Source organism: Stenella coeruleoalba (assembly GCF_951394435.1).
Source record: "Stenella coeruleoalba genome assembly, chromosome: 16".
Taxonomy (NCBI): Eukaryota; Metazoa; Chordata; class Mammalia; order Artiodactyla; family Delphinidae; genus Stenella; species Stenella coeruleoalba.
This window is the reverse complement of record NC_137162.1, coordinates 19,736,960-19,949,521: the sequence shown is the minus strand read 5'-3', so window position 1 is coordinate 19,949,521 and position 212,562 is coordinate 19,736,960. Positions and strand designations below refer to the sequence as shown.

General features: G+C 39.6%; 1 protein-coding gene across 7 annotated transcripts; it reads left to right on the top strand.

Annotated features, from left to right (window-relative positions):
- The first annotated feature begins 32,715 nt into the window (after window positions 1-32,715).
- Window positions 32,716-158,076, top strand: ADD3 (adducin 3). Of its 7 annotated transcripts, XM_079899483.1 has the most exons (16): window positions 34,759-35,037; window positions 126,297-126,358; window positions 130,461-130,684; window positions 141,259-141,397; window positions 143,407-143,558; window positions 144,553-144,633; window positions 145,472-145,621; window positions 146,106-146,249; window positions 146,362-146,460; window positions 147,575-147,757; window positions 148,315-148,572; window positions 149,871-149,990; window positions 150,428-150,514; window positions 153,350-153,473; window positions 155,111-155,206; window positions 155,811-158,076. In XM_079899483.1, exons 3-16 carry the CDS (start codon window positions 130,490-130,492, stop codon window positions 156,101-156,103), a joined length of 2,121 nt encoding a protein of 706 aa, XP_079755609.1. In that variant the 5' UTR covers window positions 34,759-35,037; window positions 126,297-126,358; window positions 130,461-130,489; the 3' UTR covers window positions 156,104-158,076. The 7 variants fall into 7 exon arrangements, with proteins under 7 accessions (XP_079755610.1, XP_079755613.1, XP_079755609.1 ...); XM_079899484.1 differs by lacking the exons at window positions 34,759-35,037; window positions 126,297-126,358 and adding an exon at window positions 32,716-32,907; XM_079899487.1 differs by lacking the exons at window positions 34,759-35,037; window positions 126,297-126,358 and adding an exon at window positions 34,733-34,748.
- The last annotated feature ends 54,486 nt before the right edge of the window (window positions 158,077-212,562 follow it).

The window sequence follows — 212,562 nt, the reverse complement described above, 5'->3', positions numbered from 1 at the left end:
TCCCATGTCATGGGCAGAGAACACAGAGGGAAAAGGTAGAAAGTGTCTCTGGTGAGGCCAAAATAATATCCATCACACCATGAAACACAGGTTCTGTTCTCAGTTGAGTTTGGTCTCTAGAAGGCTATGGGTTGGAGGTGATGGTAGCCCCTACCGTTACAACTTAAACTTATTTTCAAAATGGCCTTGAATTTGGTATTCTAGGATTCTCCTAGATCAATCTTTACCAAGCTAACCATATTTCTGAATAACTATTATGTGAAAGGCACTCAACTAGAAACTAAGAAAGACATAGAAGTGTTAGATTTGGTCTCTGCTTTCAAGGAGTTTGTGATTTTATATAATCGATGTTTCTTACATAAAACTTTGCAAAGAAGCTCAAACAGTCAACCAGAATCCAATGAAGCAGTACACAAAGTTGAGACTCTGGAACCACACTGCTGGGTTTGAACCTCAGTCCTGATACTTACTAGCCATGGGGCTGTGGACATGCTGCCTAACTTCTCTGTATCTCCATTTCTTACTCTGTGAGGTTAAAATGATAAAAACGGTTGTCTGCCTGTAGAGACTTTCTAAGGGGACAGCTTCCTACAAATCTTTCCAGTTTAGAGGAAAATAAAATGTAAGTATAAAAATAAGAGTGCTTTTAAGGAATTGAAGTTGGTTTGTACTCAAAATTAATCAAAGGCAAGAGGGAGGGGACATGGGGATATATGTATACATGTAGCTGATTCACTTTGTTATACAGCAGAAACTAACACAATATTGTAAAGCAATTATACTCCAATAAAGATGTTTAAAAAAACTAATCAAAGGAGTTCTAAATACATATGGGGGTGCAGTTACCCTGGGTATTGAATGTGTTATGCAGCAGTGCCGATGGAGTCCCGTACATACTAAGGACAGAAGTCAGTTCTTAAGATTTTGTATAGTTACTCTGTGTCAGAATTTCCAAAATTGCAGGCTCCTTTTGTTAGATCCGGCACTGGTTATTCTTTGCTTTTTTGATGAACTTTTTGTCCTAAATTGTATTTCCAATCTCCAATCATTTAGTGGGAGACCATTCGTGACTGGTTAAACGCACACGTGCCTGCACACACACACATTCATATATTACATTTCAGGCCAATTGAATTACAAAAGGAACCAATTTGAAAAGTTATTGAATTAAAACCCTAGCAGAGAGAGATGGATTTTATTGTTTGGGGTTGGCATGACAACTTGATATGCTGGAGAGTAATATGTGCTGAGTTCACATCGTTGGAGACTATGACAAGTTCAAGGCCGGGACTGTGCCTCTAAATCTTGTTGCCACGGTAATGCTGCATAATGCCAGAGTCCACTGAAATGAATACCTCTGACAGCTCATGCCAGCAGGAGCTATCTGATTAAAAGGGATCTTTTTTTAAAAAAAAAACCAACAACAGTATTTTAACAAGAGCAGGAGCAGAATGCAAAGGCGGGATATTGAAATATGGGCAACAGAAAATGTAAAAGGAAAGCAGCCAATGGATGCCAAGAAGTAACTAATAAAGGATCTGTTTTATTCTCAAGGGGTTGGTGATGTGTGAAGGTCTGCAGGCAGGGAGTCCAGCCTGCTGGGCCATTTTGCAAGTGAAATGATACTGCCCCAGTTTGGTGCCCTGGCTCAAGTTCAGCAGAACGATTTCACTTGACTGGTGGCCACCTCCCTTCCCACCCAGACTGACAGATTTTCTTCTCTGATAATGCATGAAAGAAAATGATTTCTGAGGGACTTTATAGCTCACACATATGTCCCAAGATGAAAAAGAGGCCCACAAAAACCTCAGCCCAGAGTAGAGGCCACCAAAATGCCACGACCTTTAACCACTAGAATGGCCTTTGGGATATTCTCCTGATTCATGTCCCAGTAACTTGTCAGTTGATGATTTACAGGATAATGGTCTTAGGATCATGATCTTAGGGGACCCTCGTTTCCTAACTTTGTGTGCCAGTTTATCTTGGATTTGTCCATGACGAAACCGTAGTCTTCGAGTTTCTTGTGCTCTAAGAGTGGAGAAGAAGAAAGAATCCTCAAGTTCATGAGTATATCTCCCATTGGGATTTGACCCAGGCTCCACAGGAGCCGACTCTCTTTTACACTTCCAGGGATTTAATGGGGGTAATCGGTAAATGGGGACATGCAGGTAAGAGGGTGAAAGGTGGAATTTAAAAGGAATTCAGAATCCCAGATCAGCAGCTCTAATTTAAAATTCAGATCAGAGTATTATGTCATAAGCAAATAAAAATTTACTATGCTTATCCCTCCCTATACAACTGGCTTCTACAGTATAAACTGTAGTGGAGAGAATATTGACCTTAGAAATACCAACCAAAATCCAACTCCCACCTCCACAAATATTTCACTGAGTGACCTTGGCAAAGTATTTGACATGTTTGGTCTTTTTCTTAAGATATAAAATAAGGTAGATTATCCTAGCCTTCACCTGTTGTAACAGTAGTTTGGAATGTACAGCCAAACTACGGAGAGAACTTTTTAGAAATTCAGATTCCCTAGGCTGCACCCCAATTTCTACTGAGTCAAATTTTGTAATTTTCAAGAGCTCTACACATGGTTCTGATTTGCATCTCTGTTTAAGAATCGCCAAAGATTACGTACAACTTATACTTACATATATTACGTAAGCTAATATATGAGTTGTCTTAAGCTATCAATCAAAGAAGGGTACTGCTAAAGTCAGCTTTTTTTTTCAGCTTATATGTTTAATATTTAAAACAGGGCAAAGAAATTAAGAATGCAGGAAAGTTGGCATACATAAAGTGGTTATAGTTACTTCTATCATTTGAAGTATTTGGAGATGTCCAAGCTTTAAATGAAAAGCTCCTTGAAGTAACTCTCTTTGTTCACAGTTTGCAGTATTCCCCTCGGTCTTTATTGATCCAGACAGAATGATAATTGATGTTTATCTAATGCTTTCTGGCACTGTTCTGAGTGCTTTGCAAGTGTCAGCTTATTTGATCTTACCCCCTATTACACACATGCTGTAGAGAGAGTAAGTAAGCTGTCTGAGGCCTCACAGGTAAAAATAGGTGGAGGTGGGCTTTGAAGTCAGGAACTCCACTCCAGAGCCCCACTCTTAATCACGGTGCTGTTCAACCACTTTGTAGGTCATATATTTCCAAGGGAAATTGTTCAACTTTCTGAAGTAAAAACAAAAGCCTAAAAATAAAAGTTTTCTTGGTCTATATCATCTCTTAAAGTGTGGTTCTTAGACTTCCTACATCTGAATCATCTGAGGTGCTTATTAAAAATGCAGTTTCTGAGGATGTGGAGTAAAGGGAACACTAGTATGCTGTTGGTGGAGATGTAAGTTGGGGCAGCCACTATGGAAAACTGTATGTAGGTTCCTCAGAAAACTAAAAATGGAACTACCATACGATCCAGCAATTCTGCTCCTGAGTATATATCTGAAGAAAACAAAAACACTAATTTGGAAAGATACATGCACCCATGTTCATAGCAGCACTGTTTACAATAGCCAAGATATGGAAGCAACCTAAGTGTCCACAGACAGATGAATGAATGATGAAAATGTGATTGATACACGTGTGCGCACACACACACACACACACACACACACACACACACACACACACAATGGAATATTACTCAGCCATAAACAAGAATGAAATTCTGCCATTTGCAAGAATATGGATAGATCTAAAGGGTAGTACGCTTAGTGAAATAAATCAGACAGAAAAAGACAAATGCTCTGTGCTATCACTTACATGTGGAACCTGAAAAATAAAACAAATGACTATAACGAAACAGAAACAGACTCACAGATATGGAGAACAAATTAGTTTTTACCAGTGGGCAAGATAGGGGTAGGGGATTAGGAGATAAAAATTACTTTGTAACACATGAAAGGATGCTCAACATCACTAATCATTAGAGAAATGCAAATCAAAACTACAATGAGGTATCACCTCACACCGGTCAGAATGGCCATCATCAAAAAATCTACAAACAAGGGCTTCCCTGGTGGCGCAGTGGTTGAGAGTCCATCTGCCGATGCAGGGGACATGGGTTCGTGCCCCGGTCCGGGAAGATCCCACATGCTGCGGAGCGGCTGGGCCCGTGAGCCACGGCCACTGAGCCTGAACGTCCAGAGCCTGTGCTCCGCAACGGGAGAGGCCACAACAGTGAGAGTCCCACACACCAAAAAAAAAAAAATTCTACAAACAATAAATGCTGGAGAGGGTGTGGAGAAGAGGGAACCCTCCTGCACTGTTGGTGGGAATGTAAATTGATACAATTACTATGGAGAACAGTATGGAGGTTCCTTAAAAAACTACAAATAGAACTACCATACGACCCAGCAATCCCACTACTGGGCATATACCCTGAGAAAACCATAACTCAAAAAGAGTCATGTACCACAATGTTCATTGCAGCTCTATTTACAATAGCCAGGACATGGAAGCAACCTAACTGTCCATCATCGGATGAATGGTTAAAGAAGATGTGGCACATATATACAATGGAATATTACTCAGCCATAAAAAGAAACAAAATTGAGTCATTTGTAGTGAGGTAGATGGACCTAGAGTCTGTCACACAGAGTGAAGTATGTCAGAAAGAGAAAAACAAATACCATATGCTAACACATATATATGGAATCTTAAAAAAAAGAAGAAGAACCTGGGGGCAGGACAGGAATAAAGACACAGATGTAGAGGGTGGACTTAAGGACACGGGAGGGGGAAGGGTAAGCTGGGACAAAGTGAGAGAGTGGCATGGACATATATACACTACCAAATGTAAAATAGATAGCTAGTGGGAAGCAGCCGCATAGCACAGGGAGATCAGCTCGGTGCTTTGTGACCACCTAGAGGGGTGGGATAGGGAGGGTGGGAGGGAGATGCAAGATTGAGGAGATATGGGGATATATGTATACGTATAGCTGATTCACTTTTTTATACAGCAGAAATGAACACAAAAATGTAAAGCAATTATACTTCAATAGTTTAAAAAAATTACTTTGTATAAAATAAATAAGCAACAAGGATATATTATTGTACAGTACAGGGAAATACAGCCATTATTTCATAATAACTTTAAATGGAGTATAAGCTATAAAAATATTGAATTACTATGTTGTACACCTGAACCTTATATAATATTCAATTTTAAAAATACATTTTTCAGGGACAACTCCCAGACCTATTGCACTAGAATCTCAGGTATGAGTGGAAACTGTTATTTAGAAAATACACTCCTTAGGTGATTCTTCTTTTTTTGAGCTTAATTGAGGTATGATGGACACATAAAAATTGGTTATATTTAGGCTGTGATTTTTAAATGGTATGCAACATGATTTAATGTAACTGTATACACTGTGAAATGATTACTAATCAAATTACTAATTGATCAAATTACTAATTGATTACTAATCAGTTTAATTAACGCATCCATCACCTCACATAGTTGCTTTTGTGTGTGTGTGTGTGTGTGGTGAGAGCATATACGATTTAGTGTCTTAGCAAGGTAGGTGATTCTCGAGCCCAGTGACGTTTAAGAACCACTGGCCTGGATCAACGTTTGTGGGTCATCACTGTTGGGGGTGAGGGTGGGTAGAACACTTGGGAGCCACTGAACCAAAGCTGTTTGCTTTATAATCAGATGTTGGGTGCTGCCTGGGGTGGAATGTTCAGTCTTGTGACTAATGGGTGGTCTGAACAAGGCACAGCTTCTGCCCAGGAACAACTGGCTGTTGTCTGTCAGGGAGGGAAGCCAGCAAACTGACAGTACAAGTTTGCCCTCAGGGCCCAGATCTCAGTTCCTCTCGGTGGGTTCCCGCTTGTTGCTAGCAGGGCTAGCACTGGCCTGGAACTTTGAAGTTTTCCTTTTCAATATCCAAATACCAGGAAGGCTTCGTGTCACTGCACACACCGTCTCCGGCACGATGGCAGAGTCAGGGAGCAGACTGCTTGGAATGCATTCTGGCCCCACTGGGGATTTGAATTGGGCTAGAACTTGCAGACTCATAAGAGTTCATCCTGGTGTCTTTTACAGATGGGCAAAGAAAAGGAGGCCAAGAGGCTAACCCAGAAGCGTTGGGGATTTGTAGATTGGAAGAAGTCCATGGTGATTCTTTAAGGAATTGAAAAAATTTTAGTGAGGCTTATTGAAGTATAATTTATATGCAGTAAATTTCACTTTTCTTGAGTGTACGGTTCGATGAGTTTTAGAAGCTATTCTCAATATCATACCACCAATGCCAGTTCTGAGTTTTGACTAATGTATACAATCAGGTAACCAACATCAAATAAGATATAGAACATTTCCATCTCTCCCAAAAGTGCCCTTGTAACCCTTTGCAGCCAATCCCACCCCCTTTCCCCCAGCCCCTGACTACCGCTGATTTGATATGTCTGTATTCCAGAGTATCACATAAATTGAATCTTACAATATGCACTCTTTGGTTGTTGTATATGTCAGTAGTTCTTTCCTATTTATTACTAAGTAGCATCCCATGGTATGGGTTACCACAATTTATTTATCCATTCACCAGATGATGGGCATTGGGATTATTTTCACTTTGGGGCAGAAACTGAGATTTAAATGAGCACTAATTCAGCAAGTATTTATTGAACATGCATATAAGTAGACTCTGAAAACTGAAATTGTTTATGTTTGCAGCCTCTGGTAAAAAAAAATAATAATCATTACACTGGAAATTCTAACACCTAAAGAAGAAGGAGCTTCATTTGTGGCCATGGAAACAAATGGGAAGGAAGAGAATGCCATTCAATGGTGTTGGCATGACTAGAAGAGCGTTTTATGCCCTTTGAAAACCCTGAAATGATATTACCACTCTGAGACACATGAGGGCGCTCTAACCAACAAGCATTACAAACACTTTTTTTTTCATTCTAACAAAGGTGGTTTGTTTTTTAATTTATTGGAACGCTTTGTTGAAAACCCTGGTGAATTCCCACTCCCACCCTTGGTCTCGTTGGCCACTCTTGGGTGATAGAAAAGAATTTGGCATCAAGTGAATCCGTCTTTGACTAGTCCTCAGGGGTTTATTGTACCCAACCACCGTTTAATGGTGAGGCTCCAGTCGGCTTCCCTACTTAAACTCACAAGAAGAGGCTTCCAAAGAAACCCTAGTGTAGAATACCTCGTGAATCACAAAGGGAACCGAGCTCGGCCCTAAAGTTCTTTTTTAAACTATTGTTGTTTGCGGACCTTCCCGGAACAGAGCACACAAGTGTTAAAGATAATTCCTGGGCAATATTTTACAGAGACTTGTGAGGTGCTTCTTTCACCTGGTCAACAGTTTGGCTGGTTGAGAGTTGCTCATTCCTGTCAGAGGAACCATGGTGATCCGCACAGAGGAAAGTTATCTTTACAGCAAAGCAGTGGGGAGACAGGACAGGGTTACCGGTTTTGGCTTCTGAGCGGCTGTTCAAAACAAAGACCAAAATGGTTCTGCATACGTTTAAAATTTTTTGAAAAACACTGACTCATTTGTTACAGGGGAACTAAGTACAAAATAAAAGACACTTTATAAAAATTGCATTAGAACGCTCTGATGGGACTCTAAATGAATTTAGGGCTGGGGATGCATGATTTTCTTGCAAGGTCTGGGAATTCTTAGGGATCACTCTCTTAGGGGAAGAGCTGGATTCCATCATTTGCAAAAATGTCTCCACAAGGACTTTCTACAATGAACAGCATAAAATGCTCACTTGAAGAAAGAAGACTTTTACCCAGTCAAACCTACCCAACATAAAATATGATTGTCTCAAGCAGAAAATTACCTCTGGCTGGTATATCCAAATTATATAACAGCATGGCCTTAAAACCGGGAAGAAGATAGTAAAGAGATGATTCTAGGGACAGGGTGTGGCCCTGGCCTGAATTCATGGATGCTTGGCGCCGGTCAGGAGGGCTGCCCCAGGGTCCTCTGTCTCCACATATGGGTAAAATCCTGAACCACTCAAGGTGCCCAGACCTGGGCACCTTTATATGGTCCCACAGTAGATCTTCTCAATCACCCCCTTCAAAAGGCATTCTCCCATTCTATCTTTACCTTAAACCTTGGATCCAAAGCTCATCATCATCATTATCATTAATATTTGTCATTGGGCTCCTCTCAACTATGATCTGACCTCCCCACCCTAGTAATCCATCTTCAGACTACTGTGGGAAGAATCTTCCTAATCAACAAAGCCCTTAGCCTCTTCTGCCCCTGCATCTCCCTCAGGAACGTCCTCCCCTCCCACGAGGGCTCACAAAGAAAATGCAGCCTACCCCAACAATCTGGTACCTTCTCATATCAGAGTTGTGTTAAGAATGCCAGGAATGTCAAGTGGCCATCGCATTAGCTAACCATCAATTTGGGGTGGATTTACCTAAAAGGTGACGTGCACTCCATTCTATTATAAATCCCTACACTCTTCATCCAGGGGAGAAAGGTGACTTCAAGAGCATATTCTGTACATCAGCAATCATCTTCTTACAAGTGACATGCAGAAAGAGAACAATGTGAGAGGAAAGGTGTTCTGTTTATGGAGAGAAAATGCTATCTTTTAGCATTTCAGTTATGTCCCCAGCAAGCAATAGAGTCAAGGGCCAAGCTGACCATCATAACTCCAAGTTTCTCAAGAGAAATGGAAAGGAGGAAAAGGAAATCCAAAGAGCTGGTGACCTGAGTTGGTGATCAAGTTCTGCAAAAGATGAATGAGGAAAAGCAAAGTGCCTCAAAATAGATCTGTTAACATTTTCTTTGAAGAATGGAAGGGGGAGTTTCCTACATGCAGTTCAGAATAACTTAGAGACAAATTGTATTTTAAACAAGTTTTCTGATTAGATGGTGTAGTGTTTAGAAGTGTAGATTCTGGATCTGTCTATCTGGATGAAATTCTTCCCCAGCCCCTTAATCTCCATAAGCCTTAGTTTCCCCATATGTAAGATGGGGGTAACACCATTGCCTACCTTATAGCATTGCCATTAGAATTAAATACAATAGTCCATTTATACCATCAAGCACAGTGCTGGAAATGAGAAGGGGGATAGGAGATGAAGGAGAAGAAAATAATAGAGTAAGATAAACAGAGAAGGGCCTTGTCCAGACTAAGGAAGAAAGACTGCGTGAACCCATGAGTGTGATCAACACAACCCTGTGCACCTGAGGTCCCAGGAAAGCAATAACGTGACGGAGCTTTAGCACATGGACTTTGATGTTGTGCTTGTCCATTCGGCATCTTTTGGCTTATTTCTTCATTTTCCACTGTGTCTGATTGAGTTTGCCTAACAGCCAAGTTCCAGAGAAAGTAAGTAGCGAACAAAAAGCAATTATAGGGCTTCCCTGGTGGCGCCATGGTTGAGAATCTGCCTCCCAATGCAGGGGACACGGGTTCGAGCCCTGGTCTGGGAAGATCCCACATGCCGCGGAGCAACTAGGCCCGTGAGCCACAACTACTGAGCCTGCGCGTCTGGAGCCTGTGCTCCGCAACAAGAGAGGCCGCTATAGTGAGAGGCCGCGATGAAGAGTGGCCCCCACTTGCCACAACTAGAGAAGGCCCTCGCACAGAAACGAAAGACGCAACACAGCAAAAGTAAATAAATTAATTAATAAACTCCTACCCCCAACATTTAAAAAAAATCAATTATAAATATGCATAGAAGTAAATCCACAAACTAAAGGGATGTTAGCGGTACTTTAGGTCAACCCTCTGAGGTTGGAGAGTTTAAGTGGTCTGCTCAACTCACTGGCAGCCACGGAGTAGCCAAGCCAGGACTAGACGCTGAAGGATCTCCCTAGTACATTAGACTGCAAGAGAGATGGAGATAATAATAATAATGTTACCTTACTTCATATCGTTTGTCCAACGAAAAATGAAACAGAAACTTTTGTACAGACATCTTTTGAAGTTCAATTCACAATAGGCCTTACACTTTAAATGGGTCACTCTCCATCACCATGGTGATTCTTCCAAGTTTTCCTGGAATCATCGCTGTTTTCTAATGAGAGCACTCCCCAGAACTTGCAGCTCTACCAAATGGATAAATATTTCCTAGTAGAAAATACTTAGATCCTTAAGCAACTTAGTCAGCAGCTGCTTTTCCTTCTCCACTTCTCAGGGAAACAGTCTAGAGAATACTCCTACATTTGCTGTAGGTGTCATAGAGTTCTTTAAAAAAAAAAATGTCTTGATTCTACTGATGGCAAGGCTACTTCCCTGGATGTTGTGTGGTTTATATATTGAAAAACAGCCACCTTCTTGCCTTCTATCTTTCTAACCAAGCAGTAAGTATATAACAATTTAAAAGCCTTGTGACAGTATGGCAGCTCCTCAAAAAGAGAATTACATGTGATTCAGCAGTTCCATTTCTGGGTATATATCCAAAAGAATTGAAAGCAGGATCTTGAAGAGATATTTGTACACACATGATCACAGTAGTATGTTTTACAATAGCCAAAAACTGGAAGCACCCCAAGTGTCTATCAATGGATGAATGGATAAATAAGATGTGATATATATAATGGAATATTATTCATCCTTAAAAAGGAAGGAAATTCTGACACAGGCTACAACATGGAGAAATCTTAAAGACGCTATGCCAGGCACAAAACGACAAATACTGTATGAGTCCACTTATATGAGATATATAAGGAAGCCAAATTAATAAAGATGGAAGGTAGAATGGTGGTTGCCAGGGGTTGGGGGCACTAGGAAATGGGGAGTTGCTGTTTAATGGGTAGTATAGAGTTTCAGTTTTGCAAGGTGAAAAAGTTCTGGAGATTGGCTGCAGACAATGTGAAGATACTGAACAATACTGAACTGTACACTTAAAAATGGTTAAGATGGTTATTGCTATGTGTATTTACCACAGTTAAGTTTCTTTTAATTAAAAAAAAATAAGAAAGAAGAGAGAGGAGAGAGAGAGAGAGGGAGGGAGGGAGAGAGAAAGAGATGGGAAGTGTCTAAGTTCTGTACAGTTTGTTACAAGCATACATACAGCTATTATAGTCTCATTATACTTCAGTAAAATTGTGAAGGTTCACTGGTAAAATCTCAGAGCATTAAGGCAGCGAAAAGCATTAGCCTGCTTTAAAGCAGGGTAAGTAGACAGCAAATGAAAGAAAACCAGAACCAAGTATTTATGTATTGTTCTTCTCAGTATCTCAAGTTTCCACTCAGCTCATATTGATCTCCAGTCAACTTGAGATATCTGTTCTTCCAGTTTTTTCAATATTCCCAGAGTTCCTTTGCATAAAATATGATTTTGACCAAAACTTTAAAACTAGTGTGTTGATTATTTCACAGGAAAAAAATTGGTTTATCTCTAAAGTGGAGAAATCCAAAATCCTAAAGTTCAAATCTTTGCACATGACACAGATAACATTTTTTTTTTTTTTTTTTTTTTTTTTAGCGGTACGCAGACCTCTCACTGTTGTGGCCTCTCCCGTTGCGGAGCGCAGGCTCCGGACGCCCAGGCTCAGCAGCCATGGCTCACGGGCCCAGCCGCTCTGCGGCATGTGGGATCCTCCCGGACCGGGCCACGAACCCGTGTCCCCTGCATCGGCAGGTGGACTCTCAACCACTGTGTCACCAGGGAAGCCCCTGATCACAAAAATTTTTATATCTGCTTTTATGGGTTGAATTTTATGTCCTCCTTCCTGGCTGAAATATGTACATGTTGAAGTCCTAACTAACCTCCAGTACTTCAGAAAGTAACCTTATTCAGGAATAGGGTCCTTGCAGATGTAATTAGTTAAGGTGAGGTCATACTAGAGTAAGGTGGGTGCCAATATGACTAGTGTTTTTATAAAAAGAGGAAATCTGGAAACAGGCACACACCCAGGGAGAATACCATGTGAACATGAAGGCAGAGATCTACAAGCCAAGGAATACCAGAGATTGCCAGAAGCTAGCGGAAAGGCAGAGAACAGCTTCTTCCTCAAAGCCGCAAGAAGGAACTAACCCTGCCGATACCTTGATCTTGGACTTGCAGTTCCCAGAACCATGAGACATTAGATTTCCATTGTTTAAATAGAAACCAATAAGAAGTAAAAAATAAAAATAAAAGCCTTGGCATGAGCTTCCCTAATGCTAACATTACTCCTTTCCTTGATTCTTTTGCCTCTTAGCTCCTTCTGCTTTTTTTCAACTCTCTTCTCTCCTGTTTCCCTGTCCTTGGGAATTTTACTTACTCCATGCATCATGGAGTGTTAAAAAAAGGCTTTATCTTTATGCAATTTATTAACTTGTTTCCTGTTATTATGAAAGTAATACATAGTCACGTTTTAAAATTTACTTTCACATAATTTATAAAGAAAATAAAGTGGAAAAAAAGAGACCTCTCTTTCTTTGAGCAGAGTTTCACATCACTTCCCCAGAGGAATCTTTGTTAAAGTTGGGTAGTCCTCCAGAATTTTTGGTGCCTGTACATGCATGCATATATGATTTATGCATTTGTTTTCTAAAAGAGAAAATATAATCAAATAATGTATGCTGTTCTACACTTGTTTTTCTTCAACTAACAATGTATCCTGAATAGCCTTCCGTATCAGTATATATAACTATGCCTCTTTCTGTACAGATATTCCCTAAGTTATTCAACCAATTCACCAATAAAGAATATTTAGATTATTTTCAGTTTAGTGTTATTGTAGTCAGCACTGAAATGAACATTCTTGTGTTTGTATCTTTGAGCACCTATTTCAGTATATCCACAGAATTATCGATTCTGCACCCAATTTACAATGTGGAGGCGGGGTGTGGTATTCCCCACACCACCAAGCAATTCTTTGACACCAACTGAGTATCCTACAATTCAACTCAATTCTGACACCATCTACCCTAGAGATAGCATCAAATTCTACAGGTTAAGGGCTCAGACTTCCACTTCAGACACAATTCCAGATGCTTCTGACCTGTGCTTCTGACTGACCACTATAGATTCAGAGTTCCAAAGACTCCCTCCTTGGGTTCAATTCATTTGCTAAAGCAGCTCACAGAACTCAAAGAAACATTTTACTTACTAGATCACTGGTTTATTATAAAAGGTACAACTCAGGGACAGCCAGACAGAAGAGATGCACAGGGCAAGGTATGGGGAAAGGGCACAGAGCTTCCGTGCTCTCTGAGAGTGCCACTCTCCGCGAAACTGCACATATTCACCAAACAGGAAGTCCTCTGAACCCCATCCTTTTTGAGTTTTTAGGGAGGCTTCATTACAGAGGAATGAAGATTATTGTCCATTGGTGATTAAGCTCAAGGTGGGGAAAGGGAAGGGGCTGTGACTCAAAGTTCCAACCCTCTAATCACATGGTTTGCTCCTCTGGCAACCAGACTCCATCCTTAGATGTGATACACTAGTCACCTCATTAACAGAACAAAAGACATCTTTATCTCTTTCATCACTTAGGAAATTCCAAGAGTTTTAGGAGCTGTGTGCCAGAAATGGGACGTAGACCAAATATATGTTTCTTATTATAAATCACAAGATCCGAGGATAAATTCCTACAAGTAGAATTACTGGGTCAAAGGGGATATGCATTTTACACTTCCATAAATGTTCTCCATGGACTTTAGCATCAGACAAAGCTGGGATTGAATCTGTGCTCTGTCACTAACTGTGTTACTTCAAACAAGTTACTTTATTCATTCTCAACCTCAACTTCCATGGCTATAAAATGGATATAATTTAAAGTCTATCTCAGAGTTGTTCATGGATGAAACAATATGTTTGGTTCATATGGTTAGCAGTTAGTTCACATATACGCATCCCATTCTCTCTCCTTTATTGTCTCTCTCCTAACTCCTCCACGGGTTTTTGCAAAGATCTCATTTCATTTCATGTCAACAAATAGCACATCTGATATATGCAAGATTTGACAAATGCTAAGCGGACTCTAAGTTTTGTTTGTTTGTTTGTTTGTTTTAAGTCACAGTCCTTTTTGGAGCTTACAATGTTATACGAGAAAAACAACTCTCAGCTGCTAGTATGTGGTAAGCTCTTACTTAATATTGTTGGAATGAATGAGTAAAGGAAGAGAGGAATGTTACTGAATGAGTAACAACACCCAATCTGGAACTGAGTTCAGTGGAGGTCCTAGTATCCTGGAGTGCAGCATGGAGTTGGAAATGATGGAGATGAGGCTTCTTAAAACTTTTCCTCTGAATTCCATGTATTGAATGCAAAGGGGAGCATTGGGCCTGAAGGTCAAAGCATTTTTTTTTTTAAAGCAGAGGCAATGCTTTATTTACTTTTTTTTTTTTTTTTTGGCTGTGTCGGGTCTTAGTTGCAGCGCACCGGCTTCTCTCTAGCTGTGGCACGCAGGATCCAGAGTGTGTGGGCTCTCTAGTTGTGGCACGTGAGCTTGGCTGCCCAGAGGCATGTGGGATCTTAGTTCCCCGACCAGTGATCGAACCGGTGTCCCTTACATTGCAAGACAGGTTCTCAACCACTGGACCACCAGGGAAGTCCCCAGTCAAAGCAATTTGGCTAGAAAATTATTCGAAGTCTTGTGTTTTATCTTGACACTTCACATAAAATTTGTATTCTACTCCATAACCTATTGTTTGCTTTCATATACATGGCATCCTTCTCCTCAACCCTGGAGACACTCCAGCAAGATGTACCATATTTATCAGATGACTCAGGTTCCTCCTGACACGTTGTCAGGGGTGTGCATACCTGAGTTTGAGAAGCATAACAATAAGATAGATGCTCTCACTTCATGCTTCATCAACTATCTCCCCATCTCTCTACCCTACATAACCATCTCATACCCTCATCAGCCTCATTTCTCCCAAATTTCTGCTGAAATTCTCCCCTATCCCTGCTGTCTCTTCAATCCTGATTTTGTTTCTCTAACTAATCTAAATTCTATGTTGAAACTCCACTACTCAAAAAATATTTAAGAAAAATAGCTCAACTACAAAAGTCCTCCAATATCAGTTGAGGTCATTAAAGTCTCGCGGGACAGGCTTCATTTATCCACATTGCTTTGGCTTTTGGTCTGTCTCATCCTTGTCATCTATGACAATAACTCTTAGAGGAATGTAGCTTGTTTCATTTAAATCTTGACAAACACCCAAACTAATGTTGTGGTCAATTAATGTTGATCTCGTTCTGAGCTCTCTCCTCTGTGTTTGAAGGACACTGTAAATGGCACATATGTTTTGAATTGCTTCTCCAGAGCTCAGGGTGACTCTGATCTGTCCGCCTCTTCTCCATTCCCACTGCCTGAGCCCTGGGTCAAGCCCTCATCATCTCTCACCTCGATTATTGCTCTAGCTCCCGCATGGAACTTCTTTCTTATCTTTCCACCCCACCCTCCTCCAAGCTGCTAGAGTGATTTTTCTAACACAGAGGTCAGCCCAAGCCACTCTCCTGCTTAAAACTTAGGTGGCAATGATCCATAACTACATACAATGACATCATGTTTCACTTATCAACATGAGTGAAAGAGCCAGACACAAAAGAGTACATATGTTAAATAAAGCACAAAACCCAGCAAAAGCAATCTATGGTGTCAGAGGTCACAATAGTGGCCAACAGGTATGTGAAAAGGTGTTCAACATCACTAATCTTGAGGGAAATGCAAATCAAAAGCACAATGAGATATCACCTCACACATGTTAGGATGGCTATTTCTTTAAAAAGCCCCAAAAGATAAGTACTGGTGAGGATGTGGAGATAAGAGAACCTTCATACACTATTGGTGGGAATGTAAATTGGTGCAGCCACTATGGAGAACAGTACGGCGCTTCCTCAGAATGTTAAAAATAGAATTATTGTATATGACAATGCAATCCCAATTTGGGGTATTTATCCAAAGGAATTGAAATCAGGATCCCAAAGAGTTCCTGCACTCCCATGTTCATTTTGTAGCATTATTCTCTATAACTAAGACAGGGAAACAACCTAAGTGTCTGTCGACAGATGAATGGATAAAGAAAGCGTGATACATACACCCAATGGAATATTACCAACCTTTAAAAAAAAAGGAAATCTTGCCTCTTGTGACAACATGGATAGACCTGGAGAACATTAGCTAAACTAAATAAGCCAGACACAGAAAGACAAATACTGCATGACCTCACTTATATGTGGAAGCTAAAATCGTGAAGCTCATAGAAGCATAGAGTAGAATGGTGATTGCTAGAGAAAGGTGAAATGGGGAGGTGATAGTCAAAGGGTACAAAGTTTCAGTTCTGCAAGATTAAATAAGTTCTAGAACTCTACTATATAATATAGTTCTTATAGCTAACAATACTGTATTGTACACTTGAAATTTGCTAAGAGAGTATGTCTTATGTTAAACTTTCTTACAACACACAGAATGATAATTATAATAAAGGGGGTGGGAGGAAGATTTGGGAGGTGATGGATATGCTTATGGCTTTGATGGTGGTGATGGATTCATAGTGTATATTTATCTCCAAACTCATTGAGTTGTATACATTAAATATGTATAGCTTTTTACATGTCATCATACCTCAATAAAGTGAGGAGCAATTGTTGGGATTGGTAGGGATCATGAAAGGGGCTTTTGGGATGTTGTTAATGTCCTATATCATGATTGGGGTGCTAGTAAAATAGATGTGTTCACTTTGTGAAAATCTATCAAGCTGTATACTTAAGTTTTAGGCACACTTCTCTATGTCTTTTCCTTCAACAAAAAGTAAAAACAAACAGCCAGCATTGGTTGCTTCCCCTTAGCACGACACACAGTCTTTCATGTATCTCCCACTTGTCCCCCTCCTCCCCCATCCCCAACTATCTTCCCCAGGATCCAGCCACACCAGATGACTCAATGTTCTCCAAACAGCATGCTTCCTATATTTTTCCTGATGCTGCTCCCTCTGACAGGAAGCCCTTTAGTTGAAAGTCGACTTATCCTTTGAGGTTCCACTCAAATATCACCTCCTCCATGAGATTCCTTTCTGACCACCCTTGGCAAAACTAATGGTTCCCTTCTCTGTGTTTTCACAGTACTTTGTAGTTCTTTTCCTACAGCTGCAGTGACCATACTTTCAATGTACAAATACAGGATTCTTGGTTTCAAAAGTATGAATTATACTTAAGAGATCAATAGAATACTGGGATCAGGAAAGGCTTAGAACGTCTAGGGTGTGTATGAAACCTCGTATTATAGTAATTTCTCTGGATTTGTGTCTCCACCTAGACCAGAGGTTCTTAATCTCTTCTGTGCCATGAATCCCTTTGGCAGACTGGTGAAGCCTATGGACCCCTCTTTTTAAAAGTAAATGTTTACCAAAGTACAGCAACTATAAATAAGTGCTATAGATGGATAGCTCAATTCATTTGTGTAAAGTGAACACATTGACATTGCTAACATCTGGATCAATAAATAATACAAAAGTCCCATACCCATTCCAGCCGCCACCCCACAAAAGGGTAAACACTATATTGATGTCTAACTCCAGAGATTAGTTAGCCTGTTTTTAAACTTCTTATGAATTGAATCATACAGTATGCTCCGTTTTACATCTGGCTTCTTTTTCTCAATCTATGTTTGTGAGATTCACCCATGTTGCTGAATGTAGCAATTGTTCATTCAGTCTCATTGCTGGGTGGTATTTCATTGTATGAATATACCACCACTGATTTATCCATTCTTCTATTGATGAAGATGTAGTTTTGTTCTGCTTTTCATTGTGATTAATAGTGCTTTTATGGACAGCCTCATACATTTACCATGTCCTCATATATGGTAAATGTATGTTATGTATGCATTTCAAAACAATGTTTTTAAATGCATAAAATACAATACATAGGACCACAAAATAAATAAACTAATATATAGTTTTCAAATTATAAAATTTTAGGTATAGCTATGTTATGCTTCTTTATTAACACAATTCCCAGAGGCAGCAGTGGGTCTAATAACTATTCCAATTTTGAAGTAATGATGCACTAAATAAAATTTCTGCAAAACTACAATGTGCTATGACAATGTCTGTGATTTCTGTGGGTGACAGAGTCACACATATTGTGAATTCCTCTGTGATTTGTTGTATAAATTCATAATTAAAAGAATGTTAAATTTCAGTTAAGAGGTTAGTGAAAAATAGATATGTGATTTTTTTTTCCCATCCAAGTTCAGGAAGTCCCTGAATTCACCTCTGATCTAAACTTAACCCTCTTAAAAGCAAGGATCATATCCTAATCATATTAAAAATTCAGAATCTGACACAAAACTTGGCACACCCTAGGTGCTTAATAAATATTTTTTTAAATGACAGTAGTAAATTTTGATTGTGTGTATAATATGTGCCAGGTACTGTGCTAGGCCCTTTAAATGCTCTTCTAAACATCCTCATAACAACATTTTGATAACTACCCCTATTTTATAGATGAGGAATGGAGGCTTGGATAATTATGTAATTTGACAAGATTCTATAACCAGTGTCAGGCCAGGAATTCAAACCCAAGTATTTCTGACTCCAAAGCCGCCAGCTGACTGCTAACTACAATATTTTACTGCTGACAATTGAATGAAGAGATATATGAATAACTGAATGAACAAATTGATGACTAACCAATCACACACACCCTCTAGTTCCCTAACCTTTACAACTAGTGGAATAGTTTCAAGATGCAACCAGCTGGAGTTAGTGATGAAGTCTGATTTAGTGAAGAGTATTTTTTGTGTGTGAGGCAATTTGGTCCCTTGGGAAAAAATTCAAACCTAAGTGTTCATTAACATCGTTCTTTAATCAACTGAACTCTCATCTAGCAAGTGGTAGGTGACGGATGTTTCCAGTGCTGAACTTGAAAAGGCGAGCTCCTGGGCCACAGAGCTTTATTCATAGTAATCAGCACTTAACCCCAAGTGTACACAGGTTGTGGAAAGTGTACACAGGTTGTGGAAAGTTATCTGATGACCAAATCTCACTTCCTTTCAAGGAAAACACTTGCACTCTAGTTAAAATTTTGGCCATCTCTGAGGTCCAAAGAAAGCAGTGGAAAAGTGTGAAGAAACCCTGGGATGTCAGGGGTTCCAGATACCCACCTTGACTTGAGGATTCGGATAGGTGGGTATATTTCTAGGGAGTTAAACAATATGATTTTTCAATTCTGAGACTCTTTTCATCCAAAAGAAACAGATTAACTTTATCCATTTCCCTTGAAAAGGTATTCTCCAAGTGAGGACTCCTGAAACTTAGGAAAAAGTAACTAAGAGCTTAAATATATGTTTCTGAATTCAGCTATTCTCATGTCATTGTTTTTCAAAATGATACAAATAATATTTACACATGTAAAAACATTCAAATATATAACATTTAAAATAAAAAATCAAAGTGTCTCTCACCCTCCTAATCCCACTTCTCAGAAGTAAATACCTACTGTTAACATTAACCGTTTCATGTACACATTCTAAACCTTTTTCTAAAACATATAACATATATTTATACCTATTTGCACAGGCAAATATATGTACATTCACATATGTATGTATGTATATATACAAATATGACATTACTCTCAGCATGTTATTCTACAACCTACTGTTTTCCTTTAACAATATATCATGGGCACCATGCCAGGTTAGTATATCAAGGTCAACATCGTGCTTCATCAGTGCTGCATAGTATTGTTTTATGGATCCATTAAAATTGTTTTTACTGTTCTCCTATTTAAAGATTTAGATTGTTGTTTCTTTTGTTTGCTATTGGAAACCACATGGCAGTGAATATCCTTGTAATTATCTCATTCAAATGCTCATACAAGGATTTCTGTAGGGTAGTGTCTCTTAAGTGGATTTACTTAATCAAAGAGTCATATGTTTTAATTTTTGACAGTTATGACCAAATTTAAGAGGACACACTTTAAAGCTTCTGCTCCTAAGGAAACTCTCTATGAGGTTTTGACTGACTGTGGGATCCACAGCTCTGGGTTAACTCACAGAATTCCTTTCACCTCAGTAAAGTGAACATGCTCTCTATATTGCCACAATCTCTCCTCCCGGTGCACATTTAAGCAACTATGCTTTGTTTCAGAAGCAAATAATTTCTTTACAGCAAAACTCAGAAGCCGCTCTGTTTCAGAGTGAAGATTAAACTCCACCTCTACTGTGGATTTTTTCCCTAAATGGTTAGCATACACTCACCTACAATTTCATTAAGTCTGAATTCAAGCTCCTTTCTCCTTTTCTAATTGTACAAGGAAGAGAAGATTTATTGGGAAGGGAAATGCAACGAAATATATAGGAAGTAGTTATTTATTTAGGACTGGAACAAGAGGAAAAGCTAAAAATCTCAGAACAAACCATTGTAACAAGGACATGCCATAAACTCCTCAGGCCTCAATAAATATTGGTTTTATTATATTCTAAGAAGAGGAATCCTCTTAATGGTCTTTTTATTAAGCACTCTCTATGTGAAGGCCTTTTACATAAATTATTTCTACTTGTCCCACAAATTTGCAGGGTGGGTTGCAATTTCTCCATTAGACACATAAGGAAACTGAGCCTCATAGAACTGATGCAATGGTCAAGATTTCACAGCTAGGTAAGTGCTTGAGTTGGGATCCAGACTCAGGCTCATCCGATTCTCTTTCCACTGTATTGTATTATCTCTGTTGCCATCCAAGTTGCCAACTCAGAACTTCATAGGAAAGAACCGTGGCCAAGGAATGGAGGTCCTGACGTACCTCCTGAGGTACACAGAACTTAGCTCAGTTTAAGGAGAATAAAGAGATTATAAATGCCCTTTCATGGGAGGTTGGGTGATTGGTTTTCTGTCAAAAATACTGTAGACAAAATTCTTGCAGTGGATCAGAGCCTGGATCAAATGACCTCTGAGTCCGTTTCCAAGTCTACAAATGTATAATTTGATTCCCACACCCATTTCACAGATCAGAAAACAGAAGCTAAGAATCCTTAAGTAACCTGCTCAAGTTCACAACTAACTAGTGTGGAACCCAAGCGTCATGGTGACTCTTCCACTGACCTTTCCATTGAACACACATACTTCCATGACTGTAGCCTTTCTAGCACTCAGCTACATAATTTTGAATCCCTTTTACAGACATATTTTGTTGTATTGCACTTTGCTGATACTGCAATTTTTTTTTTTTTTTTTTTTTTACAAATAGAAGGTTTGTGACAACCCTGCGTCGAGCAAGCCTATTGATGACATCTTTCCAACAATATTTGTTCATTTATGTCTCTGTGTCACATTTTGGTAATTCTCACAATATTTCAAGCTTTTTCATTATTATTATATATGTTATAGTGACATGTGATCAGTGATCTTTGATGTTACTATTGCAAAAAGATTACTACTGACAAGGCTCAGATGATGGTTGGCATCTTTTTAGCAGTAAAGTATTTTTAAATTAAGGTATGTACCTTTTTTTAGACATAATGCTATTGCACACTTAATGGACTGGGGTATAATGTAAACACACTTTTATATGCACTGGGAAACCAAAAAATTCACGTGACTTTCTTTATTGTGATATTAGCTTTATCTTGGTGGTCTGGAACAGAAGTCATGATATCTCCGAGATATGTCTGCACTCCTTTGTTTGTGCCTTTAGCTCACCTAGGTTCCACCTTGATACCCCACAACAAATACATGATTAGAGGCAGGGAGTCATGCCTTTGTTTCGCCCTCCCATCTCTTCCTTTCTTTCCCTCCTCCTGTCTCTTCTAAGAGCAAAGTCACCAAGGGCAGGACCATTTGGTATCACCCTACATTCTCTCTCTTTTTTTTTTTAACGCCTTGGATTCCTAATCCAGTAATAAGAGTATTAATGTTGTATGTAAAGAAAGTAATGGCATGAGAGAAGAGGAGCTGGCATACTCCCAGAAAAAACAAAAGCCAGGCCCAACTAGAGGTACATCCTGTAAAAATTCTGTCAGTCTTTTAGACAGCAGTCAGAATTGGATCAATTCTACAACTCATTTCAAGGAAAAGAAAAAAGAGTAAGAAGAGTCTTCAAGAAACTACCCACCTTCTGGGCTGAAGCACGCTGTGCCATGGCCAGACTGCAGGGAGACCGGCTCAGAAAATCTACGCTGTATCTGCAGAGCCTCTGAATGTTCGAGAATAAGTTGTTTAATGTATGTGTCACCCTCACTCTGTACCCAGGTGAGTACAGATGCAAGTCCCAGGCTGGTCTCTCAATTATCTCTCTGGCAAAGAAGTAAAACCCACCTATCAGAAAAAGAACCCACTTTTCTGTGAGAGATCACCACCCATTCCTCCATCCCAAATCCACTGTAACAGCTTATAAACCCTTCAACAGAATCTGAAAATCAAAGGCCTTGCTCATGCATTTGGAGACTTGACTTGGTTTAGATCTCTAAATTCTTACTATTTTACTTACTGTAAAATCTGGGTAAGTAAATTTCTGTCAAGGCTGCTGGAAAGGCTCACCATTTAGTTAACAATTAATATCCAAGTAATTTGGCATCTGGAAAGCCTAATTATTTTGATTACCTAGTTCACATAGTTTTCAAAATGTAGTTTTAAACATTCAAAGTGAGGGTTAGAAGGGCCTCAAGTACAGGTGGAAGGAAACACCAGGTGTTATTTCACTAATTGGCTAAGCAGTGTTGGGAGGCGGTAAGAGAAGGGGCTGAGAACCCAGATTTTGTAGTCATTTTACTGCCTGGATTTAAAACCCAACCTCTGCCATTTACCAGCTCTTTGATCTTGGGCAAATTACTTAATTTCTCAGTGCTTCAGTTCCCTTGTTTGTAACAGGAATAATAGGATAATACCTTATGGGGCTGTTGTAAAGATTACATGAGATACCTATATTATAAAGCACTTTGAATAGTACCTGGAATATAGTAAGTGTTCAGCAAATGCTTGTAATACTATTTTATGCTTTAATAATGAGAGTGGTGACCCACCCCTCTCATCTGAGAGGAAAATGACCATGCAGACTCCGTACAGATTTATAGCCAAATATTGTTATGGCTAGTTTTCACAAATAGCAACCACTGTTAAAAATTAAAATGTTTAGGGCTTCCCTGGTGGCGCAGCGGTTGAGAGTCCGCCTGCCGATGCAGGGGACACGGGTTCGTGCCCCGGTCCGGGAAGATCCCACATGCCGCGGAGCGGCTGGGCCCGTGAGCCATGGCCGCTGAGCCTGCGTGGCCGGAGCCTGTGCTCCGCAGCGGGAGAGGCCACAACAGTGAGAGGCCCGCATACCGCAAAAAAAAAAAAAAAAAAAAAATTAAAATGTTTAAATTAATGAGACTGCTTTTTACATTTGACCTCCACTAACACTGCGTATATTCTGCAAGTGATTAGATGTCATTTTTATCACTCCTGTTAAACTATAACGTGTTCCTTATCCTCCGTGGATGTGGTTCACACTCAGCACGCTCTTGGCTTTGTTCAGCATCCTGTCTGTTGTCGCTTAATCCCAGCAATCACTAAGAATGAGGGTGTGAGAAACTTGTTCAAGAAAATATTGCTTACAACACATGAATTATTAATTTCTTAAGAGTCTTAAAGAGTTACAGGTCTTTTTTTAAATGGGAGGAGGGGAGAGGTCAACGAATGACTAGGATTTAACAGAAATGATTAAAAGGACAGGATGTCTTTTTTCCCCCTAGGGGCCACAGAAGGAAATGAGAACTAAATTTAATATTATGAGTTCTCATGTTCATAAATTGATGTGTTAGGTTTATGTGTCCCAGTAATTATGCCCTGCTTTGGAAAGGCTTACTCTGAAAGTTTAGTCTGAAGATAGAAATTCAGAAGCTGGGAGAGCTGAGCAGGAACTATAAAATAAAAGTGTTGAGAGTTTCCAGCAAGCTATTTATCTCATGTGTAAATTCAGGGCAAATTTGTAAAGTGGGATTTATGTGTCATGTCCCAGCCATCCTTTTCTTTCGTACCTCAGTGGTGGAACCAATGTCAAGCCATGGAGCCCTTTCACTCTCATCTGTCTGTTCAGTCTCTGCTATAAGACGTTTACACTTTAATGAAAACTTAGGTCAATGTATTACTGCTTTCAGGAAGGGTTTGTTTTGAAAGTTTTACCTCGAATGACAGATTGCAAGGTTTGTAATTGCTGTGTCATAGATTATATTGCAAGCAACTGAGACCAGTCTAATTCACTTAGGCAAAAGGAATTTATTGGAAGAATAAGGCTCACGGCTCATAAAATTGAAGGTAAAGCTGAAGAATCAGGTCTTGGAAAGGACAGGAGCCAGGTCAAGCAAGATCTTTGCAGCAGCATCTAATCACATTCTCCTCAGGGACCTCATTCAAAATGAACTCATCTCCTTAAGTTTTTGTGTCATTCTATTCAATATTTAAATGCTAGGGAGAGAACATTTGGTTGGTCCAGCTTGAGGCCAACCCCTCACTCAGGGAAAGGGAAGGGTCCCACTGCAAGAACGGGAGGAAAAAAGGTTCCACAAAGGAATACTGAGGCACTCTTAGCGGAAAAGGGAACAGATGCTGTGCAGACAAAAACATACATTTACTATAATCACCAAGTAAAGGCATTTCACATACCTGTCAATGGGTGCGGGACACACTTTGGAGATGTGGAAGAAGAGGAGGATTGTCTCCACACTCAGGTAGCCACTTTTCTTCACATGAAGGAGTGTCCTACGAGACCCTTTCCAATTAGAGCACATAAGTCAAATGAGATGGGAGGGACCCCAGCATTCTTTCAATGGTTTTCTCTCAAAAGCTTTAAAATGAACACCTTATGATTTAACTGCACTTGAGAATACCATTGAATTCTTAAAGCCACACTTTTCAGTCTTTTGGGATGGTGCTGAAATGTGGTTTCTAAAGTAAATATTTGAATGAATACTAATATACCTCAACCACGGGTTTAGATTGTAGCTCACTGCCCATCTCCTGTCCTAACTAAATATGCAGTTTCCTGAGTACAATCCCAGACCCACGAAAGCCGAGTTCTGGTGGGGAGGGCTTCAGGCAGGGGCTGATACTGAACGTTTAATAAGCTTCCCAGGTGGTTCTGATGTATGTTTGAGAACCACTGAATGGGACTCAACAAATCCCAATAGCTGTTGAGCACATACTCTGCACCGGTCAGTGTTCTGGCCTCTAGGGATCCAACAATGAACAAGATAACCAAAGTTCCTGCTCTTTCAAAGATTCTTACAGGGAGGAAATTAATGATGAACAAATAGAAAAAATAAACAAGATAATGTTAGAGTGGAACAAGCATTCTGAAGAAAGAGGGTGATCTTAAGCCGAACATGACCAAACAGAAGGGTTCACTTTTACCTGTCATGCTCTTTCTTCTCAAGTCTTCTCTGTCTTAGATAATGGTGCCCTCTCCACCCAGATGCTCAGGCCAAAGGCCTAGAGGTCATTCTGGGTTGATTTCTCTCTTTCCTTCCCTTTCCTTACCCACCACATGAATCTATTCTCAAGTCATGTCAGCTCTACTCCCAAAACGTGCCCCAAGTCCATTCACTTCTCCTCATCTCCACAGCCACCCCTGCAAAGAGACCCCATTTCCTATTGCATGGATGGCTTTGATAACTTCCTAACTGGCCTCCCAGCCCCTAACCACTTCCCTCTTGAGCCCATTCTCCACACAGCAACCAGAGCAAAATTCCAAAAATGTAAATGAGACCCTATCCCTCCTTAGCTTAAAACTTCCCAAAAGTCAAACTCTCACCCTGATCTCCCAGGACTGCATGATCCAGCCCAGCACCCCACCCCCACCCCCAGAACTCTGGCCACCTCTGGGGCACTTTGTCCCTTGCACACAGTGTTCAACCACCATTCCCTTCTCTCAGTCTCCCAGACATACCAAGATTATTCTGCCTCATGACCTTTGAACTTGCTTTTCTCTCCAGCTGACAACTTCAGGTCATTTGGGTCTCAGCTCAAATGTCACCTCCTCAAAGAGGCCTTCTTCATCCTTCCTAACTAGTCATTGTCAATGGTATGTTTTCTTTTCTTTATAGTCCTTAGCATCTGAAATAACCTGACTTGTCAACTTGTTTACATGTTAACATCTGTGTTTTCTCAGTACAATAAAACTTCATGAGTACAAGGATTTTTGTCTGCTTTATTCATTGTTCTATCCCTAGCACCTGGTGGCTGGCACATAATAGGAGTTCAAAAAATGCTATTGCCTCAATGAATGAAAAGAGGTGAGTATATTAATGGAAAGTAACTCGAGATGGGGCTACTTAAACAGGCTATCCACAAATGAAGGTTGAGTTTTCAGGGTCATGTTTGGGGACTACATGTATTCTAACTTTGCCCCACACAAACGTTTCATTCCAGGCAGACAGGTTTACTTGCTGTTCTGCCAACATTCTTTACACTTTCCTGTCTGCTCAGTGAAGAGACCCAAGTCGTGCTTCACCATGAGCATGGCCTGAGCAAAGTGCTGGGGGACCTGTCTCAGGAAACTCACACACATACCTTTGCTCCTGCCACCTCTGTCATCAAAGGCCCTTCTCCTCCATCTTTTCCCTGTCACAGTTCTGCCCTTCCTACTTCCTGTTTTCTCCAGCAGGAATTGATCTCTCTCTTCCCTGACTCCTTTTGGATTCTTTGAGTACACTATTTACCTTGACTCTGGAATACGTATCAAATATGTGCCTTGGGCAAGTTATTTAACATCTCTGAGCCTCAGTTTCCTCATTTAAAAAATATGGTTAATGGTACTAATTTAGCAGGATTGATAAGACGATTAAATGTATATATACATATAAAACACCAAGCACAATACTTGGCACATGATCACTCATTAAATGGTAGCTATAACAATTATTATTTCTTCTTATTTTTAATAAAACTATAATAATTATGACAATGATTATTAAAATAGAAAATAATATTATGGATAATAATTGATAATATAATATTGGTAATAATATTTTTGATAACATGTATTGCTTGTTTACTGTTTGCTAGGAGCTTCACATTTATTAGCTCATATGTAGTGATCTTGCAGTCTGATTGCTTCATGCATTTGTGTTTTATTTTCCAGCTGGGTGTTTAGGGTATAGGCTAGCTATGTCTCAAGGTTTCGTTGCTGTGTTTTTTTTTTAATAATCCGCTAAGTGCCAAACTGTGCATAGTTCATTGCAAGTGCTCAAGAACTATTTGCTGCAAATGATAAGATTATCCATAGCTCTGAAATGTAGTGACTTGCATTATGTCAGAATATAAGCTGATCTAGAAAATCTGGAAAATTTAAAACTTGGGCTTAGATATGTCACCTGCTTAAATAGTATGCTGGTGAAAGGTCTGCCGTACATCTATTCAATACTTTTGAACACCTACTATGTGCCATCCTCTGTTATAGGCAACTGGCAAAGGTTTCTAAGATAGGCAAATGATGGCATTCATTTGTCTGTATTTCTGGCAGGTTTATAAACTCCATTTTTGCAGTTGCTTTTTCCTTCTAAGAGACTGGCTCCTATGTTGGAATCTAAGCCACTTAGAGACTATTCAAAACATACGGCATTATAAACAGGCTCTGGAGCCAGAATGCCTGGGTTTGAATCCCTGCTCTGCTAATTCTTTGCTCTGAGATTCTGGGCATGTTACTTATCCTCTACAATCCTCAGTTTCTTTAACCAAAAATAATAATAGCCCCTATGTTTAAGGATTTATTCTTGGTATGAAATGAAATAATGAATATAAAGTATTTAGCACTGGCATACCATAAGTACTCAGAATATTCGCTCTCATTAAACTACTAGTTTGTATTCCTCTACCAAGCATACTAAAACACTGGACAAGAAGAAACCACCTGGAAACCCATTTTTGAACAAGGAGAGAAGGAATGAACATATACTTCAGTTCCATTATGGGCCAGGCTCTAGAGCAGAAGCTCTCCATATGTTATGATTGACATGTTGTGTGACATAATCCTCACAACAACATGGTTGAACAGGAATTATTTTATGGATGAGGATACTAGGACCGAGAGATTAAAAATTTTGCCCAAGTTTACACTATAGAAAGGGTGGAGCCAGTGTTAGTCCTTCTCTAAACCCTTCTCACATAATAAACAAGGAGCCACCTATGTTTCTCTCATCCTGTCTCTGAGATTCTACACACAGTCCATTGTTTCTGTAGGATAGCAGTACTCAAATTTGATGCACATAAGAATCACCTGGAATGCTTGGCAAAAACCCTCAATCTACGGCCACATCCTAAAAGATTCTAATTCAAGGATAGGGTCCAGGAACCACAATTTCAGGAAACACGCCAAGTGATTTTGTTGCAGGTAGCTCCTGATCACATTCTAGAAATAGTGTCATAAGGATTAAAACACCCAGTTTTAGACCATGTCATATATATTAAAGATTAGCAGCTGAAATTTTAAGGCATGAGATGTTAAGATTTATAGGTAAATGATGTATTTTAGGTTTAACATAGCAATTGCATAGTTTGTATTCATTTTACATTTCTCTCCACAGAAACTGGTAAGTTGATTTTTTGTGAGTTTTTATCTTACCTGTGTGTGGGCCTCTAATTTGGAGTATCTTATTTATAGCAATTGTTTATTAGTTGTTTGTGTATTAGCAGTTATTTATTTAGCCATGATGATTTTAAAAGACTCACCAAATGGAAAATGAATAAATGACAAGAAATACTTTTAGGAAAAAGAAGGAGGACTCTGAGGGTGATAGTTTATAAACGTTACAGAAATTTATCAGGCCTGATTACTTAAACAGTTGTATAAGGACCTATCAGGCATTTAACTGAGGTAATTCCTTTAAAATAAACCATATAGGTCACATAGTGCTAATAAAATATGTTGATGAATCCTTGAGTATGGAGCCCCAATTATATCTCCTTGGGGAGCGGAGAACTCATTAGCGTGAGTTCCATGTCAGTCCTTCCTGCTCTGTTCCCCAACTACTTTCCAGACTCGCTCGACACAAAAGGGTGATCAAAACGTATGTAGCATGGCCAAGTTTCAAAATGAATGGTTCATCTAACCCCACTTATTGAATACATGACATTAGGAAGTATTAAAAGGCTGTTGTGCTTCACTGAGTTTACTTTTCGGTCGAGAGCTTTAAAAAGGTACATTTGGGGGGAAAGGATGGAAGAGGGATCTCTATATAAATTCTTAGCTCTTCATATTGCAGATGTTATTCCCGACCCAAGGGGAAAGTCTCAAAGCTGATAAGTTGTTAAATTGGGAGCAGCAGGGTGCGTGTGTGTGTGTGTGTGTGTGTGTGTGTGTGTGTGTGTATGCATGCACGCACGCACACAGGGAGAGAGGCTAACCTGTTTGCTTTCCGAACCAGTAAGTAGTAAAACAGGTTGTTTAGGGTAAAGTCCCTTGAACTAGATAGTTGATTTTAAATACATCTGCCTATAATAATACCTTCTATTTACAAAGTACTTTGAAAAGTTCAAAGCATTTTTTTCCTTTATTATCATTTGAACTTCATAACCACCCTATGAAGTAGGGACAGCAGGTATTATAAGACACCACGGCCACTTAAAAGATGGCTAAACTGAGGCACAAGCATGTCGAGAAACTTGTTCGAGGTCACATAACCAGTTGGTTTCCAAACTGGAACTAGAGCACTGGAATTTTGAAATTTAATCCAGTGCTTTCTTGGCAGAGAGACTGTCCCACTACTGCTTGATCTACCCAGAGTTCACGTGGAGATTTGTGGCTACAATTTAATTGGAGGATACAAATCAGGCATGCCTAAAGAGCTCTCCAGAAAGGAATTTGTTTCTCTTAGGTCATGACTGTGTTAGAAAAAGGAAGTAGAGGATGGAGTCAGTTGTTTTAGACAATCCAAATTACAAGCAAACAAAAACACTTTGTAATCAGTTTCTGGATATTTTGGGAGCTATTCATTTCATTAATTTGTGTATTCATTTTTTAAAGTATCTATTAAGTGCCTTTATATAAGAGACTGTGCTCAGTACTTTGGGGAAGATACAAAGAAATGCATTTAATTTTGAGGGGTTGCTTTGAATTATAGAAATAACAGCCATTTTATTCATTGTCCATTACCACCTGGTAGATGAAATGAAATGCCTTCCTTGCAGAAGAGCAAGATAAAAACAGATGAAGAAACTGGGCAACTAATATCCTTCAATTCTCTCCCTATAGGAGGCCTTTTTATTTATTTATTTACTTAATAATTTTATTTATTTTTTGGCTGCATTGGCTCTTTGCTGTTGCTCGCGGGCTTTCTCTAGCTGCAGCCAGCAGGCGCTACTCTTCGCTGCGGTGCGTGGGTTTCCCATTGCAGCGGCTTCTCTTGTTGCGGAGCACGGGCTCTAGGCGCACGGGCTTCAGTAGTTGTGGCACATGGGCTCAGTAGTTGTGGCTCTCTGGCTCTAGAGCGCAGGTTCAGTAGTCGTGGCTCACGGGCTTAGTTGCTCCGTGGCACATGGGATCTTCCCAGACCAGGGGTCGAACCCGTGTCCCCTGCATTGGCAGGTGGATTCTTAACCACTGCACCACCAGGGAAGTCCCTAGGAGGCTTTTTTAAAGAAAAAATGTTGATGACAAATTGTCTTGCCAGGTATACAAAACACTAATTTTGCTATGTCATCTAATCTAAGGTAATGCCCCTTTGAAACTAGGGAGGATGGGTTTAGGTTAGTGCCAGGTTCCTTATCAGGAATACCAAACCAGGATTTAAGGAAAAATGTTAGAATCTAGCCCCAAAAGCAACTTCCAAAAAGCATCTCTGAAGGCCAGAATTAAACCTCTACAGTACTTTCCCCTGCCTGGCTCCAAAATGAACTTTTCCTCTTGACAGGTATGCTTGAGGATGTAGACTAATGGGAACAGAGGCACCAATGGGTGCAAGGAAACAAGCGCAAGGCCCTGTCATTTGTGTGGAAGGTAAGTACGAGTTTGCAAATAATTGTTGTGAGTTTCCTTAGAGGTCACTTAAAAAAAAATTCCCCTGGACAAATTTCTTTACTTTCTAGCATAAACATCTCCAAGCCTGAAGGCAAAACTTGTGTTAATATTTATACACATTATAAGCACTTGTTTGATATATCTCTTTAGTTTATACTACATGTACACAAATAGTATCACTGAGTGAAACTACCTTTTTGTTGCTGTGACAGGTCTTGCTCAGCCGCCAGTGTGGGTGTGTGAAACAGTGTATATGGTCATACGTGCTGTTTATTTGACTTATGTGTATGGGAAGAGTGGAGACTGAGTTAACTTCCCTGTGTCCCCATTTTGCTTCTCTGGGTTTCCATTTTTTCCACTTGTGAAATTACAGGGCTGGAGTCGGTGAGCTCTAAATTCTGTTCCAACTCTACCATCCAATGATACACCAGTTTTTTTAACTATGTCCTCATCGCTATTAAACATACATTTTGTGCTCCAGCCAAGTTAGTATCCTTAGCAATACTGTAGGGTCCTGCTTCAGGAAAACTTGTCATAGTTGGGTACAAAATCATAAGTCAGATGAAACTGTTTTTTCACTTTACAAAAACGATACTTGATTTGCAAAATAATTTTGGAATGGTGGTAAATAACAAACTCTGGCGGCACATTTTAAATAAAAATTTATTTTTAATCCAAGTTTTCAGGAAAAGTAGTGTAGACCGAAAGATACATGCATTAAATCACACACAAAAAAGTTTAAATCTCATAAAATCATAGTCTATTGGATGCTAAAGGAAAATTTCAATCCAACATCCTCAATTCACAAAATAGGGAACTATGGAACAAAAGAGTTTACTTACTTGCTCAAGATCACACAGGTAGTTAACAAAGGCTGTGCAAAAACATCAATTGCAGAATATTTTCCATATTTTTCTCTATTCATATTTTGGGACCACACCTCCTCATTTACCTATGAAGAAAAAAATCACAAATGTTGAGTGCTTAAATTGAGGAATAGTGTCTAAAATAAAATTTAAAGTTATAATGCAGACTCTCAATTTCCTCATATGTGGACACATCACATTCTAATAGTGTAAACAGTAAATTTGCATGCATTTAAAGTTATCGACTTATGAGCTCCTTAATTTTGCTGAACTTTGAATTGCCACTGAAATACTACCCTGCTATTATTTTCTTAAATTATTTTAGATTTTTTTGATTTTTCTATAAATAATATTGTGATTTTTTATAAGTACAAAGTGGTATCTGTCAATAATATATTTTCTTTTTTAAAAAAATTGAAGTATAGTTGATTTACAATAATATATTTTCTAATACTGACATTCATTGAAATTCCAGATATGCTTATAAGTATTAGTAAGACTGGACTCTGTTGTTCCCAATCATGTAAATCAGTTTTATTTTATGTATCATTCTTTTCACATTCTTGTATTAAATACTAAATAACCTCCCTTTATACAGTTATCATTGTAGTGCAATGATTGGAAATTAAATATTAACACAAAATACTATTCAGTTTCAAGACACATGGCTTTATTTTTGCCATGGACCCCAGCGTTTGAAGTTAGCAGGGCTCTTTAAAACTAATGCTTCTAGCATTTCATTGACTCACACTAAATTGGTCCCTCGATCACCCAGTTAATTTTAACCTTGACCTCCTACAGCTGTACTGCCTTACTCAGTCCAAAAAACTCCCTGCTTCCACCCTTTCTGCCTTTTATGAAGCAATAGTGGAGAGGAAAAACAAAACCCATTCCTTTAAGAAAGATTCCACCTCCTCTCTCATAAGCAAGTGCCTAATGGTAATTGTGGAGTCTCTACCAAAGTCACTCACTTTACTACTCAGCGTTGGGAGAAGCTGCTGCCGCCCCTGCTGCTGCTGCTGCTGCCGCCGCCGCTGCTGCTGTTGCCGCTGCCACCGCCGGTCTGAGGCTGCAGTGGGTTTCCGTGCAGCACTGCAGAACCCACACCTAGAAGATACACACGTCTACTACCCTGGACACAAGAAAGCCTTGGATCCTCAGTGGGTAAGCAAATCTTTTATCCATTTTGTCCAGAAACTGTGGGAAAGGGAGTGATCATGGAAAGGATTGCTCATCAGACATGCTTAAAATGGACTATGTTAATTTGTCTTCCTTTGAGGGGGGTCTAGATTTGTGACTGGCAAATGTCCTGTACAGTGGAGACTATTGTCTGATATGTACCCCTAACACATTTTTGGGGGGCTATTCATAAAAAGGCTAACCTTGATGTGTGCCAAGCTTTTTTCATTTTTTGCTTTTTAAATGCAAGAAAACATCTAGCCACTCCCAGTATCTCTCTGAAATACTGCAGATATTTTAAAACGCCACATAAAATGACAGGCCGAGCGTTTTCTAAATATTTTCTTCCCAAAGCCAGGAAGCCTTACCCACGATCCTTTAGGGGTATTTAAAAACCATAAGGCATGGTTAGATTTTGAGCATATGGGAGATGGTGGTAGACTAAAATTTCTGTAGCTTTAGTCCAGTGGGGAGAGAAAACGAGGATAAATGAATCACAGTTTGTGTCAAGCCAAGATTCATTTCCCACACTTCGTATGTGGGAAGAGGAAACTACATTTTAATTAGCACATTTTTAGGGAAGAGGGAGGGAATGAAGATGAGGGGGATGGCATGAAGTATTTGAGGGGGAAGAAGAGAGTCTGCAGAAGAGGAAGGAAATGAAGGGGACTGTCGCCAGTACCTTGGAAACGCAGGGAGATAAGCGTGGGGAATGAAGTTTGTTGTTGTGTGTTAGGGTGGGGTTGACCCAAGGGACCATGAATAACCGGAATGCCGCTCGGAGGGTGTGCTTGGTAGTGGATTCGTGACTGTGGAGGACATGTATGCGGGAGGGATGTGCAAGTCGTGGGTAGTAGAGAAAGGTGTGCGTTGCTGGGAGGTCTATTTTTAGAGTAGGTCGTGTCTGGGCGGCCGGGATGGGCGGCCCAGCGTCACCTGTGGATGGATCCACATCCCTGCTACTGGGTGCAAAGTTTACCCGGCCCCGAATTCATTTTGAAGGCTGTCGGTGCCTTGACTTTTCACCTCCAAGAGATCAGCTCTCATAAGGTGTCAAGGCCAGGGGCCAACGTCGGGGTGAAAACCCTCGACGGATGCAAGTGGAGCTCATGGAGAGGGCCCTTGCCCGGCCTCTCAGTGGAGGTGAGCAGGGGAAAGAGGCGCCCCCAAAGGCAACTGTGCTGAGAATACCCAGGCCCCTCCTACGGGGGTCGTGCGGAGGTGCAACCTTAGCAGTGGCCTCCCGCTGAAGACCCAGCAGGCGGTGTGGGCGGCTGAAGCTGACTCTGAAAGCTGTGTCTCAGCCTCGGGAGCTGGGGTTGCGGGGGGGTGGGGGGGTGGCTCGCTCAGGTTAGGGAGGGCGGCATCGCCGAGGCCCCCCTCCTCCCGCTTGTAGTCTGGTTTCCGTCGGGGTCGTTTACTCCTCCGACCCTCAGGGGACGCCGCTAATCGAAGCTGCCTAGCGGGGAGGACGTTGAAGAGATAGATGCTAGGCAGCTGCCCCACACCAGGCCCTCCCAGAGGCCAGGCCAGTAGGGGCCCGGGGCCGCGGCTTCAGAGACAGGGTGAGGGAGGTAAGGAGGGGGCCGCACCAAAGCTTTGGAGGGGCGCGAGGGGCCGCGCGGGGCGGGGCCTTGAGGAGGCGGGGCCAGGAACGTACTGTGATTCCGAGGGGCGGGGCCATGAGCATTTGGGGGCTGCGAGGGGCGGGCCTGTGGGGGTGGAGCCAGGGGAGCCGGGGGCCTAAGGGCGGGGCCTTAGGGGCGGGGCCAAGGGACACTCGGTGGGCTCTCGGCCAGTCCCGCCAGAGCGCCAGCCGCCTGCCGGTAACGGTCGCGGGGCCGCTGGGCGGGAGGGGGAAGAAGGGGGTTTAAATTATATTTTTTAAAAACAGAGAGCGAGAGCTAGAGGCATAGCGACCCAGGTGTCGCCGCTTCCTGCTACACAGGGCTCGGCCCCCAGGTCCCTCCCTTCTCACGCCCCCTCCCCTTCTGCCCTTCCCTCTGGAGCCGTGCGGCGCTTAAGAGGCGGCGGTGGAGGATCGCGCGGCCGCTGCAGCCCCGGCGGCCGCGGAGAAGGAGGGAGGGAAGCACAAAGCCGGCTTCGCGCTGCGAGGTAATCCTGAGGGGAGAGAAGGCGCGGCCTTCCCGCCGCTCCTCCCGGCGGGGACGGCGGGCGCCCGCGCGGGCTGGGCTGCGGGGACCCTTCCAGGGGGTCGCGCGGGGGTGGGGAACGCGAAGGCTCGCGGGGTGGAGGGGACTGCCTATTGGCTGCCCCTGCGGCCTCAGGTGGACCCCTCTTCCTCCGGGACTGGAATGGGAGCCTCGGGTTGGTTCGAAGAGGGTGGACCTGCAGGGGAGGATCTCGGGACGCCGCGGGGTGGGCCCGAGTCTTTCGGGCGTCCTCTGGTTTCTCCCGGAGGACTGGGAGTTCTAAAAATCAAGAGCTGGCTGAAGCGTCAGTGACCCGGGGTACTTTAAGCACTGAAGGTGCGCTCCAGGAAGGTGGTAGGTTCCCGCGGTTGGAAAGGGTGGAGGTAAGGGAGGGAGTGTTGGTTAGTTTTGTTTTTCTCATTTAAACAACTTCTGTTACAAGTTGAAAGTATTCAACCAAACCTTTCTCCTGTAATTTGCGTTCCCATCCCCCCCGACCCACACCCACCCCACCCCTACAAACGTATACATGTTAGGTTGCGCTTCCTGCCCGGGGTGACAGGCAGAGTTGGCAGCAGGTCCGCTTTGCTGGTGTCCAGCCTCTTTGGGGGTATGCTATTATAGCTGAGGCAAGACCACAGAGACAGGTAGAATAAGCTAGGCCTCTATTAGAATGGCAAGAATGGCCTCAGGTAAACTTTTTTGTTGCAGAGATTTAATTGCAAGTAGGTGCCCGTTTAAAATGGGAGCGTGAGTAAAACCACTCATTTCTTTGGCACATGTGCTGTTGCAATTGACCTGCTAGAGGGGTATAGAGAGAAATGGAATTTAACTCAACCAAGAGACATTTTTTAAAAATTTATTTATTTTATTCATTTTATTTTTGGCTGCATTCCGTCTTCATTGCTGCGTGCAGGCTTTCCGTAGTTGCAATGAGCAGGGTCTACTCTTGGTTGCAGTGCGCGGGCTTCTCATTGCAGTGGCTTCTCTTGCTGCAGAGCACGGGCTCTAGGTGCATAGGCTTCAGTAGTTGTGGCGCGCGGGCTCAGTAGTTGTGGGTCGCAGGTTCTAGAGCGCAGGCTCAGTAGTTGTGGTGCACGGGCTTAGCTGCTCCGCGGCATGTGGGATCTTCCCGGACCAGGAAGGTCAAACTCATGTCCCCTGCATTAGCAGGCGGATTCTTAACCACTGTGCCACCAGGGAAGCCCAACCAAGAGGCTTTGAGTGAGGATTATATGCAAGTTTGGTGAAGGAGTTGATAAGGTTTGGGGGAGGGGGTAGGAATCAGCTACATAAACGTGCAGGCACGTTTATGTTAAATTGTACGACATGTTAGATTTAGCAGTATGAAATGGTTGCTTTTCTTGGAATGGAGTGCAACTGCATCATACTGGGTACATCCTAATTTTGACTTTAGAAGACTTCTAATGAGACTGTTAAAGAGAGTAAACGAAGAATACAGCATAATTTGTCGTTTTTAAATAAGATGCTGGACTGTTTTTAAAAATGTGTAATTAAGATATGGGACTTATTCATTTATAGGGTTAAGTTACTTTTTAGCTATGTATAAAGTTTTTATATCTGAGTCTCCATTGCATTGTAATTACACTGTAACTCACTCATTTTCTTCTGCTTAAATTGAGCAGATTAACTTTGCAGAGGGAAGACCAGAAAAAAAAATGGCCACTTTTGCTATATTTAAGTGTTCATTTTTCCAAAGAGTTCAGTCTGTGCTCTTAAAACTCTTTAAATTGACCGCAAATGTTGGCATGTTGGTAATAGTTGCTTTTAAGGAAAAAAAATGGTGTATCTGTTTCGAATGTTAAACATAATTTAAGAGTTCTTGAGGTAGTTGGGTATGAGGCATTCAACATGTTGCAGCTTTTTACAGGTATGATAGAAGGAAATGTTTGTTGGTAAACATTTGACATATTACATATGTGATTATATGCCATCTAGGAACTATTTTGCATAATAGAAGGATTGTATTTTCAGAATATAAGTTTTACATTCCGAAAATGAATGAGAAAATTATACTGTACTCTTTGCTATTTCTAACCCCCTTTTTCAATAATGTTACACTGGGATGAATGTGGCTTCTGCTCAATGATGTTTGAAGTGTGGATCTGGTCTTTGTAAAACCAGAACGTCTTTTGAGACTAAGAGGACACAGCATCAGCCGACCTCCTACACACAATCCTAAATCCTAAATACAGGGTGGGGCCCAACCTCTGGGGTTGTGAGGCCTCCTGAAGTAGGTCTGTCGTGTCTGAGTGTTTTTGTCACACTCAAGCCTATACAGGTTGTTAGCTGTTTAATCTCTCCTATCTCAAAGTAGTTGGCTAGCAGTACAGGGCAGCACTTATGTATGTCGTCAGAGTATAAGAAGCATTTCTGTTGAAGGAAGAAGTCACATAAAAGCATAAAAACCCAACTCTGAACAAATTGGGTTTGTAAAATGTTGGGGAATGATAATATCGAAATCTTAACTGAGTTGTTATATGGGAAGTGCTTAGAATATAGTCTGGTACTCAGTGTTTTATGTGTTTATCATCGTCAGTATAAGATGACATTTTTTCTGAAGGTGTCTATATCATGCAACCCAGCAAGTGAAGACTCAGCAGATATTTGTAACAGCCAATATTTATTTGCTCTACCTCTGTGCCAGGCACAGTTTTATATGATTTAATTTACTTAATCCTCATGACAACCCAGTGCCTAAACAGACATAAAGAGGTTAAGTATTTTGTACAGCTACTGGGCACAGACGGGCTGGTTCTGAACCCAGAGCCTGGCTTGAGAGTGAGCCCACATAACTAGTAGTCCCTGCTGCTATTACACTTGTGGTAATTCTAGCAAATCAATGAAGTACCTTCACAGTATCTCCAAGACTACAGGTGTGCATATGCCTTGTTTAGTAACACCCTCCTGTGTTAGTACCACCAAGTTGTGTTTAAATGTGAATGGTGGTAATCTGCGTTAAGTAGAATCACCTTTTGACTTTGGAAGAGGATTCTCTTTTCACACAACATATGTTTAGCTAGGATGCTAGAATTTGGGCTGTAGTATGTTATCTTTTTAATTACTAAAGATTAAAGTCTTTTTTGTTTTTCAAGCTTGCCAGATGTGTAGGGCTCCAGATGGTCCAGCAGGGTCCTTGGAGGGATTCTGGTTCTGCACTAAATCGGTAGGCCTCATCTTCTGATTACCAACACCACCATATTAACCTGAGGTGAATTTTAACTTAAGTTTGTTCGAAATTCCACCCGAGTTGCCTCTTAAAATTAGCCTGACATGGAAAGATGTCACTTGTGGCTTTTACTTTGTCACTCACATTCCTCAAGGAACTGTGTGTTGCTGCTTCACCAGTGTAGTGGATACGTCAAGCAAATTAATTATAACCTAAATTAGTAGCTGTTTTACGTAATGTTTAGAATAACTATTGTAGAGAGTTAATGTGTCCTTTGTTGGCAATTTAGTGAAAGGTAATATTAGGAAAAAATGCTTAAAAACAAGCATACGTTGAATTAAGAAAACTCACATGGTACTGAAGACACAGGTTACTAATCTGTTTCTCATACTAAAAATTGCTAATATGCTTTTGCTATAATTAAAATTCAGTGCTGTTTCAGATTCCGTTGGAAATATTAAACTTGTAGATTTGAATAGAAAACATTTTAAATGTTTAATCAAGACTACTATTCTTTCTTTTAAACATGGACACCCTATTTGAAATTAATTGAGCAGTCATAGACTGTGTCTTGTCATTGAGATTCAAAATGGGTGCCCTGATACTTTATTTCATGTCTTCTATGTTAATGCTTTGTCATTTGATCTTGGGGTCCATGCCCCAGTATTTCTAGATGCGATTGTTATGAGGTCTTTCAGGTCCTGCTAGTGACTAAATTGTCTTGGCCAAAAGCCAAGACAATCTCAAATTTTTACTGCAATGGGTTGTGTATATTAAGAATCTTCTCTAAATTATATAAGTTATCAGCCTTTCATTGACTATGGCTTGAAAGAAAAAAAGTCTGTTACCCCTTGTATATCCCTTATGTATAATAGTTAGATGAATTTATTTTTTTCTTCTGGCAGTAGCTAGTTATGGACACACATGAGTGTAAGCATACTACTTGGGGTATGCTCTTGCCTTCAGGTTAGTTAGAAATGACTCACTTGGCATTCATGCAGTGAATATTTGAATACCAACAGCATGCATAGAGCAGCTTTAACTGAAAATTAACAAAGTGTTGGAGAAAAAAAGGTGTGTGGGTTTTTTGTTTATTTCATGTGTATTTTAATGTTGGTCTGTTATATGTGGACTAATCGCAAAATCAAGTTCAAAAGTAAGTTAATTGCACAGTTGAAAACATACTTGAATGTCAAGAAAGTACTGTTTAACTTACCCTAAAGACTTAGACGATAGCATAGATAATGAGAATCAGTCTCTTGTTTCTTTAAACTATTTTTTGTTGGGTATCTTTGAAAAGCTGTGTTAATAATCTCTTTTAGGTTTCTAGGACATGACTTACTACACTGAAGGAACAATTTAATAAAGAGTATCCTAGAAACCTTAAAGAATGAATGTGGCTTTCAGAGTTGTCTAGCATAACTCAAAAAGTAGTTGCATGGTCACCAAAAGGTATAAAATGGATGAAACCCATCCCTGATATTAAAAGCCTTTTTGTTTTTGTAAATTTTCCTCTTAGGAAGATTGTATAGACTAGTTTTTAACTATGCCATAGCTGAAATGTTATTATGAAAGATGTTTAGGCTTTGACATATAGTTATATCTTTATAATGAGGTTAGATCTAAGTTGAGCTTTTTACCTGATGTCAAGCTGATCTGTTTCACCACCATATACTTTACAATTACTTGTTTAAAAGTTGGCTTTAGTTAAAGCTTGATTGGAAATGGTAAGGCTCCCTGATATAAGATGAACTTTGAAACCTCTTGTTTTAAATTGCCTGAAACTGGGCCTAAGGATATTGGTGTATAGCAGTACATTAACTAGCAGTTAAGATTGCTACCTCCTCAAACAAGACTACAGTTTGAACCTTGGGTTATGCAGCTCACTTTTTCTGCCATAGGCATACTGATGTTCTTAAGATAAAAAAGTTTCCCACAACCAGCCAGCCAGGGGGTAAAAATACTTTTTATAAACTTAAGGGCAATAACAACAACATATGTTCTTAAAACCAATGTCTCAAGAAGCACACCGTATATATTAATAAAACAATTTGAAAAAATTTGATGCTCACAATGTGCATTAAGGCAAGTAATATGAAAACTTAATTCTAAGTAACGTACATGAAATTGTTACTGTATTCTTTTTGCTATCTCTTATACCCTTTTGAATTTGTTCTTGTAATTTTTCACTCCCCCACCAAGGAAGTGCTTACTTTGGATGGAAGAGGAAAGGACAGTGCATGTGTGAGTTCAGGAGCCTGTTTAATTCAGCTCTCATGGCTATTGTTGGTTGCCTGCTAGGGGAGCTGGAATTCCAACAATGTAGAAAGCAGTCAGGTTGGAGAAGTGCTGAGTTTTATCAGTGTCTTGGGGACTTAGTATATGCCTTTAATTTGTCACCATCAGCAATGTTTCTGTGAAGTTCTTCCACAATGGTTCAGCTCATCCTGTGCAAAGACAGCATTTCCTTTTCCCTTTTCCATACAGTATTCTTGTCCTGTCATCTTTTGATCTGCTGGAATGACTAAATGCCATAGCAAAAAGATAGGTTTACTCAGTATCCTCATGGAGAAGGTAGTTAGGTTTATTTGGTATGTCTAAAGGAGTATATTTTGGGATCAAGGCCTCCCCAGGGACTCTTCTTTAAGAACACTCTACTTATAATCCTACATAAATTAGAGCCAGCAACTGTAAGCTGCGTTGTTACTTCTAATCTCATTTGTCTTATTAGTACATAAGAAAAAGATTCTGTAAGTTCAGCCTTTTAATATCTAAGGAAGTGGTTGGGGAAGGGTGATAGAGCTCAAGTGGAGTTGTGAATGGGCTTAAGTGCATAGGGTGAGAGTGTACAGAGGAAAGAGATTGGCAATGAAATCGATATATTTTTCTTATTTCTTGTCCCTACTCCCAATGCTTTTTTTTTTCTTTTTTAAATTTTAAAACAGTGTTCCTTTTACCTTGCCTTTCTCCTTTGACTTTTATTGCTAGGACTGAGTTTTATCTTTCCTAGAGAAAGGTGGAATTTTTAAGGTGGTTCCTCTGTGACTGCTGAAAAGTTTGGCTTTCACCTGGAGGTTGCACTAAAAAGAATTTCCTTCCATCTCTCTCCACAACTGTCTGCTTTTTAAATTAAAAAAAAAAAAAAAGATCTCTGAAACAGAAGTGTAAGAAACCTTGTCATGTAATAGTTGGGAGCCATTATGTATTAAAGTAAAAGACATATCATTAATGAATCAGAAATCCATATTATTTAAACCCGTTTTTTTTGCAAAACTAGATGTACAGTAATTTTGTATTAGGATGTTTGGTTCTTTTTAAGTGGGTATCAAAGATTACATGAATTTTTTCAACCAAAAATGTTGAAAGTAATACAAAAGTAATATATCTTTCATTGATCTCAGTGAATGTTAATAATGACAAAATCATAGTTCTCTAAACACTTTGCTATTGTTAAATACCTTAATGAGATATTTGATAGACAAGATTTGGTCACTAGCCACTGAAAGACTGTCGCCTCTGTAGCAGAATGTAATAGGAAAGGAAAATTTTATGCCTGAATAAAAAAAAGGCTCTGAGAAGCTGATTACTTGGTAATCACTTGAGTTAGGTGATTTTATATTGTAGTTGATGTTTTATAATCTGAACTTCCTTGGGCTCTTTAAAAGTGTCTGGTTGGACCATCAGCTTTTGATGAATGGGTTTCTGGAGGGATTGTGACGACCAGTTAAGTGCTTTGAAGAGGGAATCCCTGTTTTGTATCACACCTGAATGTCACAGAACATGCTTCTTGGTGCTTTTGTAATTTGGGCCCAAAGGAAAGAGTGCCATCTACTGAATGGCCAGCATCGAGTTGAGCAGCCCCAAGTTTTTGTTGCAGAACTTTCAGCTGGCTCCTGGAGAAACCAGACTCAACTTCATCGAAGGATTTGACAGGATCTTAGCACCAAGTGGAATTGTTGCTTGCTTAATTTTAATTATGCTTCCCAGCAGGAGGCCTAAACACATGATGAAGAACTAATTCACTGCTTGTTGGAATGCATGGGAAAGGAGAAACTTGAAGAAATTGTTGAGACTTAATATTAAAAAATAGTCTAGCAATGGTTAAATCATTGTTAAATTAAAAGTGTTAAAGAAAGGTATTTTAATGAGGCATGTTTCATTAGTAGTGCTGGTTATTGATGGTCCTGCAGACAATAATAATGTTGTTTAAAATTTGTTTGGGCTTCAAATCGTCAGTCATTTGTTTAACTGGAAGTAAGGGTTTTAAAAGTATTTGAATAATTTGGTTTGTTTTTTTCTTTTGCCTTTTTCTTTGTCTCAGGTTCTAAGGCAGTGATTCCTACTTGAGTGAATTCACTGTTTCAAAGTGGATTTTGTTCTTGTTTTGGCTTGCTCAAGTGGCCTCCCGTTTTGGTTTTTGTTATGTTTTCCCTAACTTCCAGAAACTGCTTATGGTAGTAGCCATGGGTAGAATTGGAGGTTGTAGAACCAGTTATAGGTCAAGAGTGGAGGTTTATGATACCTGGAATAGACCCGTCAGAGCCAGACAAGAAGGAATTGAAAGGAAACTTTGAAATTGTTATGATAAGAAGAATATCTTTGTTATATATCTATTATATATAATTACTTAATTAATCAGTAACCACTTTTCTCAGCCCCTTAAACCTGCCAAGGGTCATGTTAAGCACTTTACATAAATTACCTGAAGTTTAGTTAAGTAACTTGCCCAAGATCATACAGTTAATAAGTGACAGAGCCAAGACTTGAGCCCAGGGCTAATTCCTTTAAACGCTGTGCTCTACTGCTGTTTATTTAAGCTCATTCTTGTTGGTGACTGCACAAAGGACTTGAACTGAGGTTAGAATGATATTTCTACCTCTGCTGGAAAATATTGGTGGTTTTTGTTTGTTTGTTTTAAGAGGGTGATGAAATGGGTAAATGGGATTGAGATTTTACTAGAATCAGAAAATATATGAGAGATGGACTTTCAATATTTGCTATTTGGTTTGTCTATAATGTTCTTTTGTTGTTGTTGTTCCTTTTGCTATATTATTTATTAACTTGAAACCACAAGAAAAGTTTATTATTGAAACATTGAATTGTTTCACATTGCTTAAAATCTGCTACTTCTTGGGAGGAAGGGTTAAGTTGCTGAAGGAATTTATTCTGGATTTGGGGGTAGGAGCAGGGTTGGGGTAGGGAGGGATTTGTTAGTATTTCTATATTTTGCTTGCTCCTAAATACTTTTAGGTAGTAGTACTTTTTGATGTGGCAGTAATATTCCATGTCCACAGCACAGTAACATTCAACCATGTGCCAGTCTGGTCCTGGAGGAACCTCAGCTTCTTGTGCACATCAGGTATGCTCTGTAGACCAAATGAGTACCATACCTGACATTGTGTACTTATACTTTTGAAAGCATGTATTCTCAGTTAAAAGAAATTTAACACCTGAATAATATTGAATATGTTTTTGGTTTTTTAAAACATATTTTGTTTTTAAAAGCCATCCTTATTACTTTAAAAGGTTGGAAATCATTATTTTGGTATAACCCAAAGCTTTTAAAATTATAGTTCAGTGATGGTTGTGCTGTGTATTCTAAAACCCAGTTACTCTTTTGGGACTTCTGACTCTTTCCCTTCATATGTAAGAGCATAAAGCATTATTGTCCAGAAAACACCCGTAGGAATATCAATTATGTAACTCTTTGGGATTCTGACTCTATCCAGTCAAACGTAAAAATAGCCAGCAACAACTAAGACGACTGTACAAAAGATGTTACTTGCCAGTGTGTGATGAATGCTAAATGACAGGTACAGATGACAAATGCCATAGGTCATCTGGTCAAGAAAAGAGCACCATGGATGGAATGGTCAGAAAAAGGTCCCCAGGAAAGAGGAATAAGGATGGGCCTTTAAAGGCACAGTAGGATTTCACTAGATGCAGACCATGGAAAGGGTTTTGGCAAGAAATTACTGTCCATGAAAATAGTAATCCTTTTTGTGTAGCATGACAGGAGATAGTTTATAATCGTGGTTCACAATCTCGTCTCACTGTAAGGCACTTGAAGGCTGCAACATACTCGTATCAGAAACAGTGCTGAGGACACACTTCCCTAGGAGGTGTGTTAGAATATTGTCGGAGAAGGGGGAGAGAGTGGTAGGTGTGGTGAAAATCATGTACCTTTTAACAGATTTTCTCTCTGAACCCCATGTGAAAATGATTGGTTCATAGAAACATCCTTCTACTGCTATTTTGAAGCCAGTAATGCTTAGGAAAGTTGTTACTTGAAAAAGAATTTAGAAATCCTCATCATTTCCAACACTGGACAAGGAAAGCCTCCTTTGGGGAAGAGGTGTACATTTTTTTAAAATCTGAATTTATCCATCATTTACTGTTTGCTGAATGCCAAAGTTTCATTGATGGTTCTGTTATAACTTTTAACTTTAATGTGTGGATAGATAGAGTTGTTGATACTATGAGGTATAACTTCAACTTAGCTTTTATAAATAACATTGTCTGGTTTTGGATTTTAGAGAATTTGTTCCAAGTGTCTGAATTCTCTTAGATTTAATAGTATTTATCACTTACTATTTGAAAAATACTTAGTGTAACTATTCAAGTTATCTTGAGCAAGTCACTATTTCTTTTTCACTGTAGTTTTTTAAATATATAAAATATGTAAGGGGTTGAGATCATTTTAAGATCCATTTTAGTTTGAAGATGCTGTGATTGTAGTTCTAAGGAAGGTGAGTTTACCAATTAGTAGCTTTAGCTGGAAGGTGGCCAAGAAACCTATGATTGTACTATATGATGGTCCTGGGAATAGATCTAATAGAAAGCCAAGACCATGAAAGTCCTTGGCTCCGTGTATATGTGGCAGTTTAGAAAAGGACATCATCATTCTAGGAACTTGTCACCTCCCAGAGTTTTTTTCAGTTCTTCAGAAGCTAAGGGCCCTTGGCAATGGACAATGGATGGACCCTTTTTGAAAACAATGAAATAGTCAAGGATAGCAATTTTTCTTAAAGCCAACTATAGAAACATTGTAGCATATTTTTATAGAAATGGTGCTTTCCATTCCCATCACAACTTTATTATGTTTAGTATACTAGTTCCTCATAAATATTTCTCTGGCCTCTTTTTAGCTCTTCTGAGCAGCTTTATGCTTCCTTTCACTTGTTCATTTATTCAATCAACAAATATTTATTGAGCACTTACTATGTGCCAGGCCCTGTTCTGAGTGCTGGGAATACAGCAGTAAGCAAAACAGACAAACCCTCCTGCCTTAATGGAGTTTATATTCTTGGAGGTAAAGAGAAATAAATAAGTGAAGTATATATTTTGTTAATATAAATATTATGGAGAAATATAGAGCAGGGGAGGAAGATAAAGGGAGTGTTAGGGGGCAATGGCAAATTTAAATAGAGTGGCTAAGTGAAGTCCTCACTAAGAAGGTGACATGTATGCAAAGACTTGAAGAAGGTAAGAGAACGCGTACAATAGGTATTCCGTATCTGTGGCTTCTGCATCTGCAGATTAAATCAACCACAGATCAAAAATACTTGGGAAAAACAATTCCAGAAAGTTCTGAAAAGCAAAACTTGAATTTGTTGTGTGCCAGAGCCTACTTACATAGTATTTATAACTATTTACATAGCATCTACATTGGCTTAGGTATTATAAGTGATCTAGAGATGATTTAAAGTATATGGGAGGATGTGTGAAGGTTATATGCAAATATTAGGCCATTTTATATTGTATAAAGGACTTGAGTAGCCACAGATTTTGGTATCGCCAGGGTCCTGGAACAAATCCCCCTCGAGTACTGAGATGACTGTGTAATATCAAGGGGACTATCATGGCAGGCAGAGGGAATACCAAGCATGTGGTACTTGGTGTTGGGAAGCCACTGGATGACCCTTAGAAGTGGGACACGATCTGACTTATGTTTTAAAAGGATTATTTTGGCTGTGTTTTGACACTAGACCAAAGTGGTACAATAATCTTGGTGCAAGATTGTGTATCTGTTAGAGGTGGTGAGATTTGAGTGGATTCTGAATGTATTTGGATGATAGAATCAATAGAATTTACTGACTGGGATGTGGGGTATAGGTGAGTGGAAGAAGTCAAACTTGACATCAAGGTTTGGGATGTAGGCAAAAGTTTTCAGGGGGAACAGTTTTGGGGAGTAGTAGAGAACAGAAGTTCAGTTTGAGACATAAGTTTTTTTGTTATCTTTTTTTTAAAATTATTTATTTATCTTTTGGCTGTGTCGGGTCTTAGTTGTGGCATGCAGGATCTATCGTTGTAGCACACGAGCTCTTTGTTGTGGCATGCAGGCTCAGTAGTTGTGGTGCATGGGCTTAGTTGCCCTGTGGCATGTGGGATCTTAGTTCACTGACCAGGGATCGAACTGGTATACCCTGCATAGCAAGACGGATTCTTAACCACTGGACCACCGGGGAAGTCCCATGAGACATATTAAGTTTGAAATGTCTATGAGTGATGTTGGAGTAGATGTTTCTGTGAGTGGAGGGTCAGTGCATAGTTATTGGCTGACTGTATAAAACTGGGAGTTGTCATTATTTTCCTCTTTCATTTAAAAATATTTGCATATTTAATGCCTTTGATGGCTAGAATAAACTTTGCTGTAGTAAGGGTTTGATGTATTGCTGTATACATCTTTATTCTTTGGAGGGATTTAATCTGTCTTGTAAAATCTAGAATTTACTTTGACTTCTAAGGACACTTAGTCCCAAAGGAAATCTTTTCCTCTAGGGACAGAACAATTTACTTTTAAGCAAAATGTGAAAATAAAAAGTGTTGTTACTGCCCTTAAAAATGTGTATGTGAGGGCTTCCCTGGTGGCGCAGTGGTTGAGAGTCCGCCTGCCGATGCAGGGTCCACGGGTTCGTGCCCCGGTCGGGGAAGATCCCACATGCCGCGGAGCGGCTGGGCCCGTGAGCCATGGCCGCTGAGCCTGCGCGTCCGGAGCTTGTGCTCCGCAACGGGAGAGGCCACAACAGTGAGAGGCCCGCGTACCGCAAAAAAAAAAAAAAAAATGTGTATGTGAATGTAAAATGGAACAGTTTGGCTGATCCTCCAAAAGTTAATATGGTTTAATGGTTAAAAATAGTTACATATTGATAGTTTCCATTATGACCCAGCAATTCTATTCCTACATTATACACTCAAGAGAAATGAAAACATGTTCACACAAAAACTTGTACACCACTGTTCATGGCAGCATTACTCATAATAGCCAAAAAGTGGAAACGGCCTAAATGTCTATCAGCTGATTAATGGATAAATAAATGTGGTATATCCATGCAATGGAATATTACTCAATCATAAAAAGGAATGAAATGCTGATACATTTTACTACGTGGTTGAACCTTGAAAACACTATGCTAAGTGAAAGAAGCAAGACACGAAACACCACATATTGTATGGTTCCAGTTGTTTGAAATGCACAGAATAGGCATGTCCATAGTGACTGAAAGCAGATTGATTAGTGGTTGCCAGGGGCAGGGGATAAGGGAAATAGGAAGTGTCTGCTTAATGTGTACTGGGTTTCCCTTTGGGGTGATGAAAAAGTTCTAGAACTAGATAATGTTGACGGTTGCACAACATTGTGAATATACTAAAAACCACTGAATTGTACAGTTTAAAAGAGTGAATTTTATGGTGTGTGAATTATATCTCAATTTTTAAAGGAAGATACCAGGAAAAAAAGTGTATGTGCGCACCCATATGTACACAAGAACAACTGAAACAACTTACATGGATCTTATTCCTAAAATCAAACTGTTTTCCCAGTAGAAAGTTGATGAAGCAAGAATTACCACACTAAACTTGGTTTAGCTTGGTTTGCTTAAAGAGGCAGCGTTAAGATACTTAGATCATTCAGGTGGAAATCAGGAAGCAGTTTGTGATCCTATTTGGTGGCAAGTCATGGGTGAATCTAAGTGTTTTTAAATACCCAATTTTATGGAGATGACCTAGATAAGCAAAAGAAGCCTCTATTATTATCATTTATGTGGGTTTCAGAGAGCAGGAACCAGTTTATAAATGTTTATTAGGTCTTAAGTCATTAAAGATGGCTTAATTTTTTTCTCCATGCCTGTAATTTAAAAATATGGAGAACTCAATTCCCAACAATTTTTTTAGACAACCCACGATGATATTTACCTTCTTAAAAACATTATTACCATCAAAGAGTTGCCTGTTGAGAAAGTACAGGAAAGGATTGTCTTTAACTTTCATGTACCACTTACCCTAATGTTATTTTTTTATTAAGACATAATTTGCATACCATAAAATTTACCCCCTAATTTTATTATGAATATATATATATATATTCCTTTATTAGAATAAAAATGTCTGGAGAACAGAGATCCATATTATTTGAGTGGCTTGATAAGTTTTCAGCATTTTAAGGGAAGCATATGAGGACCAGACCAGAACCATAGTGGGAAAAAGAGACACTTATGTAACTGACTCCAGCACCAACCTGAGAGCAATGCTATAGCAACAATTTAAAGGAAGTGCAGGTGGGCACAGAAAAGGGAAATGTTTATTCCAATGGGAAGAAATGATTCATGGAGGAGGATGGAATTTGAGTTGAGCTTTAGAGGATCTCTTAAATGTTGACGAGGAGAGTACATTACTGACCGAAATAATAGGCTATGCAAAGGCATGTGGATCTGTGGATGGATGTGGTGGGAGAGAAAACAGGAAGGTAAGGTTGAGAGCACCAGATCATGAAGGCCTTGGGTGCTATTTTAAGAAATTTAGGTTTTATTCTGTGGCACTTATTTTAGCTAAAGAGAGGCATAATCAGATGTGTCTGAGATTTGTTGTTGTGAAGAATGTGGTGATAGAGAGTGTTGGCAGAGAGGCAAGTTAGGAAGCATTTAGAGATAAGCAAATGAACTGAGGCAATGGCTTTGAGGTTAGAAAGGGAGGAATGGGACGTTTTGGAGACAGAAATCCATACAACTTGCTGAACAGTTCAGATGTTGAGAGAACATTTGATCACCAGGGATAGAAATTTAAATATTGTGTTTTACTCCATTTCGAATACTCTGATTTATGACAGAGGCAAGATACACCTGTAAAACTAGAAATTAGGTAGATTCAGCAAGTCTTGAATGTATCTTTTCCTTACTATACATAAAAGACTTTAGAAATGTGACTATTTCGTAATCTTCTTTAATTTTTACTGCTTGTCAGCTATTACTCAATTTTCCAATCTTTAGATATGTTTTCATTTGTGCATTTGGAAATGGTTGAATAGTCATCATTTTGGCAAAAGAATAGTATTTTTGTTTCCAAATGAAACTGTCTCCCTATGCTGTGCGCTTTTGTGTTTCATTTTAAACTTTTGTGTAGTGGAATAATAAAAAAGAGCTGAAGGTAGTATTGGGCATTGCAATATTAAGTATTGTACGCTGTCATTACAGGAAGTCATTGGGCCATCTTGAAATTTCCCCTTTATTACATTTAGTGGTTTATCTTGTAAATTCTAAAGTAACACATGGTAAGCACCTGTAAGAAACAATTAGAAATGTCAAAAGAAGTATGTGCAAAGTCATTTGTTTTTTTCTGTGTAAATTTAGTGGAGAATCCAATCCAATAAGACTTTTTTGCACATTTGTTTAATGAAACAACTAATATAAGATTTGGCTCCTCTGATGTTTCTCATCGCTTATTTACAGGCATGATTGGCCATTTTTGTTTGTAATTCCCTTTAATAAAACATGTACAAAGAGGGTGTCATATTAGGACACAGTGATTTTATAAATGGCTGAAAGAAAATACCAGATTTGACAGAACTGACTTCTAAAATATCGCAGTATAAAACTTGCTTTCATGCTTAAAAATCCTAAGTATTAAGTAATGTTTAAAATAACCTATTCAAAAGCAACTCAATAAAATTAAAAAATATTTTATAGACATTACAATATAATGAAAGTTTAAAAATCAGAAACAAGAGCACTCGCTGATTTTTTTTTTAAAGCAAGAATGATTTTATTAACTTGATTTCTAAGGTAAACTTACTATTTGAGTCACATTTTTACAAAATTAATTTCATTTTAAAATATCTGAAATTAACTTTTGAGTATGAAATATGAGGACATGAAACAAAATCCAAAAGGCACAAAAGAGTATAAAGTGAAAGTTGTCACTCCATCCCTGAACTACTACACTTTCTTTCTTCCTTGTATATTATTCTAGAGATATTTTTCATTCTTTATTTTTAAAATCCTGAATCAAGGCTTTGCCTGCCTACACCTGGTGGATGAATTGCTGCAAAAGAAATAAATAATAGCTGTAGGCTCAAAACAACCTGACGAAATAGGCAGCCCTGTTCTTCTCATAAGTGTGGTTTCTAGATTCATTGTCTCTTTTTATTAAAGAGTGTGCTTTCCTAGCTTCCCCTCCACTTAAGGCAAAGGTATGGAAAGTGGGAGGTGGTTAATTGTAATCATCTTTCACTCATATTTTACCCTAGGCAATGACAAGTAACTTTTATGAAATGATATGTGCTAACAAAGCAAATTCCTGCTGAGAAGTGCTCCCATGCAAAAACATTCTCTAGTACCTAAGGAAAAGAATGGTCAGCCTTTCCCATCTTTGTGCATCTACCCTGTTATGCCAGCTGGACTGGACTGCTTCTAAAACTTTACTTTTAGTTTTTTAGTACTTGGCATTATTTTGTTGACTCTGCCTTTGGCTGTCCACCAAGTCATAAGATTTTCTCCCAAGCCTTGGGATTACCTGACTCTAAACTTTCTGATACTGGACTTTGGTTTCTTTTAGTCTTTAGATGGTATTTAATAGAATGTCATTCTTATGCAGATACTGTAAATAATAGTTTCATATTTGTGCTGTGTGTGGAAGGGTCCTTTTAAAAAGTTTTCCAATGTATTTTTAAATTTTTGTACTGGTTATCTTTTATTGGTCATTGTTCTCAATTAGGGTATGAAAAGATTCAGCAGTGATCAGGTTCCTCAAGGAGGAGTGTCGGGCAAAGGTCATGGTCAGTGTGTCCTCAGCAGTGGGCCTTCTTCAGTGGTATTTGCAGAGCTGCTCATGTTTGAGTTCCTTCTAAGAAAGGCAGTAGTTGAAAAGCACCTAAGCTGCCAGTACTGTAGAAACCCCAGCAGTGTTAACATTCTTCACGTTGACATACCTGTTGTCATACCACTGGTAACCTCTTTGGAACACTCCAGCAATGCCCTTAGGGGCAGAATCCTGCCTCAGCATCCAACTTGGCAGCTCCCCTATTTTAACATCCATGAGTTTCTTTTTCACTGGTGCAACTGATGCCATCTTTTTTTTTTTTTTTTTTGCGGTACACGGGCCTCTCACTGTTGTGGCCTCTCCCGTTGCGGAGCACAGGCTCTGGACGTGCAGGCTCAGCGGCCATGGCTCACAGGCCTAGCCGCTCTGCGGCATGTGGGATCTTCCCGGACCAGGGCACGAACCCGTGTCCCCTGCATCGGCAGGTGGCCTCTCAACCACTGCGCCACCAGGGAAGCCCCTGATGCCATCTTGGAATCCTGGGTGTGTGCCAATACTTTTTACTGTGCTAAAATACACATAATATAAAATTTACCATTTTAACCATTTTTAAGTGTACAGTTCAGTGGTATTAAATACTTTCATAATGTTGGGTAAACATCACCAACATCAATTTCCAGAACTCTTTTCATCTTGTAACACTGAAATTTTATACCCATTCAACAATAACTTCCCATTCCCCCTCCTGTATTCCTGGATCAGAAAAATTAAGATCAAGATTTGGGGTGATACAAAATCTGTTATTCCTGTTCCTAATCAAGATGTAATTTGAAACCCTCTATACAGGTCTGTATTATGCAACAAAGATTATGATTGACATTCAAGACCCAGGAATTGAGACAAGGGACACAGAACCTATGGCCTTTGATACATATTTCAAAGTGAAGAATTTAGCTGCATTATAATTGGAAGAGACCTCACCCTTCAGCTGTGCAAATTATATGTTGGTGGATGGGAGAGGGGGTGATAATTATGGGAGAGGCAGGGATCAGCAAACTGGTGCTAGCTGATCTGCTAGCTCTGCCCCCAGGACCCAATAAAAAGGAATTTTCCCCAGTAATAGAAATTGGGGTTCCACAGGTTTGTAGGTTTCATTGGATGCTAAAATTCTGCCTTTGTTGAATCATTCAGACTTTCTATTATGAGCAGAAGTGGGAATTCTCTGTAAACTTTATCATTTGGAGAGGCAAAATTTGGGAGAGTAAAGAGGAGGATGAAATCTAGACTCATAGAATTTTGGAAATCCTCACCTCATTTTTATGGGCGAAGGACTTCGTTTGATTGAGTGAAATGACATGTTCAGAGTGGCTGATGTAGACTCACAACTGTGATTCCTGACTCTCAGTCTAGTGCTTTTTCTACTTTATCACATTACCAGCCATCTTAACCCATTCATGCAATTCTGGGGTGAGGGAGTTCACCAGAATTCCACTTGATCTTCCTTAGAGCAGGGTTTAGGCAGGATGGGAGACCTTTATCTCTTAGGGATTTGAAGCTGCTTTTCAAGAAATAGTTGGTACCTTTCTTTGTTTTAATCTTTCATTGAATTAGGGATTGTATTGTAAAGAAGTTTTTCTTCTAAAAATCTGGACCATGTCGTGAACTTTCTTATTATCTTGACAAAAAGCTATGCTGATCTTCTATATATTGTTCCAGTTTAAGCATACTCACCACTGAAGCAAGTCATGTACATGGTAAGTGTTACTGACATGTTTAGGAACATTATATTGAAAATTCAAACTAGATATATTTGGCTGCCTTGATTTTTTTTTTTTTTTTCTTTCTTTCTGGAAAAGAACATATTTAAATGAGAAACAGTTCCACCCTCTGATGAAAAGAAAAAGTTTTAGGTCATTTGTTTCAGTAAAATAGATGATAGAATTTATGGCCCCAATTTTCCATTATTTTCAACTAAGTGTCCCATTACATAAGGCACAGCAAAGGAAGAAATTGGTCATAGAAATGTTAATGTTTTAGTATAATTTTGTGATTAAACTCAGTTATCAAATAAGATTTTTAGCTATCATATGTTGCATCATACCAAGGACTTTGAATGGAATCAGATTTTTTTTTCAGTGTTTTGCTATAGCATTTGGTTTCATGACAACAGTTTCAGTAGGCAGTGTTCAAGATAACCTGGTCTTTTCAAAATATTTATTACATATGGCCTTATGTAATACATCCTTCTCAGGAACTGAAAAGACTCATTATTATGGTGGGTGTGTAAATAAAATATAATTGCTTTTGATTTTACTATGGGTATAAAAGATGTGTTTTGCTCTGATTTTAAACCAATGTTAATAGGAGTAGGTACAAGGTCAGAGTACTTACTGGAGAACTTTGAGTTCAGTGTTTAAGTTGATTTAAACTACTTGGAGGCTAGCTGTGTTTCATGATGACAGTATTTGTATTTAAAACCTTATAGGTCAATTTTATGAAAACCATGTCATATTTCTTTTAATTATTGATTTTTTAAAAGCTTCTATTGGTGTTTCTCCCTGAGATTTTGGTCTATAGAGAATAAAATGTCTTTTAAATAGATGCTTCAATTACCTGAAATTCCTTGGGTCCTTTAATGGAAGAGAACCAAATGATTAAGCACACAAGGGAGTTTCAGGGATGTATTGGAAGCAATGACTTCTACGTGGGTGCTAAAGTCAGCGCACTTTGACTCCAGTATCTTCTTTTGTCTAGTGTACTTACAATCAACATTCAGAGGGAAAACTGTAATATTTTGCACAAGTCTTAAGCAATAAAGATAAATGTATTCACGAATGTATATGAAACCAGAAGTTGGAATGATGGCTTTTAGATATTGGAGGAACATAAGTGAGAAGGCCACATGTTTGGCTGGTTACTATAAGAATTGACATTTATTTACCATTTATGATCAGAGTAATTAATTATGGGTTTCTCCAAAGTGTTTTGATAACCCACTACATTTTCTTTTAAGAGGTTTAGTCATAAGGGTTTGGGCCTTCTGTTCAGGGATGGCTTTTGTACACAGTTTTATTTGAAGTCTCATATGAAGGCCCTAGACTACTGCTGTCCCCTTCCCCAAAATACAAGTGTAATTTAAAATTTTCTAGTAGCCATGTTGAAAAAAAAAGAAACGTGAATTTTATTGAACACAATTTAAAAATATCCAACATGTAATCAATATTAATGAAGTGTTGATTCATTGAAATATTGATTCAGTGAAAGATTAATGAAATATTTTGCTCTTTTTTTAATATACCAAGTCTTTGAAATCCTGTATATATTTTACATTTTAGTACATCTCAGTTCATACTGGCTGCATTTCAAGTACTCAGTGGTCACATGTGGCTGGTGGCTACCAAATTGGACAGCACAGCTCTAGAACATCTTTCTCTTTTGTCCCACATCAGTGTTGAGGATTCTTCCACTAGAAATTTATTTTGGAGGGACTACAGTCTTGCCATCTATCTCTATCTATGCTCTTCTATAATTGAGTGGAAAATGAAAAACTCCATAGAGGAAAAAACAATTCTCAATCATATTTGTTTTAACAATTTTTCGCCTTTACAGAAACTAGTACTGCTGAAGAAATGCCAGTGTTACTGAATGGGAACTTTAGAGGGCAGCTGCAGTTGGTGTGCGTAGGTGAAGAGAGCTGGGGTAGAAAAGGAAGAGTCAGCACTGGGTTGTGGAAATAGGACAGATCTCACTTTGAATCCTGCTGGCCTTGAGCAAGTTACTTCACTTCTCTGAGCCTTTTTACTTTATTCATGTGTAAAATTGGGATAAAATTACCTATCTCTTGAGTTGCTATGAAGATTAAATAAGATGATGTATGTGAAGTATGTCCTATGTATCTGGTACCTATGAGGTGCTCAATAAGTTTGTGTTGAGTAAATGATTGTTGCTTGCTTATGTCCCCCACTCCCAAATCCCTGCTTGTGAGAGGAATAAGGAAGGAGGTAGGTATGCCTAAAATAAATGTCGAAATAGAGTAAAGAAGCCTATCCTGTTTTCTAAACTGATTGGGATTCAATGTTTGTCCAGAACAAACTAGTCCCTAAGCATTGTGTTTAATTGAGATTTTAATTCAGGACCATTATCTGAAAGGTTCACAAAGGAATGATGTGAAATAGTTCGTACTCTACATTGCTGAAATAGAAATGAATTTTGTCAATTTTATTTCAGTATACTTATTTCAATAATCAGTAAAAATAGAACCTGCAAATGTTTCTAAAATTTGTTTCAATTATTTAAGAGAAAAATCTCAATTATTAAAGATACCTCTTTATCTTTTTACCACAAGGGATTTTGCAATTTGGAATTTATGTTTTGCATCTACTTCAGAAGGCTTGTCTTCAGAGTGATAGTATACTGATGATTGTAAACTTGTGTAGTAATTGGAACTGAGGAAAACTTTTCTAAATGGAAGGAAAGCTGCCACTTGGTGACTGAGCTTTATGTTATAATGCAAGTGACCTTTTCTTCTTGCTCAGGCATTAACATCAATTTGTATTTTTAGATAGAACGGGGACTTTCTGTGTCATTAGCTGTATAGCATATTCTGAATCTATTTAGGAGGGAGTTTTCAATCATACATATATTTCTGATTTGCTATGCATTTTGAGAAATTTATAATTCACTGAAATGTGGGAAAGCGTGGAGTGTTCTGAACAGATGATTAGAGTAGATATGAACTTTTCAAAGCTTTGTGTGCACCCAACGTGTAGCCCACATCTGTGGTAATGTTCTTGGAAATCGGTCACATTTGAAGATTCAGTTCTTTGCCAATAGCATCTGGTTGCACTTTGCATTACAGACTTTGAAAGTAGTTTTTGAATTGCAAAAGAGCAAACCACATGACACATTTTCTTACCTGACTGAAAGTTGTTTACAGTTATAGGTGAACTTTAACAAACAAGGTAACTAAAGGCATAATTGTCCAAATGCATGGATTGTTATCACTGACACCTGAGATAGAGGATTCTTATAGTTACCAGCTTTTCAAGTTGTCCAGACTTTTTCATTATTCTAATGACCCCTGACAGAGGTCTTATTTACTAAAAGTTCTTTAAGGTTTGTGGAATTTTGAAGGCACTGACCTGGTTGGAATACACTGTGCTCATTGGCAATCATGAAATGGTGTTAATTGGCGTGATTGGCATTCCTTTACCAATTTCTTACAGCTCCCTACAGGTGTTAGTAGTTACATTCTTGTGTAGATCTTTGTCATAACTGATTGTGTGAGCTTTTGATATAATAATAGAAATATAGGGCTAGGCAACCTAGAGAAGATTTGTGCCATGTGTTAAGTGGCATGAATCTAGGTTAACCTGTGAACTAGGCAAAATATGTCCTTGGTTTCCTTAAGATTCCCTTCTCAGCACCCCCTGTTTTTGCTTTCTTTTGCTTTCTTCCTCTTGACTTTCCAGGTGGCTAACCTGTATCAGATAATCTCTGTTGAAATGTTAGTTAATTAGTTCACTGCTTTTCCAGAGATGTTTACATTTTAAAAGTGAGATCTTTTAATAACAAGGCTTTCAAGGTCCCTAGTGGGATAGTGAGTAACAAGTATTGGGGTAGATTCTGTGGACTGGGCCCAGGCTTGGTGTCAGGATTGTAGGGCCCCACTGTCCAATACAGCAAGCACTAGCTGCATGTAGCTACTGACCACCTGAAATGTAGCTAGAATTAATTGAGATGTACTGTTAAGTGTAGAATACACACTAGATTTCTAAGACTTAGTACAAGAAAAAGACTGTAAAATAACTCAATTTTTAATATTTATTACATGTTGAAATGATATTTTGATATATTGGGTTACATAAAATATATTACTAAAATTAATTTACCCTGTTTCTTTTTACGTTTTTAATGTGACTACTAGAAAATTTAAAAGCAGTTATGGGGACTTCCCTGGTGGTGCAGTGGTTAAGAATCTGCCTGCCCATGCAGGGGACAAGGGTTTGAACCCCGGTCCGGGAAGATCCCACATGCCACGGAGCAACTAAGCCCGTGTGCCACAACTACTGAGCCCGCATGCCACAACTACTGAACCCACGTGCCACAACTACTGAAGCCCGCACACCTAGAGCCCATGCTCCACAACAAGAGAAGCCACCGCAGTGAGAAGCCTGCACACTGCAACGAAGAGTAGCCCCCACTCGCTGCAACTAGAGAAAGCCCACGTGCAGCAACAAAGACCCAACACAGCCAAAATAAATAAGTATATAAATTTATTTAAAAAAATAAATAAATAAAATAAAAGCAGTTATGGCTCACATTTTATTTCTATTGGACAATGCTATTATAAGGACAAGAGAGTTTATGTTGTGTTCTTACTGTTGGGAGCTTGCAGAGGTTCAGGGAAATGCTCCCTCAGGATGCCTTAGCTACCGCTATTCCAGCTGACTTGGCTGGGCCACTTTGTATTACAGTGCTGTTTTGAGAGCTGTTGCCTACAAGCAGCCACTGTCTCTCCTTGTTCTCTAACTCTCCCAATTCATGAAGTATGTATGTATGTATTTATTTATTTTCATGAGGAATTTAAAAAAAAATTACTCTGCCCACAACCTCTAATGGTTGTTATCTCCTGACTAGCTTCTTCTTGAAGGTAGGTGATTAAAAAGATTAATTTATAGCTACTATTTATTGGGCACTGTCCATGTACCAGATACTGTGCTAGATACTTTACATAAAATCTTGAATCCTAACATCACTTCTTCAAGACTGATAATTATAAATGACAAAAGAGATTCAGATACATTGTGACTTTGCCCTGGGTCAGCTAGTGGCAGCTATGTGGCAAAATCAGGATCCCATCCCAAATCTCTCTGATTCCAGAGCCATTGTTCTTTCTGCTTTATTATGCTCTACTCATGTTTTCCATTAACTATGTGTGTACTTTAGTCTGAAACAGAGTGCTCTCTATAAAGGGCTCTCTTGCCAAATGGTGTTGACTGATCTTTAAGTTGATTTCCTTTGTCTTGGTGAATGACTTCAGTGCTCCTCACTCCAGGTCACTTTCCTCCCCTGTCTAGTACCTAGTGAGTGGCCCAGACATTAATGGAGAGACTTAAGCTTATTGACAGCCTGTTGAGCAGGACAGATAATCTAAAAGCCTCCTGTGAAAGAGCATCCCTTCTAAAGTCAATCAACAAAGAATGTTTCAGATGTCTTCAGGAAGAGATACAAGAAGAGAACTCTGAATGCCAGGAATATCAAATCTTAGACTTCAGAGACTGGCCATATAAGGAAGGGGCTTTTTATAGACAAAGGGGGTGAAGTAAAATAATGGGATAGAATAAGCGTATTGAGCTGGATAAGTCTTGTATAATCCTAGGCCATCGTTTAATGGCTGTGTCCTTGACATTGTTGCATTAAGAATGAGAGCAAGGGAAATAGTCCATGTGTTGGCATGCTTGTCTATAAATTAGAGTAGATATAGTCATAACTCATGAGTGCTCTGGAAGGCTGGATGCTGCATTTACTCTGCTGCCTTCACTTAGGCTCAAGCAAGTGGTATTGACTTTGAAAATAAAAATAAGGGGAGAAAAGGAAGATCAAAGAGGTTCAAGAAGTGAAACTAGCCTGGACGTGGGCCACAGGGAGGTTTGGGCAAATTCAAAAATGCAAAGCCCTTTTATACATGTACACACATTGTATTGATAATACTAAAAGCTGTGTAAACTGTAAAATACTGTTATTTCAGGAAAGGAACTGTGATATACTAGAAAGAAAATAAAATTTCTAACTAGGTGGTGTAGATTCAATTTTCCCAGCTCTACCACCCCTAACTGTGTAACCCTAGGAAATTATAGAATCTGAGATACTCATTGTCTTTCTACCTCTCTGACTTTCCTTCATGGTTTAATAAGATTGTGATGAGTTTGAAAACGCTTTGGGTATGCTCATGTGCTGTATGCATGTTTTTAGTGTTTTTATACTGTTATTTACTCTTCATCTGAAGTGTTGCTTACCTGTGAAACTTCATTGAGAGGAAAAAATGGGTACCCAAGAACACACATGATTAAAGGAAGTTAGAGTTAAATGGCCAACAAGTAGGACTAATTTGGCTCACATCCCTAGGCTTTATAAAAGGGACAGTGGCAGCCTTGTGGGTGAAGGGAATGTGGACCTAATTGCTTATTTAATTCATTCATCCTTTTAACCCCTTTTAAAACTTGACTTTTGTAGGTCGATTATATAATGCATGAGTGTGAAAGCACACATGATGTTTCTCTTTAAGTGAAAAGCGCTATTCCGTGACTATTTTTAAAAAGATTTTGATATATTCATAGTAATAAACCTGGTTTGCATTTCTTTGAGGCTCATGGTCTTCAACTTCCGACCAAGTTAGTAAAGGGTTGCTATAACTACCAGATTGCAGTCTTTCTTAATCCAGTGTTAGACACCAACAGACTTACACAGAATGAATGTAAGCAGAATTGAAGCACAGAATTTGAAGTATTATTTAAACTGCTTATCTTGTAAATTTAGCATAAAGAGGATAAATTGTATATATTCATCTTACCATGCAATTTTTTGGTTCTCAGGGCAATCCCGGAATGCATCTTTAGTTTGTATTCTATGTAAAATGCTGGCTACAGGGATATTTTGCCAAATGCCAGTTTGAAATTTACTTGGGATCCATCCAGATGGCAGATCAGTTGTGCTAATCAACTGAGCCCATTTCTGGGGAATGGAATTTCATAGCAGGAGCAGTATTCTTGAAGTATAGTTATTTTTAAAATAAATTAAATTTTAATTTTAAAATTCTCATGTGCTATATTGAAATGTATGTAGTATAAACATTGTAATATATGTAGTGCAGATACTTCATGCATTTTTATAAGTAATAAACAGCAGGAACAGTAGGTTCATTGTATTGTATTCATTTGTTTTTCATTTCTATTTTGAGTTCCTGGGATCATAACTTGCTTCCCCTTAATCTCTATGAACAAGAAAGATACTGAAGTGCAGATGGGTTAAACCTAGTAAAGGTAGGCAACTCACTTTCTGTGTAGAATTAGCTTTAAACTAATACTCTGTTTAAGGTGAGGTGGTAGATAGGCTTAGTGAAAGACAACTTGGCACAAATGAAAAAGAATTCAAACAACATACATGGGGATTAGACCTGAAGAACTAATATGACTCCTTTTTATCCTCAAAGTTAACCTGTATAAGTGTTAATATACACTTTCATGTTCACATTAGAAACCTCATGCCCCAGAGTAGCATTTCCCACAGTATGTTCTGTAGATCATTAGTTCTAAAAGATTTCCCATGAAAAATAGTTCCAAATATGTTTGGGAAACTATTTTCTGCACTCTTTCTCTTAAAGGCTCATAATGAATATTAGCATAGCAAAGACTGAGAAGTATTGCTAAGTACTGGGTTGACCTTAAAAAAAAAAAAAAAAACCTCAGTGTATCGCAAATTAAATATGTCACATAGACCAGGGAAATCAATCAGTCTCTCTAATAAAATGTATTAATATCCCATGGAACTCTTGTTTCTTAGAATATACTGGGGGAAATAATGCCCTTAAGTAATGTGTTAGCAGATCTCAGAGCTTATTTTTGTGATTACTCTTTTTTTAAAAAAATCACAATTAAAATTATATTTGGCAGTTATAGATATCTTAGCCTGGGGGATAGAATGCTTGTGTTTAAACTTTTGTTTTAAAATTATAAGACAACTTTACATAGAAATTTTATAATTTTACATAAAAATGTTCATTTCTATGAGGTATGTCTTTACATTGATATTCATATCTTTTGGGGGCATTTTGATGTTTTTTGTAAATGTAATTTTTCTTATACCTTAAAATTTACATTTACTTTTGATAGACCAGATAATTTCTTTAGCAAGCTATTTTCTAATTATATATTGTTTCACGAATAAAATAAAATGTAATTGTTTTAAATTCAACTCTCAGGTAAAGAGACATTTTAGTAGCAATTAAACTAGTCTGTAATTGTTTTTACCTGAACTGGAAGGAAAATCAAAGATTTCAGTAACCCAAGATACTGCTATGAAATTTGTTCTATGAAATGAGGTTTTGAGACTGTCAACTTAAACAATGACACTCTACAGATGAACAAATTACTTCTCTATATCAAAGCCTACTATTTATATTCTCTAACCTGAATATACATCATGGATTTTAAGCATTTGCTTTTCATGAATTCCTTAAAAATGACATCTGAGAATTTTAAAAAATGTTACAGCTAAATGTGGATCTTGAATCATCCCCAGGTTGGAAAACTGGAAAGTTGTGTCGTATTGTGAGTAATAAAAAATACTAAATATATTCAAGCTTAGTGTGAGCCAGCGCATACATTAAGTTAAACCAAAAAAGCTTAACCAGCCACGTTTCAGGTTTTGGGATATGTAATGTATAAATATAACCTCCTACAAGAAAAGAAACAGCTGGGCTTTCCTGGTGGCGCAGTGGTTGAGAGTCCGCCTGCCGATGCAGGGGACACAGGTTCGTGCCCCGGTCCGGGAAGATCCCGCATGCCGCGGAGTGGCTGGGCCCGTGAGCCATGGCCGCTGAGCCTGCGCTTCCGGAGCCTGTGTTCCGCAGCGGGAGAGGCCACAACAGTGAGAGGCCCGCGTACCACAAAAAAAAAAAATGAAATAGCTGTCTTACCCATTAACCACCAAACTAAACCATATTTTATTTTCAGTTGTATTTGGAAGACCATGTTTCTGTTAGCTTTGGCTTGCCATTTGCTGAATAACTAAAAATGGCATGTTTAAAACTAAGTAGTATTTAATGACTAGACCATCAAACCCCAAATGGAATTGAGGGAGAGATTCTTTTACTGAAATATAAAAATTTTTTTCCCTTTAGTATTATGTTAGACAGTACAAGATCCTTAAACTTGCTCTCTTATGGAACATAAAGTAAATATCTTATCCACACAGTTTCCTTTCATCCATAGGATTGGTTAGTGAGGAAGCCTAAAGATTATAGTGATAACTAACTCCACCAGAAAGGAGCTGCTCAGCAACAGAAACAGGATCAAAAATTTTACAGCCAAGTTAGATGAGCTGACGAAAGAGAAACTGCACATGTGGAACTAACTTTCCCAGTTACCTGTAGAAGGACCGGCTCTCTTACTGCCAGTGATAGTGTGAAGCCTTTTAGACTGGTGGTTCTCAGACATCAGCCTGCATCAGAAGCAGCCGGTGGGCTTGTTAAGCCATGGATTGCTGGGCTGCACCCCACACTTCCTGGTTCAGCAGTTTGGAGTAAGGCCCAATAATTTGAATTTCTAATAAATTTTCAGGTGATGTTGCTGTTCGGAGACCAAATTTGAGAACCACTGTTTTTTTCCTAGACTAGGATATCTTTCTGAATCTTCTCTTTTCCTTTCGTTCCTTTTCCTCCCTCATGCCACCCGCTGTCCCCAACAAAGCCAGCTGTCTTCTGTTATGGAACTGTTCCAGAAGCCCTCTTTTCTTATTAGCTTTTTTTACATTGGTTTCCTTTATGTTTTTTAACCATCTACAGTGAGACAGCATTATACAGTGGAGTCAATTTATAACTGTACAATATTTTTACCAGTCTTGGAATTCTTTATACTTTCTCCAAGCCTTGATATTTCTCATGTAAACATCCTCTTTCATAGTTTAGAAAATACATCTTCCTTTTAAAGTTTAAAGTCTTGTTGCATTTTTGGGGGGAGGTGGTGGATGTGTTTATTACCTGGACAGTGGTGTTGGTAAAATGAGTATATACATACATCCAAATTCATCTAATTGTACTCATTAATTATGTTCAATTTTTTTTTCACATCTTTATTGGAGTACCTATCATTCTTTGAGGGGGAAAAATATCACCATTGGAAGCCACATTTTTTTTCACATCTTTATTGGAATATAATTGCTTTACAATGCTGTGTTAGTTTCTGCTTTACAACAGAGTGAGTCAGCTATACATATACATATATCCCCATATCTCCTCCCTCTTGCATCTCCCTCCCACCCTCCCCTCTAGGTGGTCACAAAGCACCAAGCTGATCTCCCTGAGCTATGCGGCTGCTTCCCACTAGCTATCTATTTTACATTTGGCAGTGTATTTATGTCCATGCCACTCTCACTTCGTCCCAGCTTACCCTTCCCCCTCCCTGTGTCCTCAAGTCCATTCTCTACGTCTGCATCTTTATTCCTGTCCTGCCCCTAGGTTCTTCACAACCAATTTGTTTTTTGTTGTTTTTTTTAGATTCCATATATATGTGTTAGCATACGGTATTTGCTTTTCTCTTTCTGACTTACTTCACTCTGTATGACAGACTCTAGGTCCATCCACCTCACTACAAATAATTCAGTTTCGTTCCTTTTTGTGGCTGAGTAATATTCCATTGTATATATGTGCCACATCTTCTTTAACCATTCATCCGATGATGGACAGGTAGGTTGCTTCCATGTCCTGGTAATTGTAAATAGTGCTGCAGTGAATATTGTAGTACATGTCTCTTTCTGAATTATGGTTTTCTCAGGATATATGCCCAGTAGTGGGATTGTTGGGTCATATGGTAGTTCTACTTTTAGTTTTTTAAGGAACCTCCATACTCTTCTCCCTAGTGGCTGTATCAGTTTACATTCCCACTAACAGTGCAGGAGGATTCCCTTTTCTCCACACCCTCTCCAGCATTTATTGTTTCTAGATTTTTTGATGATGGCCATTCTGACTGGTGTGAGGTATTACCTCATTGTGGTTTTGATTAGCATTTCTCTAACGATTAGTGATGTTGAGCATCTTTTCATGTATTTGTTGGCCATCTCTGTGTCTTCTTTAGAGAAATGTCTATTTAGGTCTTCTCCCCATTTTTTGATTGGGTTGTTTGTTTTTGTGATGTTGTACTGCATGAGCTGCTTTTATATTTTGGAGATTGATCCTTTGTCAGTTGCTTCGTTTGCAAATATTTTCTCCCATTCTGAGGTTTGTCTTTTCATCTTGTTTATGGTTTCCTTTGCTGTGCAAAAGCTTTCAAGTTTCATTAGGTCCCATTTGTTTATTTTTGTTTTTATTTCCCTTACTCTAGGAGGTGGGTCAAAAAAGATCTTGCTGTGATTTATGTCATAGAGTGTTCTGCCTAAGTTTTCCTCCAAGAGTTTTATAGTATCTGACCTTACATTTAGGTCTTAATCCATTTTGAGTTTATTTTTGTGTATTGTGTTAGGAAGTGTTCTAATTTCATTCTTTTGATGTATCTATCCATTTTTCCCAGCACCACTTATAGAAGAGGCTGCCTTTTCTCCATTTTATATTCCTGCCTCCTTTGTCACAGATGAAGTGACCATATGTGTGTGGGTTTATCTCTGGGCTTTCTATCCTGCTCCATTGATCTATATTTCTGTTTTTGTGCCGGTAACATATTGTCTTGATTACTGTAGCTTTGTAGTATAGTATGAAGTCAGGGAGCCTGATTCCTCCAGCTCCAGTTTTCTTTCTTAAGATTGCTTTGGCTATTCGGGGTCTTTTGTGTTAACATACAAATTGTAAAATTTCTTGTTCTAGTTCTGTGAAAAATGCCATTGGTAATTTGATAGGGATTGCATTGAACCTGTAGATTGCTTTGGGTAGTATAGTCATTTTCACAATATTGATTCTTCCAATCCAGGAGCATGGTATATCTCTTCATCTGTTTATGTTATGTTTGATTTCTTTCATCAGTGTTTTATAGTTTTCAGAGTACAGGTCTTTTGCCTCCTTAGGTAAGTTTGTTCCTAGGTATTTTATTCTTTTTGTTGCGATGGTAAATGGTATTGTTTCCTTAATTTCTCTTTCTGATCTCTCGTTGTTAGTGTATAGGAATGCAAGAGATTTCTGTGTATTAATTTTGTATCCTGCAACCTTATCAAATTCATTGATTAGTTCTAGTAGTTTTCTGGTGGCATCTTTAGGATTTTCTATGTATAGTATCATGTTATTGGCAAACAGTGACAGTTCTACTTCTTCTTTTCCAATTTGTATTCTTTTTATTTCTTTTTCTTCTCTGATGGCCGTGGCTAGGACTTGCAGTACTGTGTTGAATAATAGTGGTGAGAGTGGACATCCTTGTTTTGTTCCTGATCTTAGAGGAAATGCTTTCAGTTTTTCACTATTGAGAATGATGTTTGCTGTGGGTTTGTCATAATATGGCTTTTATTATGTTGAGGTAGGTTCCCTCTATGCCTACTTTCTGGAGAATTTTTATCATAAATGGGTGTTGAATTTTGTCAAAAGCTTTTTCTGCATCTATTGAGATGATCATGTGGTTTTTATTCTTCAGTTGGTTAATATGGTGTATCACATTGATTGATTTGCGAATATTGAAGAATCCTTGTATCCCTGGGATAAATCCCACTTGATCATGGTGTATGATCCTTTTAATGTGTTGTTGGATTCTGGTTGCTAGTATTTTGTTGAGGATTTTTGCATCTATGTTCATCAGTGATATTGGTCTATGATTTTCTTTTTTTGTGATATCTTTGGTTTTAGTATCAGGGTGATGGTGGCCTCGTAGAACGAGTTTGGGAGTGTTCCTCCCTCTGCAATTTTTGGAAGAGTTTGAGAAGGATAAGTGTTAACTCTTCTGTAAATGTTTGATAGAATTCACCTGTGAAGCCATCTGGTCCTGGACTTCTGTTTGTTGGAAGATTTTTGATTACAGTTTCAATTTCATTACCTGTGAGTGATCTGTTTATATTTTCTAATTCTTCCTGGTTCAGTCTTGCAAAGTTGTACTTTTCCAAGAATTTGCCCATTTCTTCCAGGTTGTCCATTTTATTGGTGTCTAGTTGCTTATAGTAGTCTCTTAGGATCTTTTGTATTTCTGCGGTGTCAGTTGTAATCTCTCCTTTTTTGCTTCTAATTTTATTGATTTGAGTCCTCTCCCTTTTTTTCTTGATGAATCTGGCTAAAGGTTTATCAGTTTTGTTTATCTTCTCAAAGAACCAACTTTCCGTTTTATTGATCTTTGCTATTGTTTTGTTCATTTCTATTTCATTTATCTCTGCTCTGATCTTTATGATTTCTTTCCTTCTACTAACTTTGGGGTTTCTTTGTTCTTCTTTTTATAGTTGCTTTAGGTGTAAGGTTAGATTGTTTGAGATTTTTCTTGTTTCTTGAGGTGAGCTTGAATTGCTATGAACTTCCCTCTTAGAACTGCTTTTGCTGCGTCTCATAGATTTTGTATCGTCATATTTTCGTTGTCATTTGTTTCTAAGTATTTTTTGATTTCTTCTTTGATTTCTTCAGTGATCTCTTAGTTATTTAGCAGCGCACTGTTTAGCCTCCATGTATTTGTGTTTTTTACTGTTTTTTTTCCTGTAATTGATTTCTAATCTCATAGTGTTGGGGTCAGAAAAGATGCTTGATATGATTTAAGTTTTCTTAAATTTTCCAAGCCTTGATTTGTGACCCAAGATGTGATCTATTCTGGAGAACGTTTCATGAAGGAAAGTGTATTCTTCCACTTTCAGGTGGAATGTCCTAAAAATATCAATTAAGTCTATCTGGTCTGTTGTGCCATTTAAATCTTGTGTTTCCTTATTCCTTTTCTGTCTGGTTGATCTGTCTGTTGGTGTCAGTGGGGTGTTAAAGTCTCCCACTATTATTGTCTTACTGTCGATTTCTCCTTTTTTGGCTGTTAGCATTTGCCTTATGTATTGAGGTGCTCCTATTTTCGGGGCATAAATATTTATAATTGTTATGTTTTCTCCTTGGATTGATTGATCCCTTGATCATTATGTAGTGTCCTTCCTTATCTCTTGTAACTGTCTTTATTTTAAAGTCTATTTTATCTGATATGAGTATTGCTACTCCAGCTTTCTTTTGACTTCCATTTGCATGGAATATCTTTTTCCATCCCCTCACTTTCAGTCTGTATGTGTCCCTGGGTCTGAAGTGGGTTTCTTGTAGAAAGTGGGTTTCTCTGTGTTTCCTGCTCAGAGAAGTTCCTTTAGCATTTGTTGTAAAGCTGGTGCTGAATTCTCATACCTTTTGCTTGTCTGTAAAGCTTTTGATTTCTCCGTCGAATCTGAATGAGATCCTTGCCAGGTAGACTAATCTTGGTTGTAGGTTTTTCCCTTTCATCACTTTGAATATGTCCTGCCACTTCCTTCTGGCTTGCAGAGTTTCTGCTGAAAGATCAGCTGTTAACCTTATGGGAATTCCCTTGTATGTTATTTGTTGCTTTCCCTTGCTGCTTTTAATAATTTTTCTTTGTATGTAATTTTTGGTAGTTTGATTAATATGTGTCTCGGCATGTTTCTCTTTGGGTTTATCCTGTATGGGACTCTCTGCGCTTCCTGGACTTGATTGACTATTTCCTTTCCCACGTTAGGGAAGTTTTCAACTATGATCTCTTCAAATATTTTCTCAGACCCTTTCTTTTTCTCTTCTTGTGGGACCCCTTATAATTAAAATGTTGGTGCATCTCATGTTGTCCCAGAGGTCTCTGAGATTTTCCTCAATCCTTTTTATTCTTTTTTCTTTATTCTGCTCTCCAGCACTTATTTCTACCATTTTATCTTCCAGCTCACTTATCCGTTCTTCTGCCTCGGTTATTCTGCTATTGATTCCTTCTAGAGTATTTTTAATTTCAGTTATTGTTTTGTTCATCACTGTTTCTTTGCTTGTTAGTTCTTCTAGATCCTTGTTAAACGTTTCTTGTATTTTCTCCATTCTGTTTCCAAGATTTTGGATCATCTTTACTATCATTATTCTGAAGTCTTTTTCAGGTAGGTTGCCTATTTCGTCTTCATGTATTTGGTCTTGTAGGTTTTTACCTTGCTCCTTCGTCTGTAACATACTTTTTGTCATTTCATTTTTTTTTTTTTTTTTTTTTTGGTAGGTGGGCCTGTATTCCTGTCTTACTGGTTGTTTGGCCTGAGGCATCCAGCACTGGAGTTTGCAAGACCCACCAAGCTGGGTCTTGGTGCTGAGATGAGAACCTCCAGGAGGTCTCACTCTGATTAATATTCCCTGGGGTCTGAGGTTCTCTGTTAATCCAGCAGTTTGGACTCGATGCTCCCACCACAGGAGCTCGGGCCCAGCCTCCAGCCTGGGAACCAAGATCCTGCAAGCTGTGTGGCACAGCAAAAAAAAAAAAAAAAGAAAGAAAGAAAAGGAAAAAAAGGAGCGGTACAATAACAAAGAATAAAAAATAAAATAAAATTAGAGAGATAAAAAAATATATTAGGGGGCTTCCCTGGTGGCGCAGTGGTTGAGAGTCCACCTGCCGATGCAGGGGACACGGGTTCGTGCCCCGCTCTGGGAGGATCCCACATGCCGCGGAGCGGCTGGGCCCGTGAGCCATGGCCGCTGAGCCTGTGCGTCCGGAGCCTGTGCTCCACAACGAGAGAGGCCACAACAGTGAGAGGTCCGCATACCGCAAAAAAAAAAAAAAAAAAAAAAAAAAAAAAAAAAAAATATATATATATATATATATATATATATATTAGGAAAAATAAAAATATAATTGAAACAACTGCAACAAGGTAAACAAAACCACAACAGAAAAAAGAAAAAAAAAGGGGGGGGGGCGGGAACAAGTCAAAAGGAGCAGACCAATAACAAAGTATAAAGAATAAAATAAAATTAGAAAAAGATTTATTAGAAAAAAATAAAAATATAGGGGGTGGTGGTAGTGGGATGAATTGGGAGATTGGGATTGACATATACACTAATATGTATAAAATGGATAATAAGAGGGCTTCCCTAGTGGCGCAGTGGTGGAGAGTCTGCCTGCCGATGCAGGAGACATGGGTTCGTGCCCCAGTCTGGGAAGATCCAACATGCCGTGGAGCGACTAGGCCCGTGAGCCATGGCCGCTGAGCCTGTGCATCCGGAGCCTGTGCTCCGCAACAGGAGAGGCCACAACAGTGAGAGGCCCGCATACCAAAAAAAAAAAATAATAATAAAAAGAAGAAGAACCTGCTGTATAAAAAAAATAGAATTCAAAAATATAAATGAATCAACAACAGCAAGGTAAAACAGAACCCCAACTTAAAAGAAGGAAAAGAGAAAGAACAAGGCCTTGGCTATGGGGAAAATGAGTATATACATACATCCACATTCATCTAATTGTATTCATTAGTTATATGCAGGTTTTTTAAATAAGAATTATAACTCAATAAAACTGGGAGGAAAAATTAGTCAAACATCAAAAACGGGGTCAGACTCTTTATTTCAGGGGAACGTTAAAACCCCCTGGCCAGAGAAGGCTTACCCCAGAGAAGCCTCCACCCTTAGAAGGCTTGCACTGCTCCTCAGCGTAGGCTCTACCAGAAAGTCTTTAGGCAAAGTCATGTAAGTAGCCTTCCTGAGTCATGTATATGCAGCATCAACAGGGTCCTTTATGGTTTAGAGAGATTAATAAGAAAGGTGCTTTGCCCCTGCTTGAGAAAAGGCAAAAAAGTTCGTCGTTGAGAGGTGGGATTGAGCTTCTGGGTCTATGAGCTGGTTGCCAGGAGTGGATCCTGCCCAGCCTCCAGGGTTGGGCCATGCTGGGAAGCGTGACTGTGTGTGCAACAAAAGGTAATTCCATAGCGGTGTAGTAATAGCTGTAGGAATGACTTGTTAGGCAATTGCCACTGGGTGTGTCCAAGGAGATTGGTGTTACTTTCACTGCTAGGGAAGGACTCTGTAGCACTGGCACAGGGGCCTCAGTTTGCACTGCCATGTCCAGGCTTCAAGCTTCAGGGACAGCCTTGTCATTCTTAACTTCTACCATAGACTTCACGAAATTCGTGAGCAGGTTCAGATCACCTGTGCTGCTTCAACTCCATACTCCTTGTCCTTTCCAGAAAGACCTATATTTCTTTTTTTGTATGTTTCAGGTGTACAGCATTATAATTTGACATCTGAATATACTACAAGGTGATCACCATAAGTGTAGTTACCATTCATTTCAGCTTTTAAATAGATGATTCCCACTCTCTGTGGTACTGTCATATATGTGATCTTCTAAATTCATTTTGGCATTTTAAGGCAGGAGGATAGTGTTTCATAGAGGGGTGTGCAGGTCATTGCCCAGCAATCAAAAGTAGTGTCACGACTAGCCTGCTGGAGTGAGAAATTAGGTAGGGAGAATCAGACTATCCCTCTTCAAGCAACTGTTGCTTTAGCTGCGAACAAGACAGATTCTTTTGTTATCTCAGTCCCTTCCTGGCCCATGGTTAACTGGACTAGTGCTTTTTGCTTTCCAGAAATGGCCAGGTACTGAGTTCTGAGAATGAGCAGGTGGGTTTCTGGGGACGGAGAGTTATAGGAGCACTAGGTGCATCATAAGAAAGTAAGAAAATGCTACGTGCAAGGAACTGTTCGTAGATGTTAAAGGTCATCTAGTTCAGCTTTCTCACTTGACATGGTAGGAAGTGGAATGTTTCCCAGACTTGCCCAAGGTCATAGTCATATAGCCAGCCATTTACAAATCACTTGACCACTGTTTCCGTCTTGCTGCAGGGCTTCTGCTGCTCTTTGACACTGGCATGAAGGGAAATTTTGTGGCATACTGAGATAGTAACTAGCCACATAGTTCAGCTTCTTAAGAAATTAATGGCATATAATATTTATTTTTAAAATCATAATGTTTTGGTGATTTAAAAATTATGTAAATCCAAAGAAATTGCTGCCATATCATAGCATATATTGTATGCATGTGTGTATTTTATTTTTTTAAATAATGTTTGTTTCTGACTGTAAAAATAATACAAGCCCATTGTAAAATGTTTAGGAACTACAGATACAAGTTAGTAAATAAAAACCAGGAATAAATCATCCCACAGAAAGAGCCTAATATATTACAGTAGGCTATCGGTGCTTATAAACATCTCCAAAATTCAGTGACTTAATGCAGTGGTTTACTTTTCACTATGTGTAGTTCAATGTAAATGGGGAGAGGAGTGGTTCTGAGATCCAGGCCCATCCAAACAGTGGCTCCATCCCTCAGGGCCTTTGGATCCCACACTGGATCTTGGATCTTTTGCAACTGACCAGTAAGTGAGGGAAGAGAGAGACAATGAAGGAACCTGTAGTAGCTTTTAAGAACTAGTGTTCAAACCTGGGACAGCAGTGTAAAAACAATTTTGTATCTTGTTTATTACAACATTTGCTTATCATTTGCCCCTAGTCATTAAGTACTACTGGAATATTATGCAGCCCTTACAAACTGTCCCATTATTAAGTGTTGTTTTAAAACAGATGTGAAAGATAGCTGCTGAACTCTAGATGCTCTTTAAAAGCACATGGTCTTGATGCACCCTTTCTGAAGGTTTGTGTGTGTGTTAAAATGTTTTATGCTCTTTGACTAAATCCTACTCCAAAGAATTCAGGAGCAGAGGAAACACGTAAAAAGTTGTATGCATAAGGATGAAAATTATATCTGTAAAATAGTGAAAAACTAGGAAAAAAACCTGAATTTATTTGAAAAGAACTGATCAAATAACTTTTTTTTTTTTTTTGCGGTACGCGGGCCTCTCACTGTTGGGGCCTCTCCCCTTGCAGAGCACAGGCTCCGGACGTGCAGGCTTAGCGGCCATGGCTCACGGGCCTAGCCACTCTGCGGCATGAGGGATCTTCCCAGACCGGGGCATGAACCCGTGTCCCCTGCATCGGCAGGCGGACTCTCAACCACTGCGCCACCAGGGAAGCCCTCAAATAACTTTTGATAAGTACATATGACATTGGAATACAGTGCTGCTGTTAACAATGATGATCTTTATTTGCTTAGAAAGATGTCACAACAAATGAGACTGCTAGGTTTCTGGGTAGCATATATAGTATGTAAAACTGAATATATGAATGTGTATGTGTATAAGAAGAGATAGATGTCCTTATGTGTGCTTGAAGGATGTTTACCAAAATGTTAACAGTAATTTATCTCTGAGTTGTTAGATTTGTGATTTTTATCAACTTTTCAGAAATGTTTTAGTAGTTTTTAATTTTAACATTGTGTATGAATCATTTTTATAAAATCAATAAAATTAGTAAAGTTATTATTAGAAGATAAAATATGGCCAGAGTTATTTATATATTGATTTACTCAACGTTCCCTATTGTATGTTTTGAGGCTGAAAGTTATACATTCTTCTAATCATTATGGGACAAAATCATAAGGTCACATGTTTGGTTCTGTTTTTTTAGTGTTTGGGTTTTTTCCTTTAAAAGTTGGTGTATTATTCAAGTTTGACAAATGCTGCTTTAAGGAATTTCTGGTAAAATATTAGAGATGGGTAAAGAATTTGTGTGCCTCATTGCTTCCAAGAGGAAAGCATACATGAGCACTCTCTGATGTTAAAATAAGCAAAACCCAAAATACTATATATTAGTTACCTACTGCCATGTAACAAATCGCCTCAAAACTTAGCAGTTCAAGACAACATTTATTATTGCATGGTTTCTGTGGGTCAGGAATTCAAGAACAGCTTAGCTGGGTGGTTCTGTCTCAGGCTCTTTCTTAAGGTTGCGGTCAGGCTGCTGGCTGGGACTTCAGCCATCTCAAGGCTTGTCTGGGGCTGGAGAATCTCCTTCCGGCCTCATGCACTTGGTTGTTGGCACACCTGAGTTCCTCAAGACTGGAGCCTCAGTTCCTTGCCACGTGAGCCTTGCCACAGGACTGTCTGAGTGTCCTTAAGACATGGCAGCTGGCTTCCCCCAGAATGAATGGGTGGGGTGTAAGTGGAGGCAGGGAGGATCTAAGATGGAAGCCACAGTCTTTTTATAACCTAATCTTGCAGGCATACCATCACTTGTCATATGCTATTATTGCTTTCTCAGGCCAATCATAATACAGTGTGAGAGTGGACTACACAAGAGTGTGCACACCAGGAGGGTGAACTCATTGGGGGCCATTTTAGAGGCTGCCCACCACAAATACTAATGGCGGTTTTAGGGTAAATCACTAGGGAAGTTAATATTTTCACAGATTTCCAACCTTTATCTTATAAAGAGATGTTAGACATTGCCAGCGATGCTTGTTTGAGTGAGCTTTGGATGAGAATACACTCAGTGGGAAAATGTGATATAGCTTTTTTCTCTACCTACTGAAGATAGATCATGTAACACTTTTGCCAAGATTGAGAGGTGATTAATGGGCCAGCTTACCTGAAACATGATTGAACAAATTCACACTGGCAGCATTATATAGCACACATCTACAACCAATTAATATATGTATACTTCTACAGTAATTTTTTAAATGGTTATCCATAATTAGCAGTTAATTGCAAATTTAAGTACTCATTATTTCATTGCAGTATAAAGCAGATAGTAATTTATAGCAAAGATTATATCATGGAGAAATTTACTTACCATGTTAAGGAATTTGGACTTTATTCTTTGGAAAATGGGGAGCCATTGAAGAATTTATGGGAAAAGGAGTGATGTGGTCAGATTGGTTAAAAAATCTCATTTTGGCAGCAATATTGAAAGTAGATTGAGGAATGAAAGTTTGAAGGCAAAGAAATTATTACAGTATTCCAGGAGAGAGAGAATGAGTGCCTGAAATAAATCAGCAGTCTCAGGGATAGAGAGGGAGAGAGAGGAAAAGCTTTGAGAGGAAAAATGGTAAAATCAAAAGGAGTTGGTTATTACCCAGAGGTAGGAGGTAAAAGTCCAGTTAAAGAAACTCTGGGGTTTCTGGCATAGAGAAAGAAAACTGTGGCAAAGATCTCTTCTGTCTCTGTAGAAGGATGTGTGGGAAATAGGAGTTTGATTTTTCAACATGTGAAGGTTGAGAGCTGGACAGCAGTAGGAGATATAAAGTGAGCAGTTGGACATATAGATCTGGAGCACAAGCAAGGAGTTTGACAGGACTGGGAATAGAGATTTGTGAATGAGAGAGGCGAGTGATAGTTGAAGTCATGGGAGGCAGATGAGGTTGTCCAAGGTGAAGGTGAGAGTGAAAGAAGTATGCCCAGGATGGAACTTTGTCAGATACCAAGGTCTAAAGTCATTCTTTTTATAGCTACAATCCAGACTAAAAAGTACCATTGTAGGGATCCGTTCTAATCCCAGCCCTACTTGAGGTTACAAAGGTAGAAGTACCAGGGCTCCTCTGTGACTTTGAACAAATCACTTAAAACTCTGAGCCTAAGTTTCTTCATCTATAAAATGAGGACATTGCTTCAAATCAGATATTCTCAAGCTTTTTTCTGCAGGATTATGTGTAACGTAGGATGTTCACATGCACAGCACATTTCTACAAGTGTGCTCAGAATTATGGGCAAATTCATTGCTCTCAGTCTCTCTGTCATATAAGAAATGCAAGTAAATGAGAGTTATGTTAATATAAAGATAATTTTAGGTCTGCTCCATTATATATTTCAAAAAGCAAATATTTCACAAACTTGAGTACTTAAATCAGCAAGAAGTTACTCGTGATAGATAACCTCACAGCTGATAGGCATGTACCAAAGAAACCATACTTAAAACTCCCAATCTAGTTAGATCACTTCCTAAACTCTTCTGAGGTCACAGGCTACTTTGAGAATCTGATGAAAGCTATGGACTCTCCCCAGAAAAGTACACATATAATATTGTATTTAATTTAAGAGAATCCAAATTAATTTTTCTGAAGTTTATCCATGGAAGCTCTTGGGATCCATGAGCCCTGTATTAAATTCCTTATCTTAGAAAAATCTTCTCCTCGAAGATTTTATGACTTTATATGTTGCAAAAGGAGGCCTCATTCTTTTTGAAAATATACTTTGTGATTAGATAATTGTAGGTAAGGAATTCTGTCGTAGTTTTCGAACAACGTTCTTTCTTAAAGGCATTATTATTGTTTGTATCAGAGCTTGTCATAATTAGAAAACAGTTGCCTATTCTGTGGGCAAACTAGAAACCACATTAACATTAAGAAGAATAAGGTGATTTAAAATACAACTATATTAAAATAACTATTAGTTAGTTTATACTAACATTCTATATTATCATCTCGGGAGGCAGGCAGAGCCAGAAGGTTACAAAGAGCCCAGGCATTCAGGAGGTTTGACTAGTACAAAAGTGTTTTGCTTGTTCATGGCAACATGTTTGTCAAATTCCGTCTTGCCCAAGTGACTTGGAGGTGTTTAGGAATATATGTTAGGTGAACTAGAAAAAAATCCTATAAATAAAATAATCCTATAAGAGAAATCCTATGTGAGAAATAATCCTACAAATATTTTTACAGAAAAACCTCATGTTTTAAAAGGAGAAAAAATAATTCATTTCAATTAAAATAATGCTATTATTAGTCAGGGAATATTCTGGAATTACATGTAATGTGGATTTTAATTTAGATTTAACACAGTAATACAATATTAATAATAATCTTACTCATAACTTATTTTGTCTGGTAATTTTTTCCATCAATTTTTTCACGTCTTAAACTCAGGCAAATCTAATTATCCTGGTAATTACAAATAAGTACTTCTTCAACAATTTCCATCACCCGGTTATTTCATAAGAAGGTTTCCACTAATGGTAAAACAACATGATTTTGTTCTTTGTCTAAAATTATATACGTACCAAAGAAAATTTAAATTAATTTTGATCTAAACTAGTTATTAAAACTTTGAGGAAAAAAAGTAGAATGCATTTTTTTTTACTTCAGAGTTTTAATGGGTCACTTTTTATTTTGTTTTTCATGAATTATTATGTATTTAAGCTTTTCGGCAAATTACATGCACTGGGCCAGTAATGATTAATCCTGGTTCAGTGGTCAAGAATGTTGATTTAAAAAACTTATTTCCAGGCTGTGGAATAGCCTAGGGAGGACATAGTAATTTTGTTTGCACTTCAGTTGTGTGCTGGAGACCTTGGTCTGTGTGATTGTTGGGCCAGTTCAGTTTTTAGTCAATCTGCTTGCTCTTTACAGGTGGACATCACTTTCTGCTCTTTTAGTAACCGTAACTTTACTTGAGGTTGTCTTAGCCTTTAAATCCAGATGAATTTTTTTTTTCCTGAAATAACTTTAAGCACTAAAAAAAATAAGATTAATATATTCATCAAGTTTTTTGATATTTTAAAATCATGCAATAGAAACTTTTCAAATCTGTGCATGTATATTTTTGAAAGAAGGAGGATTTATTTTCAACTGTATCTGAATTAATGTTTTCAGAGAAAGCTATAACATTATCATGTAAAGAAATTGATCCCCCACCTTAGTATTTTCTAACAACCCTATTTTTAAAGTATAGCTAGTCTTTCCTTATGACTTTCTACCTTTACTGTGTAAGTTATATTTGAGTGTGTTTAGATATTTTACTTACCCATTTGCTGGTACTCTTTTTATGGTTAAATTAGTCCAATTTTTTATTTTTATGTTTCAACCAAGGATGAATAGCCTGGGAAGAATGACAGGGTGAAAAGAACCTATCTTTCTTTGAGGGGGGGGTGGAAATATCACCGTTGGAAGCCACATTTTTCCCCTGAATAAGTTCTCTCAAGAGTAGACTAGGGGAAATTTTAAAAGCTACGTTAATCCCTTGAAACTAAGATTTTTTTTCAAATTATTTCATGGGGTTCTGAATTCTTCATTCAATAAATATTTTAATTCTTTAAAATATTTTAAATACTTTAAACAGGATACAAAGATAAATCAGAAATAGATCCTTTCCTCAAGGAATATCAAGTTGCTTGGAGAGGACATGCTGTGTACTTAAGTAATTATGGTATAAAGTACAAAGTGGTGAGAAGGTACAGCTCAACAGCTGTGGTAGTTCAAAGGAAGGATTGATTTTTCTGGTTTGGAAGGAATGAGAATTAGAGAACATATTCTTATGTATCTTTTATAAGAAAATTTGCTAAATACTTAGTAGAAAAAGGACACTTATGGTTATAGAAATTAGACTTCATAGTTTGAGTATATCCTATGGGAGACCTTATGCGGGAATTTATCATTTTGTATTATTGTGTCTTCTGGCCTATTAGACCATTGGCTTCTTGACAGTAAGAATCATATATTTTTATGTTTGTGCTTCCAGAACTTCATACATATAATGCTTGATGAAGCATTATAAAATACTCATTTGAAAATATTGTTTTAAAATTGGAAAAGAGTAAAACCTGAAATACTGTCATAATCCAGGATAATGTGTCCCTTTTTTCATTTGTTTTATGGAGTTTGTATCCAAGCACTGCTGAGATCCGGTATGATTCTGAAGTAATATTTACCATATGCCATAAGGCTTGTCCATAGGTCACAAATTATGACCACTGAGATGAAGTATTTTTCATCCTAAAGACAGTGGAATCCTGGGTAAAGACCCAAAGAAAATGAAAACACTAATTCCAAAATATATATACAGCCCTATGTTCATTGCAGCATTATTTACAATAGCCAATATGGAAGAAGCCTAAGTGCCCATCAATAGATGAATGGATAAAGAAGATGTGATTGGTATATTGATATATATATATATATACACACACACACACATACACACACACACACACACACACGCATATATATATAATGTTTATATAAAGGAATATTACTCAGCCATAAAAATGAATGAAATCTTACCTTTGTAGCAACATGGTTGGACCTAGAGGGTATTATGCTAAGTGAAATAAGTCAAACAGAGAAAGACAAATACCAATGATTTCACTTATATGTGGACTCTAAAAAACAAAACAAATGAACAAAGATAAAACAGAAACAGAGTCATAAATACAGAGAACAGACAGAGGGGTGTTGGGGAATGGAATTTTATGGCAGGAGCAGTGTTCTTGAAGTATAGTTATTTTAAAAATAAGTTAATTTTTAATTTTAAAATTCTCAGGGTAGCCCATGCTGTAAATCTCAGTCTGAGAGCAGGAGGTGAGATGACATGTCCCAGCTCAAACAGTAAGGCAGAAAGAGAAGCGAGTTCCTCCTTCCTCCATCTTTTGTTCTATTCAGGCCTTCACAGGATTGGATGATGCCCATCCACATTGGGGAGGGCAGTCTACTAAATCCACCGATTAAAATACTAATCTCATCCAGAAACACCCTCACAGGCACACCCAGAAATAACATTTAATCTGGACATCTGTGGCCAGTCAAGCTGACACATAAAATTAGCTATCACAGGCACTAAGGCCCTTACAGCGACAGGGTTGCTGGAGAAGTTGGAGTAGGACAAAGGAATTTCCTTACAGCTTAGAGAAACCGTTGTTCAACTGTAGTGCAGAAACAACAATATTGTAAGGAAGTATAGCATATTCTGTTGAGTTAATAAATAATCATGAGGCCTTAAAGAATCCATTCTGAGGTGGGCAGAATACCTGGCCTGGCACATGGGAATATCTGTGCAAACACAATAGGAAAGATAGAGCTTTTACTTTTGTTAGTGAGCAAATATAGCTTCCCAGTAGGACAGTAAATACAATCCAGATGGCTGAGAGCATAAGATCATAGCAGAAGGGGGAAAACTAAACTCAACAATTTACCATTAGTTGTCTTTCTACATTTTCCCATTTAGTTCAATAGTAATAAAAAGGATGCTTTTAGATTCACTTTAAGGTAGGTGAATTTAAATAATGCCAGTTTCTATTTGGACTTAATGTGAATATTTCTTTTTTATGGCAAATAATATGGAATATGAAAGCTTTTCAGTGAGCACTCCTTAATATATTATCTTTTTGGTTATTACTATTAGAAACTGTCTATCTGGATTCTATAAGGTCACTGTTGGGTGTTTAGATGTATTTTATGTCAGCATTTCTAGTAATACTCTATTAGAATCAAGTGCTATGCTCTAATGCCAAGACTATTCTTTTTCTATAAATTTAAAGTAGCAAAGTTTATATCACAGAATGTACTTGAATTATTTGTTTTTTTAGCTTGATTTTTTTTTTAACTTAAAAACAGTAAATGGAACCTTCACTGATAATTAGTAGTCTAATCTTGCAGGAAAGTTAATAGAACCACTGATTCCTTTTCCTTGAGCATTAATGTTTTCACTGAGTAAAGAAATGAGTAAGATTCCCCTGGAACAGAAATTATAAGTGAAACTTTAATTCTAATGTACACAGTGGTGATGAGACTGTTAATAAGTCCCAATTTCATGAAAGGTTATTTGTCAATACTTATCGGAGGTTAAATGTCCCTAACCCTTGACCCATCAATGACATTTCTAGGAATTTACCTTACATTTTACTTCCAAAACGTGTGCAAAGTTATATGTACAAGGATGTCTGTTACTGCAGAGTTGGTAATGATTAAAAAAACAAAAACAAAAAACCTGAAAATGGGGGATGACGATGGCATAATCATTCACCGTAACTATTAAAAGAATGGCATCATTCTGTTTATACTGATTTAGAATATAATGTCCATTATATAATTATTAATTTAAAAACTAAGGTGTAGAACAGAATATACAATATAATATGAGATTTTCTTTAAAAAAGTGTGAACAAGAATGTTTCTGTTTCTATATGCTGAGAAAATGTATGAAAGGAAACCTCAGAAACTGTGATTAAATTTATTTCTGGGGAATGGTATGTAAATATGAGTATGGTTTTTATAATAATACATTTTCAGAACTCAAGAATGTAGTATAAAATGTAAGAGCTGTAACTCTTAGCCACAAAATATTTTAGTACTATCAGATAATGCTAATATTATTTGTGTGTAATGGATGGAGCACTGGATTTAGAGTTAGAGGTCCTAGATTCATATTCTGGAACTGCCACCCAACTCGTGACAAAACTTTGAAGAAAGCCGGTCTTTAGGAGCTAATTTTCTCATTCTTTAATGAAATCCAAGTAAAGTGCTTAGCATCTAGTGAGTTCCCAATAGTATTAATTGTTATAATGTTGCTGAAATCTTCCTTGATTGACATGATGTCAAACTGGAAAAAATACCAGAAAGACAAGAAACAGGAGAAAGATGTAGTGATAAAAACATCCAGGCAGATGTATTCACAGTATTCGATTGAACTGTTGAACTTCTTGCCCAAGTGTTCTGAATTATTTTGGCATTGTGTGGATGTAGAAAATAGTGATAAATCAGTGTGTTTACATAGACCACTCAGCTGCTTATCACTCTTACCCTTAATTTCAGAGATACTACATGTGGTACTTCCTGAACGTTACTTTGCTTTAAAATACATGTATTTTGGGCTAAGTGCTGAGTACAGTGTTCCATATTTGGCAGAGTCAATCAAAAATCTGGTTTGCCCCTAAGTGTCCATCAATGGATGAATGGATAAATATAATATGGCATATTCTTACAATAGAATATTATTCACCCTTTAAAAGGAAGAAAATTCTGACATATGCTATAACATGGATGAACCTTAAGGACATTATGCTAAGTGAAATAAGCCAGTCAAAAAAAAAGGCCAGTACTCTATGACGCCACTTATATGAGATTCTACAATTTTCACTTGAAGTGACAGAAAGTAGAATGGTGGTTACCAGGGGTTGGGGAGGGGAAATGAGAAGTTATTTCTTTCTTTCTTTTTTTTTTTTTTTTGCGGTACACGGGCCTCTCACTGTTGTGGCCTCTCCCGTTGCGGAGCACAGGCTCCGGACGCGCAGGCTCAGCGGCCATGGCTCACAGGCAGGCTCAGCGGCCATGGCTCACGGGCCGAGCCGCTCCGCGGCATGTGGGATCTTCCTGGACCGGGGCACGAACCCGTGTCCCCTGCATCGGCAGGCGGACTCTCAACCACTGCGCCACCAGGGAAGCCCGAGAAGTTATTTCTTAATTGGGATAGAGTTTCAGTTTTATAAGACAAAAAGAGCTATGGAGATGGATGGTAGTGATGGTTGCATAACATTATGAATGTATTTAATACCGATGAACTGTACACTTAAAAATGGTTAGGAGGGTGAATTATATGTTACGTGTATTTTATCACAATAAAACAAAACTGAAAAAATTTCACAATATAAATTATTGGGGTGATGGGATTATCTAAGGTTCAAGTCTTTATAAATATTTACAATGTTAATAACTTATTATTTTTACTTGATTTTTCATATTGTAAGTGTAAGGAAACCTTAATTTAAAAAACTGATATGCTGAAAGTTTAAGTTTCTAAAGTATGCCTAAGAATAAAGAGGCAGGCATCAGAAGACTTGGATTCCAGTCCTAATCATGCTATTTATTAACTCTGTGCCCTTGATAGATTTTCATCTGTGTAATGGAGGTATAATTTTAGAGTTGTTTTGAGCATAAAATGAAACAATAGATTTGAAAGTGTATTGTAAACTAGAAGGCACTATACATAAAAGGGGCTACGTAATCTTTTTGCTATCTAGACTTTCTTTGCACAGTATGTTTTATTAGATGACATAAAAGCTCATCATACCAATTTTCTTAATGGAATTAGACAGTAATGGTAAAATGGAACACTTATTGTAAATCCAAGCTAACCACTAAGAAATCTTTTGGCCTAGCTAAACATGCAGACTATTATAGTGCCTGTGGTAGCATACGAGCTTATGACCGGAAGGCTCTTGAATTGCAAACAGGTTTTTATACATCAACAAAGACATTAATCCAAAAATCACATCACAACCCCAAATGTTCTTAATGAGATGACTAGCTGCATAACTGTCACCCTCCCTCTGTTCCAAGGCTTAGACCTGGAGGGAAAGCCTTAATCCTTGAGCTGACATAATTCAAAAGGGTTCTGATGAGCCTCACATAATTAGTTCCATGAATAAATTGCATACCCAGAGTGACTTCCATTTTGCATTTCCAAACTTTCTGTTCCTGGATTGAATGGTATGTTTTCTAATCAGCTGGTTCCTTTAATGATCAATTTCAGGCACAAACAGTAATACTTATAAAAAGCAGGAAAGTACAGGTGAGACCTAGCAAGATTTAAAAAAATTAGTCTCGGGGGCTTCCCTGGTGGCGCAGTGGTTGAGAGTCCGCCTGCCGATGCGGGGGACGCGGGTTCGTGCCCTGGTCTGGGAAGATCCCACATGCCGCGGAGCGGCTGGGCCCGTGGGCCATGGCCGCTGGGCCTGCGCGTCTGGAGTCTGTGCTCCGCAACGGGGGAGGCCACAACACTGAGAGGCCCGCGTACCGCAAAAAAAAAAAAAAAAAAAAAAAAAAAAAAAAAATTAGTGTTGACCTTTTATATTGGGAATTAAAATTATTTTGAAGGTTACAGCCCAGCTGAAATTGAGGATTTTTCCCCCCTTCACAAACAATAGTGGATACAATTTTTAGAAGTAGGAGAATACCTTTCCTTATGCTTTGGGAAGAAATATAATTTTTTGCAAAATAATTCCAGGCTTTGGTATAGAAAGTGAAAAATGCACTTTGTGGTTTAGGGTGTTAATTTGTTCTGACCAAGAGTTAACAGAGGCAATGGGAAATGGACAAATCAGATTTTTCATCCAGTCAACACTGAATAGATTCACAAAAGTATTGAATTTAAAACACTGGCATAAATTTAAAATCCAACCCTCCAACCCCTCCCAAGTGAAACTTGATGAAGTTACTTTATAGCTCACCTTCCTCAGAGGTACCCTCATCATGTATCTAGAACAAATGGAAAACTCTTTCTTTTGATTGGTTTTCTTCAGCTTCCAAAAGGACTGTTTGGACAGTGGCGATACTAATGGGAAGATAGAATTATAATCAGATTATTTTGGTTCTTTCCAGACCCATGTCTTTATTAGAAAGTTGTTTGGATTCCTGTGGTCAGTGTTATAAGGAAACACTAGGTTATTAACAGTGGTTAATAGGTTATTTCCAATGATTTCCTCAAGAGTTTCTTTGGTGGCAAAATCCTTTGATGCCTTTATTGACAAGAGGTGGGGTGAGGGTAGACACTCAGTGACACAGACTCTTAAGAAATCTGTGATACTTGCATATTCTTCCCTTACACCCCTAGCTCTCCCCTTCACTACCCCATCCCACCCAACACTTTTCTAATTGGTTATTATGTGACAACTAACCTTTCTCTGTGTATTACATTGTTGTTATGTATCCAAAAATAATTGCCAGTAATTTTCCCTAATAGCTTGCTCTGGAAACTTCTTCCTTTGAAAAGATGTGGGAAAGCATTTTTACTTAACCAAAAGGTGTCTTTGTTTTTTGCCACTAGATCCCTTTATCTCTCTACTCACAGATTAAAGAAAGATGTCTTCAATTTGGAATGTATTCTGTGTAATGTGGGTTGAACTTTGTACATAAACATGTCAAAAGAGATTAAATGTATTGTTTGGTTAACAGGCAATATACTATAATGAATGGTTCTACCACCTTAGAAATGGTGATTTTTGTGGTGTCTGTGTATGATGTTACTTTTCCAATAGTTATTTTTAAATCATGGACTATTACCAAGTACATTCTTGGGACATACTAATGGGACATGCCTAAAGCATTTAGAATATTTACTTCGAAGAGAAAAGATGTATACTAAAAACTGAGTGTGGTGGATATTACAACACATGGTATAAATATTGAGAAATGCTTGTGACTCACACGTGAAATGAAAACAACCAGGAAGGGATCAGTGACATGCCTGAAGGATTTGGCTGTAAAGTCTGATGGATATAGTGAACTGGAGGAGCACAAGGGTTTGTAAACTAGGTAATGACAGACTTTCTAGATGCAACTTTTAAGATAGCATCAAGTATATTCTCTAGAAAGATCTGTGCAGGTCTAGAATGAGAACTCTTCAGAATTTTATAAATCAGCTTTTATGAGATATTTAGGTGCAGGGAATGACCTTTCATGGTGAAAAATGTAGTTCCATTTTGCTCTTACTAGTTAATTTAAATTGCTTTTTAAATAAACTTATATAGAAATATGAAAAAGGGACTATATTTTGCTTTATAAAGGACTTTAATTTTGTCTATCTTTTGGCTTTTGTTCCCTTTAATTCCACAACATTATTAATAACACCTACCTTTGGATTTGGGCATTTCCTAATGATTTTACCTGTATTCTTCCCATTGAGAACCAAAACATCTTGATTTTGGATTATTTTGTTTTATCAAACATATACTTGAGTTAATGGTGCCTAACCCCTTCTTGCTAATTTGAACCTCAGTGTGACTTTTTGATCCTAAGATTTAAGAAAACGATCCAATAAGCAGAATTTTTTAGACAATTAAGTTCTTATGCTATGATTATCATATTATAGAAGCACCTCTATATGCTTCATGTGTGTCAGCATATTCCAAGATGACTCTTTTGTCCCCACTTATCCCAGATGTCCTAGCAGAAGGCAGAAAAGGCAAGCTTGGTAGCCCCCCCCCCCACAAGAATTGTATTTTGACTAGGGTGAGGGGTGGGGGAGTTGCTGATGTGGATAGCAAGTAAATCTCACCTCCCCACTAAGAAAATTGTCCTGTACGCCCAATGAATCTTCTTACTTTGGGTTGGTAGGATTGGGAGAAGAACGTAGAGGAATCTATTTCTAGGAATTCTTTATTTTTATCTTCATTTCTTCAATGAGAACTGATGTGCTAGTTCACTGGTACTCAAATATGACTTTTCTTTGAAGTCATCTAGGAAGCTTAAAAAAATACTGATGTTTGGGTCTCACCCCCAAGATTCTGATTTAAATGGAATGGGATGCAGCCTGGGATTTTTAAAATCTCCTCATGTGATTCTGTTTTGCAGTAAAGTTTTAAAATCACTGCTACTATTCAGTACAACAAAACTAGACAAAGCAATTTTTAAAATATATCCTTCACAGTTGTGACTAGTTTAAGTTCAGAGAGGGCAGGAAGCTTGTACTCCACTGTGTCTCAAACATGTAAACTGGTATCTAGTGCAGGGTAGGCACTCAGAGAATACTTTTTGCTGAATGAAAGAATATGCTTAAGAGTTAGTGTAATTTATTTAAAGAACAAACCATTTAAGCATCAATTCTTTGAAATAATCTGAACTATAAGAACTTGTGATAAGTTAGTGATAAAACAAGGATCCTTTTTGTGTGTGTGTGTGTAAGAAAAACTGAAACTAGACATTTATTTTTTTTAATATATATAAAAATCCCTGCATGAATATAAAGTGCAAATAGGTTCTTATCATTCCCCTTAAGCCTATTTGCACTTGAGATAACCCCCTGGGGCAAAATGATTATCCCACTAAGGCTAACTCCTACCATGTGAAACATTTCCATGGTTTAGTTGTTTTCTCCTTTATCTCTTGAAAAAGGTTTTTTTCTGCTTGCTGTATTCATGTATTTTGCTTCTCGTGTGTGTGTGTGTGTGTGTGTGTGTGTGTGTGTGTGTGTGCGCGCGCGCGTGCATGTGTGTGTTTTAATAAAGGCTGTGCTCTGTCTCCTTTCTTCAGGAAACACCTTTTTTTCTGTGTGATACAGTCAGTTTTTGTCATTTCCACTTTAATGTGAACTAAGAAGTCATCCTTTTCCTGTGAAAAGGAAATTTCCCAGCTGTTCATAAATTGTGGAGCCTGTGGTGGCAGAGGGCAAAATCTCAGAAAGAGTTCCTTCTCTCCATTCCACATGTTTTTTTCATTGCTTTTTCCATACAGCTGATCTTTTCATTTCTAATGTGTACCATCTAATTGACAAGATGGTGACTTCCTGTTTGACTTCCTGTTTGAGAGTGAGCTCTGTTTTTGTGTGTCAGACCCATGGTGATAACACTTTGTAAGGATTGTGGCAACACTGGTGTGCTCTCCTCCTGTTGATTTAAAAGGTAAGCTGGGAAAATCAAGCAATTAAAAGGGGTATTCTTTTGAAAGTAATTCTATAGTGTTTTCTTGGTTAAAATGCTCACCGCTTCCTCCCTTCTCTAAGCACACCCATTTGAGCACATCCCTATTTCCTTTGTTTTGAGCCTGTCTTATTTATATACGCAGAATTACCATTTGGAATATGATCTCCTGTTGATTCACCTGAGCACCTCTAATCAGCATCCAAGTATCCAGCTAACTGACTTTTTCAGTATCAAACCCATTCTAAAGTGCAGCTATGTATAAAATAGATAACTAATGAGAGCATACTGTATAGCACAGGGAACTCTGCTTAATGCACTGTGGTGACCTGAATGGGAAGGAAGTCCAAAAGGGAGGGGGTATATGTATATGTATGGCTATTTCATTTTGCTGTACAGTAGAAACTAACACAACATTGTAAAGCGACTATACTCCAATAAAAATTAACTAAAAAAAAATCAAGTGGAGCTATAGGAAGGATCTGCTGTACTACTGCTAAATTACCATTGGTCCCAGATATACCGTTGCTTTTGCTCATGCTGCTGCTAGTGCCTAGAACACTCTCTCACTGCTTCTTTGCTTGGCTAACTCTTATCCTTTTAAATTATAATTTATAAATCAAATATATATAATTTATAAGTCTCATAAACATTGTATATATTATAATCACATGTTAGCTCCACTATGAAATGCTCCCTTTTCCACCTCTGTTGCCCTGGACCTGGGTTAGGTGTCTTGTTTGTGAGCTTACATAGTGTCCTGCAAAGGATATGAAAGGAAATTCTATTTTTTTTAGCTATATTTTGATGCCATGGAAACAACTTTCAGAAATGGGAAACTAAAGATCATTCATACAAATATGAATTTCTTAAGAGCCAAGGCTGGTTTTGTCATTCTTACTACAACCTCTTTCCTCAGAGGAGTAAAACCAACATAGGTTTTTTATTTGGGGACGTCATGGTTAAAGGTTATTCTTGTGGACTCTCAAAAATACTTGTCATCCATAGACTACTGACACTTCATCAAGGCTATTTGAATGGGTGTGTTCAACACAGGCCTGGTCAAAGGGTGAGTGTGTGCTGAATATGTGAAGGGAAGGGAATAGAATTGGGGCTTGGGAATATTTATACTTTTTAGATTGCTACTTCCTGTTCAGCTAAGGAGAGTCCTATAACTTTGCTGTTAGCTAAGGAGATAGTCCCGTAAGCTTGACAGATCACAGCTGTATCCTGTACTTTGTGTGAGAATATATTTGCTTTCCCTCCTGTTCATTTTTCTAATTTCCTAATATATTAAAGTTTATTCCAGTGTTGCATGGAGCAAGGGGTTGGATATATGCCCAGATTAGAATGTGAACATGAGTAAAATACTGGGTTAGAGGCAGAGAGTGAATTAAATATGGAATATGTGTGCTGCAAAGACTGAATGACAAGGAGAAACCCCTTCTGAATAAATTTTTTTAAAGAAGGTCCCAAGAACATTTAGAAGTTTTCATGCTATAATTGAAGCAGTTCTATTTCTTTTATAAACCAGACAATTCCTTTACAAAGAACTAAATACTTGCTCTGTATTGTAACTATTCTACCACTTTATTCTCTCTTAAAGCTTCAGAACAACCTCAGGATATTACACCTTTCATCTTACCATCCTAAAAATCTTTGATTGCCACTGGAACAATGCTAATTACCCAGAGGTCCTTCCTTCTTTGGGATTTATATTCTAATGTCTGTTACACTGATAAGTTGCTCTCAACAGTGCAAATTCATTTTTTGACATTAAACAGATAGCTTGGAAATGTTTTTCAGTATCTCATCTCAGTTGGGATGGAATGGTTCATTGATGATTCAGCAGAATGACAATCAACAAGTTCCATAGGAAAGAGGATTCCAATTTGAGCATTCTTTCCTTAATGGCAACTTTAACTTTTATGGTAAGAGTGGAAAGAGTACTGGCCTGAAGTCAGGAGATGAGTACTCTGTGTGACCTTAGGTAGCAGCCTTAGGGCCCTGAATTCTCACAGGTGAAAAGAGAGAATTGGACTGGTTGACCTTAAAGGTCCCTTCAGGTGTATTTTACATTTTGGGAGCATTAGTTCTCTGCTAGAACAAAGTGCAGCTGTCTCTCTCATTATGTTAATGGCTATTTCTCCAAACACCCACTATATCATATGAAAGATGAAAAGAAGGTAAGCCAGTTGAGCTTTTTGATTTAGAAGGAGGAAGCCACAGTGTTCCAGATGGTTAGGCCCATCCAGCAGAGCCACAAACTACAGCCAAAGTAGACTCAGGTAAGGCTGATGGCCTCCTGACACTGTAGGTAGTGGACTGGTGGTAGGGGCTAATGGATTGACTTATTCAGTGACACTCACTTTTATTGGAGTAGGACATTGCAGAAAAGGATTGTCTTCTTTTTCACTTACTGCTAGTTGGCCTTGGGGAAGTCTAAGTGAGAGAATTGACTGGAGTTAAGCCTTCCTTTGGGAACACAGAATGAGAGCATCTTCAAGAAGTATTTTTATAAGGAGTGAAGCAAATTGGTGCTATACTTCACACAGAGTAAACTTCCTGTAATGCACATAGTTGCTGTAATACACAGATGAAATCCAGGTGCTTGTAGAGAAATAAGGAATATCCATTTGTATGGAGATCTACCATAGCAAATAGACTGGATTAATGAAGGATTAACTGTTTGCTTTTTTAAAATATATATTTTTATTTATTTTATTGAGATATAATTGACATACAACACTGTTAGTTTTAGGTATACAGCATAATGATTCAATATTTGTATATGCTTTTTTTTGCTACAGAGAGGAGGCTTTTCTCTCTTTTAAATTGTTTTAATTTTTTCAAGTATAAGTTAAACATAACATAGAAAAATGCACAAATCATAAGATACTACAGCTTGGTGAATATACACAGAGTGAACCCTGTGTAACCTCACCTAGATCAAGAAACGGAACACCAGGAACACCCTGATATGCCTTCTCAGGCGTTTCCTCCTCCCTGCAAGGTAGCTGTAATCCTGACGTACCATAGCTTAGCGTTGCTTCCTTCTGAGTTTTGTATTAATGGAATTACTCACTGTCTACTCTTTTGTATCTGGCTTCTTTTGCTCAACAATTTTTTCCCCATGTTGTTGCATGTAACAATAGTTCATTCTCATTGTGTGTATTCCATTACATGAACATACAATAATCTACCCATTTTGTTGATGGCCATTCAGATTGCTTCCAGTTTTTAGCTATTAAAAACAATTCTGCCATGAACATTTTTGTGTTGTTTTTGGTGTTCCTATGTATGTTTTTCTGTTGAATCTGTTCCTGGGAGAGGAGTGGCTGGATTACAGGGCAGGTGTGTGTCCAGCTTTTGTAGATAATGCCAAACAATTTTCTAAAATATCTGTACTAATTGCACAAGGACTTGTAGTGTTCAGGAGTCCCAGATGCTCCACATCCTTGCCGATACTTGATATTAACAGCCTATGGTGTTTGTTTTCATTTTAACCTTATTGGTAGATAGCAGTATCTCATTATGATTCTAATTTGTATTTTCCTGATGACTAATGATGTTGGGCACTTCTTTATGTATTTATTGGTCATTTAGATACTCTCTTTTGTGAAGTGCCTGTTCAGATCTTTTACTAATAGGCAGAATTAGGGTGTCATGTTTTATTAGTACTGATTTTAGTGGTTTTGAAAATATTCTAGACAAAGGTAATAGCTCTCCCCTTCTGACCAATATAAGGATCTTAAAACAGTTTAACTCTTATTCTCCATTCCAATCTTATGTGATGGGGTTTTAGTTCTTGTTTTTAACCCCCTACATTTGTTGTTGGAATTGTTTTATATAACATTTTTGAAATTACTCACTTGTTTACTAGTTTCTTCCCTCACTCCTTCTTCCATCTCAGCTCTTCCTTCCAGTTTTAATTTCTTTCTGAAATTAATCCTTTGAAAGTTCCTTTAATGAGCTTATCGAACACTTTAGTGAGACAGTGTTTTATTTTACTTACTCTTGATAGTTTTGTTCGATATGCAGTTCTAGACTGACAGTTATCTTCTCTCAGCACTTTGTAAATATTATTTCTGTCTTACGACATATATTTATTTTTTCTTTTGACATCTACTGCAAATCTAATTGTCAGTCCTTCAGATGATTTGTCTCTGGACAGCTGTGGAAAACTTCTAGGCATGATCTCCTCGAACATGACCTCTGTCCTATTTCCTCTTTAGGAATTCCAGTACGTTGGACTTCTTTATTTTCTATGTTTCTTAGCCTCTCTTTTACATATTCCATCTCTCTGTGCTTCAGTCTGGCTAGTTTTTTCAAATCTGTATTCCAACTTATTCTCTTTCCACTTGGGTCTAGTCTACTGTTTATTCCATTCATTACGTTTTTTTCAATTATTCAGTAGTTTTTCAAATCTATTGGTCTTTATAACAACTTGTTTCTTTCTCATGCTTCTAATTCTATCTTTAAGGATTTTGAACATGGTAAAGATACTCATTTTACAGTCTATGTCTCAGTATTCTATTGTCCGCAGTTCTGGGCATGGGGGAGGTGTCAAATTCTATTCTGTTGTTTCTGCTGACTTTTGTTTAATGTGGTTAGTTTACGCATGTGCTTTGTAATTCTGAATTTTTAACTTGGCAGGATTTTATCTGTGGGAATCCTCAGGTGGCCCACTTTTGAGAGCACCTTTCTCCAAATATATCTGTTTCCTTTACGCCAGGTGTCTGGTGGGGGTGTAAGACCACTTCAGGTTATTCTTTTGGGGTGGGGTTTTGTGGCCCATGATGGTGTGTAAATTCAAATCCCGAGTTCTTGGGAGGATAGACCTGTTGTTACAGATTCTCAGGAGAGGTTTTTCTTTTCCCACTCAGTGCTCTGGAGAAGACAGATAAAGCTTTTTGGTGGTTGTTTGTGTGTGTGTGTTTTAAATTCCCTCTGTTTGTGGACAGATTGTTTTTTTTGTTGTTGTTGTTGTTGTTTTGGTCTACCTTTTTTTTTTTTTTAAATTTTATTTATTTATTTATGGCTGTGTTGGCTCTTTGTTTCTGTGCGAGGGTTTCTCCAGTTGCGGCAAGTGGGGGCCACTCCTCATCGCGGTGCGCGGGCCTCTCACTATCGCGGCCTCTCTTGTTGCGGAGCACAGGCTCCAGACGCGCAGGCTCAGTAATTATGACTGACGGGGCTAGTTGCTCCACGGTATGTGGGATCTTCGCAGACCAGGGCTCGAACCCGTGTCCCCTGCATTGGCAGGCAGATTCTCAACCACTGCGCCACCAGGGAAGCCTCCTGGTCGACCTTTTAACTGAGGGTATTACCCTTCAGGATTCTGACTTTTGAGGGGAGGGTGGTGGCAGGGCGGTCTAATAACAACTCCCTGCTTTCTGGAAAGAACTCTCTTTCTGTCTACCCCTGTAAGCTGTGACTTGAAGAAAACCTGATTTCTGATTTAGCAGTTTTTTCTTCATAACACCGTTTTAAGAAGACTAGGCAACTTCTACTTTTTCCTTTTGATCCAATTTACCCTGGTAAATTGATTGACTGTGATTAGGAATTCTTTCATAAGTTTTAAGCTGTTTGTATTGCTTTGTGGTGTAATTAAATGTCTAGTTTTTTTGAAATTACTGAAATAAAAGTATTTCCGGGCTTCCCTGGTGGCGCAGTGGTTGAGAGTCCGCCTGCCGATGCAGGGGACACGGGTTCGTGCCCCGGTCTGGGAAGATCCCACATGCCGCGGAGCGGCTGGGCCCGTGAGCCATGGCCACTGAGCCTGCGCGTCCGGAGCCTGTGCTCCGCAACGGGAGAGGCCACAACAGTGAGAGGCCCGCATACCGCAAAAAAAAAAAAAAAAAAAGTATTTCCATGAGTATTTCTTAATAGTGGTATGATCTATGTAATGACTTTATATTGAGAGAGGTTTGCTCCTTTGAGCCCTATCTACAAATTTTTGTTGTTCAATCGAGTCAGAATGCTAAAGCTGCAGCTGGTTGCTCTGTTCTGACTGTACTAAAAACACTGGTCTAGGTGCTCTGATGGCTTAACTGGTTTATCAGGTACATCTTTTGTGTCATGACAAAGGCAAACACTTGACTATACAGTATCCCTTTTCCAATTCCTGTAGGAAGGTATTCATTAATGCCTAGACGAATGAAGAGATGTGATTAATGGAGTAAATCATCTGCAAAAAGCTTGAAATATCTCTTATTCAGCTTTCATTTCTGAGAGTGTAGCAAATGTAATAAATAGCTGTTAAACTTTAAATTGAAGAAAGTAATTTGCTTGTGGTAGAAGGCCTACCCAAAATCCGTTCTGTAATTTGTAGCCACATGATTGAAAAATATAGTAGTAAATGTATATTATCTTATTGCTTCCCACTTCCAGTTTTTTTTTTTTTTTTTTTTTTAACAGCAACTCCAAAGGTACTGTTTGGACCTTCTTTTTCCCCTCCCTCTCCCCTTTTTATTTAAAACATCATGTCATTTATTATATTGGACCAGCAGGAATCAGTTTAAAGGACTTGAGAGCTGTTTTAGATTAATGGCTTGGCAACTTGGAAATAGCCCACTGGAGTCACAGTCCTGCTTATCTTGGAGTAAGTTTTTAAAACTCAGCCATTGAGAATTGTTTCTGTAAGCTGCCAAATCAAAAGTTGGATTGAAGAAAAACTACACTGATCCACACCCCCCCAAATTCTCATCAGTATACTTTGCCGGCATCTTGTTGTCTGAAGGATGGTGTAGTCCACAGGATAAAAAGCTTTATCATGACAATCCATAAATGACGTGGCCCTGGATTTACATGGACTTTATAGTGTTTTTCCTCAAAGGTCTCAATTTTTCATTTTCATATATAAGATAGTTACTTCTCTTTTTCGTTTAATAGTTTTAAAAATGATAGCCATTTATTATATCCTACCTTTTTCTATATTAGAAAAACACCCCTTTTTCCTTCTCCCATTTGTAGGATTGCTCAACCTTTCAGTTAAACAAAACCAAAATTGTTCACTTGCTCAGTGTTCCACCCCCTTGAATAAGCCGCATAGCTCCATGTGGGTGTGCCGGCCTCAGACTGCTGCGACAGTTACATGATCCTCCTTATCTCTTGGCTCCGTAGTTGTCTCTTCATCTACTGTCTTAGCTCCTCCTTTTTCCTCTTCCACCCAGTTTTTATACTGCTCTAGTCACCTCCCTTCTCAAAGGCTCAAGAGCAGTTCTCATACGGTTTTGTTTTTCCCTTTTCTCTCAATATTTTGAGGAAGTTACTTACACACTGTCCAAAGATACATGTTTCATTGCGAAATTCCTACACTAGGATTAAACCTCTTAGTTCAAACATTTTGCAGGAGGTCTTTATTTTCTTTTTTGTCAGAGCTTAGGTATTATATGTGTGAATTCATGAATATAAAGTACAGATAGTGCTTGCTTTATGTAAAATATGTGCTCTAAAAAATTGGCTGTATCCTAATATAATATATTAAATGCAGGGGAGATTACTATTTAAAAGAACCTGGCAAAGGAATCTTTAGAATAAAGAAGTCACATAATATAAGTAATCCTACTTTAATTTTTCTGTTTTAGATTTTTTTCACTCAGGCTGTCGTATAGTGTGCGTTGTAAATGATCTTCATAATACTCTCCATAAAAATGGGAGATTTGTTACTTATGTGTACTTTGATGTGGAAACATATCTTAAATTTTAACTTTACGGCATTTTCACATCAATAGTAACTTGATCAAAATGGGTGGTCTGTTCTCAGCAATTTAACATGGCATTCTTTTCACCTTTCTACAGATTAGCCAAATTTTCCAACCACGTATGTATCAGCATCTTTCTGGGCCAGTGAACTTGAGCATTTAGGTGCCTTACAAACACAATGCTTGTGATCAGTTGTGTTTTTCTTTTTTTTCCTAGCCCCTCCCATTGAATCAACCATGCTTTATGCTTGATACCATTAAGGCTTTGAGCTCATAGGGTGTGGTATATCTGTGCCAGGTTGACCAAGTCTTTGTTTACTGACCTTTGTGTTAACCTAGGGCATTCTTAAGCCTCCTTTCATGATGATACGGTGGCAGATTGCAGTTGGACTGGCTTCAAGATAATTGGTCTTACTTATTTCTAAGTCATTGGTTAGTGCAGTGTTAAGAACAAGCATTGTTCCAAGAAAGGATATAAATGGCTTTTGAGTTTCTTTTCTTAGCATGCAAATCAAAAGATTAGAGTGAAAGCAAAAGCACATGGTACAAAACTGTATGGTTTGCTAGTAGATTGTAGGGTTCCTCTAGCTTAAATTATACCAACCACTGTTAAGCTGTTAACTAGTGACAATTTTGATTTCCTTTTTGTATTAATGGATCTGTAATACTTTTATTCAAAGTAAAACCATGTGATAAAGGACAGGTTTATTAAGTATGCTGCTTTGCATACCTGTCTGCCCCCCACCCCTCATACCTACTCATCCTTTTAAGACCAGACTCCAGTGTAACTTCTCAGGAATCTTTCATATTGGCTCCTTTCTGAGTTTGTAATACATCTATAATAATACAGTGTACTATATAAATTTTTAAGAAACTGTCTCTCCCTTCTTCCTCCCCAAACCCACTAAGTTGCTAGTATTTTAGAATCAGGGATCATGTCTCATTCATGTCTTGCATTCTCCAACTGTACCACCTCCTCAGTTGTAGCACATGATAGGTGTTGAATGAGTTGTTGTTCAAAGAATAAATGAATTTAAGCAGAAAAGTAGAGAAATTAGTTGATGAATTGACTAACCAACTTAGAATTTAAAGATAATTTTTTAAAATCTAAAATCAGAATAGATTAAAATCAGTATAGTATAGATTTGGCACAGAACAAGTTGATATCCTCCAACTTTAGTAATATTTGGGGGCAGGAAGTATGATGCAGTAAACTGAAGTGTCTCCAGATGCAAAGAAGAGATGTGTTTATAGGCTACTTTTGGTTTTGTGTTTGTTTTTATTTTAATTAAACCTCCTATCATGCTGTCAGTTTGCCTGAGGAAATAGAAAGTTGGCAAGTCCACCAACCACCCATGGATACTTTCACTGAGGCATTGAGGAATGGGAGTGAAGATGGGGAGAAAATTCCTAAACCTGTCTCTTGCCCTGTCTTGGAAAGAGCTTATGATGGAATTTGGTGACTCAAAGCTGTTTTAGTTTTAGAGGATGGGATGTGGTTCTTGTCATGGATGGGCAGCACATGCTCTAGAGCAGCAGTCCCCAACCTTTGTGGCACCAGGGGCTGGTTTCCTGGAAGACAATTTTTCCACAGACCGTGGGGTTGGGGGAGGGGGATGATTCAGGCAGTAATGCCAGAGATGGGGAGCAGCAGATGAAGCTTTGCTCACTCGCCCACCGCTCACCCCCTGCTGTGAGGCCTGGTTCCTAACAGGCCACGGATGCTAGACCCCTGCTCCAGAGCTTGATCTTGGAGAAGTGAGATTGTTAGTCCTGTAAATCCTGTGATTTGTCAGCTTGGCCTCCTACCTATCTTATTAGCAGTCTTTGAAGCTAAGTACTTGAATCTGGAAGGAAGAGAATACTTAAATGCCCCAAGATTAAAAAAAAATTTGGTATGTCTTTTTTTTTTTACTGGGTAAGTCGTTTGAAATATGACGCGTATTTTTCCAACTAAAGAGTTTTTTCCTCATATTTAGAAAAAGCAACAATTAAAAAATGGCTGCATAGTCCCATACCCTTAGATGGTGCAGATCAAAACAGAAGTAATACTTTTAACAAGAAATTGCATGTGTCATGAATGTTTCGTATGTTGCATGGCCATATTACATTTCATTTTTGCTTGTTTTCTGTTCTGTTTTTGGACTCTTTCTCAAAGCAAAAATTATTTGTGAATGCAGGTTTTTTAATAGCACGTAAATATTTATTCTTCACTTTTTTCTGTGGCTGTTTTTTTTTTTTTTCTTTTCGTGTAGTCTTTGCCATCTTTTAAGAGGTGGTTAATGAAATGCATTGTTTTTGGAAGTATTATGCCATAGTTGAGTCAAAGTCACATTTTTTTCCACTTGGAGTTTGGCAACCTTCAGATACAATATAAGCTCACTAGTTCGGTTAATTTTTGTTTTAAATTGGGATCATGCCTAATCTTTAGACCCAATGTTTTACTGAATTTCAGCCTCAGCTCCATTAGACTTAACTCGCCAATCATTGTATGTTATGTTGAATACATTTCTTTTTAATCCAGAAAAAAAGACCTGTTTTGAACATTAACCAAGTCTCAGTTATCCCCAACCTTTTCTATAATATGACTTTTTTATAATTGCTTCCCCTTTAAATCCTGTATTACCTCTTTTGACAGATAACCATCTATCAAATATTAAATAGGCAAAGGACATTATTCATTTACCATCCATAATATTTTTTGAACTTGCCCTGTGCTAGGTCCTGAGGGACCCTGCCTTGCAGGTTCTCACAGCACATGTGAGAACTATATCCATGAACAGCCAATTGTGAGCCAGTGTAATGAGTGCTATGTTGGAGGTAAGCCAGAGGGCTGTGGGACTTGAGGCTTTAAACTTCAAGGTGGAGGCTTCTAGGAAGCTTCCTTCATAAATCCATCTTTGCAAGGGAGGCAAAACCAGGGTATTCCTAAAGGAGAAACTACAGAATGTAGCCAGAGATGCCTGCAGACAAGAGTTCATTTCATCAACTTGGTGAGGCTCTCATTATCTTCTGAAGCATGAACACCATGGTCAGCATTTTTATCCATGTTGTATTATCACTTCGGAGAACAATTAGTTTGGGGGAAAAAAAACCATGCCGAGAGTAAGAGCTACTCTTTCGCACTCCTACGTGTTCTAGGGCCATCTCTGGCTTATGTTTCATGACTCCGGGCGGCGACCTGTTCTGTGAAGATAACTCCTACGTAGAAGTCACACGCCTCTTATCACCTCAGCTTTGGTTTGTTTTTTGTCTAGGCCTTTTTTTCTGCCATTGATTTTTGCTCCCTCTGTTGAATCTCTTGTACTATTTGGTTGCCCCTCAACTGTTTGGGTCTTCTTTAATGCAGAGCCTCCCCACGCGGTGTGTGAAGTAGGCCTAATATGAAAATGACTTGCAATGAAACATCACTACTCTGCTTTTTATCTCCATTGCCACTAGCTGTGTGACCTTATTTGCTTAACCTCCTTGAGTCTCAGTATTCTCATCTATAAAAGGAACGTAATAGTACTGCCTGATAGGGTTGTCGTGGGTGGTGCATGGGATAAGTATATAAAACACACAGCACGCTGAATTATTCCAGGGGCACTTCAGCTGCTTAGTGGCAGTCACTTCTCTGAGAACACAAAAGTTTACACACAATTGGCTTTTAATCTTTTCTAAATTTCATGCCTTTTAATATGCCCTGTGATCATCTCCCTGCCCCCCATTTTTCTGGCACTTTGCTTTCCTTTTTTGGTGAGTGTTCAGACTTAGTTGTTTTGCTACTTTGACCATAACCAGGCATATCCATTCAGCAAATACTTGTGGATGGTTTCAGTGTGCTAAGCTCTGTGCTAGGCTTTGGGATGCAGAGGCGCTCCCATTCAAGTAGGGGAAACACATGGAAGCAGCCAGCTGGGATGAGGAGTTCTGTAATGCTGTTATTTAAAGCGTTATGGAAACACAGATGAAGGAGCTTTAAATTTGTTCTGAGTAGATCAGGAAAGTACGTTAGATTTTTAACTGGACCTTCTCTTTTGGTGGATAAAAGGAAGATCAGTCCAGACAAAGGGAGCCGTTTATACAAAGACAGATAAGGATATAAGGTACATATGGTCACTATGAAGTCAAAAGTCTGTGCTTCTCTCCCCCCACCACTCCAGTTCTGTCATAAAGACAAACAGAAAAGGAGTAGCCTTTGTTTTTTTTTTTTAGATGTGAAAAACGGCTTGCCTCAGTGCTGTTATTTTCTTTGCATATGTATGCAAAATGAGAGCAAATGTCGGGGTAGCACAAGGACTTAGAAGCAATATGTGAAAGTGCATATTCTTGAACTGTGCTTCGTACTGTCAGTTTTCCCTCCACTTCCTGTGTTTCCTTCCTTTGATCACTTACAATATGCCGGGCACTTTACAAATGTTATCTCTTTTAATCCATAAAACTTTATGAATTAAGATTTTCCTTGTTTTGCAGATGAGAAAACTGAGACTCAAAGGAGTTTAAAAAAAACAAAACCGAAAAACTTGTTTAAGATGTATAGCCTGTAAGTGGTTGAGCGCTTCCTCTGAACCAGCATTATCTCCAAAGTTTGTTCTCCTCACCCTAAAATGAAGTGTAGAGCTGCTGCCTAAAAGCCTTAGCCTAGGCCCACCCAGTAAATTACTGAGTAGTTGGATGACTGGTACAGGCAGCCAAAGCTTTCTAAGTTTTGTTTCCTTCACCTAAGAAATTGAGTAATTGGAGCAGATGAGTCTACACTTCCTTTTAAGTTTATGATTTCTTCTTTGGCTCCTTCCATCTATTTGGTTCATATCTGATCACTTTGTTCAGCCAACTGTAAGTTATGTGATGTAGTGGAGAATGTTCTGATGCACAGGTTGCGAAGGCATGACTACTTGGAGTTGTTTAAAATCACTTTTAAAATCAAAATAGTGATTGCCTCTGGGAATGTGGGAGAAGGGGATTGCCTGGGAAGAGGCATGAGAGAACTTTTCTGGGATGAAGGTAATGTTCTATATTTTGACAGGAGTTGGGGTTATACAAGTGTACACTTACATTTCTGTATTTCATTGTATGTACGTTTTACATAAAAGAAAAAAGCAATAAGCAAATACTGAACTCTAGGTAATGATATGTATGCTGAAGTATTTGGGGGAAGTATACTAATGCTTGTAATTTACTTTAAATGCACGAAAGGTGAGATAGATTAATGGATGGAAAGAGGAATGGGTAGTTGAAGAGATATGTGATAAAATAAGTATAGTACAGTGTTAATGATAGAATCTAGCTAGTGCCTACATGGTGCTTACTGTAAAATTCTTTCAAATTTGCTGTATATGTAAAATTTTTAAGACTGAAATAGTAAATCCATATATATTAGTATTAAATATTATCATAATAAATTGTTGAGGGAAAAAAATCACTTTAAATATGAGCTGGCAATTTCGTATCTCCAGCCTCCTCTCCTGAATGGTCTTTGTTAATGCTACCCAAGGCTCTAGTTAGACTATCATGAGTTTAAGTGACCTGATTTCAACAGCTCAGAGAGACCTTTTCTTTCCTCAGCCAGCCTTGTAGGTGGGGAAGTTCCTTCCCTTAGACATTTCAAACTAGTCTGTGTCCCACAGAGCTGAAGTTTGCCAAGCAAAGCTCGTCTCTGTGGCTGTTTGAGTCACTAATAGTTATACCATATTTCTATAAGTTAGTGTCACCATCAGCCAAAGGTTAAACTTTTCTTCTCCTCCCCTTTCCTACCCCAGATATATCCTCGATCAGATGGTGTTTGTTAAGGAAAAAACCCTTTTTTTGGTTTTGTGCTTTGTTTTCAGTCTACCACTTGTTTGAGATGCCTTCTATTTCTTTAACAAATCACACTTCGTGCTTTCACAGCACTTTAGTTGGAGACAGCTTCTCATTGTGCTGGTTTGAGTTCTGGCACTTGAGAGCATCTTCATTCTGAAGATTACAGAATGTCTCTCTCATACTTGGAGCAGAGAGCTTTTCTTCTTTTCACTGGTTAAGCCCTATCCCCTAGTGGTGCCCAAATTGAGTGTGCCATCCAAGTTGTGCTTGAAAATATACTGGCGTTAGGAGTACATGAACTCTTGTGCAGCAAAAGGGGAGAGGGGAGATGCTTAGAACAATGAATTCAATCATGGGATACCTAGTTTCATATTAAAAAAAAAAACAGTAAAATAGCTTAAATATGTTTTGAATTATTTTGTTCTAAAAATGTCATCTTTTTCTTTTCTCTAACTTTCATGACAATAATTAACCACAAGTCATTTTACATACTGAAAACACAAGTTATTTGACTCACTGTATATTTGAAAATACAATGTAACAAAATGACATTTTACAAGACTTAAGTGAAACAGACATTTTGAGATAAAATTGGAGTTGGAGTGCAGGGAGAGAAGGGGATAGAATACTTCTTGAGTTGCACATGAGTCTCTGGCACTCAGTAGAGAGTATTTTTATTTAAAACCCACAAAACTGAATGGGAGAGGAAAGGAGAAATTTGATTACTTGACTGTTACACTAGAAGATTGGATCTGTAAATTTACCTGAATCCCTGAAACGGGCAGGTATTTGTAAGTGCCAAATAATGTCTGAACTAACCAAGAAAAACTTGCTTTTCTGCATGACTGGTGAAAGCATTGGTTCCTAACAACTTTCACGTTTATAAGGATTTTGTTTTGAGGACTAACTACACATTGGGCAAGCAGCTGTGTAGTCCAGAAAGTATTGGCTGGATTTAGTGTACTACGGGCATGTGGATTCCGAGCAATGTCACACCTTGTCTATGCCAATAAATCAGAGTGTCTATTCTTGTTACTAAATCTGATGTCATTGGCAGATTTTCCTCCTTATTGGTAGGGTGATATTCAGACAGGATAATTTTTTTGTGTGTATTTTCCTCTCTCTGTGATTGAGGTGTTTTTATGGTTTCTTTTTCTTTTCTTTCTTAGCTATGAAATAATACTGGCAAGTCCCAAGAAAACTAGATCTGGATTTCATTTTGTCTCTTCAACTCTGTGTGATCTTGCGCACATTCCTGACATGTTACAAACAGCTTGTGTCTCTGAATATGCAGTATCAATTTTCAGTGGTGAAAGCCCCAAAAGGAAACAGACTGATTCTTCCATGCACAAACAGCTGGGCAGTTGTGGATGGAATTAATTGCTGATATGTATTGGCTGTGTTTTTCTTCTCTTGTCATTTCCTTTGCAGCTGTGAAAGTGAAGTTTGACTTGAAAACAGACATTTCCAGCAGTGCAAATCCAGAAAGTATCAAGATGGGACTCTTCAAATGTAATATCCAACTGCTATCTTTGAGTTGTTCAGTTTGGGGGTTAGGTGGGCAAGAGCAAGGGATAGCAGCAGGCAATTCATAATTATGTATATGGATGAAAAACATAATTATATCAGGCACTTGGACTATGAAAGGAGGATTTTGGAATGGGTTAACTTATCATGGCAAGAGTGACCTCATAATCCAACAACAGACGAAATCAGTCAGCACCTACCCGCAGGATCCTGAAAGAGGGTGTTCTAGGCCATCTCTCAAAATATTGAAATATTCAATACTCCAGACTGATTTATTGTTCCAGTGTGAGGGAGTAGCAGTTGGAGAGGGTAATGTGACAACATGTATCATTAAAAATATTTTCCTAGTCTTCTCCCAAAGCTATTTCCATTATTTGTTTTAAATTCTATGTAAATGATTATATAGCTTATTTTTTACATGCTTGGGTATTCTACTGAGAAACCTATTTTTTTATTTCATGGGTTATAGGAGTTCCGTTAAAAGTAACTGTTGGTGCGTCTCTGAATGTGCATACAGAAAGTAGTATTGATTAAAATCATTCTGAACAATAATCGGATGTTTAATAATAGTTTCAATAACTGAAATTTTAAATGCTATTAAAGAGTTTTAGACAGTACGTATACATCCTCCTGAATATCTTATTTGGAAATAAATCAGAAAAAAATTAAAAATCAAAACTTATGGAATTATTTGCAGAAGTGGGTGATTGCAAATTTTTTAAAGCATAGTATTCCTATTAATGATTTTCATCAAAATAATTTCCCCTTTTATGTGTTTATTTCAATATTAAAGCATCAGTCAAATCCCTTATTTTTGAAGGCAGTTCTTGCTAATTAGTTGATAAGAAAATGCTTTTATTGTTTCTGTATTGCCAGGAGAACTAGAGCATTGGTAGAGAAGGATAAGTAATGCTTGATAATGTTCAGGTCCCCTGTCTTGGCCACCTAGGCCAAAGTCAAGTTCTAGAGCAGTGTTGCTGACACCTTGAGATATGCAGAAGCTGCTGTTGCTAAACTTAGCAGTCGGCATGGTTGGACTTCCTTTACAGTAGTCCACTTCCACCTAACATTCTGTTGGCTGAGCTGCGTGATCTACCTTGCATTTTATCTTTACTTTCCTCACGAAAAAGAAATGTCTATATTTCATTCCATGGCAGGAAAGCTGAACTTTCCCCCCATTTCTATGAAGAGGGTTTATTTAACCCAATTAATTTTGACTCTGAGGCACTGAAAAACGTTGTGGCAACATTAACGTGCCGTTTGCTCTCACTGAAGTCGGCCTGGGTGTGTTGTTTCCCCCAGAGTGGGCTCCACCCCTGCTCTAACCGCACTGTGTGGATATCTCACTGTTTAAAACAAAGTTCATTTTTAGGGCAGCATTGCATCAGAATTGCTACACAAAAACCAGCTTAAGATATGTGCGGCAGCTTCCATTCTTTTTAATAAGTAAGTACAAAATTGTCTATTGTAATACCGATAGCTCACAGCTTAGGGGGAAGCATAGATAAGATAGATGGTTAATTTTGTGCCAGCTGCTAGCAATGTGCAATATTCGTCTTGGGGAGGAGCTTGTGGCTTTATCACTCAATTAAATTTTTTCCTGTTAGTTTGCTTTTTACCCCTCTTGAACTGTTTACTGAATTGTTCTTAATTGTTTGGGGGATGACATTGACTAAGGAAAATACTGGTAGTCTCTCAAATGTGCTAATTATTTAAGATAAAAATGCTTAAAAATATTGCACTGAATTTATTGGACTCATTAATAGCATAATCTGGCAATACTGTATTTCGAGACATCGTGGCATGAACTCTGTGTGTAAGAGTGGGTTCATTGAATTAAAAAAAGGCAGCATCTAAAGAGCCTTTATTTCTGTCATAATGATGCTTTGTCCTTCTGCTGTTGGGTATTTGTCAGAGGAGTTGGGGAAGGCTGCAGCCCAGAGTTCTGCTCTGTGCCTTGTCTGTGCCTCTGTGTTCTTTCTAGAGTTTGTGACGTGAACGGTAAGTTGAACTATAGGAGATTGATTGTTATTCAGTGAGGTCCACATTCAGCAATATTTCTTTGCCAGTGGGGTCTAACCTTCTCACATGTTGGAGTTCTTTTTGTAGTTGGGTTTTAAATGCCTGTGAAGTGTTTAATTATGCACTGATCAAAGTGGGCACGTTGAGAGAGAGGTTGTGCTTTGTGATGTCTGTACTGTTGTCTTCCTCTCTTGCGTGTTCATTGTGTCCCCTTGTGGGGCAAACACACCCATTCAGTACAAGCAAGTTGAATCATTTGCCTTAGTTGAAATCTAAAGCTGCGGGTTGAAAACGGCAGATTTCTGTAAAGCTTGCAGGGGTGGCATTGTGTCATCCTTTCTGGACTTAAACATCCTATCATTTCCTTGCTTCAGCTTCCTCTTGGCTGAACTACTACTCTTTGGTAGTAGTAATGTGTTTAGCTATTTTCTAACATCACAAGGATATAAGAATAAAGTAAAAGCCTGATATAATAGAAAAAAGCACTAGCCTGGGAATTAAGAGGCTTTTACTTTGGACACTAGTTTCTTCACCTGTAAAATTAGGAATTTGGGTTAGCTCTCTAAGACCTTTTCCAGCTTAGAATACCCTAATTTTCTCGGTAAAAGACTCATGCCTATTCCAGAGATGCTAAAGGGAATGTATTAGATTTGAGAAAAAATGTTTAGATGCTAACCCAGAATCATTCTTACAAATGACATGAAAACTAAAGCTTTGCTTCAAATAAGTTGTGTATATCAGAAATTTTGGAAATTTACTGTTTAATATCTGAGCGGTAGAATTAGTATATAAGTGATGTCCTCAACAAGAAAATAAATTTTCAAGCAGGAACTAGGTGAACCTCTTGCCACACGTGTTGTGTAGACATTTATTAAACATTGCCTATTATACTCAGTGTACAATTATTAGTTGTATAACCTTGGGTAAGTGGCTTTCAATCTTTTTTTTTTTTAATATATTTTGCGTCACGACCCAATACATGTACCATATACACACCACTTAATCTCTAAAATAAATTTCTCTTAACAGTGCAAAAAACATACTGCTATATTTTCTGTTCTGGTTTATTTTTTTTAAATGTGTTTCAATCCACTGAGCTAGATGACCTCTACTGTCCCTTTGAACTCTAGGAGAATATAGTTACTCCTAGACTTTTATAGTTGCTCCAGAGCAAAGCTTGCCAACTAGTTTGCTGTTAAATACTGACATTAGAAGATTTTCTAGATAGATTTTTATTTGGAAATTTTGTAGAAAGTCAATAGCCAATATCTAATAATACTCTATCTTATTTTTTTCTTGTAATAATTATGTAATACAGAGAGTGGGTTTTTTTTTTTTTACTTAGCCCTATTATATGGCTGCCCCCAAACCCCCTCCTCTTTACTCCAGTATGCTATACAAATTTTATTTATGCACACTGTATTAGTGAAAACTAAAGTGACATGAAAAGGGTTAGGAAGTCTTTTCTAGAGAAATAAACTGTGTGTCACATAGATTAGATACAGAGTATCAAATTACCCTTGATAGACCCCATCTTTGTCTTCCTCAGGGTTTTCCCAGGGCTCTAGAGAAGTTCCCTTCTCTGCTTTAATGTACTTCTAAAAAGTATTAATTTTATAACTTAAAGAATGCACATGGTAAAAAGATGAAACAATATAAAGGGCATATGACAAAACGTCTCTTTCTTACCCTAATCTTTGAATGCTGTGCCCCAGTGGGGAGTTTCTTCTCTATTTTTCCGGAAAATTTCTGTGAATATGAGTGGACATCTTTTTTAAAAATCCAAATAAAATTATACTACACACACCATTATGTATCTGCCTCATTCTTTTTAATGGTTGTATGGTACTTCAGTGTATGGATGGGTATACTATAATTTATTTAATCATTCATCTTTTGATAGGTATCTGGATTATTTCCAAGTTGTTCCCTTTCTCCCCATCAGATATACTTAAGCTATCAGCCTTCCCTCCTACCTCCATTTTGGGACAGAACCCAGAACCTAGGTGCTACTGGAAAGGGGTGATAGTGCTGTGTGGAAATGGAAAAACCCCTCACCAACTTCTCTTCCTCTGGCTAGAACACAAAAGTAGGCCCCCACTGTCCCAGCCATTCATGAGTGGGTAAGACTGCCCTAGGAGTCATTTTTCAGCAGATTAATGAAATAACATTGGGTTCAAAGTCTGGTAACTGGAGTGTGAGATTGTGAGCCTGTCACTTAACCCCCTTGATCCTCAGTTTTACCATCTATTGAGTATAAAATGAAAGATTGGAATAGGTGAGTTTTAATGTCCCTTCCAGCTGTAATAGTTACATAGTATTATTTTTAATATTGACTTAAGCTATATAACCCAAATTGTATGAAGTTTCTGTTATTTAAATTAAAAACATCTTTTGTGTATATTGTGTGGTCTGTAATTTGTTTGACCTGCCATATGGCCTAAGCTATTTGAAAGTTTAAGAATGTGGAAAAAAAAAAAGAGAGAGAGAAGTTAAATATTATACTATATTTTACATAAACTCTCCTTTTCTAAAAAATCACTTTCAAAACTATAAAATCCATTCCAGAAGTAAAAGCAAATCTTTTTATCAAGCTTGAATACTTGAGGAGAAGATTCTGAGGTGATGTTTGTTTTTAAAATGGATCTTTGTAATTTTCAATGAATCCAGCCATTCAGAGTTAATCCTGAGGGCTTTGAAACTTGGCTTCAGTCCCCTTGTTTAAATTGTTTTCACATTCTAGCCCTCTAATCCATCTCTCTGTTTCACTGAATGCTAAAATTGATGTTGCTTGACATAGCTAAAGTTTTCTGACTTGGTGCTGAGGAAGCAGCCTTAGAGGTGAACTGTGCACCACCATCCTGCCAGCAAAGTTATCAAGTTACACAGCAAAGTTATAAAGTAACCGAAGCAGGAATTTTTGCTGCATCACATGTAGGTTGTTTAACATTACCTGTTTCACAATTTTATTCTTATAATTCCATCAAACGACAACTATCCTGAAAGCAACATGGAATAAGAATTCATCGTTTGATTTATATAATTACAACAGGAAGATAAAAAGACATTTTCTTGGCCTGGAGGTAGGGGAGTCTGTGTGTTTTCATGCTGGTGACCCTAGCTTCTTAGCAGAAGGCTTGACATACCTTGAATAAGTATACTTCCCTAAAACCCAAGAGATTATTTGTTATCCAAATAATGCTAGAATTCTGTGTTAATTTTCGTATCAATTGTTTGACACAGTTCAGTTTAGCAAAATGTGTTGAGGACCTTCTAAGAGGCAAGCACTGCATTAAAGGGTGGGAGTACCTAGATGACAGAGACAGTCTCACTGGAATGTACCAAAATGACAACTGTTCTTAGTTCTTCTATTGTTGGAGTTTTCCAGTATCCACTGGTAAGTGGAACTGGGCAGAGAAAGTTCTCCAAGTTTGAGTCTGTGAAAATAGATGGAAAAGAAGTACATTTTCAGTATTTAAAAAGGGGTACTAATGCCTTGTTAGGACAGTGTCAGTTACTCTGCTGTGTGTGGATCTGCTAGTGACATCAGTTTCTCACTAATCAAATTCTAAATGAAATAAACACATTTGCGATGTGTGGATTAATTGAGCCCCAATTTTTGCGTACCATTGCAATTATTGTACCTCGTATATTATAATGGCTTAAACAATTGCTTGTATGAAACTAACCTTGAAAATGGTCACACTGTGTCTTTATGACACATCCCAATATCTTCTTTGTCATGTTACCTTATCCATTGTGGCATTTACGACTAAGGAAATTCTCTAGAGTCAGAAATATGCAGGATACTGCTGCCTACAGGATGTTGAACAAACTTTGTCTAAAATATTTGAAACCATTTTAGAAAAACAGTCCTATGATAGCAAAATCAGTCAAATAGACTGTAGTTTGAGCTGAAGCAGAAAGCCTTTTTAAACAAGAGGGAAGAAAAAGTCTAATCGTTACTCTGGTCTGTTATGTATGCAATCTCAGAAGGGACTGCTTTTTCTCCTTTAGAGCCCAACTTTTGGCTAGGGTCCTGTGACACACAGTGGGAATTCACTTCCTATCAGGAAACGCTGTTTTTCAATGTATTATCTTGTTGAGACAACCACAGTGGACAATAGGCTATTAATGTATTAGAACAACAAGTGTCATAACTAAGCCAATATTTGCTTTGTTTTGAGTGTTGCCCTAAAAAAAAAAAGAAAAAAAAAACACAAAACTTTGGCTGAACTTCAGAATACATTTGATCATCAGTAACTGCTCGGTACAAAAGCCATGACAGTCAAAGAGAACAAAGGAAAAAGTGCTTTAATAGTGGTGATGAACTTTTGCAGGTTTACTCTATTCACTTCCTATCCACAGAGAGACAAGAATAATTTAAATGATTTCAAATACAACTTTTGGGTATGAAAAAGTGTGCACTTAAAAGCCTGTTTTGAATTTTGGAAGCCACACCAAGAAACTGGTATAAAGAAAAAAAGCCTCCAACTCAAGTTCTCTTACAAAATACCAAACCTTCTTGTGAGATATATCACATTCAGTTTTGGATATTTATATTTAAAATGATTTGATAAAACTGCTTACTTGAGGACTGACAGCTTTTTAAAAGCTGTTACTTTCATAATGATTAAGAAGAAAACTCTATTCAGGGGGTGGTTAGTTAATATCAAGTCACTATTATTGATATAATTATGTGATAAGATACAATAAAATTTCAGATTTGGAAGGTAAGCCCAGAGGTCATCTATTTCAAACCACCTCATTTTATGCATCATGAAACTCAGACCTTACCTCTTCATTGAGATCTTCCCTTACTATCTTAATCCATAATTCTGTTTATCAGCAATCCTCAACAACTCTTGGATATCTTATATTTATCTTTCATTTAGCATTTATCATAAACTGTTTTTTTTTTAATAAATTTGTTTATTTATTTATTTATGGCTGTGTTGGGTCTTGGTTGCTGTGCACGGGCTTTCCCTAGTTGCGGCGAGCGGGGGCTACTCTTTGTTGTCGGGCATGGGTTTCTCATTGCAGTGGCCTCTCTTGTTGAGGAGCATGGGCTCTAGGTGCACAGGCTTTAGTAGTTGTGGCATGTGGGCTCAGTAGTTGTGGCTTGCGGGCTCTAGAGGGCAGGCTCAGTAGTTGTAGTGCACGGGCTTAGTTGCTCTGCGGAATGTGGGATCTTCCCAGACCAGGGCTTGAACCTGTGGCCCCTGCATTTGCAGGCAGATTCTTAACCACTGTGCCACCAGGGAAGTCCCATAAACTGTTTTATTATCAGTTTTCTTCCCATGAGGTCAATAGAGAATTTTAGTAGAGAATTTTAGTTCTTAATAGTTAAAACTGGGAAGTCTTTAAGGGCAGAACCTAGATCTGTGCTTTATATCTCTTTATACTCTACCTAACAGCTGTATTAGTGTTTACTGATTGACTGGATAAGTAGTTTTTTGTTTATTTTAAGATGACATTTTGTAGCACCATTTGTATCTGGTCTCAGAACACAGCAGTAGGTATAGATTTTTTTTAATTACTCTTTTTATACCTTCATACTTTTTTGTGATTACTTTTTCATTACCTCAACCATCTTGGGTAGCTGGCCATTCTGATCAAACCATGATTAGCCCACTTTTCAAGAGTTGCTGTAGATTCTCTGCCCTAGTTTACTCTAAGACTAGAGAATGGGATATTATGAGTCAATAGCCCTACTCACCTCACTCAGTTTAATAAACCCTTATTGAGTATAACTGTTAGTAGACAGTGAAGAAAGGAAAAAGATGTTGGCCCAGATACTGGGGCAGAAAGACATACTCAGATAATTCAAAAGCAACACAGACTATGACAAAGTGCTTTGGGAACACTAAGGGGGGTGGGGGGCTAATTCTGATAGAGGAGATTGGGAAGCCATCGTGGAAGGAGTTGGTTTTTGAACACACCACAAAGTGTGGAAGACTTGAATGGATGGAGGTGAGCAGGGAAAACAGTCCAAGTATGTGAGAAATAAGGTGAGCAAAGCATTAGTTAGAGAAATGGCTTTTGTTTGGGAGGGTCATCATTTTCCTCTCAGTCTGTGGGGTATACTTAAAAGCCTTTTCCATGCTATTTTCAGAGCCTGAATTTTACAAACCCCAGACTGATTAAGATGGGACTCCAGGATGCTTAAAAAACAAACAAAAAACCTTGGGAATGACTAAGAAAATTGTGTGTTTGGAAAATTATGGTAGGTGGCTTTGTGCTTCTCAGTTGTAACCATGAACCTGAAGGATTGTAGTATCCATAGTACCTTTTAGATGTGTAAAATAATACTTCACCACTCTATAGAACCCTTCCTTGACAATAGAGATAAAAAGTAGACACAAAATATTTACCAAACTCTGGAGAGCTACTTAAGTTACTAAGCTCCATGAAGATTGCTTTTTGTTTTGACAATAAACTACTTGATGTGGGCTTTAAGTCCAGCTAAATAGGCACTGTAGAACTAAGCTGTGAGTCTAGTCTTTGTGAGCCTCAGAGAAACAAGAATCCTGCTCCAGGCCTGAATTTAAAATATAGCAAGCAATTTAAGTGGACCATTCAGGCATGTGTGAGTGAGCACAAAAAGCTGAGTCATAAAATTTACTCTCTCTAGTGAATTACCATGAAAGCTTAACAGAGAAGTGTTCTCATTATTTTAAAATGGTATAAATGACTCTAAATTCTTATGAAAGCACACATCAAGAAAATTTGTTTTGTGTGTTTTTAACTCTGAATGCATACCTACAAACCCCTTAAAATCAAGAAACCGGTACTTGAGGCATTAGGTGATTTTCCTTTTTCATGAAAGTTAACATTTTATTTAATGTACAGTAGCTTTTGAAATTAGTTTATTGCCAAAACCTTTAGTTAAAGGAATTTTTTTAATGTAGTTCATATTTAAATCTTTTCTTACATGGATAGATCATATGATCTACATTCTATGTATCATATGCTGCTCTAGATAATATGAAAAATCTTGAGTAAGATAAATTGAAGGACTTGGACAAGTCGGATTCTCTCTTGGGACCTGTTTCTTCATATGGAGGAATGAGGGGTAGTACTAGATGTAATAATACCTTATATCCTGTTAAGCTCTAACACCTTTAAATTCTAAAGATGCTATTCCTCTTTTGGCTGTAATTAGATAATATTAAGGAAGGCAGTATTTATTTCTTGGAAGAGTTGTTATATGGACTTATAAATGTTTTGTTTCTCTGTTATTCTTACAAAGGTATTTTTCAGCCTGCTGTTTTTGATTAACTTTCCTCCATAAATTAAACAATGAGTTCTTTTAATGCTTTCTCTTTTCCCGTGAATTGGACAGTTAGCCTTTTTAGGTCTTCTTTCAGATTTTTTTTTACTTTTTATTAAGACCAGTTTCCAGCTGTGGATTAGAGGCTTGGGTGGTTGTCTCTTTATTATCTTCAGTCTCCTCACTATTCATGTCAGAAAAGAATCTCGATCTCTATTCTCTTATATGAATTGTCATAAAATATCAAAATGTCTGCACACATTTTCAGGTTTGTTATTTATATTGACTAGGCCTACTTTGCAAGGCTAAATCTTATTTTATACCAGGTCAGAGCCTAAACCTCTTTAAATGAATCGACAAACCTGTGTGGCAGTAAATGTCCAACACAGTTCTAGATGAAATAATGGGGCATATATAATCTAGGTAGTAGGAGCCAGAGGACTCCCCTCACCTCTTTCTAAAGCTCACAATTATAGTTGTAATTTAGACTACACTTTGTAGAAGATGAAATTTGATGAATGACCAGGGGATTTTACTTATTTATTATTGATTTAATCATCAAATTCCTGAGTGTCGCACCCTGTACCTCATGCTTTTACATTCAGGTAAACTTCATCGTAAGAAAATACAGCCTATGAAAACATATATCTTTTCAAAGAGTTCACATTAGAGTTGGGGACTTAGATTTGGGGCTGGGTAGGGGAGGAGTTGGAAACATTTACTGGAGGATCTTAACAGGTATAAATTTGAAATGACTTAAAATTTGAAAACATCATTGGAGTTTAGGGATGGGGATAGGGTAGCAGAAGGTAGAGATGCAATATAGTGTAGTGGTAAAGAACACAGGTTCTGGAGCCCATCTACTTGAATTTATATCATAGCTGCACACATATTGGTATGTGACCTTGTACACGTAACTTCTGTAATGCTGTTTCTTTGTCTGTAAAATGAGTATGGTAATAGCACCTACCTGTCTAAGGTTATTATGAGGATTAAATGAGTTAAAACATGCTGCCTTCTTAAAACAATGTTAGGTAATAGTAGATGCTCAGGAAATGTTGACTACTGGCCATTAATCCTCTCTCCCCATAAAAACATACTTTCATCAAAAATTGTGTTTTTAAAAATTCTGATGTAATTTGTTTAATAGAAAAACACAAAAGCTAAATTACTAAGAAGGATGATGTCAGTAACAGAGTCGGAGTGGCTGAATGCCTGACAAAGATTTGGAATCCAGGCAGACCCTTGAGGACAGGGCAGATTCCTAGCAACAGGCAGTAGGAAAAAGCCCAGGTGTATGGACTGTCAGGGAGGTTGGACAGTAGGTTTCAAACCCTGGCCTGTAGGCAGTGCATAGGAACAGGGTGTTTTGGCAAAGGGTGGCAATAGGTAGAAGCCTAGATGGGGAATTAATACCAGGGAAGTTTGCATGGCATCAGAAATCCCCTACTGTAAGCCAGGGTGTGAGCCATCAGGTTACCTTAGGGAATGGTAGAAATGGATAGAAGGGTCTAAGACTGAGACCTGGGAAAGAGGGTTCAGGCATAGATCTTCAGTTTTGAAAGTATTTGGAGTTACCTGATAGAAAAACAAGAAAAGGATTTAGGCTGCTTTAGAGTGAGTGGAGTGGCTAAGAGATTAACAGAGTTTGATTATTAACAATCAGATAAAAGTATTGCTGAAGTGAAAGTCAGACATCAGAATGGGAGCAACAGCAGCAAGACTAACTTGATGCTGAGCTGCTAAACTAGTTTCTTAAGGTTTCTCATAATCCTGGGGGCCCAGAGCCTGGCATGATGCTGAATCTGCAGGTTAGGGTTTAGTGTTCCCTAATGTGGGGAGAAGGGCAGAAATGCAGCTTGTATGTACACATGGCAAGAAACCTGATAAACGGAGTGAATGGCTTTTTAAATCCACTCTTGCTTAATGAAAAGACATTCCATCAGACTGGAATATTTTAAAATTTGATAACTGCTTTAAGTGTTTCAGCTATGATAGAACCAGTAGAGCCCACTGCATCTTTAATTTGTGGTTGATGTTCATTGTGAATCTTCATGGGGTTTTACAAAGAAATTTCTGTTCAGAATCTGATATGACAAGAACATTCATATCATCTTCATATTTTCTTGGAAACATTGTTTCTTGATCTAACATGGTAATAGTTTGCAAAAGTCATACCATTGTGCAAGACATCTGTGTTGCGTTGCCCTTACGTATATCAAATGGTATATCAAGTGTCATTCGGGAGTCTTCCCCAGTGGCACAGTGGTTAAGAATCTGCCTGCCAATGCAGGGGACACAGCTTCAAGCCCTGGTCCGGTAGGATCCCACATGCTGCAGAGCAACTAAGCCCGTGCACCACAACTACTGAGCCTGTGCTCTAGAGCCCGCAAGCCACAACTACTGAAGTCCGCCGGCTTAGAGCCTGTGCTCGGGAACAAGATAAGCCACTGCAATGAGAAGCCCGTGCACCGCAACAAAGAGTAGCCCCAACTCACTGCAACTAGAGAAAGCCCGCGCACAGCAAAGAAGACACAATGCAGCCAAAAATAAATTTATTTTTTTTAATGTCATTCGGGTTGCTATTTTGATTTCTGTTATTCCCAAAGAGCTGACTTTGATTTTGCAAAGGTGTGCTATCTATCTACACTGTTGTGATGGTGAAATGCCTCCTAAAATAGGTATTATTAAGATGGAAATTCCATTGGAACAGTATGTATATTAGTTTTCTAGGGCTACCATAACAAAGTACCACAAAATGAGTGACTGAAGACAACAGAAATTTATTCTCGTACAGTTCTTGAGTCCAGAAGTCCAAAATTAGGGTGTCAGCAGGGTTGGTTTCTTTTGGCTGCCCTGAGGAAAATCTGTTTTGTGTCTCTCTCCCAGCTTCTGGTAGTTGGTAGCAATCCTTGGTGTTCCTAGGCTTGTGGCTGCATCAGGTCAGTCTGTGCCTCTGTCCATCATCACATGGCTTTTTCCCTTGTATGTCTCTGTATCCACATCTCTCTTACTTTTCTCTTATAAAGACACTGGTCATCAGATTTAGGGCCTACCATAATCCAATATGACCTCATCTTAATTTAATTACAAATTAAGACACTATTTTCTTTCTTTTTTTTTTTAATATATTTATTTATTTTTGGCTGCATTGGGTCTTCGTTGCTGCGCACAGGCTTTACTCTAGTCGTGGCGAGCTGGGGCTACTCTTCGTTGCAGTGTGTGGGCTTCTCATTGCGGTGGCTTCTCTTGTTGCAGAGCACAGACCCCAGGCACGTGGGCTTGAGTAGTTGTGGAGCGTGGGCTCAGTAGTTGTGGCTCGTGGGCTCTAGAGTGCAGCCTCAGTAGTTGTGGCGCATGGGTTTAGTTGCTCCGCGGCATGTGGGATCTTCCCGGACCAGGGCTCGAGCCCATGTCCCCTGCATTGGCAGGCAGATTCTTAACCGCTGTGCCGCCAGGGAAGTCCCAAGAGCCTATTTTCAAATAAGGTCATATTCTGAGGTAATGATATGAATTTTAGGGGACACTATTCAACCCCAGTACAGGATGTGATATCAAACTTTAGATTTAAAGGATAATTCATTTGAAAAAGCTAGTTTCCCAAAAATAGTTTTTTTATTATAAAAACAGATTTTCAAGGTTGATAAACATCTCTTTGTATGGATTTCCACTTAAAACTGTTATCAGAGTTCTAAATGGTGGGTTATGACCAGTGTTTTTGGAAATAATTTTCAAGTACTATTACCTATGCTTAATAAATTGCATTTTCATGACTCAGTATTAGACTTTCCATAGAAAGAAAACAGATGAGGTTGTGATGATCTTGAAATCCTCCTTACCAGCCAAATCTAGAGGTAGGAACTCCTTCAAATGACTTCTTTGCAGTAACGAGTTACCTACAGCTTTTGGATTGGCTTTTGCAGCTGTATTTTATAAGTTACAATCATGAAAGCCAGAAGTCTTTAGTTGGGATACCTGATAGTAGATCAAAATGAACTCTTGGAATGTACTCATACCTTGTGTTCTTTAAGATTTTTTTGTATATTTTCCTCCAATTTTTAACATAAGGAGCTTTGCCTCATACTTTTTGTGCCAGCCTCCCTACTGTCCCTCACTGGTCACAACAATCACGTTAGGAATGGACCATTAGAAGTACCATCCACTATAACAAATCAGTTTTCTAGACCAGCCTTTTGGGTGAATGTTTTGATTTGAAAACTCATTTTTAATAGTGAGCTTTTGTAGGATCATTTGCATTTCTTCAGAATGAGGAACTAGAATTTCTTGAGTTCAGAAATTTTGAAAAATAGGTATATGTAAGATTGGAATTTGAGGGAGTTAAGTTTTCTATATTACTTGTATTCTGATACTCACTTTGGAAAAAGTTCCCTGAGGTTTCAGAGTAGATATGCAGTAATAGGTAAGAGTGATTTTTCCTCAGACATTGCTCTCAAGAAAATGTCAAAAGCAATGGCTTTAAATTTTTCAAGCTCAGTGCTGCACATGTAATTTTTTTTTTAAAAAAAGCTTTTTTCCAGGACTACTAAATAGTAAAGAGCCAACGATTTAAGGTATCTCCAGAAATTGAGAGCAATGAATCTTTCTTTAAAAATCGTAATCTCCACTAATTCCACTTGTTTAAACCTCTCATTTATCATGAGCTGTCAAGTTCTGGATAGTTTCCTGGATTTCAATTTAAAAATTTTCACTGATACCAGGGGACATAATAACAGAAACTAAATGTCTTGGAGGCACATCTGAGTAATCAATCCACTGGTCTCTGTCAACTTTCTCTTAGGGAAAAAAAACAAAAACAAAAAACCCCACCTTTTGGTTTTTTCCCAACCATTTCCAATACACTCCATGTTGAAGACAAATGATGACTGAGGGAATATATACAGAACGTTCATCATGTTTTGTAGAAAGGAGGGTAAAGGCACTGAGGCCATGTGTTTTTGGATTCTGCAGGATACTTGAGAGATTGCCTTTCTCTCTGGTTGATTGTTTTACTCATTATTTTATAAGATATATATATATATATATATATATATATATATAAAATCAGTCTTATATTTGCTTTTCCGAATGATTCACGTTGGGAACAATTTGAGCTAAGTCTAAAAAGTGATTGAGTTTAGGCTTCAAGAAAATACACTTCTTCTGAACTTCTTGTACATGTTTTCAAGTTTATAACTCTGTCCCTCGCATGGCCATTACAACTGGTAAATTTGACCTATTTATAATGAAAGTTTTTTTCAAGTTACTGGTGAACATTATTTCCATTCCTACCAATGTCTAAGCAAGTGACTGACTCTCTTCTCCCCAGCCCCTACTCTTCACGTACAGAAGTCCAGCTCTCTGTTCCTTGCAACAGGTAGTGTTGATCAATAAAATATTCTTCATCAACTACTGATACCTTAGTGAGAAAGAAGTTAGATTCATTTTCTGCCTTATCCAGCAGTGAATGCCTTTGGTCTTTGGATCACCCTGCTCAGTGTGACCTAGCAAGCACCTACTTAAACAACGTGTATTATGGTTATACTGAACTACTACTATGTTCCAATTATACTAGCACAGGATGTATTTTTCATGTTTGCTAAAGTAGTTTATGTTAATTAGCAGCATTGCTTTTATTATTAAAACAGTTTGAGACCAAAATACTCTCATAGCTGTGCCCTCCAGTTGATACTTTTCTTCTGTTTTTTTAGTAAATGCTGAGCCAGCTATCAACTTCCATTAAAAGTACAAGACCCTTAGAAACATAAAGGGTTGCTGTTACTGTTACTAGTTTGTTTTATTATTGTTGGCATTTTTTCCTTGACTTTGTCAGATTTTTTTTTATTGAAGTATAGTTGATTTACAATATTATATTAATTTCAGGTGTAGAACATAGTGATTCCCTATTTTTACAGATTATACTCCATTAAAAGTTATTAGAAGATAATGGCTATAATTTCCTGTGCTGTACAATACATCCTTGTTTATTTTATACATAGCAGTTTATATCTCGTAATCCCATTCCCCTAATTTTCTCCTCTCCTCTTCCCTCTCCCCTTTGGTAAGCACTAGTTTTGTTTTCTATATCTGAGTCTGTTTCTGTTTTGCATATACATTTGTATTTTTTTAGATTCCACATACAAGTGATATCACACAGTATTTGTCTTTCTCTGTCTGACTTATTTCACTAAGCATAATATTCTCTAGGTCCATCCACATTGCTGCGAATGGCAGAATTTCATTTTTTCTTATGGCTGAGTAATATTTCATTGTATATATATATACACCACATCTTCTTTATTTATTTGTCTGTTGCTGGGCACTTGGGTTGCTTCCATATCATGGCTATTATAAATAGTGCTGCTATGAACATTGGGGTGCATGTGTCTTTTCAAGTTAGTGTTTTCATTTTTCTGGATATATACCCAGGAGTGGAATTGCTGGATCACATGGTATTCTACTTTTTTTTTTTTTTTTTTTTTTTTGGTTGCGTTGGGTCTTCATTGCTGCACGCAGGCTTTCTCTAGTTGTGGCAAGCGGGGGCTACTCTTCGTTGCAGTGTGTGGGCTTCTCAATGCGGTGGATTCTCTTGTTGCGGAGTACGGCACAGGGGCTTCAGTAGTTGTGGCACATGGGCTCAGTAGTTGTGGCTCACCGGCTTTAGAGCGCAGGCTCAGTAGTTGTGGTGCCCAGGCCTAGTTGCTCCGTGGCATGAGGGATCCTCCCGGACCAGGGCTCAAACCCATGTCCCCTGCATTGGCAGGCAGACTCTCAACCACTGCACCAGCAGGGAAGCCCTGTTATTCTACTTTTAGTTTTTTGAATTAAGTTGCATTTTTGACTCAGGCCCAGATTAATGGTATCTTTTGCTAATCAACTGTAGATTCATTTTTTCCTAGACTTTTGTATTGAAGCTTAGAGTTTATAGTTTTATTTTAAAGATACACTCAACAGAAGTCATTTCAGAAGAGAAAAAAAAGTATTCAGAAATTTAAGGACCATTTGGATCAATTTTAGGATTCTGGCAATAGACCACAGAGAGTTAAATTTTCACATTTATACCAGTTTGGTAGCCATACAAGATTTTTTTATTTTACTACTTTGATAATATTTACCATTTCTGTTTTGGTGCTGAATATTGTGATCCTATAATATATTTTCAGGTGCCCCAGTAAAGAAAGACAGTAATTAAGTTTGTAATAGCTGTGTATACTTCTAGGAAATAACAGTCCTTTGAGCCGTTCCATCTTTTTTGGTCAACTCTTCCACACCTAATTAAGATCTATAACCATGAATAATTCCTTGTTTGGTGAAGAATATTTGGTAGTCCGAGGCAAATGATTAAATCTCAGTTTTTTTAATCTGTACAGTGGAATGATTGCCAACATAATCTTTTTCCGAGGGTTGATTTGTTTCATTATAAATAGTTAAAGGCCCTCAACTCTTTCAAAATGATGCTAAATTAACTTTAGAGATAAAAATGTAAACTTGAACATAATTTACTGTTACCCAGGGCACAGTCAATGTCATTCTGATAACTTCTAATTAAGACATAGCAGTTATCTGCTAGGTTAACAGTTACAACTTCCAACATACTGATCATTGCCCATGTGGTGGTGTTTTCAGATGGACTTGAACCAGTTTAAGGGCCCTCACCCTAAATGTATTTAGTTCCTCTTTGTTTGGAACTCAAAATTTTATGGAATGTTCCATGATATTTTATGATACTACTTATCTTTGCCTACTTCATTAAGCTTCTTGGTCTGCCCATGTCCTAATACTCCTTGTCCTTATGTCTCTTATTTATCTGGTTTGCTAAGTACTGATAGAAAAGAAGGCCAATTATGAGGAGGCAATATTGTGTTGCATAAAGAGCTAGGAGAACTTAGATCACCCTGATGATGTTAGGTGTATGATATTGGGCATGTCTCTGTATGAAGACCTCTTTCATTAGTTATCTAATCTAGAAAACAAGAGATTTGGACTGGTTGTTCTCTTAATTTTTGCTTCAAAGCCTTCAAAGAATTTAAGTGAAAGGACAGATCCTTAATTTACTGGTAATATGTTAGTAGATACTTCTTAATCTTTAAAAATCTAGTTACTTAAAGAAAGTGTATTCCTTAGGTATTTAAGTCATGCAAACCACCACTATACAACTACCTCATTTGTACATCTACTTTTCTGTGCACGCTAGACAGATAGACAATCATAACATTAAGTCTATTTAGAAGCACTAGGATTTTTAGGCTTTCCTTATAGCCTATTCTTCTCAGTCAATACTATTTATAAATTACCTGCATAAACTGTGTGTGGTGGGCCTTGTTTTTTTCTTATATTTCATTTGAGGGTAAATTATGGCCATGGGGCAGTCTGTGAATGATATGGTAATACTAATAAATGTCATTATTATGATTTTATAGCAATATCTGATATTTGAGCTTTAGAAAAATTGTAGGTTTAGAAAAATTACTCAACGCCTCTGATTATAGTTTCCTCTCATCAGTAAAATGTGTTCCTTGAATCTAGTCTGAAAAATTCCAAGAGAGCTCTCATAGAATCAGTAGCCGTTATAGCAATGAGATCCTAGTGCTTTGTGGGATAATTAAATCTTCTTCCGTTTGGGCACTTAGAAAATGCCATCTGTATTACTCAGTGCAACTCAATGCCTGTTTTTCTTTTTTCATTTTTCTTGACTTTTATCTACTTCTGTTCAATTTTCCATATCTATCAATTTCTATGTCAGCTGTATATAAAATTTTGGCTAGCAGTTGAAAGTAGTTCATGTATTTTGCAGTTTAAAATGAATAAAATTTCAGTGGTCGATCTGATGTGGCTTGTCATAGTTTATGCAGAGTCCAAGTTGTTTTCTAGAACTTTAAATACCTTCACAATTTTATAGTAACTTTCATCAAGAAAAACTAAATAAACTAGCATTTGTTGTTGTTGTTTTTAACCAAATATGCTGCTTTGAAGTCTCGGCATATCTTTGATTATTGTTTTAAATATCAAACAATGGGCCTGGTACTTGAAAGTACAGCCATCTTCTTGCTTATGTTCTAGAGAAAGCTGTTAAAACTACCAAGAATTTCAAGTTTGGAAAGGCTTTTTATAAGTAATAACTTTTCATAGGATTGTTTTTACCATTCCCAGTCTAGAAGTAACACAAACAAGGTTGTTTTGGAAGGAGTTGTGATATAGTAAAATAATTCAGTTCAGCCGCTGCTGTGGAGTATTCTGCTGTTGTGGGGACTACAAACATAAGCAAAGAGGTCTTGAAAATTGAGCTAGAAGTAGATATGAGTCAAGAAAAATGAAGAAAAAAAAAAACCCCTGACATTGGGTAGTACAGATGGTGCTTTCTAAGTGCCCAGATGGAGGAAAATCTAGTTATCCCACAAAGGACTAGGATCTTATTGCTATAATCTGCCATAAATATTAAAAAAAAAGAATCATTTCTTATTCCCTTCCATCTCTCTAGCACATGTTCATTCCCCCCATCTCTCTCTCTCTCTCTTTCTTTCACACACACACACACACACACACACCTGCACACACACACACGTACACGCACATGCACACACACATTCTTCTTTTCCTTTCTATTTCCCATCTGACCATGACTTAGAGTTCCTAGGGTAGTGTTTTTCAAACTGTAGATTATAACAGCTTATTAATACATCATAAATCAATTTGACGAGCATTTTTTTAAAAAAGGAAGAGATTAAAATAGAAAATACCAGAATATACTACATAGTAAGGGAAAGTATCATGTCCTGAATTTGTTTCAGTTATACATCTCATGTATTTGTATGTGATTACAATATAAAATGTATTTCTTACTGTGGATTACCTTTTAAAAAGTTCAAAAGCCATCATTCTAAAGTGTTTTATCTAATTTTGTCTTGAACCTAATGTTCTTTAAACATGCATATTGTATAGTTACTGCATAAATATTTGGATAATGTTTTTAAAGCTAGAATTTTGTTTATGCTTGATATCTTGTTTCTAATCTGCATGGCCAGAGGAAAACCCATAGTATTAACAAGTTTTATAACATTATTTTTTTTAATCTGTCTTCTGCATCATTTTCAATTCAGAGAACATTTTTGAAAGACTAATTTTTTTCCCCTAATGTAGTTCATACTGGTTTGCACTGGTGTTTATATTGTTCTGAAGTAGTAGAAAGCATGACTGTGTATATGTGGTATTAAAAAATAAGGTTGGTTAATTTTAAACAGAAGGAGCCCTGGAACTGAGTTGTTCCAAATATCACCTGGAAGCAGGAATATTTATGCTTAGAATTAGTTGTTCACGGTTAAGAGGAACTAGAATCTACCACTTACTTCCCTTAAAACATCCTTCCTTAGCGGGCAGTAGTGAAGATGCCTGACTCCCTTCTAAGCCATGGTAATTCTGGTACTTTTTCTTCTGGGGCCTGAGTAAAACTTTTCAACCCCTCAGTGCCACCGAATAGCTGGAATTGGCATTTGAAAAGAAACTACTAGTTACCCCTGCCTGGGTCTGAGTTGTGATTAAGTCCATGAGCTTTAGAGATCAACAGACTAGATTTAAATCCCTGGTCCACCACTTGCTAGCTCTTGGACCTGAAACAAGTTACTTCTCAGTGACTTTATTTCCTCATCAGTAAAATGGAGATAATAACACCTACCTCATAGGATTATGTGGAGCAAATGAGCTAATGCATTTAAATTCCAGCCGCTAGCACATAGCAAGAGCTCAGCACTGACAGTTGTTTCTAAATGCTGTGATGACCCATCTCTAAAGTAAGGAATTTCTAGTTATTGTTGGAAAATCTCTAGCTGTTATGAATATCAAGCTATATCAAGGTTCCTTATCTGCCTCATTATGGGACTAGATCAGGGGATACCAATAGGACCATAGGATGTTAGAACTAGGAAAATCTAAAGGGTCATTTGAGATAGCCCTTTTATTTTACAGTTAATCTTGGGAACTTTATGATGTAATTGCTTACTTACTTCTTCGTATTCCTCACTAGACTGCAAACCTCAGGAAGAACTGTGTCTTATTTGCCATTTTTATCTCCACATAGTAGGACCTTGGCACGTAGTAGATGCTCAGCCACTTATTGATTGAATGTGCCATGGCTACTCTAAAGTCACACAGTACTTGGTGGACGTGCAGAGACTTGAGTCCTGGTCTCTTTGTCCTCAGTCCAGTACTCTGCACCATTCTGCTTTCTTCTTGACAGGATTACATACAAGGAAATTTTTAGAATATAATTAGAAGTTTTTTAGTCTGATAATCAGCTAAGGCTCCTAGAACATTTTAACTATTTTCAACTAAGTGAAAATTTCTGATAGAAAACAGTCATATTTAAATTGATCTGACCACAGCAAGATTTTTTAAAGTTCCTTTACAAAGCCAACAGTTGAGTTAATGTTTCCCCTTGCTGTGTGCCCTGGCTTATAAAGCCTAGTACTGAAATCTGAACAGTATCCGTTAAATGCTTTTTTACAGTATTTTATTTTGTCTCCTGGGGGCTTCATATTCTAATTGTCCTTAACTTGATTAAACTGCTATGTAAGCAGATGTTAAGTTCTAAAGTTGCTCTAGACTAATCATCATGAGAAGTATTTTGCAGTGACCAGGTGACGCTAATAGAATATGCATTTTTATTCAGATGCAATTTAGTTGTATTGACGGAACTGCTTTTAAAATACATTCTGGTACAAAAGATATCTAAAAATAACTACAATATAAGCTTTATTCTGCTCTATAGTTGATCACATTCTTATGGAATGGCCTTTTTTAAAATTAAACTTTTAAAGTTTGAGATTATTATAGATTTGCATGCAATTATAAGAATTAATACAGAGAGATCCTGTACCCTTCATCCACTTTCCCCCAATGGTAACATCTTGTAAAACCATAGTGTAATGTCACAGTCAGGATACTGACATTGTGGTAATCCACTGGTCTTATTCACATTTTCCCAGTTTTGCTTGTAAGTCACTTGTATGGATGTATGTTTGTGTGTTAGTTCTGTGCAATTTTATCACATGTGTATGTTCATGTATCCACTACCGTAGTCAAGACATAGAAGAATTCCATCACCACAAGGATAACCATACCTCCTTTTATAACCATACCTGCCTCCCTCGTTCCCTCCCTCCCTCCCTCCAGAGCATACTCCTTCCCAACCCCTGGCAACCACTAATCTATTCCCCACTTCTATAATTTTGTCACTTGAAGAATATTATATAAATGGAATCATGCTGTATATAATCTTTTGGTATTGGCTTTTTTACTCAGTGTAATTCACTGGAGATTTATTCAGGCTGTTGTGTATCAGTAATTCATTCCATTTTATTATATATTTATAACGTTCCATAGGATGGGTATACCACAGTTTGTTTCATTGTTCACCTGTTGAAGGACATCTAGATTATTTCCAGTGTTTGACTGTTACAAATGTCCATAGTAGCTTTATTTGTATACAGATTGTGTGAACATATGTTTTCTTTTTTCTGGATTAAATGACCAGGAGAGCAATTGTTGGGTCATTTCATAGTTGCATATTTCGTTTTATAAAATGCCAAACTGTTTACTGGAGTTGCTGTACCATTTTACATTCCCAGTAGCAAGGTATGAGGGATCCAGTTTCTCTGCATCCTCTCCAGCGTCTGAGATTATCATTATTTTTTGTTTGTTTTAGCCATCCTGGGACCTGTGTAGTGGTATCTCATGATTTTAATTTGTGTTTCCCTAGTGACTAATGATGTTAAACATCTTTTCATATGCTTTTCTACCATGTATCCTTTTCAGTGAAATGGCTGTTCATGTCTTTTGCCCATTTTCTAATTGAATTGTTTGGTTTTTTTTTTTACTGTTGAGTTTTGAGAGTTTGTTATATATTATACATACTAGTCCTTTGTCAGATGTACGGTTTGCAAATATTTTCTCATGGTCTATGGCTTGTCTTTTCATCCTCTTAACAGGGTCTTTTGCAGATAAACATTTAAAATTTAGGGGAAGTTCAATTTATCAGTTTTCCTTTTATGGACCATGTTTTGGTGTCAAATCTATAAACACTGCCTGGGACTTAATCCTGAAGATTTTCTTTTTTTTTCTGGAAGCTTTATAGTTTCTATTTTGAGTTAATTTGATCTAGTTTGAGTTAATTTTTTATCATGGTAAAATACATATAACATAAAATTTACCATTTTGAAGTGTATGATTCAGTGGCCTTAAGTACATTCACAATGCTGTACAGCCATCACCACTATCTAGATCCAGAACTTTTTCATCATCTCAGACAGAAGCCCAGTACCCATTAAGCAGTCATTCCCCATTTCTGCCCCCCACACAACCCAGCCCCTGGCAACCATCAGTCTGCTTTCTGTACCATGGATTTGCCTGTTGTGGATATTTCATATAAATGAAATTGTATAATATGTGTGGCCCTTTGTGTCTGGCTTCTTTCACTTAGCTAATGTTTTTGAGGTTCATTCATGTTGTAGATGTATCCGTGCTTCATTTCTTTTATGGATATATATTCCATTATGTGGCAACACCATATTTATTGTTTATCCATTCATCAGTTGATGGACACTTGGGTTGTTTCCACCTTTTGGCTCTTGTGAATAGTGCAGCTATGAACATTTCACGTACAAGTTTTTGTTTGAATACCTGTCTTCAGTTCTTTTGGGTTAATATTTAGAAGTGAGTTAATTTTTTAATAAGGTATAAGACTTAGGTTGAGGTTCTCTTTCTCTTTTTGTTTTTTCTTTGCCTATGGATGTACACTTCCTTCACCATTTTTTTTGAGAAGGCTCTCTTGCAAGGGCCATTTTAAAGAATATTGTAAAGCTTTTGGAGAATCACTAGAATTTCTGTATGTATACAGTAATTTTGAAGAAAAGCAAAAGAATTTGAAATGGAGCATTGTAAAGATAGTTTGGTGGGTTTTACTGGGGTTTTCTTTATATTATATTTGTGAAAGTTTAAGCTTGGATGTTTCTATTACAGACAAAGCAATTGTATTTTCTATGTATTGAGGTGATGAGGGAAAGAGAAAACAAGTGAGCCACGAATAGTTTTATCCCATGGATGACAGGAAGCCATTTAAGGTTATAAGAAAGACAGACATAATCAGATCAAATTAAAAGATGGAATTTAAGAACGACAACTCTTGGTAGGATGGAATAAGGGCTCTGGTCAGGCAAGACTGACACAAATGTGTAGAAAGGTTTTCACACCCGGTTTAAGTGAACTCACATGCATTTTCTGTGGCATTTCTGACTTAGAAGCTTGAAAAACAACTTGAGAAAAATCAGCCTCAGACTAATAAAACTGGCACCGTTTTACATATACTGCTTATGACTTGTTAGTTTTTGTTGAATTTTTTTAAGCTCAAGGACCTAAAATCTTACTCCTGAAACTAGCTTGAGGAGAAAACTTCTATTTAAAGAAGTCTACTTAGCTGCTATCTTTAGGGGCCTATTAATATTGTTATTTTCCTTAGACTACTTTATTCCCCTGCTCCCAGAAAAGAATATTTTAACATTAGTGGGTGAAATAGGCTTGATTTCCTAGTCTTAGTAAAACCACTGAACTTTATTACAAAATACTATGAAAAAACTTCTGGGTCAACTTTTTAGTGAAGGAGAATAGAGTGTATGCATTAATAAGTAGTGATTACTAGAGTAATCATTAAGTGTAAAGTTTTCACTTTGACAACCCAATTTTTCACTTGATATTGTACAAAATTCTGAGAAATGGTAGGAAATTACTACTTGGCTTGCATTATCAGTCTGTTAGTAAGTTTGCATTGCCTTCTAAGCAAGTGTGAATTTCACCTGTTTCTTTAAAACTCATGTAACTTTTTATTATAACAATAATGTATTTAAATGCTTTAAGTTACCTGTAGGACTGATTTTTAACCAAATCTTTATTATCCCGTTGCTAACTTTATTCCCTGGCACATTGCCGTTTCCCTGGGCCTGTACCTTCCTTAGTGTAAGAAAATGTTATGTTCTCTAGGAAGCTTCCCCTTATGATGGGTAGAGTCCTTTTCACTGGGTTGTAGAAACCTCTGAACTACTCTAGGAGCTCCCAGAAGGATTTGATTCAACATTCCAGCCATACCTTTAGTACAAAGCCTGGCACATAGTAGATGCTCAATAAATATTTTGGAAGGAAGGAAGGAGGACCTCTGACATATATTTATATACAGCACGTTAGTTAACTGTGGCCCATTTCTCATTATTTCAGACTAATTTAGGATTTCTCTCTAAGCATAGAAACCACTTATTTTTATATTGTATAAGCAAATTTGTTAGGTTGAGTAAAAAGTCTTTTCCTTTTGGTATGCTAATCTTCCAGAATGGTATTTGGTGATATGTGTCTTATGGGTAACTATATAATTGAGATATAATTGACATAACATTGTATATGTTTAAGGTATACAATGTGATGATTTGATACATGTATAGTGAAATACCATAATAATGTTAGTTAACACAGCCTTACATCACATACTTATTTTGTTGTTGTTATGGTGAGAACATTAAAGTTCTACTTTCATAACAGCTTTCAAATATATAATACAGTATTGTTACTATAGTCATCCTGCTGTACCTTAGGTCCCTGGAACTTATAACTGAAAGTTTGTACCCTTTGACCTACATCTCCCCATTACCCCCACCCCTCAGCCCTTGGCAACCACCGTTCTACTCTGTTTCTATAAGTCTGATGTTTTAAATTCTACATATAAGTGATATCATATGGTATTTCTCTTTGTTTTATATGACTTACTTGACTTAGCATAATGCCATCAAGGTCCATCCATGTTGTTGCAAGTGGCAGAATTGCCTTCTTTTTTATGGCTGAGTAATATTTCATTGTGTGTGTGTATCACATTTTCTTTACCCATCTGTCTGTGGATGGACACTTAGGTTGTTTGCATGTCTTGGTTGTTGTAAATAATGCTTAAAGCTTCCCTTATTTTTTTTCTGAATTCTGTTTATTTCAGATAATCTTGTGGATCCTAAGTTTTTTCCAGGCTTGAAATAACACTTCGGTCTATAGTATTTGGTATGTAAAATTGCAAATAATCAGCTGTTGCTTATGATTGGCTTAAAAATCTGTGTAAAGCTCTTAGTGTTGAGTATCTAGGTATAGAAGAGCACCAAAATGGCAAACTAGTGTTCTTATTCTTTATTTCTATATCCTTCTTATAAATTCTCAATTCTTATTCCAAGTACATAAAACTTTGAAACTTCTTGTATTAAAAAGCCATGCTAAATAATGAGCTTTTTTAAAAAAAAAATTTATTGATGTATAGTTGATTTACAATGTTGTGTTAATTTCTATTGTACAGCAAAGTGATTCAGTTATACATATATATACATTCTTTCTCATATTCTTTTCCATTATGGTTTATCACAGGACATTGAATACAGTTCCCTGTGCTATACAGTAGGACCTTGTTGTTTATCCATTTTATATATAATAGTTTGCATCTGCTAATCCCAAACTCCTAATCCATCCCTCCCCCACCCCTCTCCCCCTTGGCAACCACAAGTCTGCTCAATAATGAGCTTTTGAAGTTTTAAAAAGGTCTGAGTGTTTTGAGTCATTTCTAATCCTATTTCCCCTTTTTGGTGTCATTTCCTCAATTTTGACAGATTCTATAAACTCTGAATTGTTTAATATTTAGGACAGAATGTCGACTAAAAGGCTCAAAATCTTGTAGCCCTCTTATGTTTTATGATATGTTTCATTGTAAGTGGACTAGGAGACAGAAATTGTGACTTTGAATGTTGCCTGTGACACAAGCAGTGTGATTTTTGGCAGGATGCTTAACCCCCTGAACCTCCAGATTATTAACCTCTATCTCATTGTGTAGTTGCAAAGGTAAAATAAGGTAGAAAGGTGTAAGAGCATGGTATAAACCATATAAAGTGTTACGCGTATACAATACGTTCTTTTATTGTTAAAATGGGTGGTTAGATATATTTTCCTCTTTACCTTACTCATCTAAAAATGCATTCATCAAGAGTTCTTTAAACTCTAAGCTTTTACTTATCAATGTTTCTATTATCGGTTTCTTAAACCAGTGCTGGGACAACAAAATGAAACTACTACAACAGTTCCTTGCTTTTTGCTGTGTTTTAATAAAGTTAGTTTATAAGCATCAGCAAATTCAGTTAGACATAAGCTTATTATCTAACTCTGTTCCTCCATTAGGCTAAACAGAGCTTTTTGCGGTTGAGGAATAGGTTAAAATCCAACTGAAAGCAATATTTGTGGAATTTCTTTTTTAAAAATGACTTATTCATAGCCAGTGACCTAGTGTGGTAAACTAAACAGAATTGATTTCTTTATTAATTGATGTCCCATTTATTGAGTACCCACGTAGTCTGTACTTGGCCAGAGCAGCATGACATTTACTAATATATGTGAGTTTGTTTGTTTGCTTTTTAAAAAACTTTCATTCTCCTTGAAATTTTTATCTGCTAGCAGTTCAAATGACCTATTATAAAAAGCTTCTAAGAAAACTACGTTCCAAAGATTGATTAGACCTTTAGACTGCTGATAACCCAGCTGGATATGAAAAAAAGCTTCTTACAGTTGGTGCTCTGTGCACCACATTTTTGGTTAATAGCAAGATGATGATAAATACCATAGGCTAGGGTTTCCTTGGTGGTGCAGTGGTTAAGAATCCACTTGCCAATGCAGGAGACACGGGTTCGAGCCCTGGTCCAGGAAGATCCCACATGCCGCTGAGCAACTAAGCCCGTGCACCACAACTACTGAGCCTGTGCTCTAGAGCCTTTGAGCCACAGCTACTGAAACCCCTGCGCCTAGAGCCCGTGCACCACAACGAAGAGTAGCCCCCGCTCGCCACAACTAGAGAAAGCCCACGCACAGCAACAAAGACCCAAGGCAGCCATAAATACATACATACATACATACATAAAATACCATAGGCTGGTGCCAGTCTAATAACAGTGTAGCAAAACCTAATTTTTGGAAGAATATAATATGTCCAGGATCATTCCATTAATAGTGGATGTTATACAAAAAGAAGAAAAAATGGCCATTTATCCTGTGGAGAACACATATAATGATCAGATATTCATTCTTTAGTTGAGTGTTTTCTCCCAATTTTTAAATTAATGAATTAAGATGTGGAAGACTCAGTTATAGAAAAGTTCATTTTTCACATTTCCTTCACTGATTAGTTGCTTTCTAGTCATAAAATCAGAATTTCATTAAAGCCATATGATATAAAGTGTTTTTAACCATATTTCATGAATTTTTGGGGTAGTACACTAAAATAATTTAGGTAGCTTTTAGAATGTTCTGCATGAGATTGTTGTTGGCAAGTAAAAGAAAACAGTTTTAACATTGTTTTGCAAAAATTATTTAACAGAATAAGTTTACATTTCCAGGACCAGAATTAATGCAAGAATGTTTAATGTCTTGCAATGAGTTTGCTTGGGCTGAGTCAAGGCAGCTTTAGAAATGAATTCTTTCAGAGAAAACTATTATTAGAGACAAATATAGTAACCTCACTGGTTGTTATTGTGTTTAAAAGATGAGATCAGGTATCTCTGGTCTTTATCAGGGATTCAGATCCCTAAGAAAAAAGGTGGCCCTTGCCTTTTCCCTTCTGGATCTACCTAGAAACTATTCTGCTGAGAAGGAATCCAAGGCTGTGAAGAATCTTCAGAGTTTCAAGTCCACAGATATTTCTCTCCCCTTAGTTTTCTACATAAATAGAAAAAGAATACTTGGAATTTTTCACATTTAATTTCCCTTATTGTGAAGTGATTCTTCTTACTAGGCAAATAATCCGTTGAATAAATACCATTTTGTAGTTAGAATGTTTTTTTCTGTTACCCAGTCATTTATATTGAACAGGTTGCATTTGTTACCACCTGTAGAGAAAATTGTGTTAAGCAAAGCCGTCTTTACAATTCTTATTTAAAATTTGTTTCCTTTTATTCTTCCTTGTTGCACATTTTTTGCACTTTCTACATTCAGTTCAAAAGAACAACTATGTAAAGGGATACACTAATCAGTGGTGTCCTGTTCTCTTGATTTAGGCTTCTGCCAAATCACATCTAAAAGTTAGAGGAAGCATTCCTTCAGTGTGCAGTGACTGTTACTCTCTGCTAGGTCAGTGATACTCTAAGTGTGGTCCAGGATCCAGTGCCAGTCTGCAGACTGCAGTCCGTGACAAGTACAGAATATAATATTACGCATTTAGAAACTTCATGCAGTTTGACATTGCCGTGACATCTAAATGCATTATTTTGTATTTTACAAAAATACTGGTTTACGGCAAATTGGAGAAGGTCCTTCACCACAGACAATCTGAGAAGCACTGGGTTAGATGACTTCATCAACTTCTAGCACAAGCCATCACAGCCTGGGGCTGGGGATGGATGTTAAATAACTGTCCTGTTGATCTAGCTACAGTTGGTTGATTAGGTGCTCAGCTGTAGCAAAGCCCAAATGAATTTGTTTCCCTGGCATAAAGTCAAGGGTTATCCTAAGTGTCAGTAATAATTAAATGAATCAGCTGTTCCTGTGGTTTCTGAACGGCTTTTTATTTTTTCTTACTTGGATTTGAAGCACTATCTGCTAAAGTTATATAGTCTGGCAACCTTAATAATTCCTACATTTTCCCTGGAACTTGAAAAGCTTACAACTGTGTTTCTCTCATGTGTTAATAAACTAAAACTACATTCACTGTAAAATACTGATCATTAAATATGGCCAGAGTTTGGTCTAACGTAAAAGCATGAGTAAGAGAGGAAAGAGAATCTCCACTAACAGTAATCACTAATTGTGAAAATTTGCTGTCTTAGGTGTGGCATTTTACTTTCAGATATTTTGATCGTTGCTTCTTTAAAAAATTCATATAGCAGTTGACGACATTATTATAATTGAACCACAAGTTGCCACTAGCTCTGAAAATATCAATTTCCAATTTAGCATTGTAATCTAAGATATTTTTATCTTAATAAAAAATTGTTCTAATATTTTTTGAAAAGCTACTTTTTAAAGAAAGTTGCCACTGTTACTCTGAGGGCAAAAAAAAAAAGTGCTGCATGACCTGTGTAAAATTTGAATTTAATAATGAATTTATTATGAATGTCCTACTTTGTGTTTATTAATGCAGATAGCAAGGAGAATTGGCAGACTTGAAGCATGAGTTCCGATGCTAGCCAAGGCGTGGTCACTACTTCTCCTCCTCCCAGCGTGCCTCACAAAGAGAGGTATTTTGACCGCATCAATGAAAATGACCCAGAATACATAAGGGAGAGGAACATGTCTCCTGATCTACGGCAAGACTTCAATATGATGGAGCAGAGGAAACGAGTTACTCAGATCTTGCAAAGTCCGGTGAGTCAAAATAATTTGAAGGCTATAATTTTTCTTCCTCTTTGGAAACCTTGATACAGTGATACTCTCAGGTTAGAAGAGGGGTGGAGGAAGAGTGACTAGTTGTCCCCAGTCTTTCAGAGGCAAAATAAGCACCTAATTTATAAATTTAATTTGCAAGGCTTTAATAATAAACTGGTATCGTCTTGGTAGGATAAACTTTCTTGAGTGATTTCTGAGTGTAATGTTTCATTAAAGGAGGACAAAAGATGGTACTGAACTCAAGGATTCCCATTACAGACTGAATATCTGTGAAGAAAATAAAGGTATGAGTGAAGTGTTAGGAACCAAGAAATAGATACACCCCATGAACATACTTTCTTCTTCCTTTGGGTATCTTGACACTCAGAGCAGCATAGGAAGACTTAAGGTTCGTGAGGATGTCTGTGATTTGGCAGCCTAATGTTACATACACCTAATGTAGGCACACATATATGCATATGCACCAAACTAACTAGATTAAACATGGATTCTAACCTTAACTCAAGCTGAAAATTCTGTCTGCACAGTAATATCCAGACTTTGTAAATCATATTCAAGTGATTTGTTAAGTTTCTTACAAACCTTTAGTGGAATTGTAAAGGTCACATATAAGTTTTAGAAAATGAGTGAACAGCTTGATTTAACATGCAAAATGAATTCATAGCTTTATGTATAATGAAGATCATGGGCCCCTTAAGACAGAGTTCAGCATACATAGACACACGATGCCCAGGTTGGGGTTCTATTAGATTTCCAACTTAGGTACTAAAATAAACACCAAGACATAGAACTGCCTGAGGTGGCCCTGGTGAATCATTTTTGTTGTGCCCTTGTGGATTTAATCACAGAGGCTGAGTCCAAAGCCAAAGGGGAATTCCACTCCTGAGTGATTCTTATATATCAGTGGCCTAGATAAAAGCAAGTACAAGTTATAAAAGCAAGGCAAGCTTTGAGGAATTTAAGTATAGCTTAAATGTAAAGCTATCCTTTAAATAAACCCTTAAAGAAACCTTTTCCCAATGAAAAGGAGACTAACCAGAAAAGTCATTATGAGGGACTAAATGTTCAGTGCCTTCTTTTATGCAGACTAGTTTCTATGTTTATAAATACTTGAAGAGCATGCTAATTATATAGATATATTTCCTTCTATAAAGAAAACTCCACTTTGAAGAACAAACTCATTAGCCAAAGGATTATGGTAATATATAGAATAAAGTAACTGAAAGAATGAGATGAAGTTCAGATTTTGTTCAAGATTATTAAATATTGAGATTTCTTTGGGAAGTGCTCCAAAGAGGATCATTCAATTCTAACTAAAGTTTAAAAGGAAAAAGTACCGGGGCTTCCCTGGTGGCGCAGTGGTTGAGAGTCCACCTGCCGATGCAGGGGACACGGGTTTGTGCCCTGGTCTGGGAAGATCCCACATGCCGCAGAGTGGCTGGGCCCGTGAGCCATGGCCGCTGAGCCTGCGCATCCGGAGCCTGTGCTCTGCAACGGGAGATGCCACAACAGTGAGAGGCCAGCGTACTGCCAAAAAAAAAAGAAAAAGAAAAAGTACCAAACTACATTTCTATGCCAGGGTTTTTTTAAAATAATTTCTCCACTAAACTAATGACAGTATAACAGTGAGGAGATTACCTAATGTTTTTACTTGTGTATTGCTACTTGTAGATTGGCTTAAAAGCATCAATTTTACTTATGCCCAGGGGAATTTAATGAAAGAATAGGAAAGGGCAGGTATATAGATTGTCATTTCCATGTTCATATAGCAAGAGTGATAATTTTTAGCCCAGAGAGAAACAAAGAAAATTTAAAAGAATTGTGGATTGATCATTTTTTCCCTAGATCTTTGCCAGTGAATTTAAAATCTTGTTTGTGAAAGACTTGGAAAAGTGTATACATTTTGTCTTTCTGCCATGTTTTAGGACAATGGCTTTCAAATTTCTTTTAATACAACGAACTTTTCACCACAGGACATGATACATGGTGGCCTGTATTGCTAAATAACAAAACCTAGCAGCTTAAAACAACAAGCTTTTATTAGCTTGTCATTTCTGTGGGTCAGGAATTCAGGAGCAGCTTAGCTGAGTGGATCTGGCTTAAGGTCTCTCATAAAGTTGCAGTCAAGACATCAGTCAAGGATGCTGCATCTGAAGGCTTGACTGGAGTGGAAGTTTCTCATCTTAAGATGGGTCACTCACATGACTGTCAGCAAAAGGCTACAGTTCCTTGCCACATGGACCTTAACCTGAGGCTGTTTGAGTGTTCTCCCCCAGAGGAAGTATCTGAGAGCAAAGAGGAGCCTGCAGTTCCTTTTATGACCTAATCTCAGAAATTAAACACCATCACTTCCACCATTTATTAGTTAGAAGTGAGTCACTAAGTTCAGCCCATACTCAAGGGGAGAGGAATTAAGCTCCACCTTTTGAGGGGAGGATTGTCCACTCTCTGATGACAATTTATTTTAAAAGTATCACAATCTGCCACAATTTATTTACCTTCCTTCCACATGCAAAATACACTCACCATCTCCTCCTTCCACATACAAAATACACTCACCATCTCCTCCTTCCACATGCAAAATACACTCACCATCTCCTAACACCCCTGCAAAAGTTTCATCCTATTACAACATTAGCCTGAATCCAGAATATCATCATCTAAATATGGTCCGGGTATAGATGATACTCCTCAAGTGTAATTTCTTAAGTACAGTTCCTCTCAATCTATAGACCGGAGAACTAAAGAGACAAGTTATCTGCCCCACACACACCCAGTGGTGGGACAGGCAAAGATAACTGCTATAGACATTCCTGTTCAAAAAGGGAGAAAATTGGGAGTACAAAGTAGTCACTGGTCCATAGCAATTCTGAAATTCACCTGGGCAAATGTTTGGCAGTTTCCTTGATGAAGATTCAGTCCTTCTACTTAGTAGGAATGAGTCTCCCTAGTTCTTGGCTCTGCCCTCTGAGCTTTTGGTTCCACTTGTAGAGGTCTTAGAGTTCAAAGACCTCTTTCCTTTTTGTACTCTCTTTGTTTCTTTAAGTCCAAGCTTGTAATGTTTTTGTGAATATAATTTTCTTAAAACCTTTGTGTGTCTCCTGTGAATTTTGGGGTTCACTCTGTTGGACAAAACCCATAACCAATAAAGATCAAAATCAAAGGTATTACTAATTCATGTTTGTAAGAAACAAATTTGTAATCCTTCTGTTTTAATTGCTGAGTTCATTTGGGAAGAAAGGAAATCAGGAGAAAAACTAATAAAAGCAAAGTATAATGCTTTTTTTTAAAGCACTTACTATGTACCAGGCACCTATTATGTACCAAATCTTATTTAATCCTCAAAACAACTCAATCAAAGAAGTATTACTATCCCTAGTTTACAGTGGCATAAACTGAAACTTAGAGGCATTAAATAACTTGCAGAAGTTTTTACAAGCTTAGTTAAATGGTGGGGTCTGGATGTAAACTCCAAAGCTCACACCCTTACGCACTAGGCTGTACCACTTAAAGCATTCAATAACTATGAAAAAATTCCACTCATATATTATTGTTTCATTCTTCTTGAAATTCTCTTGCTCAAGTTAATTCAACCCAACTCAAGAAGAGTTTCGAATCATAAGACATTTTGGTGTCTGTAAATTTGGATAACAAACTTGACACCTTATTGCCTTGAGCTGAGAAAATAAGAGCAATTTGTCTCATCCTAACTCCAAGTTATTACTTCTTTCTAGAAATTTCACATACTTTTGTCATTTTTTTTTTAATTTAAGAAAGTATTTGTCTTAGAAATTAAGAGCTGGCGAGTAAACTTGTTTAGCTAGAGATTTTGTTAATGCACTCAGGAGAATCCATAAGTTTTCTTTGACCAATATATTCCTCATATATATGTCTCTGATGACATATATATGATTGCCCTTGTCTCGGAATGAAGTGTCCAGGGCAAACTGTTAGAATTAAATGATGGACCTCATCAAAGTTAAAGAATCATGTAAGTTGAAAACTAATAGCGCATTGTGCATAGTAGATATTTAGTAAATTCTGAATACATGGATGGATGGATATATGAATAGCTGAGTGGGCTTTGAGTCATTAAACACTTGAATGTTGTCCAACAAGCTCCTACTGAACTTGACTGCTTAAATGACAATCAGTTGGTGGGTTTCAGAAAAAGAATGAACGTTCTTAAGCCATATCACTATAAGAAGCAATTTAGACTTGTTAACAGAAGTGTGCAATGTTACTCTGAAAGATAGGACAACAGGAGTGTAGGTGGTGATTGCTCAGGCACATGACACACTAACATTTCTTAATAAAAGGGCAGTGTGTCATGCTTCAAACTTATTTTAAAGATAGGAGAAACTTCAAAGCCATGTACATGTTAAAATCTCACTGTAATCAAGGCCTAAAATGTTAACAGATCACCTCAGTTAGAATAGTTGGTCAAAATTACCATGATTTATCTGGTCACTTCAGAAGTTTCAGATACAAGTATTCTTCACTAACTTTGTTTGCATTTTTATTTTATACCAGCTTTAAGAAAAGATATTATTCTAACCTTTAGCTTTATATTAATTAAGACACATAGATACAGGAGAAAGATCATCCAGAAGAAGATTTGGTTGATTTGTGCTTTCTCCTTTCAACAGGACCAGTGGTAATCTATTTCCAAATGAATACATTTCTTAATGGAAAAATTCTAAGTAAGTTTGTTATGCTCCTAATCCCACTTTAGGAGAGATCTAATAGCATAATTGCAGGGTGCCTTGGGAGCAGCAAGTCTGTAATCTGTTTTTCTTTTTGCTCCAGTTTTTCTTTCTCGTAATTATTATGAGGTAGAACATCCAGATGTGGATATTTAAAATCCAGTTCTGATACTTATCAGTATTCTGTTAACTGATTTTCATTAAGTTAGACATTACTTATAGGTCAGTCTATGTAATTTTTTTTAGCCTTAACCAAAATAATCGTATCAAGTCAGTTTCTTTTATCAAATTGGTTCTCTTTTCTGTGATTTAAAAATAAAAAATCTTTCATCTATTGCCACTTTCTCCTGAAAGTTCTGATCTTAGATGCAGAAGCCTTAAGATCTGATGTTTCAAATTACTCCTGCTTTTAGTGTATAGTATACGTGAATATGTATATACTTAAAGTATATACTTTAAGAGTATACTTAAAGTATACTCTGACCTTACATGGATCTCAAATCTCTGAATCTTTTGTGTTTTTACAAGTTTATTTTTATCCATACCTTTATGAATTCAAAGTTTACAGGATCACTCCTTCAACATTGACAGGAGAAGTATCAAATGAAACGGAGATTCAGAGAAGGCTTTAAAGGCAGGCACCCTCTCTCTAAGTTAAACATTTTGTTTTTCACCTAGTGAAAAACACTTTTTTTTAACCACACTTTTTTGGACATGTGTTTGATGAGAGAGCTGTCCAAACTATAATGTTCTGAGGACAAACCAAGTTTTCAAGTAGGATTTTGTTTGAGTTGAAGAATTAAATGACTTTTCAAAAATGTATAAACTTCTGTGAAGATTCATTTCTTACTTTAAAAAACTGAATTTCTCCCATTAGATGATGGACAAGCCTTATTACACAGGAGGAATTTCTCATTCAAGTGACAGACTGATAAGACTGCATTCTAGAACTTCAGATTCCAGTGCTAATAACCTATGAAATGGATCTTTGCTATCATTAACTCAAGAGGAGATCAGATTCTTTGCATTCTTTCCTTATATCTAGGAAAATATAGAAAAGAAGCTCTAACTTACGATTATAATAATTGAGCACTGAATAATTGTGTCCAGGAGACTCTAGAAGTGTGAAAGACACAGTCCCAGCCATCAGATATTACTGTATAGTAGAGTATGAAAAATAAATCACAATCATGGTAGCTACCCTAAATGTAGTATAGGCAAATGTTAAAGTAATTCAGAGTGGGGTGAGAAGAGAAGAAATATGAAGATCCCTCCTAACTGTGGTGATTAAAGGAGAGACTTCAAGGAGAAGGTGACATTTTAAGATGAGTGTTGAGTAAAGGGTAAGAATTCATCTGGTAGAGGAACAGTAGAAGCCAGCATTTCCGTTTGACGAAATACAGTGAGCAAGGATAGAAAAGTACAAGTTGTGATCAGAGAATGCTCAGCAAACCTCATAGGCTACCAGAACATGAGGTAGTAATGGGAGATAGAGCCAAAAATTGACCTAACAGATTGTAGAGATCCTGGAGTACCAGACTATTGTGACCTAAGTTAGAGGTCAGCCCATTTTCTCATCATTTCCAGTTTTAATCTGTTTATATAAATGTTTTATACATGCATGTATGCATATAGTGTTTGTTTTGGATCTTGGCTCAGCACCACTTAATAGCTATGTGACATTAGGAAACTCACTTAACTTGAGCTTCACTTTTCCTTGTTGGTAAAAATGGACCTCACATGGTGGTTGTGACAGTTTAATGAAATAACATAAAAGCATGTAGTGCAGTGCCTAGCACATAGTAGACAGCTGTTTCTGTGGAAATATATACATAGGGTTAAATACAATATCGCTAACTTAAAGCATTTTTATGCTTTTGTGACAACACTTTGAAGATTATAATCATAATTCATTGGACTGTATTTTGGTTTTTGACGGCCTTAAGGAATCTATCACCCCGATGGCACTCTGCCTTATTCATGTTCATGTATTCATGTATTCAGGGACTGCCTTCTCTTCTCTATTCTTCTCTATCTGAGAAGGAAGATGGTTTATGCTGTAAAACCACATATGTGTATGTGTTGTTTGATATTTTAACCTGACTCTTCTCTAGTAGAGACCCTAGGGAATTGTTGGTTTAATCTGACTTCGGAAGCCCCAGCATGTGATCTTGCTGCCCTGCTTATAACTGAGTTTCTCATTCTGCTTTGGTGGGAGAATTCCTAGCTATAAGAGGGCAAGTTTTGGTACTCCAAGATCTGCTGAATAATTTTTTTTTGCTTTAACTATCATTATAACCTAATGCTCTAATCTAGCCTAAGAGGTTTACTCATATTTCTGATCACAGCACACCTGCTGCCTTATTAGTTGTACAGGCATACCTAAGGGATATTTCAGGTTCAGTTGCAGACCACTGTAGTAAGACAAACGTTGCAATAAAGTGAGTCAAACGAATTTTTTGGTTTCCCAGTGCATGTTAAAGTTATATTTACACTATACTGTAGTCTATTAAGTGTGCAGTAGCATTGTGTCTAGAAAAACAATGTACATACCTTAATTTTAAAATAATGCTGTTGGAAAAATGGCACTGATAGACTTGCTCGGCAGAGTTGCCACAAACCTTCAATTTGTAAAAAACACAATATCTGCAAAGTGCAGTAAAACAAGGTATGCCTGTGTTTGGTTTCAGTGATACAACCCATCTCTGATAAAATTAGGCAAATATCTGTGCCCAACTGAGAGTTTGAGATTTGAATCTTTATTCCATTTACTTGTTAGCTGTGTAACCGTGAGCAAGTCATTGCCTATTTCAGGACTTGGTTGTGAGATTCAAATGAATCAACTGTAAAGGATTATTTTATTAACATTGAATTTTAGTAGGAATATGATTAACTATCCACCATAAAGACAAACAAAATTTTTATTATTTTAACGAAAGCTTAAGTTTACGGATAAATTTTAAAAACCAGCTGAAACAATTTTATATCATTAGTAAATTTTATACTGACTGTTTTATGGCTTAGGTAATTATCTGAACAATATTTCAGAAATATTTGGAACATAATAACTGAGTTATAAATGTTCATGACAAAAAATATTAAATCTTTCGGAATAGAAGAATTCATATCTGTTGAAGCACTGTCAACTATATAAAAAGGCTGGGGACATTTCATTTACTTTGAAAATTATTTTCTTCTTCTATACTGCATAGAAGCAATTCACTAGCCTTAAAGGGGAAATTCATATTTTTTTCTTAATTAATTACAGAAGGGCTTTCCTTCACATTCCTCTGTGACACCATGGATCATCTCAAAGCTTTAGGATGGTACTCATCATGCTATGGGATAAATGGAAGTAAAAAAAGCATTTTCACTGATAAAAAAAGCATTTGACCTGAGTCCTTGCTTCTGACATTTACCAGCTCTGTGACCTCTGTGAACGAATTTTTCAACCTTTCTTATTTAGCTTTGTCAATCCACCCAGCAAAAATTTCTCATCAGGGTCATAAATAGTTGTGATTCTCTTGAGCAACTAGTTGGGGTTTCTTAAAATTTCTTAAAACCCTTGTAAACCAGCATATTGAGCGATTGTGTTGATTCATGTTGGCTGCTGGAGACTTTAGATAAAAGTTGGCCCATCTCTAGCAAATGATACAATTTTATAGTATGCTCTTTGTATCTTAACCTCATTCCTGGCTCTATCTTACCTTCATATGCCTATTTTCTCGTTAGCTTGATTTTTCTTACCTATATTTAATTTATTTTCGTGTCATGTTAATCTATGGAATCTGCCTTAAATTCTTCCTGGAATAACATAAGGTGCATTCAATAAAATAAATTATGCCTACTTCTCAGAGATATTGTGATACATACAGTAGGTGTAAATTTTTTTTTTTACACTAAATCAAAGAATATTGGTTATAGCTGCTTTGAACTGTGGAAGGTTTAGAGTTTGGTTTTGAAGGGAAGATAAAGTTTCAGAAGAGAATTTTGGCCCATTGTCAGGTATCTAGAAGTTTTCTGTAGTTTATATAAAGATAAATGAGTATATCTGGAAGATTCTTTTCCTTTCAGCCTTAAATATGGTAAAACACTCATGTTACTCATCAGTATGAATGCGTCCATCCATCTTATATGCAGCTCACAACCATTTTATGTTCACACGGTCTTAGAAATGTACTAATGGAGTTTTCTGATAAATGTAATGTGTCTTTGTAGAGAATATTTTATACGATAGTTTCTCCGGTTTAAATCATGTATTTAAATGAACTAGATAAAAGTCAATGGAATTAGATGTTTAGAATTTTTTTATAATTATGCTAAGGATTTACATTTAATAAGTCTTGAATTTGTAAAAGAAAAACCATGTTTAACTGGTATAAACTTCTCTATGAACTCAGAATTCAAATAAAGTCACAGCTAGTATTTTTAAAATTAATCATTCAAACATCCATTTGCTGTATGAGCGGAAAGTTTTCTAAAAGCAACACAAGCATGAGTCAGTACTGGTTCTAATATGTACTACCACCTCATAGCCTCACAACCACATTTCCACTTTCACCATGGGCTTCTCTGCCATTATTTAAACTTTTTTAAAAAGTTCTTCCTTCTGAAAACCTCAGAGATGTTCAGCCATCCTCTAAGCAAAGCTACATCTAAGCAACTGCTCCAGGAGATCTTATTCCCAGCCTTCTGAGGAGGGCTATTCTCAGCGACTTGAAGGAGAGTCACTCTTCTAATGAGGATTTCCCAATTATCTCCATGGTGTTTATATCTACCCCTCTTGGAGGTAATGGTTCCAAAGCAGTTTTCTGCCTTCTCCCTCTTAGGTGAGGCGGGAACAAACTGAATTTAATTTCCAGCAGTGCATTCTGCTATACATGTAACCAATCTCAAACAGCAGAGCGAGGTCTAGATGGTTTATATTGCAAGAGCCTTCGTGTTTAAGATGAATGAATATAAACATGAGCAAGAGAATAAATGATGAATTTAATAAAATAAGTGTTGGTTGAGTGTGATAGAAATACAAAACCAGCTATTTCAACTAATGTGAAGGATTGGGAGATGTTTCAAATGATGAATCATATTAGCAACTCAAGGGTTACTGGAATAGAAAATTTTCTCTTAATGTTCAGTATTTTTATTTATATAAATACTGCTTCTGCCACACATTACCCCCCCACACCCCGCAAAAAAAAAAAAAGAAAAGAAAAGAAAGAAAAGCAGCACTCCAGAACAGGAACATACAGTACCCGAAGCTGGGGGGAAAAGTTCTTTCTTTAGCACAGTGTTGCATAAGGGAAATAATCAACTCTCAGCTTTTATAAGTTTGCTTACAGAGTTTATAGAGCTACGGAATTGCCATGGAAATCGTAAAATGGAAGCCATGATTTACTATGTCTTAGTGAAAACTTTTGCTGGGAGTTGCTATAGTCAGAGTCATGCCTCATTCAGATAAGAACTCTATCCTAACCTAGATAATGAGCTGCTAGGCAAGGAATGGGTCTCTTTTTACATCAGTCTGTACTTGGTGCTCTAGTTGCATATTATTAACAAAGTTGCTTTTACCTATACCTGTCTATTATAGATGTTGTAGTATAGCTCATTTGCTTTGAGATTAAGAATGCCTAATGATTTTCCCTCCCCTGAAAGCAAGCTTCTTGCTTCTTCTTCCAGTGTTTTAATTTTATTATTTTGTGTTTTATATTTGTTTTAAAATAATGTACATGAAAGCTATTCAAGAGAGGGATGGGGGAAGAAGACTGATTACATCAGAGCAAGTTATGTTTGGGTTGTTCTGCTCCAAGCGAGATGCATGTGCTCAGTGATTATTTTTGTGTATTACAGGCCTTTCGGGAAGACCTGGAATGCCTTATTCAAGAACAGATGAAGAAAGGCCACAATCCAACTGGATTACTAGCATTACAACAGATTGCAGATTACATCATGGCCAATTCTTTCTCGGGCTTTACTTCACCTCCCCTCAGTACGTCAAGTTTCGTAAAGTTTAAAAGACAGTAATTTCATCTCTAATTTGTACACTGCACATTTCTAGCAGCATATTCTGATCTGGTTCAGTCCTTAAGTTCATAACATCTAATAGTTAGAGTAACATAGTGTTAGGATCTCTTACTTTTTCATACCAACCAGACATTTATTACACTTTGTGAGGATTACAAAATAGTTATAAATGTGGTCCCTGCCCCAGATAAATGCATATTTGAATTGAGGAGACATACAGTGAATGCACAAAAGATTAAAACTGCAAGGTAGGGCTTCCCTGGTGGCGCAGTGGTTGAGTCCACCTGCCAATGCAGGAGTCGTGGGTTCGTGCCCTGGTCCGGGAGGATCCCACCTGCCGCAGAGCGAGCGGCTGGGCCCGTGAGCCATGGCCGCTGAGCCTGTGCGTCCAGAGCCTGTGCTCCGCAACAGGAGAGGCCACAACAGTGAGAGGCCTGCGTACCACAAAAAGAAAAGAAAACAAAAAAAAAAACTGCAAGGTAACTGTAGAGGAAAAAATTACAAAGCAGCTGGTAAGAAATTGTCTAGTGACCTTTTCTAAGTCATCTAGCTATGAACTCAGAGTTGGAATTGATTATTGGCTGAAGTGGACAGAGAGAACTTTGTGGAAGAAGAGAGGCCTCAACTAACCAGACTTTAAAGGATGGAGCAGTTAGAGCTTGGTGTAAAAGGGTTTAGGACATTTTATTCATTCAACAGTTCTTTAGTGAGAGCACCAGTTTGGTGGACTGAACACTAAGGATACCAAGAATCATAAGGCGTTGAGTCCAAGCACTTTACATCTCAGAGAGACGTGCAGAGAACTCACTGCTGTACCAGGGCAGGTACACAGAGTCCCAGACCATCAGGGACTTTTCTTTTCCTTCTCTTTCTTCCTTTGTTACTTCCTTTTTTTTCTTTTTGGTTAAAGATTTACAAACAAGAGTTCAACAAATTCAAATACTTCCCAGATAGAGGAATGGTATGAAAAGAGACATGATGGTGGGAACGTGCAAGATAAGGGTAGAACTCCTAAGTGGATCAGTATGTTGGGACATACATACTGGTTAAAGAATCTTTGAAAGAGTCCCAAAGTGAATTATAAGTGCTTGAACTAAAGTAGTGGTTGCGGGTAAAAGAAGGAAGAGATCAGTGAGAAAGGCATAGCCAAGGAAGAGGAGAGAAGACTTAGCAACAGGTTTGAATGTGGTGATGGCGGGGGTGGCAGATGGATGGTGAGAAGAACGATGAGTTCCAAAATCACTCACTCTTCCAGCCTGGGAGAAACATTCTAGCAGAATCAACAGGAAAGTTAAAATGTTGAGCTAGTTTTCTTCACTTTTTCTATAACATTGATTATCTGTCGTGTGCCATGCATCCTAACAAGAGTCCATAAGGGCTAAGGGATAAGAGGTCCACGATAGTACCACACAGGCCTGGAAAAGAAGTCTAGGAAAGAGGTGGGAAATGGTGTCCAGGAGAATGAAGACTGAGCGAAAGTTGAATTCAGCAATTGGGTCATTAGAGATTTAAGACTCGTTTTTGTTGCTTGGTGAGGGCAGAAACCAGACTGCTGTTTGACTGCATTCTTAAATATTCTTTGTTTGAATAAAAGTCAAAAGAGGTATTAGAAAGGTACAATAGCTTTCTGTTGAGATCTTTTCATCATAAAATTAGCAATAACCTCGGTGTTAATCACGCTTTTACCATTGGGATCCTGTGACCATTTTTCCGCAGTGGTGTGAGCCTGACTCCCTAACATCACTCTCGAACAAGTACTAGGTGAAACAGCAAGGTGATAGGTGATACGTATTTTTACTCTCAGTGTACTTCTCTGAAGCAAGATAAGCTAATGCAACATTGTGTGGGCTGATAGGTTTCAGATCATCATTTACAGGCTGGGACACTCTCGGACTCAGGCTGCTTCCTGGCAACTAATTTTCAGGTAAGGAATTATTTGACCTGGTTCTTTCTCCACAATTTTTCCTCGTTTAGGTCTCGGCATGGTCACACCCATCAATGACCTTCCTGGGACAGATACGTCCTCGTACATGAAGGGAGAAAAGCTTACTCGTTGTAAACTTGCCAGCCTATACAGACTTGCAGATTTGTTTGGATGGGCCCACCTGGCAAATACATATATCTCAGTGAGTCCTTCGTCTTTCAGTTCCTTTTTTTAAAATCCCAACTTAAAGGCAACTATACTCTCCTCACCTTTACTCAGAAGTCTGGTATTCTCTGAACCTAGCACGCTGGACCACAACCTCATCCTGATATAAACCTTATGTTTAAGGGAGAGGCTGCAGTTACCCCAACGTTCTTCTCCATTTGTTATCTGTGTCGTTTCCCTAATTCAGACCAGTCACAGAACCCATCCAGGAAGAAATCCTCCTGGCAGAATTTTCTCTCTCGTTAATTATATCTGAGAGTCAGTGATATTAAAAAATGCTTTAAAAATAATTATATCTGAGAGTCAGTGATATTAAAAAATGCTTTAAAAAGCACTTGGGGCAGGGAAAATAGAGGGGGCCAGGGAAGTTTCCTCTCTCGTCTTTATTTTTTTAATATTTTTTTCCCATTCATCATCATCTTGTTTTTATGTTGCCCCATTGGACACAAGACAATATTTGGAAGCAAAAAGTATGAAAATATTGTGTGATGAAAATGGCACAGATGTGAGGTGCAGTCTTCCTACAACTTTTCATCCCTTCCTCCAGCTATTCCTTGGTTTCCCCTTCCATTTCCACCTTAATTCGTTCCTAGGAAGAGAATCTATTCTCTTTCCTTTGCCCATTTCCCCTTAATTTCCATATTGTGTTGGGTTGAACAATACTGGCATTCGTTTCTCCTGCATGTAGCTGACCCTAAATAACCTTAGAACCCCCAAAATAACACTTTTAGGTAAGTCCAGTAAATGAGAAACTAATGTCAGAATTTTTTAGCAAGTACTTGAGGGCTTGAGGGAAGAAAAACTTTTCAAGGAAAGTTTCATGCTGCACAGCTTTAATTTCTGCTTTGTTTTCCCCCCCAGATATCTTACAGTTATTCATTGTAAATATATTCCTAGTCATGTTTACACTGCAAAATATGAACACCTCATAGTAAATCTGTATTGTTTTGGTTTTTTTTTCTTTCTCCCAGGTAAGAATAAGTAAGGAGCAAGACCACATAATAATAATTCCCAGAGGCCTGTCTTTTTCTGAAGCCACAGCCTCCAATTTGGTACAATTTTCATTCCTATGTTACTTTTTCTGTGCTTCCTTGTACTTTTCTGACAGATTTTAGCTTTTAATACAGGACAGAACAAGAAAAGGTATGGATGGAAGAACATTTACTAGTGAACAGGGAAGAATTTGGAAAGCTAATGTTGATTTTTAAGAAAAGCTTTAGCGTTCAAGAAAAACAGGGTAGTTGAAGAGCCTAATAAATGAATTGGTCTAATCAGTTACCCTATTTATGTTTTGAAGAGAATCTTGATTTTTTTCACCCTGTACTCTCTGTAATTTGTTTTTTTAAAAACAACCCACACACAAAGTCTGTATATTTTATAGCTAGATTTAAACAAAGTTCAGTTGGTGTGAGTATAGGGTCTGACATTCTAGCATTTTATTTTTCCATGATTGTACCCCGAGCCACTGTCACTGGCCTCTAGAAGAGTAGGAACTACGTTGGTTCTGGTGCTATAGTGTTAATTAGCAAATGAACATTTTCCAGCCAGTTCAGTAAATGCCAGACTTATCCAGACCTTCAGTGAAGAGCTAAGTTATTCAGTTTCTTGGAAACTGTGCTTCTTGCTAAATGCTAAGTTTTGTTGCAGACTACCTGTTTTTGTAAATAAAATTTTATGGGAACAAAGCCACACCCATTCTTTTACAGTAGTTTGTGGCTGCTTTTATACTACAGTGGCAGAGTTGAGTAGTTGCAACAGAGGCCCACAAAATCTAAAATATTTGCTATTTGGCTTTTGACAGAAAGTTTGCCACCCCCTGGTTTAGCTCATGAAACGCAGGAAACTTTGATGCATATGTGCCAGTTAACTGTGTCTTTCTGATTTTTCCAGGTGAAAGTCAATATAATAGGAGAAGTGGTTGATCAGGGAAGTACTAATTTGAAAATTGACCACACAGGCTTCAGTCCCCATGCCGCAATCTATTCAACACGTCCTGATGTTAAGTGTGTGATACACATCCATACCCTTGCAACGGCAGCTGTAAGTCACTGAAGGGCCAAAATCAACAATGACCCTGGGAAGTGTATTTTTTCATGGCTTTCCTTACATGATACTTTATAATCTTCATTCTTTCAGACCCCACCATTTGAAGTTATTTTCAAAGTATTAATCCTCTGCATATCCAGAAAGCAAAAGTCCCTTTGGAGTCAATGCTCCTGTTCTAGGAAACAACTGGAGAGATAGCATTTGCATTTTTGAACTCATCAGTTTAATAATGGGGTCATTGAGGTCTTTAGAGCAAGCCTTCTTTCCTAGTATCTGGCACAGCATGTAAATTGAATAGTATCCCCAAAAGGCCTTTTTTTTTTCTCTTGAAGAAGTGAAGAACTAAAGTGGGAGGTGGGCTGGAATGGTGAACACAGTGAATAGGCCAGCGCTCCCTGAGCTGACTGAAGAATCCAGTTCCTATGAAGGTGTAGTTAGTAACTAAGTGTGTTATCTTGGCATGAACCCAACCAAATAGGTATCCTCCATGAAGTGCGGGATCCTTCCAATTTCTCAAGAGTCCCTGATCCTGGGAGATGTCGCCTATTATGACTACCAAGGGTCACTTGATGAACAGGAGGAGAGAATTCAACTGCAGAAAGTTCTGGGGCCAAGTTGTAAGGTATGTAGTAGAGTTTCTATCTAAGGAGCTATTTTTGTTGCTGTTACTGTTGATGAAAGCAGTGTGAGCTATGCCAGTTATTTAAAGTGATTGCTTTGGGATTCTATTTTAGGTGCTGGTACTCAGAAATCATGGTGTGGTAGCACTTGGAGAAACAATTGAGGAGGCTTTTCATTACATTTTTAATGTGCAGATAGCCTGTGAGATTCAGGTAAGAAAAATTGTCTACCCCCCTCTTTTTTTTTTTTTTTTTTGCTTTGTTATGTTGGGTATTGTGTTTACTTATTTCCAGAGTTCTATCAGTTGGTGGCTTCTTGTTTTGTTTTGTCTTTTAAGAGAAGTTCTGCTTCATTTGAGTAAAAAAGGGTCAACTGAGGTATCCCTTGAATTGAAAACAGGAGGAAAGAAAATTAAAATTCATATACAGACACACACACCAAATCTAAGTGCTTCATAAGCATCATTTTCCTCATAATCCTACTTTTTAAGATGGTATAATTGCACATTTCTCCATTTTCACCCTCTAGTGATGTGGTGCTAATTGAGAAAGGTGACTACCAGTTATCAAAATAGACCAGCTGTGTTGTGGATACTTTTATAAAAAGTGTAAGAGCAGTGCCAGAAGTTTTATGAACTCATGCAGTTTCCAGTGATGCCACAGCCTCAGCCTCATTATTATAATGGATTACTTATTAACCACTTTTTCCCTAGAGAAGCTGAATGCATTTAATGGCCCTAATTTCCCCCTTTAAGTAAAGTCAAGCAGATTCTCTTGAAGCAAATGGTAATAATCTGAATTTATTGGAAAGGCCGCAAAAAAGGGGGAAAAAACTTTTTCTACCAACTTGTCTTAACAACCACCTTTTTTTTGCTTTAATGGTCGCTCTTCTTCTCAAATGAGGCTATGAAAAGCTTAATTATATTGAGATAATGAGCTGACTTCTGCCTAAATATTCTTAAATTCACAGTATAGTGTTTATATTCCTTTAAAATTATAACTGTCAACAAAAGTATTAACTGGATTGCCATGGGAAAACTGCAAGGAAAGAACTTTAAAATTTGGCAAGAGAATTCAGTTTCTTGAAATATATTAAAAGGTATGGCTCTAAATGTGTTTTCCATCAGGGAGGGTCAGAGTCCTGGAAGGTATAGATAGATGGAAAAGATACTTCAGCTGCCTGCTTTCACAAGTGTATTTCTTTGTTGGCAGCCCGGAGGAAAGTGTTACAGATATTTGCTGAATCAACCTTATGCCTCTTTAAAAGTGAAATTACTCATTCTAGTCTTTACAGTCCTGTGCCTCTATATTTTGCCATTGATTACAGGTGCGGGCATTAGCAGGGGCAGGTGGAGTAGACAATCTGCTTGTACTGGATCTTCAGAAGTATAAAGCTTCCACTCACGCTGTGGCAGCATCTGGAGGAGGAGGAGTGAATATGGGTGCCCATCAAAAATGGAAGGTTGGCGAGATTGAGTTTGAAGGGCTGATGAGGACTCTGGACAATTTGGTAGGTGAAAAATTGAACATAGCCTTGATTTCATGTTTCCAGATTCAAGAGCAGATGTTTCCATCTCCCTTTGGTTTTGGAACATGCTCCTTACTCCAGAGTGTGACCCTAGGAAGGAATTCAGTGTATTTTAGGAATCAGTGAAACATGCAACTGTCATCTTATCTTAGTTATTAGCCTCTTGCACTAAGAGTCAGAAGGCAGATTGCCTTCAGACCCAAGAACAAATACTTAAATGAGCACTGAGATTTGGCCTCCAGAAAACCAGTTTATATCTAGGAACATGTTTCTGGTGAGCAGTTTTTAAATTACCTTTGTCAGGAACAGTTGTGTGAGTGGAAATTGCTTTGTCAGCTGAAATCAGTTTTAACCAGATCTTGAAATTTGCTTAATTTTCAACTCTAGTGTTATGTGGAGGTTATATGGAGTTTGGAAGGATCTTCCCTTTGTTTTTCGGTAAAAGGGTCTTATTGAATCATTTGTTTAAAGAATTAGACTCTAAATGCTGTGTTTGGTACAAGTTTGATAGCTTCAAATGTGGTTTTTCCCTCCCCTAGGGATATAGAACAGGCTATGCTTACAGGCATCCTCTCATTCGAGAAAAGCCTAGGCACAAGAGTGATGTGGAGATCCCAGCAACTGTGACTGCCTTTTCCTTTGAAGATGATACAGTGCCACTCTCTCCTCTCAAATACATGGCACAGAGGCAGCAGCGTGAAAAAACAAGATGGCTGAACTCACCAAATACCTACATGAAAGTGAATGTGCCTGAGGAGTCTCGGAATGGGGAGACCAGTCCCAGGACCAAAATCACAGTATGCCCCTACTTTACGTGGTTTGCCTTTACTAAATATTTTGCCTAGTTTGCTGATGAATTGAATGGTCTATGTTGAAATATTGGGGAAGTAGAATATGACATTAACAATAACATCACTATAACTTACCAGGTACCCTTTGTGCAAGGCACTTTGTTCTAAGTGCCGTACATGAATTATCTCATTTACTTCTCCTAATATGGAAAGGATGCTGTTTTCCTCCTCCATTTTATAGATGAGAAAACGGAGGCACAGAGGGATTAATTAATCATCTGTGAATGGTAGAATCAGGGTTTGAATGCAAGCCGTCTGACTCTGGAGCCCAGTGTTACCCATTACATGATACTGCTTTGTAGTTTATATTGTACTTGTGAATCAGAACTATAAAAGTTATCAACACCTAACGGTGCCAGATTTTGTGAATTACTGCACATAGGCAAGATCTTGTAGATAAAGAAACAGGTTATCTTAAATTTTTCAGCATTTTGTCTCAGATTTGGTTTAATTTTGGAGTGTTTATCCCTAAATATTCTGTAGATACTCAAAATTGGTTCATCCTATCGTATAAATCAGTAGTATTCAATGTGGAAATACCTAGGCATCAAAGTTTTTTTTCCCCCTCGTCTATATTGATTTCTTATCTCCTAGTAAAAGAACATAAGTTTCCCAGAATTAATCTTATTGACAGAAACTAATGGCCAGTCATCATTAATCTTGATGAATATTAGCTTTCTTTAAGGGATGTAACGGGTAAATGAGAAGAATTATTTAAGGCTCTTCCACCCTTGTGGTGCCACTATACTGTAGATTACTACAAGCTTATCCCCTTTGTAAAATGCTGGTCAGGGGCCTGGCCCATTCTATCAGCCAAAAATAAAAATGAAATCTGGAAAACTAAATCTTAAGAGATTTCTTGAGTCCTTTTTGATGACTTCTTAGCCATCATCACTTAAAACTTGAATGCAGGTGGCAACTCTGAATGTGAGTTAATGTGAGATCAAGCTCTATATGCTTGAAATATTTTCACCAACATATTTAAAATGCCAAAAGGAAAAAATTTAAATAGCCATAATTTAATATTCATGTGAATAGTAATGACATTTGTTTGTTTTTTAAGTGAATGCTGATTCTAACTAGTATGGGAGATACACTAATTGACCACTAAAAACTACTCAGTGAAATTCTTTAAAATATTAGCAGTGTATGCACCCACCCACTGGAGTCAATAAACAGTTGTTAAGAACCTACCATATTTCCTTAATACAAAGCTTCATTCTAGAAAATTTTTGATTCTTTAGTGGATGAAAGCAGAGGACTCTTCAAAAGTTAGTAGTGGAACACCTATCAAAATTGAAGATCCAAATCAGTTTGTTCCTTTAAACACAAACCCGAATGAGGTACTAGAAAAGAGAAATAAGGTAAGACATGGTCGATCTTCTATGACTAGAGGAGGCCTTTTTATGCTGTTTTATGTTTAAATCACTGGTGACTGAATCTGATTAATGCTAAGCTTAGAGGTTTAAATACAGAAGAATTTGAAATTGAATTCTGTATAATTTTAGCTTGTATTGAGTACCTCCAGCTCTGTTCTAGTTTCTGGTGAGCAGGCTATACGGGGAAGAAGTATTAGACATATTTCTGCTGTATTAGTGAAAAATGTAGTCCTCTGATAATGTAAGACAATAGGAAATCACACATCAAGAAGAGTGGAGATTAATGTGAGTTGTTATGATGGTAAAAGAGGGCTTTGTGGAGGTGGGAATTAAAGAGGCTCTTACCCTGGGGTGGTCAAATAGTAAGCCAAAGGTCACCTGCAGAGTTGCCCCCAAGAACTTGTTACTGTGTTTCAATTCAGATTCGAGAACAAAATCGATATGACTTGAAAACAGCAGGACCACAATCTCAGTTGCTTGCTGGAATTGTTGTGGATAAGCCTCCTTCTGTAAGTCCATAAAGCAATATGATCTTTGTTTTCACATTAATTTATTTGCTTTTTAAATATGAATATCTGTCTTTACTAAAGTTAATATAAACACAAGTTAAAAAGTCAAAGAATCCACAAGACTTAAAATGTCACCTTCAATTCCCAATTTCTAGGGGCATGGACTTTATTCTAGCATATACCTTTGTTTCTAAAGAGCATCTTTATTCTGCTTTTTCTTGGTTTATCAGTTTTAGATGTCAACTGTATTTCATCAAATCTATTTCATCAACTATTTCATCAACTATGAGAAGTACCATTATTTTATGTATCACTAAAAGAGAAAAAAACCTAATTATAAGATGAATGCCAATTTCAGGATCAGAAAATGTGGGAGAAAAGTGCATCTTAGAATTAATGAAAGACAGTAGTGACTTTTTTTATGGACTGTGAGGATCTAGCCTGTTTACACAAGGCTCTTCCCTTTTTCATTCTCCCAGTAAGGTTGTACCACAATGTTTTGTCTAGTCAGCTTTCAGTGTTTATATTTTTAAACGCTTACTGCTGAGCCAGGTAGCATCCCATGATGACATTTCCTTTCTTATACAACTTTTCTCCCCTTGGAGAAAAAGTTACCTCCTTTTTTCATTGGCTTAGTACTTAGGATACATTGGGCTTAGTTCTTCCCGAACTTTTCTTAATATTATTTTCCATAGGGTCAGAGGTAACAGGTAATCTCTCAGTTCTAGCCCTTTGTCATTGTCCTTCTGGTCCAGATCTGGACTAGGTGCTCTTCAGGCCAGATGTACAGGCCCATCCTGAGGATTCCTGTGCTTCTCACCATGTAGTCCTGTTTCCTGCAGCGTATGTCTCCTACTTAAGAAAGGAGACTCCTTTCTTACTCCTTTATCATTGAGTGCATCCTCTATTAGCTTTCTGGGAAAGGATACATAGGAGGTAACAGTCTGAAAACCTGTATTCTGCCTTCAAATGTGCATGTAATAGATACAGAATTCTAGCTTACAGATAAAATGAAAAGCATCACCATATTATCCCCTAACTCCATATCATTGTTAGGAAGTAGGAGAGTACTGTGATTCGTGTACCTTTGTGTAGGCTTTTTTTTTTAAAGACCTTTTCTACATTCCTGCTATTCTGAAATTTTATGATGGTGTGCTTTGTAGTAATTTCTATTTAGTCTCCACTTTTAGCATGTAGTAACCCTTTTCAATCTGCAAAGTCATGTCCTGGGAATTTTTTAAAGTATTTCTCCGGTAAGTAGTCCTTTTCCCTTCAATTTCTTTTTCTGTCAGGATATACATACTGTTAGTTGAATCTCTTTGACTAAGCCTCTGATTTTTTTCTTTCCTATTTTATATCTCTTTGTCTTTTAATCCTACTTTCTGAGAGATTTGCTTGACTTTATTTTCTAAGCCTTCTATTTAATTTTCTATTCTGATTTTTTTTTTTTTTTTACTTTTTAAGACTTCTTATTCCCTGAATGTTCCTTTTTTTTTTTTTCTTTTTAAATAACATCCTGGTCTTTCTGGATACAGTATTTTCTCTTATTGCTGTAAGGGAATCAATTTTAAATTTTCTTTGGCTGCCTTTATTGTCTGTTTCTTCTGAGTTCCCTTTTTCTTTTTAATTCTGGTTTGCTCCATGTTGGAAACTTTCCTCAAGTGTCTGGAAATCCGTGGTAGTCTGTCTGTATTTAAGAATGAGACACTGAAAGCCAGTCAGAAGCTTCAGATGTGTGCAGAACTTGGGAACTGGCGAGCTCCACTGTAGGGTGACTGGATGTGGACCAGGTTGATTCTTTCAGGAATGCCCAGATGTTAGTATCTGTAGTTGTTTTATCTGGGGTCATTTAATTTATCCAGAGAATTCTCTAGTCTCTTGCCAGTCTCCTACCATCATCCTGGGAACCCTCAGCTATGTTTTGTGTCCCCTAATCAGTTGTTCTGAAGAATAAGCCTCTGATCTTCTGCAGAGATGAGAGAGAAGTAAATGCTCAGCTGTGTGGAACAGGAAAGGGGACCTGAGAATCTATCTGTTCCTTATTTACACTTCTAACTTGTCCCCGCTTTTCAGCTTTTCTTCACAGCACCTTCTGTGATACCTGAGCCTTACCAGGCCTCCACAGGGCAGATGAGCAGGTTTCTCCTTTGCAAGGCTAAGGCTTCAACTTTCTCAGCTCTTCCACCCATTCTTCCACCTGCTTTCCATCTTCCAACAATGTGTTATGACTTCTCATCCTCTGTTGTCTCATCTTCCATTCTTTTGTCCTTAAAAGTTTATACTCTTTTGTTGTTGTTCTTTTACTATCATTTTAGTGGGGTTTGGGGAGGAATTTTTTTAAATGCATGGGTTCAATCTGCCAGGTTTAGCTGTAAGTCTCATTAATTTCTTTTCTAGAGCAAATAGGTACAAGTTTATTTTCGTAGCAAATTTAAAGTTCTTTTGGTACAGTTTCATTTTTCTAAGACTTTTTTCAAAGGCTTTTTGAAATTCTTGTTTTTTAAGATATTTCTTAGTTATATGAAGCTTTCTAGAACTTCGCTTAGTTTTTTTTTCAGAGTTATTAAAATTGACCTATGCAGGCTTATTGAGGAAACATCACTGGCAATTTTAGCCTATTGGATCAGTAGTCTAAAAGCATTAATCTGATATGAATATTTTAAACAAAGCATGTTACTTTATCATTTCTTATGATTGTTGTGAGGTGGGGTGTCACAAACATCATATATACATTTAAGTGTGTGTGTGAAATTGTGTATATATGTAAATATATATAAATAAATATATAGATATAAGTAAAGCTCTTGGTAACAAGTCAGTGCTTTTCTTTGCAAGACCATGCAGTTTGAAGATGATGATCAGGCCCCACCAGCTCCTCCCAACCCCTTCAGTCATCTCACAGAAGGAGAACTTGAAGAGTATAAGAAGGCCATTGAACGTAAACAGCAAGGACTGGAAGGTCAGTTCGTTTTGAGATTAAGCCCAGGATAACCACACTGCTAACAGAGCCTCTTGAGTTGGATGATCGAGGGCAGTCAGGTTTTTTTTTTTTAATGTTCCTTTTACAATCAGTTGTTCCATATCCTCTCTCCCGGTCCTTACTTGAGTAATAAGTAGGACTGAAATGCACATAGCTACCACACACCATCTATGTTAACATGTAGAGAAGACTGTCTTCCTCAGAAAGCAATCGGATTGCTAGCAAAAAGTCTTCTATAGTAAAGTGAAATCCCCGGATGAGTAAAGAATCACTAGCTAGAGTAAATGTAGATACATTAATAGATTTAAACATTCAGAATATGTGGCTTTTTTAAAAAAAACTTTCTACTTTGACATAATTATAGATTAACAAGTATGTGGCTTTAATGCTTTATAGAATCTCTATTGTTACTGGATGTCTCAAGACGTCAATATTTAATGTCAAAATCAAAATATAAAACAAACTGCTAGAATTTTTATGTGACTTTCCTTAAGTACATGGGCACTCTAGTGAGGTCGCTTTTATCTGACTTCAGAACCCTAAGCAAGGGTTGTATCTAAGAATTGTTCATGAAAATGCCGATTGAATATTAGCTCCCTTTTTCTCAAGAATAAGAGATTCTTTATAGCAAGGGTTCTCAGTCTTGGGTCTTTGGATAAGCTTTAGACAGTCCATGAGCCATCTGAAAAATATATGCTTAATTTTGTGCAATACAGATTTGAGGAAGGCAAGGGTGCAAGGTGGAGGGCAAGAAGTCTGTAACCCCCAAAAGAGGGTAAGAGCCTCTGCTTTAGAGCGTCTTCAACATACAGTTGAAATTTTTATGCAAAACAGAACGAATAGTTAAAGAATCTTTGTCCCAGTTAGATATCATGTAGAAAGAACTAATGACATCTGGATCATCCAGGGAACAGTTTTTATAAGTGTGTTAGTGTCTTTGTCACAAAAGGAAGTCAACCTGACTCATTAATGTAATTACACTAAATGTTAGGTGATACTATTCAACTTGTTTATTCTAACATAAGGTTGGAAACTTTCTCTGATTTTGTATTTTGTAAAATGTCCCTCTTTAATCTCTTATTTTTTGAAAGCCTAAAGATGCCAGGTAACAAATATTGCACAATAGAACCATCACCTTTTATATATAACTTTATAGTTTCTTCCACATGCATTATGATCTGAATTAGCTCACTAATATTGCTGACAGGAATCACTAATTGGATATTGATCAAAAATTCAGTGAGGCATTCTGCCTCATTAATGTAGCATCATTGGTGAAGCTTTCATATTTCTTTTCATTTGGCTGCTCAATGTATTTTGATTTTCTAACACTCTAGCAAAAGTTAAATGCATACATATTATTTGCCTGGGCTTCCAGTAGCCATGCTTCCTTAAAGCATGTGTATAAAATTACCAGTAGCAGCCAGAAATGTTAACACATTAACCTCCTCTTACTGCATAGTTATCGATACGTGGGATAACTGTTAGCATGCTCAGCTCATTGCTGAAGAGTTTATCATCCCTGGGTATGCAGGTATTTGATGTATGCACTAACCTCCCTGAAATCTTATGCTTCTTTGTTTTGCATGGCTTTTAACTAAACTCTTATCCAACAGATGCTGAGCAGGAATTACTCTCAGATGACGCTTCATCTGTTTCACAAATTCAGTCTCAAACTCAGTCACCGCAAAATATCCCTGAAAAATTAGAAGGTATTCAATGTAATTTCCCATAGCCTTCACCGACTTAATCTTTAGAGTCTGTCCCTCTGTCATTTGTCTTCATATAAAGAAATTGAACACCTGATACAGTAAGTTTACCATGGATTTTACTTAAAGCTCCCAATAATTTTATATTTTTTATTAAATGGGGTGCTACTTTTGTTCAGCATTTCTATTGACTTACCTTAATCTGGATATTGGCAACCTATAGTTCTTAAGAATTTGTGAAATTAAATTTGGTTTGTCATATGTCTTCCAAACAGAAGCATGAAATCTTTTTCAATTTTGATTGCCCAGTGACCCCAAAATTAAAGAAAAATATATGTATGTTGTCTTCCTCATTTATACTGACTTGCTTTACAATGAAACTATCAAGTCATCAAACTGGACCTATCCAGCCTTCCTTCTTTGGTCTAACAACTTTGTCCTCTTTATACCACTTAAGAGCATTAGCTTTATGTTAATAGGCCCATAGTCTATTAAAATAATGATCTATCTTTATTGGAATTAAAGTACATTGCTTAAACATTTCAGTTTTGTAAAATAAAGCAAGGATGTTGACTATATAAAATTTAAAAATCCTCCCCTTTTGTAGAAAACCATGAGCTGTTTTCCAAGAGCTTCATCTCCATGGACATGCCTGTCCTGATAGTGAATGGCAAGGATGACGTGCATGGTGTTGAAGACGAGCTTGCTGAGCGAGTGAGCAGGTTAACTACAAGCACCACCATAGAAAACATCGAGATTACCATTAAGTCTCCAGAAAAAATTGAAGAAGTCCTGTCACCTGAAGGCTCACCTTCAAAATCACCATCCAAGAAAAAGAAGAAATTCCGCACTCCTTCTTTTCTGAAAAAGAACAAAAAAAAGGAGAAAGTTGAAGCCTAAATAAAGTCTTTTTGTAATTATTATTATTACAATGTGACGTTGCACATTTAAAAACCACATTTAAGTTGATCATTAATATGCAGTGGTAGATCAGATTGGGGGTACGTAGCAAACTGGACTTTAAGAACTGGAAAGAGGTTTTACTAAAAGAAAAACATATTATGAAAAACACTTTCAAATTCATCTCTCATTTTGTATGTCCAAAAAAGGTTTTGAATTTTTAAACAATTTGCTAGTTTTGATTAGCTCTGCCCTCATGAAGTATTATTATAATCACCACAAACAGATATCTGTCTGAATTACTTCAGGCCTTCTACATAATATCTGTTGGAAACAAATTACCAGTGAACAAGCGAGAGAATTTTTGTTTCTCAAAACCTGCTTCACTTGGTAAGCAGATTATAGTTTTTTATCATTATTATTGACTGTCCCTTTTGGGTTCCCATTGTTAAAATGGGCATTAACAGAATGCTTTAAAAGCTTCTAAGATAAGAATCTATAGCATTAGTATACACTGGCACATAATTGTTTTTTTAAATTTAAGAAAAGATTCATTTGGAATTTTATTCATAGTATAAAATTTCCTCACCTGAAGTAACTTTGTTTGCAAAAAAACCACATCATTTTAGTAAACTATAATTTTTGAAAAATTCCTTTTTTATTAGTTTAGAAAGCCCCTTATTTTTCAACAAAGGGGATTTTATACACATAACATGGGTTATTTAGTTTAACTCTGGCAAAAACGATTTTTGTATGTTGAGATGTTTGTATTACCATTCAGTATAAAAGTGTCTGAGCATATTAGCCAATCATTTAACAGTAGAGCACATTTGAGGCTGCTTGGTACTAAGTATACTTAAATATAATTAAAGAATCCAGGGACTTGGTATCAAAAGGGGATTAGAACATTTAAAGGCATAACAGGATTCATATTTGAACCTTATAATGTATTTTTCTCTTAGTATCACTAATGAATGAAGAAGCCCTCATAAGGTAACCAAACGGAAAGGAAAAGAATGAGAGAGAAAGTGAAAAATGAAGGGAACAAGAGAGGTGTCATGAGAAGAAGAATTCTAGTTCGATAATGATTCATAGTCATGATAGGATTTGAAGTGTCATTTATTTGACGCCTGTCCCAAATTTCTAAAATTCTGCTTCTCTGCCAAAATCGTTCTATTTCTTAGTTGATATTTGAGTTTTAAAAAGGGTCAGATCCTCCTTTTAACTTGCGTATCTTCAGAAGGCAGCACAGGAAGAAATCGGTGGGTCTAATCCCACCCCTACCGTGAGAAAACTACCACTTCTTAATTTTTACCAATTTTTCTTATCTTTTCAGTTAACTTTCTTTCTAATGTAAATACAATTTTAAACCTAGGCTTAATATAGTTTTATTTCCCTTTCACCCAAGTCATGTCACAAATCAATGTAAAATCAATGATCCAAAATAGTCAGTGGGTAAAAATAATCCAAAGTATTTCTGAAGGGTGAGTTGGCGTGTAAAAAACTTACACTGATGATAGTGTGCTCTGGGGCTGGTTCTGTTTGGCTGTGAGTGTATGATGATGCAAAGTTGAAACGGAGCCTGGAAAGTTCATTCTAGATCTCACTAACTACTGGAATCAGTGTTTTAATCTTAGTGGAAACTTTCAGTTGCTTAATTCTGTATTTGAGGATTCTTTTATGTTCTACATCATTTATGTTGTATTACAACATATGTAGAAACAGTAACCTGTGAACTATGCTTTTCCATAACTTTTTAAAAATATATATAAAATGAATGCAATGTGCATAAATATTTTTTAAATGCAACAGTGAACTATTTGCACCTTTTGCTAATGCCTCTATTTACTTGCTTTGGCATAAAGAATGAGCCAGTGAACCTCTGTGTCATGTGGAAAATGTATAAATGTTATCTGATATTGCTCTTAGATGTAATGCTAATTAATGTAAAATCACAAATAAACAGTATTTTAAATAGATGGACTTGGTATCAAGAGCTTTCAGTTCAAGGGTGGTTACTTATCCTGAATTACTTTGTGGACTGTTGAGTTTTGTACTGCAGTGAGATTTTGAGTAAGACTGACACTTCTGAATAAGGAATGTCCTAATACATTTATTTTCAAATTAGTTGAAAATCAACTATATAAAACCCTTCTTGTTTCAGCTCATTTTGGAGGAAATATTCCCCAAGTTACCTGCTTTTGTTTCTTGATAGGATATGGCAACCTTAACTATTTCTCTGACATCTAGAGATCTTTGAAGGACTTAGGATTCTGATTCTCAGTCTCAGAATTTATGGATGTAGAATAGAAAATGTTGCAGAATATGTGTTGAGTTTATAGATTACTTCTCTTTGATTTTTATTTATGTAACAATGTAACAATAAAGAAGATAGTAGAGAGAATAGAAAGGTTACAGTTCCACCACATTAACATTCAACAAAATATTTCACCCCCTTCTAGCTCTTGTTCAGCTATGTATGTATTTCCTGTGTATTGGTTATCATGGGGTGAGTGTAATTTTATTCAAGATTTTTTTTCTACTTAAACATAGCATAATCTGTCCTAGAAGATTTTCAAGCCAAATCCCTCACGTGAGTGATTTCTTGTGATTTTATTCTACAACTTTGTCCTAAAAATAGAGTACAAGAGGGGAAATCATGTTAATTGAGGGTTCTGGTTAATTGAAGTTTTTACTATAATTACCCGTTATAAAAATGAAGGGTTTGGGCAGAGGATAGATTCATAGTCTTGGACATATTTAAGTATTACCTTGGCTTGTAAATAATCCTTTGGTGAAAAACTGCTGTTTTAGAAAGATGCTCATTTCAAAATTCCCTTTCATAAAGCAACAAAGGCAGTTATCTTCAGTTCTCACTTGAGAGTCCATATAGCATGAAAGGTAATGTTGCCTGTGTCTTTTCCTCTATTGATTAGTATTTTCATTCAGCAGGGAATAAAGAGAACCAAATGGATCAAATTGTGACAGCATTGGTTTTTCTTAACATCAGCATTTTTTCTTTTTTGACACAGGCAGAAAACACATAAAGGCAAGTGGGTTATTTTTTAAACCCCAGGATGAAGTATATACATCAAAGTTGCAATCTTGACCAAACTAGGATTTTAAAAAGAACAATCTTCTTTGTGGCCACTAGAGGGTGTAATAGACCTAACAATCCTGTATGTTTCTAGTCCTTGAACTTAACTTCCCTTTTCTTAATTGCTAGGCACCACCATGTTTGTTGTGAAATACCCAGAACTTAGAAGACTTTGTTGCTGATCATTCTTCTCTCGAGACTGTTCTCAACCTAGTTGTCTCAGCAGGTCCCATTTCACCAATACCAATACCACCAGCAGGGACTCAGTGCCTCTGGAGAACACATTGAAAATTGTTGAGGTGTGGTCTCAGAAAGAAACCACGGTAGAATATAACTCCTCAGAGTTTTCGTGCCTGTGAGTGGTAATATAATGCCTGCTTCAATAACTGACATTTTGGGGCGAGATAACTGATAATATCTGTCATTTTTTGATGCCTTCTGTTTATCAAAGATTATGCTAAATGCTTTTCATGTATTACCTCATTTGGCCTTCCCAACATCTTAAGAAAGTAGATGATATTATCCTCATTTTGTAGATAGAGACTAAGGCTTGCAGAAAACTAAAAGGGGGTGCTAGTATTTCACTCAGAGATTCAGATTTCCAAAATTGCTAGTGCCAGACCCTGTGTGCCTCCAGTGTACGTTTTCTGGGGGGAGAGGCAGTTTACTTAATGTGGACTATAAGTCCAGCCATGTTGAATTCATGTTTTGATATAAGATGGGATATAGATTTGGGATAAAACATTAACTTTTGATTTGGAAGACTTTTTTTTAACAACTTACCCCAAGAATGAAGAAATTGATGAATACCTGGAAAGTGGGAACAACCTGTGGTAACATCATCCTTTAGGATAAAGAACCAGCTCTTGAACTTTCACCGTAATGCCTAGAAGATAAGATATCTATACTTTTGCTTAAGATGCAAAAAAGGCTTGGGTAGACGCTCTTTTGCTTTTTTTTTTAATTTCCAATGGCAAGGAGAGACATTCTAAGGAAAGTTATTTTAAAAACCTGAAAAGGCTGCTTAATCTAGTTACAGAAGCAGTTTTAAAGATAAGAAATATACTGTACCTACTTACAATTTTATTTAAATGAGCATACTTGGAGATGACCTTTCTTGGAGAAAAATCTAGTGTACATGCTGATGATCAGAACAAGGATAAGCAAAACTTTGGGAGAAATCTGGATAGAAAAAACAATTTGCAAATTCAGTAGTTTTCAAAGAGATTTCATTTCTAAGAGATGACCATTAGGGGGCAATCCTGGGTCTATATTTAGTTTTAGTTAATTAAGGGAAATTTCTTCAAAATATCTATGAGCTTGGATTTGCAACTTTTTTCTGATTATGCATTACTAGATGCAGAATAAGGTTGAGGAAAGTTTATACATACCAAATTACTTCATTCATGCCTTACAGCCTAGTTATCGTGTTTGAATTAGGAAGAATCAGTCCTCCAGAGAAGTTGTGCTTGCCTGACATACAGTTCAGAGATGGCTTAGCCAGGATTCAAGCAAAGGTCTTCAGGTCTGCATCTCACACTTGTCTGCTATGCTACAGTCTCTCTTGGAAGCCTATTGGATCGTAAACTAGGAACAGATACACAGTTATCTAAAATTCCCTGCAAATTAATGTTTAAAACTTTATTATGGGAATAGTTAAGAGAAACATTGTAGAATGGAGCCTGTATATTATTTATCAATAATTGTTTTTCCTAAAATTTCAAGTCTGTTAGATGCTCTGTTACAGTCTTCTATGTTTCCCCTCAAGATGATGTTTTCTTTAGCACTACAGCCTGTAATATTTTAAATGCCATTTATACCTTAAATGATAAACTGATACCTTTAGATATTCCTTCCATAGCAAAAAATGTTATATGTCTTACCTAGCAGATAGATGGATATGTCTCCAGTCAACAATTATTTTTAAGGCCTATATAATTTCTGGTTGGTTAAGTCTTGATATTGAAGCAATGGTGAAGGTTATTGATTAAGCTAGCTTTTGTTTTACTCCTACACAAACTACTTTAGGTTTTGTCATTCTCAGGCCAGCATTGACCTTGCTTATAATAGTAAAAAAAAAAAAAAAAAAAAATTCCTTATTTTCAGTCCCAGGTAACTCCTGTCACTAGAAAAAATACTAGTTCCTCACTAAACTCTGTACCTTAAAATTAATAGCATTGATTTTATTAATCCAATTTGGATGTTCACCGAAGAATATCAAATTTCTAAGAAATCATTCAGTCTCTTGCCTTCTGAGATGGACCGCATTCTGCCTGTGGAATGTGTATCTCTCTAAATAAACTTGCTTTCACACACACACACACAAAAAAATAAATAAATAAGTAATAAATTTCTAAGAAATGATTCTAAATTTTTAATATACTTTTGAAATAACAATATGTAGCACAAAATCTTATAGACAAGATTTTTCCTCATTATTTGTCTACTTATATTAGACTGTCCCTCGAAAGGCCAGTAAGTATGTGAGCCCTATGGAAGGACCAATTTGTTGTGTTAATTATTGGACTTCTTAGACCAAAGAATGTCCTATCAGGTTGATATTTAGACTTGAGATTTTTCGAGAAAAAACTTGGATTTCCCAAAGCAGTAATATCCTAACCGATGGGGATGGAAATGAGGAAGTGGTTTGGTCAGAAGAGGTAGACTATTCTGTGGATTTCCCACTGGTCCTCTTGACTTAAATGATATTTCCTGGGTTTAAAAAAAAAAGTGGTAGTGACAGTCCCAGCCTGAACCTGGAGCTGCAGTGCTGCTAGACGCCTTTCAATGATTTGCCAGACTAGCATGTGTCCTTCCTTAACATAAGGGCACTTTCTTTCATAAGCAGGATCTAAACTAATTGTTTTTTCCAAAAGCAATAGCTTCTGAAGATTCTTACTGAGCAGGAGCTCTGGAGGAAGTCGTTGCTGCACTCTATAACTCAGCCCTTTCCTGTTGAGTAATGCTCTAGGGGCTGGATTTCAGTGGGGACTGGTTTGGTAGACTTTGACTTCAGAGTAGATGATCTCCTCGGTTTTATGAGACAACATGGAGATACAGACAACTTGCTGGCAGGCACAGGCCTACTCTTCCAAAGGTGTTTACTGGACTAACAAGTTAAGGTTAAACATTACTTCCTACCTGCTTTCTATTTTGGAAATGTTGGCTTCAATTGTTTCAGCTGAAATAAAGGTCATTTGAGGCTATTCAGACAACCAAAAATGTATTCCAAATATTATCTACCGGGCCTCGGTGCTGAGAGGAAGAGGGGGAGAGGGAGGGGTGAGGCTCCCACTGCAACTGGATGTTTGGCTGTATTAAGCCCTTTAAAATATGTTGTGCGGTAATTGAGATGTTTCTTTTCTGTTTTGTTTTGGTTTTGTTTTTGTTTTTTGCGGTATGCAGGCCTCTCACTGTTGTGGCCTCTCCCGTTGCAGAGCACAGGCTCCGGACGCGCAGGCTCAGCGGCCATGGCTCACGGGCTCAGCCGCTCCGCGGCACGTGGGATCTTCCCGGACCGGGGCACAAACCCGTGTCCGCTGCATCGGCAGGCAGACTTTCAACCACTGCGTCACCAGGGAAGCCCGAGATGTTTCTTTTTTAAAATATCTTTTAAGTAATTTTATATTGTAGAAGCACGTATGGGAAATGATTTTGTGTAAGTATGGTTTCGTGTCTCCATTTTGACCTTTACGTGGGTATTGAGCAAGAGTACATGCACATATACTTGCTAAAGTCAAGCTGAGCATGGCTCGGTTAACTGCAGAACAGGGCAGACTGGGTGGGGCAAGCTCTGGAATTCTACCCAGTCACGAGCCAAGTCACAGCTTCAGCTGAAGCAGCTAGTAGGAAGTCCAGCCCAGCAGGTGAAGCATGGAATCTGGAGACCTGGCAGTTAACCAAGAGCACAATCCGGTAAAGTGGTCGCACCTGGGAAATGTTAAGTCCCCGTCAGACACCGGAGCAGGAGAGCAGGACTGCAGAAGTCTTGTAGCACGTGTAGGAGCCCCAGCCCCAGCCTAAGCTTCAAGAGCAACGCTTCCTCCACTTCCTGTGGGGCAAGGGCAAGATCAAGGCAGGATCTCGGGCTTATGGGGCCTGAGTACAGTTCAGGCTTCAGGACAGAAACTCAGAAGGAAGGAGAATGACAGATGGGGATCCTGTTATCAGAGCTGAGGTACGTGATACTGCTCAGGATCCCAGGAGCAAAGCAGGGTTCGGAGCCAAGACACAAGGTCATGAGGGGCCTGGAGACAGCTGTGGCTTCTTGTGAGAGAGTCCCAGAGCCTGGAACCAGAGCCACCTTAGTTGCTCCTGCCTCATCAGGACTCGTCCTGGAGCCCACACCCACGTGAGGGGGTCAAGTGGCTCCGGCCGATGCAGGGAGGGGAGTGCTGCAGAGACAGGCAGGGGCCTGGCCTGACTCTCACAATGGAGGCAGCCCCATGTGACAGCAAGACTCAGCAGGGCAGCCAGAATGGGTTATTAATATTTCACACCAGAACCTACCTGGGAGGACAAGGGCCAAGCGCTACTGAAACACTAGCTGTGGAAATGGCCCTGTGTTCCTTGGGAACTCATGTTTTCTCTATCTGAAGGCACAGCTTCACCCCAGAAAAATGAGCTCTAGTGACGAGTCTGGCCCCTCTTCTGGGGGTCACTAGGAGATGCTCCTCAAGAGTACTACCTGGATAGAAGAGGATCAGCGTGTGGTCTGCGTTTCCTCCTCCTGCCGCTGCTGCTGGAATAAGTGAGGCTCTGACTTTAGGCTGGCAAAACAGCTTTTTTTTTTTTTTTGCGGTACGCGGGCCTCTCACTGCTGTGGCCTCTCCCGTTGTGGAGCACAGGCTCCGGACGCACAGGCTCAGCAGCCATGGCTCACGGGCCCAGCTGCTCCGCGGCACGTGGGATCTTCCCAGACCAGGGCACGAACCCGTGTCCCCTGCATCGGCAGGCGGACTGCCAACCACTGCGACACCAAGGAAGCCCCAAAACAGCTTTGATTCCATGTGGCACGTCCTCCAGACCCTCCGGCTGTGGTTATAGCCTTTTGCCCCTGAGTCAGAAGGCCTCACTGATTTGTCTTGCCACACTTGCCCACATAATGACCCCTCAGTCCACTCCTCCAGCCTGCTACTAGAGAGGATAGCTTCCTCGGGCCCTTACCTGTCAAAGCTCAGATTGGTCATCATCCTCTCTTTGAATCGTTCTGTCCTCTACTCCAGTAGTTGTCCACAGAGCACCTGTTCCCACTCCCTGACAAACAGAACCTCTTTACACCCATCTCCCTTAACCTGCTTACCCCGCAGAGGGCTTGCAGCCTCTCAGGTAGCTTCCCAGCTCTCCAGGCATCCTCCACCTGGCCCCATTGATGAAAGATGTTACTCTCACCAAAATGACTTCCTTCTTTATCAAACTCCAATGGCACTTTAGGGTCAAACTTATCTCAGCCTGTCTTAAATTACCATTGTTGATTATCTGTCTCCCCTACAAGATTGTGAACCCTGGGAAAGCAGAGACTACACCTTGTTCATCCTTTTGTCTTCCACCATGCTTGGTCAAACATAGAGGCTGCATTTTTGTTGCTTATGATGGACACTACTGTACAAGTTAACGATATGTATATAGCAAAAAGATGTTCTCATATACCTTAAATGGCCAAAGTCAGGAAGTGGCTTGAGGTGAAAATCCTGATTGGAGTTCCTAGTTTGATCTGCACAGCAAATAATAATAATAATTGCTACAATTTATCAAGTGCCTACCACTCGTAGGCATCGTACTACATGTTTGAATTACATTATCTCATTTAATCCCCATTCCCGCAGCGACAGGAACCTGAGGTTAAGGGAGAAGCTAATAAATTGTCTCATACCGCTACATATTAAGTGGTAAATCCAGGATTCAAAGCCCAAGTCTGTTTCTTACTCTTTGCCAGGTTATTCACCAAATGCAACCCTCTTGTCAGTTGGTAGAAAATTCAAGCGTTAGAACTTGCAGCAATGTCAGAGGAGCCTTCCCCAAACTGTCTCTCTCATGGCTAGAGTGGCTTCTAAGTGACGAAGAGTTTACCCAAGGCAGACTGCCTGGGCAGCGCCACTGCAATCACTAATCTACAGTGGGGGAGGGAGAATCCTGTAGGTTCTAAGGTGTATTCGTGGAAGCGGGTAACTTTGGGGCTCTTGCTGGAAAGGATTACATTTCCTAGCTCTCTTTGTCCCTTGAAAGCTGAGTGCCATCACGTAGAGGGTTGGTTGTCTGCAGCCTTTGTGGCCCTAACTGTCTGATCTTGGAAATCGAAGAAAGTCCTTTATGAACAAGCTTAAATGATGCTTCACAATTTTCAGTTTTCAGCATCTTGGGGATGCTCTGGTGACAGAGGTTAGTCTGAACTGTTCTCAGAGCACCATGGAGAAATCCCAGAAAAGGCAGGTTCATATCAATCCTGGGCTGGGCAAAACATTAGTAAGGAAATAAAGATGCTTCATGAGAAAAACCTGCATATGCTCACAATATAATTGTTAACATGAGGGAGAGGGAAAGGGGTTATGTAAAAGTAAATGGGAAGGGAGCCCAGAATGTAAAATTCTTTCTACAGTTTGAATAATAAAACACATTATACACTTTCATATTCATAGGGGAAAGAGAGGAAAGAATACACCCAAACAGAATATATTTAACAGTGGTGATATCTTTTTTTTAAATTTATCTTTATAGTTGATTTACAATGTTGTGTTAATTTCTGCTGTATAGCAAAGTGATTCAGTTATACATATATATACATTCTTTTTCATATTCTTTTCCATCATGGTTTGTCACAGGATATTGAATATAATTCCCTATGCTATACAGTAGGACCTTGTTGTTTATCCATTCTGTATATAATGGTTTGTATCTGCTAATCCCAAACTCCCAATCCATCCCTCCCCCACTCCCCCTCCCCCTTGGCAACCACAAATCTGTTCTCTATATCTGTGAGTCTAACAGTGGTGATAACTTGGTACTGGGATTACGTGTGCTTTTTATTTTTTTGACTCTTTTATATTTCCAAATTTTGACTAAAATATTAAAAACTCAGAAAATCAAAAATTACGCTAATTAGGGTAAATGTTATTTTCAAGTCATATATCAATATTGAATGATAAGCGCAGAGCAGAACAGTGCCTATTGTATGCTACCAGTCATGTAATAAAGGAAGCAAACAATATATATTATTTGTATGTATATAAAATATCCCAGGAAAATTAAGCCAGAAATCAGTCACAGAGGATTGACCATGGGAAGGGGAATTGCCCTGTAGGAGACAGGGATGGGAGACTTTTCACTATAAACCCTTTTACATATTTTTTTTTTTGTAAAATGTTTTTTAAATACAGTATATTTTCCCCTATTTTTGTAGTGTCAAGTGTTCCTGAAAACTATCAGAAAACACATCATTATAAGTGAACTATATGCTCACCATTTCAAACATGCTCTGTGTGATCTTCAGTAGGTAGAATGTCTGCAAGATACCACGATACCATCCACCACACTGTGTGGGGCTGTTTATCTAAAGGCCCACATGTCAAATGCGGATCCTCATTTAGAGCCAAAAGAAAAAAAAATTAGCTTAATATGACCCATAAAATTTCCACTTTTGCCTTGGCTTCCAAGAAGGCTTGAGCTATGTTTTGTCTTCAACCAGATTGTCTGGTTAAAGGGGACAGTCAGACTCGTAACTAAACCCACCCCATTTATTACTCCACTCTCATCTTTCAAATCTTGTTCTAATAGTTTTCCATTTAGTTATAGCTATGCCTTGCCCTAGATGCAGTTTCAAAACCTCTTTGGAAGGCAATGGATACGTATTAGTTAGCTATTGCTAGGTAACAAGTTACTCTAAAATGTAGAGGCTTAAAACAACAATATACATTTATTGTATCTCACAGATTATATTTCTCTGGGTCAGAAATTCAGGAGCATTCTGGCTTGGGATCTTTCAAGAGGTTGCAGCTAAGATGTCAGCCAGAGCTGCCGTCTTCTGAGGGCTCGACTGGGACTGGAGACCCTGCTTCCGGGAGGGTCAGCAAGCTGGTGCTGGCTATTGGTGGGAGGCCTTCGATCCTCCCCACATGGGGCTCTCCACAGGCTGCCTCAGGACAGGGTGGCCCATGGAGCAGACAATCCAAGAGAGAACAAGGCAGAAGACACAATGCCTTTTATGACTTTGCCCAGGAAGTCATACACCTTCACTTCTGCCATAGCCTCTTCATTAGAAGTGAGTCACCAAGTCCAGCCAGTCTTCAGGGGGAGGGCTATTCAGCTTCACCTTTTGAAGGGAGGGGTGTCAAAGAATTTGTAGTCGTATTTAAAAACCACCACAGGGTATAATAAATAATCAGAATTAGTCAATTAATATCAAATTAGTTAAATGAGATGGTAAAGACAATGAGAAATAAGGGAAGGTCGCTTTTAGAAGAAGGACACACCCATTCAGCATCTGCTATGTCCTAGGTTCTGTCCTTCACATACATGATTGTGTTTAATTTCATCAAAACTTATTCTCCGTTTTACATATGAGCAAAGTGAGACCCAAGGAGGATGTATAACTTGTCCAAGGTCACGTAGTAGCTAGTAAGTGTCAGAGGTGCATGTCAAGCACATGTCAGCCTGAGGTCACAGCTGTGCCATCTCCATGGGGAATGGAAAGCTTTCTCAACTATTTGCTACCTTGACTTATCTAAGCCATGGCTATTTGGTCACCAGAGAGAAATGTGATTAATACTCCAAGTTGAATGAATTCTTACAGAGCTGTTCAACTCACTTTTAAATCCCCCGGAATCAAATGTGTTAATTCTCCTGCAGAAGCACCTCCCCTGCCTTTTGCCATTGCCAGTATGTGCCCAGTCCGGGCAGGGCCATGCCTCTGCTCACCCCTGACTTTGAAAGCCAGCCAACTTCTCTTCCCATTGCAGCTGGCTGTGATACGGAGGCCAGTGGGGTCAATGGAGTAAGATGACACAGCACAGGGGTGTGCGAGGACAAGGCCCTCCTTCTTATGGGGACTGAACCGAGCCCAGTCGGGTGGAGATCAGACAGCCCATCTGCCCTGGTGCCATGCCGGACTGCGGGGGCCTGATAAGCCAGGGACTCACCCACCCAGTTCAGTGTCCTCTTCCAAATATAGATTTCTCCCGATGCTGCCCTCCCAGCCGTTGACTGTCACATGAGTGCTTTTCTCCAAAGGTAGCTGGTGGCCTCCTCACTGCTGCGAGATGGGACCTGATCCAGGGCAGGACCAGCTCTTTGGCGTGCCAGGTTTACCGGCTGGGGTTAGAGGAGAAAGCACTGAATCCCTACCTCTCCTACCCCACTTTCCGTTTCAGCCTTGGCCATTCCATTCCTCTTCGGAAACAAACTTCTGATGGATTCTCTGGTCAACACTGTCCTTTCTGCTGAGAATTCATGCCTGGGGAATCCCTGGAACTCTGCTCCACGGGTATCTCGTCTCCTAAGGCACATTTCCTTGTACAGAGAATTCTCCTTGGTTTGGAAGCTAAGGAACCAGTGCTGTCATCAGAGGCAGAGCTGGAGTGAGATGTAGGTCAGTCGGGCCGTTAATCGGGGCTCCAGTCCATAGGGGCACTCAAAACCATCCTTTCAGGTAAAAAGGAAGAAGAATGTCAACTTCTTAGGAAGTATCTTTCAACCACTTGTGACTGAAAGAATACTGTGAGGAAATACTTCGAGGTAGGGGAAGGCATTGAGACCTCTTGCATCAATTTATTGCCAAAGGTGAAGATCTGGTGAACAGCAGGGCTTTTTCGCTGGGTGTGGTCTGTGCATTTGAAGCCTGGTGCTGCCCCCACCCCACCCCACTTGGTTTTCCACCCTTCTCTCTGTGCTCAGCCTCCTCTCCAAGAAAAGGAGCAACAAATACTGAGAGGTTATCGGCAGGGTACCGTCACCAAGCTGTCAGCTCATGGACAAGGACCCAGGGCTTGTCTGCCCTGGTTGGAGCAGTGTGTGCCTGGGACACAGAGCAGGGCCTCTGCAGAGGACCAGAGCTGCCCTCGCTGTGATAGAGGGAGACTCTGGGAGGGACCGAACCCATAAACTAGCGCTGGCTGTCCACCTTGGTCAGCAATTAGGTTGAAGTTTCCCTTTCTTTATAGCTAAGGCTGATCCCTCACGTGGAAGCCCCCAGGACATCTGACACTGATGAATGAAGCAGGTGAGCCCACAACCCTGCCAGGAGGGCAGCTTCAGGTCAGTGCCAGACCATGCTGTGTGCAGGTGAACAAAACTCTGCCATGTTGTCCTGAGAGCCCACGAGTGTCTGATGTGGCCCCGGGAGAGGTCAGTCTGGGGGTAGAAAGTACAGGAATGATAACCTCTGCTAGTATGCGTGGTGCTCCCGCCATGTCCAAGGCAGCGCTCTGGGTGCTTTATAAAGATGGTTGTGTTCCCAACAATGCCCCTGGGGACAGGCTGCAATATTACTCACCCTGTTCTGAGTAAGGAACCTCAGACCCGTGGAGGCTAAACTACTTGCCCAAGACAGTGGTAAGTGGGGATCAGGATTCAAAGGCTGGTGTCTCTGACTCCCGACCCTTTCGAGCTCCTAGGTCCCTCCTGAGAGAAGTCACCTCTTCCATGCGTGGGACCCCCAAGTCTTGCCTCTCTGAAGCCATCTGTTCTGCTCTAGCTTCCTCCGAGGACGGAGGCTGGGCCCTGTCACGCTGGGAAGCTCCTGTGATCCCTGCTGTGAGGCAGGCCTTTCCAGAACAGATCTGGGGCCTGAAACCGGGCCAAGTGCGTCCCTGGAGAAGGCAGGGCCCAGCCTGGTGAGGAGGCGCTGGGTCGTGGGTGTGCAGGGCCGTGATCGTGGACTCCACTCTGGGGGAGGGAACAAGGCGAGGCAGAGGCTGAGCGGCCGAGAAGGAAGCAAACGTGTGAACTCTGGAGCCGGAAGCTCTGCCGAGGACCAGCTGAGTGACCTTGGGCAGATTTCTTCTCCAAGCTTAGTTCTCTCAGCTCTAAAGTGAGCGTGAGCATGTTCGCCGTGTAGGGTTGATGCTGGGGACTAACCAAGTGTGAGCCCAGCGCCTGCAGTGGCGCTGGCGCGCTCCAGGCATCCGCGTGTCACTGCAGGGCCTGTGAGGCTCCTCCTGGGACCCGGCCACCCCGACTGTGCCTCTCCTACTCTGTCTCCTTCCTCTTCCTCCTTCTTCCCTCTTTGCCTCCCCCTCCCTTCTTTGTGGCTGGGGGCCTCCGTGTGGCCAGAGAGATGTGGCTGAGTGTCCAGTGACACTCTGGGAGGGGTCACTGGACACACCTGTTGGTGACCTAGAACACTTCCAAGCGGAAGGGTTAACTGAGCCAGGCCCGGAGTCAATCAGAGGACACGTGTCCCATGACAGCCATACCCCGGGCCTCCGACCCACCACCCCGCCCCTCACTCACAGGCACCTGCTCGCCACCGACCGCCACCCCAGGAGTTCCAGCTGTGGTCCAGCGGAAACAGCTGACTGCAAAGAGACCACGGCCATGGTCACTTTTAGCTGGAGGGGAGACTGCAGACTGCCTTTCTCTCTCCCCCTGCTGCCCCAGTCCCTGAACCCAGAGGAAAAGAGAGGCAGGAGAGGGGGCCCTGGGATCGCCACGCTCGGCTGGCTGGCTTTCTGTGTGCAGGGTATTGAGGCCGCCTAGTTGAAAGATAGTAAACAGGGATAAAGACCCTGGGGCAGAGAAGCAGGGGGTGGTTTGGGATGAGGCAGGCGAGGCACTGGGGGTGGGGGCTGAGGGTCTTGGGAGACCAGATGGCTCCCTGCCATGTCCCCATCTGGGCCTCCACTAACTTTAGGCTGAGTGATCAGGGCCTCGTGGACAAAGGCTGATGCCCACATGAAGGGGGCCATGGGGAATAGGGCCTGGGGGAAAGTGGAAGCAAAGGACTCCCCGTTCTGTGTGAGGCCTGGCAGCTTGGAACCCCCCTCCAGGCCCCCCTCCCTCATTCCCGACTCAGTGAGCAGGGCATCTTGTGCCATGTCCACGCGGCCCCTCAGCTCACCTGCTCCTGTGAGGCAGGCCTGGGACAGCTCCACACACTGGGAGTGTTCATTTTTCCTGCAAGGGGATGGGGTCTCTGCCCCCCTGCTGCTGGCAGCATTCAGGAAGAGGCCCCAGGTTCTCTGGGAGAGCCTGGCCTCAGCCACCAGCCCTGTGACTTCCCAGCATGGCCCCAAGCCCAGAGGATCTAGGTCTCACTCCAGGATGGGGTTCTAAACGAGGGAGGAAGTAGGGGCTGCCTGCCCTCCTCCCGGGCCCACACGCCATCACCCTTACTCCAGACGTGGGCAGGCTGGGTCATGGTCTACCTTGAACACACTTCGTTTCCAAGGCTTCATGCTGTGCCCAGCCCCCAGGGGAAGAGAGAGGATCAGAAACACCTCAGTTCCTTTTGGGCAAATCCTCTTATTTCACCCTCTCTCTTGCTCCTCGGAGAGGCCTTCCAGCCCTCAGCCTGACCCACCTGAGTTCTGAGCTGCCAATCAAGCCAAGCCTCTCAAGGAGAAGAACTGTCCTCCCGCTGCTCTCCCAACCCTTCCAATGCGCCCCAGGCTTTACCATACAGCTAAGTCCTGCCCAGAGAGACACCAAGACAAAGAGAATAGGCCGACCTGGGTTCCGATTTTATACCTGTGCTACAACTTTGAGCCAGTCACTTACTTTCTTCAAGCCTCAGTTTCCTAATCTGTAACTGGGAAAGTGGGTACCTCCTTGCAGACTCGTGAGGATTTAGTAAGGTGAGATCTGTAGAGCTCTCTGCCGTAACAGAGGCCACGTGGCCATCGTATCCATTGGTGCTACCTCCTAAATCTCTCCCCCTTTTGGCCCCTCTTTCTATTCCCATTGTCATGGCCCTAGTCTAGGCTCTTCATTTTTCACCTAAATTCATTTAAACAGTGTCCTTACTGGTTTCTCTGCTCCAGCCTCACACTCCTGGAGAGGGAGCAAATCGTGGTCCTGTCACACGCGGCCCAGAATCTATGACTTACGGCAAAGATGAAATCCAACTTCCTTTGCATTCCAGGAGCCCTTTGGGGAACCAGCCTGGCTTTATTTCCACACTTCAGCTGCTCACCTGGCTCTAGACACTTGCTTTCACACGCGTGTCATTGCAAGTGCTCTTTCCTCAGAGTGGCGTGTCCTTCCCCAGCTCGAACTGGAGAACCAGCTCCTCATCCTCCCAGGCACTGTGCTGAGCATTTGATTTGCGTCATCTCCTGAGGGAGGTGCTATTATCATCCCCCACTCAACAGGTGATGGAACTAAAGCCTCAAGCGGTTGATCCTGTTCCCAAATCCACGCTCTTTGTTACAACTGTCTTCCAGATTAAACTCTTCCTCCTCCACAAAGCCTTCCCCATCCCCAGGGATGGAGTCTGGATCTGGCTCTGTGTTTGGGGGACAAAGTGTGTAGATGAGTTTCGAAGAAGCAAAAATTGCTTCAGGATAAGCACATGATCGGCCAAGCAAACGTGGATTCAGCAGTTCCTGTATTCAAGGGACAGGTCTGGGTGCTGTGTGGGGTTAAAACCCAATTGGTTTAAAAGAAAAAAAAGGTAAACAAAAACAAGTGCTGGCAAGGATGTGGAGAAATCTGAGTCTCCACACATTGCTAATGGGAATGTTAAACAGTACGACCGCTTTGGAAAACAGTCTGGAGTTTTTCAAAAAGTTAAACATAGAGTGAACCTATGAGCCAGCAATTCCACTCCTCAGTATAGCCCCCAGATAACTGAAAGATACTTTCCCATAAAACCTTGTACACAAATGTTCAGAGCAGCATTATTCATAATAGCCAAAAAGTATAACAACTCAAATGTCCATCGACTGATGAATGCGTAAACAAAACGTGGTATTATATGTACAATGGGATATTATTCGGCAGCAGCAGAAAGGCAGTACTGATACACGACACAATACGGATGAACCTTGGTAACACCATGCTAAATGAAGGAAGCCACATATTGTATGATTCCATTTATATGAAATGTCGAGAATAGTCAAATCCATAAAGACAGAATGTAAATTAGAGGTTTCCAGGGTCTAGGGGTCTAGTGACCGCTAATGGCTATGGAGTTTCTTTTGGGGGTGATGTTCAAAATTAGTTAGTGGTAGTGGTTGCAGAACCCTGTAAGTGTACTAAAAAACACTGAATTGTTCACCTTACAAGGATGAATTTTATGGCATGTGGATTATATCTTAATAAAGCTGTTAAAAAAAACTAGATACAACTTAAATGTCCAGCAATATAAGACTGGTTGAGAAAACTGTGTTACAACTGTCGGATAGAAGACTCTGCAGTGATTTCCAATAGTATAAAATGTTGATATGAAAATGTCTTAAGATTATTGAGCGGGCATAAAAGGAGTTACAGAACTCGAAATAGAATATATGATTCCACTCTAAGCTCTAAGTAAATGTGGTGTGTGTGTGTGTGTGTGTGCGTGTGCGTGTGTGTGTGTGTGTGTGTGTCTGCATAGGAAAATGGAAAGATCACCAAAATGTTACAAGCCTTTGTGGATAAATTTTGTCTTTTGTTTTTTTGGGGAGATGAAGTCTCTCTGGATTTTCTGATATTTCCACACAATAAACATTTACTAGTTGTGTAATTTCTAAAAACAGTGTTTAAGAGGTCACATATGCCCTTGCAAGTGCTCACAGATATGAACGTTGCAAAGGGGAGGCTAAGAGATTGGGAGACGGCGGAGTTAGTCTTACTGAGGGGCCTCAGGGAGATCTCCTGGAGGGAACGGACTTTGAAATCATGGCTGGAAGAAGCATTTGGGGGCGGCAAATCAGAAAACTTGGCCAATGGTCCGTGGTTTTCTAGGGGACAAATGGATAGGGGCAAAGGGCATTTTTCATCAACTGTCCCCCAAATCCTATGTCTTGTAACCTAGTCCTCCCTGAAGCTTGTGGAATAATTTCACCTAGAGTTCATGCCTTCCATATCTCCACAACCACTGGTGGGACAGTGGGGACATTTGTCAAACCAGTAAACAAGATTCGTCCAGGTTGGCCCTGGCAGCCTTTGAGTTGGGTCTGGACCAGTGTTCCTGGGAGCAGCCACACTGGCAGGTCGGAGGGGGATTCCCACTTTCCCAGCAAAGTGGATGAACAGAGGCAGGACATCGACACTCATTACCCTGCTGTTTCCCACCTTTCACCTTCTCTCGGCCTTTTTTTTTTTGAATGTTGTTTCTTCTCAAGCTGGGGGAGTGCCCAGTGGGCTGTGAACAGAAGTCAGAGGCTGTGAAATAAAACAACCTTCAAGATCAACAGGAAGTAAGGAGATAAATCACAAGGAGAATGACTTGGGGAGGGCGTGTGTTGGGTTTAGTCTTATTTTTAGTGGTCATGGTGGTAACGGTGGTGAGAAATTGAGGCCAGAAGCAGGAAGCCAGGTTTCCCAGCCTCAGCTTTTGATGGTTTCCGGGTCTCCTTGGGTCTGTGAAGAAGGGACTCAGCTCTGTGATGAACCAGCTCTTTTAAGTTGCCTTTGTCTTTGAGAGGTGTTAATATGTTCTTGTGAAACTGCTGCTCCTGGGAGGGGGTCCCTCAAAGCATGAGCAAAGCAGAGCATGTTAACCAGGGTGTGGGTATTGTCCTAGAACTGAAGCATTGTGAATGAGCCCCCAGTACACACACTCATGCAGGATGATCCCTCACAACATTGGGAAGATAAGCTTTCTTCAGACTCCCCAAGGGACCCACAATCTGCCCCAAATTAAGAACCACTGCACAGTGACTATAGTTAATAATACTGTACTGCATATTTGAAAGTTGCTAAGAGAGTAGATCTTAAAAGTTCTCATCACAAGAAAAAACAATTCTAACTATATATGGTGACAGATGTTAACTAGACTTATTGTGGTGATCATTTTGCAGTGTGTACAAATATAGAATCATTATCCTGTACACCTGAAACTAACATAATGTAATACATCAACTATAACTCAATTTAAAAAAAAATAATCACTACTAAAAGGAAGAGAGCATGAACTGGGAGTGGAAAACAAAGCCTGAACCTCTGCTTTGCAAACTTACTTGCTGTGTGAGTTTAGGCAAATGATTTAATGTTTCTGAGCCTTGGTTTCCTCATCTAGAAATGATGTCTAAGTGAGCTATAGCATTTGAAAGCATCTGCTACTGATTCTTAGATGCTAAGGAATATGTGCTGTATCCGAGTCTCTCTGGAGAGGTGGGAGGGCATTCTGGGGCAAGCATGCAATGCTGCAGGAAGGAATGGGGTCGGTTGTAGGGCTCATAAACTGTACAGAGGCACTGCCACCAAGAACCACTTCTTTTTCCTGTTTGTTACCACCCTGCCCTTCCTCACGCCAACATGTCACCCAGAACCACTCCACGCACTCCCCCCAAGCATCTCGCTCCTTTCTTTGTTGGCCTGTCTAGCTACCACGTGTTTGAATTTGTGTCCTGACTCCGCCAGAATGCTGGAGTGCATCCAGGGTAGAGAAACGGCCTGGGAGGGAAGCTGGCAGAGTGGAGTCAAACAGACCTTGCTGGAGGCCTGGCTCTACCGAGCTGTGAGACCTCAGGCAACTCAGTCTCTCTGAGCCTCAGTTTGTTCATCTATAACGGAGGAATAATTAACAGCACCTTCCTCCTAAGATCTTGGTTGCAAGATTAAATGAGGTGTTCCACGTCAAGGCTCAGGCAGCACGAGGTAAGCTTTCAATGAGCCTTCGTTATTGTTTTTCTTTCTTCCTCTGGCATGTGCGATACAGCCCTGAGCAGGGCCTCAGCTCCCAAACCTCAGCCAGGTCGATTCCTGCCCTTCCCACAACCTCGCCTTTCTGAAAGGCACTCCAGAGACTGGCTTATTGCAAAGGTAAACCCTATACTCTAAATGGCCTCTTAGCTTACTGGGTCCCACCCAAACCTGGCTGCATTCAGAATAACCTGCAGAAGCTTTTTAAAAATACAGATTCCCAGGGCCCTCCTCTTACCTACCAAATCAATCTGTGGGAATGGGGCCTGGGAATCGGCACATTTAAAACTCTCCTCGGGTGACTCAGATATAACCAGGAGATCACTATTTTAGAGGAAAACACTCTTCTCTTCTGTTAAATCTCTTGTTTAGTGAGCTTTGAGCCATTTGTTCTATGATTCAGAACACATAACTGACAATGACAAGATGTGTTTATTTCTTCATTAATTTAAAAAATATTCATTGACTTTCTCCTGTGTAGAATAATAATTAAGAATTTAGGCATTGGGCCACTTCACACCCATTAGGATGATTAGAAACAAAAAGATAATAACAAATATCGGTGAGGATATAGAGAAACTGGACCCCTCATACACTGCTGGTGGGAATGTAACATGGTGCAGTCACTTTGGCAGTTCCTCAAAAACTTAAATACAGAGTTACCGGGTTTCCCTGGTGGCGCAGTGGTTGAAAGTCCGCCTGCCGATGCAGGGGACGCGGATTCATGCCCCCGTCTGGGAAGATCCCACATGCCGTGTAGCGGCTGGGCCCGTGAGCCATGGCCGCTGAGCCTGCACATCCGGAGCCTGTGCTCCGCAACGGGAGAGGCCACAACAGTGAGAGACCCACATACTGCAAAAAAAAAAAAAAAAAAAATACAGAGTTACCATATGGTCCATTAATTCCACTCCTAGATATATGCCCAGGAGAAATGAAAACATATGTCCACACAAACACTTGCTCATGAATGGTCAGAGCAGCATTATCCGTAATACCCAAAAAGTGAAAACAACTCAAATGTCCATCAGCAGATGAAAGAGTAAATAAAATGTGGTATACATATGCAGTGGAATATTATTTGGCAATAAAAGGAAATGAAGTACTGATACATATTACAACACCGATGAACCTTGAAAACATTATGCTAAATAAAAGAAACCAGTCACAGAGGACCACATATTGTATGATTCCAGTTATATGAAATGTCCATAGGCAAATCTATAGAGACAGAAAGTAAATTGGTGGTTACCTAGGGAATGACTGCTAATGGGTAGGGGCTCTCCTTCTGGGGTGATGAAATGCTCTAAAATTGATTATGATGATTGCAGAACCCTGTGAATGTACTAAAAACCGTCCAGTTTTACACTTTGAAGTGAGTGAATTATACAGTATGTGAATCAGACCATGGTAAATCTGATATAAAAAATAAAAAATCTAGCTCCCCAGGCTGGAATCCCATCTCTGTCATTCTCCAGCTAGGCAATTTGGGACAAGTAACATAACCTCTCTATGTCTTCATTAACTCACGTGGTTATTGTAAAGATAAATTGAGTTAATACATGAAATATCTCAGAAGAGTATCTGGCCTGTGGTGAGTAGTCAGTAACTATTAGCTATTATTGCTTTGATCCAGGCATATTCCAGACCTGTGCTGCTCACTATGGTAGCTACTAGCACTTAAAATTTAGCCACTCTGAATTGAGATGCGCTAAACGTACAAAATACATACCAAATTTCAAAGGCTTAGTATGCAAACAAAATAAAATATCTCATTAATAATTTTGATATTGATTCCATGTTGAAAGAACATGTTGTTGTTTTTTGTCCATGTCACACAGCTTGCAGGATCTGTTCCCTGACCAGGGACTGAACCCAGGCCATGGCAGTGGAAGCCCAGAATCCCAAACACTAGGCCACCAGGGAACTCCTGAAATAATATTTTTTATATATTGGGTTGAATGAAATAGATTAGTAAAATTAATTTTACCCTTTTCTTTTTTTAATGTGGCTACTAGACCACCAATTTTAAATTAGTGCATAACTCACATCATAATCAGTGATAAAAGACTGAATGCTTCCCCTAAGATCAAGAGTGAGATGAGGATGTCCATTCTTACCATTGTTCAACGTTGTGTTGGAGGTTCTAGCCAGAGAAATTAGGAGGAACAAGAAATAAAAGACATCCAAATTGGAAAGGAAGAGGTAAGTGGCAGGTGATCTTTTACACAGAAAGTTCTATGGAAGCTACAAAAAATTACTTTTAGAGCTAATAAACAAATCAAGTTTTCATATAAGAAATATAAGAATATAAGATCTGTATACAGGGACTTCCCTGGTGGCGCAGTGGTTGGGAATCTGCCTGCCCGTGCAGGGGACGCGGGTTCGAGCCCTGGTCCAGGAAGATCCCACGTGCCACAGAGAAACTGGGCCTGTGCGCCACATCTGCTGAGCCTGTGCTCTAGAGCTCATGAGCCACGGCTGCTGAGCCCGCGTGCCGCAGCTACTGAAGCCCACACACCTGGAGCCCGTGCTCCGCAACAAGAGAGGCCACTGCAACGAGAGGCCTGCGCACCACAGCAAGGAGTGGCCCCTGCTCGCCGCTACTGGAGAAAGCCCACATGCAGTGGCGAAGACCCAACACAGATAAAATATTAATTAATTAATTAATTAATTTTTAAAAATATCTATATACAAAAATCAATTGTATTTCTATACACTAGCAATGAACAGTCTGAAAATGAAATTTAGAAGCAGTTGCATTTACAATAGTGTCAAAAATAAAACACTCAGGAATAAGTTTAACAGAAGGAGTACAAGATTTGTACATTGAAACTGCAATACATTTTTTTAAGCTTTTTAAAAAAATTGTTTATTTATTTATTTTCTGGCTGCGTTGGGTCTTTGTTGTGGTGTGTGGGCTTCTAATTGCAGTGGCTTCTCTTGTTGCGGAGCACGGGCTCTAGGTCCGTGGGCTTCAGTAGTTGTGGCACGCGGGCTTAATTCCTCCGCGGCATGTGGGATCTTCGCGGACAAGGGCTTGAACCTGTGTCCCCTGCATTGGCAGGTAGATTCCTAACCACTGCACCACCAGGGAAGTCCCTGCAATACATTGTTGAAAGAAATTAAAGAACACCTAAATAAATGGAAAGACAGCTTATATTTGTGAATTGGAAGACTTAATGTTGTGAAGACAGCAATATTTCCTAAATTGATCTGCAGATTCAGTGCATTCCCTATCAGAATTCCATATGGGTTCTTTGCAGAAGTTGGTAAGCTGATCCTAAAATTCATATGGAAATGCAAGTGATTCAGAATTGCCAAAACAATTTTAAAAAGAAAAACAAAGTTGGAGGATTCACACTTCCCAGTTTCAAAACTTGTTACAAAGCTACAGAAATGAGGACAGTGTAGTACTGGCCTAAAGATAAGCATATAAATCAATGGAATAGAACTGAAAGTCCAGAAAGAAACCCTCACACTTATGGTCAATTTATTCAACAAGGGTGTCAAGACCATTCAGTGGGGAAATGAAGTCTTTTAAACAAGTAGTACTGATCCTGAAACTATCACAACATTGTTAATCGGCTATACTCCAATATAAAATAAAAAAAATTTTTTAAATGGTGCTGATGCAAATAGAGACTCACATGCAAAAGAATGAAATTGTCCTCTAACCTTGCACCATCTACAAAACTTGACTCAAATATGGACAAAAGATCTAAATGTAAGAGCTAAAACTCTAAAAACCCTCAAAAGAAAAACATATGGATAAATCTTTGTGACCTTGAATTTGGTAGGGGTTTCTTAGATATGGCACCAAAAGAGCAAGCAGCAAAACAAAAATAGATAAACGGTACATCATCAAAATTAAAAACTGTTGTGCTGCAGAGGACACCATCAAGACAGTGAAAAGACAACCCGCAAATGGGAGAAAGGTTTTTCAAATTATGTATCTTATCGATCAAGGACTTGTCTCTAAATACATATAAAGAACTATCACAGCTCAATAATAAAAAGATAAGTAACCCATTTTTTTAAATGAGCAAAGGATCTGAACAGAAGTTATCCAAAGAAGATATACAAATGGCCAATGCACATGAAAGCACATGAAAAGATGTTCAACATCATTAATCATCAGGGAAATACACATCAAAACCACATGAGATGCCACTTCACCTTGGTAGGATGACTACTAAAAACAAAACAAAGCAAAACCAAAAACAAAGCAGGTGAGTGTTGGCAAGGATATGGAGAAGTTCATACACTGCTGGTCGAAATAATAACATGGTGCAGCCACTTTGGAAAACAGTATGGCAGTTCCTCAAAAAGTTAAATATAGTTACCATCTGATCCAACGATGTCAGTTCTAGGTATACACCCAAGACAAATGAAAGCATATAAAATCTATGGAGACAGAAAGTAGGTTAGGGGCTTCCCTGGTGGCGCAGTGGTTAAGAATCCTCCTGCCAATGCAGGGGACACGGGTTCGAGCCCTGGTCCAGGAAGATCCCCCATGCCGTGGAGCAACTAAGCCCGTGAGCCACTACTGAGCCCACGTGCTACAACCACTGAAGCCCACGAGCCTAGAGCCCGTGCTCTGCAACAAGAGAAGCCACTGCAATGAGAAGCCCGCGCACCACAACAAAGAGTAGCCCCCGCTCACCGCAGCTAGAGAAAGCCCGCGCGCAGCAATGAAAACCCAACGCAGCCAAAAATAAATAAATAAATAAAATTTTTTTAAAAAAGAAAGAAAGTAGGTTAGAGGTTGTAAGGGCACTGGGGAAAGGGAGGAAAGGAGAGCAACTGCTCACAGATATAGGGTTTCAAACTTTTGGAGGATAATGAGAATGTTCTAGAATTAGATAGCGGTGATGGCTACACAACCATTTGAATATACTAAAAACCACTGAACTGTACCCACTAAAGGAAGTAATTTTCTGTTATGTGACTTATATCTTAACTTTTTGATGGAAAAAATACATACGTGGCTCACATTTTTTAATGGACTTTACTTTTTAGAGTGTTTTAGGTTCAGAGTAAAATTGAATGGAAGGTGCAGAGGATTCCCATATACTCTGTGCCCCCCACAGCCTCCCCCGCTACAAATATCCCACAGCAGAATGGTGCATTTGTTAAAACTGATGAACCCACACTGACAAATCATTATCACCCCAAATCCATAGTTTACATTAGATTTCGTTCATTCTTGACGTGGTACATTCTATCAGCTTTGACAAATGCATAAGGACATGGATCCACCATTATGGTGTTACACAGAGTAGTTTCACGGCGCTAAAAATCCCCCGTGCTCCACCTACTCATCCTTCCCATCCCCCTCACCCCTGGCAACCGCTGATCTTTTCACTACCTCCATGGTTTTGCCTTTTCCAGTATGTCATATAGTTGAAATAATACAGTATGTAGCCTTTTCAAATTGTCTTATTCTGCTTGGTAATGTGCATTTAAGGCTCCCCCATGTCTTTTTGTGGCTTGATAGGTAATTTCTTTTTAGTGTTGAATAATATTCCATTGTCTGAATGTACCACTGTTTATGGATCCATTTACCTACTGAAGGACAGCCTAGTTGGCTTCTTCCAAAGAATAAGGCCAAAAACCTGGTTTCAACCAGCTATTTTATAAATGAGAAATGTCTTCAGAACAGAGATAAGATAAGAAGGTAAGAACAGTTCGTGCTGCCCTTACCCATTCCTGGAAAACTCAGCAAGAACACCTACCAGAATCACAAAGAATAAGGAGCTGGTAGGTCCTCATATCATGTGCTCCAACACCTTGATTTTACAAAGGAGGGGGAAAGACTTGGGTTAGGCATGTGACTGACTTAAGATCACACAGCTGGTCTGAGACAGGGCAGAACTACACCGCATGTTTCCTAAGCCCAGTGTCAATGTGTGAAGTTGGCCAGGATTAAACATTAAACATGAGAAAAGGAAACCCCAAGTCTCCTCCTGGGATCCCCCTGCCAGAGCAACGTCGCAAGGCAGCCTCCAACGTCACCTAAAGAAGCCTCTGTATATTGAGCCAGCAGTTCCACTTCTAGGACTTTATCCTACACACGCTCACACAGGTGTGCACAACTTAGGTACGCAAGTATCCACTGCAGCATCGCTTCTGATAGAAAGCACTGGAGCTGATCCATGTTCATCAGTGAGAGGCTAGTTAAATACATTATGATGCACCCATAAAGGGCCATAATATATATAGCAATAAAAAGAGTTAGAAACCTCTTTGTGTACTAATAGGGAACAGTTTCCAAGATCCATCATTAAGTTAAAAAGTAAGTTGCAGACAGGGTGCAGAGTATGTTCATTTTGCCCTGAAGACAAGAAGGGGATGTGAGCCTTGTCATCGCCTCCCCTTCACCCCTGAACAGGGGTTAAGTAACTCACACAGCAATTATGCAGACAAATTAGCCACCCACTCCCCTGACTTTTAGCTCCTGTTGTTCAGGGATGTGGAGCAGCTCAAGGTTCTTCAGGCTGAGCTTTGAACTCCTGGGACACTCGGCACCCTTCCACTGGCCCCGGATGCAGCTCAGGGTGGCCCTTTGGGAAAGTGGTCCTTCAGGAGCCCTAGGGCTGCCCCAGGGCTCCCCCATCTGATTGAGAGTCAGGAGGTCTGGCTCTGTCCCAGCTCTGGCCCCAACTTGTTGTGGGAGAGCAGATAAGTAGGCGAACTGCCTGTTCCAACAGTATCCCATAATACCTATCTCCCCAGCTTCACAGGGAGAGGGTAAGGATCACAAAGGAGAGTGTGAAGCAGCCAGACCCTGACTGGTTTCTGAGGACACCCGTGCTCCTTGAAGGAATAAAGGACTCTGCGTGATTAAAAAAAAAAAAGTCTAGGAAAGCCTGGGTAAACAGAGTTAATCAGGTCCTTCACTGCAGACCTTCTCAGAGCCTTGAACGTGCTAACTACATTGTGACATTCACATGTGGCTATAGTATGTATCATTTCCCAAACTTTTCTGACCACAGAACCACTTTGGAGGAAAATACCTATTAAAATCTCCCGGAATAAAGGTAATCCATGGAACACAGTTTGACAAATGCTGTTTAGATAAAAGTAGGGTAAACACAAAACACATAGGCACAATGGTAGAGATAATGACTCCAGTATAAATTCCTGTCATTAACACCCCCTATTCACTTTCCCTGGCCCTGCTCACAAGGCGAGGAGGTTTTTTTTTAACTGTGGATCATAAACAATTTGTGGGTAGTGAAATCAGTTTAGTGGGTTGCAACCAGCTTTCAAACAAATGAATCTGGTTACAATGGAAAATAACAAAGCACACTGCATTTAATACGGTGAGTATTGTTTTTCTGAAACACATGTACACGTATGTACATGCTGGGTTATACCAGAAAATATATTTCTTACTGTGGGTTGTGGTCAGAAAGTTTGAAAAACACTGCTATAGAGTTCCTCCTCTTCCAGATAGAAGGAAACTGTCGTGTGAGGAGTAGCCTCATCTCCTGACTCAACCTGTTTGACTATCTGGTGAGGACTCCTGGGACAGGGGCCTCTCCCTGGCTGTGCGATTGTGGGATAGATTTTAGGATTAGCAGTGTCACCTTGCCGGACCCAGAGAATGACAGAGGCCCCTTTTGTTATTCACCGTGCTCCAGAAATTCAACCGAAAGATCGTTCCTTTTCCAAACGCTGCTTATCCTCCCCAACCAGAAAGCACCTTTCTGTCTAGAAAAACAGGTTTATTGAAGCTCTCGCTTCTTGTTTCAACTTAGCCATTCAGAATGCAGCTTAAACTCTGAAGACTCACTTTGATGTCTCTAGTTGTTAGATTTTCCTTTTTTTAAAAAAATGCTGTGTCTTGACCTAAGTCATTTCTTCATGCTGGTTCTAATCCTCTGTGACAGGTGAGTATCGTTTAAAACGTTGGGGCGTTTCACGTTGACCAATTAGAGCAAATATCCTGTGGATCTTAATGTATTCCTCAGTTAAGGTGTGCTTTGTCCAAGTCCCAGCGCAGCGACTGGCCAGCTCTGTGACTTTGGGCAGGTGACCTGCTCCCTTTGTGCCTCTTTCTTCTCATCTGTCCAATGGGGGTAATGAAATCTTCCTCACCAGGAAGGTATGGGGATTAGATGGGACAGCCCCTATTAGACACTTAAAACAGTCCTGACGCATAGTAAGAGCTCAATTAAGAACTAATTTAGTTGCCACTCCTCCTCCTGTTTCTTGGAGTGTAATTCATCTGTTTACTTGAAACTTGAGGTGAACTGGTCCAGCCTCTGTGTCTTTCAAGGGACCTTTCAAGGTTTGTAAAACAGTCTAGCGTATTCAGAAGTGGGTCCCCAAATCTCCAGATACCCCAGCTTTCCTTCACCTCCTCCCTGGATGGAGAGTGCCATGAAGAGTTCAGGTGGGCTCTCGTGTGTCTTGGGGGAACACTTGGGGCCTTCTGAAGGTGACCTCAACCTGCCTTCCCTATAGAGTCTGCCCAGGACTTTCCACCGAAAGTTCTGCGTCCTGGGAAGACCCTCCGTCCCCAGAAAAAAAGAGTCAGTTATTTACCCTACTTCCCAGGTTCCCCACTGTTCGCCTCTATGCCCCCAAACAGCGTTCACTGCAGCCTCTCACTGGGAATCACCTCCCTTCTCTAACACTCTGCTTTCCTGCCCCTGGGCTGGGCTCTGGCTCCCACAGTCCCCTGACTTCAAAAGCCCCAGGTTCACTGACATTTCTCGCTTGACTTATTCACCTTCTCTATGAGACTTTGGTCCCTTGAGGCCAGGAACTGTGTCTCATCCTATCAGATTCAGTCTTGTATCCCTCAGCAGCTCTCACAGCTCAGAGCAGGGACTCAGGTGAAGGCCTGCTAAAGGCCAGCGACTGGTGACGGGGAGAGAGGAAGAAAGGTAGAGTGACTGATGTTGGGCAAACTCTGGGAGGCAGAACCAGGAAGAAGTTCTAGGACCGCCCCTTCCTTCCCTCCCTGCTCGGTGTACAAACCCAGGAGCCCCCGCCCTGCCCCAAGCATGAGTAGAGTTAACCAAGAGTCCTCCTCTTAAGTGCAACTGCCTACAGGGAGGATAATGTGGACTCTGACCTTGATCAGAGGCTTGGTCACTGGGCCATCTCATCAGAAATACTTGAGGTCTTTATTAAAAACATCTCAAATGGACTCAATCAGAATCTTTGGGGGGTGGAGCCCAGGAATCTGCTTTTGAGCAGGTGATGCTGATATATACTAAAATTTAAGATACCTGTGATCTAGTTGTAGAACTTCCTTCACCTGCCCCACCTTTCTGGACTTGACCACTGGCTCATACCCTTGCAGGAAGGCAAATGTAGGCCCAGTCGTTTCAGGGCAAGGGGACAGGCGTGAGATGGAGTTGCCCAATAGCATGGCCTTTCAGAAAGAAAGGCGTGGCTAGAGCTGACCTTTTCACCTGGCTGGAGGTAGACTCCAGGATCTAGGATTGGTGAAAGGGGAAGGAGAGCTTCAGAGCAGCCGGGCTGAAGACTCCAGGCCTGTGCGCCCCTCCTCCAGTACGTGGTCTTCCTGGACAGGTAACATTAATCCATAGTTATTGTTAATTGGACCCCAATTAATTGGACCCCCTAGAATTGGACCCCAACAGAGGATTTCAGAAGAGCCTTATATCCCTTGAAATTAAGTACACAGTAGTATGTGTATTGCATGGCGGGGGAGTGCGTGCTTTCCTAGGGTAAAGCAGTATAGAATAATGATTAATGGTATAGACTTTGGGGTCAAACTCACCGAATTTGAAGCCTGGCTGTGCCAGTTTACAACCGTTGACACAAGCTACTCAACCTCTCTGAGGCTCTGTTTTCCCAACTGTTGAATGGTGATACACTATAGGGTTGTTGCCAGGTTGAAATGAATCAGTACCTGCAAAGCACCTAGCATAGCGCTTGGGCCATGGCAAACATTGCTGATCACTAGCTGTGCAAACAAAATAGGAGCTGTTGGCACTTCTTCAAAAGTCAGTCATCCAAAGGTAGGTTAAGAAACATTGAGGTTCTCTGGGGGCCTGAGAGGCAGCATGTGGTGTGGTTAGGCGTGCAGGATCCCCACCAGTGAAATCTGAAGGCTCTGCCAGGTACTGGGGGCTGGGGACAAGTAATCTTACCTCTCTAAGCTTATTAACTCTTCTGTAAAATGGGAGCAGTCATGGTACTCGCTTCCTGAGGTTTCCATGAGGGTTAACTGAGAGGCTGCCCTATAGGGGGATCAGCATAGTGTCTGGCACAAAACAGGCACTCAGGGAGGTTCAGCAACCATCCCCGCCCATCATTTTGGTGCTGCAGAAGTTCCTAGAAACAGAACTTCTCTACAGTGTCCCTTCTACTCATTTCGCAAAAGCCATCTTCCATCCCACCAAAGCAGTCAGGAAAACGGTCCATGGAAACCTCCCTCCCTCCATCCAGGCTTTCTGATAAGGGATAACTTCTCTGCAAGGGAGGGTTACAGCAAGGACAGGCTCTCAGCTGTTGGCCTCAGTGTGGAAAGAACCAAGAATCCCCCTCAGAGCTGGAAATGAAAGGTCTTCTCCCTCTCACCTCCCCCACCCCCTTTCCACTCGGCAAATGTGGCTTCCCTCTGCTTTCTGCTGGCGCCCAGAGTCCCTCCCAGCCCGGCTCCTTGTATCTCTGGGGCATCAGGGCAGCTCTGAAGACAGCTCAGGTGCCCGAGAGCCATCACAAGGTGCCAGAAAGTCTGACACTTTGATTCAGGAAAGACCTGCCTAAAAATAGAATCACAAAATCTCAGCCCACACAGGAGTTGGGAGCCCTGAGGGGCATCTGGTCCGGCTTCCTCAGTGCTGACTTAGTGCCTGTTAAAAACAAACTCTGGGGCCCTCCCGGGAGGTTCAGCTGTGGTTCCAGGGTGAGGCCTGGGCGGCTGTATGTTGAGGAACATCTAGGATGATTCCTGTGATCAGGCAAGTTACAGCATCTCTGGAATACCTCTGGGAACGGGGAGCACACCATCACCTCTAGAGGGTGGGGAAGAGGATGGACTTAAAGGTTAAGAGTGTGGACTTGCGGGCTTCCCTGGTGGCACAGTGGTTGAGAGTCCGCCTGCTCATGCAGGCGACACGGATTTGTGCCCCGGTCTGGGAAGATCCCACGTGCCGCAGAGCGGCTGGGCCCGTGAGCCATGGCCGCTGAGCCTGCGTGTCCGGAGCCTGTGCTCCGCAACCGGAGAGGCCACAGCAGTGAGGGGCCCGCGTACCACAAAAAAAAAAAAAAAAAAAAGTGTGGACTTGCAGCCAGGTGTGGGTAGGGAGCTCAGCTTTCCCACTTGCTCACTCAGCCACATTCAACCAGTTACTGATCTTCACTGAGCTTAATTCCTCATCCATGATGTAGGGACACTAATTAATTGCAGGCGTCTACCTCCCAGGTGGTCAGGAGGTTTACTTAAGGCAGTGTAGATAAAAGTGCTTAGCATAAAGCTTAACGCTGTCTTCAATAAACGGCAGCTGTAATAATAACAACAACAACAGGAAAGTAGTCTTACCTTCTTTCTTATGTTAAGCTGACACTCGCCTGCCTAGGACGCACATCCACCGCACTCTGCGCTTTCTGAAGCCCTACTTCCTAATCTCTTTTCTGTCATAGGCTTTCAGGTATCTGGCAGTGGCTGATGCCACAATCCCCCCTTTTTTTTCCTTCCAGCCTTATTGAGGTATGATTGACAAACATAAATTGTATAAAGTGTACAACGTGATGTTTTGATATACATGGACATGGTGAAATGATTACCACAATCAAGCTAATTACACAGTTACCTTGTGTGTGTGTGTGAACACTTAAGATCTACTCTCTTAGCAAATTTCAAGTATACAGCCGTAGCATTAACCATAGGCACCAAGCTTCACATTAGGTCTCCAGAACTTATTCATCTTATAACGGAAAGATGGACTCTTTGACCAAAATCTCTCCCATTCCCCCATTCACCCAGCTCCATTCACCCAGCTCCTGGTAACTCATTCTACTCTCTGTTACTATGAGTTTGACTATTTTTTAGATTCCATACATAAGTGAGATCGTGCAGCGTTTGTCTTTCTATGTCTGGCTTATTTCACTTAGCATAATACCCTCCAGGTTCACGCATGTTGTCACAAATGGCAGGATTTCCTTTTTTTTTTTAAGGCTGAATAATATTCCATTGTGTGTATATGTATGTGTATAGATACATTCATATATACACACATATACACAAGCCACCACTTTTTTTTTTATCCGTTCACCTGTTGCCAACACTTAGATTGCTTCCATATCTTGGCCACACCCCACTGAATTCCCCTCTCCCCGACAAGATTTTTTTCTGCCCTTGAATGGGAGGACCTCAAGGCTGGGTGGCATCCTCTCAGGTTCGATTTGAGGAAGAGATAGAGATCTCCCCCTCAGACCTGCTGTGGTACCACAGATCCCTAACACTTCCCATTTTACTTCTAGAAGGCCTCTGGAGAAACGCTTGGGACCCAAAGGAGGGAACAGGTGAACCTGGCAGCCAATAGCCCATTCACACAACTAAGCTTTAGAAGTGTTGGAGGAGGAGAGCTAGGTGCTGAGGGGAAAGGGCCCCAGGGCCTAGGCTCTGCCTCGGATCAGCAGCCCAGGGGCCAGTAGCCCCTGGCAAGCCAAGGCCGCCGATCCCAAGGGTCCTGAACACGCGACCTCCCACCCATGCCCACTCCCCCTCCTGACGTGAACATGTGCCCCCCGACCTCTGAGATAACTGCTTCCTCTTTTCTCAGGAGGGAGAGGGGCCTCTATAAGCTTCCCATTAACTGGTCATCATGGAATGGAGGACATTGTGGATTTCTGCCACCTCTGAGAGGAACCCAGAGTTCCCTTTGGCGTAGTGGTTGAGAGCTTAGGCTCTGGAACCAGACTGCCTTGGTGCTTGTCTTGCTTCTACCTCTTAAAGTCTCGTAGCCTCAATTTGTTCATCTACAAAAAAAAAAAATAGGGATAGTAACTATTATCCACCTCACCTGGGTACTTTGAGAAATAAATAAGATTACCCATATGAATGCCTCTGGCAAGGCTTTGCTACTGTTACTAGTAGAAGAAGCTAAGGCTGCTCTCCAGCTGTGCCAGAATGGTCCAAATGTGAGGTGTCTTTTGCTTTGCTCCCCATGGTTTGATGAGCCACAGCCAGTCTGCTTGTTTCCACAGCTGGGAAATGTTTGGTCTAAGGTTCTGGGTGTCAAAGCATCATACGGGGTCCCCTAGAGCGCCTGTTTGTCCATGGAGAGAGAGAAATGATCTGGGCCAAGGGGAGGGGCTCTGCCACCAACTTCACCAACCCTGAGGTAGCTGAAGTGAGGAGGCCCGGGGCTATTCCTGGAGCTGCCCTTGAGCCCTCTGTGACCTGCGCTGTGTCCATGGCTGCTGCCCCAGGAAGGGGAGGATCAGTCTCCATGTACTTTTCTCTGAGCTTGTGGTAGGCACTTTGCGGGCTCATGGGCAGGCCTTTTGCTGGGGCAGGAATGGGTGTGGCTTTGCAGCAGAAGAGTTGTTTTCTGGTGACCTAGGAGGTTTTTTTTTGCGGGGGGTGGTAGGCATAGAGGGTGGGGATCTCTTCTTTTCCTAACAGCCTTGAGCCAGAGGTGTGACACCGCCCAGGGTTGATTTTCCTTCTGTTTGCATTTGAGCTATGGGAGGTTAAGCCTGATGTGTGGTCCTTCCCAGAGAGGATCCCCGCCTTTCTGCCTTCCTCCCAGCCCACTTATTGTGTAGCCACTGTGGGTTGCTGAGGCCACCAGTGGTCAAAATTTTTTTTTTTTTTTTTTGCGGTACACGGGCCTCTCACTGTTGTGGCCTCTCCCGTTGCGGAGCACAGGCTCCGGGCGCGCAGGCTCAGCGGCCATGGCTCACGGGCCCAGCCGCTCCGCGGCATGTGGGATCTTCCCGGACCGGGGCACGAACCTGTGTCCCCTGCATCGGCAGGCAGACTCTCAATCACTGCGCCACCAGGGAAGCCCCCAAAAATATATTTTTTAAGGGCTAACAAAGAAGACTTCCTCTATCCCACACTGCACTGAGGATCAGTAAAGTTTCAAAAAGAGACGGGAGATCAGGATCAAAACGTGAAACAAGAAAAAACAAAATCTCATCCTGTTTCCCTGGTGGTTTTGCTGCAACTAGCTGAAATATTCCTGGCTTTGGAATGCTCACCTCTCACCCAGGTCTAAGAGTGGTTGCTCTAAAGCCTGGCAGCGGGGGTGGAGGTGGGGCAGGTGTGCGGTCTCACGATGACTCCTCTTTGGAAGGCAATGATCCCTCTTGGAGAGCAAGATCTTCCTTTCCTTTCAGGTCCAGTGATTCCCCACTTGAGGTCTTGGTAGGCTCCTCAAGGCTCTGAACTGGGAGGACATTGACGGCACACAGGGAGCCCAACCCTTTTGTCATAGATGAGGAACCTGAGAGGAAATGACTCACCCAAGATCACAGCCAAATGAATCCTAGGGGAAGATCACACCTCATGTTTCAGAGTTAAACAGACTTGCGTCCAAATCACTACTGTACGATATTGTATATACAACTGATCTTTCTGAGATATAGGTTCATCCACATAAAAGAATACCTCCTTTTGCAGAGTTGTTATGAGGATGAAATTACTGTCTTATATGGTGCCTGGCCCTTAATAGGCCATCAACTAATCATCCACGAGCCCCACCCTCCCCCTGCCCCCAAGCAGCTTTAGTCATTCCCTTTTCTGCCCCTGTTCCCGTAATACTTGTATTATTCCCTCTTAGGTTTGGTTTTTTTTTTTAATATAATAATTTATTTAAATCAGTCTCTCTCTTTCTATCTGTAAGCACCTTGAGAAAGAGGATCAAAGAGGCAACCAGGGTCCCATTCCATTCCTGTGCCTGCCCCAGCCTGAGCTCCAAACCTCACACACCCCAATCCACTCATAACAAGATGGTAGACATCTATTGGCCAATGGTGGCAGAGATGGCATCAGTAAAGTTGGGTGCGAGGGCCTTGGCTTCCTGGTCTCGGCCTCTCCTCTGAGGGAGGGAGACCTGCCCCCTTTTCCTCAGCATCCTATGCTCTTGGGTTCTTCCTTCCTTCTCCCTCCTGTTTCCTCATTAAAACGTGAAAATGTCCCATATGGCTTCAAGGAGGCAAATGGGGCGGTAAGTCTGGGTTAGGATTTGCACTTTAAAATAAACTAAATCTTGGACTTCCCTGGTGGCGCAGGGGTTAAGGATCCACCTGCCAAGGCAGGGGACACGGGTTCGAGCCCTGGTCCGGGAAGATCCCACATGCCATGGAACAACAAAGCCTGTGCGCCACAGCTACTGAGCCTGCACTCTAGAGCCCGTGAGCCACAACTACTGAGCCCAGGTGCCACAACTAATGAAGCCCGCGCACCTAGAGCCCGTGCTCTGCAACAAGAGAAGCCACCACAAAGAGAAGCCGGCGCACCGCAACGAAGCGTAGCCCCTGCTCGCCGCAGCTAGAGAAAGCCCAACGAAGACCCAACGCAGCCAAAAAATAAATAAATTTATAAAGAAACAAATAAATAAAATACATCTTTAAGCTCCATACTTCTCGGAGTATAGTACTAGGACCACATGCATTAGTGTTAGTGTCACCTGACAGGCTTGTTGACAAACAGTCTGTAGTCTGAATCAGGAGGTGGGGCCCTGAATCTGCTTATTTATCAAGCACCTGAAGTCCATCTCAGACTAAAGTTTGAGAACAGATGGGTTGAGTCTCAAGCTGTGCAATTTGGGGCACTAACCATTGAGTTAGAGAAGCTACTTAGAGGGGATATATGCACTGACCTCCTTTTGACACCCAGAAACATCCTACATTGAGCATCCTGATAATAAAGCCTGGCTTCTTCAAAGGAAATTGGATGCACAGCTCACCTTCTCCCTGCTCATCTTTGTTCTTTCTCATCTTTATGCAGTGCTTGCTATTTATATTAAAAAACAAAACAAAAAAACTTGAATGCAGGTTGAGGCCAGTCTTCCAAGTGATGGATGAGAAATATGTTACCGATGTGATTTGAAGGGCACTAAATAGACCTCCCTGAACTCCAAAACTCTTTCCTAATATGCTGGCCTTGTATCTGAAATCCCATCATAGGTACTGCTCTATGTTCAGTGGGATGGCTTTGTATTTCAGGGGGTCTCCAGAAATATCCCGGGGAATGCCAACTCAGCAGTGATCTATCATTAAGCCACTCAAAGCCCACAATAATCCCCCCACTACTGTCCGCTTGTTTCCTTCTCATTTGCACAATTGGTGTTTTGCGCAATGTTCTAAAAGCCAGACAGCATGTGTCTCTCTCTTGCTACTTTCTAGATTTCTCGCTGCATATTAAGCTTACATAACCAAAAAATTACAATCAGTCCCATTTACCTTAAAACCACTGCTATTTTTATTTTATGACATCTTCCTACAATCATTGTCACTGTGCATATATGATTTTACACAAGTGTGACAGCTTAGAAACTGTTTTGCACTTTTCTTCTAAGCAATATTATTTTATATGCACTTTTCCACGGATCTACTTAAACTTCATTATTATCCTGTTTAATGATGAAGTAATATTTCATCAATCTGATAATGCAAAGTTTGCTTAACCAACTCTCTTTTATTGGGCATGTGGGCAATTTGTAGATTTTCATCACTCTGAATCACTGCTGTAAATATCTTTGTCCAAATAGCTTTTTAACTTTTGACCAATTTCCTGGAGATGGCTTCCCCAGAAGGGCATTTCCCAGGACCCATTGGGATTTCGAGCTCCTGGAAAGCAGAAACTGGCCTTACTGTTTCGCTGACATTTCACATCCCCTATCCCTACCTCTCAACCCCTGATCTCACCAAGGACAGAAATCTACTCATGGGGAGGGCTCTGTATGTGCGCTGACTGACATTGAGGAGGGTAGTCCTGTCTTTCCTACTGTTCTTCTAGAAAGGAGTTCATCTTTATTCAAGAAATACCCCAATCCTTGGAGATTTCAGCTGCTGGGACACATTGTCCAGCAATGTGGCTAGAGGGGATGCTCCCAGTGATGGTGGAGGAAGGGCCCTCAGTGCAATCGGCTGGCTGCCTGCATGTCAGCTGCAGAGTTTGACTTGGTTAGTTCTCCTTGCGAACTGTTGTGGGTCCTTTTTTTTTCCTGGCAGTGAGTGATGAGGACAATGAGAGTTTCTTTGCCCCAGAAAAAAAAGGCTCCTGGACTGAAAAAGCCCAAGACCTTGGTGCTGAGCCAAGGTGAGACCTGAGTTGTGTTTCCAGGAGATGAGGAACGTTTCATTTTAAGCTATCTGTATTCAATAAACAGAAAAGCAGAGGTTAATGTACCATTAGCGGGACTCTTCATGGGCCCTCAGTGCTGCAACAGCTGGTTTACTAGGGGCAGTGTGGGCCCTTGGAGTCCCAGTCCTGCCACTTTGGAGCTATGTATCAAAGGGCAAAGCGCTGACCCCCAGTGATATCCTTGGAGGCTGTACAATGGGGGCAATGCTGATCCTCAGGGGCTCCACAAAGTGAATGTGAAATTCAACAATGTAATATATGTGAAAGTGCTTTGCAAGCACTAAGCAAATGCCATGGATTTCTGTTATTTTTGGTATTTGGATTATCATCATTGGCTAATTGGAGAAGACTCCCGTTACGCTTTTGAATGGGGCTATGACCTGTGCCTTCTCTTAGAGCATCAGGTAACTGAGCTTAACAGCTCAACCTAGTCAAGAAAGTTATGACTTCAGTCATCATGTATTGAATGTTATTTTATGCGCAAGACACTGAGCTTCCTGTGGAAAGAGAAGGAGAGTCCAGGTGCCAGATTCTTCCCTGTCCACTACTTGATTCAATCCCTACTACAATCTCATATGATAGATGTTATTACTCCCATGTAATAGAGCAAAATTTACTTGCTACAACTCCAAACTCTGTCCATGCCACAGCTGGAATTTGAACTCTGTCCAACTCCAGGACCTATGTTCCTGCCCTGGTACCTTACTCTCTTTCTGCCCCTGGGGACTCTAGTCTAAATGGGCAATAGATCAAGGTATACAGACAGTGAGTATGAGAGGAGGGGGAAAGTACACTAATAGCTTACTATTTGCATTAGTTAGCTATGGCTGCATAACTAACCACCTCCAACTTCAGTGGCTTAATATAAGACAAAAATAAATAGCACACGAGTCTATGTCTTGACTAGGTGGTTCTGGTCTAAGATGGCCACACTTGTGCTGCTGTGGTCCGCCGTGGGTCACCTGTGGGCTGCTCACGGCTGGGCTTTCTCCCATGCCTGGGGCCTCGGCTGGGAAAAGAAGGCTAACTCAGCTCTGAGTCTCATCGTCCAGCAGGCTGGACTGAGCTTGTTTTCATGGCAGAGGCAGGGCTCCAACAGAACAGAAGTGGGTAAGACCTCTTGGGGCCTAGAACTGGCCCACTGTTATTTCTCAAAGCCACTTTGCAAAGGGTTTAATTGAGGTCATCTGTGCAATAAATCTACAGTACAATAGTTCTGTTCTACATGCTTTATCTGTATTAAGGCATTTCATTCTCATAACACCTCTGAGAGATGGGCACTACTAGTAGCCCCACTTTACAGATGGAGACACTGAGGTACAGATGGATGAAGCAAATTTGTCCAAAGTGGTGTATCTGCTAAGTGACTGTGTGTCACAATGAGGTGTGTTTGCGACACAGTGCTCCTCTGGGGAGGGGCAGACACCAAGGCCATGGAGGGAGATGGCACAGGCTACACAGCACTGAATGCCTGACTGTGCAGCTCTAGCAGGTGGTCATTTTAACCAACTTATGTGACGTTCTTTTCCTGAGAAGCTCCTGAGGGAAGAGAGGTCAGGGGCCCTGGAGGGTGGCAGAGTCCAGCCTGGACCATCGGCCCCCATGTCACTGAAGATGTTTGCTTTGTTGCATTCAAGTTTTTTGAAAGGTTCCCTGTCCGGGACTTCCCGTGTCTGGCTCGGTCTGCAAGCTGTTTGTCTGGGAAGAGCTGGGAAGCCCTTGGACCTCGGAGGCCCCGACTGCCGCGTCAGCTCAGCATTGTCACAAAAATAGCCCTTCTTAGGGAAGGCAGGTACTTCCTCTGGCTGCGTTTCCCCTCTCAGCCGTGACTGGCCCTCAGAAAAAAAGAGACAAGAACCAACTGCACACAGGATCGGGATATGGCTGGTAAGAGGGCTTTATGGGGACTCAACAGTAACAAAGGGAGGAAATGAATATGCAGTATTGGTAATTATACTGTACACGTCCCAATTTGTATTTCAATATGTCATTTCCATAATAAAACTGCCAAAGCGAGTAACTAATGACACGGACTCATGTCAGGGAGTTGGGGGAGGATGGACGGGGGCGGGGTCAGAGGCTTTTTTTCTTCCTAATAGCAAAATTGCCTTCAGTGAGAAACTCATGGCCGCCGACTGGCTCCTTACAAGGCGAATGTATTCCAGGAGATGAAGCTGCAACCTAAGACTTCTATGGTAAAGGAGTCAAGGTTGATTGGCCAGCTGAGAGCTCCTTGAGTTCCATAACTGTGTGGAGTTGTTCCAGGGCAGAGATGCAGCCTACAAGATGGTCAGGCCAGATCAGAACAAAATGAGATGGACTTTGGGCTTTGGGAAGCCCGTAAGATAAAAGTATGAGCTGGTAACAACCTGTGGATTTGGCTGTCCCATCAAAGCCTCCTGAACATATTATCTTGCTGAAAACCTCCATGCCTTTGCAAATGCTGTTTCTTCCGCTTGGAATGCCCTTTCCCCTTCCTTTGCCTACCTGTTTGTTTGTCTAAACTCAGTATATGATCACCTCCCTATAAGCCACCCCTGGCCACCAGTCCCCAGCATCAGATTTCCTATTCTGGGAGAATCTGCTCTCCAAAGATTCAGATGACATCTGCAACACTTACTACAGCAGGCGGTAATTGTCACTTTGCTTCTCCACTCCCCCACTGGACTGTAAGCCCCCCAAGGGCAGAGAGCCCTGTGAGGTGAGCAGAAGCCTCTTCTGCAAAAGGGGAGCCAGATCAAAGGGCTTATCCCTCTCCATCTCCCCTATGGCCAGGTGAGACTTACCTGGCTTTGCCCAAGGCTCCTTTCCCTACTTTTAGATGGAATAGAATGTAATCTTCAGGAAAAATAACAAAAGAAGTTTGGGCATGAAGAAAATAACAATAGTGCCCCAAAATTATACGGTGCTTTATCAATTACAGTGCTCTTTGTAGACTGTTGCAACTGATTCTCTCATAACAACACTGTGAAGTGGGCAGGTATCATCATTATTCTCTTTTCACAGAGAGGAAGCAAGAATAAGTGACCTGTCCAAGGTCACATAGGTGCGTGTAGCTGAGACTCAAACCCGGGTCTTCAATTCCGATTCCAGAACTCTTCTCACTGATATGGAAAGTGTCAGTGGTGGTTTCATAAAGTAAACTCGTCATAAGGCTCTGACGCCATCAAAGCACTGGAACTAGAGGGCTTAAGTTACCCCTACCTCAAAATTTTTGAAGAAGCCAATGCAAAAAGATTTAAAATAATATATACAGGAAGAGCTTGCCTCTTCTGAAACTGATAGTGGGTGAATGATTTTTAGAAATATCCTCTAGTGAATTTTTATCTTAGAGCCAGAAGTTTTGGGCAGAATGAAAGAAAATGAAGGTGGTTCCCCAGCTGAGAGACCTGGCAAACACAAGTTTTCGAGTTAAAAAATTACATAATATCTATTTCAATCTTTAATTTCTCAAAATCTCCCTTCTCATTCATTGTCTTGTGCCCTCAGCCGAAAATCACACTTAGGCATTTTATTCTATCTTAAAAGATAAAACAGTAGCAACCAACAAGCAAACACAGGAAACATCTTCCTTCAGCTCTACCTTCCCTTTCTGTCTTTACTTCTAGAAAGATCTTTCTCAAGTTCTTCACATCTCCTCTCAAGTCCACTATCCCCTCCACTCACTTCATTTGGTCCCTTTCTTTCTCCTGGACCATCAGGTCAGCCTCCTGACAGGTCTCCCCTATTCAGCGTCTCGGGACTTAGGCCCATCCTCCCCACTGCCCACCAAGATGAGCTCTCCAAAACCCACATTGCAAACAGGGCTCCATCCACAACTCAGCCAGGTCCACGTCTCTGACATGGTTTAATTCAAAGGCCTGTGGTGGGCAGAATACAGGATACATTCTAAAATGTCTGCCTCCTAATTCCTGGGACCTGTGAATAATTACCTTATATGGCAAAAGGGACTTTGCAGATGTGATGAAGCTGGGGATCCTGAGATGGAAGAGTATCCTGGATGATCCAGCTGGACCCAGTATAACCGCAGGGGTTCCTATATATGAAAAAGGGAGGCAAGAGAGAGAGTCAAAGAGAAAATGACTTGAAGACGCTATACTTCTGGCTTTGAAGATGGAGAAAGGGGCTACAGGCCAAGAAATGTAGGCAGCCTCTAGAAGCTGGAAGAGTCAAGGAAATGGATTGTCCCCTAGAGCCCCCAGAAGAAACATAGTCCTGTGGGCACCTTGATTTTAGCCCAGTAAGATCATTTTAGATTTCTGACCTCGAGATCTATAAGATAATAAATTTGTATTGTTTTAAGCCACTAAGTGCTAAGTGCAATAGGAAACTAAAACAGGGCCCTTCATTGTTTTTCCTGACCTACTTTGCCAACCTCATCTCCTGGTGACGCCCCCTTCCCACACCTGCCCAGCCTCTCAGCTCTCCAGTCACTCAGACTTCCCTCAAACATGCCGTTCTCTTTCACACCTCTGTGCCTTTGCAAAGGCTGTTCCCTCTGACTCAGATGCTCTTCCTCTTTTGGCTGCTTGTGAATTTCCCCTTGTCCTTCAAGACTGATCTCAAGTGTTGTCTCTATGTGCAGCTGTTCCCTGCCCCATCGGGCTTGGCTAGCTGCAACCTCTCCCACCTACTGTGTGTCTATCTGCATTTGTTTGAGCCTCTGATGTAGGTTCTATGCATTTTTGTCCATTTTGTTCACTGCCATATGCTTTATACCTGGAGTAGGCTCTCAAGAAATACAGGTTAATGGCTATGTCTTTCTCCCCTGATAGAACAGCAGATCCTGGCACCTAAACTTTTCCTTCTTGTATCTAGTACAATGCCTGGTACCTGGTAACTCCTCAAATGTAGTCTTTTTTTTTTTTTTGCGGTACGCAGGCCTCTCACTGTTGTGACGTCTCCCGTTGCGGAGCACAGGCTGCGGACGCACAGGCTCAGCGGCCATGGCTCACGGGCCCAGCCGCTCCGCGGCATGTGGGATCTTCCCGGACCGGGGCACGAACCCGTGTCCCCTGCATCGGCAGGCGGACTCTCAACCACTGCGCCACCAGGGAAGCCCTCAAATATAGTCTTAACTGACAAATTAATGGCAGTAAACCATGGTTTAAAAACAGATTGCTCTAAAGGCTCATCTGATTTCAGAGAAGTAAAACTTTGACTTCTCCCCTACTTCCTGGGAAACGTGGACTCCTCCACATCAGGGCAGTACACAGAGCAGCTTGCTCAGCAACCTGTCACCTGTTCCAACTGACTGTGTGCTTACCATGTGTCTGTTGCTTTCACACACATTCTCTCACAGCTTCTGCAGAACACCCCTGTGTGGCCCATGTTGTTGTCACCCACCTTTACCCGTGAAGCAACTGTGAAGTCAGCCTTGGAGGCTGAAATCCAATCCACATCTACTAATGCCAAAGCCATGACTCCTTCCACCCAGTCTTATTGCTTGTGGGATGACCCGCACTCACGTGAACTGTTATCTCACCCTCAGAGCTCTGCCCCCTGCCAACTTGCATGGGGGTCGGAGGAGGGAATAAAGGAGGCGATGAGGGGCTGTATTTAAATCACAGACTGTATTGGCAGCTGTGCTTGTGTGTGTACGGGATATCTTCAGGATATACAGGAGGCCAAGTGACTGTGGTGACTGTCCAGAAGCAGGAGGGAGGCACCATGTGTTTACTGGGTCGCCATGTGTCAAATACCATTTTAGGTACTGGGTATACATCAGTGGACAAGACAGACACCATATACACCCCTTTGAACTGTTTTAATTTATCCATGCATATATTCCCCTTTCAAACTAAAAATAACCATTTAAATAACATAGAGAGGGGGGAAATCACATTCATACCATCGAATACTATATACCTATTCAAAAAGATGGAAAGAACACCAAGATACATTTTTTATGTGAAAAATAATCACAATTTATACTATACTATTTTTGTGCATGAAAAGTATACATCTACAAAACAATATATTTATGTTTGCACAGATGAATGCAAATATATGAAGGAAAACCTGGAAGGATTGCGGCGAGCGATGGGCGTGTGATGAATGAGAATTGTACTTTTTACACTATTTGCTTCTGTGTCATTTCAAGTGTGTTTATGTGTAAAAATATAGAACCTTTTAGATTAAAAAAGGACCCTGAGACCCTGAGGCCATAGCTGGTCTCAGAACACAGATCCCAGTGGAAGCGAGAGTCCATCGGCCCTTGAAGGCTGATTCAGCTGCAAGTTTGGACTAGCATCCCAAATGGAGCCAGGGCCCGAAAGCTCTCCCTTCTCTTCTCTGGAAATAGAGGAAGCCTGCTGGCTTTGGAAACTGATAGTGCTCTACCTGCAGATAAGACGGGAGCCCTCAGGAAGGCTGAAGGGGTAGGAGGGCCCTGCCACAGTCACATTGTTGATGGTGTCACCCAGGCCCCCACTCCAGGAACTGGCAACTTTGACATGGAGGAAATTGCTTTCTTCTGTAGGAAAGAGGAGTTCTGTTTCAAGGACAAAAAGCCACTTGCCCTGACAAAATGCTTAATTAGGAGATAAGCCAGGGAGCAGTGGGAGGGGTGTTGTTTGCCAGGGGTCCTGGGGAGCGAGTACACAGATGCTGTCCTGGCGTCCCATGGTCACTGCTTATCAGGGCTTTGCGGGCCACTGGAGAAGTGGTGTGTGAGCGATTGTGATCAGGGCTCTCCTGGCCCTGGGACAAGCCATCAGATCTATCCAGACCTCAGTTTATTCATCTGTAAACCAGTGACTGTAATCCCCAGTTCATCAGGGGTGGAGGAGATTAAGTGAGACTCTGCATTTCAAGTTCTCAGCACCATGCCAGTCACCCAGTTTATCTCTGTTCAGTGGCTGGTGGGTGATGGCACTGTGATCACTATACAGACAGTTTTGCATAGTGGCTAAGAATGTGGGCTCTGGGGTCAGACCACCTGGGTCAGACTTCCAGCTCCCTCACTTACCAGCTGTGGGACTTGGGCAATCTCTTGACCTCTACGGGCCTTAGTTTGCTTACCAGTAAAATAGGGATAATGCTAGCACTTACCTCATAGAGTTTGTTAAGATTAAGTGAGCTAATACCTGTTAAGCAATACGTGACTGGCCCATGGTGGTCTGTACTTGGTACATGTTAGGGACTATTAACAAGAACAATGATAATAAACACAAGGCAAGCATGTCCTGAGGGCTCAAAGTCTGCTCTCTCACCAGACATTTTCCCATTGTCCAATCCTGCTAGGTCGCAAGAGACATGGAACAGGACATCCCTTCTCCCTGTTGCCAGGATGGATGACACAGAAGAAAGGTTTTACTCCACATCCCTGGCTGCCTCGCTGGAGAGTAGAAATCCAAGACCCCTACTTCCTTGGTTTCAGAACCAGTGCTCTTTTCTCTACATGTGGCTCAAAGGCAGCCTGGCCAATCAGGGACCTGGACCACGTGTCTTCTTGGAGGTAGGATGGCAAGGTGCAGATCCTGTGCGGAATTTGAACAGATCCTGTGCCTTCTAGAGATGGCATAGAAGGGAGTGTTGCCACCACTGAAGTTGGTGATCCTGGAAGTAGAGGTGGTATGTGTCTGTCCTGGTGGGTGGGCACCTTGAGAGAATTAGGCTCTGCTGTTTTTTATTTATTTTATTTTTCAAGTTTATTTATTTTTGGCTCCATTGGGTCTTCGTTGCTGCATGTGGGCTTTCTCTAGTTGCGGTGAGCGGGGCTACTCTTCATTGTGGTGCGCGGGCTTCTCATTACGGTGGCTTCTCTTGTTGCGGAGCACGGGCTCTAGGCGCACGGTCTTCAGTAGTTGTGGCGTGTGGGCTTCAGTAGTTGTGGCTTGCAGGCTCAGTAGTTGTGGCACGCGGGCTTAGTGGCTCCGCGGCATGCGGGATCTTCCCGGACCAGGGCTCGAACCCGTGTCCCCTGTACTGGCAGTCAGATTCTTAACCACTGTGCCACCAGGGAAGCCCTCTGCTGTTTTCTGGTTTTTTTTTTTTTTTTTTTTTTAATTGCAGTACGCGGGCCTTTCACTGCTGTGGCCTCTCCCGGTGCGGAGCACAGGCTCCGGACGCGCAGGCTCAGCGGCCATGGCTCACGGGCCCAGGCACTCCGCGGCATGTGGGATCTTCCCGGATTGGGGCACGAACCTGTGTCCCCTGCATCCGCAGGCAGACTCTCAACTACTGCGCCACCAGGGAAGCCCTCTGCTGTTTTTTAATGGAATCACTCCTTCCCAAAAGGGGTGGAGACAGGGGTGCTCTCAGCAAACTGCCCTCCAACGTGGTGGGTAACAGTTGGGGACACCCCAAAAGTACCTCCTCTAATCTCTGAGTGCCAGCAGCAGATGTTACAGAGGCAGAGTCCATTAAAAGGGACACACCACCCTCCTAGACACCCACATCTAAAATGCAAATTGTCATGGAAGGATCCAAACTTTGTCATTAGCCTAAACGTTTAGCATCAGTTAAGAACCAATCAGGAATTAGTTGGCAGCTCCTTGAAAATTAGAATGGCACCCAACTCTGCTGCTCCGTGTGTGTTGGGGAGAGGGGGTGGGACATTTTCATATACAGAGAAAGGGAACAAATTAACTGCAGGACAATGTGACAAAACCTTTTTATAACCTTAAAAACGTGCAAACATATACCCAGCTATTCCCTTCCAGGAAGGTATCCTAAGGAAATAATTAAGGATGTGCTAAGATTTTGCTCCAGGATGTTTATTGTAACATTGTTTACAGCAGCAAAAAATATTTGGAAACAATTTAAATGCATACCTTTGGGACGCTGGTTAAATAAATTACGGTACAGTCATACAGTGGAATATTGTGTAGCCATTAAAATATTGTAAAAGCATATTTATTGACCTGGAAAGATGTTCATGATCCACTATTGAGTGAAAAAGAGGTTACAAAGCAGCCTGTACTTTAAAAAAAGTATATATATAAAATGTAGCTCGGGAGAATATTCTTTGAATATTCTTTGCTAGAGTCACATGTAATATAGGACCTTATGCAGGAGGTTTCTGCATTATGATAATATACTTTTTCACTTGACGTGCTTTGACTTTACCCTAGAGGGGAGAGTGGTACAAATTAAGAGCCTGAAGTGGGTAGAGTAAGTATATTTGCGTGTATATATCAACCAAGGTATTATAAGTAGCAGCTGGGATTTGGATGGTTTTTATTATTTTTTTTCTCCTCTGTATTTTGTGTTAATTATTTACTTATTTAAACTTTTTTAAGTTATTGGGGGGAAAAAAAGAATAAAAGAAATCCAAGCTAGATAGCTGGAGGACTACGAGAGCTGGGAGGGAGGAGAGGGGTGTTGAGAGAGCAACAGGCAAACTCCAGTTGCTTCCGAACCTCATCTGCAGTCTGGTCTCCCAAGGACAATGCCCATGATCTTACCTGGGCCCCTGGGACACATGCTACCAATTGCTGGGCCCTCTTTTCTGTAATCATGTTTCCTTAGGGCAATCGTGTAGACATGTGCTAGATTCTGTTTCTGGGCAGACACGGTCACCTCAGCCATACTGCCATGTGGCCCCCTCATTTGACATACATATATTCTGCAGTTATGAATGGGGAACACAGTTGTGTCTTCCAAGGGTAGCTCTGATTCCTTTTTTTCCCCCTGACCTACTTTTTAAGTAAATATTTTATTTTAATATAATTATAGATTCTGTCTACCCTTTACCTGGTTTCTCCCAATGATAACATCTTACAAGAAACTTGTGGGTGTGTATATGTTTATAGTTATTTTTTCCCAGCTTTATTGAGATATAATTGACATATAACACTGTAAATTTAAGGCATATAGTGTGATGATTTTATATACATGTGCATTGTGAAATGGTTGCCACAATCAGGTTAATTAACACATCATCACCTCACATAGTTACCTTTTTGTATGTATGTTTGGTAAGTACCTCTAAGATCAACTCTCAGCAACTTTAAAGTATGTAATACCGTATTATTAACTATAGTCACCATGTTGTACATTAGATCCCCAGAACTTATTCATTTTATAACTGGAAGTTTGCACTCTTTGACCACCTTCACCCATTTTCCCCAACCTTGCCTCTGGCAACCACCAATCTACTCTCTGTTTCTATGGGTTCAGGTGGTTGTTTTTTCTTTTTTTTTTAGATTCCACATGTAGTGAGATCGTACAGTATTTGTCTTTCTCTGACTGACTTATTTCACTTAGTGTAAAGCTCTCAAGGTTCACCCATGTTGTTGCAGATAGCAGGATTCCCTTCCTTTTATGGCTGAGTAATATTCCATTATATATCACATTGCTTGATCCATTCATCTGTTGATGAACACTTAGGTTGTTTTCATGTCTTGGCTATTGTAAATAATGCTGAAATGAACATGGGGTGCAGATATCTCTTTGAGATAGTGATTTCATTTCCTTCAGATATGTACCAAGGAGTAGAATCGCTAAATTCTATGGTAGTTTTGTTTTTAATTTCTTAAGGAACCATTTTCTATAGTGGCTGTACCAATTTACATTTGCATCAACAGTGCACATGGATTCTCTTTTTTTCACATCCTCACCAGCACTTCTTATCTTTTTGATAATAGCTATTCTAAAAGGTGTGAGATGATATCTCATTGCAGCTTTGATTTGCATTTCCCTGATGATTAGTGATGTTGAGTACTTTTTAAGTACCTGTTGGTTATCTTCTTTGGAAAAATGTTTATTCAGGACATTTGCCCATTTTAAAATTAGATTAATTCTTTTTTTTTTTTTTACTATTGAGATATATGAGTTCTCTATATATTTTGGATATTAATCCCTTACAGATATACAATTTGTAAATATATTCTCCTATTCTGTAGGTTGCCTTTTCATTTTGTTGATTTTTTCCTTTGTTATGCAGATGTTTTTTAGTTTGATATAGTTCTACTTATTTATTTTTGCTTTTGTTGCCTGCACTTTCGGTGTCATATTCAAAAAAATCATTGCCAAGACCAAAGTCAAGGAGAATTTTCCCTACATCTTCTTCTAGGATTTTTATGTTTTTGGCCCTTACATGTAAGTCCTTAATCCATTTCAAGTTAATTTTTGTGAGTAGTATAAGATAGAGTTCAAGCTAAGTGTTAATATCAAGCAGATGGAGTCAAAATTGTTTTAGCTATTCTAATTCACATGCCTTTCCATATAAATTCTAGAATAATCTTGTTTATATCTACACTTTTCTCTGGCTGCTTTCAAGACTTTTTCTTTGTTTTTAGTTGTCAGAAGTTTAATAACGGTGTGTCTTGTCAAAGATTTCTTTGGATTTATTGTCTTGGATTCACTCAGCTTCTTGAATCAGTAGTTTATGTCTTGACAAATTTGGGAAGTTCTCAAACATTATTTCTTCAAGTATTTTTTCAGCCTTGCCATCTTTCTCCCCTCCTTCTGGGATTTCAATGACTTTAATCTTAGATGATTTGCTATAGTCTCATGTTCTGCGGCTCTGTTCATTTTTTTTTTTTTTTAGTTCTACTTTCTCTCAGTTGTTCAGACTGGATGGTCTCTAGTCTATCTTCTAGATCACTGATGATTTCTCCTGTCCCCTCCATTTTGCTGTTGGGCCCATCCACTGAGCTTTTTATTTTGGTTACTGTACTTTTTAGTTCTAAAACTTCCATTTGGTTCTTTTTTAGATCTTTGATTTCTGTGCAGAGGGTTTCCATTTTTTAATTTGTTCCAATCATGTTTGTAATTGTTCCTTGAAATACTTTCATCATGGCTATTTCTCTGTTATCTAGGTGTTGGCATCCTTTGATTGTCTTTTTCCATTTGGTTTGAGATCTTCCTGGTTCTTGGAATGACGAATGATTTTTCTATTGAAACCTGTTTTCGTATTATAAGACTCTGCATCTTATTTAAACCTTCTGTTTCATGTGGCTTCCTCCGACACTGCTATGGCAGGAAAAGCGGGGGGGCTGCGCTGCCTTGTTACTGCTCCATGGAGATAAGAGTCCAGGTTCCCCTCTCATCCCAATGGACACCTGACGAGGATGACCTTTTGTTAAGCTGTGCAGAGACAGGAGTTCCCCATGTGATCTGCACTAACACTGTGGGAAAGGGCCCTCGTTACCAGCTGGTGGCTGTGAAAGTCCTGGCTCCCTGTTCTGCCTTCTCTGGGACCATTCTGGCAGGGGGTGTTGGGGAGCCTTGTTACAGCCTGGCTAGGGTGGAAGTCTAATCTCCCCACTTGGCCTTTACTGGTGGTGGTGTGGGTGGGGTCACAATTTTTCTGCGGTGTTTGGCTGAAGCAGAGTGGTTATTATCTAAAAATTTTTTGTCTTCCTAGGCTGCCCCTTTCCTGATCATTTGGCTAGAGAGGACAGACTTTTGTTTGTCTTTTTTTTTTGTCTGCACTTGGCATTTCCAGGTTGCTGGCTTCTTCAATTCCAAGTCTGGGATAGATGAGGCAAAAATAAAACCCAGAGAATTCACCACTGTGTTGTTCCTTGGGTCCTGAGATCCCTAGCTGGTCTGTTTTTCTCTCTCTGCCTCTATATACATAATGTCCAAGGTTTTCAGTTGTGCTTAGTAGGAAGAATAGAGAAGATTATGTCTACCTCATCTTCCTAGAGGTGGAAGTTCTTTCCTCCCTGTGTTTACTTACACCTCTTAACAAAAGCAAAAACCCACTGAAATTTCAGTATCATGCTAACCTTTAGTATAACTTACCAACACTTTTAAGTGATCAAAGTCCTTTGCAAATAGACTATCTCCATAAGACATTTTGAGCCCATCTTTCCAAAGAGATGATCAGTCTTGAGTTATGCAAGGATCCTCTCTGGGTAAATCTGTTATTAGAATAAAAATAACCCCATCGAAGGATGTTAACGTTTTGATAGTTCAAAGGGGGGAGGTAGAGATAGTTTTATACCAGAATGGCTGCCTTAAAAACACCAACATGACCAACAATTTGGTCTTCCTTCACCATGCCAAAATTCCAAATGGTTGCTGACAAGTTTCCCCCAAATTAATTATCTGCAACCCCTTCCAACCTTTTGGGTTTGATTTCCCACAGATATTGCCCAAATTCCTATTTTGTTTCTTTCAGCACAGCAACTTAACAAAACCAAATCAGGAACAAATCTCTGAATAGTATTAATAAAGGAGGAGTTTCCTTTGAACTAGAGTCTTTTAAACTGTGTTTCCCAGAGATTTCCTGTGCAGCTTCAAAAGGAGTCCATGACCACTTTGATTAGGACTTTATCTCCAGCGCTCATGGAGACAGGCGTGTTCTCAGACTATCCATCAGAGTGGATGTTAGCCAATTACGTCCCCTTATAAAACAGTAACACAACCCCTCCTTGGGATCCACGCTAATAAAATGATCTTCTTCATCAGAGGTGAGAGTCGGCTGTTTCTTCAGCTCTGAGCCCTGTGGCAGGAAAACTTGGGGAAACAAAAGAGGACTTTTCTGTTGTTACTTGATTTATTTGTAGGTCCATCCTGATAGTGAACACACAAGGACAAAATGCTGTCTGTTGCAACCAGATTCTTCTATTGCATTATTATTTCAGTCATTTAGGGGTTTGGAGAAAGATGATGTGTGGGGGACGGCTAAGAGAGACAGATGGCCAGTGCAATTATCACTTGAGAAACAGGTTTGTCCTTCAAAAATGGCAACAGCAGTGGACTCTCAGTGGCAGGTGAACTTTGAAAAAGGATTAGTAAGGGATTACCTAAGAGCAAAAGAACAGGTGTATCCAGGGTGCTCCAGTTGGAGGGGGCACTTTAGCTTCTGAATGACACCCTCAAAGTCGCCCCTTCACATTTCAGGTCCATTTGCACCCGTGGACTTTGGCAGTGGCCAGTGGTGTGGTATCATCTTTAAGAAGGGCTAAAGACAGAACAAACACTGAAGTTTCCCTCCATTCTTCGAAGGGAAAACATAAAGGGGAGGGTATGTTGAACTTTGTAGCAGAGTATATATGTACCTGAAGAGAAGGCAGGAAACCCACAACTCTCAGAGCTCTCTGCCCTGCATGAACCCTGAAGCTCCACTTCAGAACCCTGGGAATAAGCAGAAAAAGAACCTTAATTCTCTGAGGAGAGTGGCTAGGGAGTCAGGGCCAGAATTTCTACAAGCGAGCTGATCACAGAGAATTATGGCTAGATGTGACCATCTGGCCTATATCCATTTTATAGAGACAGAAACTAAGCCTTGAGAAGTGCAGTGACCTACCCAAGATCATGACCAGTTAGTGACAAAGTCACAAGTGGAATTCAGGGAGTCAGGTCCCTTTTGTGTAATCTGCCCTTTCCCTTTTGCTATGAGTAATCCTATCTTACAAGGCTTGGTCAAGGGCTCAAAGCCAGAAGGCTGAGAACAAGAGGGTCTGAGCTCATGTTCTGGACTCCTTGGGGAGCTCTGGGTTGGACAGTACTGTAGTCACCTGAGCCTCTTTTGAGCCTCTTTTGCTGCCAAGCCTTGGGAGAGGAAGATCTGCAGGGGCATCTGGGAAAGGCAGCAGCAATGCAATAATAACAGCTGCATATTGAATGCTTCCTCTGCGCTAGGCACTGTGCTAAGCACTTTACAGGCATTATATCATTTGATCCTCACAATAACTTTGTGAGGTAAGTATAATTATCACTTCCATTTTGCAGATGAAAAACCGAGGTTCAGAGAGGTTATGTAACTTGCCCAAGAGTATATACCTGAGTAAATGACAGAAGCAGAATTTGAACCTATCTCTGCTTGGCTTTAAACCCCAGGCTTTTTATTTATTTATTTTAAAAATTTTTTATTAAAAAAATTTTTTTTAATTTAATTTATTTTTGGCTGCATTGGGTCTTCGTTGCTGTGTGGCCTTTCTCTAGTGTGCAGGCTTCTCATTGCGGTGGCTTCTCTTGTTGCAGAGCACGGGCTGTAGCTGCGTGGGCTTCAGTAGTTATGGCTGGCAGGCTCCAGAGCACAGGCTCAGTAGTTGTGGCACACGGGCTTAGTTGCTCCGCGGTATGTGGGATCTCCCTGGACCAGGGGTTGAACCCATATCCTCTGCATTGGCAGGCGGATTCTTAACCACTGTGCCACCAGGGAAGTCCCTCTCCACCACTTTCTGCTTGGGGGTTACCTACCCTGGGCCAAACCCCACTTCCCCTCCTTTACCCTCCACAATATTAAGTCCCTTCTATCAGTGATTCTCCAGCCCAGCTGCACATGAGAATCACCTAGGGAATCTTTTAAAAGTATTGGTATCTGAACCACATTTCCAGAGATTCTAATTTTGATTTGTTTGTTTGTTTTTGGCCGCGCCGCATGGTATGCGAGATCTTAGTTTCCCAGCCAGGGACCCAACCCGCATCCCCTGAAGTGGAAGCGTGGAGTCCTAACCACTGTACCACCAGGGAATTCCCCAGAGATTCTAATTTAATTGATTAGGTTAACCTCCCCAATGAAGTTGCCAAATAAAATACAAGACACTTGGTTAAATCTGAATTTCAGGTGAACAATGAATAATTTTTAGTATAAGTATGTCCCCCAAATTGCATGGGCCGTACTTATACTACAATATTATTTGCTGTTTATCTGAAATTCAAATTAAAGTGGGCATCCTGTATTTTCATTTGATAAATCTGGTAATCCTATCTCCAAGTCATTCTAATGCACAGGCCCAGGCTGAGAACCTCTTCCCTATGTGGTCAACAATCCTTCTAAGTGCACTTATGTGTTGCACTCAGCTTCACAACCTCTGGCACAGGCAGCAAACACGTGTGTTTTCTTAGGGCCTTCTGTGGCACGGTGTCTGTCCTCTGGCTCAGCAGTGAGACTAATTGTGTACAAGGGCAGATAGCTCATGAGAAGTTAGCTTGGGTGCCAAGGGGAGATTGTCAATGTCTGATAAATAACACTGAAGGTGCTGCCTACACCCTGAGTTGGTTCTGTGCAGAGTTCCTAGTAATTGAACAACGTGTATTGCAGTTATTTTGCACAGGGCACTTGTTAGGCACTGCAGGGGTTGCTGTGGAAGCTGTGGAAGAACTCACAGCCTGGGAAGGGAGAATCCAAGTTTCCTTTACTGGAGAAATTTTCCGTCTACAATCTAATGAGGATTTGCAACAAGTACCTTTTTATGTACATAGGTGCGAAACTGCATAAACTTACACCCAACCCACATGGGCTGGACAGAACTGGATGAACGTAAGTTGGTTATAAACAGGAAGAAGGAACATCCTGCTGTGCTCGACTGGAGACCAGGGAGCACCCCAGCACTGCCGCTTGCTCGCTGTGCCATCTGGGACAAGGCACTTATTTTCCCTCAGTCTCCATTTCTTCATCTGTAAAATGGGGGTGATGATAATAGCTCATGGAGTGATTATGAGGATGAAATAGAATGTGCTTGGAGAACAGGGCCTGGAATATTATAAGCATTCTGTAAATACTAGCTCTTATACTTACAGTGTCACAATATGGGACCTCACTACACGTAAGTATAGTACACTCACAAGCGCTCATGTCCAAAGGATGAAAAATTTAACAAGATGAGAAGACATTTCCTTAGCATCAGTTCAGCCTAAGATTTGACAGAGTCCAGTTCTTCCAAGACTTTGAAAAGTGAACCAGGAAATGGAGAAGAATTTCCCAGTTCTAGCCTCCGTGTTTGGTACTTTCTACTCAATTCTACTTTAACAATGATGCAATTAAGAATCAAAAGTCTAAAGCAGATTCTTGCAACTATATGCCAACATGTTATTCTCATGTGCCTGCCTGTCTGGGATGGGTGTTTTTAGGGTGTAGTCATATGGAAATAGCCTCTGATTACATTTCTGACTTTTCCAGGTAAGTCGTAATTTTAGACAGTTGTTTTGACGTGACTCTTTGGCAGGCCACACATATCTGTGAGATTTTTAGAACTCTGTGAATTACAATAACATATGAAAATTTTTAAAAATTTAAGTATTCTGGTACATAGTGTAGTATGCCTTACTATGTGAAAACACGCAAAAGGTCAGTGTATGCAAACAAAAGTCAATTTCCAAGGTAAGCAAGAAGAGAGAAAAGGTTTGCAGTGAGGGCAAACCCTTCTTTACTCTCCTTTATGACTGTTTCCGTGATACGTAAAAGGATGTAACAGTCCCTCTGTATGAATCCCTATTACTCTGGCTCCAACTTGGAGTTTACATTTCATTTTCTGAAAGATATGGGGGTAAAGGGTTTTGTGTGCATGTATGTGCCTATGTGTATACCTGCATGCATCCCACTGGTCCTATGTCACATGTATACCTGGGTAAGAAATAAGTCCCGTGAGGGTGGGAGTTTTGTCTCTTTGCTCGCTGTTGTGTCCCTACACCTAGAAGAAGCTTGACACGTGGCAGACTATGTCTTCTGATGGAATGAATTAACCCATATGTTGAGTATGTGCTCATGCATCTATTATCCCTGAGAAATATACCCACTTCAGTGCTCATTAACCTTTTCACCCAGGAGAACTGAGCTCTGGGTCAGGAAAGGGAGAGGGCAACCTGCAGGCCTCAGTCAGGAGAGGTGGAAAAAGAAGAGAGAGAAAAAAGCCTTCAGAGGGGAGGAGAGCGTGGGTGGTGGACAGGTGTCCAGGCAGAAGGTCAGGAACTAGAAGCAGCACCATTCCGGGCTGCTTCTTCCCTGTAGATTTTGTGTAGCCCCCAATGTGGGCACTGATTCCCAGATTATTGAGTTTAATGGTTCACAGACAGGGGTCCTGGTCCCCCAGACCTCTTTGAAGACAGAGATGGGTCTCCTCCACCTGTTTTTTGTTTGTTTTCCAAAAAGAATATCAAAGGGAAGCAGGTTTTTCTCCCAGAGATAAGGCAGGTAGGGTGACCTAAAATGCCAGTTTCTTCGCTTTTGGCTAGAATTTTACCAGCTCGGTGCAGTCATCTGGTTTACCCATGCTGACCCAAAACCCCCATAGGTAATGACATTCCTGTCTGTGATTAATGAACATGGGGAAGATGAATTAATGATGCTTTTCAGAAAGGGGGAAAGAGGTAGACTGTGTGCCAGTGGAACTCTCCCATCTTGGGTGGGGACACTGACACTGCAGATGGTGAGATTATTTCTCCAAAATTACACAACAGTGCAGTCGAACAGCTGGCCCAAACTCTGGGGCCCTAACTCTTGCTCCCATCCTTTTGCCATTCTTTTAGTTTTCCCCGAAAATCTTCCAAGACTCTCTTAGCCCAATACTATCCTGACATATGTACAACACAGTTTCCAAAGTTCCTTTATATATACCCTTTCAGCAAGGCAAACATTGCTCTTCACTACTGAGGTTCTGAGCGACTCACACAATCAGCTCATCATCAGGAAGATCTTTTGCCACCTGCATACTGCCTTTCCCTTCCATCTCCTGAGGCCTAACATTTCACCATTAGAACTGTATTCCTTTAGCTTAAGGCATTGGCCATCTTTTATTTCCAAATGCCCCTGGAAATGATCATATTTGAGCTAGTGTCAGGAATAATTTTGCAGACAGTGTCAAATGCCTCTTTTTGCCATGCTGGAGCAAGGACGCCATGAAGGGCCAGTACCAAGTTCTGGCCAGGCGAGGGAAGGTCATTCATCCCTTTGACCCTCCTGGCCTAAGCCTCTCTTCTGTGTCACACTTGTGCCATGCTAGGTGCCAGGGGCTGGGGATGCTGGGGAAGCGAGGCGTGCTCCCTGCCCTCGAGGAGCTCATAGTCTAATGAACCCTGTAAGTACTGGGCATTGAATAGGAGAAGCCCAGGAGCTGGCTGAGACAGGAAGGGCCTGCCAACCTCAGAGGTCCAGGAGAAGGGCAGAGTCCAGAAGATCAGAGATAATACCCAGGAACAGGTGACGTCTGGGTGAGCTCCCATGTAGGGCGGAGGCTCTTTATCCTCTGCCCATGTCTGCACCCGCTGGTGAGTGTGGGGTTGGGGGTGGGGGCATGGGGAGTGGTTGAAGGAGACCTGGTCAGCACTTTTAAGCCTGTGCAGGAGCCAGAGGGAGAGGCAGAGTCCCACAGTTCTCCTAGTTCCTGCCGTTCTGCTTGTGCCTCGTCAGTCCCTAACCACCAACTCCTGGGTTTTCCTTGAAGCCACTTCTTTCTTCTAAAACATGAAGGCAAGATAATGGCTCCCAAGGAGAGAAGGAGCCCCAAGCCAGCTCCTCAGATCATTGCTGGACAATGCCTTTCCAAAGGGAAAGATGCCCAGGATAAATTTGGCTAGGAAAACTCTGAGGATTAGGACTCAAGTGACAATGCAGGGGACAGAAGATGTCTTGATGGTGTTTACCAAGCCTGA

What these genes read in the sequence shown, in the direction of transcription:
- ADD3 (XM_079899484.1), top strand. Translation starts at nt 130,490, where the DNA reads ATGAGTTCCGATGCTAGCCAAGGCGTGGTCACTACTTCTCCTCCTCCC. An exon ending in ATACCCTTGCAACGGCAGCT is followed by an intron (nt 145,622 to 146,105) that starts GTAAGTCACTGA and finishes CCAACCAAATAG; the next exon opens with GTATCCTCCATGAAGTGCGG. An exon ending in TTGTGGATAAGCCTCCTTCT is followed by an intron (nt 150,515 to 153,349) that starts GTAAGTCCATAA and finishes TTTCTTTGCAAG; the next exon opens with ACCATGCAGTTTGAAGATGA.